Here is a 288358-nt window from a genome sequence, read left to right as displayed (position 1 = left end):
GGAGAGCTTGAGCAAATCCTGGTTAGTTTCTCTTCTCTCCTAAATTGCAATCAGAACATACCCGATGCCTGGAGGAAATCTATCTATAATTTTTCCTTATTATTTAGTTTTGAGAAGCTGTCATGTACAAGTAGCAGAAATACTTCTGAGCAGAGACTCGAGTCCTTGACTGACATGTCTTCCAGCTGGCCTACCATACCTAGTTGGAACAAATTTGGCCTTTTCAGAAAACCTTCCCTTTCTTGTTGGACTCTACCCTGCCATCCTGTGTGAGCTGCTCCCCAGCCGGGCGACGTGTTTTTGCTGACATCTCTGTCTTTGCTCTCTGTATGGAATTTACAGCAATTATCCTTTGGTTGGTCCCCGTGTCTGTATTTTGGCCGGCCGCCCTGCCTTCCATGTGACAAGTGCTTTGTCGACAGAGCAGTCCCAGCTCTGCCAAAGACGAATGTCACCCCTCATCAGATGCTGTCTGGGTCCAGGGGTTACTTACACCGCCCCCTCCCCTCCTTGAGGCTGCTGGTGCAGGTTTCCCTTGCACGAGGTTTAAAAGCACAGAAGATGTGCACGTCTGGCTGTGATCCAGTTCATCGCAACAACGTTAGCCGTGAACCTGGGTAATTCAGGCACCTCGGAATGTTTTTTATAGCCTGCGCTACCTGGATTGGTTTGCCTGGCTGTGTACAGCAAGTAAATGAACTGGATAATCGCCATATTTCTATTCCACTCCGTGCTGTGTAGCCTGCGCCTCTGGAAACAAAAGTTTTCTCTACCACAAAGTCACTTCTCAAGAACAATTATGCCCCCTGGGGGTGAATATCTTTGTCAATGTGTGCCAAAGTATGACTAATCAAATTGGCTCGAAAAGCACCTATTCCCCATTTCACTTTCACTTGATATTTTACCTGAAGAGTAACAAGGACAACAGAAAACTTGACAAACGAACCAACGTCAAAGCAAAATCTTCCCTCGCCGCCCCCTCCCCCCAAAAAACAAAAGCCTCTCATCAATGTGCCCCATGTCGACATTACAGGTCGGTCTCTATTTCCTTATTCTATGGCTGCATCGTGAGCGTCTGTATCCGAGGCGGTAAGGGAGCTGTGGACTATTATTTCTCCAACGTTAATGTGCATTCAGATATCTCTGGAGAGCTTGCAGAAAAGCAGATTCTGATCCAGTGGGGGTGGGGCCCAAGATTCTGCGTCTCTCTCGGGCTCTCGACAGGCCAGGGCGGTGGCGTGGAGGCCCACCTCAGAGAAGCGAGGCCACAGCCTCCGTGAGGCATCTGCACACAACACATGCCAACCTAGGGTCGCCCCCAGACCCTCTGCCTGGGCTGCTCTTCGAGCCGAGTCTATTCTATTTTCTTCCAGCAAGCGCAAGTACGAAGGATCTGGTCTTGAGAGAAGAACAGACAAATTTTCATGAAACCAAGGGGGCATCCACCCAAATAGATTACCCACAAGAAACCTCCTCACTGCAAGTCCTCACTGGCTTCTCACAAGCAATTTAAAGTTCTAAGTAGGAAATTGTTCATCACTTGAAATTTAGAACAGCCGAGGAAAGTGCCGGGAATGTAAATTTTCAGAGTCTCGAGTACTTGAGGCAGCAAAGAACAAATTTCTGGAGTTGGGTTCAAGACAAGGAAAACTGTAGTCATATCCACTCATTCTTTTTTCACTTCTATGAAATTCCATCCTTTCTTTCTTTTCTTTTTCCTTTCTTTCTTCTTCTTCTTCTTTTTTGTTTTTGTTTTATGTCTCTTAGAAAATCACCTGAATTTTTTTCTGGAGTGATTTGGGTATATAGTAACATATTAATTGTGTAAACATTTATTATTTCAACACTGAATTTCTATTATGTATGAAAGAGTTGTGGTATTGACTCTACTTCTAAGTTAATAAAGCAGACCATTAACCTCCGTGCGTTTTCATTTTCACATCTGAATTATGAAGGGCTGGACAGATGATCCCAAGTTCTCTGGTGTTGTGTCATTTTAAGCACTAGGGAGTTGGAAGCAGTAAACATTCTGCCTGTTTGTGGCTTTTTACTACCCAACACAAAGGCTTTTCTTAGCTCTTTCTCATTCATGACAGAGTAAAGAAGGCACGCATCATTCTGTGTACGTGTTTCATGGTCATAGGGCAACGTGTGAGAAAAAGAATGATTCCCTGTGGAAATGTTGCCTTTCTTTCTTATTTTTATTTTTATTTTTAAGTGAAAGAGTATTCCTAGTAAGGAAAAATCCTACATAGAATTCCTAAATGTGAAAGTGAGAAATGTGAGGGGTTCTGAAGCCCATCTGTGGGGCTTCCCTCTGCCTCCTGATAACCTAGGCCTTAAACGAAGTTCTCCACAGCCCAAATTCCAAATCATTCTGTGCTGTTTCTGCGTAAATAATGCCAGTGCTGGGATATCCAGCTTAGGAAACAAGTGTTTAAGGATGCATAAGCCCAAGTAGGTCTTGGTAAAGAGAAGTGAGGAGGTATAGAGGGGCTGTTTCCTTCTGAAGATGGTGAGGGAGAGAGGAATGATCTGGCAACTGTGTGTAAAGCTGACCGGATTAGGTCTTAACACCTCATGATTCTTCTGTGCAAGGGACGGATGTGAGTTTTGTAATGGAGAGGCTGACCCCTGAGCTTGTCTTGAAACAAGAATGCAGGGCAGGCAGAAAGAGTGAGAGTGAGAGAGAGAGGGAGAGGGTAAGGGAAAGAGAAATGTAGCTAGCCTTTACTCTCTGGGTCTGCTGGGCAGGAAATGGAGCAGAGCTGCTGGGAGGCTATGATGGATGGCATGGAGGGGCCTTTCCTGTCCTTGTAGTGCATCCATTCACGTTCAGTTGGTTTGGAAATCCCATCTGCAAACCACAGAGGCTGAGTTAAGACTCTAAATCAAATACTTCTGACTTCACTGCCTTTGGTGTCTGTGAAATGCTGGAGCACTGAGTGAAAAGAGGAATCCTAGTTTTCCTTTAGGTCAGTAGAGCATAAGCCCTACTCTGGCCTTTGGACAAATAACTTGTTACTTCATATACCTAGATATGAAGTAACCCCCACCCATATTTTATATACATTTATAGTGTATTCTTTTTCTTTCTTACAGGTTGAGTAAAAGTGAAGTGTTGCTTTTCTGTTGTGAAGGCTGCTGTCTAGTTGAGTTGCTTCTCTAGCGAGAACAGTCAGTGTCATTAATTTTTCCCCCGTACGGTGTGGGCTGTGGAACATGAAACTGACTTGATTGATCACACTGCCACTTCGGAGGCAGGTGGGTGAGTGGGTTGGTGAAACACTTCAGAGACTTAATGCATTTGTGTAGTTACCAGTGGCTTTGCCCTTCGGTAGATGAATTACGTTTCGGATCAGCTTGTGTGTGAGGGGCTCGGGTAAAAATCAGGAGGCGGAGAGAGAGGTGGGGAAACCCTGAGGGAGAAAATGACTCTGCCTCGGCCACACGACAGCCATAACTGTGAGCCCGGTTATGGGTGCTCACTGTAAAGTCGGGCATGGCCAGGTTGGTGGATTTCTGGGGCGGGAACCGGATGGAAAAGAGATAAAAAAATCATGCCCTATAAGGAAGAGATCAAAGACCAAGAAGCTTATTTAATGACAAGGGAGAAACTTGGCTTTTGTGTGTATCCTGTTTGTTGTCTTCCGTTCTTGAAAGGCTGTTGAAGAGGAGTTTGGGGTTATTTTGTGTGGCCTCCAAGGAAGAATTGGGAGTTTATTTTGGCTCCATTTGAGGGTGGAATGTTTCACCGGAATGGGGTGGATTCTTATGGTACTGAATTTCTCCACATGTTATCATTCAAGCCAGTGCTTTAAGGGAAAGGCTTGGTCTGGGATGTATTGAGCCTGGATGACCTCTAGAAACCTGTAGAAGGCTGTCAATGATTCCATCACATTTCATAAATTTCATAAATTTCCTTCCCATCTTCAGTAACATCTCATGAACAATTTCTGGCTTGGCTGAAATGAGATGTGCTGCCCTGGAGTGGAATCCACTTTTCTGTGGAAGTGGAGCCTTACAGAATTGTCCCCCGGCCCTTTTCCTCTTTAAGAAATAAGAAGATTAAAAATCTTAGTTTCTGTGTAGTTGCGGTATAAGAGAAAGAACACAGAACTTGAAACCAAGAGTAAGATCTTAGCTCAAACGTTTTCTTGCTTTGTGATCTTGGGCAAAGCCTTAGTTTTTAAATTAACATAATAGAGGTATTACAAACTTGAAGTGAAATTATATTTGTACAGTATCTGAGACATGACCTGGTACATTGTAGTCACTCAGTAAATAGAAATTATTTCTTTTATTCTCCCAGACAATTAAAAATGGTACAGTCAGACTGTTCAAAAAGAAAATGACAGGTCAATACCCCCGATGAATGTAATTGCAAAAATTCTCAAAATACTAGCAAACTGGATCAATAGCACATTAAAGGATCATACACTATGAGCAAATGGGATTCACCCATGGGATGCAAGGATGGTTCAACAAATGCAGATCAATAAATGTGATTCATCCACATTAGTAGAATGAAAGATATAAGGCATATGATCATCCCTCTAAGATGACAGTCCTTGAGGCTGCTTAGCATTTGCCCTCTACTTAGGATGAACACGGGTCATGGATCCATGACTCATGGGAGGGAGGGATGAATCCAGGCAGTATGGAGGGATGACGTGGCAGAGTATTGGATGCCAGTGTGTGGGTTGTTCAAACTAGAACAGGGGTCTTTTGTGGTCCTGTCTGCTTCACAGCACTGTGTGTGCATGTGGGTGTGTGCGCGCACGTGCAAGAGTGTGCAGGTGCGTACACACGTGCGTATATTTTCCTTCGCTTCTCTTAGGCTCGAGCTCTCTGTTGCATCATTTCCACTAGCCCGCCGTTTCTCAAACTCCAATGTGCAGCGGAATCTCCAGGAGATCTTGCTAAAGATCTTGCTAAAACGCAGATACAACGTGATTCAACATATCCACGAAGGGGCCTGGGCTTCTGCATTTCTAACAAGCATTCGGGGTTGCTGAGGCTGCTGGTGTATGGACTATACTCGGAGCAGGAAGGTTTCAGTCCACACGAATGCTGCCTGCAGAAAGCCTCTGGAGCCAGTTCTACTTTGCTGATAACTTTGGAGTGCTGCCTGCCTCTCTGTTTCTGCCAGGATTCAGGGAGAATGTTTCCTAATCACAGGTTGCTAAGGCTTGTTGTTTGTGAGTACTATGTATCTCTTTTTCTCCAAGGACGAGGTCCACGTGCACTCTATAAGGTCCATATTTGGGCATCCTTTTCTCAGAGTGGTGCTCACACCACTGGTGGTGAAACCCCAAGTACAAACCTGTTTTTGAAAAGAAATTCACCTTGTTAGAGGGAGCCGAGCTACTTACAAGGCAGATAACGTTCTGCAGCTTGCTGAATTGATGGAGAGCGGCACCAGGATTCAGACTCACCTATTTTTCATTCTTTGAATGAAGTCTATCTTCTGAATTACAGGAGCCATGTGAAGCAGGGAAAGAGAGCAATGGTTTTGGAAACAAAAACAGAGTTCTTATCTTTTAATACAGAAGAGAATGCCTCGGGATATTATTATTTGTGATTTATGGGGTGCATAGCAATATGACCAGTGCCTTACCATTGCAGACAGAGGACTCTGACCTTCTGCCTTTGATGAACTCTTGTAGCTTCCCAGGGGCAATTTCCCACTGTAGAATAGTTGCTGCATCACAAAATTCTGGCTTAAAAAATCATACTGAATGAGCTGCTAGGAAACCTGGTTTCTATTTCCAGTCCTACCACGCACTTATTCTGACTTTGTCCAGATTTCTTCTATTTTCTGACCTGCTAGTGAATCAGGTTGCTCACACTGGCTATCCATATTTGCTTGTGAAATATATTGAGTTATTTATTAGATAAATTAGTCTCAAATATTTGTGAAGATTCACTTTTTCTCCTGAAGATATTATCAGCTTTCACCAATCAGATCAAACCATGGAAATGAATAAAACTAACTAAAGAGAACAGAGAGAACCAGAGCATCCTTTGTAAGGAAGGACTAGAACAAATTTCTTTCCTTTCTCCTTCCCTCCCTCCCTCCCTTCTGGGTTTTTTTTTTTTTAAACCTTATTTTGAAATAATTTAAGATTTAAAGAAAAGTTACAAGAATAGCACAAAGGCTTCCTGTATAAATTCTACCCAGATTGCCCAAATGTTAACATTTTGCCACATTTGCTTTCTCTTTCTTTCTTTTTATGTGTGTGTATATATCTCTATCTATGTGTTTTCTGACCTACTTAAGTAGAAGCAGAAGACAAGATAGATACCTCTTGGGCTCCTATTTCAGTGAGTAGCCAAACGATATTTGCTCATATATCCAGAGTACAGTCTCACAATTAATAGATTAGATAGACAGTGCTACTAAATCTATAGACTTCATTCAAATTTTGCCAATTTATAGCAAGACAACAAAAATAAGTTTCTTTGGTCCAGATCCAGAGCAGGCGCAGACCCTGCATATGGCTGTCCTGTGTCTTGTCTCCTTCACCGGGAGCATCAGCTGCACCTGTCTGGCTTCCATAGGGAAGGTAAACTCTTGACCTTAAAGGTTTCAGGGAAGTTGAATAGACAAATGTTACTATATTTTAACAAACCATTATGGAAGGCATCTAGGAGGCCTCAAGGTTGAATTTGGGGAATATCAAAGTTTTTTTTTTTTTAAATTATAAAAATAAGGGGTGCTTGGGTGGCTCAGTGGGTTGAAGACTCTGCCTTCAGCTTGGGTCATGATCCCAGGGTCCTGGGATCAAGCCCCACCTTGGACTCTCTGCTCAGCGGGGAGCCTGCTTCCTCCTCTCTCTCTGCCTACCTCTCTGCCTACTTGTGATCTCTGTCTGTCAAATCAATAAATAAAATCTTTAAAAAATTATAAAAATAAGACACACTTATTATAATAATTGAAATGATGAGAAGCAGATCAAGTCAAAACAAAAGTTCTCTCTCTAATCTCACTCAAGAGTTAGCACGGTTAAAGTTTTTTGTGCATTGTTTCGGGTCTTTTTCTATGCTCATGAAGTATATACAGGTATAATGTGTGTGTTAAAACAAAAATGGGATTATATTATACATATTGTTCTATAACTTTCTTTTTAAAAAATTAGTGTGTCATTGGCACCATTCCCTGTCATTCTGTGTAGGTCTGTGAGGGCGACTTTGGGCATCCTTGCTGGGGAAGCCCAAAGCAGAGCTCAAAGTCTTCCATCTTGCTTTTGCTGGTAGCTTTGATTTGCTGATAAGCTGAGCCATAGCCTTGTGCCCTGGAAAAGTCACTCCTCGTTCATAGCTAGTTATTTGAGTATATAAGGAGAGTTTGGGGAACAAACTCTTTTTTGGATTCTTGGCCCTTTCTGCCCTTCTCTTTCATGGCGCCTTCAGATCCTTCTCTTAATTTATGGACCTTTCTTGAAAACCACATTACAGTGGCTGTAGCCGGGGAAGGCTTGATTACAACTTGGATAACATAGCCTTAATGTCTACCCACTGCAACGGTTGAAATGAAGTATGAAAAAATACTGAAAATAACACTTTTGGTTCATGAAAATGTCTCTTCTGCACTGCAGCTAGAGTCCATGATGATACGACGTGGTACACACACACACACGCACATACACCGATATGCACACATGCACACACACGTTTTGTAAAGTTTCTGTGATCACGTATCTGAGCACCATCCCCATGGGTGTTAATTTCTAACTGTTTAGATACTCTTTTATCTGCATCCCAGATTAGTAGTGCAGCTGTTCTCCGGTCTTAGACACACTTGCTTGATTTTGAAGTGACATTAGGGGGTTTCTTGCAACTGTTTTGCTGAGATCTTTAAGAAAATTGGCCTTAAAGATTGGCTTGGGCTGGTTTTCTTATGGTTCTTGAGTGGATTTCCTCTGGACCTTTCTGACCTTTAACTTTATTCATTCTTTGCTTACCCTGACCCCATGGTGCCTTTACACCCAAAAGGGCAACTAGACAGGATGATCCAAAGTTATTTATGAGCCTGATGGTTGTATTAGTGGTTTTTCCATCTTGCCTCTCTCCCTGCAGCCTTTAGGCTGAAAGCACGTTGAAACAGGGGCTGTTTTCCTCTAACTGCCTTCTTGCACTTGTTGGGCAAAATCAAAGGAGTGATTGAGTCCTCGACACCCTTATGGTGCCGCAGAGTAATAACATTTATCACACTTCTTGTTTAAGCCCTTTAGAGAATGACATTTCGTAGTGTAATTTTGCTTCACAAATTTTTCCCTTGTGAGTTTTAACTTTCAGGGTAGAATTCTGTCTTATGGCTTCACCTTTTTCCTATTTTGTGTATCTGTGAGAAGTTGCACAAACAGGGCTCCTCTCAGCAGAGCAAATGGAATCAGGTCATGCTCCCAAGCGCCCTTCACCTCGAGATTCCTGATTGTTTCTTCCTTATTTGCTGTGAGCAGGCCCAAATTGCCTCACCTCTAGCTGCCCTTTCCACTTTATGAAACAAGCAACTAATAGCAACGCAACTCTAAAAATTCCCGGATGACCTGCATTGCGCTCTTTTTATTATCCCTTAAGAAATGTCTCCGTAATTGAAATCGAGAGCAACAGAGTTTTGTGATCTTGTCATTTAGCATTTTACTTATGTTTGCCTTATTTATCCTGCGCCTTTAAACCCCAGAGCGGTCGAAGTCTGCCCGAGGGACCCGCAGGACTGAAACCAAGAATGTCGTCATTAATTCCAAGGCCAGAAGTTAAACAGAGGTCTCCGTGCCCACGCTTGTTTGGGAGTCAGGAGGAGGAAAAGGAAAAGGAGCGGAAGAACGCTGGGACACTGTAGTGGGTAGCAGCAGGGAGAGGCCAAGATTTGTTCTGCATGCTACATTTTATTTATTTAGGAGGACATGGGCATCTGTGGGTCCCCCCCGCCCCCACGGTAATTTATCAGTGAGTGCGTCCTGAATTAATAGTGCACAGAGGACCCCCACTGCTAATTCCCATTTATTTCATATATTTCTTTTACCTTAACTCATAAAGCTTCAGTGTTGCTACTTTCTTGATCATCCGTCCGTATTTCATTGCGAGGCCAGCCCTCTTTGATCTATGGCGGAAGCCCTCCTCGCCCACCTCTTCGTCCTCTCTTCACAGATTGCATGCGTCACTATTGACATTTCAGTCATTTGATTTATCCCAACAGGTTCCCTGATGCCAACCAGATCATAATTCCCTTTCTGGCAGCCTCACTTCAAGACCTTCCTGGTTATTTCCCTTGGCTCCTAGTATTTGTGGATCCGCACCTACGAGATTTACTGATGATTTGTCTCCTCTTTCAGGTTTCTGTTTGCTTAGATCCAAACCACAGGTGGTAACTTAGGAGGCCTGAGGATATCTGGAATTGTGTGAAATGTGAGCTTTGTTCTGCCTGGTAGGGAGTGCTGGAATGTTCTATCACCAGCATTGTCACAGAAGGGCCATTTCTGGAACTGGCTAAAACAGAAGGCTCTGTTACCCATAAGCATTTTGTTAGCCTTTGGTAAATTGAGTATCATCTACCTAATTTTCCCGAGAGCTTCCAGTTAGGGGGAGTTGGACTACCAGCTTTCCAAGTGGGTTATCTCTTAAAGAGAGGTACACATCTAGGGTCGCCTGGGTGGTTCAGAGGGTTAAGCCTCTGCCTTTGGTTCTGGCAATGATCTCAGGGTCCTGGGATCAAGCCCTGCATTGCGCTTCTGCTCGGCAGGGAGGCTGCTTCCCCCTCTCTCTCTGCCTGCCTGCTTGTGATCTCTCACTCTCTGTCAAATAAATAAATTAAAAGATCTTAAAAAAATAAAACCCCCCAAATAAAAAGTGGTACAACTCTCTAAGAAGCCCATATTAATTTTGGTTGGAGGGGAGTAGAATACTTCTTTTCTTGTGCCATTTAAAAAAAATCATAGTTGTGTGCTCTGAAACACACACATACACACACATGTACGTGTGCACACACACACACTCGCTAGAGAAATAGGAGAGAGAAAAAAATTTCTCCTTTTGTGAATTCTCATGATGTGGCTTTAAAATACTGAATGCTGCATTATCACGAGACCTTCAGTTGTCCTGATTTGCATTAGTGAAATCTATTTCTCATGTCAGGCAAGAGAAAGCTGCATGCATTTTTCTTCCTGATCTTTCCAGCTTTCTTTACACAGTTTCTATGATTCGATGGGGAGGGAGGCTTTGTGGCTTGTGTATGATGCATTAGAAATTAAGAAAAGTAGCTTTGTCCTTAAATTGAGTATAATCTAAAATTTACCCATTATTTAACTATAATGCTATGAAATATACTCATAATTCTCCATCCCATTGCTTTACTCTGTCAAGCATGTGGGGCTGGGTCTTTCCGGGCTGTTGTAGTTGAGGTTCATGAACTTGATCCTGGCTGATCATGTGATAGTAGATAAAAGACTTTCTGACTGTGGTAGGAATGACTACCAAAAATTCCGCTCTCCCCCATCTTGTCATCGCTAAGGATGCACTGGCAATACGGCACTGTGGTGTCTGTTTTCCCACTGTTCCCTCATCTGTGAAATAAAGAAGTTCAATAAGTCTCCCAGTCCCCAAATCAAATTTAAAAACGGGCTTCTATTGCAGCTGGAGGGATGTGGGTAGCTATGAGGAAGAATTTCCTGACTCTGAGGATGTCAAATTGCTTGAATGTTTATATAATCACATTCTCAACAGACTTTAAAAAATATTTTAATCTCTTTCAGATACCTGAAGGCAGAGGAAGAAACCTTTTGGCTTTGGGTCCATAATTCAGTTCTGTAGTTGGGAGACTGGAATAGGTAATACCAGCTTGTAATTTCTGATAATGATGTATGGATTTCTGCTCAATGTCAATGTTCCATGGATTAAAAAAATGTTCCTGGTATCCTGTGAAATGAGTGCAAGCTTATAGATAGGATGACTGAGTAAAATAATAGTAAAGCAGTGACCAAAAAATGTGAAGAGATAAAAGCATGGGGAAAAATAAAATCCTAATAAAGGATATATGTTTAACAACAGAGGTAAATAATAAGAAATCAACTCAATTTACCTTAAAAAATCCATTTGAAAAAAACCAACTTACAAAAAAAGAGAAGTAGAATTAAGACTTCATTTTTGAATAAGGGACACTAATAGGGTCAGGTTTGAGGACATGAAGGGAAAAATAGCATTAATACATTTTTTTTTTCAAAACATCAGTAGTAGATGAAGTCACTAGGGAAGTGTGATCTGTATGTCCAAAAGCTCTATATTACTTATCTGACACGAGGATTATCAATAATACATGTATATCTGTTGGAATTACCAAGTAGAGTACAGTAGAAGAAACAACATTTATCCCTAATATCCAACATTCAGAATCATGTTTATAGATTCACCCAACCCTTACTAGTTGGATTTATGGAGAATTGTAGAGAATTAAATTATTCTACTGTAATTATACATACACCCTGCAATTAAGAATATTACTATAGATGTTGACTGAAAATGCATTAGCTGATGGCTTTTTAACAAGAATGGAAGACAAGATAAATAAGAACGAAATAGACTCCTTGTTGAGCTATGGCTTCTCAAAATGGCTTCTCACAGGTTTTGTTTTGTTTTGTTTTTAAGCGGAGAGTGAAGGACTGATTTACCTTTATATAAGGGGCATAATTTATCTGCACTGATTAAAATGAGCAGGTATGCGGTGACAACTCTGTATTCCAGGTAAATTCTTCTTTTGTGCTTTTCAGACAAGAATTTCTGACATGACGTGGGAAAAGCTGAAGGAGTCAGCCTTTGGGGTGTATTTTTATCCAGGAGGTGGCTTGAGATGGATTAATGGCAAATCAACAATAAATTATTTATCAGATAATAAGTGTGATAATTGTTCTTATTTATCATCAGGATAACTCGCCTTGTTCTCTTGTCGTGCTTTCAATCAAACCCTCCCCAAAGATTTGCTGGTTAAAATATACAGCCAAAAGATCATTCCAACAATTTTTACTCATAATGGCACACTGATTATCTCCTAATTGGAAAATGTAAACTAGGGGCTCTGTAAGTAATAGGAGCGACCCTTGTGTTTCTAACACAATGAGGAGAGACACTCTGTACCTCATTCATCCTACCGAGGGGAACAGTACCATTTTTGGTACTTTTGATGGTCTCCTGAATTAATTGGAAATAACTTTTTTTGTTTTCCATGGGGAAGGAAATAAACCCACATGCCCAAATTTGCTGAAAAAGTAGAGATGTAAAATACCACTCACTATCTACTGTCCCGCTGGCAGCTAATCCATTGAAGCTTAATTGTAATTATCCACCAGGTCTGGGCCAGAGAGGAATACTGATTACCGCTACGTGCGTTTCCATGGGCAAGACTGTGTATTGAGCCTGTTGCAAAGTCTCAAGTAAATTTATTTCTACCGGCAGCTGTAATGGGTCATTGGTCATGGACTATTTCTGGACTTGGTGCAATGGGTGAAAATAATGCCAACTTATTTGTGCAGAATTCTTTAAAACTTTACCATTCTCTTAAAAGGAGATCGATACACACTTGAGTACTCCACACTTGGAGGCATCTATGGTCCAAATGGTCCGGGTTATTTTCCTGTGGTTTACTTCTTTACCCAGAAATCTGTGCTCAGCTAGACGGCTGGCAAGGTTTTCCCGAACTTCCTCAATGAGAACAGTGGCTACCTTGAACAAAGTAGTCCACACGCTTCTCTGTCTCTCCCCTCCCTCCCTCTCTTCCTGCCTTCCCTCTTTTCCTTTCTTCCCCTTCTCCTTTTTGGGTAAGACCCCAAAGTCATAGCTCAGGTAGGACCCTTTCCCAATGCTCGATTTCCTGCTCACGTGCCCACTGTCCCACAGCTCATAGCTTCTTTTCCACAGGTTGCTCCTATGTGGCTCTGTGAACCTTGCCCGGCCCATGTATTTCTTCCTTCCAGGTCAGTCTGCTTCTCCTGTATGATCTGGAGAATTTTCACACATCTGGGTTGGATCACCATCTTTCCCAAGTTAATTAGCGTCTTTCCACAGCTCCTTTCTACAGGGCTCCTCCTGATGTTCTAGCACATGCCCCTCGAGACCCATTGTTCTTGTCTTGGTTTCAAGTCCTTTACCATGTTTCACACCTTGCACAACTCTTTTTAGACTGTTTGTATTGTGTCTCATATTTCCAATCTTGCCCTCATCCTTGGACACTATTCAATTCCCTCTTTCTAGTGTCACACATTGGGATTCACCTCCACCCCCTCAGCTCAGTTAGCAGAAGGGATTGAACCTTCTGTTTTACTCCACAGTGGAGCTTAGGTAGTATCTGTGTCAACTGAGAGCAGAAGTCTTTTTCTGACTCTCAATAACCTACCTGTTCAGTGGACCTATTTTCCAAAAAGGACATGATCGTTATCTCTGAGGTTTTTATCAGTTCATTACGAAGTTGGCTTGCTGCACCTGAGAAATAGAAGTTTTCAGTGACCTGGGTGGTAGTAATGTATTCTCCAAGGGTGCCATACAGATTTTAACTGAGTGCTCTTTTGGTTCTGGTAGTGTTTGAGATTTAGTGACTCTCACCCTGTGAACAAGGCAAGCAGTTCTTCCTGTGATCAAATGCTTTAAACCTCCAAATTAGGACACATGGATTAAAAAAAAAAAAAAGAATACTTGAAAACTTGAAAAATCTAGACTGTTGTGTTAGTTGTCTATTGCTGTGTCACAAAACACCCTCAAACTGAAGTGGCTTAAAACAACAGACATTTATTATCTCACATGGTTTTTGTGGGTCAGGAATTTGGGGGCAGTTTAGCTGGTACAGGATCTGTCATGAGTCTGTAGTCAGGATGCTGGCTGAGACTGCAGATACCCGAAAGCTTGACCTCGTGCTTCCAAGATGACTCCCTGAGGTGGCTGCGGGCGAGCCTCTGTGCTTTGCCACATAGGTCTCTTCATAGGATGGCTAAATGTTCTCACAATATGGTAGCTGGCTTCCCCACAGCAAATGATCCAAAACAGCAAGGTAGAAGCTGTAATGTCTTTTACAACCTAGCCTTGGAAGTCACACTCTTTTTTCCCCACAACATCCTTTCCTATTATTTCTACAATATTCCAAATGTCAGCTCTGTTCCTTGTGGAAGGAAACCACTCAAGGGCAAGAATACAGGGAGACACAGATCACTGGGAACCATCTTGGAGGCTATCTACCACAAAAGTGTAGACTCGTTTATTATGCTACACCTACTCTCACTATCTTTCCAACCATGCTTATAATGTGGTGGGGAGGACTGTGCCTCGCTCAGCTCAGCTGAAAGAGGCACGGAGTACACTATGCCCTTCAAGCTCTCAAATTAGAAAACAAAAGACACCAAGCAGCATCATGGTTAAAACAAATTAGAAGTTTAATTTATTCTTTGGTCTGTCTTCTCCCAAACTTGATGTTGCCTATGTGTATTTCCCTGAGTACTAGTCCTGTGAAATGCTCTACTAAAAATTATTTTGTAGTCAAACTCAGAGATTCACAATCTTCATGGCCTGATTGATGACGCTCAGATTTCTTGCAACAGAAATACTTGTTTCACTTTGTTCAGCCCAGAATTTCTCAAGTTTATTTGTTCACAGATTTTTTTTTTTTCATTTTGTCACACCAAAAACAACCTCCAAGCCCGGTTTTCTTTAAATTATACGTTTTTAAACACTGGTCTAGATAGTTAGAGGTCCATAACCAATATTATTCCAGAACAGATTTAAGGTGGTTGTGATATGAAAGTAGCACATTGAATCCACCTGGAATCATATAATTGAGGATGTCTACTAGACTGAAATCCTTGAAGGGCAATCTTGCATCCACAATACCTAACTCAAGACCGGAAACTGTTTGCTGGGGAACCCTCAATCAACCATCCTTTGTACTATGTCTAGGAGCATGCACTTTGATGTTTCTTTACCCCCATATGAGATCTCTATTGAAAACTGGTCTGCAAAGACTTTCAAAGAGTGTTAACCTTCTTCCTCCGGGTGGAGGAATTTTTCTCCACCTACATATAAACTCCAAGAAGCATTGCACTGCTGAGATTAAGCATCTCTTGGCTGGTGTATTTTATGGCTGAATTGTTTGTCTTGGTATGTAAGCCTCTGGGGCATAACCATTTCTTCTTATGAGTCTGGTATAGCACTCAGCACACTGTCAGCACTCAACCCAAAATAAATCATCATAATAATAGTCATAAACATAAATCAAGGGAGCACAATTCAACTTATTTATAGCCTTACAGGAGAAGCACAATAGAAAAAGTGCAGTTATTTTCCATCATATTATCCTATATCATTTCCAAGCAAAATGTCATATTGTCCACTAGTGTGTAACCAGGTAATGAAGGATTCTGGCATAACCTGCAAATTCTGTGGGGCCAGAGTTAAATGATGTGAGGCTAGAAGCTCATGTTTCCTAAGTTTCTATAATTAAAATCTGAATTTCTAGGGCTTATTAAGGTAATATTTAACATATAATTATGTTGACATTTTAAAAAGGAAAAGTGTTTAAGACAAATTATGTAGTAATATTTAATCACAAAAGTCTCCTTGTCTGCTCATTTCTTCAAAGGTCTTTTCTTTGATTTCCAAGGTGAAAGCTTAAGCTTAATGAAGATTTTAATCTAATGTTTAATATAATGGATAATAGTGGATTCGTTAGTGGGTTATCCCTCCCTACATAATATATAGGGTGCTTTTACCACATTGAAACTCAGGCCACCCTTACAGTTGATCTTGTCATTCCACATGACTGAATAGCGAACTATAGTAGTCAGATTTTCCATTTTTTTTTTTTTAACATGAGGAACTTGGAAAACACATCTATGCATAATACACACACCCACACTCTTCCTTCCCTATATATGTGAAATATCGATCCTCAATATATCCATCATCAAGCAAGCCACTCCAACATTTTGATAGACTTCTTTCCAGGCTTTTCTTAAAGCACATACTTTAAAAAGCACAAAGAACATATGACTGTATTTTCCTTGTGTGTTTTTTACTAAAACATTTTAGCTAGAGCTGAAGTTCTTGTCAACTACCATTTAAATCTTGTCCTCCCTTTTGTGAATGGCACTCCCTTTTTTGAGTGCTGCCTTTTTATGATATTCATAATCATGAATTTAGTTTATATCCTTCCAGATTATTTTCTTTGCACTAACATATATTTATATGTATTTCTATGAAGTATTGTCTTATCATATCTACAGTATTGTTTTATCACATTAAAACATTTTAAAATTATATTTTAAATATAATTAAATATTTTAATGCAAATTACTTATAAATAAAACTACCTAAGGTTATGTGCACACACACACACTCATACTCTAATTCATTCATTTTATCCACTTTATAATATTTCACCTCTTGAATATATAACATTTTGTTTAATAGTTCCATCATTTCTATTGCAATAGACATCTCTATGTATGTTCAGAGTGGTTTAAAATTTATTATTATTATTATTTTTTATTAACATATAATGTATAATTTGTTTTAGGGGTACAGGTCTGTGAGTCATCAGTCTTACACAATTCACAGAACTCACCATAGCACATACCCTGCCGTGCTCCTGACCTTAGGGGAAAAGCTCTCAGTTTTTCCCCATTGAGAATGATATTTGCTGTGGGTTTTTCATAGATGGCTTTGATGATATTGAGGTATGTACCCTCTCTCCCTACACTTTGAAAAGTTTTGATCAAGAAAGGATGCTGTACTTCGCCAAATGCTTTTTCAGCATCTGTTGAGAGTATCATATGGTTCTTGTTCTTTCTTATATTAATGTATTGTATCACATTGATTCATTTGTGGATGTTGAACCAACCTTGCAGTCCAGGAATAAATCCCACTTGGTCATGGAATAATCCTTTTCATGTACTGTTGGATCATATTGGCTAGTATTTTGGTGAGAATTTTTGCATTCATATTCATCAAGGATATTGGTCTGTAATTCTCCTTTATAATGGGGTATTTGTCTGGTTTGGGGATCAAGGTAATGCTGGCTTCATAAAATGAGTTTGGAAGTTTTCCTTCCATTTCTATTTTTTGGAACAGTTTCAGGAAAATAGGTATTAATTCTTCTTCAAATGTTTGGTAGAGTTCCCCTGGGATGCCATATGGCCCTGGGCTCTAGTTTGTTGGGAGATTTTTGGTGACTGCTTTAATTTCCTTAGTGTTTATGGGTCTGTTTAGAATTTTTATTTCTTCCTGGTTCAGTTTTGGTACTTTATACATCTCTAGGAATGCATCTATCTCTTCCAGTTTGTCTAATTTGCTGACGCATAGTTGCTCATAAAATGTTCTTATCTTTGTTTGTATTTCTTTGGTATTGGTTGTGATGTCTCCTCTTTAATTTATGATTTTATTAATTTGGGTCCTTTCTCCTTTCTTTTTGATAATTCTGGGCAGGGTTTTATCAATCTTATTAATTCTTTCAAAGAACCAGCTCCTAGTTTTGTTGATCTGTTCTACTGTTCTTTTGGTTTCTATTTCATTGATTTCTGCTCTGATTTTTGTTATTTCTCTTCTCCTGCTGGGTTTAGGCTTTCATTGCTGTTCTTTCTCTAGCTTCTTTAAGTGTAGGATTAGGTTGGGTATTTGAGAACTTTCTTGTTTCTTAAGAAAGGCTTGTATTGCTATATATTCCCTCTTAGGACTGCCTTTGCAGCATCCCAAAGATTCTGAACAGCTGTGTTTTCATTTCCATTTGTTTCCATTTGATGCCATAAAATTTAAAAAACAAATTTTTAAAATTTGTTTTTAATTTCCTATTTGACCCATTGATTCTTTAGTAGGATGCTTTTAAGCATTATTTGAGTTTTTTTCTGGTTTCTTCTTGTGGTTGAGTTCTAGTTTCAAGGCATTGTGGTCTGAAAATATGTAGGGAATGATCCCAATCTTTTGGTACCAGTTGAGACCTAACTTGTGACCCAGGATGTGATCTATTCTGGAGAATGTTCCATGTGCACTAAAGAAGAATGTGTATTCTGTTGCTTTGGGATGGAATGTTCTGAATATATCTGTGATGTCCAACTGGTCTAGTGTGTCATTTAAAGCCTTTATTTCCTTGTTGATCTTTTGCTTAGATGATCTATTTCAGTGAAGGTGTTAAAGTCCCCTACTATTATTGTATTATTGTTGATGTCTGTCTTTGATGTTGTTATTGATTGGTTTATATAGTTGGCTGCTTCCATCTAAGGGGTATAGATATTTAAAATTGTTAGATCTTCTTGTTGGACGAATCCTTTAAGTATGATATAGTGTCCTTCCTCATCTCTTATTACAGTTTTTGCTTTAAAATCTAATTTGTCTGATATATGGACTGCCACCCCAGGTTTCTTTTGATGTCCATTAGCATGGCAAATTGTTTTCCACCCCCTCATTCTATATTGGGAGGTGTCTTTGGGTCTAAAATGAGTTTCTTGCAGAAAGCATATTGATGGATCTTGTTTTTTTAATCCATTATGATACACCGTGTCTTTTGATTGGGGGCATTTAGCCTATTTACATTCAGGGTAACTATTAAAATATATGAATTTAGTGTCATTGTATTGCCTGTAAAGTGACTGTTACTCTATATTGTCTTTGTTCCGTTCCTGGTCTGTTACTTTTAGCTCCCTCTTTGCTTGGAGAACCCCTTTCAGTATTTCCTGTAGGGCTGGTTTGGTGTTTACAAATTCTTTTAGTTTTTGTTTTTCCTGGAAGCTTTTTATTTCTGCTTCTATTTTCAACGACAGCCTACCTGGGTATAATGTTGTTGGCTGCATATTTTTCTCATTTAGTGCTCTGAATATATCATGCCAGTCCTTTCTCGTCTGCCAGGTCTCTGTGGTTAGGTCTGTTGCAGTCTAATATTTCTACCATTGTACGTTACAGACTCTTGTCCCGAGCTGCTTTCAGAATTTTCTCTTTGTCTCTGAAACTTGTAAGTTTTACTATTAGATGACAGGGTATCAACCTATTTTTATTGCTTTTGAGGGGGATTCTCTGTGTTTCCTGGATTTTGATGCCTGTTTCCTTCCCCAGGTTATGGAAGTTCTCTGCTATAATTTGCTCCAATACCTTCTGCTGTTCTGGGATCCCAATTATTTTATATTGTTTCATCTTATAGAATCACTTATCTCTTGACTTCTCCCCTCATGATCCAGTAGTTATTTATCTTTCTTTTTCTCAGCTTCTTTACTGTCCATCATTTGGTCTTCTATATCACTAATTCTTTCTTCTGCCTCATTTATCCAGGCAGTAAGAGCCTCCATTTTTTATTGCATCTCATTAATAGCTTTTTTGATTTCAACTTGGTTAGATTTTAGTTCTTTTTTTTATCTAGAAAGGGATTCTCTAGTATCTTCTATGCTTTTTTCAAGCCCAGCTAGCATCTTTACATCTGTCATTCTGAACTCTAGTTCTGACATCTTCCTAATGTCTGTATTGATTAGGTCCTTAGCAGTCGGTACTGCCTCTTGTTCTCTTTTTTTTTTTTTTTTTTTTTTTGAGGTGAGTTTTTCTGCCTTGTCATTTTGTCCAGAGTAGAATAGATGAATTAGAGAACAAAATGCTAAAAGGGTAACAATGACTCCAGAAAAATATACGCTAACCAAATCAAAAGAGACCTGAAACTGGGAGGAGAAGAATGGAAAAAAAAAAAATGATGAGTCTAGTGAATAGAACAGAGCCACACACTTGATTTTGGGTGTATTTTGGTCTGTTAAAAGAAACTGCCTCCCAATATTTTGAAGAAAGAGAAATTATACATACACAAAAGTAAGGGTAAACATGATGAAGGGATGGAATATGACTGTAAAGATGAAAATTAAAGATGATCTTAAAAGAGGAATTGATAAGAATTTGGTTGAAAAAAGAAAGAAAAAAAAAGTAGAAAATGTGATCAGGCTGGAGACCATAAGAAAGTCATACGTTAGATTTACGGTATATACAAAGAAAGTGTATCCCTAAATTTTTTTTTTTAATATTTTATTTATTTGACAGAGTTAGAGAGAGAGCACAAGTAAGTAGAGCGTCGGAGAGGGGGAGAGAGAGAAGTAGGCTCTCTGCTGAGCAGGGAGCCTGATGTGGGGCTCGATCCTAGGACCCTGGAATCATGACCCGAGCTGAAGGCAGCTGCTTAACCAACTGAGCCACCTGGGCGCCCCCTGTATCCCTAAATTTTAAGGAAAGAAAAATTTGTATGTATACAAAAAATAAGGTTAAGGGGTGCCTAGGTGGCTCAGTGGGTTAAGCCTCTGCCTTCAGCTCATGTCATGATCTCAGGGTCGTGGGATAGAGCCCTGCATTGGGCTCTCTGCTCAGCGGAGAGTCTGCTCCCCGCCACCCCACCTCCGCCTGCCTCTGCCTACTTGTGATCTCTGTGTGTCAAATAAATAAATAAATAAAATCTTTGAAAAACAAACAAAAGGTTAAATACAGTGAAGGGATAGAATATGACTATAAAAATGAAAATTAAAAAAGATTTAAAAAGATGTATTGATGCCATAAGATGTTAGTTAAAACAGGGAAGGGGAAAAATTAAAAAAAAATAGAAAAAACCAAAAATAATGAAAATTAAAAAAATTTAACTTTGAAAGACTAAAGGATCATGGGGAAAAAGCCATGAATTCTATGCGTTGCTTTCCCCTAGTTCTGGAGTTCCACAGTTCTCATTGATTGGTGAACTTGGTCTTGGCTGGATGTTCATGCTGATCTTTTTTTTTTTAATTAAAAAAATTTTTTTAAACATTCTTTTTTAAAGATTTTATTTATCCACTTGACAGAGAGAGAGAGAGAGATCACAAACAGGCAGAGAGGCAGGCAGAGAGAGAGAAGGAAATGCAGGCTTCCCACTGAGCATAGAGCCCAACATGAGGCTCTATCCCAGGACCCTGAGATCATGACCTGAGCCGAAAGAAGATGCCTTACCCACTGAGCTACCAAGGCGTCCCTCTTGATCTTTTGAGGGAGGAGCCTGTTGCAGTGATTCCCAAATATCTGTCTGAGGCAGAATTACACCGCCCTTGCTAGGGGCCAGGCTAAGTAATCTGCTCATGTTACCTCTCAGTAGCTTTTTTCCCTGAATGTTTTCTGTACAGCTTTGGAGGACAGGAATGAAAATGGCAGCCTCCCTATCTCTGGCTTAGTAGGAGCTGAGAGCTCAGAGTTCCCAATTCCTAGTGCACCCTCAGAGAAAAGCAGTCAGTCCCACCTGTCTCCCTGGTCTCAGGCCACACTCTGAGCTCACACGGCCCATGACTGAGCATTTATATCTCTGGTGCACAGCACCATTTAGAGTCGCCAAACCCTGCAGATTCCTGCTGTGGGCTCTCATGCCGCCCCTCTTAGAGGAGGAAGGAGGGGCGTCTCCCCGGATTTGCCACTTGTGGGGTCCTTCTTCAGAAAGTAGTAGTCCAACTGTGCCTCGGATCATGGTTTACGGTCACCCGGAGCTGAAAGTGCACTCCTCAGCTCCGTCTCTGTAGCTTTCTGTAGCCTTTCCTGCTCTGATACCTGGGGGCTCTGCTGCACTCAGGTACCCCTGGTTTTTCTGTCACCCTGTGGGTCCTGAGACCACACTGTCCCCACATGGGCTCCACCCCCGCTGAGCCTCTGGAGTGATGTCCCTCATTGGAGCCAACTTCTAAAAGTTCTGATTTTGTGCTCTACTGCTCTACCTCTTGGTGGGAGCTGGCCCCTCCCCACCGTGGTCTATCTTCTCATTGCTTCAGATTCACTTCTCTGCCTGTCTTACCTTCCAGAAAGTGGTTGATTTTCTGTTCACAGAATTGCTGGTATTCTTCTCTTCAGTCTTCTGTTGAGTTTGTAGGTGTTCAGAATGGTTTGTTAACTATGTAGCTGAACTCCTGGGACCAGATGAAATTTAGGTCTTCTACTCCTCTGCCATCTTATTCCTCTCCACCTCGGTTTAAAAATTTTATTTTTATTTATTTAAAAAATGATACTTAGAAGTATAAAAGCTGGGTCAGTGGTATGTACGGTTTTAGTTTTAACAGGTGGTACAAAGTGAATGTCCTAACTTACACAGTCAGTGCTAGTGAATCCGCCTCTCTCTATAAAACCTTGCCAATGCATTGTATTTTCGAATGTTAACACTTCTTCCTAACTGATTGGTGCAAAATATCACTAGTGATTTGACTTGCAGTTCCCTGGCTATTAGTGAAAGTGACGCCATTGTCATATGTTTCTTGTTCATTTGCATTTCCTTTTCAATAAGTTGCTTATTTATATTCTTTGTTTATTTTTCTACTAGATTGTCTTTTTCTTATTGATTTGTAGAAGTTCTTCCTGTATTCTGGATACAAACATTCTGTCTTTCGTATTTGTCTTAAATATCTTTCACAGTCTGGTTTTTGTTTTTGATTTTTATTTAAGTATCTTTTGTTTAAAAGTACTTTAAAATTTTTAGGTAAGCAAATTTATGTTTTCTTTTCTTTTTTATTTTTTTAGTTTTAGAAAGACATGTTTAATTTTTTTCCCCCCTTTCGTTGCAATGAGTTTGCAGTAATTCTGGTTTTTAGTTTGGTCAGATGTGAAAATCAATGTATAATTGAAACTCAGTTAATCAGTAACTAGACTTAATGGACTTAATGGAAAAATCACAGAAAATATCTAATACATGTTCCCCATTTGAAAAAAAGCAAAGGTGCCATTTTCTTTTTATATCAATGATTTTATTCTTGAGCTTATTATATGTAGCAGTTGGAGTCCCCTCCTTTGATTTCCACCATCATCTAATCAGACATTTGGCAATCTCCATTAAATGGCTTTCTCATTCTGTCACTAAAATTTTAACAGCAGTTGTTAAATGAAACAAGAGAAAGCTGTGTTCACCAAGATGTACTCCAATTGCAAGGGAAAATGGTTTCAGAATTAGAATCAACATGGTTATATCACATGAGTAAAATTTCTCTCCAACTTTCCTGCTTTGTGTACACCTGGTACCCTCTGTTTTTATAGTAGATTTTTAATATCCAAACACCTTCTAGCACGTTTATCCTTATCAGGTTTATTGGCATTTGTTCAGTGTAAGATATCAAATAGTGGGACAATTAGAAGTTTGAGAAGACCTATAGTGACAGCTGCCCAGGTTTTCAGCAATGGAGATGGAATACGGAATCTTAGTGAGATGGACAGACTCCTTTTGCCACACCACTGTACCAAGGGGCCAGCCCTCATAAGGGACTACATGTGCTAATGTTAAGAGCATTTGGTGGATCTTGTTGATATATTGATAGTTTTGGGCTTGTTGTAGATATCATTGGATAGACAGGGTAGCATTAAAAGCATCTTTTTCAAGGAAAATTTAATGTATGGTTAGTAGTATATTGGATGTTCCTAATTAATGCAGATCTTTCATATGTCTCATATTGTTTATTCCTCACAATAAACCTGAAAGGTATTATTTTTTAAAATCTCATCTTTATTGAGCTATGTTTCAACCAGCATATAATTCACTTATTTAAAGTATTCATTTAAGCAGCTTTTAGCATATTAAAGGAGCATGAAACTTCAACACGATCAATTTTAGTATGTTTTCATCATCCCTCCAAGAATCTCCACACCCTGTGGCAGTCACTTCACCATCCCTCCACCCCCAGCTCTAGACGACCATTCATCTACTTTCTGCCACTATATATTTGCCTTTTCTGGACATTTCATACAAATGGAACCGTTCAGTATGTTGTCTTTTGTGACTGGCTTCTTTCATTTAGTATGTTTTCAGGGTTCATCCCTGAAAGGCTTCATCCATATCATAGGATGTATTGGTATTCTATTATTTATTAATGCCAAATAATATTCCATTGTATGGATATACCACATTTTGTTTAGCCACTCAGCAGTTGATTAATTGAATGGAGCATTGTCTCCACTCTGATAGGTATTATTACCCTCATTTGATAAATGAAGAAATAGTGTCAAAACTCTTAAAACATTTATCCAGTCACATAGCCAGTTGGTGTCAGAACTGTAAAGTAAATTCAATGTACATTTCATAATTTAAGAATATCTCCTTTCCTATCTCCCTTTCTTCTTGCTTCTTGTAAGATTAATATTTGTGTTTAGAAATATTTCTATTAACTTGATTCCTTTGATGCTGTCATTTTCTTTGATTCCCAGGTAAGGACCAAGTTCTTGGGTACCATAAGAGTAATGGGATTTATATACATCAAAAGCTCAACACAGACATTCTCCAAGCACATATACTTCAGAATCCCACTCATTATCGTCATGCTAACCCGTTAACTTTCGACAGTTTGGTAGTTGATGAGAGTGAACAAATTCCTGGCTGATATGTTAGTTATGATTTGAAAGCAGGGAGGAGTAAAATGTCTTGAAATTTTTCCTAGTTCCAAATTTAACAGATTTAGAGAGCTCTGCTTCCTTGCTCAATATGTTAAATGTGGGAGAATATTTCAAATGTAAAAACAAACTTGATGCTAATGGTGAACAATGAAGTTTGTGATTCCATATCTTGTTTTAAGGTTACTTCATATGTGGCATTTAGCATAGTATAGTAGAATTGTTGAAATTGAAATTGGGTAATGCAATTAAAGTCTCTCACATATGGAAGAAAACACCAATTAATTTAAAAGACTCCTTGGGACTTACTGATCATCAGGCTGTGCCAAATAAATTATTAATGATCAAACGAATTGGCCAAAATGTTCTATATTCAGCAATACTAGTTGAAACTAATGATTTCTGCTTTCTGGTTATAGGGCAGGTAGGAAAACCTAGATCCATACATTTTTTATATTTGGGAGGGATATTACATATCAGCTAATTTTCAATCTCTTTTTCTTTACACTTGAGGAAACTGAATCCTAAACAGGGTAAGGTCTTTTTTAAAGTCACAGATGAAGGTCAGTATTCCTATGCTTCACCTTCTTATGCTTCATCCTTAAGGTTCAACAAATGCCTCTGGCAGGAGACATCCCCAGCATCTTTCCTCAATTTTCCTTGGATTTTCCAGAAATTCCAAGGGTATTAGAATGATTTGTTGTGTGAACTTGGTTAAATGGGAGTCTGATTATGTCCTGCTCATCTATGTATTCCCAGTGTCCAGCACTAACTTGGGAACACAATGGATGCTCTACGAATACTCATTGAAGGAATGAAGCTTTTGTTTCTGTGACACTCTATCTAGTGTTCTTTCATGCTTTTTTGTCTCATGGTCCAGGCTATAGTTTTTCTATGTTTTTAGCAATGGGACAGTCTCATTCCCACTAAATCTGACAGAAATCCCCAGTGCATAAGACAGATAATAGGAGAGCTGTCTTGGTTGTGGCAGGGGTTGAGGACCAAGGGGAAGGACATCTCAGAGGAGTGCCAAGGAACTGGGGATCACAGCTGAGCTCTCCCATTCCAGACCCTTAAAGAGAACTAGAATTACGATCCTAACTAGGAATAACCATTGCATATCATTAGTCCATGTCCTATTTGAAAAAAGTAATGATCCGTAAGCTTATACAAGACTCTAAATCTCTCAGGAAGCTGTATGTTCATTTAGTTCTCTTACCAATCATGTAATGAGTATCTATGATACACTAGGCTCTGTTTTAATAACTAGAGATATAAAACAGTGAGCGAAATGGACCAAAATATTTTCCCTCATGGGGCTTCTATTCTGATAGGGGAAGACAGACAATCTAAAAAAGGTAACTTATGTAGTAAGTTTGAGGGTGATAAGGTTATAGAGAAAAGTGTGAGAGGAGTACGTGTGTGTATGTATGTGAGGGTGTGTGTGTGTGTGTGTGTGTGTGTGTGTGTTGAGGAATCACAATTTTAAAAGGGGTAGTAATGGAAGGTCTAAATGAAAAAGTGACATTTGCATATAGACTTGAAGGAAGCGAGGGCACGAGCCATAAGCTATCTGGGACAATAAGCGCAAAGCCCTAAGTGAAAACATGCCTGGCGTATGAGAAGAAGGATTCTCTCTTCAGACTCCTTTGCATAAGAGTCCTTGGATTACAGAGAGTCATAGAGGAATTTTGATCAAGGAAATGATTTGGTAGGATTTCAGATCCTATCAATAGGCAGTAGGTAGGAAGGCACTTTCATAACGGATGATCTAAGAATGACTTACCTTATATCATGGAATTCAGTTTTGTTTGGCCAATTATGCTGACTGAAATATATGCTGATTTGAGATGTAAATGAATTGTCTTCCCATTTCCCTCCCTATTCCTGCACAGAAGGAAGAATTAAGACTCTCCGTTCTAAGGAGGTCTTTAAAATAGGCTAGAGTCTCATCTGGGGTAGTTTAGGTGAGGCCTGGCCCGAAGGCAGATCAATCTCTCAAGTCTCATTACGGCCCAAAGAGTCTTTGCAACAGACTGAACCTCTCCAGGTGATCTCAAATTCTCTCTATTAACCAGGAGAAAGTCCTTTGGTACTGTCATCTGTTCAATTTTCCCTGCATCGGATGCAGAGAAAATACTGGGGCGTCACAGCCCTGAGGGGGTGTGGGAGCACTGTTCTCCCTCGTTTAGACCAGGAGCAGCATCATGAGGGTGATGCTGAAGGAAACGAGTCCTGAGAGGTTGCTGTGTGAGTCCTGTGACCATATTTGCTACAGACCCTATTTTCTAAAATGCCTCACTAGTTTCTTTCAAGGGAGGTTGTTATCTGCTACTCTAAACAACTTGCTTTGTAGCCAACTCACTTGTGGAGAGGACAAGTTACGAGGCTTCTGAACCAAGCTGGTGATGGGAGTAACAGAATGGCGACCAAGGGCCTTTAAGTGCTGTTTGAATTACAGTTTTGTTTGGGGCCCCATAGAGTATAGTGTTTATGTTTTATTTAATGAGTGCCTGACACTGGAAAATGGATGCCATACAGCTTCTTAGTGGGAGGCTGGGGAAGGTGAGTCAGAACAACCAGCGCAGAGGGGAGCTTGAAGAGGAGGAGATATACCCTGTCCTGTCATTACTGAGTTCATGCTCCTCAGTTGTTACCACCTGTTAAATATCCCTCGAGGTGGCTCCCCTGAGACCCAGCCTTCAGTAAATGCCTGTTACTTCTGGGAGTTGCTGGTAGCAGTGCTAGTGGGGGACAGGGTGAGGAACTAGATGGGGGAGGAGACTTGTTAGGTGTCAGAAAAAAAGACCCCATGCTTATACAAATATTCATACTTAGGCAAGAGACAAATCGTTTCCATTTATTAAGATGCTCTAGGTGAGTTCCTTATTAATGGAACTGAATGATCAATTATTTTTAAAAGAGAGGCTTCCTCCCCACCCCCCCAACTAAGGTCTTCTGTAAAATTGGATTTTTCTAATACCGCTTGCCTGAAAACAGGAACCAACTGTAAGACACCTTGTGAGACTTCGCTAGAGCTTGCCCTGGGGATGTGAGAAGTACCCAGCTTTAGATACCACAGAGACCGGGTTTGAATCTTGCATCCACCATTTGCAAGCTCTGTGATGGTGGATAAATCACTTCACTTCAGAGGCTTCAACTGATTCATGTGAACCAATGTAGGTGATGACTCTTCTCATACTGCATTGTTGACATGTCAAGTCTCTGGCGCATGATAGAGGTTCAATAAATGTCATTTTGTTCTGTTCTTTCTCCATTAACATACCAATTTATGCTGAACAGAAAACATCAACTTGGTTTATCAGAGAAATTGCCAGTTATGGTAACGATACCATTCCCTCCTCAATTTGCTTTTTAGTGCTTTCCTGGGACTATGATTACTTATCCTCAACTCTGAAATCACCTGTGATAATTTTCTGGCTCTGGTCCCTGCAGTGGCCTCAAGAACTTCCCCTGCTTGGGCCCTGCTCATCTCTCAGGCCCTTAGAAGTGATGCCACATTAGAGCTCATCACATTCACCAATATGTCAGCCTGTTGTATTGGATTTTGGGTTTCTTCTGAGCCAAAATTCAATATTTGATTACTTAGTCAATTTCCTCATGTTTGGGGAAAAGCTTCAGGTAACTAATCGATTTTATAGAAGCTGGCAAATAGTAGGGAAAAAACCTTTACCAAAGTTTATGTGTTCACTACATTTATTTTCCCATAGACCAAATAAGAATGCCATAAAACTGAGGCATTGGTGTTGACCATCCCAGAGGAACTCCAACAATGGTGGGCATTGTAATAAAACACAGGAAACTGGCCCAGATGTTACAAAACAACATAGTATTTGCCATTTTGATACCCTCTGAGTTTTGGTGACATGGTGCTGTTTGGTCTTCTCCTACAGAGGAGATATACTATTTACTGTTATGACCCCCTGGACCATTTCCTTGTATAAAGGATGAGTTGTTTGTAGATAGTTATTCATTTAAGGTATTGAAGTTTTTGTGTCTTAAAATTTTCTTGTTCTCTTGTGGAAAATCTAAGAGGAGGTAGTTGGTTTGAGCATTTGCCACGTAGTGGTATTATTGATTTCCCTAGGAATCACCTTGGCCATTAATATTGGGTTTGTGACTCTCTGTGGAATAGATCAGTATGCTAAACATTTGAGAATACACTGTGTTTGTATTTCTTCATCAGGGCAAATGGCAGCATAATGATTTCATTTTGTTCCAGGAGCTATGATGATCTAATAGGTGGAGTCTCTGCTGCACTTGCTTTCATATTTTCTAGAGTGGTTTCTTCATTTGTCAGTGTAACCAGATTGCTTTATATCTTAGTATCTGTCAAAAGGAGTGCAGAGAAGGATCAGTCCCTCCTTGCTGCAATAATCCTGTAACTTCGTCTTGTGACCAATGTCTGATTCCTGTACTACTCATCTTGAACCTGTATCCCCAAATTAGTATTTTTCTTCTGAAGAGTTTTCTTGGATGCAACTAACTCTAGCGGCATCATGACCACTGCTGTTGGATAGCTCAAACCATTTCTAGGACTTCCCTTTGGAAACTGTTTTGCCTCTGTACATTCGTCACCTGAACAGTAGTTGTCTGATATCTGGAACTTTAAAATCTAACACCAGTATTGATCTCTTTGAAAAATTTGAATGGATAAGCTGTGTTTTGTTGTTTTGTTTGTTTGTTTTGTTTTTGTTTTTAAGTCAGCCTCCTTACTTTATGGTCACAGCTGACAAGCATAGAAAAGAATGATTATAATAGCATCCTAAGAATAGCCATAACCAACAGCTTGTGTTTTTAGCTTTTCTTTGATCAACAGCATTGTGTCCTTTTCTAGTTATTTTTTTAAAAAGATTTTATTTTTATTTATTTGATAGAGAGAGAGAGAGATTACAGGTAGGCAGAGAGGCAGGCAGAGAGAGAGAGGGGGAAGCAGGATCCCTGCTGAGCAGGAGCCCGATGTGGGGCTGAATCCCAGGACCCTGAGATCATGACCTGAGCCAAGGCAGAGGCCTAACCCATTAAGCCACCCAGGTGCCCCTCTTTTCTAGTTATTATTTCACTCATTAGTACTTGTTTCTTTTTCTCCTTTTTTTTTTTTTTTTAAATCTTTTTCTGCTAAGGATTTCTCTCATGATCCCCGAACTGGTAGTCCCACTTGTTTAAGGGAAGCTTTTATATGCTTAGTTCCAGGCAGATTCTTTGATGGTTTAAATCTCTACTTGGTGTTGTCTCCTTTCTAGCCAAGACTGTTTTACTTCTGGCTCCTGAAGTCATAGTAGCCCAGCCACTGTTACCCGTTAATGGAAACTGTTAACTACTTTCCTTCCCCATGATACTTACTGAGTTGGTCACAACTCTCCGGTAGTATTGTATTTGAAATCTGAACTCGTAGTAAGAAAAGTTAATGCATAATGGTCAAGATTTTGTAGCAGTCTTTTAAATGTTGTATTGCGATGTGTTTGTGCGTGTATTGGCTGTATTCTCTTTTCTTGATTCTTGTCCCTCCCACCTTTTTTTTTTTTTTTTAACTAGTCGAGTTTCTACTAATTACTGAGGCTCAATAAAAGCCTCCTAAGCCTCCTTTTCAGAAGGGGAATATTTTTGTAGAGCAGCATTTAGGAGTTCGGTTGCATGCAGAATTTGCAAGAAAAAGGAAACTCAAAGTCAGGAAGACTGATAAGTGACCCAGTCAACCCGAGTCCCTGGGCACCACACTTACTTTTTGCTTCAATAAAGTCTGCTTCAAAGCAATCTCAATCCTTCATCAAAGAGATTTCCAGAGCACTCCCAATGGGTTAACATAAATCTTACTGTTCTCACTCTTTTTTTCCCCTTCCAAGTTGCCTTTCAAAAAAAATCAGTCCTTGTGTCTCCATTTCTTTAAATCTTTTATCCTCGGGCTGCTACCACTGGCTGTATGGATTACATATCAGCAGTTAAGAATATTCCACAAAGTCCTGGCTTGTTCTCACCCTGCAGTGCTTACAGTCACCGATTGTGATGAAAGGAATTTGAAAGGCACAGCCAGGCAATCCTTAACCGGCTCAGCACATTCCCTCTCTGCAGCTTATCACGCCGTGGATGTTCTTTTGACCAGCCATCAGTCATGTTTGAAACTTTCCCGTGATTCCTGAGATATGAATCCCTTTGATAGAAGTTAACAATACAGCGCGTGCAGCACGGGCTAAGGAAAATACTTTGGACTTCAAGTGAAAGAAATGCTTTGTTCCTGCTCAGATTTTTATACTTTCTTATTGTTTCCTTTCTCCTGGGCAGCCTCCGTGGCCCCCTGCCAGGGAAGTCAAGTTTGAGCACCCGTGGTTGCTACAGCGGTTACCATAACCAGGGAAGAAAGGCACCTAGAGGTGTATTGAGAGGAATCAAGAGGAACAGAAAAAGAGAGGGAGCAGAGAGAGAGGTGTTAAGAAAATGAGAAGAGCGTATCAAATTGAAGACAAGTTTTTGAAATGTTTTTGGGGGCAAGAGGTTTACTCGTTACTTGTGCCTTACCACGTGTGATTCCTTCATTGTTTTTAAAATTTAGGCTTTGCTTTAAAAAATTTTGAATTTTTATGTCTTGGTCAGGGTCACAGGGCAGATAACTCTGCTTTGCTGATGGGAGTTCAGCTCTGAGCTCTGGAGGTTAATATTTAAACATCGAAGAAGACAGGGAGCCCTCATAGCAATCAGGCAGACTTCATTTTCAGTTATTCTATCTGAAAGAGCAGAGAGGAGTCTTCTGCAAAATTATGGGGCCCTGGACCTCCATATTATCATGCATTATTTTGAGTGGACAGGGCACTGATTGCTCAGTGTGATGGGAAAGCTATTTATCAACTGAGTAATATAACAAATAAGTGCCACCTACATCCCTGGGTTGAGGGTTGGAGATGGAAAGTAAAATGTCATCCTTTCTTTTGTCTTTAGCTATGGTTTGGAGGCACTTCCCTGGAGGGCTGATTTGCTCCTTCTTTCAACTGGGTTGGAATAATCCCATTAAAAGTCTTTTGCTTACTCAAGTAAAGCACCTTACCAAGTGACTGGCATTTGGCAAAACTTACTCCCTTTTCTTGATTATTCTGGTCTATTGATCCGTGTCTCTGGAGAAATTCTGGAAACTTCCAAGAACTCTTTTGCAGTTTAAAATATTATCTCCCTGGTGATTAACTCAAATCAGAGGCTAATAAGATGAATTCCTTCCTTGCATTGGTGATCCCAGTTCTTCCTTCATGCCTATCAATCCTCTAGCTCTCAGAGAACTTAGAAACGAAGGAGTATATTTGTCACCAGTAGGGAGCAAGGCAACGGAACAATTCAGATTGGCCAGACAGAAATAAATGCCTTTGCAGGAAAAGTAGAAGGCACACAATCGGCTGTAGGAAATTGGAGAGAAAGAATTTTGCATGGATATGATGGAAAGATAAACCTCATTCTGTTCAAAACCCGCAGAATTATATTCATCCTATCACTGGTCTGGATCCAAATAACCTGCCATTGGGAACAAGGAAAAAAAATGAAAATGTCTTTTTTTGTCCATTATTTAGGAAACATCATAATTGGCTTTTGACTTCCTGGAGCACATGAAGAAAGAAGGCAGTAAGCTTTTTCAGAGAGTCTACTTTCTCCTGAAGAGGAGATAGCAGAAAAATGAATGATGGGATACTTCTAATTTATAATGATAGTTTCATCTCTTCCAGATATTACTTTAGTTCTTGGATGATCGGTTCTCTCCACCCGAATCCTGATTGCTTTTTAAAGATGAAAAAGATCACAGAGGCTATATAGTCTATTTCTAGTCATTACAAGTTTGCCACTTACCCACTGCTTTGATATTAGTTTAAAATTCTTTGAATAATAAAAATTCCGGTTTGTTTTTATTTTTGTCTTTGATCCACAGCTTAATTAACAGACACTCATAAATAAAGCTGGCTAGTTCATATCTCTTTTTAAATTTTGTTTGTGCCAAAGCCCAGATTTCAGATCTCCTCAGCTAAGTAATTTTGAGCATAACTAGTGGCTTCCTTTATTAGCAGAAACCAAATAACCAACATGAGAAATGCTGCTAATGTATGTGTGTCTTATATAAAGAATAGACATATGGTGCTTAACAAGAAACATATAAGATGTCTTATAATATTGAAGTGAGTTATCCTTTTGTGCTTACTGTTGGGATTTGGCACTTTTTTTGTTTTTTAACTTAAGCTGTAGTTTTTAGGTATCCTGAAGCTTTGACTACTTTCATTCATATTTACAATAATAAAATAAAAAAAACCTGGAATGCTCTCCAAAAGAAATGGTAATGTCTTATGCTACTTTATTTATTTATTTGTTTTTTAAAAAGATTATTTATTTATTTATTTGACACAGACAGAGACAGCAGTGAAAGAGAGGGAACACAAGCAGGGGAAGTGGGAGAGGGAGAAACAAGCTTCCTGCTGAGCGGGGAGCCCGGTGTGGGGCTCAATCCCAGGACCCTGAGATCATGACCTGAGCCGAAGGCAGACGCCGAACAACTGAACCATCCAGGCGTCCCTATGCTACTTTTTTTTAAGAAGGACAATCTGATCTTTAGCAAAGAGCAAGGACAAAAATCCATGTATTAATCAGCCCCATGGTCTTTGTCCCAAATTTAAGATCATTGCTTCTCTCTTTGCTTCAGCATCTTCTTTAGCTGCCACTTCTTTCTTTTAGACAGGGAAAAACAAGGATGAAGGGCAGAATATATGGGAGCAAGATAGAGGGTGAGATATAGTCATTCCTTAGGGGCTGGAGCCCCATCTTCTTTAGCATGTATTACAGCCTCAGGCTGTCCCATTTTGCCAAATATTTAGAACACAGCTTGAATTGAAATAATTTCATTTTGTTGATGGGATAAATGAGTAAGAAGATAGGGTTTGTGGCCAAATCTAGACCAACAGCTTCCTAAGTGTGGTTCTGTTTAACACTACCTAGATATATATCTCATAAAAATATACTGAAAAAAAATTCTGAGTTGGAGAAAACAATTTGAAAAATACTACCTATTATATTTGCTGTAGGGGAATCAAAACGTACATTTGTATATTAACGAGTGTGAAAAAGTCCTGTAGGAAAAAATTCCATAGGAAGGAATAAACCCAGAGTTTTTCAAATCTCTTTGACCATGAAACTACTTTCCCTCTTTTTTGAGACTTCCTCTTAATGTCTCACAGAACCATGCTTTGATTAACATCCTGGATTGAGATAGATTGGATTAATTTAGAAAATCTTGTCTCTTTTGAGAATTAGATTCAAGATGTATTTATTCTGAATATGCACAATGTCTTCAGGTAGCACAGGAAGCCCCATTAATAAGAAAAGAAGCCAATGAAGTAAAAAACCTTCATTTCCTATGAGGTCAGGAAAAAAACCAGTTGAAACAAAACTCTCGATGAAATATGGGTTAGAGAGGAACCAGATACCACTTGAACTATAAATGTCTATTATGGGAAGCAAGGGTCGGGCCTGCCCAAAGTGTTCGCTGTTGAAGGGTCACAGACGTAATACAATCTTATAGAGAGAAACTGTGTATTCTCTTGGAATGAATAACAATGTGGCATGCGCAAGCGGTATAGATTGATGATTTTATGCATCTTTGATTTTTTTCAAGTTTTTCTAGAGTAAGAGTGGGAAAAAAAAAAAAAAATCAGGCCCTGTCAGTATTTTCTTCTGTTTGTTAGGCTTGTGGAGAGCTTTACCCTGAAGAGGCCAGTGGACGGTTTCCTCGGCAAGCTTTGTTGTGCCTTGTTCTGTTCTGAGTATCATTAGAGCCCTTGTTTGAGACAAATGGGCTCCATCATTTCTTCACCATTCAGACCTGCAGGAGGAAGATGGCACTGACGTGCGCAAGGCTCCGACATGGCAGTCACCTTCCCTTTATTTCTGCTCTCCCTTCTTTTTGGGTAATGAATCGGGGTGTCGTTAGCTGCCTGCCTCGTGTTCATCACTGTCAGTACTGGCAGGGTAACAGATAATGGCAGAGATTCAAGGCCACCCAGGGAATGAAGCCTGACAGGACTTCATTTATCACTCCCCTTTTAGGGGGTCTCTGTGGTAGAGCTAGCATCAAAGCTGTAATCGAAGCTCACCAGGTCGCACGGGGGCCAGGCAGGATTGCTCCGCCAAAAAAGCAACTTGAGCTGTCAAATCTGCTTTGTAAATGAAGTGCTTTTCTAGAGACAGTGTTGTTCATAATTGTCATTCTGTATGTAGTCCCTCAGTATCCAGGAGCTGCTCTCCGTGTGCTCCCTCTCATTGCTTTCCGACAAATGAAACTTATACTATGTAGAGGAAAGGTATGCCAGAAAACGGATTTCTTTGACGTTGGGCATACCGTAGCACACTCTAGTTCCGAGGTTTATCTTTTTGCCCTCAAGGATTTGGGTTTACTTGAGCAACTCAATTATTGAGAGTAGGGGGGAATGGCCTGACTTGAGAACTGCCTCTTCCCTGGGTAGGTCTGTTTTCAAAGTGAACCTTCATCCATACGTGTCAACAACGTCCAGGTTTATGTCAAGCAGCCAGCTCAGTTCTTCATTCTCCGTTCCAGAACAATGTGTCCAAGTCTCTACTGGAATATTCCACAGGCACCTCAAATTCATGTCCCAGACAGGATATATCATCTTGACTCAAAACCTGCTTCTCATCTGTATTCTTATTCTCAAGAAATGCATCATCTTCCAACAAGAAAAGGAGAAACAGCATCCTAGATTCTTTGCTCATCTTTACCATCCTCTGAAATCCAATCAAAGCTAAATTTGTTGGAACCAACTCCTGAATATCTCCAATAATCATCACATCTTCTCCATCTCCTTGTTCCATCGGGACCTTCTCGACAGCTTTCTTACTGCTCTTCCCGCCCCCCTCCTCCATACTACAGAGAGTTTTCCAGTAAACAGAGTTGATCATGTCACTTTACTGCTCAATATTAAACAATGACTGACCATTGCCAACTGGATGGGCTCTAAACCTCTTCCTGTGCTTTCTAGGCTCTTCATAATATGGTCCCTGTCTTTCTGGCCATTCTCACCTCCTGGACCCTCTGACTTGAACTAATTATGATCTATCAATACTGAATTACGTGTCTGCCCTAGATGATGCTTGTCCTTTAATGTCTCTGTACCTTTTTGCATGCTGTTTCTTCTTCCAGGAATTTCTCCCAATACATGCCCCCTCAGCAAATCCTATTCACTATGTAGGTTTCAATGCAAGGACTTTGTTATCTATGAAAACTTTTTCAACTTTCTTCCAGTCATTTATTTCTTGTTTTAAGGTTTTTTTTTTTTTAAGGCCTGTCTTTCCACTGTAATACAAATATTAATTATTGAGTGCTTCTAATCATTAGGTATTGTATTAGTTTCTTTTCATATTTATATTTGATTCCCAAGTTAACCTATATGGTAGGACTGTTAGACCAATTGTACAGATGATGAAACCAAGGTTCAGACTGATTTGATAGTTTCCTCAAATTCATACACCTAGTAAATGGTGGTAATGAGCTTCAACTTGAAGCAGCTGCTCTCTCCATTGTTTTAAACCGTATCTGTTCATGTCTTGAGAATAAGCTCTGTGTTCTGTTTTCATTTTCCTAGTGCTGAACATAGCATTTGATAGAGTAGATATCCAAAAGATAGTTACAGAATGAATGAAACTCATAAAAGTCTCCGTCTATTTATACCCACAAGGTACATTATGCACATTATTTCTGTTTTTCACAACAACCTTAACTTATTTGCATTGATTTGCTCATTTTTGCAGTAGTGGAAACTGAAGCTCGAGCAGTTAAATGACTTTGCTAAGGTCATATACGAGGCAGAGTCAGTGCTCTTTTTCTCTATAGCTCACAGTCTCAACATGTCACACTAGCTGCCGATGAGTGAGTTCTCTGGTGGCAATGAAAGAATCAATAGAAAGCCCTTAAAGGCTTTCTATAGTTTTGTTATTATATCCTTCCCATCCAGCTTTCCCTAACACAACTCCGAGACCCCCCTTCACCTTCTCTGTTTGGCTAGCTTCTTCACATTCCCTCTGACACATCATGTCTGCTGTCGCTGCTCTCCAGTCTTACTCATACTTTTCCCACTGCCTGAAGTGCTGTTCTCCCCTGCTGTGCCCAGCCAAATCCATACATCTCTCAAGGACAAGCTCAACTTCCAACTCCTTGTGAACTATTCCCCATAGCTCCATCCTGACGGCCCTGACCAGACATAACGTTGTTTGCACCTTATGTTTTGGGCTTGGTTACATAATTTAATTGTGTTGCTCTATGCTGTCTTGTATCCTGTAATTACTTCAGCATCCAAAGTTTATTCCCAGGAATATTGCAAACTCCTTGACACGAAGGGCTGTGCTATATATTTCTTTTATATTCCTTACACTGAATAGCACAATTCTAGGTGGCCCTCAATAAATATTCATTGAACTAAATCGAATATGGCGCAGACCACATTTAAACTTTCTCAAATTTCTTTTCATAAATTATATGAGCCTAGACAAGAGGATTATTGCAGGGAACCAATGAATATATTCAGTCTGCATAAGGACACATGAGATTGCAGGACTATAATGCAGGTTCTTGGACAAAGAGAAGTAAGTAAAATGGGAGTTGGAGGGGCACGTGGGTGGCTCAGTCGTTAAGCGTCTTTGGCTCAGGTCATGATTCCAGGGTCCTGGGATCGAGCCCCGCATCGGGCTCCTTGCTTGACGGGAAGCCTGCTTCTCCCTCTCCCACTTCCCCTGCTTGTGTTCCCTCTCTCACTGTGTCTCTCTCTGTCAAATGAATAAATAAAATCTTAAAAAAAAATGGGAGTTGGAGCCCATGGTGGAAGGAAGAAATCTCTGCCAGATCAGAGAGGAGTGAGAATAGTAGCTTGTAGCAAGAGTAGTGAAGGAGAGCTCACAACCCAGAAATATGCCTCCCTAGCAGAGAGGCTGTTTTCTGAAGTTCTTAACAAGTTAAATAATTTGATGATGTGTTCTTATGTAGTCAGGAGATTTGCTAACCAAGTATCTTGCTGGCTCAGCAAAATAACACTGCTCTCCATAATTTCTGCACAGGTGGAATGCAGTGTTTGCAGAGTTTTATTAATAAAAAACACTTCTGTTTCTTCGTACTGTTCTCTCTCCCAATTTTCTCTCCCCCGTCTCTCTCTCACACACACACACACACATTCACACTCTCCCACTTACACACTCACACAGATATGCATTCTCTCTTTCAATTGGATGGTCCTTCCTGAATATTTGGGATGAGAATATCCTCTCCTAAGTGACTCGATTCCTGAAGGATTTTGTGATTTTTGTTTTTAAATTTTCATCTTGGATTTACATGTTGGAAGATATGGAGGATTGAGGAAGATCATGGGCGGAATTGGACTCATTCTAAGTGACGTGACTCTCAAACTATCATTCAAACAAAAAATGACATCATATCAAACCATTCACATTTTTGATGTATCCCTGGGAGTATTTTGATATCTTTGTTTTTTAAATCTCTGGGATTTTTTTTTCTCCTGACCTCATTCTTGCACTTGAAGCTTCTGGAGTATTGCCAGGAACAGTTTTCTAAACAGTACAGAGAAGATAGAAACCTGACATTCCAGAAGCACAGACTGGGATTAAATGGCAACTTCAGGGACTGTTTTGTCCATTTCCTGGCTTTCTATGAGGAGAGACATCATAAAACAGTTCTGTCTACTTGATTGTAATTGAAAATTCTTAAATATCTCCAGGGAAAAACACGCTCCTAACTCCCTAGGAAGTAGTTTCTGATGTCCCATAAATGCTATCAAATATCAAGAAAATGCTCTATGGGGAAATGTTTTTCTACCTGCATCTGTCCTTCCTTTCCCTTCTTTTTTTCATTCTTGGTGCATAATCATGAAAGCATTGGTTAGTTATATTTGAAAGCTCTCTGATTCCACTAAGGACATAGTTTTATGGATGTAACAGACACTGTTGGCTGGCTGGCCCATCTCAGATCCACATACCTCCCTCTCCTAGCTAAGTGTGACCACATGACAAGGTTCTGGCCCATGAGTGTGAACAGAGGACACTATTTACAGACTTACAGAAGGTAATTACATTTGTGTTATTCGAGCCACTAAATTTTAACAACTTGTTATAGCAGTAGTAGGGAATGAATACACTGGGTTTGCTTGTTTTCCTACTTAGACTCTATTCCGTACGACTCCTCAGCATCTCCTTCTTGTCCCCACTTATTCTTTCTTATTAATCCTTTGGAACTTCAGACAATAAAGGAGAAATAGGCACTTAAATTCTTGGTTCTTTGTGTGATTGCTCTCAGGTTATTCCATGTTGCCGTTGTCTCTGTGAAGATGGCACTATGGACATGTAGCCATTGTCTCTGTGAAGATGGCACCATGGAGCCCATTTAAGTCACATCCTTCATCGCTTTGAACTTGGATTACTGTAGCAACCTTCCTGGGGGTTCTCCATACTGTATTTCATCTGTCTCACTAGATACAAATGATTTTTCTCGTGTGCCACCTTGATCATGGCAATCCTTGATCAAGGATCTGTACTGGCTTTCCATTTCCTAATAAACTGAGACTCAGTCTTCTTTTTAGCTTTCATAGTCTAATTTAGCTTTGAATTCTCACCAGAGCTTAAACTTTCTGCTTGATTGGGTTACTCTCTTCTCTCTCACATCAAACATGTCTTAACAAACACTTGTCCAGACTGGAATGAGCTTCCCTCATCTCTGTTTCTTTTTTCCTTCCAATTCCTCTTTTCCCGGGCCCTTCCCTTTCGTTCTTCTCTATTCTTTTCCTTCCCAACCTTCCCTTCCCTTTCCTTCCTCTCATTCTTACTTCCTCTCTTTCTCTTTCTTTCTCCACTCTCTCCCTCCCTCTCTGACTTTCCCTCACCTGATCACTGGACTGTAGTTGGTACCACCTGTGTGGTTTTCTTTGTGAGTTGAATGTTATATCCCATAGTCCCTTTTGCCTATGATTTAAGGCACAGCACAATGTTATAACGCAAATGCATTTATACTTAGTCAACCCCATTCTCTACTTCCTTCTGTATTCCTCCCTCACTACCATGTAACCAATGCCAAAAAGTCCCTAAAGAGCTAGCTGTGGATAGGGACATATAGAAGCTGCTAATGGGAGATACCTGAGTGGCTCAGTCAATTAAGCATCTGCCTTTGGCTCAGGTCATGATCTCAGCGTCCTGGGACGGAGCCCAACATCAGTCTCCGTGCTCAGCAGGGAGTCTGCTTCTCCCTCTGCCTCTCCCCGAACTTGTGCTCACTCACTCTTGTGCTCTCTCTTTCTCTCTCAAATAAATAAATAAAACCTTAAAAAAAAATAGAAGCTATTAATGGGACCAATCTGAAACGTGGATGCAATCAGGATTGTGTCCTACCTACCTAATAAATTGTCTCTGGAAGTGCTTGGCAAATATTGGAATTTTATTTGGCTACTTGATTGACCGAACAGTCTTTTTATTTTTTACTTATTTATTTTTAAAGATTTTATTTATTTATCGATGTGGGGCTTGATCCCAGGACCCTGGGATCATGACCTGAGCCAAAAGCAGAGGGTTTAACCCACTGAGCCACCCAGGTGCGCCCCGAACAGTCTTTTTAGGATATTCCCATAGTCTTCCCCATCACATCTACCTTTAAGTATGTAAGCATCATCAGCATTATCTAAAAGTTCCAGTATTTAAAAAAAAAATGTAACCACATACTGAGTCTGAAACTTCCAGCTTGCTGGGAGTCATCTGTTTTGATATTTAAATAAAATTTGGCTTATGTCCCCATCCTAGTGGGAAACTCAATGTTTCTTCCATTATCTCTGGGATTTTAGGGAAGTGACATTTTTTGTAATTGCTTCTGGCTGTGAGTTCCTACTTTGATTCCCTATTTGATTTCACATCTGCATTTTGCCCTCTTAGATGCTGTGTTTTTCCCCTGCACAATGTTATCTTGCTGCATATTGCTTTCATCCAATGTGTTTTCTCCCCAAAGTCCCACCAGCTTAAGACGCTACATATTGCAGACTTTACTGAAAATTTTGGGGTTGATAGTAGTTGATCTGGAGGGTCAGAGGGTCTGTGTTTATTGTTTCTACTAAAACAGGAATTAGACATTCCTCTTCTACCCTTCAGATGGGCTACCTTAAGAATTACTGGTCATTTCTTTTATTATGTCAGGGGCACCTCTTTTTTCTTTAGTTTCTTCTCTCTCCTCCTAGATTGTGACTCTTTTCCATTTCTGGGAGAAACCATTTAGGTATTCTTTTGTTTTTTCTTAGGAGATTCAAGCCAAGCCTGTGGGCTTCAAGTTTATCACTAAACCCATTCATTTAGATATGTTCCAAAACAGAGATGGTTTTTTCCTTGAGAAAAGTTCTGCTAGAAATGCATGAATTTTTTTTTCTCTTTTACTATGAATGGAGGACATAAATCAGAATTAATTGTGAAAACTGTAAAATGTTGCTATTCCATTCTTCGGATTTGGAAACTGTGGGTGATTCTTTCTTTCTTTTTTTCTTTTTTTCTTTTTTTTAGAACTTTTTATTTTCAAAGCTTTCTATAATGAATATGTGTTTCTTAGCAACTAGAAAAAACGAGATGAATCACTTTGATCAAAACAAATACAAATAACAGGAACATTATTAAAATTGATCAATTTATAGGTACTTATTTATGTTTTGGAATATTTATGTGTCCTTTAGTTTTAGAATCTAAACTAAAAAAAAAAAAACAAAAAAACCCCCCCAAAACCAAAAAACTAAATTTCTCAAGGAGGATACTTTTTAAGGGAGCTCCTTACAAGAGCCTAATACACTGTGGGTCTCTGATAAATGTGAAATGATATCTACTTGATTCACTTCTTCAGCTGACATATTGGCACTGCTTCAAGACATTAAGCCATTTTATGGGGAAACTTGATGGGTACAAGTTATTGCCCCATTATCAGTGTAAGACACAGAATAAAATATCCTTCAGTTGGGCCCATGGGAATGAGGCCTGTAAAGCAAGAATAACTTTGAAGAGAAGGAACTAAAGTGATCAAAATGGACACCAAAGTATCAAAGACACACAAATATTAGAGAAAGATATGAGGAGACACAGGAAAATAATGACGATGGAACACAGGCCCTTTTGGCTAAAAAAATTTTTTTTCTATTTCGTCCCTGCTGCTATCACTTTACTAAATCAACAATTCAGTTTGGGCCAGCTGTTCTGGTGATAAAGCTTTAAATAAGGATATTGAAATAACCGAGACAAATGATAGCGTCATCCTTTACCATAATATATTTTCATAATGTCTAACAGTCCCTCATTTAATCAAGAGATTGGCAGGACAGGGAACAAGTTGATAATTTGCAGTTGGGATGTAATAAAAATGTTATAATTCATAGATGAGACACCCAGACTGCATTATGTATTATGAGTTTAACTTGACTTATAACTCTTTCTGGAATTTAAACTGTCATATCCAACCATATGCGTTGACTTTTATAGTGATTTAATGAGTTGTTTGGTGAAAATAAATGTTGACAAAGTTACAAAATTTTCTTTCTTTCTTCCTTCCTTCCCCCCCACCCCCAAAGCTTGTTGTTTTCTTTTTGGATCCTAGAGCTGACTGCTTTCCAATAATCTAAGAGTTTCTCTTTCCTCATCATCTAAAGATAGGATCTTGGCCTTGGATAGGTCTTTCCTGCTTGATCTTGGTGGATGAATCGTGGCAAAGAGAACCTAACAGAATGTGGTGATTAACCTTTGGTGCAGCAGCAAGATAATAGTGTAGGTTTGGAAATAACAATCCCTTATATCTGAAGGCTCAGTTGAATCCCCAGGAAAGTGTTTCATCTTCAGGATGTGGTTTGGTTTCAGCTGAGGCCCCTTTGCTGAGGGGCTGTGTTGCAGCGATTTGGGTTGCTGGTCATGATGTGGGGTTTAAAGGGTGAATGATTATCTTGTAAGAAACAAAACAAAAGAAAACAAAACAAACCCAACCAAGCTTAATTCCTATGGAATCTCAACGGAGAATCTCAGCTACTGGATTGATGCTGTGGATACTGAAAGAAATGAAATAATGCCAAATCGTAGTAGTAGCAGCATAGCAAAGAATCTTATCAAATGAGCTGTAATTTGAGCAGGCACACATTATACACTCATTAAGAAAAGTGAGGAACAACTAATTGGCTTATTATGTACTCTTTAATTGGTTCAACTAACTTTTAGTTACGGCAGTAGGGAATAAATGGGGAATCCTGTTTTGGGATTTGGCTAGGCCAGAGAGACCTCATGAAATTTCCCTACATGAGAAAAATGATTAGATGCACCACCATTTAACAAACATAATAAGGAAATAACCCATAATCTATTAAGGGCTGCCTAACCATCCTGACTGTGTGGTCAATGAGGCGGCATGAACTGAAAACACCCTGGGAATAAAGTGATCTGATGTGTGGGAGGGAACGACCTCCTTTAGGGCACCTAGTACCCTGAAGAGAGATTTACTCTCTTATCCTACAAAAAGCCATTTACCTCACAGGGGTGACATTTTTCTTACCCATGAATTTCACCCCAGCTGCTACTGTTATCTGTATATGTAGAGGGAAGTGGAAATTTGAGGTAATTACCTAGATCATATGGACCCCTGAAACACTTTCTCTTCAGTTGCCTAGATATTTCAGTTAAATGGTTTTTGGCCTCAGTGAGGACTACCTTAAACTTGCATTTCACTTTGAATATGGGAACTAGACAATGTCAAAGGAGGGAAATATATTAAAGTCGTAGAAGGGAAAGTTTTCCAAAATATTTGAGATAACCCATAACATCAAAGAAAATTTGCTTGTGATGTACAGTCCCATGATAATTGATGCATTTTTATCCTTCAGTACTCATTATTTAAGCCCAGGTTTTTAATATTTAGATAAATAAACAATAAATAATAGCTATAAATAAATAAAAATGGGTTATTATCTTAATGCAAAAAAAATGGAGTTTAATACTTTTAGCATCAAAACCTGATCACTTCACACCGTGTCCACTGCTAAGACCCATTGAAGGAACCATCATCTTGCACTTGGGTGTTTGCAGGTCTGCCTCATCCACCCTTGATCTGGCTGCTGTGCTTTTCTACTTTCCACACAGTGGCTGGAGTTTTCCAATGAAATGCAAGTCAGTTTTGTAATTTTCCCTAAAAACTCTCCATGGCTTCCTATTTCACTCTGTGCAAACACAGTGGTCCTCACTATGGCCAAAGGCTGTGTGAGATTGGTCTCCAGCAACCTCTTTGTCATGTTCTTGAGTGGTTGTTGCTGTTCCGAACACACTGGCTTACTGGTCATTCCCTGACCACATGAAGCACTCTCTCCCCTTGCTATTTCTTCCTTCTGGAATATTTTTGCTCTACCATCTGCATGGCTCATTTGCTCCAGAATCTCTGCACAAATGGCCTCTTATGAGAGAAGACTTTTGCAACCATTCTTTATAAAATAAACGATACTCTCAATACCCCTTCCTTTTCCATATTCTTTTTCATAGAATTATTATCATTTAAGATTTCCTGCATTTATCTCTTGCTTTTTTTATTGTTAGGCTCCCTTTGTCTCTAGACATATGCACAAGGGCAGAGACTGTTTTTTGTTTACTTTTCATAACATATATGGGTTTGCAAGATGGCCACAAGAGCTCTTCTCTTCTCAGAATGTGGCATTGACACTCCTCCATTGAGAGATATGTGGGTCTACGCTTCTTCTCCTTGAATCTTGGCAGGCCTGTGGCTATTGGCAGAAGTGATGTTATGTGATTTTCCAAGGCTAGCTCATAAGAGGCAATATGGCTTCCTCCTGGTCCTTTGGGATTCTCAGTCTTGGAACCATGCAGCCATGCTGTGAGGAAAGCCAGACTACAAGAATAAGCTATGTTTAACTGATACAGTGACATCTCCAGCTGAGGTCCAGAATTAACTGCCAGCCATGTCACTGAGTGAAGTCTTTGTGTTGACTCCAGGCTCAAGTCACCATCTGACTCAAACTGTTTCAGAGACCCCAAGAGACAACTGCCTAGGTTATCCTAGTCAACCTTTAGAACTATGTAGCTTAATAATAAAACAACTGCTATTTTTAAGCCACTATATTTTGGATATCTCATTTTGTAGTGATAGATATCCAGAGCATTGCTATGTCCCCCAGAGTCTAGAAGAATAATGGAAAGATACCTCCTTAATAAATACTTTCTGATTAGCCAAATGATGGCAGAACTCTGGAGGTGAAAGCGTACTGGTTTCTTGCTGGAGACTTTTTCCAGTCTTCTGTAACTGAATGGTAACTCTTGACTAATTGATGTACATACTGTGCACCCGCTGGTATGTTTGGAAATTTCAGGTTAGCAATTTCCTTTGAATTTTTAAATACATAAATAAAAGAGTACACAACTCACAAGACTTGAATAAAGGAAGGTAAACTGAATAGGAGACTTAAACAAATTGTCTTTTTTCAGCTTTTTTTTTTTTTTTGTCATTTCATTATATGTGAACCTCTTCAACAGAGAGAATGAGAGTAAGACTAGAGAAAAGGCTTTCATGAGCATGAACTAAGGTTTTTGTATTACCTGTTGATTGCTATTAGTCTTGCTGTATTACTTCCCAGTTATCTTTGCTGATGGTGACTCACCCAGGGAATAGAAGAGCTCCAGCCCAGTTTACATTTTATATTATTACTATAGTAGAATTTCAGACAAAAGCAAAACCAAGGCAAAAAGAAAAAAAGAAAAAAGGAAACTAGCTTTCAAAATCACCATAATTTGCCTGAAGAAAAATTGTTTTAAGAGAGGCTCCTTTCTCAAAAAGAAAGAGCTGTGACATGTGGGACTATATTGTTTTCCTCTTCCCAACTCGGTATCGAAGCAATGGGGTGTTCTCAGATGTAACCCTTAAAAATGTCACCCATGTCCAATCTTAAAAGTCACCCAAACTGACTGAGTCACTTGACTTGAGACACAAGGAGCCAAGCTTCAGTCTTGGGACAGTTTCAAAGAGGTCTAGGAATGGCCTTTCTTTTTTCATACTTTCATTCAGAGCTGCTCCTCTCCTGGCCGGACTCAGTATGACAGACAACATTCCTGTCACTCAGCTCACGGTTCAGACGTGTGACTTGGGCCTCGTGCAGATGAGGTAAAAGGCCAAGGCCAGCCGCAGTTCTTTTTCTTCCAAAACATGCAGGAGAAACGCCGGAAAAGGCCGCCTCATTTACCGTCTCATCCTGAAATGTACAAATCGACCATCTCTTCTTGGCTCAAAGAGGAAACCTGAATGCTGAGGGCTACCCCAGGGCAGGGAAAGCAGCGCCTCACTAACGCTTTTCAAATCTCCTGCCGCTTTCTCGACTTGGGCTCTGGGGAGAGTGGAGCCCTTCGGGCAGGGCTCCCCACGTGTTCTGTGGGCCTCTGTCTCTCTGATCTGGTTGATGTTCTCTTATTCCTAGAGGCTGACAGCAAGTTTGCAAAACAGCATGAATGAGTAGTCGTATTAGGGGTTTAGTGTGGGAATAGGGCAGAACACAGGAGTCAAAGAACTGCCTCTCAGAGGCAGTTCCTCGCTGGAGCCGGGGGTGAGTGGCACTTCGACCCTTGCTGAGGGATCCCAGCTGGCTGCCAGGGAGCTGAGACAAACCTTGTCTACCAAGCCCCACATTGTTTTTGTTTTGGGTCCTGAGTTTTTATTTTATTAAAAAAATTTTTTTTTAGAAGATTTTATTTATTTATTTATTTATTTATTTATTTATTTGTCAGACGGGGAGAAAGAGAGCACAAGCAGGGGGAGCAGCATAGGGAGACAGAGAAGCAGACTCCCCGCTGAGCAAGACCCTGGATTTGAGCTTGATCCCAGGACCCTGGGACTATGACGTGAGCTGAAGGCAGGTGCTTAACCAACTGAGCCGCCCAGGCGGCCTGCAATTCTTTTTGTTTTAAGCTACTAAGATTTGGGGTAGTTTGTAATGCCATAGTAAATATTGGACCGCCATTCCCAGTCTTGCCTCCCAGAGGAAAACACATTTGATTACTTCTCTTTTTGGGATCTTGTGGCTACTGACAAATAGCTGAAGAAATTTTCTGTTTTGTGATTTATTAATTATAGACATTGTATCTTGATTTTATCCTATGGTGAGTACATATTGCTAAGTTAGAATTTTATTTTAATTAGTGTTTTTGTTTGTTTTTAAGGCAAAGAGGATGATCAGGCTTGCAGTGGAAGAGCACGATATGGCCCCATTCCCTTCACCCTTAATTTCTGCTTCCCAGAGCCAACAATTTCCAATGCTTTTAGCTCTTATCTTGGTATTAACCTTTGAATTTCTCCATAACATACTTACACTGCAATCTTTTGATCTTTACATTTTACACATTATCTATTGACTTCCTATGATAGAAGCTAAGTTTCAGCTTTCTTAAATGGCACACCCCACCACTACCCACGTGTTGCTACGCACACTTTCATTTCTTTGTACTCTCAGTGGAATTATTATAATTTTGGTGTAAATTGGTATTTGGTGTCTACATTACTATGACTTTATAAATATCATTCACAGCTGGGCTACATATGTACTTTAGCTAACATTTCTTTAACAATCGCTTCCTCCCCTAGAGTTAATAATTATTCCAATTTTTCTTCTGCTCAGCTTTTTTTGGTACCTGTTAACACTTCCAGTCTGAAATGAAGTGTTTGTGAATGTATTTAAATGTATATTCACATTGAAGTAAATGAATGCATGTCTCTCTACCAAAAAAAAACCAAAAAAACCCAAAACTATATAAGCTTGTCTTATATAAGCTATATAAGACAATTATATCAGTTCTGAATTTTTTTAGGCTGGGAGACATCCTTCCTTAGAGCCCTCTGGCTTCCTGCTCAACCCCAGACTGGATGCTAAGATTGCTCCAGGGCTGTTCCCCTGGGGCTTTCTTATCTTGGGAATTCCATTCACTTCTCCTCTGGGTTGGATTAATTCCTGTGTAACAAATCATCCCAAGGATTTAGCAGCTTAAAACAATAAGCATTTATTTTCTCACAGTTTCGGTGGGTCAAGAATCTGGGAAGAGCTTAACTGGAAAGTTCTGGTTCAGGGTTTCTCAAGAGTCTGCAATTAGTTGAAGCTTGACTGGCGTGGGAGAATCTGCTTCTAAATTTACTCTTGTGGCTCTTGGCAGGAAGATCCGATCTCTCACTGAAGGGACCTCTTTATGGATTGCTCACCTCATGGCAGCTGGCTTCCCCCAAAGTGAGTGACTTGAGAAAGAGTGCAAGAGAGCAACCGAAATGGAAATCTCAGTGTCCCTCATAACCTAATCTCAGAAGTGGCAGATTGTTACTTCTGCCATTTTCTGTTGGTCACACAGACTAATCCTTGTCAAGGATATGAGGGAATGGTACAAGGGTGTCCCAGGAGGAGGGGCTCATTTAGAAGATGGGCTACAAATCTTTTATCGTGGATTCCATGTTTTTTCTCTTTAGTTGACTAATTCCTTTTGGTGCATTACATTTTCTTTTCTTTTTTTCAAAAAAGATCTTATTTATTGGTGTGTGTGTGAGAGAGAGAGAGAGAGAGAGAGAGAGAGAGAGAGATTGAGCAGGGGGAGAAAGAGGGATAGTGGGAGAGAGAGATGCAGACCGAGGAGCCTGATGCAGGGCTTGAGACCAGGACCCTGACATCTTGACCTGAGCCCAAGTCAGACCTTAACTGACTAAACCACCCAGGCACCCTGCATTACATTTTCTAGTAGCATCTTGAAAAAGGTTGGCTGGGAAGTAATCTTTTTCAGACTTTGCCTTTGTGAACATATCTTTAATCTACTTTCATCCCTGAACAAAGGTTTGGCTTAGAATTCTAGGCTGATATTATTGTTCTTCAGAATTCTGAAGACATTGTTCCATTATCATCATCATGTAGTTTTCTGAGTTATTATTGTCAGTTCAAGCCATTCTGAATCTCCATTGTCATTATTCCTTGTTCTTTTTTTCTAACAACTTTGCGACTCTTCTCTTTATCCTTTGTATTCTGGACCTTCATATCTAGGTGTGTGTGTATTTTTCTTCTTCATATATCAAGCTTCCTTCTGGAGCTTGCCTGGGCTTTGCCTCTTGGTAAATCGTCTGCATAGAAAGAGATATCACCTGCTTGTGCCAGCTAAGAGAGGGGACCTAGGAATAGGGATTTAATTGTTTCTGAGACAGACTTTTTCCTGGCTATGTGACAGACTCTTTCATTTGAGGAGCTCGAGCTCTTTAATTTTGTGAAGTTTTTATTTTTATTTATTTGATGATTTTCTCAGGTTTCTTTTTTGGGGGCCAAATTTATTGCCTATTTAATTTGTATTGCTTCTCTGGTTTTCTTAGTGTTTTTTTTTTTTTTCTATTTTTCTTTGATCTACTTTTTGAAGGATTTCCTCAACTGTATCTTCCAAAACTTTTATTGATTTTTAAATTTCTGCTTTGATATTTTTAACTTTCAAGGAGTCCTTTGTTGTTTGATGAAGGTTTATTTCTTTTTTTTTTCTTTTTTTCAAATTTTTTGCACTTTAATTCTGCTGTTCTCATTCGGTCTATTTTTTTCCCCATTGGATGATTTCTGAAAACGTTTAGCTCAGTAATGTTGGACTGTCTCTTAACACTGAAGAGTGATACATCAAAAGCAGATTGGAACAGTGTGCAGGGGCAGGCCTTGTCAAAATGTGGGCTTTAATTTAGGGTAATTGGTTGGTATTGTTTCATTGATGGATATCCCAACTATCAGGATTTATAGGTCTTTTTTTCTTGGGTTGTTCGATTTCCTCAGAGAAAAATTACCCAATCTTTTGCTTTGGATGTGCGTGTTGGGGAATGGATAACAAACTAGGCTGCCAGGAATTTAAAAGCCAAATGGGGCCAAGGCAATTGGGATCTCATTGCACCATATGCATGATTTCACCCAGTTTTCTTATTTTAGTAGGGTGTTTCTCAGCTCTGGCTGACACCCTGAGTCTGGAGCTTGTCTGGCTTTGCCTCTCAGTTCATTTATTTACTTTATTTGCTTTTGTAGCAAATAAAGCAAATAAAGACTATGGAAAGATTATGGAAAAGCATAAAAGAGATAGTCACCAGAGGTAAGAAAGGAGACCTAGGAGTGGGGAATTAAGTACTTCCTAGACAGGCTTTCAACCAACACTGCTTTGGTTCAGCCTCACCCTTCCTCCAGCCTTCTCCTTTGGGGGAACGTGTTGCTTTGCCATAATAGCATGTAAAGGGCCATTTATTAAAAATGGCGGTTCCCAGAGTGTGTTGGGCGGGGGGGGGGTGGGGAGTCTGAAAGGTCAAAAGAATTTTTATAATAATACTAAGATATTATTTTCCCTTCTCATTCACATTCTTCTATGAAAATACAGAAAAATTTTCCAGAGGCAACGTGATGTATGATATCACAGCAGATTGAATGCAGGAGCAGATAAGAGAATCTAGCTGACTTCTGTGAAGCCCAGACATGACAGAGATTTGTAAAAATGTGCAATAAAGCCATTCTTCTCACTGTATTTTTTTGTTTTGGGATATATAATTATCTTTCACAAAAATATGTTATTTTTGTTAATATGGGCTGGTTTTACTATTATTATTTAAATAAATTAAGAAGTAAGTACCAGCTTTATAGTAAATATCTCCATGTCTATATTTATACATATAATACCAACATGAACAAAAGTTCTTCCAGGTCTTCAATAATTTTTTATAGTGTGAAAGTGTCTTGAGACCCAAAAGTCTGAGATAACTGCATTAGAATAATACTCCTGGGTTCTTCCTTCTCCCTCCTTTGCTTCTCCCAAGGCAACAAGAGTGACTTAATTATACGGGAGGGGAAAAGTAGGCAAACAGTCTTTTCCTCTTTCCTTTCTTTTAGGTTATCCTAAAATCTAAAATCTTAAATTTAAAGTTTTAAATTTTAATTTTAAAATTTAATTTAAATTTAAATTTAAAACTTTAAATTTAAAGTTTGTTCTTGTATAGAGTATATAGCACTCTATACACTCTCTATATAAAGTTTGTTCTTGTATAGCAGCTTAGGGCCTGCTGGTTTACCCTGTGGTAGGGCTGGAATTGGCACTTCATTGCCTATAATTATGATTGGGCAGATCTTGTTCAGGATTGGAGTTAACTCATTCATCTGATTCAGGCAGAATAGCCTGTATTTTCTAATAAGAGCTTTATCAGTAATAAAAGAGACATTTAAAAAACATTTAAGTTTTTTTGAAGTCATTTTTAGACTTATGGCCAGGTTGCCAAAATAGTAGAGAGTTTTCACATAGCCTTGGTCAAGCTTCCCCCGGTGTTAATGTTTTATTAACCAAGGTACAAAGATAGAGAGCAGGAAATTCACAGCACAATACAGTAAACCAATCCACAGACCTTATTTGAATTTCATCAGCTTTTCCACACATCCTTCGGGTCCAGGGTCCAATCCAGGAGTCTCCTTTAAAGGTGACATTTTGATCTTCAATTGTCTGGTTCCCACATCTAGGTCCTAAATGATTATCTACTCCAACGACAAAGATTGGAGTATAATTTATCAGTCAGCCTTGTCTCCCAGCACTTCCAAATCTTGACTCTTTCTGGAATCCTATGGTGTGAAGAGATAGTACTTTTTGTCTTTGCCCCTTATTCTCCACTATGATACTTTCCAGTCCTTCCTCTTTAACTAAGTAAGTTACCACAAGGTCACCTCTTTTCTAGCTTCCAGAGCTATACTGATACTTCTCTTCTGCTCTTCTCTGCTATCTTGTTTTCTGTGATTTGCTTGCTGGGAGACTTGCCCTCTCTCTTCTCAATCTAGGGTCAGTTGCCAAGCCCTTACCGGTGCTCTGAAAACATGAGTTAATATATTTTTATTCCTTTAATATTAATATTCGTTGGATTTTAGGAAGGAGCAGAGATAAAAGGCTTAATCTCCTTGTTTAATTAGAAATCTGACCCCTGATATATAATCCCCAATTTGTATATTTTTACTCTTCAATTGAAAACCTTATTCAATACTTTTAATGACTACTGTGCTTAACTGAAGCTTAGTAGCCACTCTTAAAGCAAATAAAGACTATGGAAAGATTATGGAAAAACTGGGTAACTTAACTAACTTTACTGAAATATCTGTTTATGGTAATCAGACACATGTTGGCCTCGATTAGAATGCCTTTGTAGCTGACCTTGAATTGCTTGGCTTGGAATCAAAAGCCATGCCCTGGGATTTGCTTTATCCTTTAGGATTGACTGGTGTCATGGTGCCTCCAGCTACTCACTGCTCCGTTGACTACAGGTCTCTCCTGGTCTCCTCCTCTTCCAGGTTCTGAAAAGGAAGAATTGCCGAAGGAGGAAAGTGTTTTATCTCTGGTTCCCAGCTCTCAATTTCCTTCTATCATGTTCTCACACTCAGCTGAAAAGGAGGAGTGAGATTATGGCTGTGCAATACTTTTCTATAAAGTGTTCAACTGTCCTTGATTACTTTTCCTTGAATTCAAAAGAAATCAGTTTCTTTACACTTTGCAGTATTTATAGGAAGAGTAAAGCATTCTGCTCCCATCCCTTATTTTAGAATTTCACCTTGGTATATATCTGTTCATTGTATTTATACGTTTGCTTTGTATTTCTGTATCCATAAATAATGTGTTATATTATTTGTTGTATATTTAGAAATTGCGTCCATTGTTTCCTGTTGGGACAGAAGGTGAGGGATGGGAAAGGCATTGGCGAAGAGAGTGTAGGGGACAGTATCTTTGACAGCAGTGCTTTTTCTTAATAAAGAAAGGTTTAGGGCACATATGACAAAATATTAATGTTCTTTTTGAATGGCAGGAGGGATGTTTATGTCATTTGTACTAAGCATTTTTAAAATAAATTTTCCCAAATTTTGAAATAACTGTTTTTAGTAGGTAGATATAGCTTGATGTTAATAGGAATAATAGTGATTACTTGGTCTTCTATCATCTGAGAATGAGTCATTTTCCATAAGTGCTATCCAACTGAGATGGAATTTCTAGGTGTGTTATCTGAATTTCCCAGGCTACATCTACCTTGGTAAAGGAGACTAAAACAATAGTCACAGAGCAATGTTTCTGTGTATCTGTTCTCACTTGGTCCACAGAAAGTTCAACTCTCTCAGATTTGGTGACCTAGTCTAAAGGTCTCTAAGAGAAATATCTTCTGACTTCCTGTAACGATGACTCCAGTTACTGTGGATGCCACGCTCAGCTGTGACACCAGCGCCCACCTCAAGTACCACAGCTGCCGATGTTCTTGTTACTTAATGCTGGGCAATGAGGATAATGACCTCAATGCCCTTGATATATAGGGCTTTGAAGCTGTCACCCTCCATGGAGATAATGTGCACAGAGCTGCCACCACCTGGCCACCACTAGTGCCAATGTTGCTGCTATGTCGTAGTCTGGGGGTCACATGGAAGCTTCAGAGAGAGAAGTATTTTGGTTCCTGTGGGTGTAACCTGCCACGGGTAGGGCTGGAGGAAATTCTGAGTGACAGTCACATGCTATGTTCTCATTCATGTCTTCCTTCCAATCCAGACCATTGACACTATCCTGAGGATGAGTTCTTTCCTAGGAAAGACATTGGTCATTATTAAATGAGATCACTGGTGAGCTGCACCACTAGTCTTTTTGCAATGTCCAGATAGACTAAATTTGAGAAGAACATATTCAGATTTAAGCTGGGACCCTGTTATAAGTTCTGAAGCACTTTTGCATATTTTAAAAAGTTTTAGTTTTAATTCCAGTTAGTGTAATATTAGTGTAATATGACTTTCAGGTGTACAATATTAGTGATTCCACACTTCCATACAACACCTGGTGCTCAACACCAGTGTCCTTCTTAATCTCTACCAACCATTTCATCCATCACCCCACCCACCTCCTTTCTGGTACCCAGCAGTTTATTCTCTATAGTTAAGAGTCTGTTTCTTGATTTGTTGCTCTCTCTCTCTCACTTTCTCTTTGCTTGTTTGTTTTGTTTCTTAAATTCCACATGAGTGAAATCATATGGTATTTGTCTTTCTCTGACTGACTTATTTCGCTTAGCACAATACTCTCTACCTCCATCCACATTGTTGCAAGTGGCCAGATTTCATTCTTTTTTTTTATGGCCGAGTAATATTCCATTGTGTATATATACAGCACCTCTTCTTTATCTGTTCATCATTTGATGGACACTTGGACTGTGAAACATTTCTATTTTTATTTTATTTATTTTTAAAATATTTTATTTATTTATCAGAAAGAGAGAGAGAGAGAGAGGGAAAGAGAGTGAGCACAGGCAGACAGAGTGGCAGGCAGAGGCAGAGGGAGAAGGAGGCTCCCTGCCGAGCAAGGAGCCCAATGTGGGACTCAATCCCAGGACGCTGGGATCATGACCTGAGCCAAAGGCAGCTGCTTAACCAACTGAGCCACCCAGGTGTCCCCATTTCTATTTTTAAAAACATGATATAAAAAGGAACTTCTCGTAATGTGGATTATTTGCCATCCTCACTTTAGAAATTATTTTTTATAAATCTAATGTAGGCAAAAGTGAAAAGAAGGTACTCCTCAGTCTCTGGGAATTATCTATAAAATCAAAGCATAGTAATGACATTGGATATATGCAAAACATGACTTAAATACAGATACTGCTCAGATCCAGAAACAGAAAGTACAATAAAACTGGCTCTATTAGTTTGTCAAAAGCTATTGTGGGTTAAGCTGTATTAACATGTTATAAGAAAACACATGGCAATCAGAAAAGAAAGTAGATGGTCAGTAATGGAAGCTGGTAAAGTCACAGAGGCACACTGCTCTACATCCCAGCTCTGACTAGGAGGGGATCACTTGGCCAGCAGGCTTCCTCTCCCTGACCCCAAAAAGAACAATCAATCACATTAAATAAACATCAGAATCTTAAAACTAAATATTATTAATTTGATTCTATAATCACCAAATCAATGAGATACAGTACGATTCCCCGGCAGTTAAATTTCTTAAAGACGTAAGTTGCCTTTGGGTTTATATATTAGTCTTTTGTAGGCAAGGTTAATGGGTGTTCCATAGGGGAGTGATCTCTCAGGTTGTGAAAAAGATCAACTATTTGAGATCACAAAGCCGAAGAAAAGATTCTAGAGTGCTTTGCATTTACCAAAGTTCAAACATGAGAATTCTTGGTAGCAAACTGCCCACTCTGGAAATCCCCTACCCAGGTACATTGCCCATGATTAAAAGTAATGTAACTACTAACTACAGCCTTAGAATATGGAAGAAACCAGTGGCATCCCACCAATGTTATAATTTTGATGTTACTATTAAGTATTGGTGTATTTACACGTAAGTGTGTGTGTGTGTTGTATATATAATTTAGTTCTTGATTTTTAAGTTTAGCTTTATATATGGTCATTTAACAAATTTTTATTGAATTGTTGTTATATTCCAGATGCTGCTTTAGGCATCTAGGATAAAATAAAAAAATAATAAAAATAAAAGCTTTTGCCTTCAAGGAGTATACCTTCTAAAACAAGGGACAGGACAGAAACAAAAGAAAGATTAAATACATGACATGACAAATTTTTATTGAATTGTTATTATATTCCATATGGTGTTTTAGGCACCTAGGATAAAATAAAAAAAATAAAAATAAAAGCTTTTGTCTTCAAGGAGTATACCTTCTAAAACAAGGGACAGGACAGAAACAAAAGAAAGATTAAATACATGACATGTCAGGGGATAGTCAAGGACATGAAGAGTAAATCAATCCATGGAAGAAGATTGGGGAGGTGGGTAGATCAGGGAAGCCTTCTTGGAGGAAGTGACATTAAATAAAGGCCTGACTCAATATTCAAGAGGATGTGCTATTAAATGAAAAAAGGGAGGATCTAGATTGAATAAGATTGGGATTTACTGATATATACTACTAAAAGTCAATTTATTTTTTTAAGACTTAAGAGTGGGTTAGATATATTATGGCTATTAAATCTCTAGTAGCTCTGGAATTTTAGAATATTGGACACATTTATTATCTTTGAATATAGGTGTGTATATTTGTGTGCACATTCATTGGAATAGACAGGAAAGAGTAATGTGTATATGTGAATGCTTCTGGGTGAGAACGAGTCTCCTGGCCCTCCTAAAAGATTCCAGGTCTTTCAAGAATCTCACTCTTTCTCTCTCTCTCTGTATATTAAATGCTAAAATAAAGCAACCCACCTTAATGCCTTCAGATGTTAAGTAGAGTCCCACTTCCAAGATTTTCCTATCATTTCTAAAATTTTCAATTTGTAGTCTCCAAATTAGGGTCCAGGCTCATGTCCTTGATAAGGCTTTTACAATCAACTGGTAAATGTCTGAATCATATTTACCATGAGGTAATTTCTGACCTCCCATTTCTAGCTAATCTACTTTTCATCCGATCAACACTACTCAAGCTTGTATTATGCGCCAGTTATTGAAGAACTGAGACCAGGGATGGAAGAGAAAATCTTTGTCTTGACAGAGACTTACTAGGGGAAACACTCAAGGGAACTGTAAGATGGTGGGACCTGTTCTGTGATGGAGGCAGGGGTAGGGATTGGAGAACAAGGGTCTCCGGAGGGCAGGCTGGAAGCAACTTGTGAGGTCTCCAGAGTCCTCATTTTGAAAGAAGACAGATATTAAGAATATGTACCATAATTTAGTTAGCAGTTCCCTTATTTGTTGTACATGATGATTCCTTCTAATTATTCATTGAAATAAAATAAACCAAAGCCAATTCCACTTCTAAGTATACATCCCAAAGAACTGAAAGTAGGGACTTGAGCAGGTATTTGTATACTAGCATTCAGAATGAACAAATGGATGGATGAAATGTGGTATATCCATACAATGGAATATTAGCATTAAAAAGGAATGACGTTCTGACGCATGCTGCAATATGGATGAATCTAGAAACATCAGGCTACCTGAAGTAAACCAGACACAAAATGACAAACATTGTGCCATTCCACATATATGAAGTACCTAGAATAGTCGGATGTATAGAGATAGGAAGTAGAATGATTTTTACCAGGGGCTGGGGGGAGGAAGTAATGGAGAGTTATTGTTTAATAGGTACAGAGTTTACATTGAGAATGATGAGGACGTCCTGGAGATGGTTAGTCGTTGCCTAACAATGTGAATGTGTTTGATACTACTGAAGAGTACACTTAAAAATTGTTAAAATGGTAAATTTTGTGTGTGTATATTTTACCACAGTAAAACAAAACAAAACAAAACAAAAAACTGGATGATGTCCTAATGCATATAGGAAATGCCTTGGTCCTTTTGTGTAATACAGATTTCTTATATTTATAGAAAAGCTCTTACTCAAGGTTTATGGCACTTGATAAATATCACCAAATTATTTTGTGAAAACTGTTATGCAAGTTCACGTTTCTCTCAGGTACATACAAAGCATCGGCATCCGTTAGAGAAGCTCACATCCTTCTCCTTCTCAACTCCACATGATTTTGGTAGGGTTAGGACAGTAAGTTATATGAGATTTACCTGATATCTGGTCAAAGTATTGATACCCTGACCTCTAACCCTGACTACAGGAAAGAAAGTCAGTTTAATAATTCATAGTAAAGGACCAAACACTAAGCTTAGGATCCACATTAAATTATAAGTAAAAAAAATGAAGCCTTGTTTTAATGTGCACTTCTTTGTTTATTAGTGAGGTATATACTCCTTTGGTGTCTTTTTTTTAAAGCTAGATTTATTTCCCATTGTGTGGATTCTCTGTGCTTTTAGAATATTTTAAAATTTATATCTCACTTTGTTTAAGGCAGCCTAACAAAATATGTACACAACAACAGGGTGTTTTAAAAGTGAGGAAAATTGAAGCCAAAGGAGAATAATGGTAGGAAAACAAACATGAAGACAAGGTAAGTTGTTATGTATGAAGCTTGCCAAGAGGTCTGGCTAGAGGAAGGCAACATATTTGTCTCTGAGTTTTCTGGAAGCCAGTGGAAAAAAGAGAAACAAGATCCACAGCTTCATAAGCTCAGCCAACATTTTCTTGGGTAGTATCACATTAATTCCTGGTGTAGGATCTGAAACAAATTCTTCCTGTGGGTTCATAGCGTAGACTCCAGCAAAAATCACAGGTATGATCTTTTCCATCCCATGTGATTTTCCTCGTCACTTCCATACAAGAGGTGTAGTCTATCTCCCCCTCCCCCCAACCCCCTTAAAGCTGGTGGTGTGACTGCCTGCCTTGATTAATAGAATATGGCTGAAGTAAGGCTGCAGGACTTCTGGGGCAAGGCCATAAAAGACAATACAGCTTTCCCTTGGCTCTCTTTCTTGGGACATAAGCCTTGGTAGCCTTGAGCTGACCTTGAACTGACATACTGGAGAGATCCCCTAGCAGAGATGAAGAACCCAGCCAGGGTTCCTCACTGAGCCCTCCTCTGGTTGCCGACTTTTGAGCGAAAAGAAGCTTTGCTTGTTGCTTTACGCCTCTGTGTTTTAGGGTGCTTTGTTATGTAGCAATAATAACTGGAACAGTTTATTTAAAGAGCGTTTAAGATCTGTGAATGGTCCTTTATGACATCTGTGGGCTATACACACACACGCATGAGGCTGTTTTTTCAAGGGTACTCTGTACGTGCTGAAGTTAGAAGGCACAGAGCCTATCCGTGAAACAGTGATGTGGGGTTCTGAAGCAAAACAGTTGGAGTGCCTCTGAGTTTCCTGCACAGTTTTCTGGAACATGTGTCCCTCTTAGTAGTATGCCTACAGTGTGTTCAGCTCATAAAAAAAACTTTTTAACATAAGACTATTCAGAGTTTCTTCTTAAAGGCCATTTGACTTTTGCCGAGATCATCTTACATAAAACTTCAACCGTTCCCAGGCAGAGGCTTATATTTATTTACTGGCAATCTATAGGATGTCCTAGACTTCCTTTTTCAAGAAAGGATTTCAGATAAACCAGAAATAAATTCCAGATACCTGCTAAGAGCTCAAACTATATGTGCATCATTCAAATCCATTATTAGAAGGGTAGAGGAGTGATGAATACTGATTCATACTGCTGTTAGGCTCCTGTAATGCGCAAACTCTCCACAGATGGGACCCAAGTGAGGAGAAAGAAATCTGGGCCTACCCAGGAAAACTGTGACTGACTGGAGATTTATATAGGACGTTCTCCTCCGTGTTCCTATTTATTGACTGAATGGTCAATTCCTATAACAAAAGGAAGCATGCCTTGCCCCAGCTATGAAAGCCAGCAGAGAGTCAGAATGTAGCAGGTTATCACAGGTAAGGACATGAGCATGAACTCTGGATCCAGAGAGCCTGGCTTTAAATCCTGCTCACACCATTCACCAGCTGAGTGACTCCAGGCCAACTACTTAGCCTCTCCGTGCGTCAGTTTCCTTCTCTATGATGACAAAAAGGAGCAAGAGTTAAATAGTTTGAAAGTCCCTAGTATAATGTGTGGCCCTGAAGACGTGCTAAGTATTAGCTACTACTATTACTGCATACTATTAATGGGTACCCAGTGAAGTGTGTTGAATGAACAGATGCGTGAATGACTGCTACTCTGCTGTGTGTTAGAGTTCCCCTTTTATATATGTTCCTATAGTTTTTCTACTTCCCAACTCCATTCACCTTAGCTTTGGAAGATCCCATACCCCCTAAGGACTCTTTCATAGCATCGACCTGAAGATTTATCCATATCAACATTTCATTTTATTCACTCTTTGGCCTTCCAGGGCTCCAGAGCTTAGGTCCTCTTGTCCCTTCTGACCTTGATCATTTAAATGAAACTAGTTCATCCACAGTAAAATATGTGGAAGAACACGGAGGGCTCACCTTCTTCTTCTTTTTTTTTTTTTCTTGCTGCTTGTTCAGACTTCCCCCTTACTCATATGCCATTCCTTGTTCTCATTCTTTCTGGACCCTTGATCATTTGCCTCCATCAATAGCTCCTTGATATCATTTCTTCAGTTTACAGGCTTTGATCTGCTCTGTTCAACTTTCAGCTTGCACCTCTTGGGTCTTTTCTGTTTGTTTTCACCTGCAGGATGCAGGAGCTGTAGCTGCTCGCCCCGCCTTTGGTGATCCATGTCAGCCAGCGTGCTCTGACAGAGTCGCCATGAAGAGTTGTAAAACACACACCTCAAGGTCACCCTCCCTAACTCTGATCCTGTCAGGTCTGAGGCCGCATTCCACCCCAACCTGGGAGCATTCATCTGAATCCTCCATCAGTTTATAGACAGAAATTAGAAAACACATCATACTGTGTTTCCATCATAGTTCCTATTAACACGTCCCTCGAATTGCATTTAAAGCATTTTGATGGAAAGCATTGTGTGTTTGTGTTGTATGGGGTGGAGTTTCTGTCTGTCTGTTCTCGATTTGTGTTACAGTTTCTTGACATGATTTCTCTCCATTTATGGATTTAGGATCTGTTGGTGGAAATAAGCAGGGAGGTTTAACCTCTGTGATGGAGTCTGTCATGTCTTGTCCAACTTTATATCAGTCCTCTCCTTACTTAAGTGGGAGTTCCTTTGCTCTTAGGTTTCCATTGTGTGCTAGACATCGCACTGGCTAAACGGTTGGAAGATCTTGATTCTTGCTTCAATCCTTTGGGCAATTGGGCAGTTCATTTCAGTTCTTTCTGTCTCAGGTTTCTAATTTATAAGAGAGCAGCAATAATATCCCTCGGAATTGTCTGAGGATTTCAGACAATAATTCTTGTCAGGTTCCCTGCTGGTACACAGGAGGGCTTTGTGAAAATTAGAAACAGGTGTCTGTACCTTGGGGGAGACGCAGTCCTGCATCAGGACGTGTCCCATGTGAGCAAGTGTGGGCTGGGTCCTCACACTCAACCTCTCAGCTGGAAGTGTGCCCGGGGACGGGCCACACATTGTACAACTGTGTGCAGAGGGTCCATGACTTTTAAAGTTCAGTTTGTGATGACAAAATATCATACAGGTATTGGGAATTATTATTAAGTTCCATCTCTATCTATCTTTCCATCTATCATTTCTGTTTAACCATTCCACCTCTTTCCACAAAGGATTTGAGACGGCATTGATTAAATTATAGAATCACAGCTAATATTTGCATAGTGTTCTCTCATTGATCTAAATTACTTTATTTAACCCTCATAATGGTCCTGTGAGGGGAGTATCCCATCTCTCATTTTACTGATGAGCCACGGGGCATCAGATACATAGAGGAGGTGATGGGGCTAGGATGGGAACCCAGATTTTTGGACTTATCTTACCAATACCCTGCCAACCAATTAGCTTGTCGTTATAAGCTAATACAGTACGATAGAACTATTTTTGTATTTTCTCAGAAGTTGGGGCTGTTCTTCAGTAACTGAAGCCGAACAAAAATCAACATTTATTATTATAAGCACAGCGGAGACACACAGAGTCGGTTTTCTCTTGGTTCGTGCTCCGTCTTTAGCTGTTAGGGAATTTAATTTAATTTATATGGGAGAGAAGGAGCACATGCAACAAAGGATGTGGATTACATAGAAATGAGCTATGTTCAAAAGGGACTCAAGTAGCCAGAGGAAAGGGAGAGGAGGGCAACATTAACACTCACAGCTTAGGTAATCACTCACATCATGGATTGTGGCGACTGTATATTGCTATATAAATATATCACATAGGATCTTATACAAGGGGGATTTCTATAAGGAGTATTATTGCTAAACACAATTGGATTTTAGATAAATCTCATACATCCGTTTCATATCACCCTTTGTTACAGGATTTCAAAATGTTTGTGAAACAGTAAGGAAATGAAACGATATCTAACTTTTATCAAAGGAGCCAGAGTATTGCATTGATGATTATGAGAAACACGAGTCAAGCGATATCTTGAAATTGCATGTATGCCACTCAGAAACACAACCCCCAGCTTCAGAGAGCACCCATTGTTAGATATTTTCCTAGAAAAGATACATTTCCATGATTCCTTTTTTTGTGATTACTCATGCAGTTCCAACTTCATTTTATTGTTCGGAGTAAGCATTGTATTTTTTATTTCAGTGGTATCAAATTTGTGAAAATGTCACAAAGTAAACTGGATATATTGCCATAATTCCAGCTCATGGAGCACTCCCCCCTCCACCCCCCGAAGAAGAAGGTAATGGTTGCCATCTCATCCCTGGAGCAGGGCCAAAGTCCGTTGGCTTTTGGAACCAAGAGATCCTGGTCTTCTTGTGACTGATGTTGAAGTATAAGAAGAAAGAGATTGACCCCTTCTTCTAGTTCTTGTTGGGGAAATAGGACAAACACATACACTCTAGTCTAAATTCATCAGCTATGTCTTAAGAGACATGATTTGATTTGTGGCAACACTGAATCCAGATTAGAGAGAACAAGAGAGCCCATATGGTGCCTGGCATTTTGGCAAGAAATGTGATATAGGAACTTACTGGTTTTAATCTCAGAATTATGGAGTTATTGTAGGGATATAAGGGAGCTCTAAGATAGTTTAGTCCAATATATTTGTCTTCTACAGGAAACTGGCTCTAGAGTGGTTAGATGACTAGCCCGTGCTGATGCCCAACCCGAGGCCTTTCAGATGCCAGCCAGTGCTTCACCACTACACCATTCGACTACTTCCTTTCTTCCTTCAAGATGAAGACAAAGGTATTTATGTAAAATAAAAATCACATAGATGAAATTTATTTAGAACTTTTTTGTATATTGGGCACTGCACTTTCTCTATTATTTCATTTAATCTTCCTGAACCCCTGTTAAGTCCAAGTACTATACTGCACTATTGCTCCCCTATCTAACGGATAAGGAAACTGAGGCTTATGGAGGTGATTAAGGATCTTGATCCAAAACACACACCCCGTGAGAGCCAGGATTGCAACCCAGTCTTATCTCCGAGATTCCGCTCTCAACCCCCACCTGAATCACCTCTCCTTTGCTCCAGTCTCTCTGCTCTGGGTCACCTAGTGAAGGAGTTTCTGCTGAACAATAGCCCAAGTGATGGAGGCCGGGAAGAGAGACATTTCACTTTCCCACTGGTCACTGTCTGCTTTCTCTTTTTCATACTTTTCTTCCCTCTTCTTTCTACAACTGTTGCTCCTTGCACAATCTTGAAACCAGAAGGAACACATATACTGACTGAAGCATTCCACTTTCAATTCCCATTTCCAGCTCCATCTGAAGTTTTCCTTCTTGTTTTATTTAGATGTTTGATTGTAAAGGTCCTTAGAGCAGAGACTTTACTGTTTGTTTGGCACAGTATTATTTATTATATAAGGTCTTGTGTACTTTGGGCACACATATAAATATTAAAAAAACAGTATTACTCATTTCTATGGAAAGAGATTTATAGGTGGCCATTCCTTACAAAAAAGCAGGCAGTTTGTTCAATGGCTATTGTGAGGGAGGTTTTAAGTGGGTCCTTCATCTTTTCTCAAACTTATGCTCATTCTTTCTATGGGAGGCAAAGGAAGAATATTTCCTCTCTGACTTCATTAGAGTTTGGCAGCGTGGAGAATACTTGTTGCATTAAGAACATTTTCCTGTGTAGTTGAACGGTTTGCTGTCTTTGTCTCTGTATTTAAGAAAATACACAGTTTGTGAGTGAAGAATGCAACAGTGAGGGGCTTTGTAGCCAAAAGCATTTCTACAAAATGATAGAGCTTGATTTATGTGTGAATATTGTTTGGGGGACATAAATATGCAAGTGGCTTCAATCTTTATCCCAGTAATCCAAACCGCACAATTTCTTTGCACCCAGGGTCACTCAGTAAGTGAGATTTGTATGCCTGTAGTTGGGATAGGTTTGTACTGGTTTGTATGGGTTTGTACATGCATGGTTTAGATATGTCTAACCATAACTAATGAACCTGGGACTGGACAGATGAAAGTTTTCCATTTGTTTTATCGGAGGCTCTGTAGCTTCCTAGGATGGAACACAAGCAGTAATCCCCTGCTGGTGTGAAGATGGGTCTGGGCATTTCCACTGACCTGGTGGGATGCCCACTGAAGTCTATTTGCAGGGTGCCATGGAGACTTCTGGGAAAGCACCTGTCTTAAGTGAGGAGAGAGCCAGTTGTGAAGGGGTGAGTCAGGAGCAGGGGGAGTTGTTTGAGTATTGTTATGGGGCTTGGATTTGTCTCCTTGACACAGCCCCCCGCCCTTGCCAGATTTGTTTAATTGACGCTACCAAATAATGGTTACAAATCATGCTGCTTAGCCACTTCTAAGGAACCGTCCACAGGGAGAAGTTGTCCTTTCTTCCTTTTCCTCACTGTAAACCCTGCCCAGCTTGGCTCTATTAGGTCCTTTGATTGTCTCATTCTAGAACATTCAATTCACTGACAATCACTCTGTCATCCCTGCTCTGCAGAAAGCTCCATGCAAACAGGGATGACTCCTGTCTTATTTCCTATAGTATCACCAGTGCTGGTGTGCCTGCCTCATAGAGGCTCTCCATCAATATGCTGGTGGATGGATGAAGGTTGGGTGGGAAGTTGGGTGGAAGAATGGAATAATGCTTACGGCTGCCCTGGGGGTTCCTGGCAGAGCTGGGGTGAACTCATGTGCGTTGTATGGAAGTGGGAAGAACTGGGGAGTGGAGCTACCCTGGGCTGTCACCCAATCATTAACTTCTACTTACTTCTAAGTCAGAGAGGACAAGGTAAACTGATACGTGGGCTTTTTGTTTGTTTCTGTTTCTTTTTCTTTTCTTTTCTTTTTTTCCAGGATGCATTTCATATTTGGTTGGAGTTTATCTCCCTGAGTTTCTGTTACATGACTTCAAAGTTATGGCAGCCTCTGAGTTGACAAGAGCAGAGCTTCGAATGACTTCACCGAGGGAAGCCAGGGCTGTGTCATAGGCCCTGGAGACCGAAGTCACTTGTACGTTTGCCATCGTTTCTCCAGGTCTCAAGTTTCGGGAATGTCTCTGGTTGTCCGTGCTGCTCACTTTCTGGCCCCAGAATCAGAAGACTTTCACATCCCTCGGCCTGCTTTTCCCACATTACCCCTTGTTATTTTGGTGCACCTGCTAAGTCCTGCCTTTGCTGTTGGATTTCTTTTTTCTCTTTTTTCTCCACGGAGCACATCTCAGTTTAAAACTTTGTCACCCAGTGTGGTTTTCACACCAGTTGTGAGAACCAGTCGCAGTTACAGATTAGTCCTGTGACACCTGCTAATGAGACCGGACGTGGACACAAGGAAGGAGCATGTTCCTAAGGAGGCCATTAAATCTCATTTCCATCAGAAAGTCGAAAACCTCAGAGGGATGAAAAGTTCTATGTGATGTTTCTGAGAGAAGAGAATTGTTCTGGCATCTAGGACAATGTTGCGGAGATTACTAGACAGCTAAAACCCTGCATAGAATGGATAGTGATGGCATTTGTGGATGTTGCTAGGACAGTGAGGTCAGGATTGGCTTAAAGAAGCACCCTGGGTCTCACTATTTTCCTGGCACTTTCCTTGCTGGCCATGACTCTAAGTTTTCACAAGGAAAACCTATACTCATTTTTTAAGATTCAGCTCCTTAGTGAAGCTTCAACAAGTTTCCAGATGGAGTGAGGAGGGGCCCCAATCCCCTACCACGTGCTTCCATAGCACGGTTCGCTGCACATCTATCTTGTATTCTTTACCAGGATATAGGGCAGGTAAAGGGTCAGATAGGAAACATTTTAGGTTTTGCCAGCCATATGATCTCTGTTGCAACTATTCAACTTGGCTGTGAGAGGGTGTTAGCCATCATAGACAATATCTAAATGAATGAGTATGGCTGTGCTCCAATAAAACTTGATGACGGACCCAGAAATTTGGATTTCATGTATTCCTCATATGTTACAAAATATTCTTCTTTATTTCATTTTTTTCTCCAAGTATTTAAAAATGTAAAAATGGTTCTCAGCTCATGGACCATGCCAAAAACAGGAGTGGATTTGACCTGTGGGCTTTGTTTGCCCACCCCTGATGCAGAGCATTTATTCAAACACGTCTGTCTCTTGCCTTTGACTGTGAGCAAGTTGAGCTCGAGAAGTGGAATCCCCAGGATATGGCATAGTTCCTGGCACTCCGGAAGGGCTCAATGAGCATGTGTGAAGTGAATGCTCACGTGAACGTATGAAGCAATAATACCTCCCAGTATTTGTTGAACACTTATTATGGTGTCAGGCACCCTGCTGAGCACTTTATGCACATTTTCTCATTTAATCCTCATTTAATTTTGCTATCTAGAGACATTAAAGGCAACAATTATCATTAGACACTGTGCTAAACACTGTCTTTGTAGTCTCATTTAATCCTTTCCACGACCCTATGGTGAGTACGTACTGATGAGATCTAGTTTTACAGCTGAGGGAAATTAAGTTTGGAGAGAGGATTTGCCTTAGGTTACCTGCCTGGGAAGTAGAGTGGGGTTAAGAAGGAGCCCAGGTCACTAGGTTTGAGGGTCTGTCCTAACTGCTCACCCCCATGCAGTACAGTCCCAGGGCTTGGGTGCCCTATTGGTGAACTTGAGCTTGAGACAGGTTCTGGACTGTGGGAATGCTGAAACAGGCAGTGCAGACTGTCTTTTCTCCTTCCAGCCATTAGGTAATGTGTTAAAGAACTACCACAACTCTGCTCCTAACTGGCTGCAAAATGTTCAGAATGTTGCTTAACTTTTCTGGGTTCAAGCCTCTCACTAGGATAGCATGGAGTTTGAATTCCATGCTGTCAAAGGTCTCCTCTTCTGATAAGTTTCTGTAGTTTGGTTCTCGGCTGTTTTCTGCTTATATGTGCTATTGCCTGTCTCAGTTCTTCTCCCAACTGTTGACTACAGAAATCTCAGGTCCCATGGGGTCGCTTGGACTTGGAGGGCAGGAAGGGAGGAGGGAAATACCTATCTAGCCACAAATACATTTTTAAGTCCATGAAGTGGCCATTTTAAGTATATTTGCTTTTTGACTTTTCCTGATGAAAAGGTAGCTTTTCCAAGAAAAATAAGCAACATTGTCTATAAAAAAAGTGGCAATAAGATAGCATCTTCTATTTCTACAGCACTGCTTAAATGTATTTTTTGAGGGTATTATCTAATTCATTGTTCCAATATTCCTTTGAGGCAGGTAAGATGCTTTTTTATTAGAAGATCCTTTTATGTAGTGACAGAATGAGCCTTTCTTTGTTGTAAACCAAAGGTACTGAGTGTCCCAGAGAGATTTCAATAGCAGGCCACTAGGTGACCGGTCACTTCCCAGACTGATGGTCACAAGTCTTAAAAAAAACCCACAAAAAACCAAAAAACCAAAATCCAGGCTTCTGCCAAGCCTTTTAGAAATGTAAAAATATATTTTCCTCCTAATATAAATGTGGCTTTTGATATTTAAAGACCCAATATCCTTGTTTAGCTGGTGAATATGAGTCCGTTGAATTGTATGGTGTGGAAAGATCCAACACAGTCTAAATAACTCTTCACTGAAGAAGTGAAGGGATGATTGAGACATCTTCAGAATGGCAGGGATGGTATCTTTGGGGACTTTCCATGCAAGTGGCCATGTCTCTAGGCCCAAGCAAACTCTGAAGGCAAGCTCTTTAGTTTCTGTTAGATTTGACTATGCTTAAGCAACATCTCTGTTTTTCTATAGCTATTAAAATGTCTCCAGAACAATAGAGCTACCAAAGGTAAAATTAAAAAAAATTTTTTTTAGAAGTTTTTATAAATAAACAGGTCAAATGATCTTTTCTGAATACAACTTTTAGATTTATATAAAATACAACACCTTCAAAATGTCTTTGCAATGAAGGGCTTTTTATCTTTGTTAGGTAGTGATTACCACCAATATACCCTGATGACCAGGGAACCTCTTTGGTAGCATAACAAAAGAGACAGAATTTGTTTTGAGGGACTTGCAGCTTCCCTTTTGGCACCCACATCTCCACATCCTTGCAATGCCCTTGACCTCCCCAGACATCACCAGAGTGCCTCACCTCAGGGTTCTAACCCTCAAAACAACTCTACTTCTGTTTATCCTTTCTCTTCTTGCTTTCTGCTTTCTTCCCTAGCGCACTTAGCTTTCTGAGTAGGAAGTCAAATTGATAAGTAAATTCACATTATGGTATAGTTCAATGCTAAGATTTTGAATTTTACAAATCAGGGAAATTTAGACAGTTTTGAATTGTCATGTTCCCTTTCAGTTTCTATAACAATAATTTAGTAAAATAAAGGACAGCTTAATACCTTTAAAATTATGTTACATATAGTCTTATAATAGAAGGTATTTCAGCCTAATATGGGACAATTGGCAACTTTATGATGACATATGTATATATATTTTAATGATTTATTTATTTATTTGAGAGAGAGAGCGTGCAAGCATGGGGAGGGGTAGAGGGAGATGGAAAGGGAGAGAGAATGTCCAGCAGACTCCCTGCTGAACTTGGAGCCCGATGCAGGGGATCCTGTGACCCTGAGATCATGACCTGAGCCAAAACCAAGAGTCGGACGCTTAACCAACTGAACCACCCAAATGCCCATGACACATATTTTTTAAATGGCATATATGTTTAGAAGATCGAATTAAGTAATATGACAACATTCATTTTTATTTTACCATTTTATATGTAAAATGGTCAACTGCACAAGCTGTATGAAAAGACCAAGTGTTGTTTAACATGAGCTGGAATTTTTTTTTTTTTTTGAAAGCATACTCATTGTCAAATACCAAATTTCACTTGGAAGAACTTGACAAATCCATATGCTTTCTTTTTAATTTGTTCATTCCATAGGAAGTGTTCTGGGTGAACTGTAAAAGAAGTCCAGGGACCACAGTCTTCAAGTAGCCCAGTCCTTTTGCACAACTTCTCTTTGCAGGGCTGGTGAGAAACCTGAGAAATTAAGCTGTGAGCAGGGTGTCTGGTTAGCAAATTTTCTGAAAAAAGACTATAATGTGAGCACCATGCAGCGTCTGCTGGCAAATAGGTCTATGAACCTGAGGGCCTAATTCAGCCAACCTGGAATCATCAGAAATATAACTAAGAGGATAAACATTGAGGTGCCTAGGTGGCTTAGTAGGGTAAGCACCTGCCTTCAGCTCAGGTCATGATCCTAGAGTCCCAGGATTGAGCTCGGTGTTGGACTCCCTGCTCAGGGGATAGTCTGTTTGTCCCTCTCCCTCTGCTCTTTCCCCAGCCCATACTCTCTCTCCTCATTCTCTCTCTCTCTTGCTCGCTCGCTCAAATAAATAAATAAATAAAAGATGGGGAAACATTTCTGCTTGCATATGCCAAATGCTGACCAGTCTTTGAGAACTATTTGTGCAAAAAGCACCATTTACTTCAAAGGGTAATTTACATTTGAAGAGCTTGTTAACCAGAGAAGTGTCCAGTGCCTTAGTTTTAGTGCGCTCAGTGACCCTTGGGGGAATCTTATGAGAGCCCTAGACACTTTCCTCAGGAAAATGTCACAAGCCCGCAAAAAAATTATACAATTTCAGGAGATTTATGGATTTACAAAGCTCTACTCAAAATAAATGGAATTTGGGAAGCATAAGGATGAAGTAAAACTTTTTAGAAGTGTGAGCATGGAATCTTCCCTACAATTTTAAATCATATCTATGGTAGGTACAAGTAGCCTTGGTTTTAATGTCTCAGAGTCTTAGGTATTTTTAATTAAGTACCTTCTTTGTCATACAACTGGAAATAAATAGAAGTATACTTATCATCTGATTGGAATTGAAAGGGATATATTTTTTGTTCTTCTAGCAAATTAAAGGATTGCTGAATTATAGCAAAATGGTCTTAGTTCATGCTTTGTACAGAAAAATACAGAAAGAATAATTGCCTTTTTATCTTTGAAACCCTCTTGGTGTTTGACCACTTAAGCCAAGGGATTCTAGATGGCCATGAGGAGTTCATGCTCTGATGTAATACAGCAACACTACTGGCATTATGTTGTCCTTCTACCAAACTCTGTCTTGTAGCTGTGATATTGAGAAGGTACAAGCATAGTTTTCTTTAAAAAAATATTTATTTATTTTAGAGAGGCAAGAGGGGCAGATGGACAAGGAAAGAGAGAATCATTAAGGAGAGTTTGCACTGAGTCTGGAGTCTGGTGCGGGGTTCGATCTCAAGACCCATAGATCATTACTTGAGTTGAAACCAAGAGTCAGTTGCTCAGGCGGCTGAGCCAGCTAGGCGCCCTTAGTACAAACATAGTTAATACCTGGGTGATATTCCTTGGCCTCAAATTCTTCCAAGTATAACAAAATATGTGCTTATCGAGTCCTTGAGTTTTATCTCTGTTATTTCTCCTTTTTCCAGTTTTATGGGCAAATCACAGACATATATCATTGTATAAGTTTAAAATGTACAATATAATGGTTTGATTTACATGTACAGTGGAGTGAGTACCAAAATAGTTTCAGTGTAGGTGCCTGGGTGGCTCAGTCCCTTAAGGGTGACTAAGTCCATTAAGTCTATTAAGCTCAGTCCATTAAGCTGCCTTCAGCTCAGGTCATGATCCTGGGGTCAAGCCCTGCATTGGGCTCCCTGCTCCCTCCCCCAACTCATGTGTGCTCTCGTTCTCTCTCTTTCAAATAAATAAATAAAATCTTAGAAAAAAATCACTCATACTTAAAAAAAAATAGTTTCAGTGAACATCGATCTTCTCATACAGTTATGATAAAAGAAAATAAAAGGAAAAAGGAGAAGAGAAAAAAAATTCTCCTTGTGATGAAAACACAAGATGTACTCTCTTAACAACTTTCCTATATATCCTATAGCAGTGTTAGCTCTGGTCGTCATGGTGTACCTTGCATTCCCTACCACTTATAACTGGAAGTTTGTACCTTTTGCCCACATTTCTCCAATTTCCTATTCACTCCACTGTCCACACCTGTAGCCACAAGTCTGGTTGCTTTTTCTATGAGTTTTGTGTCTCTGATATTTCTATTGGTGAAAGAGATGTTAACAATTAAGGAGAGATTGCTTTGCTCAGTATGCTGCATACATTATTCATGATGCAGAGGCATGACTCCCTTTTCCTTGCTGTGCTAATGCAGACCATCCATAAGGTAAAGTGGTTACCTATAAGCTCTTTCTTTTTATACCAATTTGTTCAATATTAGAAGAGGGGTTTTTTTTTTTTTTTTTAAAGATTTTATTTATTTATTTGACAGACAGAGATCACAAGTAGGTAGAGAGGCAGGCAGAGAGAGAGGAGGAAGCTGGCTCCCCGCTGAGCAGAGAGCCTGATGCGGGGCTTGATCCCAGGATCCTGGGATCATGACCTGAGCTGAAGGCAGCGGCTTTAACCCACTGAGCCACCCAGGCACCCCAGACAGGGTTTTTTTTATTGGACACATCACACACACACACTTTTTTTTTTGTATTGACTATTTCTATTGTAAGCTATAAAAAGACATAGTAGAATATTTTTACACTTCCCCCACCCCACTTACATGAGAATTCTAAATTTTTGAATCTCTTAAACGCATATGGACTGAGAGGCACCTGGGTGGCTCAGTTGGTCGAGTGTCTGAATTTTAATTTCCGCTCAGGTTGCTGGTCTGAGCGTTGTGAGATTGAGCCCGTCATGGGGCTCCATGCTGGATGAGGAGCCTGCCTTAGGATTCTCTCTCTGCTCCCATCCCTCCCCTCACCAGATTGTGAACGCTCTCTCTCTCTCTCTCTTAAAAAAAAAAATGCGTGTGGACTGAAATAAAACCCATCAGCTAACAGACCAGTATAATTTTTTATTATTATGTAACCTTAAAATTTCATGGAATTGACCATAAAAGTAATTTGAAGACAGAGTTTCATTTCTCTTCTACTTTCATAAATAAATCCTGGCTGAAATCTTACTGTGTAAAACATTTATGGGAGGTAGCTTCTGACAAAAGTTTCAATGATCCCAACTCTTGTATTCATACCCTTGTGCAGCACCCTCCCCTTGAGTGTGAGCTAGACCTAACGACTCACTCCTAATGAAAAGAACATGGCACAACGGTTGGGATCTTGCTACCGTGACAAAAAAACTCGAACTTCTGTCTTGCTAGCCCTCTGTCTCTTGCTGGCATTTTTTCCTCTTCTCATTTGTTTGCGCTGTTGAAACTGGCTGCCATTTTGTGAGCCGCTCTATGGAGAGGCCCGGGTGGTCAGAAAATGAAGAAGGCTTCCAGTCAACAGCTGACCTAGAACTGAATCTTGCCAACAACCACCGGAGTGAGTTTGGAAAGCAAGTCCACTCCCAGCTGGCCCTCAAATGAGACTATGGCCCCTGCCAGCACCTGGATTACAGCCTGTGAAAGATCCAGAGCTGGAAGACTCAGCTAAGTCACACCCAGATTCCTGAGTCACAGAAACTGTGGAATAATGAATTATACTTTAAGTCAGTCACTAAGTTGTGGGATAATTTTTAGGAAGCAGTAGATAACTAACATAGTACTCTCTCAGATGATGAGGATATGATGATGGCTAAAGAATGATCTGTCCTTAAGGAGCACATGGTTTTAGAGTAGGTTCTAGAGTAGCTATAGGAACAGCATTTTTTAAAAAAAATTATTTATTTATTTTGACAGACAGAGATCACAAGTAGGCAGAGAGGCAGGCAGAGAGAGAGGGGGAAGCAGGCTCCTTGCTGAGCAGAGAGCCTGATGTGGGGCTCGATCCCAAGACACTGGGATCATGGCCCGAGCCGAAGGCAGAGGCTTTAACCCGCTGAGCCACCTATGCACCCCAACAGCATTTTTAAGGATGGAGTGGAGAGTGCTATTCTTTCTGCCAGGTGTTGTTCTCCCATCCAAGTACTAACCAGGCCTGACCCTGCTTAGCTTCCGAGATCAGACGAGATCGGGCGCGTTCAGGGTGGTATGGCCGTAGACTTCTGCCAGGTGTTGTTAAAGGAAATTGTGTTGAGTTACTGGTTGTGGGCCTGATTAAGATTTCTTTGCCTTAAAGAGTAGGAAGAGGACTGAAAGTGTGGGAACCAGCAGGGACAGGTGTGAGAGGAAATGACATGTTTGGGAAACATCAGGTGGTCTAGTGAGGCGGGATCACAGGTGAATGAGGGGGGATCTGTAAGAGTAAGTGTGGGACAGGAGGCTGCAGAAATTAGTTCATATGGTAGGAGTTGTTCTTTTACTAGTGATAACATGAAGGACTCTGGTTGAAAATGTGTCTATTGAAATTGTTGAATTGGTATTAACCAAGGTATGAAGAACACAGAACCCAAATATAGGGAAAGAAAAAAAAAATGCCTTTGATATTTTATCACTCACATAGTCTGTGCCTAGATAATACCAAACTAACAAATTAAAAGATTGTCACCTTATTTGGTTTGATACTTAAAATGGTTTTGTCTGATTTTTCATTCAGTTCTTTTTGTGTGGGTAAATATGTTTAAAATCTGTTTTGAGGTGATGGATGTATTAACTAACCTTATTGTAATCATTTTGCAACATATACATACATCAAATCATTACATTCTGTATCTTAGACGGACACAATATTACATGTCAATTATATCTCCTTAAAGCTGGAAGGAAAAAAAAAATCTGTGAAAACACGAAATGAAACAAAAATCTGTTCAAGGAAACTTACCCTTTTTTATGGGTTTCAAGGGCCTTTTGACAGAAAGCCATAGTCTTTCCCTAGGAATAACGATGGAGAAGTCCATTTTTTTTTTTTTCCCACTGAGCAACCCCTCCCCTTCACTTTGCACACTACTACCATATTCTTGAACATGGAGGTGGAGGTAGGGGTTGGGCTGTGTATTTATATTTAAACTCACCTATGGAGAGAATCAAAGTGCCAGAAAATTATTATAGCATTAAATCTCTATAGGCTATGTAAATAACAGAATCAGATACTTCGCAAGTTGATAACCACATAGTGTAAGTAAATCCCATATGGTTCCACCACCGGTATTATTAATGAGAGGACAGTGATTCAGCCTGCAGCAAATGCTGTTGAAAAAAAAAAGGTATTTTCCAATCCGCATTAAATGGGAAAGTTAAGATTCTGTGCTGGTGCCATTTTGCTGGGGAAAAAATGTGCCTTTGAATCATAAATACACCACTTCTCAAATTTCACTAAGTTTGTGTTCGACTCTTTCCCAGTTAAATGATCAAATAGTTTAGCATTACCCATTCTGCTCATATTTCTTCTGAAGTTTTATATTTTTCCCCTTTGGGTTTATTTGCTTTATCCTGGGCCCTTTTCCCCACTGGTAGCCAGTACTAACGGCCTTCTTGGATAACTGATATTTGCTTTATTAGCTGCCCAGCTGGTGTTAATATTGGGATGCCCATTTCCACGAGAATCAGCAGGGCTTTTGAGAGGGAGGGAACTCCTATTTGTTGCTGCATGAAGTGGGACTGATGAAGTCCTGGGCTCCCCAGGGCTGGCCTGGCTTGGTTCAGTCATTGGAGCTCAGGGATGTTGATTCTGATGATGAGTCTGGCTTGTTAGATTCACTTTTTGCACTTCTTTCTCAGTTGGGGACATTTATTCAAGAATCATTGCTATAGCAGGCTGAGTGAATGGGGTCACCTTGGTGTATATGAAACAGCAGCACACATCTATCAATCCCAGATCTGGGCATGTTTAAGCCTGCTGCTTGAGAAGGGACAGACTCATTCCCTTGGTTGAGATTTATCTGATGCCTGATATCAATTGCACTTAAATCTCACTCCCCCACCTGGAGTTCCTGCTGATATCTAAGTCCTCTTTTGCACACTTCAAGTATGGTGGTTGCAGTTCCAGAAGGAGAAAAGGTTGAGTGGAGGTCAGGTCTATAAAAATATCAGAGAAAGCTTGGGTAGGTCTAAGAATCACTGTAAATTTTTACAGCTCCTCTATGTTCTCTAGTCTTACAAAAAAAAATCACATTTCTTTAAACTAACACTAAATTCAAATAAAAAAAATGAAACTATCTCTTTTGAGTTATATTCTGCGTAACACCCTAACCATATATTTCATTGTACCAGTCTTAAACATTCATTAATTCCTTTTTTAAAAAAAAAATTTTTTTTTTTTGAGTTGTGTTTTCTCCATTGTTGTCACTTATAATGAAGAACTTTCAATAGCCAGGGCATAAGAATATAAAAAAGGGAAGAAAATCCCAATCTCTGGGCTTCTCCCTATTTGGAGTCCTATTATTTCTACGAGATGTTCTAAGTCAAGAAAGTCAGGTTGTTTTGAAGGTTTGGGTGTTATTTCCTTTTCACAGTTTTCCAGAGCCAAATGCTTTATGTCCCCGTTCAATATTTCTTTTGTTCACTTTGCTGGTGAACGTTTCTCTGTAGGCCAAAGTAAAGCAGTGACTTGGTGTCTTTCTTCTTTTAGTGCTGACAGATGCTACTTTAGTGTTAAGAATGTCTCATAGTCTGTATTAGTCAGGACATGCTTTGATAACAATCAACTACAATCAATTACAATCAACTACAAACAATTTAGTGCTCAGTGTCCCATGTCCTCATCACTCTTCCTTAAGCTACCGTATTCATCTGGCACATTGTTGCCCTCTGAGTTTTTACAGGCGGATAGTTCACTAAATATTGCACCACCATATGCTAGAGATGGTCATCCTTGGAGATTCTGATAATGGTTTCCTTTCTGTCCTCTCCCTGACCTTACAGTTAAGTGTTCTTCTGGTAGAGCAGAATTCTACTTGTTGGTACTGATTTCTGAATCAGTCAGGATTTGGATAGGTTATGCTATAGGGAAAGACAACTTCAAAATTGCAGTGGCTTAAATGACAAAGTCTTCTCTCTTACTCCTATTTTAAGGGCTTCAGGTCTGTATTCCTCACCCAGAGCTCCAGGCTGAAGGAAGATCAGTATCCTCTTCTTCAGTTGCCCAGGATGGGGTCTTAGCTTACCTACTGCTGGGTAACAAGCAACTCCAAAACATAAACAACTATTACTTGCTCACTATTTTGTGCCTTGGGTTGTGCTTAGCTGGACAGTTCTGCTGTTCTTGCCTGGGATCACTTATGCAGCTGCTGTTAGGTGGTGGCTTGGCTGGGGACTGGCTGCTGCTGGGTGGCCTCAGTCACATGTGTGGGGCTGGCTCTCTTTAACCACCCAGACTTTAATCTTCAAGGCTCCAGCCTGGGCTTGTTTACATGGCAAGATTGTTCCAAGAAAGAATGAGAGGCAAAGTTTTATTTTGTGGATAGTGTTCACATTGTCACGCTCGCCACTTTCTGTTGGTCAAAGCAAGTCATAGAGCCAGCTCAGATTCAAAAGGAGAGGAAGAGCCCACTTTTTGAAAAATTTATTTATTTTTTATATATAATGTATTTTTAGACCTAGGGGTACAGGTCTGTGAATCGCCAGGTTTACACACTTCACAGCACTCACCACAGCACACATCCCCGACAATGTCCATAACCCCACCCCCCGAACCCCCCTCCTCCCAGCAACCCTCAGTTTGTTCTGTGAGATTAAGAGTCTCTTATGATTTGTCTCCCTCCCGATTCCATCTTGTTTCATATATTCTTTTCCTGCCCCCTTAACCCTCCACATTGCATCTCTACTTCCTCATATCAGAGAGATCATATGATAGTTGTCTTTCTCTGATTGACTTATTTCGCTAAGCATGATACGCTCTAGTTCCATCCACGTCATCACAAATGGCAAGATTTCATTTCTTTTGATGGCTGCATAGTATTCCATTGCATGTATATATACCACATCTTCTTTTTCCATTCATCTGTTGATGGACATCTAGGTTCTTTCCATAGTTTGGCTATTGTAGACATTGCTTCTATAAACATTCGGGTGCATGTGCCCCTTTGGATCACTACGTTTGTATCTTTAGGGTAAATACACAGTAGTGCAATTGCTGGGTCATAGGGTAGGAGAGCCCACTTTTTGATTGATGCAACCACAGAGAATTTATGGCTGTTTTAATCCACCACAGCAGGAAAATGGGATTGTAACAGAAGCAGGTACTTGTTCTTAAGTCTTTTGTCTGGACATGACAATTGTCACTTTTACTCACATTTTATAAAGCAAAGCAACTCATATGGTCTTGCCAAACTCAAAGAGGATAGAGAAATGATTCCTATCCTTTATTGGGAAAGTAGAAAGCTGAAAGTATTTGGGAAATGGAAATAAGCATACTAATAGAAGTTTTCCAATAGTTGAACATAAAGCCTTCTATCGTTAGGAATTGAGAAGTTTCTTGGATTGGTTTTCGATAGTGTGATGCTCAAGTAGAAGAATTTACCAATCAGATTCAAGGCTCTTACATTATATATGGGCTGTTTGTAAGACTTTTATGGTTCTATTTTGTATATGCCCAAGCCTTCCCCAATGTTTAATTATTGTGCAGCTCTGCATTCACTATAATGATCTTTGCTGTTTGTCATCAATATCTTTTTTTTTTGAGTGTAGCATCAACATACCAGATTTCAGATATTGTTCTTAAAGTCCTCTCATAATGTTTATTACTTATTGATAAGATGAGTCATTGATGTGTCTTTTTATTTCCTTATTTAAAAAACAATAATCCAATGGTATGGCTGTTAAGATGATTAAGCAAACTTCATACACATAATTGGAATCTCATATGTCACAAGTTTAAATTTAATAGTATAATATTTGACATGAACTTTGAATAGATAGCAATAATTTGGAATCCCTGTGGAGGTCATACCGTTTCAGGCAGAGATGGTCTTTGTTTCTGGAAAGGCTGGTGAGAGATTAAGGTATGTAAATAAGTCATAGAGTATTCTTCACTGTTTTCTTTCTAAGGATTTTATTTATTCATTTAAGGAGAGAGAGAGCCCGATCAGGGGGAGCCTCGAGCAGGGGCAGGGAGGGTGCTGGTAGCTGGGGTGGGGAGGAGATGGGGGTGACAATGGTGGGGCTTGATCTCACAAACTTGAGATCACGACCTGAGCTGAAACCAAGAGTTGGCTGCTTAACCGACTGAGCCACCCAGCTGCCCCTTCATCGTTTTCTTGATGAAATTAAATAAACCACATCAGGTAAATAGCTATATACAACTGATATATATATATATATATAAAACTTAAAAAATTATTTTTATAAGTATGAGTTTAGATTGAGTACATTAGCATTATAATCTGTTGAGAAGTCAGTCAGCTGGCAGAGTGAGGCAAGGAACTCCCTGCAGGTATGACTTTTGTAGTGGGCAAGAGTATGGGCTCTGGAGCCCCGTGGGTCTGGCTTAGGAACTGGCAGTGTGAGGACAAGCACACAGGTGGTCACATTTCTAAGCCTTCCTTGTAGCCCAGCGGAGGCCATGTGACTGAGTTCTGGCTACTAGAATGGGAGCACCGGGAGCAGGGCTTGTCGTCTTTCAGGCATGGGCCAGATGTGCACCCTTCCATCTGTGATCCCCACTCCCCTTCCCCCTCTGCCAGCTGAATGGAGAAGGCAGGGGTGGGGTGTGGTGGGGTGGGTGGGAGGGGAGACAGGGGAGTGCCACGGTTGGGGGATGGGCCGGGAGAGAACTGAGATGATAGAAGCTGCCTGGGTCCTTCTGAAGTTGACTTCCTGCGCCGGACACTTACCCTCCCATTTCTGCCACCGCCGCATCAGGCAGCATGAGCAACATGAGCAACAGTGCTGTATTTTGGCAAACCACTGAGATTTGGGGGTTTGTTATGATAGCTAGTGTTACTCTATTACATATGTGGTTTTCGGTGAAGTACATAGTCCTTAATCAACTTCACTTTCCTCACCTATAAATTGGGGCAACTAAAACCCACTTTATGGGATTGTTGTCAGAATTAAAAAAGGTGAAGTTTAGGGCGCCTGAGTGGCTCAGTCAGTTAAGCATCTGCCTTTGACTTAGGTCATGATCCCAGGATCCGGAGATTGAGTTCTGCAGTGGGGGGGGGGGGGGTTCCCCTGCTCAGCGGGGAGTCTGCTTCTCCCTGCTTGTGCTGTCACTTTCTCTCTCTGTCTCTCAAATACATAAATACAATTTTTAAAAAGAGGTAAGGTTTATAAAGTGCTTGAAATAATGACTAGCATGTAGTAAATAATAAATGGTAAATAATAATAATAAATGGAAAGATTAGAGTATTTCTTTTTTGAAGTTAGAGCAAATTACTCCCCCCCATTTTTCCTGAGGAATATGAGATTAGTCACAGTAAATAGCTTTGGAACACTGAGGCAGAATTAACAGTTTATTAAACACTTAGTTGGGTACCTTAAGCAAAGTGGGAAAAAAAAAGAGATGTGGTATATATACACAATGGAATACTATGCAGCCACCAAAAGAAATGAGATCTTGCCATTTGTGACAACATGGATGGAACTAGAGCGTATCATGCTTAGCGGAATAAGTCAAGCAGAGAAAGACAACTATCATATGATCTCCCTGATATGAGGAAGTGGTGATGCAACATGGGGGCTTAAGTGGGTAGGAGAAGAATCAATGAAACAAAATGAGATTGGGAGGGAGACAAACCATAAGTGACTCTTAATCTTACAAAACAAACTGAGGGTTGCTGGGGGGAGGGGGTTTGGGAGAAGGGGGTGGGATTATGGACATTGGGGAGGGTATGTGCTTTGGTGAGTGCTGTGAAGTGTGTAAACCTGGCGATTCACAGACCTGTACCCCTGGGGATAAAAATACATGTTTATAAAAAAATAAAAAATTTAAAACATAAAAAAAAAATAGAAGAATGCCCTACTTGATTTATTTCTTTGGTGATGAGAAGAAGTCATATGGAACCAGCGAGATGAGGAATATGAAACCATGAGCTCCTAATTCACCATATTACTGGACATCAGCATTTGTTTGGTAAGTCATAAGAATTGATACCAGTGTCTACAAGGCACTGTCAAGACGCTGCACATGAATTAACTCCTTCATCTTCACAGGATCCATATGAAGTAGGCACTACTATTATCCCCATTTCACAGATGAGGAGATTGAGGCACAGACTGGTCAAGTATTACCTTGCCTAAGATCACCCTGCCTAGCAAATGGCAGAGCCAAGATTTGAATCAGGCAGCCCGGCTCCAGAGTCCACGTTCTTGACAACCGTACCACACACTCTCATAGACATCAGCAGCATAGGTTGCCCATTATTATTTGTTCAATAAATGAATGATGCCACTTGACATGTTTTCAGAAGCCTATATTATATCACCCATGGGGGAATAGGAACCTTATGGAGAGTGATCAGATCCCTGATCCTTTTAACTATTAAAATATGCTGAAAGGTGGTGGAAGGAGGTGTCAGAGAGCCACGCTAGATCCGTCAGAGGCTAGCTCAGCATTCAAGGTGAGTTCACCGGATGAGCACAGCCTCTGCGGGTACGGCGCTTGCTTTCTGGTTATAGATATTTGGATGGCACTCTGATTGCAGGCTAGCGTAACGAGACGGAAACAGGTCAATCAGTGTAAATGTCCACCTTTCGGCCCTTGGAGAAGCTTGTGACCTGGGCTACGTGTGCTCTGCAAGGAGGTGTCAATGGACATTGTGCCTTCCACAGCCCTGTTCTGTGGTTGTGAGGAAAAAAGAAATGTCACTGGAAAATGAAAGCACAATTTACACTTAATATTCCCCGAATCACACTTCGAAGCTTATCTGCTTTTCCAGCAATTTTGTGATAGATATCGTTGCTTATTTTGTGTTACAAGCTACCCACAATTGGTGGGTTTTTTTTTTAATAAGAGATCATAAGGTGAATGACAGTATAGTCGCCACTATCTGTCTCCAGAGGTGCTTGCACACATATATCTATATATAGATCTATATGAGCAGAGGAAATAGACCAAGTTGACCTATGATTCCTTTCTTCCTAAAATTTCCCTGTGTCTGTGTCATAGCTCTGATCTTAAATCTTATTTGGCAAGTCACAGAAAGAACTAGTTTATCAAAGAGATAAAAAATGGCCTATTTTTTGCCTTCTGAATTTCAATGAAAGAAGAGTATTTGTCTTCACTATTGATCTATTCCATTGAGTAGTTCTTGTGATGATTACCACTTTTCTATATTTATAGAGAATCAGCACTTCATAAATGTCAAAAGGCACTTTGCTTTACATAAGTGTCAGTGTTCTAACATTTCACAAAGTTAGCAATTATCATGAGAACCACGTGTGGAAAGGGGAAAATAAATAATTACTAAGGGAAGTAATTTTTTTTCTTAGTAGAATTGGAAAAGGAGGAAAAGTCCTTTATCAGCTGTCTTATTTTGATCGCCTGTCCTTGACCATGGAGTCACTGGGGTATAGGGACTTTCTCACCTCCCTTTTTCACTTGTTCTGTGCATCAAAGGTCCTCTCTCATGGGGCTTGAATATCAAGGGGGCTATAAAAATCTCCTGCAATGTGAGTGGCCTGTACTGGGACAGAGAAAATTACATTCGATCATAGGAATCAGAAAGGGCAACCTTTTGGGGTCCTATGTAATTATCGTATTAAGGTTTATAAAGAAACTTCTATATACTTTCATGACAATATAAGTGAAGGTTTCAGACAATTTTTAAAATTGAGGGTGGAGGGCTTCTAAGTAATGCTTAAGAGCTGTCCTGACCATTTACCCTTCACTGAATTGACCAGCTCTTTCATGTCCAGTAGGCATAATCTGTGCTGGGAGGTTCGGTTTTGTTTTGCTTTCCTTTTTTTTTTGGTCCTTGGTAAGGCTACTTTGAAAAGTTGTCATAGCAACACTGGCCACTGGTCACAGATAATATAACAGGGTGAGGAGGTGGCCTCCTCTGGACTCCAGGCTTTGTTAGTTCCCGCTGTTGTGTGCTGGAATGACTTGTTCAGAGACAACATTTTATTGCAGCAAAAATGTTTGATACCAGAGACCCCTAGAAAAGCCACAGTTTGTTCTCAAAATGGATAAGCCACCCAAACCACCCCTCCCCCACTGCCCTCTGTACCGCACCACCTCTACTGTTGTAACGAGACCTATGTCTATTCTCTTGGTACAGGGATTGCCCTTCTCCACTAAGTCGTTCCCACCACGTGCTTATCAGATGATGCGATGTTGGGGCAGAGAGTGTTTTCTCAGTAGCTTTAGATGAGACAGGCAGCTTTCCAGCATCTTGTGGAAACCCCGTACAGTGTTTCGTTGTTGCCGTTCAGTCTGCCAGCAAAGTTTGAGATGTCCTGGGTATTTTTCAGTGGAATTATGTCACCTACACATGGTTGTTATACATGTTATGGCTCTTGCTTTTAATGACTGTGCTAAATGATTTTACTCTCAGAGTTCAGAGGGACAGTTTGCAAAGCTCTGTGTATTTCAGGAAACTGAAAGGAATGATGAATTCCATCTGTCTTCCTGGCACAGATTTTTGCTTCAGGTTTTCTGGGTTAAGGGTCCTGGGCTGTCATATTTATGTTGATTAACTTTTCATGTTTTTCAATGGGGGAAAAACTTTCTTCTTTCACATTTTGTTCTTGTTTGATTTCTGGGATTTTGAGAAAACTTTGGGATTTCTTCTGTTGTCGCATCTCTTCTAGCCCAGCTCCCTGAGGTCTTACCCACCTCTGTCTCTTCTGTTCCGTTTTGCCAGCTTCTCACTTTGACCCTATAGGAACATGCTAGATACCTTGTAAATTTTGATCATGTTGAGTTTTAGGAGAGACAGAGAGAAAGCACAATGTGAATGAACACTATTTTACTAGCACATCTTTATGCCAAAGTCTCTCAAAGGGTTATGGCCTTATGTCAAGAAGTGGAATGGAGTTGAGCCTCTCCTGCTGATAACTGGCCATTCCCTGCTTGAAATCAAGCACAGATGTGTTGATTGCAGGCAGAGTATGTGAACTGACACAATTTTACAGGCTGAGCTGATAATTGAGAATATTCATATATTGCAAAGATGTCTCCAACTGCCATGGGAAGCTAGCAAAAAGAGAAGACAGTAATTCTTGCTCTGGGATAAGCCATTTCGATGTCTGGGCATTTCCATCAGATCTATTGCCATGATTATTTTGAATACTTTTATGTAGATTGACCAAAGAATGTATTTTGCCTTTCATCCCAACGACTCTGGTGATATGTGGTCCCTGATTTTGATCAGCTGAGGTAGTGCCGTGTGAGAGAGCAATGCAATCATAAATGAGGAGGCAGCGAAGATAAACTACTCTGTGCTGCCCATTCACCTCCATCCTTTAAACACAGATTGACTCTGGGACACGAAAGGACTACCGAGTAGTTAACCTGCATGAGCAGCAGTAGAGCCACAGCAGATGAACTGCCCTTTGATGAAAGCATCTCCTGCCTCCTTAATTATGTCCCCAAGGATCTGTTTGTCGTAACAACCATAATGGCCACATAGCAGTGGCCATGTGGGAAAGAAGGGAGAAGGATGGGAAATTGGCGGACTGAATTATGCAGGGACCGTGGTTCTCAGAATTCCCATAGACGGTGGAGAGGAAATCGGAGCGTTGTAGGGAATAAATCACAAAGCATCTTGACGCTGTTTCAGATTTCACTTTCCTCTAAACCTGCAATGCCCTCACATAACCCAAGAATTGAACTTTTGTAATTGAAAAGATTCTGGGATAAAATGTTCCCGCTTCCACTTTCCTAATGGGGTGGTGGGGGGAATGTCACATGGAAAGACTTCCTGGATTCATCTGTGGTACTGACTTGTAGCTCTAAATGGCAAAATTTAAAGATATCAAATGCCAGGGTGCCTGGGTGGCTCAGTGGGTTAAAGCCTCTGCCTTCGGCTCAAGTCATGATCCAAGGGTCCTGGGATCGAGTCCCACATCAGGCTCTCCGCTCTGTGGGGAGCTGCTTTCTCCTCTCTCTCTCTCTCTGCCTGTCTCTCTGCCTACTTGTGATCTCTGTCTGTCAAATAAATAAATAAAATCTTTAAAAAAAAAAGGATATCAAATGCCATTATGTCCCCTGTTATAGGGAACCATAATGGTAGTGTGAACGATGGGGTCCCATTTACTATTGAAACGATGTTGTAGAAATCGACATTGGAGAGGGTATGGGCTATGGTGAGGGCTGTGAATTGTGTAAAACTGATGATTCAGAGACCTGCATCACTGAAACAAATAATACATTCTATGTTTATAAAAAAAAGATGTTGTAGAAAAACTAAATGCCATGAATGTATGAAATACAGTGTCATGCATGTATTTCTCATGAAATACAATGTCATTGGGCATACAGCTGATGCTCAATAATGATCTGAATCAAAGACAATGTGGACTCTGCTGCCTTATCCTGTAATTTAGGACAATGTCCTTTGTATATTTCAGTTCAATTCAGCAACCATTTACTACCAATTATTTGCAAGGCACTGTGTCAGAGGCTGTAGAGAATAATAAGATACAACTGTTGTTGTGTTATTGTTGGTGGTGGAGGTGACTGACCTCACCAGACAAATGTCATATCTATAAAACATGTAGTATTAGCCTTACAGGAGAGCTACCAAAAAGGTATCCCCAAAGACCATGATGTGGATGTATGAAAATTACTTCTCAAGTATGGGTTATAGGGGCAACCAAGTGGTGGGCGCTGGGAGCACTCCTTCAGTCAGGCACGATGAAAGTGATGCAAGATTGCATATTTGTAGCACTTTTTAAAGGGTGCTGTGTGCTTAGTTGGGTGAGCACATATTTTCAGCCCAACTGACCTGTGTTCATATCCCCCTTCCTCGCACGGCTAGCACTGTGAGGACTAGAAATCTCTGTGGTTCTTAAGTCTTAGCTCCACAAATAGAAATGATCTTCCCATTAATACTAATTTTCAGGGTTGTTGGAAGGATGAAAAGAGATAACACATATCATGTATTTAATACAGCATCTGGCACGTGGAATTAGCGCTCTTCTCCGTCTTTTCTGCTTTTATCGCAGAGTGAGCTTCACAAGTCGGCCTATTAGTCTGCTGCTATTGCCTTGCTTGAACTGTTTATTTTCAGCCGCCCTAAAGAAACTTAAGAAAACTAAGAACCTGCGACTAATGAGACAGGCAATTCCCAAGAGGGAGGGGACCCAATACAGGGAAGAGTGTATTGTCTGTGTTTACAGGACCTAGTGTTGATATTCGGGGAGTTATTTCAAGCCTCTTTCACACACATGATCTAAAATTCACCTCATTCACTGTTGAGTTCTATTTGAAAAGTAGCCCGCTTCTGATTATGAATTTGTTTGACTGATGAATATTTTATTCACAATAAGGCACGGGCCTATTTTCATTTCCATCCATATTTGAATTTTTTTTTTCTTTTTTGCTAGAATTGAATGACAGTATACCTCTGACTGAAGGTGGAGGTGGATTACATTTTTTTTTCCCCCGTGGAGTCTGAGGCTCTGCCAGGTGTTAAATGCCTTCTAGTACATAGTTTTTCCTTCTGGCCTATCTTGGAAGTTTCTAGGTTCTCTTTCTTTCTGAAGGTTTCCTTGAAACATTGATTTCTCTTCACATTCCTATTCTCCTTTTCTCCCTTCTAAGATTCTTATTGAAGACAACCAGATTGTAAGCTCCCTGTAGAAAGTCTATCTGTCTTAAATCTCTTTGCTTAAGAAATACTTACATGCCCACAGCCCAGAAGAGTATATGGTAAATCAAATTCTCTATTTACAACACTTAGGTTCTTTATTCTAGTGACCAAAGCATTGTCTTCATGGAACATTGTCTCTAATTCTCTCTGATGGGTCAGAAAAAAAACACTGTGCCTGCAGAGTCACAACAAATGGATATTTTTTTCATTTTATACAGGACGCGTATTAATTTGTAGTTCTTGAAAATACACTGTCAGCATGGCAGATTTTCCATGATTCACTACATTGCTTGTTCCAAAAATGTATCCTCCATACTGTTCAGGCCTTATAGCTGTAACTCATGTTTAAATGAAATCACAAGCAAGGGTGAATTTATGTCAATTCACCTCGTTTTTTATTTACTTATTTATTTATTTTTCTGGAGTGAGAGAGAGAGAAAAAACACAGGGCGGGGGGCAGAGGGAGAGAGAGAGAGGTGGTGGGGGGAGAGAATCTCAAGCAGGCTCCATGTTCAGCATGGAGCGCAGCAAGGGTTCAGTGGCACAACCCTGAAACCATAGCCTGAGCTGAAATCAAGAGTCAGAACTGACTGAGCCACCCAGATGCCCCAATTCACTTCATTTTTAAGTCATTCTCTCTCTTAAGAGGCATATAGTAAATTGATGTTCTTCCCTTTGTTATGGAACTGATTTTTAAAAAAAAGATTTTGTTTATTTACGTATTTAGAGAGAGTGAGAGCCAGTGGGGGGAGGGGCTAAGGGAGAGGGAGAGAGAGAAATCTCAAGCAGACTCTTCGGGGAGCCAGATGTGGAGCTCGATTCTAGGACCCCAAGATCAAGACCTGAACCGAAATCAAGACTGAACCCCCAGGCGCCCCTGCATCACCAGATATTTATTGGGCTTTCATTATATTCCAGACACTGGGCTAGTTGCTGGAAATACATAGTGAGCAGGAGATCTAGGAACGAGAGTTCATGATTAAAAAGCAAACGTTTCCCAGGCCTCTTGCAGTTCATGTTCAGTCAAGGTGTTTGAAGTTAGAAGTTCTAACTTCCTCTTAGTTAGAAGAGCACAGATAAGGACTTCTGCTGGTTAAATAAATTCCTGTGGGGGCACCTGGGTGGCTCAGTCCTTAGGCGTCTGCCTTCGGGTCAGGTCAGGATCCCAGGGCCCTGGGATGGAGCCCCGCATCATGTTCCCTACTTGGAGGGAAGCCTACTTCTCCCTCTCTCCCTCCCCTTGCTTGTGTTCCCTCTCTCACTGTCTGTCAAATAAACAAATAAAATAAAATGAAATAAAACAAACAAAAATCCCTGTGCATAGTCTACTAGACTATTGATGATAAGGAGAAAACTTTGTTTCCTGAAATTCCAGCACAGATTAGCAAAATTATTTTAAATCCTTTCAATGTAGAACAACTGTAATCATTTAAACGCCCTTTTATTCACACAGACCTTCCTATTTTGTTAGAAATACTGACTGTCAGTTACTCCTCAGCACCTGGAGAGGTGCGTTAGGATCCATGCTAGTCTGCAGAGTCCCTGTGTTGAGAAGTTGGTGGTAATAGTTTGCTAACAGGCATTCTTAATAAATGATAAAAATAACCTTTTAGGTACTTAAATCATTTTGCTGCCAAGGGCATATAATCAGGCCCATTGCCAAATGCTAATTAATGATACAAGTGGAGGATTTTATTTAAATTTGTTATACTAATATATTGAAATATAAATAGAAACTGCCAATTGAGAGAAACTTGTCAAAGGGTAGAACATGTAAGGTGAAGGAACAAATACAAAACTTTAAAATAACAGACCTGTCGTGTCACAGAAGTTCACTGGGAGATCATTTATTTGTAAAAAGCTTGTATAATTTAGAGTACTCAAACTACTGAAAAATGTATAAAATAATGAGGATTATTTTAGGCTCCCACTTACTAAATACGATGAATTCAACTCAGTTGGGAGGGAGGGTATGGCTAGATGTATAGTCTGAAAGCTGTCTCTTTTGGGGAACATATTTGCTTATCTTAATATTTACATTTCTGGTTGGTGTTAATCCTGAGTTTATTTCCAGCCCCAGTAGCTGCTAATGTCATTTTAAAGGTCTTTGGAATTTGCAAAGACAGTTCATAGTAGGGATATGGCATCACCCATGGCCAATGGTTAGCAACATTTCTTACAGGCTCAGCAGAACGATGACATATTGCTCGATCCGGATATGTCAGTCTATCTTCCACTGGGAAGCCCCATGGTTTGGCTTTTTACTGTTCTTGCCCCTGACATGCCCTGATGGCTTCACTAAAGGCAGAAGGTCCACCGAAGCTGAGAGGGCGGTGGGGGGCGACCCACTGTTTTATGTGAGCAAAACTGGGATGTGAGCAAAACTGAGAAGTTGTTTTTTTTCTCTTTTTTTCTCGCATCAGTTGAAAGATTGGATCTACGATCTCTAGACTGTTGTCTGGCAACTAACCACTTAAATTAATGAAATGAGTAATACTGGCTAAAGAAACAAGCACTTGGTGTCAGGGAACTGTTTATAATCATCGATCTGATGGGATCCTCCTCCTTGAGATGCATGGAAATAGTGAGTAGGGACCTGTCGACGTTCCCACATTGAACAACAGTGTGGGATTTCACCTGCTTTGTTCTGGTGGCTTTGGGATTTCTCAGCTCAGTGCCTTTGTTTATGCTAGTTTCCCTTCCTAGCACAAGCGTCCTCCAGTTCATTCCTCGCTCCACATTCATCCATTCTATCCTGCTCCAATTTCTCTTTCATTGGAAAAACCTTGGAGTGCTCCATCTACAGTCGATGCCTCATTCAGCTGAAAGAAGGCATTGAATAAATTTAGAACGCACTGCTTGAATGATACTGCCTAGAATGATGAGACGTTTGTCATCAACTATCTTGTTTTATAATTGCTTGGATACCTCTCCCTTCAAACAAGATTTGACACTCAGGGAAGGCCAGGATAACACCTTTGCATTTCCCACATCTCTGCACAGTGCCTCGCTTAGGAAAGACACACAGTAAATATTTGTTGACAAACTAATGAATGAACACAGAGGACTGAACTCAAACGACCAGTGTCATCAACAAGCTGGTGACGACCGTGTGTCATTCTCACCGTGAAGCTATGCTACCCCGTTCCTCCACTCTTTACTGTGGCTCTAATGCCAGGAAGGGGCCTGGGTGCATCTCATTAAGGGAAACATTAACTTTTTAACACGCATCCAAATGGTATAAACATCTGGGTGTGCTCAAGATAGACACATTCAATCTGCATTACCAACCGACTACAGAATGCCTGACAAGGCTTTTCAGTGTTTCTTTTTGCTTACAGAAGATCTCAGTCAACATTTGGATTCTTGTAAGCGTGGGGTGATGTAACTCCCTTGGCAGCACAAGGAGATCATATTTTTAGTTGCTCTTCTCAAGACCTGATATCGTCTACCTTGAACCCTGAGGACAAAATAGAACTCTTGCCTTTATGGAGGAGGAAAGGGAGGCTCACAGAGTGTAAAGGAGTTGCTCAAGGTCGCTTGGCTTGTTCTCGGCAGAGCAAACTCACAGTTTCTGTATCCTTCCTACTACCCATCTGAATACAATACAAATCAGACGGCTGTGCTATTTGAGCATCAGCTAGAGACCAAACCCTTCATTCTGGACTCTTTTAGACACTTTCTCTAAATTGGCTTGAGCCATTTTTATCTTCAGGTATTAAGTCTTGAACATCTCTGTCATGTAGGCTAATTCACAGGTGAGGAAGCTGTACCATATATAGGTTAAGATGGTTTGTTTGAGGCCAGTGATAACTAAGCCCATGCAGAAACCAGAGTTACCACCATTTGAGCTTTTAATTTGACATTTAATTCTGGCAGAGAAAAAAAAAAAAACATTTATTTCTCTCTGCTGTTGGTAGACCAGCCCCCCCTTGGGACCGATAACGGGCATTTATAATGAAAATTGTTACTCTATCTACTCACCCATCTGTGGAGGTGAAGCAAGGCAGGTGATAGGAAGACCCGGAGCTCCTGCTCCCGGCCCTGATCTGCCCCCGCAGGGCACTGAGCTTCCCTGCACAGACCTCTCCAGGTGCGTGGGGGGTTCCCGAGTGGTCGGGTGTGTACTGACAACCGAATTTTCAGCTTTAGGAATTAAGCAGCATGGCTGACTATTTTCCTTGCTTTCTGGGGTGATCCTCTGACCCTCAGCCCTCAAAACCTCCCAACGGGGTCTCTTCGTTGCCACTTGTAATGGTGGCAGCTGTGAGGCCACGAATGCTGATGCAGAGAGCTGTCTTTTGCTTCTTCTTATGATACCCATCTTTATGCTTCTGAGGGTCAATGAATTCTACACAGAAATGGAGAATGGTTCTCTTCATTGTTTTGCCTCTCTTGGGCCCTTAAACATCACAACCTGGGGATAGGGTCACAAAAGTCTCTTTAGAAAACAGCTTTTTCAGGGTGCCCGGGTGGCTTTAGTCAGTTAAGTGTCTGCCTTCGGCTCAGATCACGATCCCAAAGGCCCGGGATGGAATTTGGCATCAGGCTCTTTGCTCAGCAGGGAGCCTACTTCTCCCTCTGCCCTTGACTCCGCTAGTGTTGTCTCTCTCTCTCTCTCAAATAAATAAATAAAATCTTTTTATTTTATTTTATTTTATTTTATTTTTTTTTTAAATTAATTTTTTATTTTTTATAAACATATATTTTTATCCCCAGGGGTACAGGTCTGTGAATCACCAGGTTTACACACTTCACAGCACTCACCAAAGCACATACCCTCCCCAATGTCCATAATCCCACCCCCTTCTCCCAAACCCCCTCCCCCCAGCAACCCTCAGTTTGTTTTGTGAGATTAAGAGTCACTTATGGTTTGTCTCCCTCCCAATCCCATCTTGTTTCATTGATTCTTCTCCTACCCACTTAAGCCCCCATGTTGCATCACCACCTTAAAAAGATTTTATTTATTTATTTGCAGAGAGATAGAGAGAGAGCACAAGCAGGCAGAGCAGCAGGCAGAGAGAGAGAGAGGGAGAAGCAGGCTCTCCACTGAGCAGGGAGCCCAATGCAGGGCTTGATCTCAGGACCCTGAGATCATGACCTGAGCCGAAGGCAGCTGCTTAACTGACTCAGCCACCCGAAATAAATAAAATCTTGGAAAAAACCCCGCTCCTTCAGACTCTGTCCTCCCTGACTTGAGTACAATATGAAGACAAGTGGCTTGATGGGGACAGGTTCTTTATTCTTTATCATCTTCCCTGTATTCTTCATTTCTCCCTCTTCTTTCCCCAGACCCCTCCCAAAGTCTCCTACAACAAAAAATCATTCCTTGCTGTCCTTCAGCAAAACACCAAAAGAGTCTTTCGTACCAAGGCATGCAAATAACTGTTGGAAAAGGGTGACAGACCCTGTTCCTCAGATGAGCGGGCACCACACAAATGTGAAACCCCTCGCTCCTGCTGTTTTCAGAGTCGCACTCTGTGTCTTACCTCTTGACACACACGATCATATTTAATTCTCCCAACAATTTGGAAGGTGACACGATCATCCCAAATTTACAGAGAGGTAACTAAAACTCACAGAGATTAAGTGAAGGTGCAGGAACTTGCCCATGTCAGTTACACGTAAAATATCTGGGATTCCAACCCAGGTCTGACTGGCGCCTCAGCTGAGGCTCTTCTCCTGGGCATACTTGCTTTGGTGTTATGGAGTGGTGCAGCAGACTTTAGGATGCGTGACATTTGCTTGGCATGCTTGTTAAAAAAGCGAGTCACTGGACTCCATCCGAGGTCCCGGGGACTGTCATTACTGCAGGTGATTCAAACCCCGAAGCTCTGTTGTGAAGGATGTCTGTGGGGGGCGGGAGCAGAGCAGCCTCCGTTAAAGTAAATGGAGTGGGATCTTTATACCCTCGTTTTTGCTTGAGCGCATCCATCTGGGGCAAAGGTCACACCAATTGTTAACATCCGTGTTCTGGGGTGCATGTGGATGAACACAGCATTTCCCGAGGTCCCCAGCTCATCTGCTTCAGAATAGGGCATTTATTTAAAGATTGTGGATACCCCAGAACTCTCACAGATCCGCAGATCTGTGTGCTTTGAAGCCCAGGAACCTGCATTTTTACCATGCTCCGAGCTGGATATGATGCACAGTCAACACTAGACATAAAAACAAACAAACCAACCAACCAACCCAGAAACAGATTCAGTAAATAGCTCCTTCTATGCAGCTTCCAAAATTAGTCTGTGTTTCTGTGTTTCAGGGGTAAATAAATGGAAAAAGTATTACCAAAGGCATCTCCAGGTTTGATTTCAATTATATTTGTCATCCGGGCTGTGCCTACCTGGTCAAATCAATACAGCAGAGAGGGGAGGCATGAGAACATTATGAGAAATAGACGAAATCAGAGCATATCAGATTAATCCTTTTTTTTCCCCCTGGGTCCATGAAGTGTACATTTCCTAGTTGCTTTTCCCCATAGGCTTTCAAAGAAGATGCTGGGCCCAAAGTCCTGTGAGAATGCGGTTGATTGAAACTGCAAGAATATTGGAGCATAAGGGCTAGAATTAATTAGCATCCTTAAAACAGCAGCACTAGGCCCTTGAATTTTTGGAACATATGAATGGTAACTGTTGATTTCTCAACCCAAAGCAGAACATCTGTTCTTTTGCAGAGAGTCTAGCAAAGATTGCAAGGCAGAGTCAGGTGGGGGTAGTGTTGTCAGGATACGCCATTCGTATCAGAGCTGTCCATTTGGATTTATTATTAGACGGCACTCAGCATAATTGCTTTCTCAAGAATTTTTAGATGTCTGACACATACACTGTACATCTTGTGGGGTTTTATTGGGCCTTAATCCTCTGTAAAGTTATTCTAATCACAAATGCACACGCGAAGTATCCATAAAGTGTAACAATCTGTATTCAGAATTAATTTTTCATTAAACACAATTCATTAATTCCCATCAAGTCATACTCTTTGTCCTCTTGCCTGCCTGGATCTTTGGGGGATATAAGCGAGTTGGGGAAAAAAGAAAAGGTGCAGATGAAGGAAGGGAAAGGAGACAGATGACCTTCTTGTTTCTGAAGAAGTAAATGACTCTGCCCCAGAACAAGAGAACAGGAGGGGAGCAGCAAAGCCAATTTAACACCTAAAAATAAGCAGAATTATTAAAAATATTAAGCACAGAGACATCCAGTGCGTAATCCTACAAAAAGTGTCATCATGATTTTTTCATTCATGTATTTCCGTTTTAACTCAAGGAGTCAGAGAGACCTCGGGCACCGTCCCGTGTTACCACACACTCATTCCGCGATCGTGGGGCAAGGTGTTTAAATTTTGTATGTAAGGGGAGTTTACGTAAAATGGAAATAAGAGTTCCTTCCTTTCGGTGTTCCCGTGAGGATGAAAATAAAAAAAAAAATAGGAGCAAGGGCCTAGCAAAGTGCCTGATGTAGAGGGCGTTTGAAAATGCTGGTTACTTTTCTTCCTTCTCCTGTTTTCTAAGTGCTGTGCAGCTGATAGTTTTATGTTCAGACTTGATAGAATTGGATTATTTAGTTGCCGCTTCACTAAATTAATTGGAAAGTGAACAGCTGACTACATTAATTTTCTGTCTGGTGCTCTACAAACAAATACAGGTTCTTGTTGTTAGCTGAAGTGGGTGGAGATCCGTTCCGTGAGGACCGAGGAGCAAGGTGATGCTTGAAAAACAGACTCATTTTCATTTTTATTCAATAGGTTATGTTTTGTATCCCCTGGTAATAGAAATGAAAAATCAAAATATTGTGGCATTCTCTTTCGTTGCACATTCTGCCACATTTTGGGATACTTGAGGCATCCTTCAGAGTCTGCGTGGGGGAGAGGGCTTAGCAATGGGAGGTGTGACCTGGGGGCAGGTGCCCATACGGTCTTAGCTTCTGCTTCTTGTTTTGGGATGCCTCTGCTTCCTTTCAACTGCTGAGATTTTGATAGGCTTTGAAAACATTAAAAATGCCTCTCCATTAGTATTTTCAAATTTTGCAAACTATAGAATTTATTATAAGGTATATAAGGGGGCCTATTGAGTGGAAAATGAAAGGAGAGATCAACAGCCAGATTTAGATCGTTTGAGTCATTACAAACTTGGTTTTTTCCGGTTTATACCTTAATGGCTTGATTTCTAGTTACCTCAAGTTGGCTCGATGGTGAGTGATTAACGCTGTGTGTGTATAGCTAGCACCTCTGGCTTTTCTAACAGGCTTCCAAATTATGCCATTTGTTAACTAAATTAATTCAGCCTGGTGATTTTATTTCTCCAGCCTCCTTCACTGGTGAGTGCTGTCTCTGTGATAGGGAATGCTTGTAAGATTTTAGATTTCACCTGGCAACTGTTAGCTGCAATTTCTCTTATCCGCTTTGTCATTATCACCTTGACACTAGGAATCGGAATTCCTATATAGCAGGAAGAGAGATTAGATTTAAAAATAAAAGTTAAATAACATTTTATATTTTCGGCTTTCACAGAAGATTCCCAAAACACTTTTCAAGGATTCCTCATGCCTTAATCTCAGGTAAGAGAGAGCTACATTCTTATAAGATAAAATAATACTGTATGTTAGCTGTAGACTTTGAACAGTAACTTTCTGTTTTCTTTCCCTTCTATAAGGATGAAATAGAGACAGTGGTGCTTCCAGAGTAAGTGACAGAAATGAAATGAGCACTAAGATTAGGAATCAACACTCTGGTCTGCCACAGGAAATAGACCAACGAGTTATGAAATGATCAAGTCTGGGTTTTTCTGTATTGGTACCTATCATCGATCTGACTGTCTGTCTATCAATCATTTATCAGAGAGCCAAGATTTTGGTAAAGTCCATGCTGGTTGCTAGGGAAGCTCTGATGGATATTGCAGTAATATTAGACTTAGAAGATGTTGAAAAAAAATCTAAATATTAAAAAGAAATAGAGGGTGGCTGTATTGGTTCAGATAACTTGGCAGTAAAAACAAATCCATTCCCATGGTTCCTTTTTCCTGTGCTCCCTTGCACAAGGTACAGTGTTCTCCTGGCAGGTTGGTTTTTTGAGTCGATGCCAGAAGGAAGACACACAGGTGTCACAAGTGTATTTTATTTTTTCCGGAGCCTCAAAAGGAAATCTCAGGTAGTTTTCGTTAGGAAATGGTATTCATTGCTGAACTGCAAATTAGATTGCAACTGCTTTGGGCATTCTTAGTAAATTATATAGCTAAAACCTGGAGCTATACTAAACCCTTTGAATTTAATTTGACTGCTGGCAGCCATCAATGGTTAAAAGATTTCAGAAAACCTGAATGCTAATGCTTGAATGTGCTGGTAGGGGATGTTATAGGAAAGATAGGTGGCTCAGGGTGCCAAATAAAACACTGGCCTTTTACAGACTATTCAAAAACTAATACAATAAAAATGAATATACTGCATAATATCACCAGTAGCGCTAATGTAATCAAGGCCCACACAGCCTTATGAGGCACAAGTTCATTTTCCACCTTCTGAGTTATTACTAGTACAATTTACCTCTCTCTACACTGCAGTCTTTATTCTGGGAAGACTTGTCTCTCCCTGTATTGCTGGCCTGTGTCCTTTTGCATGCTAATGCAATATTCTGCTCTAACCTGACCGCAACAGATTAGCAAGTATCTCGGACTCCCTTTGTTGCCTAATGCGATGTCAGTCGAGCAGGGAACCTGACGTTTGTCTTAAACAGTCCTAAGCATTTTTCATATGAAATTCAATTAAACTATTTCCTAGTCTAAGTGTCTGTTCAGTTTCTCACCTTTCAGCAAAATGAAGTTTTCCTTCCTGTGAAAATACTTAAAAGCAAGCAATTGGAGGCAGGAGGGAGAAGGAAGAGTTGGGGCGGGGGGGGGGGGGGGGGGTGGTGGAGAGCGAACCATGCTGTTTGGCGCAGTCAGCTAATTGTTTCAGCCTTTGTTTTTCTGTTCCCCTTGAAGATGAGCTGTATTTTAATTACTGCATAAAAGATTTGTCTTGATTAGATGGCTAGGAGGTGTCAGTGCTTCTGAAAGCGATGAAAATGCATAGAGAAGGGGAAGGAGGCAAGGAAAACTGGATTCATTTTGGAAACTTCCTAGGCTTCCGTGGTCCTTCCTCTGCCCTAACCACCATGCACCTCATTTCCGTGCGGCTCCATTTCGGGAACAAACAGAGCTGTGGGATATTTGATGACACGGCGGTCTGAAACAGGATCCTCTTGGCTCGGAATGAGGAATGTGTGGATGAGAGTTTTGCCCGGAAAGACATTAGGCAAAACCTCTCTGTGTTAATGCGGTGAGAGGTAACCGCCACGCAGCATCCGGGACTTGCTGCTCTGTTTCCTGAGATTGGAAAGAGAGCACAGCTGGCCAGCCAAGGTTTAGACACTGGGTAGGCGATGTGGGTATCAAGATAAATAAGGCTAAAACCTGTACTGGCAGGGCTCATAACCAGTGGGGAGGTGGGGGAGACAAATAAATGGACGCCTTGCTGCATGGAAATTCTCTTAGAGCATTCAGAGGTGCTCCAGGAGGACAGAAGATGCAACGCCCAAGGTCACCAGTGGGGCGTGGGTTGGGTAAGCCTTCTTGGAGAAGGTCATACTTGTGCGGACTTGTGGGACAAGTGATGAGGGGAAGGGACGGCCTGTGAGGTGCTCACAAATTTAGTAACAAGTTGGTTACTGGTAACATCAGTGAGGTCAGTTGAGGCAACTTGTGAGGGAAACAGGTTGTCCACCTTGGAAGAGAGAAAGGGCAGCAAAGGAACTCTTATAGTGGTGTTTTTTTTTTTTTTTTTTTTTTTTTTTTTTTTTGAGACGTTTACTTGTAGAGCAAAGGAGCAAGATAGATCCCTAATTAGAATGTTTTCAGTGTAGGCTTGCATGTACAGCAAAGAAAATCGTTGATACCTGGATATTTCTGGCCCTGAAGTATTGCTATTAAAGAAAAACCAGACTCCATTAACTGTATATTTTTCAGGTAGCTAACGCAATTAATGACCTCAGAAGACCATTGCTCAATTCCTAATTTTTCGTTTGCTCTGTAACACAGCCTTGTAAGGGGAATATTCCTCACAGGGAATCTATGAAATTGTCTTCTCTTTACTCTGGACATTTTTTGACTTTTTAAAATTAGCACAGATCTAGAACTTACTTTAGTTGAATACATTGGTTTAAAATAAGTGTCTAAGATATAAATGAGTCCAGCTTCACATAATAGCTAAAGAAGCAGTAGACATTTAACCTATGGTGAGATTTAATTGCATAAAGAGTGCTTTTTTTTAAACATGCAAAACACTTTGATTCATTTATTTTTTTAAATGATAATTTCCAACTTCTTTATAAAAGTCAGTATGAGACCCACAAATACCGTATTTTCTCCTTGTTTTCTTTTTATTATTAAACTGCATAACATTTTCAGTGCTCTCAATGAAAGGGATTTTCAAATCTGGGTTGTGTTAGAGGAATAAACATAGCTGTCCGTTCTCCACCAAGTTAATTTTGCACGGTGAGGGAGGAATGCAGGAACTTGGGGACTTAAGTGTCTTTGTGTGTAAGAATCAGCTCTTGGCTGGACACTGAGTTCAGGTTGATTCTGGGCTAAGTATACATGTACACTTTGGAGTTTAAGCTTTCAGCATTCAGGACCACTGCCAAGTGGAAATGAGGAAAAAGAGTAAGGAAAGTGTTAAAAATAAAAAAAAGAATGTTGCCATCTCTGGAAAAATTTGCATCATAAAATGGCATCATATTTTTATCGTGGCAGGAATAATTTCCCTATCATTGCCACTGGAGTTTGTTTTACTAAAAGTAAGTGATTATTCAATGCCTGATGAATATGCTATCCATACATGGTCATTCATATTTATTTATTTATTCATTTTCAATCCTACTTCTTCAACTTTTTGGTTTTAAAAACTGGCAGGGACATTTTGAGGTCTAGTAAGATCAATAAATGTTGAAGCTAAATTTTAGAGTTGTGGGAATACTGTGAAAAGTTTGATTAGATTGTTTCTAGATAGAAAAATATACATTTGTCTTTTTAAAAAATTTACTCAAATTTGGAAAAAAATTACCCACAAATTGGGAAATGAATGTCAGAAATCATCGTGCAATGTTCTAATGTGCTAGGTCTCCTTCCTTGTGTCTCGTGTGGGAGACATTGAGATAGTGACTATGAGGCTTGATTTGAAGTAGTCACATACACGGAAGAAAGCCACTAGACCTTCAGACACCCATGGGAGAGCCCAATTATTTAAAGAACATCTGAGTCAGAAAGCAAATACATGGGACAAGAAAGATCAAAGTCGGTAACCTTTTCTGAAATTTTCTGTATTTTTATATTAATTTTTATGAAGCTAAGAAGCTTCTTGAACTTACTTAAATGGGGATCACTGAGGATGATTGTTCAGGCTTGTCCTTCAACTTGGTGACATCGATTCACAAATTCAAAATAAAAGGAGTATAATTTGTTGAAAATCAGCAAATCATGAATCAGTTTGTCCTCAGAATGCCTAGTATTTTCTTCTGTTGCAGTGACAATGAAATGTTTTCCTCAGAGAGAGACAGAAATTATGTACAAACTAGGTGAAGAAAATCTTATCACTTGCAAAAGGAAAGACCAGAAAGTTCTTATTGAAAAGTCTAGAAGAGGCAATTTGAATCTCCTACTAAGGGGACAGATTTTAACCTGTTATCCAGTGCAATAGAAGATATTTAAAGCTATGCCATACATCTGGTATTAGAATCTGCTCCCTGAGCCTGCCTTATTGCTGGCTGTTATTCAATAAAGCATAAAAGAGTTTTAGTTCAATTTATCTTACTCGTATTTGTTGTGGGGGAAAAAAGCCATATGAACCACCAATTTAAATTTATAGTTATTTCACAAAAGACGGAGGCTTGAAAGAATCTTAAAAAGTTAATGCAGTTAACATCCCTGTCAGTCAATTTATGATACTCCCTCAAAGAAAAGCAGTTTTAGAGAAATGATATTTCTCATAAGGTCTGAAAAGGCCTGTCTTAACTTTCTTAATTTCAAATTTAAAATGAGATATGTGGACATATGGAGTGTCAGAGGCATCTGTTAAATCAAATCATGGACATTGCGAGGGTTTATGTATGTGTGTAAATATGCACGAGTGTAGAATTTCTGTGGATTATACTGACTAACGAAAGGTCACGGAAGGACACGTTTTCCTTCCAAGCTTTAGAAAGCTAGTAATTTTAGGCTATTGAATTTCATGTTAATTGCATATTGCCTAAATAGATCGATCTGGTAAATGGAATTGTAATTACTATAAAAACACATATTTGGAAATTTTAATTTGATAGTTTAGTAGGACAGTATGACCAAGAGAGATGAGTTCATTGTTTATTCTGTGTACACAGGGTTCAGGTAGGGCCGAAATGGCGTATTACGTGGATCGAATTTTGTAAGTGAAATAAACTCTGGTAAACATGTTGTCAAGTAAATGGAATTTTTTAGACGAAGAGCATTTAAGGAATATTTAGGACCCATATCAGGAGACAGTTGCATGTCTGTGCTCCAATTCAGCCAGATCTTGATTAATCAGAAACCAATTCTCCCGACTAAGAATTACTCAGGGCTGCCTCTGCTGCTGGTCATTTCACTTCTTATTAGCATAATCCTCAAGCATATGGAAGGGAGTTGGGAGATAAAACTCAAATCAGCTTTGTTCCTTGCTAACAACTCTGGCAAACTGTTGACACTTCTGGCTAAAATGAAGTTTGGGTATTCTCGGTGGATTTTTATTATTTGTACTGTCCTTGTCTCCACAGATAATCAACAGCTCACTGCATAATATATAGCAGATGCAACCTGCCTCGTTCTTTTGAATGAGTAATCAGAGGTAATGCAAATTAACACCTTCACCTCAGAAAAAAAAATACTTTAGAATTCACCCAGTTCAGTAAATAGAAGAAGTAATCTTAATCATAGGGTTGTAATGATAAAGGATTGAGAGAAAAAACAAGGCATTTTCCTCCTGCTTTTTCAGTAGAAAATATACATCCTAATTATCTTCAATATCTACCGAGAGAGGGCAATTCAAGTTGGGTTGACCCTACATTTCAATGAAATTGAATAAGAAAAAACAACTCAAGTTAATTCTCTCCTCCCTTCTTTCCTCTTTCCCAGTAGTTGTGCTGGTAATTAATATTGGGGAATATTTGTTTGAAATTTAGAAGTAGTAATTAAAAAGCTTCATTTCATTTTTTTAAATTTACATAGTCCAAATTTGTTGTATAAACTTCAGAAGCCACAATAAAATATAAACACATTGGGGAAATTCTTACTTTTGTTTACTTATTTTTTTATGATCTCTTTCCCAAATGGAATCATATAGTTCATACTGCTTCATAATCTTCCCCCCACTCCCGTTAAGGTATTATGTTATTAAGTATCCTTCCACAATACAACTTTTAAATGGTGTGTAGCATTCATGCTAGTATACTAGGGTTTATTCAGTTCCCTAATGCTAGCTAGGTATTGGATTGTTTCCAGTTTTTTACCACTCTAAACAAATATCCTTTATAGCTAGATCTTTGCACAAATCCATATATATATGTATCATATATACATGAAAGGTATTGCCAAGTTGTCCTTCAGAACAGTTACACCTATTGATAATCTATGCTTGTGATAATTTATTATTTATTTATTTATTTCTAAGATTCATTTATTTTAGAGAGGGGGACGGGCAGAGGGAGAGAAGGGGGGAGAAGCAGACTCCCTGCTGAACACGGAGCCCCAGGAGACGCTCGATCTCAGGACCCTGAGATCATGACCTGAGCCACCCAGGTGCCCCTATGTTTGTGATAATTTAAAGATAGGCCTAAATCATGGGGCAAAGGTTTCTATATGGGTTGTTGTTTGAACTCAACAAATAAACATAAACTTATCCGTGTAGACACAGCCCTGATGGCTGTGGTACTGAGTGACACCTGCCTCCTCCCTTAGATCTTTCCTAGCGTTTTCACACCTCAAGAATATACCTGGTTTTCTTCTGGGGTTTGGTGGAATCTGTTTGGCATTCAGGGGAGGTGTAAGGCCCCCTGCAGAGATGGGTTACTCTAGGTCTAACACCTGTTCTCTACCTGCTCACTCTTCCAAGGTGAGAGATTCTTTTCATTTCTTTGAAATAATAGAATTTTTGTGTGTGGTATGCAAGACCGCAAACCCTGATCATGGAGTTCCAGAGACCTATGAGGGCTGTTAGGGGAAACTTGTCACTGCAGATGGATCATATGGAGAGAGACACATGTTAGAGGTCTTGCAGGTATGGTTTTAACTACCACAAGGCCTGTCTAGTGGTTCAGGAGTCCCCTGCTTTGGTGCCTAGAGATGGGAGCCTTTTCTATATCATGACTGCCTTTTGAGCAGGGAAAAATTTCCACTCTAAGTGGGGAAGCTGAAAGGTACAGAAAATCTTTATTTAAAAAAAAACACTAAATGTAAACTATATTCTAGAATATTGTGGTTTAATCAATAACATTAATAGATACCAGAAACCTCACCTCCTATTCACAGAGTCAGCTTCTGTGAAGTCTTGTTTAGAGCTCTGTTTCTAGCATCTCTACTCTCCCCATCGACCCATCGACTGTAATGGCTTTTAGGCTTGCATTCTAAGGACAAAACAGACCACAGATTGTAGAGGATTATAAAACTGGGATTTCCTGGCCAGGGATTATAAAACTTCTATTTTAGGGCACTTTGTTCATAGGCACTCTCTAATCTTATCTACCCATACTCCTTCCTATCACAAGCTAAGAAAAACTTATGCCCAGGATACATCTCATGACTCCCAAAAGGGTCTGTGGTCATTACACATTTTAGGCTGTAGGTCAAAAGAGTATTAGAAAGCTGTGTTATGGGGGCATCTCGGTGGATCAGTTGGTTAAGCGTCTGACTTTTGATTTTGGCTTAGGTCATGATCTTAGGGTGGCAAGATTGAGCCCCCTGTCAGGCAATGCACTGGGCATGGAGCCTTAAGATTCTCTCTCACCCTCTGCCCCTTCCTCCCCCTCTCACCCTCCCTCTCAAAAGAAAGAAAAGAAAAAGAAAGCTGTGTTATGGACCAAAAATTTTTCTTCTAGACTGGGAAGCATATATATAAAAACAGACGGTGAAATGCTTATTTAATTAGTAAGATAAGCAAACATTCTGATACCTACCTCTTCTCCTTCTTCTTTCTAACTTTAATAATTTAGGATTTAGAAAATCTTTTTATCAAAAATTAAAAAAGAAAGTTTGTTCTTTATGTGACTATCTACCTATAGTAACCAATGTCTTGGATTTTTCAGTGTTAATTTCAAAAATACCTTTCTCTCGGTCTCCACTGTATTAAATATAAAAATGTTTTTAGGTCATAAATCATACTTTTTGTTTCAAGAAATGTGATCACCATATTTATGGTCAAAATACTATTCCCATCCCCCCCCCCCTTTTTTTATAGTCCTTTGTCTTCACCTTGAGAGTATACTTACTGCTATTCCCTGTCTCTTTGGGACAGATAGACTTGGGCAAGCACCCAAAAAGAACAATTTTGGATTCATAGAATGAGTCCTTTCATACAGAACTTATTCTCAGGTTTCAAGTTTTGTTTTTCGGTGGTGCATTGTAAACCCGGGTGAACAGTAAGAAAAGAAGACAACCCGTGTGTGCCCTAACTGTTAGATACCATCAATAACGGGGTGAGTTAGTTTTCTACTTGTGTCCATTGGCCTCTGGACTCAGAGGGAAGTCATGTGTGAAGGATGCTCTCCAGCCCCACAGCTACCCGTGGGAATCATCGTAAAGCAGTCTGCCAGAAGGAATGTGTGAGCAAATGACAAACGGTACCTGACTCCAGGGGAAAATAGACTTTGGGAAGCTTTTAATGCCAAGCTTTATAATGTTTAGGATGAAATACTGCATCAGATTTCTCATGAGGATGGAAACGACCTCAGATCAGTTTAACAAAGCATTTTCCAGCAGAAGAGAACATGCTTGAATAGAAACAGAAAATAAGCTAGTACTTGGAGCGTACAGAGGGCTTCTTTGTCTACCTGTTGCTGGCCCTCCCTGTTCTTTCATCCTGACTCCCGTTCTCTAACTCCCAGTCATGTTCACTTAAAAAAAAAAAAAAAAAGTCTGTATGGATTTTCTGAGTTAGTCCTGAGAACAAATATTCTGCCCCACTGAACTCAAAAGTACCCTCATGATTGTCAGGCCATGTGTCCCATTTTTTTGGTTCAGGAGACGTGGACACCACCATTATATCCAATCGGTCATCAGTCCCTTTGTTTACTTTCTTTTAAAGTATATCTCATCTCTGTCCTGTTCTCCACCCTGTTCTCATTTGTCACCATCTTAACTTGGACCCTCATTTTCTGCCTGGATGAATGCCATTCCTTTTTTAAAAAATTTTTACTTATTTTTTACGAATGCCATTCTTTCCTCCCCATTTCCATCCAGACCGATGAGAATAGGAATGGTGGACTATAGGCAAGAGATATTTTCAAGGTAAAATTCACATGACTGGGCGCCTGGGTGGCTCAGTGGGTTAAGCCGCTGCCTTCGGCTCAGGTCATGATCTCAGGGTCCTGGGATCGAGTCCCGCATCGGGTTCTCTGCTCCACGGGGAGCCTGCTTCCTCCTCTCTCTCTCTCTGCCTGTCTCTCTGCCTACTTGTGATCTCTCTGTGTCAAATGAATAAATAAAATCTTTAAAAAAAAATAAAATTCACATGACTTAGTATTGGATATGGGGATGAAGGCATCAGTTATAATTCTTAAAGGATTCCAGTCTCATCTGGGTGACCATCTGTCAGGCATGTAGAGAAGAATCCTGCTTTTGATGACTTAAGGCATTCCACTACCATTTTAATTGCTTAATATAATTTAATCTAAGACTCTGATTCTAAGGATCTTCCCCCCAGTTGTGGCCTGCTCTGAAGTCTGTCTACAATGATCTCTGTGGCATTTTTCTTTGTTTTGACACAAAAGCCATACAAAATGAGGAAGTAGGACTAGTTGTATGCAAAGTATATTCTACAAATTTCTGACTTGTGTTGTTAGGAAATAAGTAGTTATGTATCTGTCCACTCATCTATCTTTTCTCTAATTCGTAATTATATTATTAATTCCTAGAATTAAGGGATCTTTTCACATCTTTTGTTTCTTCTTATGTCTCATGAATGTTACATGATGAGAGGAAAAAGAGCTATAATAAATATTATTGATCAGTACTCAGTAATGAGGAAGGGAAAACACTGAGGATTCAAGATTTATTTATTTTTAAAGTTATCCCTGTGAATTAATTGACTTAATGTTACTTTTCCCTGTTTGGGATTTTCTATTGATGTGTAGATAAGAGACCTTTTGATGTATTCAGTGAAAAATTGTGACGAAAGAAGGGGAGAAAAAGTCATGTGTTAAGGCTTCTTTAAGAGCATTCCAGAATCTATCTTCTCCTGGTTATTTATGTGGCTGAGGTTGATGACCCTGAAATTAGAGCAGATTAGGTTTCATTGGCTTCAATCAACTTTTATATGATGAGAATGTTTTCAAAATAGCCCAATCTGAAGAAAACATGACCAAGAAGCCAGCTTATTTTAAGGTCTAAACTATACTGAGCTGCACTTTTAGAAAAGTTAATCATTTTTCATGGAGTTTACTTTTTCCATTGTAAAAGTAATACATGCTCATTACAAAAAATTTAGAAATATAAAATAGAAGGAGTGAAAAGTTTCACCTGTACTCCAGCTACCGAAAAGTAAGTAGAGCCAGCCTTTCAGTGGGAGATGGTAGCTATCCAGTGCCCTTGGATAAATATATATATGATCCTTTTAGTATGATTTTTATACCTGTTATTTCCATGACAACTTTTAAATGGCTTCCTGATACCACATTTAATTGCCACAAATAATCTGTACAATATACTTACTTGTTGGGCATTTAGGAGATATTCTACTTTTTGTTATCTTAGATAATGTAATGAGCATCTTTGAACTTTTCTAGTAATTAGGATTAATTTCTTAAGCTTGATGATGCAAAGTGAATGTCCTTAAAGCTCGTTACACATTTAGCCAAATTAGTTTTAGATGTTCTTCCATTGGCATATGTATCTTTTTCCTCTAACTTTATTAGGGCAGAGTCATCTTAGTTAAAAAGATATTAATGTTACAGGCCAAAAACTGTCTTAAATTTAGTTGTTCTTGATTTCTAGCAATGCTTACAGTTTTCTGGTGCTCATTATTACTTGCTTGTTGAGTGTTCTGTTCTGTGAATTATTTGCATGTATCTTTTGGCTACTTATCAACTCCAAGCTCACTGGTTTCATTTTATACAGAACTGATTGGTACACGGTGTTGAACACTAATCTTTATTATACGTATTTTGAATTATTGCCTATTGTTTCCCTTTTGGTTTGGGTTATTTTTATCTTAACATGCAACATTTTAAACTTCTATATAGTAAAACTGTAATTCCTCATCTTTCTTGTCAACTAAAAAAAATTCCAGTTTGAGCCAGGAGATTTACCTTCCTCCCCAAACATTGACCTCTACCAATCAACTGAAGATTTAAATAAGAATATAATTTACATTTTTAAAATAAGAAACAAAAATCTTGGGAAAATTTTGGGGGAAAATATTTATGACTATTTTGCTTTATGGTTACAATGAAACATCCAGGAAAAAGATTTGTGATTTAATTTTTTTATTTCCCCAACCAGGGGCTAGGTTTCATGATGTTTTACCTACAGGAATTATGCCTTACAACAGCGGTTCTTAACCGGGGGCAATTCTGTCCCCAAGGGACATTTGATAATGTCTGGAGACATTTTTGATTGTCACTACCTGGAGGGAGTCATGCTGTTGGCATCCAGTAGGTAGAGCCCAGGGAAGCTGCTAAGCATCCTACAGTGCACACAACAAATAATTATCCAGCTCAAAATGTCAGTAGTGCTGCTGGGGAGAAATCCTGCCACAGACTTGGTGCTAGTTGAAATGATTATTTCTACTATATGAGTGGGAGGGAAATTTCTACTATATGAGTGGGAGATAAATTTAATGTCAAATAACTCAAAATTCACCATTTCTTTTTCTCTTTTTAATGAGTAGAGTCCATTATTTTCCACTTTGTTTTCCTCAAGAGTTTTAATGACTTCCTTTACTCCCCATCAGAAAATTGTCCACCATAGGGAAGGGGATGCATATATGGGGATGGTGGTTAACCCTCCTTTCTGTGTTAATTTTCCTGCAGTGGGGACCAGACTATGGACAAGTTCTGGGCCATGTGTGATCTCTGCTTTCCCTCTTTCCATCCTTTTCTTGTCTGGAGTGGATAACCTGGAAAGCAAGATATTAAACATCTTGAATGTGATCTGTTTGCACGAAACTGAGAGACATGGCCCTGGGTTTGTGGAGTGCTAGTACTTCCGGGCTGCCTCAAGTCAGGCTGAATGAAGGGAAAGGGGTAAGGAAGGTTGTCTCAGTCAGGTTTCTTGAGGGGAAACCTACATTCAAGTTTGGGAGCATCTGTGCCAATATAAAATCCAGAAATAGGAATGAAATAAATAGTAAATGCTAAATAGAAATAGAAATGGGGAGTTAAATGAAAGCAGAATTGTAGTACAGAAGTTGTTACAAGCTGCATCTAGGCTAGCTCTTCACTCAGAAAACAGGGCAACAGCCTTTATTTAAGTATATTTCTACTGTGCACGAGTCTCATTTATATTATGTAAAAACCAACCGTCTAGCCACCAAACAAGCAAGCAAACAAAACTCGTTCTTTTTGCAATTAAAATCTCGAGAAAAATTTAAATAAATTTAAATAAAATTAAATTGAATTCTTTGTTGTCGGACTTCCAGAGTCTTTTTTTTTTTCCCCAGAATCTTTGATAGGACAGTTTGCTCTGGGAACCTAGATAGAGGGCTGAGAGACTCCTGCTTTCTACACTATCCTACTTGAGAGTCCTTGTGTTTCACCAGGCATCTTACAGAGCTGGTGTTGCACAGGGGCTTTTCATCCCCAGTTGCAGATTTGAATGAAGATGGCCGGGTGAGTGGGACTTAAAATTCCCAGGCTCAGCACCTTGCAACTTCTGCGCAGTTGGGGATGAGAACCTCTACATTAATGGGATGGGCTTTGAGAAGAGCCAACAGAGACTATGTAGAACAGTGTCTTGAAACCTGTCAATGCCCGGGATCCTCTGAGTGTTCATTAAACATTTATTCCCATGTCTCCCTTTTGGAGATTCTGATTCAGTGGGTGGGTTCCAGGAATAAATATGTTCAGCAAGCTCTTTGAATGATGCTGTTGCTCAGGCAAGTCTGAGGAACCACCTGCTATTCTGCAGTCTTCAGGGGTGATGCCCTTAAGGCAAAGGGAGTGTGGCTCGTGAGCAGGGAGCTGTCCAACACTGGTACTACACAGTCTCATCTTAAGTACGTTCAAGGTCTATTTTTGGTCCTTTGCATGACTACGGACCTTGAAGTGTGTATATATGTATGTACGTATATGTATGTATGTATGTATGTAAATACATATTTATTATTATTCTTTTTTAAACAAATGAATGGATTTTTCCATAAAGAATTTCTAAGTGTTCAGCAGTCCTTCCTTCCTTTCAGGACCCCCAGGAGATTATTGGTTTCAAGGAAGTTTTGGAAATAAAATAGATAGCTAGTCAGGAGTAGGAAAGGCAAATGAGTGAGGACGGGGAAGAGAAAGAGAAAAAATAGAGGGAGAGAGAAAGATCTCAAAGTGCAATAAGGGGTGAAAACCTGGTTTGTACAACAAAGACCTGACTTGAGATAGAGCCTTTCATCTTTGCCAAAATCAGAAGTCACACTCCATGGCTAGTAAATCTTCAGAGTCTACAGATGAACTTCAAACTGGGCAGATCTTGAGATAGTTATTATACTGATGCTGAACTATTGCATTAATCCTGTTTATACTTTTTATCTGATTTCCTTCTAGACTTCTAAAGCCCAAGTTGGCAATTACTTTAGGAAGAGGTCAAACAAGGAGGCCGAAGCTGCAAAAGATTTATTGCTATTTTGGTTAAAGCTATGAGGAGCAGTTATCAGCTAAGTGGTAGGTTTGACCTTAAGTGAAATTAAGAGTCAGGAAATATTTATCATATGGGCAACTCCCTTTAAGGAACAAAAGCTCTCTTCTTGTTATATGGGAATCAAGAACTTGCCTACGCTGCCAGGTATGACTGAAAAAAGATCTCCAAAGGGATCTTCTAGATGGGAAGTTCTGACAAATGTTCATCAGGCCACTACTCAGCAAACCATTGTGCCTGAATCTCTGCTAGGGAGAACACAACAATGAAAGTTTTGTTACTTCCCAGGAGATACATTGTAATAGGGCTGTCCTAGACTTGTCTATTATTTAAGGCTGTACCCTTAGGTAAATGTAACTAAATTCTGTACCATGACATCCCAAGAGTCTTGGTTGAGCTGATTAGGCCTGAATCAAGGCCATACACCCACCAAGATACATGTGGCACAGAAACATGAGATGAGAGGGGCCAATCACATTTGTCCTTGAGGAACTTGGAATCAGGAAGCTGAGAGATGACACCTGTTGGCACCAGAGACAGAAGACGAAAAGTGATGTTGAGAGCTAGGTCATGTAGTGCAGGCTGGGGTGGGCTTGTGGGTTGAGCCGAGGTAGGGGAAGCTGGCTGGGAGACAGAGAGAGAGAGAGTGCAGGGGGAGGGATGAGCAGAGAGGAGCAATGATGTTTTGACCTTAGGATCTTTGAGTGGGAGATAGAAAGAAAAGCTTCAATTTCTGACGGTTTTTATGTTCCAGCTCCTATGAAGCTCAGCTTCTCAGATGCCTGTGAGGCCCCTTGTATCCCTGCAATAATCCCACTCAGCTTGGTCTGGCTTGAGGGCATCTCTACTCTTTGCAGAGAAAGTGCAATGCCAAGCAGAAAACAGGCAGTTGCCAAATTTTGCTAAGTTGTGCTCAGTTAGTGGGGGAAGAAATGCATGCTGTGGGGGGATCTGGAGAACACCCAGGCAGGATTGGGGGAGGCAGGGAAAGATTCCTGGAGGAAGTAATACCTAAAAGGAGAATGGAAGACAAGGAAGAGTTATTGGGCAAACGAGGTTGAAAAGAATTAGTAAACAGTGTAAGCAAAAGTCTGGTGAGTATCTGGAAACAGGACACTCAAGGAACCTGAAAACAGCTGGAATGTTAACAGAGACCATGAGGGTTAACATTGATGAGATTAAAGAGAGAGACAATGAAAGCCCTAGTAAATCATGTGAAGAAGCTGGGAATTTTATCCTAGGGCAAAGGGGGAAATATATAAGGATATTAAGTAGAGGACTTCAATAATATGATTTGCTTGTAGGAAGGAACACTCTGGCTCCAGTGCGGAGAGACTAGGTTGGAAGCGGGAAGACCAGTGGGAGGACGTCATGGCTATCTGGGAGCTCGCTGGGAAGCAGAGCTATCGGAGCCTGGTCATTCCTGAGAGTTGGGGGTAGGGGTGACATGTGTGTTAAGAACGAACTTCAGGTTTCCGCCCTGGGGCATTTTTACTGAGCAAGGTCTTATTAAGGTGATTTAGCAAGGTGCTATTAGAGAAAGTAGTTTAATTGGAGTGATGGCTCAAGAAGCTGGAATACAGAGGGGCGAGTTATGAAGGGGAGGGAGGAAAGGGGAGGGAAGTGATGTAGAGGGGAAGTCTGGCTAAGAAGGAAGAGGGATGAAGCCAGGCCGGGGAGAGGGGGTGGCTGGGCTCCCAGAGAGGATCGGCAATGTGCTAGTAAGAACTTCAGGAGCCTAGTCCTCAGGGTGTCATAGCCTTGGGTCTGTGAAACTGTGGAATAGAGATATAAGTTCCATGGCACTGTAGGAATAGCTAGGAACTCAGTTTCCTGGAGGAGGACACTGAGTTGGGGCTAAGAATTAGTGAGACTTTGTTGGATGGAGGAAGGTGTGGGGGAGGGGAAGATGTGTCACACATGGATAAAAAATGGAATATGAAAGGATTTTGAGGAGGGAAGAGTGTGGGCCTTGCAGAAGGGACTGGGTGCACCTGGGGTCTGGGACACAAGGAAGCCGGGGGTAGACAAGTCATTCTAAATGTCTATATTCATGGTCCGGTCTGCAAGGATTTTAGCAAATGTAAAAACATCCAATTCACTGAAAAGTGGCCTAAGAGGACTCACAACAGTGTGGGCTTTTATAAATATGACAGTGGTTTTCCCTTGACATTTGATCCGTTCTGGGTCTCAAGGAACGATTGCTGTAAATTCAATAAACTTTCCTCCTCACTCACCCACCTGTACCCCGTCTCCAAGCTCACAGCCTGGGGGTGGAAACCCAGTGCCCAAGCTCATATGTATCTTCTTGGGCTTGATACTACACAGATTTATTATTTAGGTTAGGTACCTAATGGTTTGCATAGAACCTTGCCCTCTCACCATCATCATAGAGTGGAATTTTTTTTTTTTTTGAGGCTGCAGCCAATTTACAGTAATTAATGTGCTAAGGACAGCAGCTGTAGCAGTCATTAATTCCTTAATCTTGGAGTAGAGAGAAATGGATTAGTTAGAGATAAATATAGCTTATGGCATTTTCTCCTGAGAACAAACCCTTTAAAAACAGTGTGTTTCTGCTGCAGAGTGTGTGTGTGTATGTGTGTGTGTGCGTGAGTGTGTGTGTGTGTGTGTGTGTGTGTGTGTGTGTGTGTGTGTGTGTGTAGGGGGGTAGGGCAGGTGGTAGGAAAATGAAAAGCCCTTTTCCTTTCTTTGGAGAATTATTCTTGTAAGAAGGAAGGGATAGAGTGGAGGTGAAATGGAGGTTCATTTAAAATGAGACAAAAAGGCTGACCCTGGACACCACGGAGGCTTTTGTCTTCACTCCCAGGACCCTGAGCCCCTCTGGGTGAAGACTCGCTATTTGAGCTTCTGTGTGCACGCATCAGATCTCTGCTTAGGAAGCCAAGCTGGGGGTGGAGGGGGGAGGGAGGCAAAAACCAACCCGATTCTCTTCTGCAGAGTGAGCCATTTGTTTTAAAATGAGATGAGAGGTAGCTCAAAGATGTTAATGGAAATCTTCGCAAACACAAACTTAAAGTTTCTTCAATCCGAATAGTCACTCAGCCATAAATATGTGTGGGTTATTTAGATGCTTCCAAAGGTTACTCGAAAATTGCCTATTTTTCCACAAAGAAGTGAGCTGTTTATTGCTTTAAAAATGTGCCTCAGAGTGAATGCTTTTTTTCTTCCAAGAAGGGAAAATAATGCTACCATACACGCAGTGCTGGGAAAGGTTGGCCGGAGCACAGAGAGTTGTCTGGGGCCTGGGCTTTAGCGTGGTTGCAGGAGGGAGAGGAAAATGCAGGCAACGTGGATTCACATGTGGCTTTGGCAAGTGCTAGTCTCTTAGCAGGTCGGATAAAATGTCACTAGGAGGCAGGCTATGGGGCAGGGAAGGGGCCTCTGTAGGGGAGTTAGTTTCTAGCACAGAGACCCCTGGGGGCTTCAGACTAATGGCTCTGTGAGTGCTTCAGGACTGCTACCTGCCTGAAGAGAAGAGTTTTGCAAAGCTCTTGATGGGATCTCATTACTTCATGGCTAGTCCTATTGCCTGGTCACAAAGTAACGGTGCCCAGTTTGTATTCTTTGTGGGGGAGACCCTATCATAGAGAATATTTGCTGACCTTAGGCAGATTTACACTAGATCCCAATAAAGTGAAGGCTGATATTTTGTAAGTATATTTGTTGGGATACATCTTTTTGTGGACTGGCTGGTATGGCCTCACCTGGGATTGTGTAGAAAATCAGGGTTGAGACGGGGCGGGGGGTGGAGGGGGTCTATAAGTATGATTGTAATTCCTGTAGTGGTCGCTAGGGGGGTGTGGCAGGTCACCTTTTCAGAAGATCCTTTCCATGGGGAAATTGAAAGGAGGCTGAGAGAGGACATTGACTGAGGATTCCTAGGGCTGTGCTAGGAATTTTTCAAATAGTATTTTAATATAACCTCAAAATCACCCTGAAAGGTATATTTCCTCATTGTCCCACATGAGCGAAGTCATTTGTGCAAGGTTGAAAGAAAGGGAGATTCACACACACAAGAGGGTTGAACCTCCTCACGCTGCCCTACACTGCTGGGTTCACTGGGCCTCTTCGAGCCCCTCACATAAATGTGGCAGAGGGTCCCAGTTCCCCTAAATAGCCTTGAACTGGGCAAATCAGTTGGAGTCAACTGGGTAAATGCCACCTGCTGCTTTGGTAATGCATGTAAGGCTTTACAGTGTGCACGTGGCCCTTCCCCTACCCTCTTCCAGGGTTTCTCAACAGGCTGCAGAAAGCAGGGTCCACACTGAGGATCAACACGATAGGGTTTTCCTTCTTGTCTCCCAAAGCCCTGAGGACCGAGACAAAACGGAATCACGTAGTGTTATTATTTGTGCACTAACTGAAAAATTTATGACTCTTGTAAAAATATAGACGAATATGTTGTCTGCTGAGAACTGAAGATAAGAAATAAACCAAGTTATTGGCAACATTTCCCAGGGGTTCCACTTGAGTGAGAATGAATCATTCATTGGATGTTCATGGCAACAACCACCACCACCAACCTTGCTGCTTTTAGAAATGGAAAAAAAAAAAGTTTGTTGTACTGCTGTTGCAGGAGATAATAAAGCAAATTAATTTTGAGTTCACACAATGCCCAGCGTTCTCCTTTGGTATGGCTTAGATTCATGAGTCTGTTTGAGGACAGGCCTTTCTAACTTGTTCACTCAGATGGTTTGAACCTCTTGGAGGATACTCCTGCAAAGTCAGGCTGATTTCAGGTCCTGTGTTTTTTCTTATTTATTTATTTATTTATTTATTTTTGGCTTCAAAGCTTGACTCAACTTGCAGGGGTTTTATGCAGAGTAATTTGCTTGCAACCCCATTTAATAAAGCTGGCTATAAATTTGGCCCATTTTCACCTTGTCAACGGGCAGTATAAGGGTTTCATTGGAATTCAGTTTTGATTGTTAAAATGGATAGAAGATAAACTGCTTAGCAGCTCCTCACAACCACATAAATTGGATGTCCAACAGTGCAAAACTCCAACATGCATCTTTTAAACCTGTGAAAAGAAGCATTAGAGGCAGAATTTAGAATTTGTTTCAATTGAGTTGACAGTAATCCCAGACAAAAGGGAGTGTCCTAGGTACTATTCATTTCTTTGAAAATTGATATGTTATGGCTAAAACCAGCCAATAGCTCTGGAAAGAAAAGCTAGCACATTCATGAATTATCCTTGAGTTTTTGTGCTTTAATTTAAAATTGTTAAAGTCATGCTTGACTCCACCACGAGAGTTTTGACTGACTTTGGCTACCCGGTAAAAATTCAATAAAGTAGGGTCACTGGGAAGCTCAGTTGGTTAAATGGCTGACTCTTAGTTTTGGCTCAGGTCATGATCTCAGGGTCTCGCGATCGAGCCCCTCATCAGGCTCTGTGCTCAGCGGAGAGTCTGCTTGAGAATTTTCTCTACCCCTCTCCCTCTGTACTCCCCCACCCCCCCACTCACACACACACTAGGACTCTCTCTCCAAAATAAGCAAATAACTCTTTAGAAAAATTCAGTGAAATAAAATCTAAGTTACAAGAAATTTTATATATTAATGTTAATTAATGATACCGACATATATGATTAAAAAATAATTAGTCTTTTCTTTGAAGTGTAAATATATCTTATAAATTTGTTATTGTTCCTTCCTTATTAGAGGCAGAGATTTTCTTTGTGGTAAGAGACAAACTTCTCTTTCTCAGCAAAAGCAATGTGCTGCTTGAAAATCTATAGTAGTTAACTATAAATCAGACTACGGGAAAATACCCAAATTCCCAATCTGGCTTAAGGACTCATCAGCAGGACTCCTTGGAGCGAATACTTCCTGTGTGGACCCAGATTCTCCCAACCTAGAATGTTAATGCCTTCATCTCTAATTTTATGCCCATTCTCCAAACTTCCAGATGAATCTTATCTCTTCCATGATTTTATTTTTTCTCTCCATTCTAGATGAATTCCTGTTAGCAAATGTTTGTATTACTTCTATGTCATAAAGGATAAACCTCTATAGGCTGATATGGTATTAGTAAAGAACATAAATATTAAGCAAAAGTCCCAGACTTCCCCTGTGGCTACTTCCAAATTAAATGTAAGTCCCCATTTGGCAGGTCTTTTGGTAGGGCAGTTGAATGGACTCTCTGTTTCTGTATTCTGAAGGGTTCCCTGGGCCTGGTGTGGAATAAAGTTGAGTTCATTCCCCCACATTCCCCTTTCCTGGCTGATAAGTGGGATTGTTTTCTGGGAAAGGAACTAGGTATTCCAGTTTTGAAAATCCTCCTGAACGTCCTCCCTGAGAGGGTCAACTTTAAAGGAAAAGTACTAAAAGGTGTTTTGCAGGAGTTCTGGGTTCTTTCCACTGGAGAATGAAGTACTGGTTCCTCTACTCTTCCTTCGTCTGCATTCGAGAAACCTGCATCTAGAAGTTGGGTCGTTGCTCCTGAAGTCTTGGCTGGATGAAGTCCCTTGTTCTGGTTACTTGGACCAAGTGGCATATAATTAGTTTTGAGCTGTTTCTGTCTTCTTCCACGTCCCATGCTGAGCTTGACTAAGTTTCCAGAGACTTCCTGTGGACCCTGCAAACTCTTTGGTGCCTGTGCCTGCTGTCCTGTTTTGTTCTCACAGCACTATAGCCTAGATGAGAAACTTAACCTTCCCAGCTCAGAGACTTGCCTAATAACCCGATAGGACTTCTGACTCTTCTTTACATTGGTTGCCTGGTTGTGGGGGGTGAGGGAAGGGAGAGGAGGGACTACCTTCCTCCCAATCTCCCTACAAAGAACTATATTCTTTTTTTTTTTTTAAGATTTTATTGATTTATTTGACAGATAGAGATCACAAGTAGGCAGAGAGGCAGGCAGAGAGAGAGAGGAGGAAGCAGGCTCCCTGCTGAGCAGAGAGCCCGATGTGGGGCTTGATCCCAGGACCTTGGGACCATGACCCGAACCATCAACCCACTGAGCCACCCAGGCGCCCCACCAAGAACTATACTCTTATTGAGCAGGTGGAAACTAGAAGCATCTCTACCTTTTGCCAGCTGCTCTTTTCCTCTTGTGGGGATGCCAGCAGTGGGCTGTGTCATACCTTAGCTCCTCCTTTCCCTTTTCCTAGGGTTTACAGTTTACCCTCTGTGGCATTAATGAAGGTTCTGGACAGCCTTATATGTGTCCACACCTTTCAAAGACTTTGCCTTCCCTAAGTCATTATGTGTGTGGTAGACGTCCTAAGTGTGTGCACTGGTCACTGGTGTAGTCTCCTCATCTAAGTGCTTCCACTGGGTTTGTTCCACAGTTCCAGCCATCCACATGCTCAAAGAAAAATAATCCCAGGACAACAATGTGGTCTTTGGAAGCAAGACTACCTGGGATAGAATCCAATTCAATTACCTACTAGCTATGTCTTCTTGGACAAGTTCTTTAGCCTTTCTTCTCTTCAGTTCCTAATCTCAAAAATGAAGATTATGATTGTAGCCACCTCAGAAGTTCATTATGGGATTAGATGGGAGAAGACAGATTATAACTCATTGCAGTGTCTGGCATAGATTAGTTATTTTTTTGACTGGGTAATTGTGTATGTGTTCATGCCTATGGATAGTCACAATGACAGACAGTCATCACCCACTGGCCTGGTTTGTCATTCAATAGATATTCTTCAAATTCTTGTCAAGTGATCTCTATTCTAGGTCCTGGGATAATACTAAGCAAAATCAAACATGGTCTCTGCCTTCATGGAGCTTATAGCTTAGTGGGAGACACAGACGTTAATCAATGAATCATGAACATATGTGTGTAACTGAAAACTATATATTCTAAGAAATACATTCTAAGAAATAAAAGTATATGAGACTATGAGGACACTTAACAAGAATACTTGGCCTAGCTTGAAAGTTAGTTAATAGTAAATTAAGTGAAGACAGAGACCTCTGTGCAAAGGTCATGTGGCAGAAGTAACTATAGTTTATTTGAGGAATTAGAAGAACATCATTGAGACTGGAACCCATAGAAAAGTAGGGGATAATTCTACTGGCAAGGTAGGATTAGTAAGAAAAATGATGGCTCCCCAGAGATATCTACCTCTTATCCCTGTGAATAAGTTACCTTACATGGCAAAGGGACTTTATGGAAGTAATAATTAGGGTTAAGAATCTTGAGATGGGGAGATAATCTTGGATTATTTGGGTGGACCCAATATAATCCCAAGGGTCTTAATAAGTAAAAGAGGGAGGCAGGAGTGTCAGCATGAGAGAGAGAGAGAGAGAGGGAGAGAGGGAAATGTTGGAAGATTCTATACTAGTGATTTTAAATATGGAGGAAGGAAGCTGAAAGCCAAAGACTTCTAAGAGCTAGAAAAGGCAAGGAAACAGATTATCCTCTATGCAACCCTGCTGAAGCCTTCATTTTAGCTCCATGAGACCCATTTTAGACTTCTGACCCCAGAACTGTAATATGGTGGTGTTTTTTGAAGCTACTAAGCTTGTGGTAATTTTTCCTACAGCAATAAGAAACTAATATAGTGGGTAAGCTCAGACCCAGAGGTCAAATGTACTCCCATTTAGTGTGCCCTCGGGGCCACCTAGAGGTAAAAGAATAGCTAGGGTGAGTGCAGCAACCCCGAGTTCCCGTTGGGGGTGGGTGAGCCTGGGAACTGAGAAGACATGTATCTGAAATGCTGTGAAGCATGGCGGGATCTTGTGCCTGTTTGGCCGGGAAGGTCAGAGAAGCAGTTCCATCAGTGAAGATCTGAGGGTTTTGAGACTGAAGAGTGAGAGGACAGTGATTCAATTCACTACTGAATGGACGAAGAAGATGAAAGGGAGCTGGAGAGGACGACAGGTTGCTTGACAGCAGAACAGAGTGGTTGGGCTGGAGTTAATGGTAAGCCTAGTTTTATTGATGTTGAACTTAACGCACTGATAGAAAAGTCAAGCCCTGGGATTTGGGGAAACATGGAATGATAGAGGAACAGATAGGAATTAGGTTAATAGGATGCTTAATAGAGGAAAAGTTGATATTGAAGGTGTGCTTCTGGAAGATGACATTGGGATGTGAGCTGAAGTAATGAACAATGAAATTCCTCTGAGAAAGTCTGAAGACAGCAGACAAGAGGGAAGGTTGGTTAGCGTTCACGGAGCATCTACTTTGACCAGGCATTAGAGGACCTTTTATTTTTTAAATATGTGTTAACTAGTTTAACCTTTATAATCCCTTCATTTTGTCTCTCTCTTACCACATAGTGTTAGCACCATTTTCATAGCTGAAAAATAATTCGGGAAGTTAAGTAATTTGCTCATAATCCGTCAGCCAGAAATTGTCCTTTATACCATGTGCACAGCTAAGGGAAATGTAGTTGCTCCTGAAGGCAAAGACAGAACAGACAGAGAGGGAGAGCAGACAGAAGGAGGGTCCCTGGTGTGTCATTGAAACCAAGGGCAGGAGAGATCTCCAGTATCAAAAAGTCCTTGTAAGAGACCGGCCAATTAGAATTCAGAATTCTGAATGACGCTTCTTTGGAACCCAGTGTCTGGATCGCTGGGTATTAGTGGCTTTTTTTTTTTTTTTTAAAGTATGTTTCCTGTTGGACTATCTCTTTAGTTGTATAATGGCTGCTAATGATGAGTCTGATATTTGGTGATGGTCAGCCTCTGTGTGTGTGTGTGTGTGAGAGAGAGAGAGAGAGAGAGAGAGAGAGGTGGGGGAGACGTGGACAGAGACAGAGGCAGAGGGAGACACCATCAGAGAAATCATGGCTCACTGATCTCATAGGCACAATCAGTCTTCCCAAATAGAAAGTAAGGTTATAGAAGAAGGTTCTGATTTTTAAGATGCCAGAACTTCCCCAGAAGTATTGGTTATAATTTTAGTGACAACCATTGTGGGAAGTATTTGACTTTTGGCTCGGAAGTTTCATGGTCCAGATGAATCAATAATATATGACACATCTTTTAAATTCCCCCCAATCATGTCTATAAAAGGCACTTAAAATGGCCCACCCACACTCAGGCAGAATCAGATGGTCTATTAATTCAGATTTGAATTAAAAACTCTCACCTCTCCTGCTTTAGCTGTTCAGGATGCACTCTGCATATAGTTATTAAAATGAACACTTACAGTGACCAGAGCCTTGGATCTAATACTCCATATGGCATCGTAGTGAAGACTCTTGACATGTGCACTTTTGTCTTTGGTCATTTCAGACTGAAAATACAATTAGACTTGGCTGTCAGACAGATGAAATCTGTCATATTTCCCCTATAGGACCTGCACTCGGTCCAGATCAATAAATACAAAACCACTTGCACATAAATTGCAAACTAAGCTTGCAGCCTCAATACATGTGGGCTTAAATTCACTTGTCTCTGGCATGCCCTGCTTCCTGGCCAAACAGTCTGTTTCTGTGATTAGTGCAATTTCATAGCTGGACCAGAAAAACAAGGCTGAGAACCATCACTATAAAGCAGCAGATGGCTTTGCCACACCTTCCCTGTAAGGGCAGTTCCCCCAGAAAATGGGGTTTTAGCTGCTTGCTGTACAGAACGGAGCTTTAAAATTGGGATGAGTTCAAGTTATTTCCTGCGTCTAACTCCATAAAGCTGTTGTTGTTGCCGACCCCCCCACCCCTTTCTTTCTCAAGATTTTAAACTGAATTTGTAATAAGCTTTGCCTGGACGTGACTTGTCCCACGGAAGAGATGTGATTTATATATGGAGATATAAGTTTCTCTCTATGTGCTTTACAGAGCCAGCTTTTCCTTGATGATACATCCATGTTGGACTGGCTTCATGAAGAGTGACCTGTGCTTCTGTTTTCTCCGAGATTGTTAACCAAGATAACCTTTATTTTGGGGAAACAGGTAAACACTAACACATTTCTCCCCCCCCCTTCTGCCCCCCTGGTTTAACTTAGAGGTCCAATTTCACACCAAGGGAAGTTTTTTCCTACTGTAACATTGAATTAGGCTGTAGCATTTGCTGCTGTAGGATATTAAGAGAGGCAATTAACCTAGGCTATTTAGAGGCAAGAATTAGACATTTGCTGTATCTGAATAAGAAGAACATCTCTATTTTCAGGAGCTGCTGTGGAATAGAAACCTCCAGACTTCCAAATATGGTGCTTGCTAAGCAAAGTGATTATAAAATCAGGTCAAGAAAAAAAAAAAATTCCCTGTAACACACAATATAAAACGACATGTCAAGCATGGGGGTGTAACTTCCTTGAAGGCCACTGCAGCTGGAGTTCCAGTGTATTCTAAGCACAGCAACATCCGCCTGGCTGTGTGCCCTTCCCTTGCTCGGTCTGGCCGTTCCTCCTTGGGGAATTCATGGAGGTTCAGTAACATTGTCCGAGTTTGCCTACATTGAAGGGCTCATGTTATAACAGAAGCTTCTTGGGTATGGTAATAGTTGTCTATTCTTTGAGAGCTATTTAAAATCAATAATTCAAAATTGGTGGAGCAAACAATATATATAGTGTCTCCGGGGAATGTATTTTGGGGGAAATCATATAATTTGGGTAAATTATTCCTGAATTCATGTTAGCCTTCAGATGTGTTTTTAATTTTAGTGAGTAAAATTTAATCAAGGTTTGGATTGGCACAGACCAAGGCTCACAATCTTTCAGAAGTTGCAGGAGAATGAAGGACACCAGGCTGGCCCATGAATAGACCAGAGACCAAGAATGCACTTTGATCTTAGAAAAATAAAACACAAATTTGGGCCTCATTTTACTAACTAGAGATTAATTTACCCAAATAAGTCGGTTTTAAAATATTCCTCCCCCCTCCTCCTACCCCCAAACCCATTTATTCCCATCTATACATATCAGAGTCTTAACAGGAAACAGATGAAACACTCAAATTAAGGTAACTCAAGAAAAAGGAGATTTATTTATAAGGAGGTGGGCTCATGGAAACCCAGAAGTGATAGTTTAGGAAACTGGAGTTGCAAACAGTTGGGGTGTTATCACTCCTGGAACTGAGAGGGTGTGAGAGAGGAGGCATTATTCACCAGTTGCCAAACCCTGTGTAAGAAGAATTTTCCCGAATGTGACCTTCAACAAAGCTGTCAGTCACCTCCAGGAAACCTTTCAGAGAAGCAGCCAGGGAGATAGTACCCTGACATTATTTCCCTTTCTGCCTTCCCCAGTTTCCTGTTAGGACTTCCCATTGGCCAGAAGGCATGGGAGTTCCGCGGATGTGGGCCATAAAGGGACGAGGAGAGGGTAGAGAGTACACCTCCACCAAATGGGAGACAGACTGCACACTAACTTGATTTTCTAAGTGGTCAAAGAGTCAATCCAATAGACTTTCACCTTCTTTAAAGCACTCAGCTGAGACCAGGTGAGTAAATATAGTGTAAATATAGTAGTTTTGGAGCAAGTGGGCATTTCTGGCAGGACAGGCTGATGTGTGAAGATTAGGTGCAGCTAGAAGATGGCGTAAGGGGTCTAGGAAGACTGGAGCCAGGGAAAAATCTTTGCCTGAATGGGTAAAGGATAAAACTCGAGGTGGGCAGGAAGAAAACCATACACAGCATTTGTAGTTGGAAAAAGCATCACAGGCTTCACCTCCCTAATTTTACTATGGTAGAGACTGAGACTCAGCAGGGTTAAGGGTTAGCTCAGGATCAGAAGTGTTGAGGGTTGGCTCATGGTCACAGGTGAGCCACTGCAGAGTCAGTGTGCCAATTTTAGTTCCTTAACTTGCCATCCGCTCACCTTTTCTCTATTTCTGTACTGTCTACTGAGCAAATATCACCAACTGAACGTTTTGCCAAGTCTTCTAGTTACAATGGCTCTTCTTGGTCTGAACCACATTTTGATTGTGTCTTTCTGTGTTTCAGGCAGAAAAATATATGAAAGCGTACTTGGAAGCTGCTTATTACCCCTTATATATAGTATCTATCTATCTATCTATCTATCTATCATCTATCATCTATTACCTATCTTAGACTGCTAGGTGTTAGGATAGTTATAAGGGAAACAAGAGTCATGGTGTCTGCCCTGAAGTGTTTGGTGCTTGGCCTTGATCAATACCCTCCCTGTTTTCTATGGTGTTTCTCTTAGATCTGGTGAGAGACTATTCCTTATTCTTTTCCTGGTCCTGTGGCAAGTCTTCCTCATGGAACCCTGCACTCCTTGAGTCTTTCCTTGGCTTCTGTGATGCCATTTAAAAAATTTTTTCCTGCTTTGCTTTCACTCTTGCTCACAGATGCTTCTTCTCTTTGTGGGTTTGAATGGTGGTGTTTCCTGAATTCTGTTTCCAGACTTTTCTCTGTGGGCTCATTGCCTGAGAAGAGGTTCTCTAGTAAGGAACAGAGCACAACCTCCGGTATGCTCTACTTATCACTGACTGATCTGTGATGGAAGAATCACGAATACGGAGGAGTTAGACAGATATAAGTGATGTGTGTGCTTCTGCGATAGGAGCAGACACTACAATAACATCAGGAAGCAAGAACTATGTTGGGAGTTCCTCTAACGATCTGACAATTATTGCTGGAGTGCATCGAGATCTCCCTTCGGATCTCAAATGCTCTCTCAAAAAAATCATTATGGCCACAAAACCTTGGAACCCATGAAATTTTATACAGAAAATAGGGCTATTCAAGAAATGTCCTGAGGTGAAGAAAAGAGCTTAGACAAAATTATAAATGATGTGTTCAAGTAATTTAAATATGAGATTGACTTTGCACCATATTCTGCATGGAGCTGTGGGCATATTAGCTCAGTCATAAATGAGAATGTGTTTTTGCTACATAGTTTCTGTCACGGAGGTACATGTTCCCTCCCTTTGAATGTTTCAGAGTACACACAGTGATCTCAGTGCCAAGACAGCTGATATAAGAAGGTTGGCGGTGAGATTCTCACAAAGAATCCAGCTTTGTGAAACTGAAATCTCACAATGAACCTGAATCATCACAGTAACGTAGCTGAGACGTTCAGTAAGAGCGCCGTGGTGAAACACAACTGTATGCATGGGGTGGGGTCAGCGCTGAGCAGATGCTGGCCCCCGGAGCCGGCTGCTACTGCTTGTCTGGCTGGCACTGCACTTCTCTATCAGCCTCTTTGGGACCATGATTTTCCTGGATTTTCCTTCTAAAAAAGGAGGCTGTCTTTGCCAAGCCATGAGACTTTAAAGAAGATTACGAAGCTTAGCTGCCATTTTAGGATTCAGACATTCATTCCATGCTCCATCACCTAGAGAGAGGGGGAAAAAAATGAGACCGACTTTTCATGTCCATAAAGTACAACAGGCATTAAAGCTAATGGACAGAAGGAGAGATCTGGGCTGTGTACTTGCCACCCGCAGGACGGATGCCACACCTTTTGGTTGTGCCTTTGCTAATGGAGAGACAGTGACTAGCTAAACGCTCCCATGGGAGGGGACATGATTACCATCCACTGGCCTCATCTGGGGGTCAAGATATAAAAGTGGGTGCTTAGGAGAGTCAGCAGGTCTGATTAATATCCTCTAGGCAGTACTTATGAGGCATTTTTGGCCCATCAAATGGCTAATAATAAAGTACAGTGGTGCAATTTGTATTTTTACTGCAGGCCAATTAAGAAGGGGGAGAGAGAGTGGTAAGTAAAATGACATGTCCTTGCAAAGCTGAAACAACAGTCCTAGCAGCAGGGCGGTGGGGTGGGGAAGGAAGATATGTGGAAAGGAAATAGCCAGCCACTTAAAGCAGTTAAAAGGGTCAGGCATCTCATGTCTTGTCGCCTACCCCCTGCTAGAAAACTCCCCTTTCCCGCTGGTTTGTAGGACAGTGGAGATTTTCAAAGGGGAATGATTGTGTGGTAACATATGTTCATCCAGACAGGGATTGGCAAGTTTAAAATCAAAGAGCATTTAAAAAAAAAAAAAAAGAAAAAAAAAAAAAAGAAAGCGCCGTTTGAAGAGGAAATGGTGTTTCTCGGCATTCTCATCAGAGTTCTGTAAGGCTTGCATTCTTGTGTTTTGTGATTTAGACTTCTCTTCTGTATCAGTTTCTATTCTGCCTTGATAAAGCCAGGAAAAAGGCTCTTGGAAAACTTTGATCATTTGATTATTATTTTTTTCCAGTCTTCACTGAGGGCACGTTTTTGACTGTGGGTTTATGAACCTCGCCCTTTCTGCAATGCTGAGGTGCACTGATCACTGTATGAAATTCTCTCGGGGCAGCTCCTCACCAGGCTGCTTCTTAACTATGATTCTCTTTGGGCGCCTGGGACTGCTGGAGGAGAGGAGTAAGCAGAGAGAGAGGTGGAGGAAGGGAGGAGAAAGTATGAGAGAGAGAGGGTGTAAGGGAGCCGGGGGCCATGAATCAGGGATCACTTTACGAAGCGAAAGGAAGGAGGAAAGGCAGAAAGCAGGAATCAATGGAAAATGTTAGTAATTTCCACAACCCAGAATAACCTCTTGCCACTTAAAACAGGTGATAGGAAATAAATTCATAAATACTGCTGCTGACTGCCTGTGGGGGAGGGGAGCTGGATGGGGTCAACGCGAGAAGCTTCATGCCTATGCAGATGTACTTAGTGGTCAGTGGGACGTGAAGATAGATCTTGAGAAAGAGGACAAAACAAGGAGAAGATGTTCTGTATGTAAGTTAGGTCCTAAATACTATTACTGAAAATACAGGGGTATAGAGAAGGCAGGAACAGGGGTGAGATATCAGTTGTCAGCTGTGTAAGTTGATGGAATCCCCTGGATATTTCTCACCCATCTCCTTTTCTTTGCACTTTCTATTTTGACTTCACTTTTTTCAAGATAATTTTGAGTGTCCTCTTTTCATCTGATAATAAAAACGCAGCCCAGGATCAGCCCTTTCTGATCCCAGTCGTGTGCTTTGGGGCGAGGATGGTGTTCGTCTCACACCCTTGTCTGGGCTGTCCCCCTGGCACCTGTCTGCCTGCGTCACGCACAGCCCTTGGGGTCGTCTGGGTAGAAGAGAGAGTAGCCACGTGCAAAGTGAGATGGGTGAGTGTTAGTTACTCCTCATGATCTTGCTGTCAGCTTGTCTCTGAGAGTGAATCTCCGCAAGTTCTACCACCTATGTAGAACTCCAGTGAATAAACTTTCATCAGCAGGCAAGAGCCAAACAATGCGGTAGCCCTGACCTATTCTATAAATTCACTGAAATCCTGTAGTTTCTCCTCTTAGGGGCTCCAACCGTAACTTCAATGAAAAGTTCACTTGAAACTCTACTGAGTTCTCTGGGCAAGTTTCTCTTATCCTTAGTGTTGGCAATAGGCAACCAGAAATCTTTAAGCTGGTGGATGGATACAGGACTGTTTAAGGACCAAGGATGAAAATACAGCCCTCAAGCTTCTCTAGGTATTTTTTACTCTGATCATGCAAGGGGAGGGGCATCTCTAAAACCTTTTAGCCAACTCGCATTTCTTGAATTCTACAAATTTTGCCAATGATTGCCCATTTCTAATATCCATTATGCTCATTAACAACCCATTACTTTCCCCTATGAAAACCCATTTCTGAAATTCAGTATGCTAATTAGCTAAAGGTTTCTTGTTGATTAGAGATGTGGATTACAGGAGGGCTTTTAGTAATAGCCTCTGGAGTGGCCTTTCTGATAAAAGCCTAGCTGACCTTGCTGGGGTGTGGATTCCTGATTAGAACAATCCTCTCCTTCTAGGGTGTAGCCTAAACTGTAAAGAAAGAAAAAAACCAAACCCACAGCACATCTCTCTTGTACTCTATTCCTAAAGCATTTAGCAAACTATGGGTACATGTGAATATGCATCTTTATACTGTATACTGCAGGTATACAGCCTGGTGAGGAGCTGCCCAGAGAGAAATGACCGCGGAGTACTAATTGTGTGGGTGCGGTAAATGCTAACTCCTTCTTGCAGGCTATTTAGGTTGTTTCTAGCTTCTTTAATAGTAATTAATAACATGAGCATCCTTATTTTTATTCACCTGTTTGGTTCCTTCCTTTTTTTTTTTAAGGGATTTATTTATTTATTTGAGGGCATGGGGACAAGCTAGTGTCTTGCAAAGCATTTAATGAGAATGGGGAGAGAGGGAGAGGGAGAGAGAGTCTTAGGCAGACTCCCTATTGAGTGCGGAGCCTGAGGCAGGGCTCTGTGTGGGGCTCCATCTCACGACCCTGAGGTCATGCCCTGAGCTGAAACCAGAGTCAAATACTTAACTGACTTGCCCACCCAGACACTCCTGTTTGGTTCCTCCTTTAAAATGAATTCCTAGAAATTGAATTGCTGAGTCAGAGGTATACACATTTAAATCTTGATACATGTTGTGCACAAGGTTTGCTCTGATTCAGAGCATATGAGAATGCGCATTTTCTTGGGCACCTGTTGGTATTTGGTATTGGCAATATCCTTAATCTTTGCCGGTGTCCTGATGGTCTCAGTCACGTGGCCTTAAGTTCCGCCCATGTGCTGATGGCTTCTGGGTATCCATCTTCAGATGGAAGAGATCTTTGGAACTTCCCTTATAGACCCAGCTATTTGACATCTCCATTTAGATTCTTAGTAGGTATCTTGAATCTAAACCCCTCAATCTCTCCATATCCCCAGATTTGCTTAACTTGCAGCCTCCTCTTCACTGGTAATGGCTACTACATCCTTCTAGTTGCACAGGTTGAAAACTTGATGCCATCTTGATTCATTTTTCAGACATCAATCTCATCTAATCCCTTGTGACCACATAGCCCAAGTCACTATCCTCTCTCACCTGGATTATTGGAATCATCCGCTAATGTGTGTTCTGCTTTCAGAGAAGTCTAGTCTCATCGTGGAAGCCAGAGTGATTCTGATCATTTGTAAGATAATTTAGAATTCTGAATTCTTATAGTGGCTCGTAAAGTCTAGGTGACATTGCCCTCTTCCCACCCATTTCCTCTCTTATGCTGGTTTCTTCTCCCTCTGGTCATATTGGCTTCCTTGCTGTTCCTGGAAGACATCCTATAGCTCCTGCTTGAGGACTTCAGCTGGCTCAAAGCTCTCCCTGGACCACCAGCAGACCTTCACTGAGCATCCTATTTACAATACTCCCTGTCCTACCCTCCAGCGTCTCTAATCCCCTCTTCCAGCTTTATTTTATTTCATAGCACTTCTCTAGTATATTATGTAGTTAGCTTTTTATCCTGTTTATTGTTTATCTGGACCCAATAGAATGTAAATGTCACAAGGAAAGAAACTTTTTTTTACTGTTTTCTTTATTTCTGGATGCCCAGCTCTTAGCACAATGCTTGTCACATAATGGACATCTGACAAATATTTACTGAGGAAATGAATGAATCTGATAGGTAAAAATTTAATCTCATTTTATTTTTTATTAGTGGGTGATATTTTAATAATATTGGTGTACAGAGCCCTTTCTGAGCTTAGTAATAAATTCACAAAGCATGAAGGAAAAAAATTGACAAATTTGACTGATTACAAATTTAAAACTTCAGCACAGAAAAAATTCCTATCACAACCAAATTGACAGATGGAAATCTTCTTGCAATATGTATTTCTGAAAGAAAAAAAAAAGGCTGACAGTCCTAATACACAAAGAGTGCTTACAAATCAATAAAAAAGATGAACACTATAATAGAAAAACAAATAAGGAAGAACTAGCCATTCACAAACAAGAAATACATAGAGGTATCTGAAAATGTTTATCCTTACTTTACTCTCTTTTAAATGTGCCTTCTTTAAATCAAAGAGAATTTTCATTTCCTCTTGCTTTCAATTTCATCTTCACTGAATTTAATTTCCAGGAAACTTTCTTATTTTCTCTAACAACCACAGTGTATTTCCAGCTGCTTTTCCCTTAGCAAATAGATCCCCATACCCTGTCTCCCTCAGTTTTATTATTGCCTTCCCCCCTTCTCCCTTCTTACCCTCCAAAATACTCTATTATCATGGGCAAATCTCCCCAGAGCTATACTGCTCGGTATGATGCTTTCCTTCACCATTGAAGAAGAATTGGAATGTGTGGACCAATGCCATGCTTATATATTTAGTAGAAGTTCTATTACAAATATTTCAAATCACACAAAATGTGCAGATATGCTATTTCAACAACGATAAAGATGTGCTTGACTTGCATAACATTTAATGAGCAACGTGCCAGGAATGCTGATTGACAATATTTGGCTGGCTGTTGAGTTTCCTAAACTTATTTTGCACGAAGTTTGTAAACTTCTACTCTAAAATTATTTGTCTTTTGTGCACGCCGAATGCAGTACCCTTGTCTCGTTTTGGAATAAGCATTGCGTCCTATGTAAAACTACATCTCTCTAAAGACAAGGAGTGATGAAATAGGAGAGACTCATTAACCAGGAAATGCAGGCATGGAAGTGAGTAGCAAGCAGAACGAACATAGACTGCTAAGGCCAAGGATGTTTTTGAACCTTTGGTAACGAGAGAGAGAGTCCCAGAAGAAAAGTGTGATAAACAGAATAATACCACCATCTTTCTCCCCAGCATGTCTGTGTCTAATCCCCAGAACCAGTGGATATATGACTTTACATAGCAAAGAGACTCAGCAGACGTGATTAAATGAAGGATTATCAGATGGAGGAGATTCTCTTGGACTATCCCAGCAGGCCCAGTGTAAACACAAGGGTCGTTTTAAGTAAGGGAGAAAAGCAGAAGCATCAGAATCCGCGAAGCTGAGGTTGGAGTGACGTGGTTGTTGTCTGGGGGCCACCAGGAAGGGCACACAGGCAGCCTCTAGAAGGTGAAGAAGACAAAGATCAGATTCTCTCTTCCAGCCGTTTTGAGCTTTTGACCTCCGGAACAATAAGATAATAAAGTTGTGTCACTTCAAGCTACTAAATTCGTTGTGACTTGTTACAGCAGGAAGAGGAAATTAATACAAAGAGAGTAACTCCTGTTTTGTTATTTCCCTGTGTTTTCTCATCTCCAGTGTTGACTTGGAGTATGTGGAAGGTGTGATGGGACGTGAAGGTCCTGTTGTGACATGAAGCACTTGTTGAATTTTTAGAAGCTACAATGCTCAGGTCTTCTCCCGATCTGTTGAATCTCATTCTCTGGCACTGGGGGCCTGGGGGCCTGGTTTGAATACTTTATTCTTAGGTTCCAGAGGTGACAATGAGATTAGGAAACAGGGTTTCTGGTAGCTGGTGGCAGCTGCAGCGCCAGTGCCTGAGCTGCCTCTACCTACAGGGGAACCTTCCCGAAGGAGCGTCCTCCAACTGAATATGAAGTCCACTGTCCTTACCCCATCTCATCTGCAGAGCAGCCCAGGTGAGCCAGCCGAAAAACGTCTAAACATCGCGCCCCAAACCGCTGAGCTGAAGTGCATGTTGGGGGTGTGCTGGTCTACCTGCCTTCAGGAAGCTTCGAGGATGAAGTTTTTTCCATCTTGGGGGCTGGGCTCTGGATCACATGCTTAGTTCTTCCCTTTCCTTCTCTTCCCTTTTCCCTTCCCCTCCATTCCCCACCTCTCCTCTCCCCTCCCTCCCTCCCCTCCCTCCCCTTCTTTCCTCTCCTCTTTTCTCAATTTAGAAAGGACAGAAGAAAAGAGATAGCATAAGTACAAAAAACAATTATGTTGTAGGAGCGGACTGGCAGGACTGTTATTTGAAAGGAGTAGGAGTTCTCGTCAGAGTTGTCAGTGGTTAGGCACAGTCCGGGACAGCACCTGGGAAGGGTGGTCAAAGAAGTTGGCTCGACACAGACTCTTGTACAAGATCCTTGTGCTAAAAGAATGTAGTACAGGGAGGAAGAAGGAGAGTTGCACAGATCATTAAAGCCAGTCCTAAATAAACGGGCCCCTCCCTGTTTCAAAGATGCTGAGGTCAGTTCAGCAGGAGAAGAGCTCTTTGTCCTCCCTGTGCATGAATGCTCAGGGCTTGGGAAGCCCAGGGCAAGTTTCTTGCTATTCTATGGCTTTCAGGAGTTCTGGGGAGATGAGAAGCCTGGTTTCCAGAGGGGAACCCAAAAAGGTAGAGTGACAGCGGCATTCAGTGCCTGCCAGGGAGGGTCAGGGAAGAGGGATTCCAGAATGAGTTATAAGGGCTATTAGTGTCTGGCCAGGGGCTTTCAGGGCTGACCAGGTTTACAGAATTGACCGAATCAGTAGGTATGGTTAAGGATGATTTAGAAAAAAGGCACTGGAAAATTTAGGATGAGGAAAATATTCTTAGGATTTTCTTTGGTTCAGGAAAAAGGCTAATTGAGATCCTTCTAGATTTTTAACTGATGTTTTCATTACACAAAAAGCTTTTCTAGACTTATTTTTCCTTTACTCAAAGCTTTAATTCTTGGACAAGTCTTTGAAGAAGAATAAAAATGGAACAAAAGTATGGATTTTATTGGAAGCTCCTTAGATATGTTACTTATCGAGGTGGATAAGTGTGTTATTATCATTTTCCACCTTGAGAAGTATTTATGTGCAGGAGAGAAGGACACATTTGTTGGTTGATGGCTCTGTAACCATGGAAATGTATAAATAAAAAATAAGAAAAATGTTTTAATCCATTAATTTTTGTCTTCTACACCAACCTGCCTTTCCCCACGAGGTGTGGCATGGCCAAATGAAAATGCAGCTGTGACCCAGGTTAGCGTTCCGAGCAGTGCTGCACAGGGGGCAAGGCCAAGCCCTCCTCTTTTCTCTCTTCTGCCTCGCAGCTTGGTCAGATAGGCATTTTAAATGCACACTTTCAGTGTGAATAGGTTGCCTTGGGTACATGTAGAAAAAGTAAAGCACTTTGCCTGTGGGACTTGGCTGAAAAGACACAGGAAGAAAAATCATTTGGGAGGGAGTTGGTGCCCAGACCGCAGTCCAGATTTCCAAATGGTTGCTTTGTCCAACCCTTGAGATAGAGTCAGAAGCTCTGCCCGGCCCTTCTCCTGAGTACGATATGGTGGAAATTGGGGTGGCGCTCAGATAGTTAAAAAGTTTAAAAGAATACCAAGTCCAGTATTATTTTTGTGCCCCTATGTAGTATCCTACTTAATTCACTTATTTGGAGACACCGTGTCTTGTGGTAGAGGGATCTTCCCCGCGTGTTTAAGATGAGCCCCGGCTTGGTAGCCAGGCATGGCTGTTTTTCTCTTCTTGCTTGATCTCTGACCAGTCTGGTAACCTGGGGCAGGGGACTGAATGAATCTCTCTGAGCCTTGACTTCCCCATCTGAAAAATGGAGATAATAATTCCTGCACCACAGTGCTTCTGTGGGCCTTGGTTGAGATGATGCTGTCTCCATATGAGCTTAGCATCTTGCTGGGCTCTCTGAGTGAGTGTTTGGTATAGTGTGGCTATGGTTACCATCATTGCCAAAATACACCAGATGTGTTATTCAGCTCCATATGCTTCCCATGGAAGGGAGGGGCCTTCTGTCACTGCAGCAGGACGTGCAGAGCACTTCCCTATTCTTCATAGAAGCCCCCTAAGTCCCTGCTCTTTTGTTTTTTGATTTATTGGAAGCTAGTTAAACACCACCATATTTCACTTTAATGCCAATGTAAATTGGAAAATATTTCACTGAATTCTTAAATAAATGCACTTCTCCTTTTTTGGTTCACTCAAGAAATATATATTTTTTGAGCACCTAGTGTATGTCCAGCCTGTGCTAGGTGCTGGGGATAAAACAACGAGTAAGACAAAAATGGCTCTGCATTTAGGAATGTTACTATGTCATGGGGACAAAGAAAGATGCATGAACAGGCAGTTACAAGGCAACATCTTCAGGGCTATGGCAGGAGTAAGGTGCTACTGGCCATTGTGCGCCGAACCTAGGTTTGGGGGGGTTGTCTCTGGCAGTGGGATCACTTCTAGAGCTATCTCAGGGATGGGGGCCCACTGTGGCCTGGCTGGAAATGCTAGAGTCATTCATTTACACCTTGACTCATTTATTCGTTCATTTGCACCCTCATTTCATTTATTGAGTGCCTAAGGGTTCCCAATTCCGTGGCAAGCCCTGGGGAGACAGGTTAGCGGGAAGAGGGTGTATAGAAATGAAGAGAAGAATTACCCAGCAGGGAAAAGCAAGGGGAGCTGAGGGGGCCGGACTGCAGGAGGACGTCCCCCCCCGGGGGCGGGGTCTGGGTGTGAGCCAGGACCTGAAGGAGAGCTGGAATCCGTGAGGGAAGAGGATGGCAGAGTGTGATCAGATGGAGGGTGCAACACAGAGTGTGGTGAGGGAGACCCTGGCCCTCAGAGGGACGGAGAAGGTCAGAATGGCTGGAGGGTGGAGGGGATTTAGGAGAGGCCAGACCTGGAATTAGCTAGAAGTCCCAGGGCAGCCCTGGCTGGAGGGAGGCATTCCTATTCTCCAGATCCTTCTTAGGCTGCGTGGACTTGAAACCTGATTCGCTCTTCCTGCCATTACCTCTTCTGCCTTTCTTTGGTTTTTGCAGGGTTGGGATTAAGTGAGGCTTTCTCCAGGAATTTAGGATTATCCTTCACGGGGGATGCTGCAAAGTGTTGCCCATATGCCAGTTTAGGACTGAAGGACTTTCCCCCAAACTTCTAAGTGCTGCTGATAGAGAGCTCTCGGTTTCTACCTCGCCCTGGAGATTGCCTCAGCTGAAGAGAGCCTCCCCACCTTCATCCCAGGGTGGTCCGTAGCCACTGATCAAATGGGCATAGGAGTACAAAGGCTTAACCACCTTTCCCTGGATCTGCTGATGAGGTGCCGATGTGGCTTGGGAAGGTTGCTTTTCTGCTTGTGCTATAACCTCCTTATCAGGTTGGTAGGGGGGATGTAAGTAAAGTGGGCACAATAGTGCCCAGCACATGGAAAGCACTGGGGAAGTGAAAGCTACTATTAGAGAAAAAGTATGATAATCATGCACATCTTAGCCATTTCCACTGGGCTCCAGAAGCCTTGCATCGGGGGTCTTTGATGCTTTCTAAATGTTAAAACAGGTAAAACCTCGATGCTCCCATCCCGAATAGATTTCCAATTTCTCTTATTATGAAAAGCAGTAAACAGATTTTTCATTTCTCAGTTGGTCTCCATCTCTGAGAGTCGGGTCAGACCAAAGGGCAGGAGCAGCGGCGTCTGTGAGTGTCGGCCACCAGCAGCTGGGAGAAGGCTCCGGCAAATGTGCAAACGTGGTAAGTTTGTGGCACGTGACATCGTTTCCCTCTCCATCTCTCCCCAATTGCATTTTTAAAAGTAATGCAGTTAATTTTCGTGAGCATTTTAAGCCCAAATTAGATCTCATATTGTAAACACTGCAGAAGCTGAGAAAGATCTTGTTAACAAAGGCAAATTACTAAACTCCCACAAATCTGAATCAGACTCACAGAATTCAAACTGAGACAAAGTACATGCCCACAAAATTCATGCCGGTTCATTTCTGCAGGATTAAAGTAAATGCTGGCGCTCTAAGCTGCTGGCAGATCTGTGACCATGGCTTCTAATTGCAGCTTCCTTTAAACCTTGAACAGGTCAATAGAGGCACGATGATCTCAGGGATAATTTGTCTTTTATGTATTTCGGTGGTGTGATATATAATCCCTTGCTGAAAAGGGTCCTTGTGGGTGTCAGTTTTCTGTTCCCACCTGTAATAGAATAAAGAACTGATAAATAGGTGATTCTTTCTATCTTCCTCTTTTGTCCTGCATAATGTGGGCCAAAAGATGAGGCCACCTCCATTAAGGCTGCAGCGGGAGCATTCAACCCATAGGTGATTCTGGGTTCCGTTATGTCGTGATTGGACTCAGTCGTGTGTGCAGATGCCTTTGGAATCTTGCTACACTGTAACGACAGTGTGGAATAACCAGAGAGTGGATTTCCACTTTGCATCTTACGTCCTACTTTTCTCTGCTTGCTCTTGAGGTCGCTCCGCACCTCAGATGGGGTGGAGTAAAGAGATCCGAAAAAGCAATTATTGTGCTATCTTGAGATGCAGGAGCCAGGGAGGGTGAAGAACTCATTTTGTCTGCATCTGAACATATTAGAGGTCCTCTGCTAAAATGCGGATGGTTGGGCAGTCAGCAGGGGTCACAGGAAAGCACACAGCCTAGCAGGGATAGAGGAGAACCCTGCCCTAAGCCTGACAGGGGCGCTGAGAATGGACAGCCTTTTCTGCCCTCTTGACTCCATGTCTGCTGCCTTTGCCCATCCCTGCCCCGGCTCTTCAGAGATTTGAAGTCCTTAGGAATGGGGATGCTCCCAATTGGAAAAGTGTCGGGAAACTTAGGTGTTATGGTTTGGTGTAGTTTTGGGAAGAATCTCCTCTTGAGCCAGGAATGTCTCCCCATCCCCCTGCCCAGTATCTGGGGTTGCACCTCTGTGGGTCCACCCATGGCAACTCCATGCCGGAAGGCAGCAGAACTGAGCAGAACCAACCCCCCACCCCCAACCCCAGGGTGAATGAGAGTCTCTGCGTGCGCCGCCTCCCTCCTCCTGAAAGACAGGATGCGGTCTCTGCCTCTGGGCTCCTCTCCCTCCTCAGGGCTCTTTATCTCTCTCAAGGCTACCCTGCCCACGCCAAATGCCTCCTCCTGTTCCGGAAATCCACTTCCCTCCATTTTGTCTTCCTGACCTCCCATCCTCCGGTTTTCTTTCTTTTCTAACCATTACGTGATTCAGGTAGATACATAGCCCACACACGAGCTATTATGTAAGTAAATACGAGAGTCCACTGGAAAGATCAGTGATTGTGGAGAAATAATGGGCAACACTTCAAGGAGGAGTGGACCTTGAGCTTCTATGAATAAAGTGGGAAGGTGAATGCGGTTGGCGGACGGAAGGAGGAGGGACGTACTGTTTGTGGAAGATGGTCCAGGGACCAGAGTTGTGGTCAAAGAAGGCTGCGCGTGTGTCGTCGCGGCCTCCACAGTTAATTAGCTCTGTGACCTTGGGAAAGTCACTACGGCACTCTGAGACTCAGACTTCTTGCCTGGGAGATAGGGATCCTCACACCTGGTTTTCACTGTTGTTCTAAGGATTGTAATTGATTAATTCAGTAGTTACGGATTCTTAAGTGCTGATCCCTGTGCTAGGTGCCAGAAAGAAACAGTCCTAGCCTTTGCCGTCTAGGAACTTCCAGGAGAGAGAGAAAAATAAGTGAAGAAGCTCATAATTAAGACTGTATTATGAGCCATGAAGGGACGTGACAGAATAATTGTGCTGGTGGTTTTTACAGAGGGGATAGGAGAAGGTTCCCGAATGTCTGTGTGGTGCTCATCAGAGCTCCCAGCACGGGGTAAAATGAGCCCTTAGTAGTTTATCGTATCCAGGGGACACCTGTGTGAGGACAGGAGCATTAGGGAAGGGCTGTGTGAAGGCAACGGGGGATTGTCTTACCTGTCAACCAACCGGCTTTGTTCTTTTCTTTCTAAGGGAATAAGTTCTATACAAGCTTCAGAAGGTGAGGACTGCCCTGGAATTCACTGGTTCACTTTGGGTCCTTGGCCAGAACGCTCCTGCCCTACCTCGTGTGGAGGTAGAGAGGGCTCCAGTAAGATACCTCAAAACTTGGAAAGAATGCAGCCACTGTGGAGGAAATATTAATAACATGGCTCCTGGGCTTTGAATTGAGGGAGTATTTTCTCTCAAGTGCTCCGAGGAGAGAGGGTAGTAGGGGTTGGCATGATTTTCTCTCAGGAGAGGGAAAAAACAACACAGAGGCATTGAAGGTGCTTTCTGGAAATTTCAGGGATAGAACCATCCAGTCCTTTCACAGAGGCCCTCGCTGCTCCTTCAGGACCCTAACCACCAGGCCATTTGCTTGAGGTGGGTATTTGGGCACTACCTGTGTCTTCTGACTGCTTCCTCCTTGTGACTTCCAGGCACACCTAGCCTGGCAGCCATGGCTCCTTCATCATGATAGTCATTTAATACAAGAAGGTCAGAGGTCAAATATTTAAAAAAGCCAATCTCTGATTTAGCCCAGATTTTAGCCAACGTAGGGATTTTACGAAAAAAAAAATTTAAAAAATTTTTCAAAAACTTTTTAAACTTTTTTTTTTTTTTAAAATTTTATTTTTTGAGGTTTAGGGGGGCCCAGGATAGGAAAGGGTGAATGGCCAGGATTTTCCATGGGATTTTCCTGAGTGACCTTGTAAGAGGTGGATGAATGCCGTGGTCAAGAGTGGGTGTGGCAAATGCCAGAAGACCAAGGGAAAGTGCCGGAGGCCTCAGGAGCCTCAGGAGAGAGGTGGTAGGGCAGATCAAAGGCTCACTCAGGGGATGATTATTATTTTTACATTTGGTTAAAAACTGACAAACTAATTGCTGAGCCCATTGTTAGAAAACTGGCAACCCATTAGGGATGATTGTAAGCAATTTCTGTCTATTATTTCTAATACGTTGGACACAGCCTCCTCTTCTGTACTTACTGCTCAGGGAGAAAGGAGAGTTCTGTCTGTCTCATTCAGAGCCCGAGTGTCGGCTGCACCAGGCCTGCTCTGGGCCGCTGCCGGCGATGCTGGGCCTCCCCTCCTTCCCAACCTGAGCCCAGAAGACGGATGATTTGTTTGTCTGACTGCGGGAGTGAGTCCCTTGCTGCCTCTTCATTTTCCACCTTCTCTTCCTTCCAAACACCCTTCTTCCTCCTGGCCAGCTCTCAAGATATCATTAATCTAAACAACGAGGAAACAAACTTGAATAGGAAAACAAACCCAAAACTCTTCAGTAAAGTGAAACTTTCCCGAAAGGAACGCTTCCGGGGAGTTTAGGATTTCAGGAAGCTTTGGAGAAGACCGCGGTATTCTTTAAAAACCATTCAGAGTTCTTCCCGCTTTCACATATCAGAGTAAGTGCTGGTGCGTCAGTGGAGGGGGCCCGGGACCCCGACTGTACAGGAGAGAGTACTGCTGCCCCTTCACGCTGGGCTATGACAACCGGTCCTAGTCTTCCTGAGGTGGCCTGGAAAGAGTGGATATCAGTGAGTCCAGTCAAAGACAGTGTTTCCCACATGAAGGCCGTCCCCTAGGTCCCTTGTCTCGGTCTTCCCTCTGTGCAGGGAGGAATTTGCTTGGTGCTGGCTTCCCCTCATGCTTACCGCCAGCGGTGGTTCTCAGGGATGGGGATGCCAGTGTCTCTTCCATTTCAGCAACAAAATGAGATCTCATTTATCTGGTCGATATGCAGATCAGGAATTCCATTTCAGTGGGGGCTCCTTCCTCACTGAAAACCCTTTTCTGTGTCATTTCCCACTATTTGCTAAATCCGGAAGATCAGAGGAAATGACAAAACAATGAAAATGGCTGCCACATCAGTTTACAAGAGCGTTTTCGTCATTCCAGGCAGGGTACTCCGTGATGACTCCTTGGTAATTTCTTCTATAAACAAAGAAGATGTCCTATTTTGTTTGTTTTTGCGGGTGATTGACATCCATAGATAGCTATAAAGTACATGTCAGATTTTAATTATGCCCAGGAAAATCATCAACTTTGAGTGTTTGCCCACTCTTACATTTTCAATCTTTGAGACATGGAACATGGTCATCATAATTCCTCCCAGAAAGGAACTTGGTGACGGGTTTCTTATTGCCACTGTAAAAACCGACATAATCCCAGTGGCTTGAAAAACCCACAAATGTATTATCTTGCCGTTTTGGAGTTCTTAAGTCCAAAATGGATCTCAAAGAGTTAAAACTAAGGTGTCCACAGGGCTGCATTTCCCGGAGGCTCCAGAAGAGGATCTGCTTCTCTGTCTTTCCCGCTGCTGGACGCCTCCCAAGTTTCTTGGATGGAAGCCCCATCCGTCTCCAAAGCCAGCAAGCTCTTCACTCTTACTTCTGCTCCCACCATGACATGGCCTCCGAATGACTCCCCTGCCTCCTTAATCTTAGATGGAGCCCTGTGATTATAGTGAACCCACTAGATAATCTTGGATAATCTTCCTATCTCAAGGTCCTTGATTTAATCATATCTGCAAAGTCTCCTTTTACTGTACGAGGTAACATATTCACAGATTCCAGGGATAAGGATGTGGATGTTTTGGACATTAGTCTGTCTCTCACAGGAACAAAGAGCCAAAGCAACCTAGAAAATCAGTTCTTACAAACACGCAATAACCAATACGTTTTTGGAACCCTCTCCCCCTCCTCTTTTCTTAAAACAATTGTTTTCAGTCCCATACAGGCTTGAAAATGGCAGACCGTTAATTGAATTCCTGTTCAACTGTACTCTGTGATTTATTTCACATGTATGAAAGTATAGTCGTTTTGTAGGATGAAAAATTTACTTTCTAATCTCCTTTTAAAGGTCAAGTGGCAAAGAGAACTAGTTTTAAATGCAAGTTACCCACATGAGCAATTAAGGAGAGCTATAAAGTGGTATGGATTTTCAGATGTGGCATGGGCCCGATACAAATGGAGGGGAATTGACAAAGATATTAGCTGATTTAGGAAAATTCAAATCCTACCTGTGGGAGAACTCTTACATTCATATATATTTATTGTAATTCATTTAAAAAGCCCTCTCTTCTAAACTGCTTTATCATTAAATTTGCAATTTGCTTTCTCTTTGCAGCCAGACATAAACATCCAGCGCCAACCTCTGTGGTAAATTCTTGTCCCGGGATTCTCTTTGCTGTCAGTGGGCCCCGAGTGACTTAGAGCCCACTTTCCCAGATGTATTGAAATTCTATATTAAGTTAAAGGATGCTCTGTAATGGTTGATCTCGGTCCCAAGTATCCCTCTTCAGACTAAATTAAAAGGCTCTTCTCCTAATGTCATTCGTGATTCTAGAGCATCCCCTGGGAGCGTTGCTCTTGGTTATAAGCTTGATCTTTGGGGCATTTCTGGATTTCCGCATCAGTCTGCCCTCTTTCCATGCCTGCTTTCTCTGGAGAGCCCAGCCCCATGAAGCTGCATTGCTGCCTTCCCCACACATGGGCTAGGGAACAGAGATCTGCCTCTTTGGCTCTGTCTGCGGGTGACTGAGGCATAGCAGAGTGGACGGTCCTCAGAGCTGGTAGACCCTCTTTAAGCTTCATGCTGGTTCCTTTAGGCAAAAACATAGCCCTTTTCCATCCCTTGCTGTTTCCTCCCGTGGTTCAGTCGAGCAATCAAGGGAAACAATGAAATACAACCTGTTGGGACTGGCACCTGTTCAATGGCTTCCGCCTGCGTGGAGGCAGCCTGACTGGGCTGGCACCTTGGCCCGGGCTTGGCAAGACCAGAGCATACTCCATTCTCACCATGGCCAGGACGGGACCTGATGACAAGCAGCCACCAAATGATGACAGAGAGAGGCAGAGAACAATGGCTTGGGGAAGGGGAGGGGATGTTGGGGGGGAGCAGGAGGCAAGACCAGGATCAGCTGTGCTGTTCAGAAGGGAGGAAAAAAATAAGGAAGGGCTAGTGCCTTAGGTTATTTGTTTTGCTTTGTTTTCTTTTTTGCTCTGTTTTGTCAGGTCCTTCTCTGTGAGCACAGAGAGCTCTGGGGGTACTCTCAAGCCTGTCAAATCTTCTGAGTTAGTGAATGTTTCTGCTTAATGAATCATGCCATACTACTGACTGATGGAGCTTTTTCAAGGAATGGCTTTCGGGTAAGAAGTACAATTAGAAATTATCACCAGCAATGACCAAGTGGTATTTGTGATTTTGGCTGGCCATTTACCATTGTTTACTGGTGGAAGGGTGCCTTGAACTGCTAATGATATCTTTTAATTTTGTAGAAAAGTCAAGGCAATGTGTTCATTGGTGAATGTAAGTTATTCTTTTTTTTTTTTTGTGATTTTGTAGCCTCATAATTTTTTTTTAAGATTTTATTTATTCATTTGACAGACAGAGATCACAAGTAGGCAGAGAGGCTGGCAGAAAGAGAGAGAGGAGAAAGCAGGCTCCCTGATGAGCAGAGAGCCTGATGCGGGGCTCGATCCCAGAACCCTGGAATCATGACCAGAGCCGAAGGCAGAGGCTTAACCTACTGAGGCACCCAGGTGCAGCGTGTAGCCTCATAATGTTTGAGAATTCCTGATAATAGGAAGATCTTCTAAATGAAAATTGAAAATTTAATTAAAGTTTACTCAATGTTTCACAAAATTTAGCATGCACGGAAATACCCAAGGCACTTGGTAAAATGCAGACTTCTGGGTCCTATATTCGCAGTTTCGGATTTAATGGACCTGGGTTGGGCCCCCAAATTTGCATTTTTAACAAACTCCCAGGTTATCATGATGCAGGCGGTGGGCTCAAAGCTTGAAGAAAATGCGATCATGCACTTGGCCTTAGCTAATCATGGCGTGATGAGCTCTCACTCAATCCCTCCTTATGTGTTTTCACATGATGTAATTTTCTCTAAGGTAGCAGTTGCGTTTTCGTGCATTCGGGAAGGGGCTTCTGATAGTGAGTATACCACCTGCATTATTTTCAGAGTTTCTGGTCTCGGGTTTATTCCTGGTACAAAGATTGAGGGATGATGTGAAATCAAACACATTTGTCTGGGAGTTGAATGTCTGTCAGACCCAGGCATTGATTTCCTGGAGCCCGAGTTCTCAGTGAATGTCTTTCCAGTAAGAATTCCAATCAGGATTCTAAAGGTTATATGCAATAGGCCTGATTTCTGAGCTTTCTCTGGGGAGATTGCTTAATTTATAAGCAAAAGGGGGAGAAATCCACTCACCACCGCTGCTTATTTTATAATCAGCACACAGTTCATATTTTGGAATAAAATGCTATGTTGATTAGTGGTGTGAACGAGGCCGAGTCAGAAAATATCTCTGTGCAGAGAATCTTTAAGGGTGAAATATTTGCACTTTCGAGGATGAAAAGAGAGCAAAATGAAATCTAAGCTGAACTGTAGGGAAGTTTCCCTTGGACAGAAGCTGGATTTCTGCAGGTGCTTTTACATAATTCCATCACTAGGGGGCAGCATTGCACTGTGTTTGAAAATGCTCTCTGCGGCGAGCAGCCCTTTAAAGGAAAATACATCCAAGTGAGCAAAACTAAAAACCAGAACATTAGCAAGAACCAGAAAACCAACAACACAGAACCCAAACTCTCTTTGTTATAATGTGCCATCTTTGCTTTTCTTAGTGCACAGAGTTTAATATTGTAGTATTAAGACTCTCCAGGGTACACTTTATCGGTCCATTAATGCACACTTAGGGGTGGTGGATAATGCAGTGAGATTATTTTTCTTTTTTCCACTTTTTGTTTGGCTCTCCCTTCTCATCTCACTGTTCTTGTCTTGCTGCCAAGGAGCTACTCTCCTATCTACTTCCCTCCAGGAGGAGACAGACTGGCAGCTGGCCGTACCTTGGGAGTGTTGGTCATTTTGGGAGGCGCTGGTGGACGAAACTCCCCCGCTTCTTCCTGGTATGCATCAGCCTCACAATGTGCACGATTCTGGGAAAGTCCTGGGCATTACAGTTACTTTATGGACCCATACAAACACACTTTCATAGGAATCAAACCATCATTCTATGGAGAGTGATACAAAATAAACAGATGCTAAAATTTTGCACCTTTAAAACAGACTCATACTGCTTTAAAACAAACCCAGTCATTGGCTTTAGGAACGTAAGTTTCACCGATGCTGGGATTTTGTCTGTTCATGGATGTAGCCCAACATCTTAGAACAGTGTGTGGTGTAGAAGGCACTCAATAAATTTGTTGAGGGAGTGAATGAATTTAAACACAGTCATGATGAGGGCCTTCTGGGTGGCTCAGTCGGTTAACATCTGCCTTTGCCTCAGCTCATGATCCCAGGGTTCTGGGATCAAGTCCCACATTGGGCTCCCTGCTCAGTGGGGAGTCTGCTTCTCCCTCTACTTCCCCCTGCTTGTGCTCTCTCTTTCTCTCTCTCTCAAATAAATAAAATATTAAAAAAAAAAAACCCAAAACCCATAGGTGTGATGATAGCACCCTCACCTCACCTTGGTTTTGCTTTTGGGCAATGATTCTCTCTCTGATCTTTTTGGGGGAGTAAAGCAAGGTGGGGCACCTTGTCTCAGTCTTTGTGTCATTTTTGGGCTCGTGAGATTACAATGGCTGACAGTTTCTCAAAGACAAGTTCTGACTTTCAGCCTTCAAGATCCCCTATAAACCCCCAATATTTTTATTCTCTGAAATTTGCATATCAAGTTGCATAGAGTTACAGTGTTAATTCCACCATTTTTTTGGGGGGAGGAGAGGGGGAGGCACAAAGACTAGATTTGAAAATAACTTCCTATTAATGCCCTTTTATAAGGAAGTCCTTCTATTTGGCTTCCTCCTCTTTTTTTTTTCTCTTGGAAGAAAATGGCAGGTTGGGAAACTTGACTTTGAACAGCAGCAGAAGCATGCACGGGGCAGGGAATAACAGGCAGTATGAAGATTAATTACCCTCCCTGGAATCTAGCTTGACGGGGCAAGGTGAGACAGTTCAATTATTTAATCAGGTTGGCGCTACTGGCTTCCGAGGCCTTGAGTGCAGGGATAGCCCTCCCTTCCCACTTAATTTATATCAGGAATCGGTCCTTAACTCACTGCTCCCAGTTGAACCCTCAGGCAGAGAGAGAGAGAGGAGCAGTCCATTTGGGAAGGAGATGTTCCCATCTCTGCCTCCTCCCAGGCTGTTCCTGCAGCAAGTTCTCGGGGCTCATGCGGGAGACCCACTGCCAGGCTGCTCCCCTCGGTGTCTTTTCCCTCCCTCACAGCTTTTTAAGCTTTTCTTTTGGCTGGAGATGGTGACCCACTGAGCGACTCAGCAGAGCTCACCATCAGACCGGAATCTACCAGAGCAGGGCAGTGCGGTGGGACTCGCTGTGACCATAGCCACTAGGCAACAGGCACGTTCTGTGTCTGTCCCGGCCCGTGGGGCAGGCACCGACCCAGTGTGGCTGCTGCAGAGATGGGGCTGGTGCAGTTCAAGAAGTAAATTTTTAATTTAATTTAATGATAAATAGTTACCTATAGTGAGTGAATACTGTTGGGCAGGGAAAGACTAGGCTGTACCCATAATGCCAGGGGAGATACTTCTTTTCCATTAATGACTTTTTTCTTCCCTTCCTTTCCCTTCTCCCCTCCGGCCCCTCCCGCCCCTCCCCTCCCTTCTCCTGTCCTCTCACTCTGTCTGTCTGTCTTTCTGGAGCTCGACCATCGCACGGTCATACTGAGAGGCTGTTCTGTACAACAGTCCTGCTGTTATTCATGTAGTTTTTTCCTTCTTTTTTCCCCCTTAATCTCATCTCACTACGCCCTCTTCTTTCTCACTCTGTTCCTCTGCCGCTTGCGAGTTGGCCTGAGTTGTCTGAGTTGGCTGTGTCACTCCTCTTTAACATCTGAGGAGGGACAGGAATGGAATTTTACACACTCTGCCTTGGTTCCTTGTTTCCTGGGGGTGGTGAAAGGTCTCAGTCACAAGGGAAACTGGAATCTCTCTAAACAAAGTGAGTCAGGTGGGCGTCTTGTCTGGACGCGTGAGTATTGTTACGTCCCCGGACTCACGTAGCATGGCACTCAAACACTGTTTAGTATAGATTTTCCAAAGTTGTTCAGAGACCCATGGACAGTTTGTCTATCAAAATGAGCCCTTTAAAAAATGACCTTATGAACCAAACGTCAATGGTCCCAAGCAGACACGATAAGAAAGGTATAGGACGTGAATTGTCACCGTATGCCACAAAGAAGGACAAGGACTTAGCCATTCCCTCAGTCATCCAGGTTGAATGATGGAGTAATAATTAATGACTTTCAGTCTTCTCTGTTCTGCAACATCCATCCTGCACTCCAAGCTGATCAACTCAATATTCTCCTATTCCTTCTGCCACGCAGACACTTGTGCCTGTGCCCCTCCTGTCCTAGTTGCTAAAATTATACAAATTAGAAGAAAAAAACGAGTCTGTGAAATCCCTCTCTTGGTTTCTGCAGTTTACACTGGCTGGTTAATTTGAGACCTAACGTGGGTCTCTCAGAGTGACAGAAACAGAAACCAGTCTGCTGTTGTACAAGCAAGTGCATACAGCCTTGCTGCTAACACCCTTGAAAAATGTCCCCAGAAATGCAGCTCACGGAGAGAGTTCTTTAAATTAAGCTAGATTTGTAAAGAGCCCATTTACTGCCTGACTTAGAGTTAAATCCTGTGGCAGAATGGAATTTGAGGCTAGCTGCCAGTGAACAGGAAACAGCTTGGTACCAAACCATGAGCCTGGGAGTGGCAGGGAAAGGAGTGATGTTAGAACAGAAGGCATCCTGAAGTCTGAGAGGAGAGAAAAATCAAAACAGAAGGAGATGTCTAGAGGCCAAGTACAGAGAGGTTGTCCAAGAAAGTTGAGATGCAGAGAATGAACCCGGAGGACAGAACAAAGAATAACAAAGGAGCGTTCGTGGAAGGGAAGAGGGAGGTAGAGGAAGGAAAGGAGCAATCGTCTGAGAAGAGAGAAGTTGTTTCCCTGCTTCATGTCAGTAAAGAGACGTGGCTGGAAATCAGGTTTTTCAAGAGGCCGTCAGTAGTGAGCAGGCAACACTGCTTCCTTACCTAGGTTCCACGTTCTGAGTTTGTGAGGGCAAATAAGCAAGCCATCAAAGGCTCAAACAAACTCTATCCTTATATTCTGCTCATTCTAGTTTATGGTTGCTTTTAATAGAAAGAATTTTTTTTTGGATATTCCAATGCAGTTGATTTCAAATCTCTTGAAGAAGAATTTAAACATGGATGAAAATCTGGGTTTCTTGAGAGCCAGCCTATGTCTCATAGCCTCCTGTCCAAAAGCTGTCCCTCCTTATTTTTTCCACCATGAAGACACCATGACTGATTGATATCTAACTGCAAAATGTTAGCTTGCTTTATATCTTGGGACTCTCACTGTGGCAGGGGGGCATCTAGGACTTCCTGTGGAGCTTATTAAGAATAGAGATGCCTGGACTCCGCTCCTGGAGATCTGGATTCTCAAGGGAAAGGAACATCACTAAGAGACAGGCAAATTGGCATGTTGAAAGACAAGATCAAGCTATAAAATGTGAACATTTTAAGGCTTAGAGGATGAAGCAGTCTAATTTGACGCTGGTTAAGTCCCCCAGAAAGACAGTCTCATGGAATGACATCCATATACTTGGTTAAAAATTAAGGATCAAGGAATGGAAGATGGTTTACTTTTCTCCCACCATAATTCTTGGCTACCAGAGTTCCTCTATTTCTTTCCTCTTAGTTACTGAAGAAAGAGCAAACTCCAAACCATGAACGTCTTTTCAGGATGGTCCAGATGGGAGTGTATCTGTGCTCGTAGATCTCTGTGGAATCTGGCTTGTGGGTCCATTGATCCTCTTAGCTAGGACCCTTTCTGAGTCCCTAAAGCCCCCTTTGACAGCTTCTGTCACATTCCAGGCCTCTGTCCCAAGCCACTGTAGGAGGGGGAGCTTAATATGAGAGTCAGACAAATGTGGTCTCCCTTCCTCTCGGCTGCTTACTGTATGACAGTGGGATAATGGCTCTCTGAGTTCCAGGGACCTCTTTGTTAAAACGGGTGTAATCATTTTTTTCCTCACGGAGTTGGAATTCTTAAAAAAGAAAGTATAAAAAGAACTTGGGAGAATAAATGTTCAATAAACATGGCCACCTTTTGGAGGTCTCTCTCCCCTTATCTAGCAGAGAGAGTCATCTGTTCACCGCAGCATCCAAGTGTCTCTGAACCTTCTATTGTGTTCTTAGCCCAAAGCCTTACCCCTCACCCCACCCCAGGTGATGTGGCTGTCCATGTCTGTAAGCTTTGCTGGCCTGTAGGTCCTCTAGTTTGTTGTTATGATTGTCATGTTTTTCAACGAGACCCGAGAAGCCACAAGGTGATTCATCTAGAAGCCGAGGTTGGGAGGTGGCGGGTCAGCCTGACCATGTGTGTCAGGACCTGCAGAGCTGCTCATCCCTCCAGACAAAAGAACACCAGGAGTTTGCGCGATTGTTTGTTGTGAAACACAATTACTTACTTGCTGAGCAGTACTTACACCATCATTTCAAGGATTGACATGTAAAATTTTCAACTGCGCCTTGTCCTTGATCCCTCCTGGGCAATATACAAGATGGAGAGTCTAACATCCTTGTGGGAATTCAAACATGTCATACTCAGTGACAGGCAATCATGATTCTAATGAGGGCAGAAGAATTTAATTCAATAAAAAACCTATTAGAATTGACAGTAGAAATGTAAACAGGTCCCTGGTGAATAATTTTGCTGGGCCTTCTCTGCTGCCGTGTTTATTGACACAGACCATAACCAAACGTGGAAGGCAGATGCTCAAGCCTGTTCCAACAGGACCAGACGCCTCCACATTAACCAGTGACTTGGGGGAACACATGATTTGCGTTGAAACCGTGGACCTGTTGCTGGGGGTGGTCTCATAAAAATGGCATTCATATGGGAGGACTGGAGGTATTGTTGGGGCTTACCATTATTATGTTTTGTCATTTGTTTAAGATACTCAGACAGGAAAAAGGAATCTTCAGTTAGCTAGTTGCTTTGGTTTTTCGCTGAGACTTTTAGCCTACGCCAAACAATTGTATGAGTGTCTGGAGTTTTTCCCTTCTGTTTTAGTAACCAGATTTTAAAGGCTTTAAACCCAGCTAGTTTATTTGCCTATTATGGCAAATTTAAATTTCATCTAAAAATACACTGCTCCATTTTTAACAGATACAATGAATAAGAATTAATCAGCATTAATTTCTCAAGAGGCTCAGACATAGTTATGTCACTGTACCAATAATTCCATATGAAAACTGTGGTGTTGTTGTTTTTTTCTTCACTCTTGTTTTCTAGTGCTTCAGAGGAGAGATAATAGGATGTTTGCTCTCTTCCTTAAAAAAGACAGAAAAAAAGAAGAAGAAAAAAAGAGGCTGGTGGGAGAGATTCCTTCCTTTAGCCTAAGTTAGGATACAGTGAAGACGCCAGCTATAAACTAGAAACAGAGCTTCCCATCAGGCCATGGCCATACTGGTGCCTGACTTTAGACTTGCCAGCCTCTAAAATGGGGGAAATAAATTTTGTTTGTTTATAAGCAATATATGCATTAATTCATTATAACGTTAGGGATCAATTTACTCTCAATATTTGAATATTCTCTCCACATTTCTATTTCTAAAAGTTGGCTTCAAAATTGATGAAATCATTATTCTTCTTCAGCTTTTTTGATGGAGATTTATTTTATTTTATTTTTAAAGATTTTATTTATTTGAGAGAGAGAACAAGAGTGAGCACACAAGCAGGGCGGAGGGGCAGAAGGAGCAAGAGCAGCTGACTTGCCGTTGAGCTCTGTGCAGGGCCATGGAGGCAGGGCTGCATCCCAGGACACCAGGATCGTGACCTGAGTTGAAGACAGACGCTTATCCCACTGAGCCACCCTCCATCCCCTTGATGGAGATTCATGTAAAAGAAGCAAGACGCTCAGTGCTCCAGGCAAGGGTTCCTCACATGTGGGCTTTGCCCCTCCAGGAGGGGAGAGGTTACGTGTAACTCTGTTGCAAGGTATCCAGAAAGCTGTATTCTCACTGTGTCCGCAGATGTTGTGGGATCAATAATATTTTACACACAAACATTGTGACTATATTTCAATATATGTAGATGCCATGGGGTGAAAGATAATTCACACTTAAGAGTAGGTTTTTGAGATGATGGGTTTTCTTTCTTTTCTTTTCTTTTTTTAGATTTTTATTTATTTGACAGACAGAGATCACAAGTAGGCAGAGCAGCAGACAGAGAGAGAGGGGGAAGCAGACTCCCGGCTGAGCAGAGAGCCCGATGCGGGGCTCAATCCCAGGACCCTGAGATCAGGACCCTCAGGCTTAACCCACTGAGCCACCCAGGTGTTCTGAGATGATAGGCTTTCTTAATTGACAGGTACGAAAAGGACGTCTTGGGTTACATGGGGAGTCCTGTGACATTCTTGACATGGTAAAAGAGACCGCTGTCATTTTTTTATTTTAATTTTTAAAAAATTTTTATTTATTTATTTGCCAGAGAGAGAGAGAGAAAGAGAGAGAGCGAGCACAGGCAGGCAGGGTGGCAGCAGAGGCAGAGGGAGATGCAGGCTCCGAGTCCCACAACGCTGGGATCATGACCTGAGCCGAAGGCAGTTGCTTAACCAACTGAGACACCCAGGCATCCAGCTCTCATATTTTTAAATATCGGGAACTCCTGCCCTAAGCTAAAGTCAGATGATCTAGTAAGTGTTCTGAGACTAAACCTGGCGTTATACCATGACCGTGTTGGTTAGGATGCTGCTGCTCTTCCTGATTCCATTTCTACACCAAAAGGAGAGATGACCTGTGGGTCAGTGGCCACAGAGCCAAGGTGAGGAACGAAGGCTTCAGTGGTCAGTGGCCTTGCAAAGGCCCCCTGAGTAAGCTCTCAGTGAGTCTGCAGGCGTTGCTCTGCTCAGTGTGAGAGGACAGAACTGAATATTTATTACGCTTTTGTAGTGACCAAGAACAATTACCCATTTCTTGGGATAACTTTACTGTTACCTCATTTTTACTCATTAGTTCATTTCTGTTTTTTTGCTGCTGACTGCTCTGCCTCCGCAAAATGAAGTTTAAGACCTGCTAAAAAGAATTCAGTGTTGCTGCCCTGAAGCCATTCTGAGGGAAGAAGGGACAAACTTGTATTTCCCGAGTGCGTGCTATATTCTAGGTTTAAACCTTTACCCCATGGGGTACCTGGGTGGCTCAGTGGGTTAAAGTCTCTGCCTTCCGCTCAGGTCAGGATCTCAGCATCCTGGGATGGAGTCCCACATTGGGCTCTCTGCTCAGCAGGGAACCTGCTTCCCTTCCTCTCTCTCTGCCTGCCTCTCTGCCTACTTGTGATCTCTGATTGTCAAATAAATAAATAAAATCTTAAAAAAAAAATAAACCTTTACCCCTCTTAGATACTGCCACCACAGAGAGGGATTTGGGGCCCGGAGAGGGGGAACAGCACACTGATTGCTGCAAAGTAGGTGGGGGTCCAGGGATCAGTGCTGGGGTACTTGGTCTGGAGAGTTTTAAAACCCATGCTTTCTTTCCTTCCCTCCCTCGCCTGCTTCCTTCCATCCCTCCCTTATCCATAACACTTCAGCACTTATTAACCACTTTGGATTTTAGGATGGATTTGCATTTGTCATGGAGACGTGAGCTTTATTTTCCACTCAAGATTTCACTTACATCCTCAAATAGGTGCCAAGCCCATATTTGTTTTCTTTTTTTTTTTTTTCCCCCATAGCTAGGGAAATCCAAATATAGGATCTGATATTTTCAGGTCTACCTCTTGGACACCTGCCGATAAACAGTACCCAATATATTAAAAAGTAAAGTTCTTTGCTTTGTGTTCCTAGCAAAGAGAGTGCTCCTGTGAACAGAAATGATTCCCAATGCGGACTCCTTTAACCAACAACTAACCCTTTGCCAATAACATTCAGCAGGGTTTTACTATTATTGTCCCAAGGGAAACAATGTTTCCATGCATTTACCTGGGCTCTTTTTCCGTGTTCTGATCATCCCTTAGTCTTGGCACCCCTCCGCATGGATGGCATGGAAAAGTATATCTAAGGACACTGCCGAGCATTGCTTGTCCCTCATTTCCCCGTTGTTCTGTCTCCTGTTCATTAATTCCGTCATTTTCCTATTTCTTGTCCTCTTGGAGCCGTAAGCCGTAATGGACAGCTCACAATTCTGACCTTTTCTGCTTCTCACATTCTTTTGCAGAAGCACTTAAAATAGTAAACAGCCTAGTTGTGAATTCCCATTGGCAGGAAAGCTCTGCCGCCTTCCTCTCCTGTCTGCCCGGAGGCCTGTTCACCCGCAGCGGTGCTGCCCCGGGCAGGCGCCCCTCCCCAGCCCCCTCTCCCGGAGCACCCGCTCCGCCAGGTCCGGGAGCACCGCAGCCAGGTCTGTGCACCTGCGCTGACTGTGTGTGGGGGTGGTGTAGGGGGAAGGATTTCCTGCGACCTTGCCCTCTTAGCCACTTTGCGGAGGGTGAAACTTTTGTGCCTCGGTGGACAAAATCCAATGTCTTCCAAAGGAAAGAAGTGCCCCCGAGAGGAAGGGAGTGGGGTGGAGGTCAAAGTGAGGGAACAGAAACGTGCTTCGAATCTCTTTGTGACAGTCAGCAGAGTCTCTGAGGGCTTCTCTCTGAACAGACGCACATTCTCGAGTGTAGAGTTACTGACCGCAGGTTTAAACCTCTGGCCGGGAAGCTCCACAGCCCCGCAGCACTTCCTTCTCCGAGCCTTTCAGAACACACCGTGTTTCCCTGCCCTGCCAGGGGCCCGTCCACCCTCTCTTCTGTGTGTTTTTCTGTTTCTTTGTCCTGGTGGCTGGAGGAGATGAGACCTTCATCCACCCAGGATCATTCTAGTGGCTCAGAGAAGTGAGAGCTAGGAGCAATTTAGATGGTGCCCTCATGAAATGGTGACCTATACCGGCTCTACAGCGCAGAGGTGAGGCTGGCTCGCGGCAGCGGCCAGGGTGAGGCGGGGAGAGCCCGAGCGCACAGGACCCCAGATGAGCTCCTAGATGCCTAGTACTAATTAGACAGTCACTTCCCTCCTTTCTACCAAGGTTATTACCCTGCATTCTTTTGTCACTATGGGGTCCTATTTTCTCTGCCTCTGGCCTCTTCTCCAGCTCCTTACGGCATCATAAGAACAAAGTTACAAAATGCAAGAGAAACACAAGGGAGCTGTCAGGGAGAATAAATACTTGAGACTGTATTGAAGCAAAACTTCCGTTCCTTTCTTTACCATTCAATTGTTCCATTATCAGATATTTTTTTGAGCCCATTTGGTGTGCTCGGAACTGTGCTGATTGCTCAGACTATAAATGTAACCCAACGATATAAAAAGTTCTTAGCCTTCAAGGATAACGGTCTTCTTAGCCAAATAAAGTGACTCAGCCCTGAGTCTTATGAACCACAGGAAGTCCACTCACCTTCTCTGGGGACTACAGGAAGATGCGCGTACCTTCCCACACCTTCCCATGCCAGCTTTCTCTGGGGGCTGCTCCCCTTCACGTTTCCCCTTTTTCCCCATCTGCTCCTGCTGCTGTGGCTCTCTGGGCTCTGGTTCGCTCCAAAGCACAGAACACATGTTCTTCCTTCGTCCCGCAAGACTGGTATTGGGATAGAGCGAGGAGCAGATGACAGGGATATCTTAGAAGTCATCGTGACAGAATTACAACATAGCAAAGGAAGGCTGAAGTGAGAGGTTAGCTAACCTGCTCCAACAGCATCTTCTGCAGCCCTGGCCAGCAGTTGCCTTGATGTTGAGGTCCACTTCCCCAACCCAGCTTTCCCTTTCCCCACCCCCAGCTCCTCACTGCAGAGGAACGGGGAGACTGTCTTCACAGACCGGTAATATCTCCTGAGGCGTGCACCAGACCACCGAAGGACTGGATTTTTAACACTGTTTGGTTTCTTATGACCTTAGTCTCTCTTTTCCTACCAGGCTTTGGGAATTTCCTTTGTAAACTAAAAAGGACACCACAGTGTTTTCTCCAATTAAGAAAAACAAACCTCCAAATCTTCCCCAAAGATAAATCCGTTATACCATCTTCAATGCAGAAATAGCTATCCATAATGTTTAAAGTAGCATTTTCCTCATAATTAAGACAGCAGGGCCCCTGCCTACAATCTGAGCATGGTAAGAGAGACAGCGAGAGAACCAACTTTGCTGCAGAATTTTATGAGTGATGTGACAGAGGTGTGTTTGGGCTGCTCTAGGACCACACAGAAGGAAGCATTTAATTCTACCCTCTGGTCCCTGGAAGGGTTTGCAGCCTCACTTGAGTTAGGAATTTTCTAGGAGGTTAATGGGAAGACAGCATTCCAAGCAGCTAGAAGAGAGGTTGTGAAAATTGCAGAAGCATTCAAAAGCCTAGCAAGTGGGGGAAGTAATAGGTGTTGTCAGAACAGGAGCAGGGGATGGAAAGATGGGTAAGGACCATGCTCAGGAGTTGATAAGGAACCTTGTCTTGGTGGTGCCATGATCAGCATCGTGCTGTAAAAACTACGGCGGGGCAGTGCAGAGGATGGACTGGGGAGGCGGGAGACAGGGGCCCAGACGAGGTGTCCACAGTGCATTCAGCTCTGGGGAGGAAGTCCTGATCTCCAGCAGGGCACGGAGATCAGATAAATGGCAAGCCAAGAGACTTCATCTCTAATGTGGGGGGCTGGGGCTGGCTTCCCAGCTAACTCACTGCAGTAGCCAGTTTGCCTAGAACAATGTCTGTGTTCGGCTGCACGGAAGTCAACCGGTAAACATCGGCTGAAAGAATGAATGGTGCAGTTTGGGCATTGGTGTCCAAAGACGTCCACAGTGACTGTTATATAACCGTGGCTGAGGAGTCTTCATTGTACTGACTTGCATGACCTGAGTCTTTGACTAAATGCAACCATTTTCTCTGCCATTTTAAAGGGAGAAGTTGAGGGGGGTTTAATGGGCACATCACAAAGGTGTGGGTGGAGCGTGGGGCAAGTTTAAGTGATAACGATGTGCCGAGTAGTTGTCATCCTTCTACGCCCGAGAGATGCAGGGAGGTGGTGTTCCCAGAGTCTGAAAGGAGCAAGTTATGTATGGTGGGCTGCCTCGACAGGACCTGTAACCTTCGTGGAGGCTTGCAGTCAGCTGGAAGAAACTGAGGAAAGGAATACCTTGCCACTTTCCTCTCTCCCTCAGTCTGTGAGCCGGCCTTTCCATTGGCTGAATTCTACCAGAAGCAGAAGGTCATGGGGGCTTGGGGTCCCTCCCAGACAATGGACAGAATTTCCTTGCCACTTCTTACAGTCCTGCCTTTTTTATTCAAGGTCAGAATGCATGTGGAGGCAAATAGATTAGACTCTAGACTGCCCTAATCTTCTGCTTCAGCTGCTGTCTCAAATCTACCCAGGCTTCAAATAGACTCGAGGCAGTTATGTGTCCCTTCTTTCCATAGCGGCAGCCTACTTCCTGACCTCTACACAACTGAGCAGTAAACTACCTGCCCAACAAGCCCGGATCAGTAGCTGAAAGTCCGTTTGGTTGGTTGCTTTATTCATACAGTAGCAAAGGGAGAATACCTCCTAATTTGAAATTTGGTTAGAAAACATAAAATCTCTGACATAATTAAGGGCTTTCTATAAAAATCCACGCCATGATGGAATAGAAACCCACAATGTGGTCAGGTTGAGTGGCAAGGGAAGGGACACTGGTTGGAGGTCTACTATGCTCAGATTCTAGGTCCGGTGCTTTAGGAGACCAAGGCTCTCAGGTAATTGAACTCAGGGAGGTCTGAGTCAGTCATTACCAGTCAGTCGTAGTTCTGTAAAAATGACCTTGATCAGGGCTGCCTGGGTGGCTCAGTGGGTTAAGCCTCTGTCTTCAGCTCAGGTCATGATCTCAGGGTCCTGGAATCGAGTCCCGCATCTGGCTCTCTGCTAGGCAGGGAGCCTGCTCCTTCCCCTCTCTCTCTACTTGTGATCTCTCTCTGTCAAATAAATAAAATATTTAAAAAAATGACCTTAATCAAACTTCCCATCTCTGTGTATTACTTCTGTTGAACTAAAACAAAAAATTGTAGAACTTTGAAAAATTAAACTAATGTAAAACCTCTGTGGGGACTGGTTGCCATAGCTAGATGGAATGCGTCAGCTGTTAAATAACAACACTTCATGAGGCAGCCAAGCGTAGAGCATGGTGTCCCACAGAAGCCACAGAGAAGCCTAAACAGAATGCAGAAGCTCAGTAGGAATTTGACTAGGCTAATAATATTGCATGGATATATAAACCTGTAATTTAGCCTCAGGATTTCTGCCCTTTGTTATCCTTCTCTGCTTGGCTTTCTCATGTACTTTCTGACAAGGAAAATAAGGTTGTCATAAACCTTCCACCTTGGTTCGTGGATTCATTGCAAGCTGCATAGACTTTCAGCGCAAACCACAACTAGGAGACAATGGGGGTCAGTGTTTCAATAGGATTTTACACTGTTGAACTTGGCGGCCATTTGATTTGTTGGGAGTCTCTTGATGTTCATGTGCCTCCTATTCTGGGAATTTTGTTTTTCCAGGTGAAGCCAACAAAAGAGTCTAGCTTTGATTACTTTTCTTTAATAAAATCGCAATAATGGAGGTGAATTAGGTCATGTACCTCTTTGGTAGACTTTCCTAACCTGCAATTCCATTGCCCAAATAAAGATGACGGACTATCAATGTTTTAAGAGACAGAAGTATGCATCTCTTTAACACGGTCGTTAGAGGAAACACACTGACCAGATGCTAACGTTAAATTTTAACCTTTCTGAGTTAGATAAAGCCAAATTGAAATTGCATTGCAATCAAGCAGGAGCTCCCTTTTCAAAAATATTACTCTTCTAGAAACTCTTCTTTAACTGTGACTTTGGAAGCCCTAGTTATCCAGTGAAGCACGCATGCATGCGTGCGTGCACACACACACACACACACACACACAATCATTAATTTTGGAGACAATTTGTGTTTGTTAAGTCTTGCTCTCACTTGGTGTGATATGGACCCTAGCTCCTTGCAAAACCACGCCCATCTCCTCGATAATTTCTGAAGATTTCTGTGATGTGACTTAAGTGTTCTCACAAACCACAGTAGTCACCCACCCCTTGGTGTCTCCTGGGCACCATAGTTCCTGCTCCTGATTTTTCTGGGCATCCTGGTATCCACCGGATGCTGCTACTTATGTTCTATCTAGTTGATGTATGAGAATACTTTGTCATGAAAGCTTTACTGTATTTTCTGAGCCATCCATGTGCTGGGCTATGCTGTTTGAGGCTGGGAAATAAGGATAATGTTATTCCCTATTAGCCAGGTAATAAGGCAGCATTGCTTATGCTACAAAAACTAACAACATCTAAAAAGTAAAAACAGCTCCTTTATTTTTAATTTGAAGTCTATCTTTATCTCCAAGGACTATGAATTTATAGGGATTGGAAGAAATATCCAGGTGACAGTCACCATGTTCTTTCCTGCCGGCCACTTGTCTTCCTGTCCCCTTTTGTGTCAGTTCACTCCACGAGGTCTCTCAGTCTCTCAGGTGAAAATAAGCTCTTGGCCGTTCCACCTCACCAGACTTTAAAGACATGCTCGTGTAAGAGGCTTAGCTGTGGATACCATTTGGATTTCCTCATTATAGGAGTGAGGTTGAGTTGAAAATGGCAGCCTTTAGACTCTCTCCAGCTCAGACCAAGTAGACAATGAGATGACCTAAACTGGATGGATGGCATCTGTTATGAGTGTGGTGTGCCCCTCACCTCCAAGGCCATTCATCTGTTGAGAGCCTAACATCTCAGTATCTTAGAATGTGACCATATTTGAGATGGGAGTTTTACAGAAGTAATTCAATTCAAATGTGGTCATAATGTGGGCCCTAATCCAACCTGACTGATACTCTTACTTGAGGAGGAAATGTGGGCACAGAGGCCTACAGAGGGGAAATGCTGTGAATACACAGAGAGAAGATGGCCATCTACAAGCCGTGGAGAGAGGCCTGGCAGAGATCCTTCCCTCACGGCCCTTAGAGGGAGCCAATATTGTCGATACTTTGATTTCAGACTGTTAGCTTCCCAACTGTGAGACAATGCATTTCAGTTGGTTAAGCCACCTGGTCTGAGGTTCTTCATTATGGCAGCCCCAGCAGGCCCTACAATATCCGAGGAACAGCTTACCCCCTTGTGGTGGGGCAGGTCCCGAAAGAGGCTGAGTCTGCCTGCAGGGGTAGAAGCAAGCCACGCTGCTTGCTATGTGTGGTTTCGGAAGAGTGTGGTGGCAGATTGGAGAAGAGCCAGTGTTGAGGTGGGCCAGCAAGAGGTGTCAGGGGGTCTGCTTGCAAGGATGTAGAGCCCAGTGATGAGGATCCTGGAAAAGGCAAGGTGCTCAGACCCAGGAAGGCATACATCATATCAGAGATTCCGTCACAGCCCAGACTGAATGAAGAAATGATGATAGGGCTATGGTTTTGAGGAAACGGAAGATGGGGTAGAGAGTAGGCTGGGACCCAGGGGCTGGAAATGGGAGGAATGTGGGCACCTGGTCATGGGAGAAGCATCGTGTTCAGTTACTAGAATCTGATCATGAGGCCAGACTGGACTACCAAGGTCATTTTTCATCCCAAACACATTTCTGAGCTGTATGTCCCTAAATCCCCCCTGACTAGGGATATATAGGGTTCCTAGAGTCTAAAGCAAGCCTCAGCCTATAAAAGATAATGTCAAATGGCTTCAGCAATGAATGGTAGTGGCCCAGGGAGGCAGGGAGGCCATTACGCTGACAATACAATTCTGCTGAATGAACAAGAGGATACATCTTCCATAGGAGCCATTTGCTTGGTACGCTTATTAATTTCCAATGTGCCATTCTGGGATCTTTCCCAGAAATGTCATCCATGACTCCTGGGAAGAATTTTTCCAAGCAGGTGTCACTGCTTTGCTGCTTGTAGAGGGAACCTCTGATAGCAACAGGACTTGCCTTTCATGTGCCAGGAATCCCAGGCAGAAGCAAAAATGCCCAACCTAGGAGAGATTGTAGGGAATGCAGCGAGGGTTTCAGTTACGCTTCGCTTGTAAATGGAAAACAATTTAAGCAGTTGCTTCCCTGGTTCGTGAAAATAATCAGAGTCGTAAGCAGAGAACACAGCCTCAGATGTGCTGGGCTTCATACTCTAGAACAGTACTTTTCAAACATTTTTCAGCGATAGAATCCTTCGTTCAAATAGATTCTTGAGGGGGAACCCATAATACAACAGTGGGAGGAAAAGGTGCAGCTTTAGTTGAAGCTGGAGCATGAGGCTCACGTCCTCTCCCACCCAGAGAGAGTTTTTGGTGTAGTGTAGTTGGAACGCCACACAGAGCATGTACATCACTCAAAAAGAGAAGCCCGTTCATGAACTGGCCATGTGAATATGTGATGGATATTGAAAAATCTGGGAAATATTTAGATTTTTAAATATGACACAGTTGATCTTAAAAGAAAAAAAAAGTTAGCTAAGTGGTTGTCCCAATTATTTACTGTTCTTTAACAGACCATCGCAATGCTTAATGGCTTGAAATAGCAACACTCATGTTCAGTTACTAGAATCTGATCACGAGGCCAGACTGGACTACCAAGATCATTTTCCATCCCAAACACATTTCTGAGCTGTATGTCCCTAAATCCCCCCTGACTAGGAATATACAGGGTTCCTAGAGTCTAAAGCAAGCAAGCAACACTTTAATTTGCTTGCGAATTGCTACTTGGTAGGCTTTGCTGGGGATAGCTCTGTTCCACGGGCCTTGGGCTGGGGTGGCTCAACGGGGGCTGGAGATTTTACTTCTAAGAAGGTTCACTTAGATGGGTGGCAAGTTGGTGAAACTCTCAGCTGAGCGCTGTTGGAGACTTGATTCATTTTCGTATAGACCTCGCTTTGGGCTTCTTGCTCTCCCCCAGCCTGGTAACTGGGTTCCAAGAATTCGCGTTCCAGGGTCAGCTTGGAAACTAGTCTTGTGAGAACTTGGGCTTGGAAACTGGCACAGTGCCATTTTTACTTAATTTAATTGGTCAAAGCAATTCCAGAACCTGTCCACCATCAAGGGAGAAAACAGACCACACCTCTGCATGGGAAAAATGTTAAAAAATTTGTGGCCGTCTTTTTGCCATCATAATGGTCCTTTCTCATTTAGCTCTTTCTCTTCTTTATACCAACATCCTCTTCCTCCTCCGTGATGACAAATATGTATGGAATTATTACTATCTACCAGACACTCTGCTCAGTGTCCAGCGACATCTAAGGAAGAAGAGATAATCACAAATTTGCAAGAGAAGCTTTCCTTTCTGTACAGTCTGTCATCGAAGAGAAAGTGTCACTGGGATTCCTTACACTTAACGAATATCTCAGTGTTGCCTGTTACATGTGCTGCACGCTAGATGGAAGAACAGGGTCATTAACATCCAGGACTTACCTTCAGTGAGCTTATGGTCAATGGCTATTATGCAAGACAGAATTTGGCCAATTTTGTCATAGACCTTTAAGCAGTATGTCAGGGGAGCAGGCTGAAGAAGAGATGGCTTGTGGCTGGAGGAGGCGTGAAGAAGGATTTTTGGGGGAGGCAGCAGTGGAAGGAGTCTCAAATGAGGGCTGAGAATGAAGAACATTCCAAGACAGAGGACTCGGATGAGCACGTGCTCAGAGGTTGGAGAATGCTGGGTTTGTTTAGAAAACAATGCTTCAGGTGCTTTGGCAGGAGTTTTTATAAACATGAAGGAGAGTTAGGGATGATAATGTTGGAAAGATGGGTTGGGCCTCGTCAGGAAGATCCCAGGACCCTTAAAAATTATTTATTTATTTATTTTGAAAGACTTTATTTATTTATTTTATACACAGAGAGAGATAGATAGCATAAGCAGGGGGCAGTGGCAGGGAGAGGGAGAGGGAGCAGCAGACTCCCTGCTGAGCAGAGAGATCCATATGCTCTACCCCAGGACCCTGGGATCATGACCTGAGCTGAAGGCAGACGCTTCACTGACAGAACCACCCAGGTGCCTCTGTTTAAACATTTTTGAAACTCTGGTTTGGGATACTTAAAATTTCTCATATTTTCTTTGAGAATAAAAATTTGTTCTGAGCTCACAGAGCTGCAGAGTTTCGGAATGCTGTCCACAGTTGCCAAGCAAGGAAATGTCAGCTCGCAGAGGAGACTAGCTGGAGATGTGAGGCAGTTCTTCCTGTGTCTTTGTCCGGTGCCGGTGAGGCTGAATGCTCTTGGAGATGTTCCATTTCCTGCTGAAAACTTTGAGTGAGGATTATTGCCTTTTCCTATGCTTTTCTCTTAGACTCTCAAAGGCCTGCCTGCTGGTGTGGAAAAGGTTTCCAGAACAGCTGTTGCTCACTTTGGGTGAGATGCCTGTGGTCGGCTAGAGAAAAGTAAGCAGCATATGGACCTGAAGATCTATAGAAGGGACTGCTGTTCCCGGGTCTGCTGCCCATTGACAGCAGGATCTTGGAGAAGAACAAAGAAGCAGATAGAGGTGCTGGGGATGACATAGTAAAGTATTTCTCAAATTAGAGGTCAGGGTCGCTGTGGGTCCTTTGCGGTTTAGGGGCTGAGAGGAGAGGAAGGTGTCGGTGATTACTTTGAGTTAGAAGACATGGCCAACACCAGAGCTGCTTCATGGAGGATATAAGAAATCGCTTCAAAGGGAAATAAGAGGGTCAGCATTAGGTGGTTAGTAGATGATAGCAAGGCCTGCAAACATTTTGAAGAAAAAGATAAAATGTTTCGAGAGCTATGAAGACATAGGAAATGAAGGGAAAAGGAAATAGTCCTTCAAAACTTTATTTTGATATTCCTGAATTTGGATAGAAAAATTGAGAAGGGTCTTTGGGAATAAGGTAGGACTCATGGGAGTCAGATAAATTATGCATTTTTAAATTTTTATTATTTTCTTGGCCTGTGTGCTTGTGAGGGAACAAAAATACAATTAATATATTAAACCCCACTTTTTGTATTTTTGTGTGCAAAGGGGGACGTCATTTCATTTGCTGGGAGGGTTTCTCACCCCCTGGATGATATGACCACAAGCAGGACCTCCCTCTGCCCAACAAGAAGGAACCCACGTAAAGTCACTTTTTGAGAAGCGGAGTCGTCACGGTGGGGTGACGGTAGAATTTGTTGTGTGTGTGTTGCTGTTGTGCCCTCCCCAAAACTGTTACCTATTTCGGGGGCTTGTGTCACAAGTGTACATGTAGGACTCATCCCAATGTGTAGTTATCTGGTTTATTTTCCTTTCCTTTCCTATTCTCTATTTCTCTCCCATCCTCCCCTTTAATGAGGATGTAAGTTGCCTAAGAGCAGGAATGTAGCTTGTGTCAGCCGTTGCTGAATATCGAGTTTGTAGCGCAGTCATGGCACCGGCCCCTGCTCTACAGAGGGAGCTTAATGACTGCGTGGGAGTTGCCTTCATACAGAGCTAGTTTTACCATAACTTTTGGAGAAAACACTTTCCCCCTTGCTAGTCATGTGATGCAGCTTTCTAGAAATTGTGTCTCAGTTTAGAAACACACACAAGTTCTGAGAATGCAGAGGAAGAGGAGTGGACACGTGGATGGCCATAGAACCATAAAGGTCCAGGAAGCAATGGTAGTTAAACACCAGGGTGGGTGAGAGGTGTTGTCTTTGTCAGGGTGACAAATCCGAGGGGACAACAGGATTGGGGACACCATACTTTTGCATGATGTTGTTCAGAGTCCCCTGAAGGAAAGCAGGACAAGACTGGCATCCGCACCAGTCGGCTCAGAAAAACAGGCTGCCCAGAGTCAGGAGAGTCTGTTGGTGGCTCTTGGTTCAGAGTTTCCCGCACCGATTATGATGTATGTGCGGCGCTGACATTCTTTCCTAGTGTATGACGCTTTGCCTCTACAAGACGCATGGCCAGAATTTGAAGGAATTGCTTCGCGGAAGGTGGGAGACTGTTCCTGCTGTCCGTGTGATGGGACAGTTAGCAGTGCCCGAGGCAGAGTGCCAGAGAGGTGAATAACCGGAGGTTTAAAGGAAAGTCCTAGCTTTCAGACTGTCTGAGCTCACTTCAGACAGGTGAGTAGTTGCCCTAAAAATATGAACCTTTCTCTTTTTTTCCCTTTTTTTTTTTTAACTTTAAAAAATATGCCACAGAACTGAGTGTCTGGGAGGCATGTGGACACTTGGTTGTTGTCATTTGAGGCCATTTCCTTTACAAACATGAAATACTCAGGCAACTTATATGTCTATCGTATTTCTCTGCTGAAAGCTTTCAGTGTCTCTGGGATTAAGAACCCAGGGTTTACTCGGTGTTACTTTCACTTGGCAGAATAGTCGTCTCTCCAGGCTCCGTGGTGTGACGGGGACTGGCGTGAGATGCAGAGGGGAGCTCTGTGTCTTCGCTGGTTGTGCAAAGGCCACACGTCTGCCTACTTCAGAAGCCATGGTAAATTCAAATCCACAGTGATGCCACAGTAATCCCATAAATTCAAGGTCATGGAATTAGGGGAGGTGGGGGAGGTTTCTCTCAGTTCAGCAAAATACACACCCAGCAAATGTGCCTGCAGAAGGTTTCTCTTCCTACTAAGAATAAGGATGGATCCTTAGCTGGAACATGGTAATAGCTAATTTCTGTGAGGAAATTTAGTACAGTGGTGGCATGCTAGCAGGTTGGACTTCTCTTTTTAAAAAAGTTGTATGGCATTTTAGCTTATTAACAGAACAATTTCAGTCAAGATGAGGTCTTTTGAATTACTGTTGATTTGCATGGTTCCTTTTCACCATGTCCTCATGTGAAATATAGGAGGGTATTCTCTGTTCTACATTTTAATTAATCTTTCAACTCTATTTATCTGTGAGAGAGCAAAGATTTTCAATTGCTTTAAATAGAAGATAACATTAAAACCCGGAGCAGGCCAGAAAAGTCCAAGCTAAGTGAGTGTTTCGCTTTGAATGAGGTTGTTTAGGATTTTAAAGTCCTCTAACTTGTGATCTTCAAATGTCTTTTGAAGATGAATTGTGGGCAGGCCGTTGTAATAGGGTCAGTCCTCCACTGACTGTGGGTAATTGAAGTGCACAGACAATAATACCATCTCCCCTCCATCCAGCTGCATGTAATCCCTTCACACACCCACCCCTCACCTCCTATTTGTTGGAACTCTTAACAGGAAGCAAAATGACAGTTTCCCGATTAGGTTGTCTTAGTCTGTTGAGGCTGCTACAACAGTACGCCACCCACTGGGCAGCTCGTGAACTACATAAATTTAATCTAACAGTTTGAGGCTGGGGAGTTCTAGGTCAAGGTGTCCTTGGACTTGGTGCTTGGTAAGGGACCTCTTTCTGGTTCGGAGATGGCAGACTTCTCTCTGTAACTGCACACGGTGGAAGGGGTAAGGGAGTTCCCTGGAGTCTCAAGGGCACTAATCCCATTCACAGGGGCTCTTCCTTCATGACCTAATCACTTCCCAAGGACCTCACTTCCAAATTCCCTCCCTCACCCTGGGGATCAGGTTTCAATATATGAATTCTAAGGGGACCCAGATTCATCCTATAAGACGATTTGTTCTCTGATGTGCAGTGAAGTAGAGGACAGAGTAAATTATAGGAGGGAGGGGGAAGAGGAGGACAACGAGACATAGAGTAGGCGGCTGAACTATCTCCGTTGCCCTGGTCATTACCGTGTTCAGTCTTGGCTGGAGCGATGCGCACCCCAGGCTTTTCCCGCCCAGCCCACAGCTCTTGTCAGCTGAGAGGGGCTTTTGCGCGTCCTGCAGGAGTAACCCTTGAACACCCCAGCTGAGCTGCTCAGTTGTCAAATGGACGTACACAAATATTGCTTGCTCTTTGGTATTCTGGAGACTCTTGGAGGCCTTTGTTCCGGGTTTGGACCTTTTGTGGAATCTGAGGAATCAATCTACCTTCTCCTTGCTGCCTGCCAAGCCAACCTCTCCATTGCTCCTTTCTCTGGTAGGAAAGATAAACGAAAATCCCATTATTCAGCTCATGGTATTGTGATGGCAGTTTCCTTTGAGCCTCTTTGCAAAACCCTGCTTGCTTTAGAACTGTACATCATATTGGATCCATTGAGAGCCATTATTTATCTGACAGGGCATTTATAAAAGCCAGCATTAGCTGCAGCTCCAAGTCAATATGTTTCTCTCTTGCTGACACACATCACACCAACAGGCTTGAAATATTTAAATACAATAGTCCCTTCAAGAAATCATTAATTTTTCTATCACCGCTAGAAGTGATAATTTGATGGAAATGGATTTAGTTGAAATAGTTGAGCTGACTGGAGTGGATACTTTCAAGTGTGTGGACTTCAGAGAAGCCTTCGTGGAACACAGTGAGAGTCCAGTGAGGACCAGAACCCAGAGACCCAGGCTCGCCCCCCAGCGCCATCCCACCCACTTCAGTCAGGAGGACCGTGCCCTCTCGAGGAAAACGTTTATATATCAAGGAGAGGAAATGAAACAGAGGACGAACCACCTCGTTACTGCCCTGTCTGTCTCTTTCTGTCCCAGCCTGTCTCCCTCTAGCTTCGCTTCTCCCTCACTCTGCTTTGCCCTCCTCTCTCTTTTATCCCCCCTCTCTATCTTTGTCTGCCTCTTCCCCTGGCTTCGTCGTTTGCTCTTTGATCTTCCTCTTGCCTTATTCACATTCCCTGCTGTGTGTGGCTGTGCTGAAATTGAGGACAGTCTCAAGTGTGTGTGCCACTGTCAGGGCTCCGGAGAGGGGAGGCGTCGGGGAGCAGTGTGTATGCATCTGGCCGATGGCTCTATCCTGCCAGGGTTCCTCATACAGAAGAAATGCAGGAAGTTTCCCTGACCCTTCTTCACGATGTGGGACAGGGAGTCAAACTTTGAAACTTTCTGGACTGATGAAGGACTTGGACCTTGACTAAATGGACAGTACCTGTGTTTCTGGATATGTTTTCTGACCACAGGACAGAGATCTGTGCAATCCCCAAGCTAGCGTTTTGTGCTTTACCAAAGCAGCTTCATACTAGCTTCTTTTAATTCAGAAATCGCTCATCAATGCCTTGAGGGTGAGGCAAGCAGTAAAACAGGAGACACGTTTTCCTTTAGTTCTTGATGACAAATCCTCATTGAGCCAGAAAAAAAGGAAAAAACAAACAATTCACTGTAGAGTTAAATTATCATGTTGGGTCAGCCTTGGTGTTTTTCTCTCAGCCAAATTTACAGCACAGAATGAAACCGGAAGCTCCCATAGGAGCTGTCGGCCAGATGGTGGAGAGGATCCCCCATTGCCTTCTGCAAAGCTGTCCACCCTGGTGGCAGCACTACTGGGACTAACAGCCCCTTTCCTCCCCTCTTGCTCCCTTCTCAAAACAGTCTTTTCTTGTATCCCATTCGTTCTGTTCTTTCTTTTGACCTTGTGTCAACAATGACTGTAATTAACTCTTAGCTCCAGGCCATTCAAAAAAAAAAAAAAAGACAATAACTACCTAAATTCTGAGTTCAAAGACTGTACCACGTACTTGGGATTTAGCTGGAGAGAGAGAGAAAGGCTAACAAATACAAACGATCTATGATGAAAAGTGCAAGGAGGAAGCAAAGAGAGACACTCACTCTATGCTATAGTGGGACAGGGTTTGGATAGGAGGTGGGCATTTGAGTAGAACCTTGGAGAGTGGACTGGATTCTAGCAAGTGGAAAGGAGAGAGCAGGGCATCTCAGGGGAGGCCTGGGGAGGCAAGAGAACATCATCAAGGGCTTGACTTTAGGATAGAGAGAGTAAACCGCCCCCCCTGCAGAGTATCATTACTGGTGTGAATTTCAGGCTCTAGGACAGGTGGATGGGAACTACGAACATGGGCAGGTGGTCCTCATTTCAGTGTGTTGACAGTGATTCTCCACCAATGCTTCCAGTGAATTCTGCAGAGTAACCTCTCTGGCTAGCCACTTACCATGGTTTCTTATCAATGAAGTCTTGTAAAGGTAGGGTTCCTCCCTCTTGTTGCCTTGGAAAATGTCATTGTTAAACTCCACATGGCTTACTTAGCGTCAGTTGTGAGATGTATCTCCTCTTATTCTTGCTGAGAAAGCCATTTAATCTCTGGATTCAACCTCAGAGTCCATGAAGAGTCTATGAAGAAAGAGTGATTTAAGGTTTTAGAGTGTCCACGGTAGCATTGAGACATCAAACCATCTTTCTGGGTAGACTTAGTTCAGTTCACCCAGAGGCATAGAACATCTGAGCTGACAAGGACCTTAGAGACCACTTAATTCAGTTTCTCAAACTAGTCACACAATCTTTGAGATCTGTGAGTTTTCCACAGAATTTTTAAATTTTGAGTTTTTACTTAGACAATGATCTAAAAATATCAGGCCATATTCTAAGTGACCATCTTAATACCAAGTCCTCTACTTTCCAGACATGATGGTATTGATGATCAAATTGGCAGTAAGCCTTATGACTTTGATTGTGCCGGCTGGTGAATAAAGAAGAGAGGTAGGGCGCCTGGGTGGCTCAGTGGGTTAGGCTGCTGCCTTCGGCTCGGGTCATGATCTCAGGGTCCTGGGATCGAGTCCCGCATCGGGCTCTCTGCTCAGCGGGGAGCCTGCTTCCCTCTCTCTCTCTCTGCCTGCCTCTCCATCTACTTGTGATTTCTCTCTGTCAAATAAATAAACAAAATCTTAAAAAAAAAAAAAATAAAAAAAAAAAGAAGAGAGGTAGCCTTCATATGGAAAAAAAACATTTGGATCAGTTGAAGACCAGGTGATATTATGAAGTCACATGTGAGCAAAGATTTAATGAAATTTCAATAGAAATGCCTTTCTTGCCTCCAATATCCTCAGTTAAACTTTGGAGAACACTGTTTGATATTACCCACCCGTTGTCTTCTGTTATATAGATTGGGTTAATTGGCTGGGTGTAGTCAATAATTTCAAAATGGAGAATTTGCATTGGAAAGAGCTCAGATTCATCCAAATGGGAAAGGAGACGGAAGATGGCTGAAGGAAGAGAGGAAATAAATGAGTCTTTGGAGCCTCTGAGAGAGTGTGGGTAGGAAGTTGAGGGAAGAAAAAGGAAATTGAGGAGGAGAAAAGGAAAAGATTTAGGCCAGTGTTGGTATGAAAAGTCTGGAAAATAAAAGGAGTAAAGGAAATGGGGTTTTAAAAAGAGCTATTCACAGTTATAAATGGGAACTTCTTATATATTCTGGGACCCCACAAGAATTAAAACTTTCAGCTAGGAGCTCAGCTCCATGAGGAATTAAGTAGTGATTGTGTTAGTTCACATCTTTCACTCGTACTATCTGTGTGAAATTTTAATGAAGTCTGAGTTTTTAAAGCTTTTAGGGGGCTTTGGATGGTTTCCTTACATGGCAGAAGAATGGGGGTGGAGTGAGGAAGGGTGAGGTAGAGGAGCTGGCAAGAAGCAGGCTACACACCAGCGAAGTATGTGGCAGGGCACAACTCATGAACATTTATCCAAGGAAAAGATTAAGATATAACTCAAATAGAAAGAAAAGTCTGCTTAGCTTGGGGGGATTTTGAACATGGATTGGGGCTCATTAAGTAGATGACCCTTAGATGGAAAAATCTGCCATTTCAAGTTCATTTTGAAGCCCGGTACTTGTCATGTTCCCGCTGCTGGTGGCTAGTTCTTCGTATAATGGCATTTTTCATTTTTAGGGACTTTAAATAGAAGAGCAGAGTGTTCAAAACCACTGAAACTGCTCCAGGAGGCTGTAGAGCTTTCAAAGAATGGCTTTCTCCAAGGGGAGGGAATGAAAGAAAGCCCTTCTTTTCCTAGATTTTTTAAATTGGAGCCACTATGCTTTGTACTTTTGGGGACTCCGTAACTGTCCATAGTTACATGATTGTTCTGTAATCCAGGTAGGCTGACAGGGCTAGTTTATTCCACAAGTTACCTCGGTCGGAGTGATAAAATGCTTGGCACCGATGCCTATACCAGTTCTGTTTACCATGGAATGGAAGGATGCTTTGAAACTGGCCAAGAACTCAGCAATAATATAACACTATACTTCTTAGATAGCTACATGAAAGTTCATCAGATTCCTCAGCAAGTTATGAAGTTACTTCAAAGTTGGTGATTTTTTTTTTTAAACTATGGTTGATAGTTCTGGTGATTGCTTTTTTCTAAAATGCAATCAGAAGACCCTATTAAAAAGCTACAGAAGAAACTCATTCTTGCTAGACACAATTATGTGGACATGCCCAGTTTTTCTTCTTTCTTTTTTAAAGCTTCTGGATTTTTATGTTTTTGGAACAGTAACACATATTTGTTAATGAAATGCCTACAGTAAGGGATTGGTATTTCTCCAAATGCATGACTCCTCTGACTACTGAGATTCTAAACACTGGAAGCAATAAAAAAACTGTTTCAAATACTCTTTGTCTTTGTCTGGAAGATATTTCAAGATATTGGCCAAAGGCAAAACCTTGTATAAGGATGTTGCAGACTACTTTATCTACTCTTTCTAACATTATAGCATGCTGTGATGTCATTTGATCTCTATTTTGTCCAAGCATACCATTTATGTCTCCATCCACTTCCTGTTTTTTTTTTTTTTTCCTCCTCACTCTTCTCATTAGCCCATGACAAAAAGTAATGGCATTTGGCATAATTTTCATCATAAATATATATTTAAACATTGTCAATGAAATTAAAAAGCATTTCTTGCTCAAATAACTATAAGTTGGCCATCTAGTTTGATATTTAATTTATATCAATAGGTTATAACCAATATGAAAACCAAAAATTTTAAATTTATAAGTTTTTGCAGATAACTTGCAAGCCACTGAGAATATATCTATAAAACCCAATGCTCGTTGCTAACCCCATATCCATTTTACCCTTTTTCCTTGGAGATTTTGATTTTTTAAAATTCACCTACCCAGATTACTTTACGTCAAGGGGTACCTCTTGGCACAGTTCTGACTAATGAGAGAGAAACAGAAAATTGTTAGAGATTTCAGGGAAAGTTTTGTATTTCTTTTCTCCTTTACTCCCTCTTTTCTTCTTCTTGTCTGGAATTTGGTTGTGATGACTAGAGGTGCAGTAACCATCTTGCAACCATAAGGTAGCAAGCATGAGAACAAACCCCATATGCTGGGATGGTAGAGTAGAAGGATAGATAACCTTGGTCCCTGAAGACATCGTTGAGCCACTTTATCAGCCCTGAATTGTCTACTCCGAGATTCTCGTTGTCAAGACATCTATTTGTTTCAGTTACTATAGAAAGGTTTTCTGTTATTTGTGGCAGAGTACAATCCTAAGTGATATTCCCAAGTTGTTTGAATTTGTTTGTAGTTGTTCTTTCTTCAAGGAAGGGAAGGAAACAAGGAAATGATTGATAGGCAGCTTCTGTATTTGACCTTTCCATTAAGTTATATATCATTAATAGCTACCCTCCGTACCATTTCTGAGTCAACTGACTCCAGTACCCTTCTGATTTCCTGCTCTTCTGCACAGCACCATCTAATGACTTCAAACTATGTGTAATGAGAGTCAGGGTTCAGGGTAGGAGCTAAGCATAATGGATGGTTGTAGTTTCCACATGCTATCTAATTGGACACCTGGAGTCACTGATATTTCATTAAAAGAAGCATTTTGTGGCTGATTGTATGTAGCTACATTATTTTATGGCATGTCCATATGTCATGCTCTGTTTGATTTGCATATCATATTTTTTCTACCTTAGTATAGTCATTATTTACACATTTAATATTTTATTAATAGTCCTCAAACCTGAATGGATGTAAATACTGACAAAAGGTAACTAATTGAGATTTAATCATAGTGATTTAGGACTGTAGTTGCTCCATTTTGAATGAACTATTATTGTGTGCCTTTGGTTATATTAATTATTAGGAATATTAAGCATTCTTATAGCTATTACATGATAATTCTCTTATCTTTCCTGTTTTGAATTTTCTAAAAATTCGAGATAACCTTATTGGAAATGCATACCTTGAAACTACAACAGACATACTTCATTTTAATATAAAATTTTGTTATTCAGTTAAATAAAAACCATAAAACTTAGAAGTCAGATCTGATGGTTGTCGTTTCCTCTTTTTAAAAGGGGCACGTATCAGTGACAGGTGGGGCATAAGGAAGGTTCCGGCAGAATGCTTATTTTGTCATCAGAGAACAGGATGAAGAGAACTCAGGGCGAAGGCAGGGGGCAGGAACTGGAGATAGTGGATTTGCTCTCCATAATAAAGCAAGGGGAATTATTTTTCTGTTGCTGTGAGGGAAGAAAAAAGGGAAAGAATGGGGACGGAGCAAATTAGTGAATGTCTGGAGGCTAGCTTGTGGAAATATTTGAGAACTTTTTTTTTCATATAGAACAGCTTTATTGAGGTATAATTCACATGCCATAAAATCCAGTCTTTTAAAGCAAGCAATTCAGTGTTTTTTTTTTTTTTTTTTTTTTTTTTTTTACCATATTTATGGTGCTATGCAACCATCACCGTTGGGTAATTTTAGAACATTTCATTACTCTCAAAGGAAACCCTATACCCACTGCAGTCACTCCCTGCTCTCCCTCTCCTCCTGCCCTTGCTCCTGGTAACCACTAATTTAGCTTTTGTTTCTATGGATTTGCCTTTTCTGCACATCTCACAGAAATAGAATTGTACAATACGTGGTCTTTTGTAACTGGCTTCTTTCACTTAGCATAGTGTTTCAGGGTTCATCTGTGTTGCAGCATGTATCAATACTTCATTCTTTTTTCTTGAGGATACTATTCCATTGTATGAATAAATTATATTTTATTCATCCTTTCAGCAGTTCATGGGCATTTGGGTGTTTCTACTTTTTGGCTATTATGAATAATGCTGCTGCAGACATTTGTGTGCAAGTTTTTGTGTGGACTGACAAAGACTTTCTCCTTGACCAGCCTTTAGTTGGGCTCCTCCAAGCCCTCTTCTTAACTTGGCCATGACCTTGGCTCTGTCTTTGTCAGGCTTGCGCAGCCCCGTGGTAGCAAGAATCCTGTTAGCTGAGTTGGCCAGAATCTCCCCACCCTTGATGTCTGATGCCTCCTAATAAGTGCTCAAGTTTCTCAAAGCCACTTTTGATATATAAGTCCATGATCTGCCTTCAGAATAATTCTGTTGAATTAGTTTAGCAAGAATCCCTCTACCTTTGATGTCTCCTCCTATCTTTCCATCCACTGACTCCTTCTGTTCTGTTGGTAATTGATGGTAAATCCCCAGATGGTCTTGCTAGATTTGGAGTTGAGCCCATTTTTCTCCCTATTGCGATAGTCCTGACAGCTGTAGCAGTAGTCCTGAATAAAGTCTTCTTTGTCATTTTAGCAAGTGTCAGAATAATTTTTCTTTAACAGGACATATATTTCCATTTTCCTTGGGACTATAAACAGGAGTGGAATGGCTGGGTCATGTGATAATTCTATATTTAACATTCAGACTGGCTGTATCATTTTACATTCCCACCAACAACACATGAAAGGTCCAACTTCTCAGGGGACGCCTGGGTGGCTCAGTTGGTTGAGCGGCTGCCTTCGGCTCAGGTCACGATCCTGGGGTCCTAGGATCGAGTCCCGCATCAGGCTCCTTGCTTGGTGGGGAGCCTGCTTCTCTCCCTTTCCCTGCTTGTGCCCTCTCTCTGTCTCTGTCAAATAAATAAATAAAAATCTTAAAAAAACGGGGCGCCTGGGTGGCTCAGTGGGTTAAGCCTCTGCCTTCGGCTCAGGTCATGATCCCAGGGGCCTGGGATCGAGTCCCGCATAGGGCTCTCTGCTCAGCAGGGAGCCTGCTTCTCCTCATCTCTCTCTCCGTCTGTCTCTCTGCCTATTTGTGATCTCTCTCTCTCTGTCAAATAAATAAATAAAATCTTAAAAAAAAAAAATCTTTAAAAAAAAAAAAAAAAACAATGTCCAACTTCTCTATACCCCTGCCAATACAAGTTATTGTCTGTTGAGAAATGTTTTAAGGCTAGAAAAGCCAAATAATTAATTTTTGAATTTTGTGGCTTTTCGGTGATATTATCTCCTCTGACCTAATGAACCTTCAGTGATGTCTTCTATGTGGTAAATGGTGTGTGTAGTGGGCTTAGGGAAAGTGTTGGGTGGAAACCTGGTCCTGGGAGAAGAAATTGGGGCCACGAGTGAGACTCAGTTGAGGCTCCCATCAGCGAGAGATCCAGGGGGAGAGCGTTCAGAAACCTGTGGAGCTTTGGGACAGGCTGTTTCCTTCGGTATTGGGATGACACCGTTAAGACTTGTGGAAATAACATGTGAAAGAGTTTCTGGTGACTCCTATCTGCCCAGTGATTTACTTTTTTCTCTTGTCTTTCTTTCATGAAAAACAAAAACAAAAACAAAACAAAAACAACCCCCCTCCAAAACTTATAATAATATTCTACTTGTAAAAAAAAAAACCACCACGTTTGCAATTATCCTTAAAACAGAGACCCTCTCTTCTTATGCTGACTGAAATGAGTCAGTCAGAGAAAGACAATTAGCACATGGTTTCACTCCTATGTGGAATATAAGAAGCAGCACAAAGGATCATAGGGGAAGGGAGGGAAAACTGAAAGGGAACAAATCAGAGAGGGAGACAAACCATGAGAGACTCTTAGCTGTAGGAAACAAACTGAGGGTTGCTGGAAGGGGTAGAGAATGGGGGAATGGGGAACTATGTGATGGGCATTAAGGAGGGCACGTGATGTGATGAGCACTGGGTATTATACACACCTGATGAGTCACTGACCTCTACCTTTGAAACTAACGGTGTACTAATGGCTAATTGAATTAAACACAAAAAACAAAGACCCTGTTCCTGAGAAAGGCACCTGACCCACATGTCTTAAATAAAATGACCTTAATTGATCTACAACATTTTGTCTTGGTAAGTTTTTGTCTATCTCGTTATACTGTTGGAATGATTACATTTACCACAAGAGGTAGCAAAACTGAGATTAAGAATGACTGTTTTGCACAATATTCAGGCACAGTCTAACTCTCTGGTTGACCGTTCTGCTCTCAAAGGACAGAGAAGGAAATAAGAGAGAAGAACAAAGGCCCATAGGAATGGGAGTGAGCGCCCTCCCTTCCACATGTTTGCTTTACCAAATGTGCTGGTATGTGTGCGCGTGGACGTGCAGGCCCCGGAATGTGGTCTCTAAGCACCGCGTGTGCAAGATTAGAAAAACTCTTCATAAACCTCACGATGCTCTCCACCGCTGCGGGGTTGGACACACAACAAACACAGTTGATTGATTCTCCCAGCTTCTGCTCGCTCTGTTGTTAAAAGCCTCAATACCTAAACAGCTTTCTTTCTGTAATATATATTTTTTCATAAGTCAGACACGGAACATTTATTTTCTTTTGAAATAGGCTCTTTTACAGACAAAATGTTGTAGATCAATTACTTCATTTAGAAAGATTTGTCTTTGCAGAAGTTGGAGAACGACAACAAAAGAACCTATAATCTTATTGATTAAAATTATTAACCGAAGTAAATTTTGTGTAGCACTGAAACTCGTGCCTTTGAAGTAAGAAGTGGATGATTTTCCATGAAAACACAGAGCTTTTAATTAATATTCATAACAATTGATATGTATAATTTTGGTCACTAGAGGACTACTACAGTTTCTCATTGATGCAATAGAAATATATTGAGGACAACGGAAAAAGTAATTAACAACTGAATATGAGGGTCATAAAGTTAAATTATTCCCTAGTTCATAGTAAACTCTACATGCATACAGAATTATTTTCTGAAACTAAGACAATACGGAATGTCATGTTTTTCTTCTCTAAATCGTGTTTAATGCTTTTCTTGAACACCGATGACTCTGGGTGCCAATAAGGATAATTAAATGCTGAGGGGATCAAGCGTGAGTGTGGAGAGGAATTTAGGAAAAATGTTAAGAGATATAATAATAGATAAAAGAAAAACTCTGCTCTACTTAAATTCCCTGCTTCTGAAATGTAGATAGTGTTATTTCAACTAAAAAATCTGGAGCATTTGAGTATTTGAAATACTCATGTGGAACTCTCTGATCTGATTCAAAAAAAATCAGAAATCTCCGATCCTTTTTCTATAACTGACTTAACTGGTGAAAATCAATAAGCTATTTATGTGTTTGTAGGCCAGCAAATAAATACTCATTCATTTCAATTTAGTTCAGTTCACCATAGCTAGAGAGTACCTTGTTTTGTTTGTGGTTTCTGGTGGTTCTGAAGGACTCAGTCCTTTTCAGCAAGAAGCCTAGGAAGAAACCTGCGCATACGATCAGGGCCACCTACCGTGTACGGCACCCACAAGCATTCGGCATCTTTTCCCCCTTTGGTTTCCGTTCTTTTACTATGCTTTTTGGAATAGTGTTTTGACAAACAAGGATGAGAGATAAAATGTAACTTGGGGCCTATGACAATGCCTGTTTGAGAATGTGTTCTCTTGTTAGATGCAGGTGGAACTCTTCGTTCCTAGATTTGCTAATTACACGATAAAAACAGTGAAAAGGCATGATTCTCCGAGGCACTAGATGCCACACCAGAGGCTGGCTATGCAGAGATCTTCTTACACGGACTGTAATGTGCTTAGAATCAAGCTGCAGCTTTTAAAGCATAATATCTAAGAGAACTTAGAAAAGTAGCGACATGTGTTTTGCAATGTGTATATATATATATATATTTTATGATTCTAATCCTTCTCTCCCAGAGAGGAGCTTCCTTGTTTTATTGAACTCCATGGCTCAAAGCCCATGTAGGCTTTGAGCCGGAAGTGGAGGAGGAGCCGTGGGATTGAAAGAAGCCTATATATGTTAATTTTGAAAACCCAGCATGCTTGTTGGGGGGTTGGAAGGACCACCGGTAGGCGGCTGTGGTCTGAAGGCCGAGGCTGCCAGCCTAACGTGGAAGGCGGTGCACACTCATCCCTGACTCCTCAGGCAAGGCTACCCTAGCGATTCTCTCCAAGAGAGCCTTGCTCCTCCTTGTTCCACACCGGCTCTGTCTCTTAGAAGGAAGTGAGGAGAGGTTATAATACAATGGAGGAATGAGGAAGGAGATATCTCTACGATCTTCACCGGGGCGGCAATAAAGAGATATATAGCCTATAGAGAATCTAAAACCGATGATAAAACCGACTGTGAGTTGGTGTGCTTCTTGTCACCACGTCCCAGCAATTTTAAACAATGCCCGTGGTAAAATACTACCCCTCCCCCTAAAATAAAATACGTGGTTGGTTGGAGTACTAAAAAATTGCTGTGATTATTGTCAGTTTTATGGAATATCTAGCAACCAATAAAACACCATTTTATCACCTCTCTTTTAATAAAAATTGCATTCTATGTGGAAGTTGATTCAGAGGAGTCCCGGCTACATGGTAGGCTCTGACACAGGCCAAGACAGCTGCAGGCATTGGTTTGGGGAGTAGGTCTGTTCGGGCTTGGAACTGTCTGAGCCCCCTTGGAGCATAGCTTTTGCCTCCTGGCCTGGTGGTACTTCATATTCCTGCATTTAAACAGGAGGTGAGAAAGTACCAAGGATAACACACCATTGTGAAGATGAAGAAAGGAATTTGGGTTACCTTAGTTCTGTCATGCTTTGTGACTGTGTGGAGTTTTTGTGTTTAATATTTTAAAGGGGAAGTGGAGTATGAATTGCGAGCTGTACTGTTTTTGTTTGGTAAGAGCACCTTTTCATGCATACCTGCAGTATTTTACTGACTTTGAATACTATCAGGAACATGAAAATATATTCTTCATTATTAAGCTGGTAATTTCCTAAAATGACAGAACACTGTAAGAAAATAATGATTATTACAGAATAGGATTTTATTGAATGGAGGAAAAGGGGATATTAAGGAATGATCTGCTCCAACTGTTAAATACAGCAGTTTCCCCGCTAGGCCCCTCCTTGCTTCTATTCCTCTGTCTTATCCCTGAGGAGAGTAGAACGTTGATATTGTTCCTGTGTTCAAGGCGGTATTTAGACCTCATGCCCTCGGAGCTTAGATGCTAGCCAACGTAGGGAATGTAAATCATATTTCCTCACATCAGCATTATATAGACATTCAAACGAAGGGTGTGCTAAGGCCCAAATTAATGTGAGATTAATTCACTCTTTCTGGTTCATTCCACAAGCTTTCCTTGAGGACTGTGTGTCTGGCATTTTGCGTATACTGAGAATACAAAGATGATTGCACCTAACCCTATTTTGTGGAACTCCTAGTCTAGTAGGAGAGACAGACACTGAAGCAAATAATTGCAAGACAAGGTATAAACAGAGAGAGTAGAGGATACTGAGCAAGTAATTTGCCCTGTTGGGTTGAGACGGGATGGTAGTTTTATACTTGTTTTTTTTTTTTTTTTTTAAGGAGTGAGTCTTTGCCAATGAAGACAGGACAGAACATTGCAGGAAGAAGGAATAGATAGGGAAATAGGGAGGCATGGAAGCCCATAGATTAGGGAAGTGTGAGCAGTTCTCTGTTTAGCGGGCACAGTCAGTGAGCAGGCTCAGGAGACAAGGCTGACTGGGTGGTAGGGACTGGGTTTCATTCTGAAGTCTGGATGGGGCCATCAAAAGAGTTAGAGAAGAAGGAGGACTTGATCAGACTCACTTTGGAAATAGTGCTCAGGTAGCAATGAATCAGAAGAAGGAGAGGCCGAGGAAGGGAGAAAAGTTATTAGGCATATTCTCTGCCTGCAAACAAGGTTGGGCAGGTGACTGGCACCAGGGCCACGGAGGAAATATCAGTGGATGGGCCCCAGAATGACACCCCATTTCTAAACCTCCCCTTTCCACAGGTGATACACTATCAAGTGAACACCATCAAGCATGAGTGATTCTGCCCTGAATGGGCTGCTTCAGCCTAAAAATTCTAAATTGCGTATGCCATTCTGTATAAATTTTATTATATTTCTTATCTGTTAAATTAATCTGGTTTAGCTAATAAAATAAAAAGTGGGGAGAATATATGAACTCTATATGAATCTATACTCTGGTTTCTTTGAAAAGTAAATTTTAAAAAAATTACTATTTTTAAAGTTACAAATGTAAGTGATTAATTAGTATTTCAAGGAGTTCCCATAAAGGAATTCCCAGCCCTGCTCAGTATTAGCTGTTCTCCTGGGATTTACTGTCATATTTCCAAATCACTGAGAACATAGGTCTGGCCTGCCTCCTGTTTGTCTTCATGGTATATGTCTGATAGTCAGGAATTTCAGACGCGGAGTATAAGGGGCACCTCAGGGTTCAGTATTTAGGCTTGTGAGTAACTCTTTTTTTTTTTTTTTAAAGATTTTATTTATTTACTTGAGACAGAGAGAGAGTGAGAGAGAGCATGAGAGGGGAGAAGGTCAGAGGGAGAAGCAGACACCCCAGGGAGCTGGGAGCCCGGTGCGGGACTCAATCTCAGGACTCCGGGATCACGACCTGAGCCAAAGGCAGTAGGTGCCCTTGTGAGTAACTCTTGATTTCTGCCCACTCTTTCCTTCTTTCTCTGTACTGTGCCGGTTACCAGGAGACAGTGGCTTCTCGCTATGCAGAAGAAAGGCCTAACTGCTCTTGCTTCTCAGACTTCCTACTAATACCCAGAGTTGAGCCCTCTCCCTGCGTTCCCCCCTGTGAGATAATGGATGCCTGAAGTTCTCAAGCCTTTCCTAGTTTGGGGGTATGAATCGATTTTGTCTCTAGGCACTTGGCACTCAGCTTCCTCCTTACTCTGCTTCCTCGAGTAGCTTTACATCTTCCAAACACTTTGTGGATATTTCTCCTTCCCCGCTGTTTCTTTGACTTTGTGAATTGTGGATTTGTATCTGTTAAACATTTATTATTCTTTGGTGTGATTTTAGGGAGTAGAGGGAAATGCATGTGCTATTTCGCCGTGGTGAACCGGAAATCACCAAAAAGCAAATCTCCTAACAATAACAACAGCCATGACAATCAATTATTGGTTTAAACTATTGAATGAACTTTCACACCGTTCATTTCCTTTGATGCTTAGAAATCCCTGTGAGGATGTAGGAAGGGGTTAGTGTGCCTATTTCATGGGTTCCTGCAAATGGCTAAAGTAACTGGTCCGATTTCATGGGATGAGTTGGGGGAAGAATTGCGACCGCAACCTGGTTTTCTGACTCCTGGCCAAGGCTCGTTCTCTTACTCTGGGAGGTTTTCTAGAAGTTAATATTTTGAATAAAGCACTTTTATCTCTTTTAGACATGAAACTGCAGGTAATTTTAACAAGAAATAGGTCTGTTCTTTTCCTCCATGACTATTACAACTTTACATCATTGCATATTTCTACAGATAACCATCTTTTCAGCACTTGTAATGTACTATTTGCTGAATAGATCCTAAAAACACAAATTCTCCCTGTGGGCTTATGATCTAATGAGACATAGATGGCCGTAAAGGCAGAAGATGAATAAGGAGAAGTTGAGTAATTGTCCTGGGGTAGACATACTTGGCATCTGACATGGTGTTTGGAGGCATTTTGTTGTTCTTGAATCTTCAGACCCTCCCCCACAGCCACTTAATTATGGAAAAGACATTTAAGGGGAAGGAGGAAAGGATTTCTGAGGAGAAATTTTAAGGAGGTGGGAGAAAAAGGAATCACCATAGATTTGGATATGGAGCAAGAACTTAGGCTCAAGTTATGTGAAATAAAGCATAAACTCTTCTTGGTTTACACACGACAAAATAACCTACCTAGAAATGAAAGCGCAATTAACACAGGGCAGGTATTTCCAAATGTTTCATAAATGTTTATTTCAAAACATTTCTTCCTTATTTATTATCTCAAGAGTGTTATTTTGAAGACAGCTCCTAGATGGTGCAGAAACATTTTCAAGCAAAGATGGAAAAACAGTAGGAAGCTGGTTACCATTTGGAGAGATTTGTGAGATAATCACAAAATGCCATTTTTAGGGCAGTCTTTGAGGTTTATTAAGGTAAGGGACAAGGGAGGAGGTTGGGGCCTAAACAGAGGAACATTGGATAGGAAGGGACAGATTTCATCACACCAAGGATTCCAAACCATAAATTTGCAATTTGCATGGGTTTTCTTGTACTAGTGAATGTCTGGTTACATAATGGCTGTCCAAATTCTCTGCTTGCTCTTACTCTCTATTTCTACTTAACATGCAGTATTTTTCTTGGAACATTCTGGGGGCACAGCCTCTAGTGTCAGCCTATACCCGTCGAGTTCCCTTTTTGGAGTCCTTGCCTCATCATCATAGTTCTCCCCTAAAGCAGATAATGAGGAAGGACATAATGGGGCAGAGTGGAGAGCGTATGAGCTCAAGTATCAGACAAATTTGGCTTTGATGCTTGATAGTTCCACATAGCTCTATGATCTCTATGGTCTGGGACTAATTATGCCCTGTGACTCAGTTTCTGAATATGTGAAATGGGTATAAAGTAATATTTGCTATGTTGGGCAGGTTTCTTTAGGAGACTAAATGATATAATGAACATATAATGCTAAATCAGTGTCTGGCAAATAGTAGATACTCAACAAAAGGGAACCTTACTGTTAATATTAAACATGTAATTTTTAAGAGCCACTTTTAAGAACAAAATTTTATTATGCTCTATTTCCCCCCCCTCAAGTTAAAAACAAAGCTCAAAAATATGCCTAAGCCTTTTAACTCTAATCCTTTTGGGTAAGGCTTGAAAGCTAAAACAATCAAAATAGAAAATAGTACTAAGTTCATATTAGTACTGCAATGCTGATGTGAATTATTCTACCAAACTTAAACTTTCACCCAACAGCTAGTATATGTCACATATTATATATGTAGAAAGAATGTAAACATGAGTAAAATTAATCCCTGGCTTCAAAAAGCTCATTATCTCGAGTGCCATAAATCTTTACATATAATTGTGTTACAGTGTGATAAGTCCAATCTTGGGGGTGGAGTGTACCATTAGAGTACAAAGAAGAAATGGCTAATTCTAATGAGTAGCATGAGTGAATCTTCATAAGGTGATGGATGTGGTTTGGATGAGTAGGGTTTGGATGACATGAAGGATGAGGGGAATTCCAGCTGTAGGAAGAAACATTAACTAAGTGTAAGTGCTAGAAACTCATGTTTACAGGTAAGGCCTGGTCTGGCTACAGTGAAGTTTTAAAGACAGAAATGAATGGAGATGAAAAGGTTAGAAAAAAGATGTTTAGGTCATGTACTCAAGACTTTAAGTAACCTGTAAGAAGTTCCTACTTTAGTTGGGAGGTAATGGAAAGCCACTGAAGGTACTGGAGCCTACCCAGGACATGATCCAACTAGAGTTTAGAAGAGAGAGTTTTGTGGAAGAGTTGTAAAGTGCTGAAATAGAGTCAAGAAGTTTAATCAATTGGTCAGCTTCTGGGGCTGCTTAGTTAATGTCTGAGAAGTTTTAAGCATGGGCACCAGTGAGGACAGCATTAGGGAATGGTTACATGTGAAGAGATGTGAACATCATTTCAGAAGTAGAATCCATAACGCTGGATGACTAATCGGATAGAGGCAAAGAATTGTTGGCATTTGGAAATCCTTACTGTTTTTCTTAAAAAAGTAATACATCCTGAATGTAAAAATTCAAATATCATCAAATATAAAATGAGGCAAATTAAAGTCTCTCAAAGACACCCCCTGGGTCTTTGGGAGTATTTTGGGAGAGAAACTCCTACAAAGAAAAGGTATCTTTTTAAGACTGTAGGCCTGTATGTTGTATGAGGTGGTTACTATCTGGACCATGGGTCTGTATATTGTGTGAGGGTTGCTCTAAGATAACGTTTCCAGAAATGGAACCATTGGGCTAGGGAGTTACTTCTATTTTGTGAAGAAGCAGGTTAAGAACAAGGAGAAGAGGCACCACAGAGACAGTGTGGAAAAGAAAAATGGGTTGACTGATGCACGTGATCCTGGGTGAGCCAGGAAGGGCTAAGACTGTGATATAGAGTACCTGGTTAGCTGGGGAGGAGTAGTACCTCCTTAAGGCCAACAGGAAAGAGGGAATGGTGGCTAGAGGAATGGGAGCATTTTGACGAGAAGGAGCTGCAAAGTGATATTATCTATTATTTCCATGAATTAGTGACCAAGATAGTTGGCTAAGAATTAGTGGGGTTGGAAACATGGGGGTAAAAAGGGAAAAACTCATTCTGCAGGATAGAAGAGAGAATCAATCAGGAGTGAAGTGAAATACTTTCAAGCGACAGCTTGTTGGGGCCCAACTGAGGTTGTAATGCATGAATTGGTAGAACATCCAATATGCATGTAAAATCTAAATAGAGATGGGCTATCATTCTCCATCCTATAAAACCTTGAAAAGTAAGCCTTCAGGGTTATCCTGAAGGTCTCTTGAGAAGAAGGAAGAAATGATAACATACAGTAAAATTTTCCAAAAATAAATTTTAGGGTTTTTTTTTTTTTCTTTTTTCCCTTCCATGTTTCTTATTATGGCAGCTGCTACCCCCATCTCTCTTTTCACTTATAAAACCCCACCTAGCTTTGCTCTTGTCCTCATTTTCTGCTGTCCCTTCTTTCCCACTGCCTCCTGGAGCCTCTTAGATTTTTAACTTTACTTCTGAGGATAATTCCATGGCCTATTTTGTAGAAATCAATTTTATCTTTCTGGACTTCCTCCAGCTCCCTTCTCTCTTCATTACCTTGATCATTTCAGCAAATGCCCAGGGCTTGGGCATCACAAGCAGAGACTTCTCTTGAGAAGGAAGGGCAGAGGGAGATTGTGGACACTTGGTGTTTTAATATTTTTGCTTGACATGCAGCACTGCTCAGCAACTGTGGAGCAGCAGCAGAGAAAACTGGTGTTTGAGTTGATCCAATGGGACCTGGTCAAGCAAAATAGGTATTAAACATGTAGTTATCAAAGATGTATTTGAAGCTATAGAGTTATATGTGATCAACACATTTGCGAGCACCTGGTTATCATAGTTGATGTCTACGAATAGGTCAAGGGTATAGCATATATGAATTACTTTACATGATCTTATTCTCAAATGTTTATTTCACCATGATTTTATTTTCTATCACCTTCTCTGGCACCCCTCTAGGCATATTACAGATCTCTCTAGTATTTTGGACTGTTGAACTATTACTTTAGTTTCTAAACAGATTTCCTTTGACTGATGGCTTTTGTTCCTTTTGATCTTCAGGATGTTGTCCTTGACCATCCTTTCCCTGAATTGCTCTTTCCCCAGATCATAGTATAACTGGATTATTCTCATCCTTCAGACTCTAATCCGAATATCACTTCGTCAGAGGGGCTTTTCGGACGAGCTTATCTAAAAGAACACCATCCTTTCCCTCAATCTGTTTAGTTTGATGGTTTATTTGTTTGCTTATTACCACGTGTCTTTTCACTAGGATATAAACTCCACAAGGAATCTTTCTTGTCTCATTTACCACTGTAATCCCTACATAGTCTAGCCCTGTGTGAGGGACAAACATATTACTATCTCACTGTGAATGTGGTTTCAATTTGATGAATTCTTTATGGATGCTGACGTTGTTTATTTGGTAATTATGAAAGGTAAATTTTGATACTTTCTGCATTAATATGTTTATAAACTTATGTTCTTTTATTATACTTCTTTTTTAAAAAAAATTATTTATTTTGTTAGTAATCTTTACACCCAACGTAGGGCTTGAACTCACGACCCTGAGACCAAGAGTCACGTGCTCTCTGACTGAGCCAGCCAGGCGCCCCTATTCTCCTTCTAAATGAAAAGCCAGTAGATAGATTTATAGTCAATAATAACTGACAGTAACATTTACAGTAACATTTTATACTACTGCTATTAAAAAAGTTTTTGTGAATTCTATGATTCTATGATATTATTGTTCACTGTGGTAAAAAACCTAGATATGATATTAACCAGGGAATTGTTTTATAAGAGAAAGATGACTCCAAAAGGGAAGACAGTTCAAGAGGGATGGGCCCTAGGAAGGAAATTTGGAATGCCCAAGTATGGAAGGTATGGATGTAAGAGTTGTTCTGTGAACACAGGTTTTTAATGGAGACCGTTTAATGGAGAGAAGAGAAAAATATGACAAAGAAGCACAAATCATGGGCAGAAAAACTGCTAAGGTTATGAAAGGCAACAAAGAGATTCTTTTGGAGTTATGATAACAAAACAAGAAATAATCAAGAATTTCCTGCTTGTTAGAGATGGTGTGATACAAACAGATGAAAGGCAGGAGGGAGAGACTATTCAAGTTCTATTTAGATTCTCTTTTCTCTCAAGGAGAATATGCTTAGACTGGGGAAACTAGAGCAAAAATATTTAAATGCAGTTGCATCCTGTGGTAGAAGAAAAATAGTTTGATAATCTCTGACTACTCAAAAATAAAACCTTGATTTTTGATGAATGATATTATCCCAGGCCACTAAAAAACGTAGCACATGTAATAGTAGACTTTTGTTTTGGGTAGTTATTTTAAAACCATGGAGCAATAAAGAAGATCCAAATGATTAAACATGGGAAAATGATGTCTGTGTTATGAAAAAGGACAAACCTGTCAGACATGTGGATGTTCGTGTAGTTCTAGAAATACACCATGAATGCAAGTAGGGGGATTTGTGACTAGTTGAGTTCTATTCCCAGAGAATTTTATCTAATGAGTGACTTATTCACCTGGAAAGCAGTATTTAGAAACTTTTCAACAGAGCTTTAAATCTGTTTAAATTTTGTTTAAAATCTTTCTTGTACATTTTTTTTTTTAAATCTGTGACTTGTATTAAGACGTAGAAGTTTTGCTTATCAAATCTGTGGATGACAGAACCTGAGGGAGATAGATAGTATGATGGATGAGAATCATCATTCAAAGTGATTTCACCAGACTGGAAAGATAGGTATGATTCAACAAGGTAATATTTCAAGAGGATAAAAGGTTTTAGGGTTTAAAACAAAAACAGTTTTCTAAGTATCGTTGGGCAAACACACATGATGAAAACACTTGAGACATTCTGTTTGCCCTGACAAAAGACAATGAAAGTTTGCATTTCACGCAAGCATGTAATCTAGATCAAAGTTGGCAGCAATATCTATGATAATCTAACCATGTCTGGACTGTTGTGTTCACTGTAAGTGTGGTACTGACTAAACTGAATGGAAAGACAAGATAAAACTCTCACAAATCACCTCCCGTGTCGAATAATTGGGGGAATGCTGAACATTTAACCAAGAGAAGAGGACCTATGAGAACTTGAAGACTCTTTTTCAACATGTGAAAAGCTGTCACATGAAAGATAGGGTGGTATATATGACACCATAGAGTAATAGGTTATGGCAATTATGAATGTAATCAGTTTCCCAGGAAAGACTCATTGGAATTACTTATGAATCCCTTGGCACAATTTGCATTCCATTTTTGCCTCTTACACCTTTTTTTAGTATACCATCATCATCATACTACCTTACATTATATTGGGTCTTGTAAGCTTGGATAACATTATATTGACTTGAGTCTTATAACAAATGTGGGCGGGGCACCTGGGTGACTTAGTTGGTTAAGCATCTGCCTTTGGCTCAGGTCATGATCTTAGGGTTCTGGGATAGAGCCCCATGTAAGGTTCTCTGCTTATTGGGAACTTGCTTCTCCCTCTCCCTGCCGCTTCTCCTGCTTGTATTCTCTCTCTTTCTCTCTGTCAAATAAACAAATCTTAAAAAAAAAAAAATACAGGGGCGCCTGGGTGGCTCAGTCATTAAGTGTCTGCCTTCCGCTCAGGTCATGATCGTGGGGTCCTGGAATAGAGAGCCGAATCCGGCTCCCTGCTCAGCAGGAAGTCTGCCTCTCCCTCTTCCACTCCCCCTGCTTGTGTTCCCTCTCCCTGTCTCTCTCTGTCAAATAAATAAATAAAATCTTTTAAAAAATAAAAATGAGGGAGATAGTGAGGGCATTGTTAGCTTTCCTATTTTGTGGAGGGAGAAACTGAGTCTAAAAAAGGTGATGTTGCATTTTCTCTAAGGAGAGATGACTCATGAGTGATAGAATGCTAGCCAGAATTTTGGGTTTCTGATTCCTAGGGCCACTGCTGTTTCCACTAACATTTACTTCTAAAAATAATGCCTTTCTAATTAATTGGAACACAAGCATTTCTTTTTTTTTTTGGACAAGAAAAATGATCAGTTCATTCTCTTTCCAACAAGACTTTTTCAGTTGGCTACCTTGGGCATGTGGTATGCATACACTCTTAACAGTTACTAACTGAGGTGACACAATGCCTTGGGTGAAATGTACAAATAAACAATGAGATAGCACACTGTTTTAAAAAAATGGCAAAGGCTCCCTCTTAAAAAAAGCCAGGTTAGTGTTGAGAACAGAAAGAGCTTGAGAATGATTAGTTAGCATGTTTTTCCAATTATACATTTTTTTTCAGCACCATTTCCCTTCTTTCAGCAAATTGCTTTCTTTTGAAAGATGAATCACTTTAGAGCATGTAAATCCTCTTAGAGTATGTAAATACTATAGCAAAGACAGAGACAAATGTTCAAATCATTGCTAGTTGCCTATGTTTATAAATTATAACTCATGCTATTGTCCAGCTTCCAAAATGCTGGCATTCACTAGTACTATAATATTGGCCTTTTGGTGCATGATTCCCCCCAGTCTCTACTCATGTAGCCCTAAGCAAGCTACTTAACCCCTCCAAGTCACAGTTTCCTCATCTGTGAAATGGGTATAATATTTACAAAATAGAGATATGAAAATTAAATGAGATACCCTTTATAAAATACCTGGAGCAGCATAAGGGGTCTATACATATTAGCTATTTTTATTCCTTACTAGTTCTTGTTAAATGTTTTTTTCATTTGGGTCTAGTTGACATACCATGTTACATTAGTTTCAGGTGTACAACTTAGTGATTTGACAAGACTATATGTTACGCTGTGTTCACCACAAGTATCTCTACCATCTGTCCTATTGCTTACTAGTTCTTAATTAAGATTGGGGCAATGGTTAGGAAAAATAATTATTAAAGAGTTTGCTTGTTTAAAAATTTCTTTAAATTCAGTTTAAGGAGCATACACTGTGTTATTAGTTTCAGAGGTAGAATTTAGTTATTCATCAGTTGCTTGCCCATGTTTTCTTTGTGTGTGGGGATAGAGAGGATTAGTGATCCTAGATACACCTGTCCATTGGTGTTTGTTTATTTCCCTGGCACAGGCAGAATATGTGGAATGTTCATTTGTGCAGTCTCTGGCAGAAGCCAGACCACCAGCAGAAGTGCATATTCCTAATCTGTTTTGAAGCACATAGGGGTAGATGCCTTTATTATGGGGCTTCATAGCAACTTATCTTTCCGGAATGCACTGATATAATTTATGACTTTATTTGTTCCTCAAGAAAGGTAGGCTGGTAAAATGACTGAAATTTATACAAAGGCGAAGACCGAAGACAGCCCTCTGTTAACTGACTTGCTAGAAAATGACACTCTAGAGTATCACCTAGAACTTTTTCAGGGAAATTCAGCACTCTAACCATATAGGAAACTATGAAAAACAGAGCTACCCTGCGTGTGGTTGGTAAAAACAGAGCAAGAACCATCCTGAAATGTCAGGCATTAGTGATGAACTTAAATAGGGATTTTTTGTTGTTTGTTTTTTAAACAACAGAGTTATATTTTAGACATGACATTTGTAAATGAGCTCCCAACCCAAGTGATCACTTAAATATTTTTTGTCTCCACTGTGATTTTTCTGATAGCAGACACTGATATTCTGGATGTCTTCCTGGCTTGGCTTCTGACACAGTGACATATTTAGTATATTTTAGTCCTGGAACAAATCTTCTTTTTTTTTTTTTTTTTTAAAGATTTTATTTATTTATCGGGGCGGGGGGGGAGAGAGCGAGCACAGGCAGACAGAATGGCAGGCAGAGGCAGAGGGAGAAGCAGGCTCCCTGCCGAGCAAGGAGCCCGATGTGGGACTCGATCCCAGGACGCTGGGATCATGACCTGAGCCGAAGGCAGCTGCTTAACCAACTGTGCCACCCAGGCGTCCCAGAACAAATCTTCTTTTTCCATTTTTATGGGCCCATTGCCATTGCTCCTCAATGGTCTGTGACCTATGGGTACTCAGTGCACAGAAGAGTGAAACATTGTCCTCCAGAAAGCACCAGAATATAAAAGATTGTAACAATTTCTGATGAAGTTTGTGTAAAAGTGGTTGCATACTTCCTTGCTTTACTAAATAAAATGTACAGAACATAATTTGAACACTTGCTGGGAGATTCAGAATCATTGGAAACTGAGTCACTGTGTGATGTGTATCACGGGGAGGTTCTTAGGGTTTATTGGTTGGCACAGGCGGCAAGCCCTCTGATGTAACTGACCTCACTTTGCTGAAGTTGGCTTTGTCTGTTCCTTTTCCCGCTGCTGTACAGTCGTACTGCTTTGTTTGCTGTTGGTGTGACTATCTTTAATGGTTTCTGTTTCCTAACGTGCCTTTTTTAATCACCTGTGGGCCAGGATAAAAAATAAGCCCACATTTTAGAGCATAAAATATGGGACAGTGGGCACTGAATGAAGGTACACGAAGCCCTCCTACATGCAAAATACTTGAGTTTCAGTGTTCAGAATTTGTTACTCTCTTTCAATCATGAGACTTTTTTTTTTCTTTCTGTCCCTCTTTCTATGTCTTGGGTGTGTTTTGAATACCAGTTAGCTGGGTTTTTGAGACATGTTATGTTCCTCCATTGTTGTCACTTCCTGAACTTTTTTTTTTTTAACCGTCACTTTTGTTTGTGGCTCTGTTACAGAACTCGAGCTTCTGTCTCACATTGTAGTTAAGTAAGTCTGATGGAAGCTGTGAGTTCAGGAAGCGTTTGGGGAGTGAATGAAAGCTTCCCCTATTCGGTGCCATGTTAGGTTGTAAATTGTGTGAAGCGGGACGTTGTCTTACTCATCCCGGCTTCCACTCAGCGCCATGTGTACATTCAACGTTTGCTAAAGGACTGACTGAATAAAATTGCTAGACTACCCAGGACTGTTGGTATTGCATAACTTCCAAAGATTCCAAACATATTACTACAGAACTTTGTTACTAATGGTAGAAAGGTATAGGAGATAGGAATATATGGGGAAACATCACAAATGGGAGAGTTTACAGTAAAAAAAAAATTTATATTAAATGTCTACTAGGTATTACTGGGCATTCTAGAAATGTATTTCTCTTTTTCTTGGGTTGAAGGGTGGGAGTGGTTGATGCCGGAGGTTTGGGGAACAGAGGGACTTGGATTTAAGCTAAAACAGAGTGTGAAAAGGAAGTAGATCCACCAGGTGGAAACATCCTAGGACAGGGTAGACTCCAGGTCCTGGAAGAGTTGTTGCTGCTGTCACTCCCGTTCATCTTTCCTTAACATCTGTAGCTGCTAGAGAATCAGAGAGCTTTCACAAATCATTCTTTATAGTCTATGTGATTACTTGCCCTTTTCGGGAGTCACATCTCTATATCATTCCCTAGAGCTACTATACCAAATTACCACAAATTTAGTGGCTTAAAACAACATAAATTTATTATCTTCTAGACGTGTAGGTTAGAAGAATAACATGGGCCTCATTGGGCTACAGTCAAGGTGTTGGCAGGGCTATATTCCTTTGCGGAGGCTCTAGGGGAACATCTATTTCTTTGCCTTTTCTAGCTTTCTAGACTTGTGGTCTCCTTCCATTTTCAAAGACAATGGCTGATCAATTCCTTCTCACTTTATATCACGTAGACACAAAGTCTTCCACTGATCTCTTCCACATTTAAAGGATCCTTGTATTTACATTGGTCTTACTTACATAACCTATATAATGCCTTTAGATTAAGGTCAGCTGATTAGCCATGTTCATTCCATTTTGTCATTTTACCATGTAATGTAATAATATATCATAGGTTCTGGGACTTAGGACACGGATGTATTTGGTGAAGGGGCAATATTCTACCTACAGACTATAAAGAGCTGACGTTAAAGAAAATATAAAGAATGATAGAGTCTTAGGGTGGAGAAAATGAGAGGACAGTGAGATTTGAGCAGCGAGGGTTGGAGCAGCAGTGAAATGTAATGTAGTCCATTGTTGGAAAGGCAGAGGGCCAGTGATCAGAAGGCGTGTGACCAGCAGAACATGCACAAGTTCTTCATCTCTCAGACCCTTGTGAAACTAGCTGCTGGCCAGCCAATCTTTTCTGAGGATTTGGGTGGTAAGAGTTCCAACTGAGATGCAGCAGTGTCCTCAAATGAGAAGGTGGCACGTTTTTGAACAGGAATTTGAAATGAAAAACCCCAGAGTTCCTTATCCATATGGAATGCCATTTCCTTTTTTTTTTTTTAATAAAGTTTTATTTATTTATTTATTTTTATTTTACAGAGAGAGAGATCACAAGTAGGCAGAGAGGCAGGCAGAGAGAGAGGGGGAAGCAAGCTCCCTGCCGAGCAGAGAGCCCGATGCGGGACTCGATCCTAGGACCCTGAGATCATGACCCGAGCCGAAGGCAGTGGCTTAACCCACTGAGCCACCCAGGCGCCCTTTCCTTTTTTAATATTAAGGAGAAACTGGGAATCTCAGAAATGAAATAACCAAAGATAATTAATGACGAATTGAGATACAGAACCTAAGAATCCCGTTTTCCAGCTGCTCTCCAGGTATCATTTCACAATAAGTGGAACAGAATGAGTTGCTTCCGCAGACTTGATTCAAACAGAGGCATGAATTGCAGTGTAGATAATAGCTAATGTGATGGCAGGCCTCTCTCAGGAACTGTAGAGATTTCAGATCAATATGTAGTCAAAGAGTACATGGTGATGACTTTCTGAAAACTTGATCAATAAATATACATCACCAGGATCAGAATTTATTTAAAATTATGAACAGCCTGGAAGACCGCCAGTCTGTGAGTAATAACTCCAGGCAATCCAAATTCGTGCCAGCTTCCTCTGTTTATAGAAATTGCTGGAATCTCTGATGCCTGACCCTTCTGAAGTATCAGCTTTGTTATGTCAGTTTAGATATAGGTAAATTTCCTATGGGCATATATTAGCTTTATTAAAAAAGAGGCAATTGTCCAAAGGCCTCTGGGTGTGTGTACCCAAAACATAAAATAAAAGAATGAAATTAAATACTCGGGCTGCCAAACACCTCGTAAAAAAGTCAGGCCAGTCCAGCCTACTGAGGCATGCCAGATTGGCAGGCTTGGGCTTGTGTTTTTTTCCCTGAAGGTTCACAAACCTTTCTCCTGTCTGGTTGGACGGAGGAATGAATTACAAAGGCAAAGACCATCAGCAGCCTTGTTTCTGGGATTCATATCTGCAATCCTTTATTAGAAGTAGAATGACTGATGTTAATATATTTGAATGAACCGGTGGATAGGAGAAGCCCTCAGAGGGAGAATCTGGGTCTTTATTAAAATGTATCCACTCAACATTCTCTGATTTAAAGTACCACTTTATGGATGGGCTTTCATCCCTAGACTTCTTCACATTGTCCCTTCCACAAAGCCTGACACGATTCCCTGTCTGCCTTCTAAGACAATTACTCAGAGACCATATTGCTCTACATGAGTGATTTCTGGCCCAGAGTGAGTCTGCCCCACCCCAGTCTCCACTGGTGACATGTGGAAATGTCTGGAGACATTTTTGGTTGTCACAGTGGTGGGGAGCAGGGAAGTAACGGGCATCTCATAGACAGAGGCCAGTGGGCATTGCTGTGTTTCCAGACTTCACTTATCATCTACCACTTTCACTGTCTTTGCCAAACCCATATACCACCTGTGCTATTTTCCATAGAACAGTTTTTATCCCCCCAGATGGAACATTATTCTAAAAAAATTAAATATATTTTTAAGGAGAAACTTTATATTACTATCACAAACAGAACAATAATCAACGGTCATAGACGCAAAGCCCCGGTGAAAGTACTACATTGAAGATAGACCAGTGTTATTCAATTACAAGTTGGTACCTGATGGTACCTGATGCTGTCTTTTTGATAAAATGAGAGATTGGCGAGTTTTAAAGAAGTAGGAAAGAAAGAGAAGCACCAAACCAAGACTCTGTCCTTTGTTAAGTAAAATGGGTTGATGGATTGAAAGAGAGAATAGCTTTCTCCTTCTGTGATTCACTGGGATTCAGGTCCTTGTCTGACATCCATTTACTACTAAAAACCATCTTTTACCTTAGTTAAAGCTATTGTGAATACATGTCTTCCATTTTAGGAAACACTTTCACAGGTACTCTTCTGCCTAGAATCTTATTTTTCTGTTCCGTTGCCACAGATTTGAACAGCTGTTCCAAGGCTATTTTTGGATGTGGATCTCACAATGATGCATCCAGGTAATAGCTACTCAGAACCAGGGCTGTTCCTCTGAATCCAGGAAAATCAGAGAAATCTTAGATGGCAAAGACATCTTGAGTCTGTTACTGCCGAAGAATGACAAATGCTCTCAAGGAGTTTTATTACCCACTCCCACCCCATTAACAAGACCATCTAAAATGTACTCATAATCCTTTTTGCAGAATTAAAGTGACTCTGTTTCAGAGTGCTTATTAATGTAATTATTTGGGGTCATCATATTCTAAAGCAGAGGACTAAATTCTCGGATATTAACTGATTGCACATTAAAGGTTCCAGCGCACATCAGTGAGTTAGAACCATTATGCACAATACCTACTTTTGGTTCTATGCTGTTATATTGTGAATCAACTTGCAGGGTAACATCATCTTTGCAAAATGCAACATACATGGTAAGTTATGCTGCTTCCCAGCCGCTTTGGCAAAAGGATGGAAAACTGTAACCAGCACTTGAGGCGTCTGAGTTCCTGCTTGCTGCCTGGTGCCGTAAGTCAGAGTCTCTTAGTCCAGGAGACTGACATGGAGAATTTCTCCCCCTCTGGGAAAACCGGTTAATGTTTCATGTTAAGAGGGAGCTATGCTGCCTTATGAAAACAGTCTGGGCTTGGCTGAATTTTTTCTCTCTCTGGAATTGGTTTCTATACCTATAATTATCTTTAAGCACCACCATAAAAGCCTTCCAATCTTTACCTCATGTTGTTCTTCCTTTGGGGCACCGGTTCTGCACCCATGAACTTTTATACCAAGCCATAATTAGTTGAATTATATTGAATAATTCCCCCTGATTCTGAAGGGAGCAGGGGTGGCGTCGAGCGAGTACAGCAGCAGATAATGAGGGCTGCAGAGGTTCTCCCTGAATCGTATCATCACAGTTCAGCAAGCAATATGCTGCCGCTGTCAGTCGGTATCAGCCTCAGCGGCTCAGCAGCCTCTGCCTCGGTGACAGTTAGAAACGAGGGAGAGATGCACACTACCCCTGTTTTCCCCTTCTCCCCTGGACTTAAAAAGCCACACACTTGAAAGAACACACCTAGTGCTGTTCGGTTCTGCAGCCACAAGATGTTTCTGGGTGTGAAACAAGGTATTTCCAAATTTCCTTCCTTCAATCAGGTGTTGCATTATTGATCCACTTTATCAGTGGGATTCAGGCCCCGTCAAAGATACGAGGTGTAGGGGGAGGTGAACGAAACAAGATCTTGAATCATTTGAGAGGTTATTATTTCGCTCTTAACGTTCACCATCGCGTTTGTTGCTCTGAATGCTTATTACAATCTTATTTTTGTAGGAAATCAACAGTGAGAAATAATTTCCCCAGCAGTAAAAATTATATATTTAAGGGCACAGACACTGCCATTTCTCCATTCTTAGAGGAAAAGAAAACATAGTCAGGTACTTTTTTTTTTTTTTTTTTCTATTTGTTCTAAAAGGATTCTAAGTAAAATGATTTTGCTTTTAGATTTAGAGGATGTCCCACCTGACATAAGCTCAGATAAAAGAAAAGCATTTATGTGTAATCTCTGGCAGATAGTGAAACTGGTTCTTCCATAGAGCCATAAATTCTACTGCTGGAAAGGACCTTAAGGAACATTTAGTTCAACCCCTTGTGGGTGGTAAATGGAAGCAACCACATGCTACCTTCAAGACTGAAGTGAAAATCACTTTCTAAGAAGGAAGTTAGGAAAAGCAAAGCGAAACAAACAATCAAAACATGTAATAAATGTGAACATTCATTTATGGAAGCACTTGACCAAAAGAGATCATCTGTAAACGGGCAGCTGAAGACCAGTCCTTAAATCCAGTTCTGGAGACTTGGTATTGTATGAGGTGTGTGTGGCTTGGATCTTAAGCCTAATGCGTTGTATTGTGTTACGGGCTGGGGTAACACATGGGATGTGGGCAACGTGCAACAGAGATAAAGAGGAGTTGAGGAATGTATCCCTTATAGTTACAGGCAAAGTTAACTGGCCCACATAATGAGAAGACGAGAAAACGTAGTATCACCTAGCGATAGTCCGGAGGCCGGGCAGGCCTCAGACACAGTACCTCAGGCTCCAGGCCTCCTGCCTTCTCTTGTCTTCCACTCTCTCTTCTAGGTGGCTTCATCCTGGGGCTGGATGTAAGAAAGTACAATTATCTCACATAAACATGGTTTGTTTTCAGCAAAAATAGAGAAAAGTTAACCATGGTACAGATTGGTCAGGTTATCCATAAAGCGAATGCTGTACAAGTAAAAAATGTGGTACAAGGGGTTGCTGTGAAGTGTTCTGAGACTTGACAGTCATCATGGGGTGGCTCCTCTGCAGAAGGAACGTAGGCTTGAGCCTAGCTTATCTATTTTACTTTTGTCTGTGGGGCTGGTTGGCCCCAGATGACATCTGAGATACAAGGGAAGGTATGTACATTCGCTTTCTTTGGGGGGAATCAAGAAAATGTCTTTTGCTCTGCTGTGAACAAGAGTCATCTACCTTTCACCTCAAGATGAAAAGTACATGATGTTTGGTAGCAGGTAAGCTACAGAGAGCTCATAGATATGGACTATGGCTTGGGGTCAAGGAGGGGATCTAAGTGTCGGTGAAGGATAATGACCCAGAACAAGTTGTTTAGAACACGATTTTCTCTAAATCCTCAGGTCAGGAATCTGCCTGAGCAGGGTGAGAAATTCTGCAGAGCTTGTGTAAGAGCAGATTCCTAGCATGTGCTAATAGTTAACAAAAAGTGAAATTTGTAGCAGCTGGGAAGATGGGTGGAGGAAGGGGCCTGGTGCATGTTCGATAGATTACCATTTTAGGCTTAGAAGAAAGTGTGAATGAAACATGCTGGAGTTACAGAAATAGGGACTAACAGAACTGGAAAGGAGCATAGGATAGAGCCTTCCTAAAGGACAATACAAAAGACGGAAGGAAGGTTAATTAACCAACAAGTGAAAAAAAAAAAAAGAATGTTAAAAAACTGAAAACGTAGTGTTAGGAAAACTGGATTTCAGAAAGACATAGAAAGATTCTAAATAAAGTTTATAGAACAGGTCCAAATGAGAAAGCTGCTCCAGTGTAGCCTGAACCAAAATGTTTAGTTAATCCAGACACACACCCTGACAGAGTGTTCTGCTTTGCCTGGAGCAAGGACAACGTAGTCAGGTAGTCACAGTGCCAGGGGGCAAATGGTGGAATGTTGATCTGATGGCCAAAAGGAAAGCATGACTACACAATTCTGAATTTTTTCTTCTCCTTTCTATAAAGGTAATTGGTTTTGAAAGTCAGAAGGGTAGGAAGTGCTGGGAAAGAGGGAACTGAAGAGACTGTGAGAGGATCTCTATTCGTGGTAAATGAATTTGAAGCTTTTGGCCTGGAGGAACCACGTTCTACCATGCTGAGAGTTCTTGAAGAAGTGATCGTGAAACACACGGTTGGGGACCTTGGAAGAAGGGTTCCAGATGAGCAAAAATGTGCTGACTTTTAGAAAGTGGGACGATGTGGGCTCTCAAGTCGCCAGCGGTAACTTGGTGTTACTTGCCAAACAACGTCAGAGGCGAACGTGTGGAAAGGTGTGTGAGTTCGCCCCAAACATGTGATGCTAAACTGGCCCTGAGAGTATCATTTGATAGAGCTGAGGAACTTAGATAAGAGAAATGCTCAGGCGAAGCATTTTCTAGGGCGTTTCAGGATACCTTTGGCGAGTGGGCCGTAACCACGAGATTACAGAATTTTACGCCAAGAAGAAAGATTTGTGGGTTGGTATCAGCCTGGAGGCAGTTGTTCAGTGACATCCTTCAAGATTCTGTTCCTAGGTTTTGTTTTGGTTTGGTTTTTGCTTTTCTAATAACTTGGATTAATACATAAAATAAGTGCTTATCCAATACGCCAATGTCTCAAACTGAGATTAGGAATACCAGAGTGAACGACAGATTCAGAATCCAATGGGTCTAAACGAGGAAGGTTTACTAATGGAACGAAATGAAAGTATAAACTTAAAAAGAAAAGAAAAAGGTAATAAACAGGAGAGTGAAAAGAATAGCTTTCATATATTTATTAACCAAAGATACAAACCAAATCAAACAAAACCTGGGATTTTATTGGACGGTTAGTTAAATGTAAGGCTTGTGTTGTGGTTCCTAAATGCTGACTCCCAAAATGTCAGTTGATGCCACTAGTTGGACTATCTCTGTGATATGGTGTTTGATCCTCGGCACTATATTTTCATGAGGAGATCACAGAATATTTAGTGGGTTACAAGCAAGGGAAAGCAAGAGCCTGAAAACCATGTTGAAGAATAGTGTGTTTGTTTAGTCACGATCTCTGTGGGTGTTTATTGAATATCTTGTACTGCGCTAGGCATAAATTGATGCATATGATTTGCTGGAAAGGAAAGGAAAGAAAAGGAAAGGAAAGGGAAGGGAAGGGAAGGAAAGGGAGGGGAGGGGAGGGGAAGGGAGGGGAGAAGAGGGAAAGAAAGGAAAACATCAGGACAACCAACACATAAGCCAACAACAAAGTACATACATAGTGCCCAAAGAGTGGGGGGAGGGCGGGACAGAGAAATTATCTCTTTGGTATATTCTTGATGGACAATGATAATGAACCAGGGAGAGGGATAGCTGCCATTTGGAGGGAAAAGCATATGGGAAGAGCATGTGAGATAACACGGTGGCATAAAGGATCGGATTTCCAGACTGTTACCATTTTGACCTGGCGGATAATAATTTGATGAGAGAGGAAATTGAGGGGGAGTAGATTTGAGAAACATGTTCCACTTGAGGCTCCTTGGGAAGATACCTATTGATGGCCAACTGGCAGTTGGATATGTGGGTCTGAAGCCTGAGAAGGGGCCTGTGATACAGCTCCAAGAGTGGAGGTAAGACTGTGAGGTTAACCTGGGATGCTACCCGGAAGTAAGGAAAGAAGGAGTGAGAAATACTGAAAACAACAACACTGACATGATAGAGAAACAGTAGCAATGAGTCTTGTAAGCAATTAAGGAGCAGCCTAAGGGAACGGAAGCAAAATTTCAAGCAAGTATAAGAAGACAAGGAATAACATTATTATATTAAGGAAATAAGTCAATCAAAGAAAGACAATTATCATATGATCTCACTGATACGAGGAATTGAAGAAACAAGACCGAGAATCACAGGGAAAGGGAGATAAAAATGAAACAAGATGAAACCAGAGAGGGAGACAGATCCTGAAAGACTCTTAATCTCAGGAAACAAACTGAGGGTTGCCGGAGGAGAGAGGGTAGGGATAGGACGGCTAGGGGATTGACATTGGGGAGGGTATGGCCTATGCTGAGTGCTGTGAATTGTGTAAGACTGATCGCTCATAGATGTGTACCCCTGCAACAAATAATACATTATATGTTAGTTAAAAAAAGACTTCTATCATCATGGATTAGTTTTGCCTATTTTTGGAATTTTATGTAAATGAAATCATATAGTATGGACTCTCTTGTGTCTGTCTTTACGTGCTCAATGTTATGTTTATGAGATTCTCCCACGCTGCAGCAGCTTGTTGGAGTTTGTCTATTCTTGTCATTGTGTGGCATTGAGTTGCATGGATAGGCATTATTTGCCCATTTTGCTGTTGAATATTTGGATTGTTTCCAGTCTTTGGCATTAAAATTAGTGCTACCATTAAAAAAGAAAGAAAGAACTATGAGAAATGCAAGGATAGAGACGTGTAACCTGCAGGTCATGGGCCACGCGGAGGACAGATAGCCTATGTGGGAGGGCGTGAGTTTCATCGGAGGGTGGAGAAGTGAAAGAGAGCTAAAGAAACCACCGCCCTTGAGGCTGGCTACTCGGAAGCTAGAGATGAACCCAGAGCAGGTGGGGCAGGATTGGTTCCTGCTGTTTCTTTCACCAGGAACTCCTGCTCCTCGACCTGGCCATTTCTGCCTGCTCAACTCCTATTAAATCTTCAGAGCTCAGTTGACAGAGAAAAGGAACTTTAGGCTAGCGTGTCCTTCTCCACGTGACCTTGGATGCTGTCTTTTCTTTGTTGTCTCACATTCTGAGAGGGTCACGGATAAACTCATCGTTTGAAAAGTGACCCTAAGCTTCACTCCTCGCTCTGGGGGCCCTCAGCACTGTGCTGTCTCAGTGAGCCCACATCTCCTAGAAGCACCCATTTCTTTTCCTGTCTTTCTGCCCAAGGCCACTGGGAATGTCTTGGGAGCAAGGATCATGCGTTTTTTGTTTTGTTTGAATTATTATTTTTTACATGTTGAGCACCTTGTTTGCTGGCCAGCCCCTAAATTTCTCAAGTGCCCTAATGTGTCTTTAAGCCATGTTATGTAAAGAATTGTTGAAGGAACTGTGATGTTTATTCTGGAAAATGCAAACATATGCAGTGTCACATCGTGAACACATTTTCCCAAGGTAGTGCTTTTTCAGATTATGAGAGCAAACGGGAAGTGAGATGTGCACAGAAGACCATCTGAAGAGGCACCTTTTGACTGAACTGGTAGATCCTGATTTAGCTCATGGCCTTTGCCTTAAAGAGTTTGATGTTACTCTCTGAACGTTGTCTATACATCTTATTCTATATAATAGTAAGCTTATGGAGGCAGGGGCCACATTCCACAGATTAGCAAATCTCTTTGTGTTCTTCATAGTGCTTAGCAAATTACTTGTGTAGTGTAGAGTTGATAAATATGAGGTTGCCTCTGCATGGGCTGTAGGGTATTTAGATTTTTTTTTATAATTAGCAGGAAAATCACACTCTAGGATGAAAAAATACTGCAGGAATCTAAAAATATTGTCCTTGCCCTCAACAGTTTATATCTTACTTTTGTCATTTATTTTCTCAGGGGGCTCAGATGGTCTCTCCATCATGCTCCAGCCAAAGTACACGGGAAATGGAGAGGAGATCCCTCCCGAGAGGAGTAGCTCAGGTGGCCCGGTTCTGGCACCCCCACATTTTTTGACTTTGTAGAAATGTAGAAATGAAGTTGATATCTCCTCCTCTTCCTCTTTTTCCTCCTTGTCTTCTGTTGGTTCACAGGGAAAAACATTTCCATCATTAGGGAGCCTGATACACCTGAACTGGCCAATTCTTCAATTTTAGACCTCTGGACTGAACTTTTGAATAAGTACTGAAGGAATTTGGATTTGGAATTTGAAAGATTTGGATCAATCTCCAGAGTAGAAGCCCAGCTCTATAGTTAATGTAAGGCTCTGATACAATATCGTTAATGGGGACTGGAGTCTGCGTGGGCTGCCAGGCATTTAGCTTTATTATAATTAGGAGTAAAATCACACTCTAGGATGAAAGGTGGTGAAGGTATTGTTAACAATTTAACTAGAATCCTCAGTTTCTTTATCTGTAAATGTACTGATGATGATGCCTATTTCCAGCTATGAGGATTAAGTGAGATGATACATTTATAAGGCTTCTCAGAGACGTGATATACAGTAAACACTAATAACACCCATTTTGTTATTAAGAGGAGATGTCAAGGAATCTGCCTGGACTGGCAGGAGGATCTGACATATCTCAGGTGCAGGCTGTGGGAGCCAGATCTGCAGAGATAATTTCCGACTAATGAGTTTCCACGTTTTGCTGCCTCTTCCCCTGCATGCCTCACGTTCCACCTGCCCTTGCCTTTTCTTGCATGCTCTCGTGACCTCATCCAGCACCTCATAACCCCTTTCTCTTAAGAGATTTTGTAACCGTGCTTCCCTTCAGTCACTTCTCTCTGTCAGAAGGATCTTCCACAAGCTTAGATCTGATGTTAGCCCTCCTTTGTCTGGAACTTCCAATGGCTTTCCACGATCTATTTAATCTCTATAAATGATCATTTGAGGTGTTTGGGGTGTCTCTGTCTGTGGCTTACTGAGACAAATTTGGGCTTTGGTATTAGATGGGCTCTTGTTTAAACATGACTCTGGCACAAGTATTGACCTTGGTCCTTATCTAAATTGCCCGAGCCTCTATTTTCTGATTAATAAAATGGGGATTATGGTATTTGCCTTACGGGTTGATATAAGGCTTAGAGATGATGAAAGTACAGTTGTTAGGGTGATGCTCCAAAATGAAAGTGATTATCCTTCTGAACTGCTTTTGTTCCTCCTGGCCTTTTCTCACCCCGGTGTCTCCTCTTCGTGCCCCAAACATAGGTTATCCCACTTTTCCTTATACTACACTTTCCCCACACTTGCCTTGTAAGCATCCCTAATTTTAAGAATTGAAAATCATTATCCTTGATGATCTCTAGCCAGACTGAGAACAAATCTAAACATGACATAATGGTAAAGTCATATTCTTAGGTTTTAATGTCATCAACAATAAGATTAAATAGTTCTTTTTTTTCATTTGCTTTGATTTTAATGGGTGTACTTCTTCATATTAGAGATCCAGAATATATTTGAAAATTGGGAGTATAAAATAATGAATTCAGGAAAAGCAAATACAGGGATTCCGCCTGTAATGCAATTGCCAAGAAGACAACAGAGGATCAATTTTTCTGTCTCTTTCACTTGACTTTTCAGCCTTCTAGATATTCCTTTAACTTAGTAAATATTAATATTTACTGGTTTTACTGCACATTTGATCTCCCTCAGAACTGTGTTCAGAAAATATTTTAAGTGAATACATTATCGACAAGAGTGATGGATTTAACAAAATACCTGAGCAAATATACCTTAGTTTAAAAAGTTTCAGAAGGTTTATTTTGACAACTAGAGAAGACATGAATTCAATTTGGAATTGAATGTCTGAGTCCTCTTGTATAGTCTTTTCGACTTTTGAGGAACTGAATTGTGTTTATTAAAGAGGGTAGAAGAGTGTTTAGGTTTAAGCAGTTTCTTTCTGAGAGGTCCTGGTAGGAGGAATTTGTTGATAACTGGGTGGACAATATTTCCATCAATAGAGTCAAATACAATTAAATGACATTTAAGAAACCCAGAGGCAGATAATGAGTTTCATTTGACAATTGAACAGACAATGGGTTTCTTCCCTTACTCACTTGTATTCAATCCATAGGCAACGATTGAGCCTAGATATTTCCATAATTCTTTTTTTTTAATTTTTAATTTTTTATAACCATATATTTTTATCCCCAGGGGCACAGGTCTGTGAATCGCCGGGTTTACACACTTCACAGCACTCACCATTGCACATACCCTCTCCAATGTCCATAACCCTACCCCTCTCCCCCCAGCAACCCTCAGTTTGTTTTGTGAGATTAAGAGTCACTTATGGTCTGTCTCCGATGTTTCCATAATTCTTAAGTTACTTTTAGTTCCACCGCTGAGTCAAGGCTGGTCACACAACAGGTTATATGGCATTGAAGATCAAAATGAAGGAATGAGAGTTGGTTCTGCTATTTTTCAAAGCTGGTATTTTTGTCTGTGGAAGAATAAAGGGTGTTCCCAGGCTCATGTGATAAATCGGCTTTCTAGCATCTAGGTTTCTTCTATATTTTCAACATGGGAGTAATAATAACGCCATGTCTCATTTAGTGGAATTTCAAACAATCAGAAATTTCTATCCATCATTCACATTCCTCTCAAACTCATACAGAATCACTGGGCTACGAGGCTGCAAAGTGGTCATCTTGAATGCTCAGGTGATTTAATTATGTCTTACTCTACTAACATAGGGCCACTGCATTCACTGTAGTCTTTTTTGAAAATTGACAAGCTGCCCGTATTACATATGGTAAGACTTATTATTTTTGAAAAACATGAGTTGCCTGTACCTGCTAATGTTGGTAATGCATCTGGAAGGGGGTTCCTCAAAGGAGATTTTCAAAGTTTGTTTTGAACTAATGTTCCCCCGAATGTGTTCTTGTTGGTGGTGGACTTTCTCTTGGTCTCCTGGTCTGGATGCTCATAATGACAAGTTACTTGTGCAATATTCGTCTCAGGTTGGGAGTCAAGATAAGTGATTGCTGGGTCATAACCAATCAGGTCTAGAAAGAAACTAAAACTCTTTAGCCTACTCTGGATATGAGTGAGATTATGTTTATACAGTTCATGAGGTTGACAAACTGCCACTCACTGATCTTCTATTCAAATTTATTCACTTGCACATTGCCTCCAAACCCTCCACTAAAATTTAGCATCTTCCTTTGTCTGACTGTAGTAGCTAGAGCTAATAACTATGAATTTACTTAATGGACAACCATTCTCTCTTTACCGTTTCTTATTATTTTTGTGTCTAAAACCCAGATGCTGGAATTCATCTCCCTATTCAGTCTCATCCAAATTCAGACACACAGGGATCTCAAGCTTCCATTCCAACTGTGCCCCTAACCTGGGCTATATCCAGCTGCTGCTACTGTTTCATATCCTACTCTTACCTTCACTCCCCATTTAATTCAGTTTTAGAAGGAACTAATAACCTTGGATCACAAAATAGGAAGAAATAAACTGTATCTATATGAGCCATAGGTACTGAATATTTATGCATTTAGCTTTTCTTTTGACACTTCATCCATGCACAGACTGAATTTCCTCAAAACATAACTTGACAAAAATCTTTGAATAAGCTAAGCAATATTCAATATTCTAGCATGTTAAAATAATATAATTTGGTTAGATGATAGTTCTTTATGAGAGAAATGGAGTGGGAAGGAAAATAGAATGAGCTTAAAAAAATTATTTTCTCTTAAATTTACCTTTGTAGGAATCTGTCTTTATACATACAGCCTTTTATTTGGAATACAGCTTGGAGTCACTGAAGCAAACATTGCTTTATATACACCATGATACCAGATCAATAATGCGACTGGTGCACTGAGCAAAAGGAGCTCCAGATTATGTTGCTGTTTTCTTTTACTGTTCAGTCAACAGAAAAATAGCCAAAAGAAAAGAAATAAAATACAAAGAAAGACATTATCATTTCCTATTTTCAGAGCTTCCATTCTCTTTTAACTCCCGGGGAACTAGTGTGCATGATTGTATAATTACCATTTTAAAAGGCAATTATAGATTTTTTTTTTTTTTTTTTAACATCCAAGATGTTATGCTTTCACATATGCAAATAACAAGGGCCTCTTTAAAGAAGTTTCGGTTAGGTTGTTAATAATACTTGACTAGCATTAGCATAGTGTATCTTTTTCCATTCTTTTAGCCTATTGTGTTCTTATTTTTTAAAGTGGGTTTCTTATAGTGGTCATATAGTTGGGTTTTGTTTCTTTTAATCCACTCTGAATACTTCTGCTTTTTAATTGGGGTCTTTAAACCATTTATATTTAATGTGATTATTGGTATGAGTGGCTTAAAATCAGGTATCTTGCTATTTATTTTCTTTTTATTCCATTTTTTTTTGTTCTTTTCTGCCTTCTTCTGGATTGCTTTTGATATTGCCTTTTTACTCCTCTGTTGGCTAGTGTAATAGCTCTATTTGTTCTTCATTTTAAGTTTATAGTTTATAGTTTACATCTTTAATTTCCCTTATTCTACCTCAAATGACATACCACTTCATGTGTATAGAAGACCTTACAACATTATAATTCCATTTCTCACATCCTGGCCTTTGGATCATTACATTATTGTTATACAATTTTACTTCCACATATATTACGAACCCCCCAAAACATTGTTATTTTATGCTTTAATAAGTCACTCTTTTAAAGGTATTTAAAAACTAAGAACAAAGATTCTTTATATTTATCCACATATTTCCCATTTCTGTCACTCTTCATTCCTTTGTGTAGATCTAGATTTTCACCTGGTTTTCCTTCTGCCTGAATGACTTCCTTAAATATTTCATGTAGAGCAGGTCTTCTGGAGATGGATTCTTTCAGGTGTTATGTCTCTGAAAAGTCTTTATTTTGACTTTATTTTTTGGTAGGGAATTCAAAATTGACACTTTGTTTCTTTCAGTACTTTAAATATGCTGTTCTTCTGACTTGCCCTGTTTCCAAAGAGAGGTCTACTCTCATTCTTACCATAATGTTTCTTTTTCACTCTGGCTACTTTTAAGATTTTTTTTTTCTTTATCACTGATTTTAAGCAATTTAATTATGAGAACTAAAAATGAGTGCCACTCATTTTTTTTCTTTGAAAGGATTTTAAAAAAAAATCACTCGTTTTCTTTTTCTTCTTCTGTGATATCTAATCTGTTGTTAATTCCATCCAAGGTATTTTTTGTCTTAGTCCTATTTATATTTTTTCATTTCTAGAAGTTTGATTTTGTAACTAAAGAAAATTCTTACACGTCTGTATTTAGCATGTTCAATTTTTCATCTAGCTTTTTGAAAATATAGACTAGAATTATAATAAACATTTAATATCTTTGTCCGCTAATTCTACCAGTGGTGGTGTCATTTCTAGGTGAGTTTTGCTTAATTTATTATGGGTCATATTTTCCTACCTCTTTGTATGCCCCCCCCCTTTTTGGGGTAAGATTTATTTATTTATTTTAGAGAGAGAGGGGAGAGGGAGAGTGAGAGAGAACACAAGCAGGAGGGATGTGGGATGTGTGTTTTTGTGGAGTTTCAAGCAGACTCCCAGCTGAGTGTGGATCTGGACACAGGGCTCCATCCCACTACCCTGAGATCATGACCTGAGCCAAAACCCAAAATCAGGAGTTGGATGCTCAACTGACTAAGCCACCCAGGTACCCATGCTTGGTAATTTTTGGTTAGATGTCAGACATTGTGATTTTGTCTTGTTTAGTGACAGATATTTTTGAAATCATGTAACCATTCTTGAGCTTTGTTTTAGGATGCAGCTAAATAATGAAAAGTTTGACTTTCTAGGTTTGCTTCCAAGCCTTGTTAGGCAAGATCAGAGTAGCATTTAGCTGGCATCTAATATTGTCTCCATATTGAGGTAATACCTTCTGGACACTCTACCTGATATCTTACGAATTGGGTGATTTTCCACTTCCAATAGTGGGAATAGATACTCTTTCTGATCTGTGTGACCTCCAAAGATTATTCTCTCTCTTTTTTTTCAGTCTCATTTAGTTTCCTCACACATGTGGCAACCAGTAGTACCCTAAAACTTCAAGTGGGATCTTCTGCAGATTTCTTTAGTTATCCCTGTGCAGCTGTTTTCTCTCTGGTATTCTGTCCCACAAACTCTAGCAGTCTTGTTTTTCCTGGACTCTGGAATTCTATTTCTTCAACTCAGATATACCTCTAAGTTTCTCTTGGATTCTTCCTCCATGGGCTGCATCTTGGAAACTCTCCAGTCAGTTAGCGGGAGTATTATAGGACTTTCGTCATTTATTTTTCCCTCTCTCAGTAATTGCTATCTTCTATTGCTTGATGCTCAACATCTTACAATTTTTTTTCCTATATTTTCCCTGTTTGTTGTTGTAGTTTTAAGTGAGAAGATAAATCAGTTCTTTAATCTCCATCTTGATTGATAGCAGATATCTCTATTAATTGTATTTGATTTAAATCTTGTCAACCTACAAAAATACATTTCTGGAACTGGAAAAATTTTACCTGCCTTTTCAGGAAGTACTTTGAATGATGAAGTTTTTCCATTACCTAAGCTCACATCTGTTAATTAGTAATCTGTTAGTTAGAATGTATCAACAAGTACTCTATCATCAATTTATTAGTCATTTTTTATATGCAAAACTGATACAATTATATCAGCCTTCAACTTTCATACAGTTATGTCATATATAAACAGTTTCAGGCAATTGTTTAAAAATCTTTAGGGGCCCCTGGGTGGCTCAGTGGGTTAAGCCTCTGCCTTCAGCTCAGGTCATGATCTCAGGGTCCTGGGACTGAGCCCAGCATTGGGCTCTCTGCTCGGCAGGAAGCTTGCTTCCCCCCTTCTCTCTGCTTGGCTCTCTGCCTACTTGTGATCTCTCTCTCTCTCTGTCAAATAAATAAATAAAATCTTTTAAAAAATCTTTAAAATGTTATGAATGTAAGCTATAGTAGCATATGTTCCATGGCTAAAAATTGAAATCCTAGATCTTAGATTCTAGGATTTTATAATTTTATTTTTATGATATACACAAAGTGGGAAAAATTTAGAATTATTCTCTTTTTAATAATTTCTAAGAAAAACTCTTCAAAAAGGTGTCTGCATGTTCAGCATAGATGGAATATGAAAGGCTTTTGTTAAAATGAAATGAAAGATTTAGGGATATATTATTTCTTAAATATAGCTTTGAGAATAAAAAGCCAAGAGAAATAACAAAAATTAAATTCTTTAACTGTGCTCTTCTTCAAGGCACTATTGGTTTTCATGAGTTCTTTCTCTGTCTCTGTCAACATGCATGTTTACATGTATGTATATGTGTGCATGTGTGTATATAATAATATTATAACTAAAGTAACTATATAAATCATCTATCACCCCTCAGATTACTTAGAGAAAGCTCTACTTAATATATCATACTGTAAGTTCCTGGCAGAGTAGGACTAGAATGCACATTTTCTAACTCCAAGTGTGATAAAGTTTACTTACTGCTTGTTTTTATAACAGAGAGATAGAATAAAAAAGTATCTGGAAAGATTTTTTTTAATGCCACATCACCATTTACTTTATCCCACTGACATTTTTTTATCCTACCTATTTAAGAAATCTATATGACTAATAGGTTATTTGACAATTAGGAATGGTTAACTAGAGTTAATGTGGGTTCATTAGATCATGTACTCAATATTGAATTACAAAACCATTATATCTTAGATGTTACCATTGACATCATATTTGTTAATCCACCAACTAACAGTAGTCATTAAAAATAGAGATAATGGCTTCTTATACTTTTGGTACTTCTTACCAAAGTGATTTACCTGAGGGACACATACTTTATCAGGTATTCCATCTATCTATCTGCATCTCTCATCTCTAACACAATGTGACAACTCAACAGAAAATTACAATCTACATTTATCCACTAATCATTCTTTGGTATTCAAGCCAGTAGTCTTAATGAAGTGTAGTCTCTTCTCTCTAAAAACCATCTTGTGTTGCATTAAGTACAGTTCTACATAATAGCATCTTTGGTAGATGAGAATGGCCACAAATATTTTGCAACTTCCTCCATCAAGAGGTAAAGTCCATTTTCCCATTGTTTGTGTCTGGGCTCTCTTGTGACTCAGATTATCATAAAGCAGATGTGATATTATGCAAGATCTGAGCCAACACCTTATAAGACTTTGAAGGTTTTTTGATAGTCTTCTTGGAACTCTGTTTCCTGGAGGCTGAGAGACCATGTAGAGAGAGGCCCTGATACCTCAGTCATCTTAGCCATTCCAGTTGTCCCAGCTGAGATCACAGACATGTGAGTGAGCACAGTGGACATCACATGAAGTAAAGATGAAATTGTTCCAGCTGAATCCATTCCCAACTGCTGACCCACAGAATCACGATCAAATAGTTATGTTAAGCTGCTATGACATTTTGTGATAGTTTCTTACACAGCAAGAGGCAACTGGATACTGTACAGATGACTAGTCCCTCTGTCTCTGCCTTCCTTTCTCCTTTCTTTTAATTAGGCCTTCTACAATTTCAGTTTCTCTTCTTTAGGTCCTTTAAAAGACTTTTGTTATAACATACTCTATGCAATCATACCTGATATAATCTATTTCTTATTAGCTTTATATAATAGGTTATATAATATGAACAAAGTGTTTCTTTAAAATCTGTTTATTTAATTCTTCTAGAACACTTATGAAATAAATAGATGGCAATGATACACAATTTTAAGATGATGAAGCAATACTTTGCATTAATATAATAACTTTCTTTTTAGAGAGGCTCACTTTGCTTTGTAGACATGATCTCAGCATTCCTTTAATTGTGCAATCAGATAGATAGAATGTGATGAGCAAAACTAGTATCTTCATGGAATTTCTGGTACTGCTTCGTCCTTGTTAGTTTTCTTTTCTGCTGGATTATTATACATGATATTCTGGAGGGACATGATGGAAATAGGCACAAACACATACAGACTATTTTACTTTGTTTATATAGAGCCAAACAATAGGCAAAATTAGAGACTTTTAGGTTTATTTGAGGAAGATAAATTTATTTCACCCCCTTTTATTACACTCCTAATATTTTACTTTCTAAATTCCTGCTCTTTAGCACTTAAAAATTACCTGCTTTGGCTGTTTTTATGGATTATGTAAACTGATTGGCTGCTAAACTTTATTTTACCTTTGAAAGTTTGGAAGTGATGTGTTTGTTAACAAATGTTTTTTATTTCTTGTAATCGGAAGACCTGTCTCACATCTCAACAACACATTTAAGCTGTCACCACCACCTCATTGCAGAACATATTGTCTTCACGTTCCTAAGCTCAAATAAAGATTAACCCTTATATTTGTGAACCAGTTGAGGATGGAAATCTCTACCCTGAGATCTGTAAAACTACCAAAATGGTATAAAATTTATGTAGATGTGCCTTTTTTCTTGGAAAAGAGTTTCTAGTTTTACAACAAACCTGTTGCCCCTCAATTTCTTAGCCAATATCCTAGGAATCTGGATTTTATGACATTTCTATTGCTGCTTCGGTTGCACCAAGAATTAAGGCTCCATAGCATCATTGAGATAATCCAAATATGTGATTTCCTTTAAAAGAACAGAACTTTTCAGGGGCACTTAGGGATCAACTGTCAATCTTAGAACATGTGAGGGAAGAAATTCTTATATGTGGTGTTGTCTTGGTTAGTTTGGGCTGCTGTAACAGAATACCATAAAGTGGCTAGCTTAAACAGCAAGCATTTGTTTTCTGAAGTTCTGGATTCTGGAAGTTCAAGATTAAGGGTGTCAGCATGGTTAGGTTCTTAGTGAAGGCCCTCTTTCTGGTTTGTATCTTAATATCTAAGCTAGTTGTCTTTCTCTTCTTGTAACAGCACTAATCCTATCTTGAGGGGATCTACCTTCAGGACCCAATTACCTCCCAAAGGCCCCACCTCCATATACCACCATATTTGGGCTTCAACATATGAAATTTGGGAGATGCAAACATTTATGCCAAAGCAGATATTAAGCCATATTATATTTTATTAGGATATAGTGTAGTGTTTACTCAAACCATGGTATAGGAAAATCAGAAATTACCTGGACCTTACTCCAGACGAAGTGAATAGGAATTTGGAGGGGCAATGCTGAGGGATCTGTATTTAGTCAATTTTTTTTGGTGATTTTAACATACACTGAAGTGTGAGAACCACCGATGGACAATATATTAGAAAACTGTAGTCTTTTTTGTTTTAATGACAAGTGAAATCAAATACACAAAGAACGTAGAGCTTTTTCAAAATATAGCAAGAGTTGTAACCGGCTAGTCATGTGATCAATTAAATTTAATTAATTTCATGCTGGATTTGGTTATGGTTATTATTATTATTATTATTTTTAAAGTGACGTTGTGCATGCACAATAAAGGGAAAACTGACATCCCTTTGTTGAGACTGTTTATGAGATGCTATCTTTTGAGAGAACATTTAGATGGCACTGTGTCTGTCTGTTGGGAAAAAGTTTTTAGCTCTTGTCTGTTGATCTTGAGGTTTTGTTGCACTAGGGAATGAAACACTCAGTGTGTTATATCCACAGAAGCAGAAAGTGCTTTCTTTCCCCCTAGCCCCTTCTTCCTAAGATGTCATATCTTGAAGAAAAACAAAACAGAAAAGGAACAAATTTATTCTCAGGGAGCTTGGAGGAGCATGAATTATTTATTCTCAGAAATCCTCTACTATCTTTGCATGAAAGAGAGCCCTATTATTAAAAGTGAATGTTTCTTTTTCTGCATGTCAATAACCGGGAGATCAGAACGGACTGGCTGTTAGATAGCTTCCTCCTTGGAGACTCAGCTCCCCAAGGCAGCCTCTGCAGCAGCTAAGTTATTTTTAAGACAATAAAATCATTGGAATTGATATATTAACACCCCAAATTGATGTGACAGGGGTCTGCCACTGAGGCAGTCTAAAAGGGAGAAAAGGCCATTAAAATGATCCCCATTACCTTTTAATTATGAATTAACACATTTGCATAAATCATAGCACAGAGAATTTCCGGGTGCATGTGCATGTGTGTGTTTAAATTGCCTGGGTTTATGAGGCTCCTTATTTTCTTTCAGCTAGGTCGAGCAGTAAATTCTCCACTACCTTCATCCTGGAGCATGGGAAGTCAATTCTTCTTGCCTGGGGAAAAATTTAAATTCTCCCTTGATGCCAGTAATCTCATTTTCTTTCCAAGCAGTTGTGCAAATGAGAACAATCGTTTTGTCTTTTCCAGTTCATTCTGGGCTTCTCTAGAGCTGAAAGAACAGGGTGCTTCCTGGATAAAATAACATTTTGTTATAAAGAGGCAGCTGGGCATGTCAATGCTGGAGGGATGAAAAATAAAGGAGAATTACAAATTGGGCTTGTCATTCTAGTGGGCAGTGACTTTGGGAGTCACAGCCTCTGAGGGCCCCACCTAGCAACATGATTCTCTTTGCTCTAGGGTGAGTGGGAAGCTGGAGACTATTGCCATTTTATTCCTGGAAATAAAATACAAGCTGTTTGAAATGCGCTCTTTGTGTCTTTTTCTGGGTTGAGGGAGACCCTGGTATTTCAATTGTGGTTATATCGACTCCTATATGTCTAAGATATGCATACTACCCAGCCTTCCTAGAGAAAAGGCAGTTGTTTGTTGACTTCCCTTTGTTAAAATAGGCAACCTTTTAAAGAAAAATGTCAAGGCTGGAGGAAGGCAAAACTCTAAAGGAAAATAGTTGATCTGCGGTGTCACAGCTATCTAACCCCATCTGAGATGTTCCCACCCCCACGCGTGCTCAGGGCCTTTGTGCTACTGACAACCCTTTCCCACTCGGATTTCCATGCCTCTCTCCTTTCTCCCTTCCTGCCTTTTTCTTATGATTATCTAGGAGCTTGATATATTTCTATGAGGCAAAAGATTAGAAACAACCCAAATGCCCATCAATAGAGAGGGCTGGCTAAATAAAGGGTGGCACATTCATTTAATGAAATACAATGGAGCTGTAATAAAGAATGGAGAGTTCCATGTAGTGATAAGAAGAGGCCTCCATGATTCATTGTTAAGAGAAAAATAAAAGACTCACGACAGTGTGTATATTATATCTTTTGTGCTATCTCTTGGGCAAAAATGTGGTGGGGGAATAAGAATCTGTATCCTTATTTACTCTAACATTCTTAAAAAAAAAATCTGGAATGATCATTAAAACCACAATCACAAACAGTGACTGAGGCTGAGGTAGGAGGTGGTGAAGAGCGACTTCACTGTATACCTTTTGGTTATTTATTTAATTGTGTTTTTAAAATTGAAAACAAATTTTTCATTTAAGTGTAACATACACTCAGAAAATTGCAAAGAGCCTTCATCTACAGCTCCAAGTGTTCCTCTGTGTTGTCAGCAACCATATCTAGAAATAGAACTTACTACTACCTCAACAGCCCCGGCGATGCCAGGAAGCTTCTTTGCTGCAGGTGCCCTCCAGTCATTATCTGCTCCTGCTATCATGACTGTTCACTCCTGTTAAAAATTCATCTTTAGAAAGAAGTAAAATCATGACTCTTGCACTAATATTAAATGTATATGGGTCAATGATTTTAACTCATTAATTAATGAGGAAACTGGTAAAATATTAAAAAAAAAAAACCCAGGAAACCAAAAAATCAAAAACAGAACAGTTCAAAGAGTATCCAAATAACAGATGCTTGTATAGGTAATTAGTAATGTTGAAATGAATTAGCTAATAGATGCAAAATTAGCCAAAATCCACAGGGCGATAATCAATTACGGTCTTCACAAAATTCATTGGTGTATGATTAAACAAGACTACTTTGTCTTACTATCCATTGCCTACAACTTACACTGCTATAAAGTAGCTCAAAGACAATGAAAGGCACAGGCCCTGCAGAATCAGATAACCCAGAAGGGGTATACATAAAAATTCTGACTTCTTTCTAGATTCATTTATTTCATCACAGGCAACTTTGGTAAATCCATTTTCATTGTGTGATTACACCACAACTAATTTGTTAATTCCATTGTTTATGGACATTTAGATTATTTTCTGTTTTGAGTTGAGAAACTAAACCAGGGGTCAGCAAAATTTTTCTGTAAAGGAACAGATGATAAATATGTGTGGCTTTTTAGGCCTGTTAGTTTTAGTTGGAACCTTTGGACTCTGCTACTATGGCAGGAAAGCAACCATAGCCAATATGTAAATGAATGGATTTAACTGTGTTCCAATAAATCTTTACTTACAAAAACAGGTAGAGGGCTGGATTTGGTCAAAAGACTGTAGTTTGCTGACTTCTACACACATACAACTCACCATCCATTTTAGGATTAATTTACTATATCAAGAAGTGTTTGACCACATAGGTACAAATTGCAAATACATTTATTATTTAAGGAACTTACCAAAAGTCCTGGTTAAACAAAAATCAAACTGTTCAACTTTTCAATAAATAGCACCAAAAGGCGGTTTATTTTTGAAGGCTCTTTGAAAATCTCAGCTCAAAGTACTCACTTTCCTGTGTCCGTCTCTCCTAAGCTATTATACCTGGCACTTACAAAATCCTAGTCAAGCTTCTCACATTAAATCTAAGCAAAAACATCATCAATATCTGTCCCCTAACTAAAATGCTACTAAGACCCTGGCAAGAGAATGCTCTCCTTTACTGGGGTAAGGAATAGTCTCAGATTTGTTTTATGAAAAGATTATGTGGAGGTATTTTTGGGGATCCAGCATCTGACAGAGTTTTTATGAATAGTGCTATGACAAACATTCTCACGGGTGTCCTTTGGTCATATATGCATACATCCTGCTGGGAATTTATCTATGGGAGGAACTGCTGGGTCTTGGGATATGTTTATATTCAGTTTAGTGGATACTGCTAACCAGTTTTCTAAAACAGCTGCTATTAGTCTTTTTGATCTCTGAATGTATCACCTATTAAAAAAAATAAATAAAAATGCAAGAAAGGAGGATATAAAAAATAAAGTCAATATAGCCAAGATTTGTGATTATCTAGCAATCAATAAAGAAAAAAAGACATATTTTATGGACAAAAATATCCTGGTTTTTGGAAAGATGTATGCTATGATGAAGCAAATCTGATTCTTCAAGGTCTATTGCCTGTAGTACCAAATATACCACAAGAGTGTTTGGGTCTTTTTGCTGTAATTCTACTTTCACTATGCATACTTACAATGATGGACTGGGTTTCCTGAGAGCCTTGTGTGCCTGATACCTCTTGCACTGTGCCTCACATGCTTTCACACTCACTTTTGATTTTAACTATAGCTAAAGGAGCGATCTATGATCTGTATAGGCTTTGACTGGCTCACATTGTGCTGAAAGTATCATGCTGTAAGCATGCATTGTGTGACTTTACTTTTGGCCCAAGGGCTTCTCCAATGACCAACATGAGACACAGAAGGGAACCCTGAAGTGGGAGCTATGGGAGTCAGTATTTCCTGGGGTGATGCTTAACTAATGGGGAATAATGGCAAATACCTCTCCAAAGTGAGGGAAAAGTACCTGAGCTGACTCTCATTCTGGCCCCTGAGTTAATTCCAGGAGGAAGTTAATTTCCAGGAAGAAATTAACAACATATAAGTTGAGTGCTTTTATCATTGAACCACAGTACAGATATGATATTTGTGGTCTGTACGAGAAAATACTATGAATTCTGTGTGAAGTTTGGAAGCAGAGGGCTGGGCCAATGAGCACTAACTCCATGGTTCATCTGCTTATCTCATGAGTGAAAGTGACTTCAAGTCCTCTCTAGATTTTGGAAGGTCCTATAGGAGATGCTGCAGTCTAAGCTCACATGTTCTCCCTGCGCACTAGCCCCTGGCCTGTAGTCCCAAGGAATGGCTAAAGCATACACTAGTGCAATAAGTCAGATGTTCTACTCTCTTTTTTCATGGCACCCAGTCTGTTGACTTCCATGTGACTCCATCTTCTCACACCAGCTCTTTCTCAAACCTTCACACAAAGTGAGCATCTCCTACAATTATAGTTTTTACCTCCACAGTGGCCCCAAAGTATTTAGTGAAGATTTCCCCACACTGGCTGATGAAGGGGCCTTCAGGACTTCCATGAGCACAGGAGGAGCTATTGCCCTGTGTGTGTCAGAGCAAGGACACCTGTAGATCCATGGCTTGGAAGCAGCATCCTGGAGGGAAGGGATCCCGATGGAAGACTGGGTTTGGCTCTTCTTTTGCCAGAGCCATGCTCTGAGCATAAAGCTAGGAAGGTTCCTGGAAACTTCTCAAGTATTTCAGGTCATAAACAGGGAGCTATCCCTTGTGTCCCTCTTTCAGGTGTACACTGGAAGATCCCACATGGACACTGCCTTGTACCCCATTCAGCATGCCTTGCTCAAGGATTACCAGGGGTGCAGCATCTGGTGGGAAAAGAGATCTGTGCACCTAAGACAGAGTCTCAAAACACATGTTTCATCTTAAGCATACAACTGCTATGCAGAAGCCTTTCAGTAGCCACTTCACATAAAGAACAGGATTCTATGTTACAAATGCTTCAACACAATAAGGGAAGCTTTGACTGTAATTTAGTTTGCAGACTATTTTTTCCTCTGTAAGCAAGTATGTGCTCTTGGTTATTTTAGGGAAAGTGAGTTTTGTTCTGGACTGAGAGTGTCCTCATTCAGTAGAAGGGTTCCCATCTCATCCCTGCTGCTCCTATTGTCAGAATGCCACTTTTCTTAGTGTGGTAGGTGGGAACTGTCCCATTTTACTTTGGGGTTATATGAGTCAAGGTCCCAGCAGGAACAAGATGACACACTTGAAGTAGGTTTATTCAACAAGGGCCCTATTTAAAAAGTTGGGGGTATACAAGACCCACAAGGCATGATGAAGTAACCTGGTGTCACAGAAGCAGGTATTCCTACCCTTAGGCCTGCAGAGCATGGAGAGACTGGTGTTGCTTTAGTTTCCTGGGAGAAAGTAGTAACTTTCAGGGACATATCAAGTTTGAGGTGATCTTTCAGGGAGGGAACCCCTCCCCTCCTCATAGAACCACCTGGTTAGCTTCCTATTAACCAGACTCCACTTGAAACCAGAGGCTCTTGATGCCATCCTCAAGGCAGCTGTGTAGAAGCAGAGCCCAAGACAACGAAGGAAGGAGAGTTGCTCTGGAGGGGCAAATAGGAACCTTTGGGCCAAGGGTGGGGGTATGCAAGTCTTTTTTCATCTAAGTCATGATTAGATATCACTGAAGCTTTACTACTAAGGGTATGAAACCCAATATTAGTCCATTGGTGGGGGGGTCCTTAATTTGGATTACATACAGAGCAACTTCTGTAGTTCTGACAAAATGTCCTCCAGCCCTCACTTCCGGCTCCCATGATGCCCTGTGGAGGGGGGTCCTGAACTGCCTCTCTGGACTTGGTAACCAGGGCAGGGCAGGCTGCCACACCATGTGTGAGTGTTTTTTCCCACGGCTCACAGGTCCTTCTCTTGGAAACTGTGAGTCTTCTAGTTCTAGTATGGTGGTCCCTTCGACTACATGTGAAACAGAAGGTCCCCTCTACCTCTGCCTTTTGCCAGTCTGACTCAATCTCTTCGTGGACTGGGATCTGCTTAGATGTGATGTAATACATCTCTTCAGGGGCCAGCTAGGTATATCACATGATTGTATGTGGGTACGTATAGAGCTGGAGTTCAAGGAGTGTCTCATATTCCTCGTACTCCACAGTTGGGTAAATAATAGAGCAAATATGACACTAAATGACAGTTAAAGTCTGAATTCAAGCAATGGTGAGGGCTACCTTCTCTGTTTTAACTGCTGTCATTTGGGAATGTGGGCTATTTTAAGATATATTGGCATCCAAATTTTCATGTAGAACCTCTCAGTTTTTAAATGCTGGCTCTGGGGGCTATGACAAGGTATAAAGAAAATACTACAGTGTCACATGGAGGGGATTAAAAATAAGCTTTTTAGGGGGGCCGATTTACAAAGCTGGGCATGGAGAACAGGAGTTTAGTCTTCTGTCCTTTCTCTACTACACAGGGGAGCAGGCTGGGGTCTGATAAAGCTGCTGCATGTGCAGCTTCTCTGGGAAGGACCATGCACACCTGCTCCCTTATCTTCTGACAATGCCAAGTGTGAGGTCATCCGCAGGTAGGGATAATGTTTTGAGTTTAGGTAGCAAGCAGCCAACTTCAGCTTATCAAGAATAAACTCTTAATTACCAAGAGTAAACACCAGCTATGCAGAGATGGTTTGGGAATGCCAGTTGCTACCTGGCAAAGTCACAAGAAGTTGGATTTGGCCTCCTGAGAGAAGCAACCCCTGTTCTCATGGAAAGTCAGGCCCCCAGAGGTTGGTCAGCTCATTGCTAAGAACCTGAGCTCTGTTGTCCTACATTGGATAACCCTGCTTGTTTCTCTCCACTGCAACTAATTCACAGATTTTAGAGCACTAAATACATGTCAAACAAAACAAAACAAAACAAAACAAAATGAAACATCTCTTTGGGCTACCAGTTTGAGAACTCCTGAGCAGACACTGGAAACCAAGAATGCTTACGTAGGGGATTGTCTACAAGGGTGAAGACCTGCCTGATGTCTCTTTTTCAACCCTCACACTGAGCAGGTGTCCTCCCATCCCCTGGAGTGAGGGAAAACCTAAATATTGGGAAGAAAAATTAAATGACTTTCTGTTCTCCTGGGGAAGGAACGAATACATTTAAATGAGTTCCGATTAATCTGCTGCAGATTAAAACAAAATATAGGTAATTTTACAATACCCTGATACAGTTGATTTTTAATGAAAGAGTTTTATACACTAGTAGAAAAGTTAGAATCTTCAAAATTCACTAGAGGAGGAGAATGTCCTCATGGGAGGAAATGACTGCACTGCAGGATCCTTTCCTTTTCACCCTGAACCCACCTTTTTTTGGAGTACTTGCTCATGATGGCTGTGCTGACCCCCCTATGTGGCTCAGGGCTGGGGAGCAGGCAGCATTAATGTTCTCAACCAAATGTGGGTTCAAAGCCCTTTCCTTTGTCTTCACAGTACAGCTAGACAAAACTGTCCTGTTTAAATAAGACTTCGGTGATGCCATGAGAAAATAGACGCAGTCCCTGCCTTCCTAGTACTACTCCAGGGCTCATCAATACAAGATGATATAAACTGGATAATCTTGATTACAATACATGGCTTGCTTACTATCCTGTGTTCTATCATATAGATCTTTCTTCATTTCTGGCTTTCCTCCAGGTGGTGGAACCTGCCTTACTCATCCTCGACCATGTGGATATTCACTTTTCTCAAAGTCCAGACCTAGGAGAGAAGGTGCCAGACTTGTTCTTCCTGCAGCCTCCGTGAGTCAGCCTTAGTGGGCCTAGTTTCCTCTAGGAAAGTAGAAGACATTTTTTTTCCCCAGGTGGACTTTCTCTACTCACAGGTATCTGGCATTTTTCTAGCCTATTTCCAAAGCGTAAATGTACTGAGGTGCAACATAGCACCCCAGGTACGTAACACAGAAATGGGGTTGGGGTGAGGTGTCACTTCACAATTACATGCATGAAATTTCCTGCTTTAAAGAGAAGAGTAAGAGTTGACATGGTATTGCAGAAAAATAATACAGTTGATCAGGGCTGGAATCTATCATCTCTGAATATTATTTTGAATAAGCATATTATATTTAGTTCTACATTTGAAAATTGAATTTGAGAGCCTTTTGATGTTTGATGTAATTTTCCCAGGATTACTGAGCACCGACTTCTACTGGGTGGAAAAATATTTGTAAGTGATCTGAAAATTAGCTTGCTGTTCATTTTGCCCGAGACAAATACTGAGCACATATTTTGTATCTAGGTATTGAGGTTAGAGCCAATGACTCAGGAACTTATATAAAGAACTGTATTACATAAAAGAAATTTAATGAATAAGTATATAATATATATGTGTATGTATGCGTATATGCCATCTGTGGATTCATTTGTTCAGAATTCATTTGGAAAAGCAGAGTCACTCTGTGTAGGGTGGAATGAAGATGAAATTATAGGAATAAGTCCTTACACAGCTCTGACAAAAGCTGGGGAAATGAAGGTCTGGAAGTGGGAGTCAGAGCCGGGAAGAGTCCTTAGCCTGCTTGGAACCCTGGCATGGCGGAGGGGCGGCGGGGAGCGGGACACACCAGAGCTTCTACACCAAGGCCTTGTACCGGGGGAGCTCTTGGAGAGGCCTCTGAAGAGCTATAAGCTCAGAGAGTCCTCACCATCGTGTCGGGATATGGGCCTGGGGCAGCCATTAGGTGGGAGGCCAGCAGTCAAGAAGAAGAGCTAGATGCAGAATAGAGGAGAGGGAAAGCTGTGACCCATGGGGCACCTTGTCTCTTACCATGATCACATCTGACAGTGTTTACTGTTTTACTTCTGCATTCCAAATTTCATACAAAATTCCTTTATTTCCATCAGCTTTAACCTGGAACCATACAGAGAAGGATATTTTGAGAAGCAGAGTTTCCATTTTTAATCAGCTTGACACTGCATATTCCAACAAACTAATTATATAAGTGAAGGATGGTGGAATATGGCGCTCTCAAATCTTTGGCATAAGGATTATTTTGAGGTGAAGGCACTCGAACAACAGCAAATGGCAGGTGAGGCTTTCTCAGAATTCTACTTACCTGCTTAAAGACAGATCCTCCAAAATGATCTTAATTGTCACAAATCCCTTCCCTGGGAGTTCTGTCAGGGAGGGAAGATTGACTCTTACCTCAGGTGAGGAGCCTAGAAATCACACTATTTTCAGTTCTTTGTCACAAACAGACAAGCTTTGTCACAAAATATCATCCTGCCCATCTATTTCTTTGGGGCCCATTCATCTTTCCTAAAAATCATTTATTCTCCCTTAAGTAGCTTACTTCTCCACTTAAGGCAGAATATAATCTCTCAAATTTTACTGCTTTTTCAGGTAGTCACTTTCTTCCCAGGGGTGCTCCTATGCACATAATATTAGAAATGTGTATACATACACACACACACACACATACGTATATATGTATGTATACACATTTCTAATATTATGACATAGGAGCACCCCTGGGAAGAAAGTATGTGTAATATATGTATATAAATATATGTGTATATGTGTGTGTGTATATATATAATGTGTATACATATATATGTATACACATTTTCTCCTGCTAATCTGCTTGTTTTGAGTTTATTTCATAGACACGGTTATGAAGTATAGGAGGTTGGAAGGAAAGCCCTTTTTTCTCCTACGTGAAAACCTACATGCATATGATATTGGCCTGTTTGCATTGATTACACAACTTTTCTGAAATGGCCCCATGAATACATTTATACGTATACTAGAATTTCTAAGAAGTGGTTACTCTTTTCAGTGATAACTTATCTTGAAGGAATGCTAAATAGGATTATTTAAAGCAAGCAAAAAGTCTCATAGATTTTTGTCTCTCTTGGGTGCATCATATTTGGCAGAAAATCTCCTTCATCAGAAGTGCTTAAAATAGTGCATATAACCCTATAACAGATCCTACACAATTTCCTCCATTTCAGAGCCGGTGTGGATGCCAACATACTTCCCATCAGTTAGAAACTCCCATAAATCACAAGTTCTTCTTGTCTTGTTAGGTGTTCAGTTATTGTTGAGTAAAATCTATTTAGAGAAGATACTCACATACCTTATGTAACTCTTATAGCCTCCAGAGAACCGGCAACAAACACCGGTGTTCTCCAGTGACAAACAAAAGGTTTTACTTGGCAAGGGTTACAGAACCAGAGGCAAAAACAATCATCAGGGATGTTCCTTAATGATTTCTGTCGACTCATGATGGCAGAATCCTCAAAATTCTTGAGTAGATAATGCTAAAATGAACACATGATTACAACAAAAGGAATTACATACGTTTTCATTCACAATTTATTTTCTTGTATTGAAATAAGGTCCCTTCTCCTATTCTGAAAAGTTTATTCCAATAGTCCTTTCACATTATTTGACAAGAAAAAATTCCAGGTGATACAGGGGCACAAACTTGAGGGAAGAGAGGACTGGGTTTCTATCCATAGCTTTTACTATCTGTGGCCTTGGGCTATTAACCATTATGGGCTTGGTGGCTCCCCCCCCCACCTCCCTGCCAAATTGGCACCTTTAAAGGATTTTTGTGATGAGATAAGTAATTCAAGTACTTGGCTGGTTGTAAGTAATCCATAAATGTTAATTTCTTTACAATTCTACTCAATACAAAGTTATTTTATCATGGTAATAATATACCTTTCTCTCCCAAAGCTATCACTAAGAGATTTTTGTGGCTGTTGATTTTCCTCATAAATAAAGACCAATGCTTTCTACATAGTTAATAATGGATTTACCAAAGACTGATCATGAGCCTTCTCTTCTGCTTTTTGCACTGGATGAACAAAATGTGGATTGAGGAGGGATGGTAGGATAACGATCGTCAGAAAGGGAGACATTGAAGTACTTTCTTGGCCCAAGAAGGAGTTCTTCTTGCTTGCGATGCCATGTCAGCAAACAGATGCTTACAGGTTTCTGTAAGTGTTCTGACCAGTAATGAGGTATACTCAGTCAGCCAATCCCTAAACGCCAAGCTATCTCTGGGCTCTGTACATATTTACTTGATCCTTCTCTGTAGTCAAATGTACAACCCTAGCCAACCATGTCCTCTCTCTGCTTTGCTTCTTCCAAGGCCCTAGGAAATGGGCTCTTGCCCCAGATCCCTCAGGAACAGGGCTCCACTGCTTTTGCAGCACCGTACTCCCCTAATCCGTTATTGCCTTTGAATAAAGGACAGCAGATTGGTTGCTAAGTTGTTGTAAGATTTGCCATTTGACAGAGGATACTGGAGAAATGGAAAAAACAAACAAACAAACAAACAAAAAAACCCAGCTCTCTCTTTAGTCTTGTTCTGGAAGATGTTTGACATTTTTTAATGGAGTGAGTGGAATATTGTTTTGCTTAATAGCAGGAAGAAAGTCTAAAGTTAATACATTAAAATCTTAGACAATTAGTCATTGGATTGATTCAGTAATTTTTAAGAGGAGATCGTCATTGGAAGCAACCGTTGATGGACTAGAATTTTCACTAGGCATCTCTATGCTTGTTTCACTCTAGATAGACGTCGGACATCTTGATGTTTTTGTTCTGTTCTTGAAACCCATAAAAATATTTCTTGACTAGAAGTCTCATATTCCTATTAAAAACAAGGGAGCCTGGAAAAAAAAAAAGAACAAACTTGAGTTCTCTGGTACCTCAAATAAAATATTTTCCTTTTGCTTATGCAGATAAGTAACAGTTTCTACCTAGGATATTTCATTGCCAGATGATTCTTCACAATCTCAGGGGGAACTCAGATATGAGTCAAACCTCAGATTTAACTTAGGTCTCTTTGGAAATTATTTAAATAAGGTGTAATATAATGTACCACTGAGGCTATAATTTACTTTAGTGTTATGTTCTTATTGTAAAAGAGTTAAAAAGCTCCCGAGTATAGCTCATGAGTTAGGAGAACTTGTCTCTATAGATAATCATTAAATTTTATAGGAATGTATACATAAAATTATATCATAATCACAAATCACACACATTAGCATATCAAATACAGCAAATGTATCTATTTTAACTGTTCCTGGGACCAGAATATTTAGAAGTTCCTTAACTGAGATGGCAATCTCTAGTAAAACGAATTGAACTGTGGCTTGGCTGTAAGCCGTGTGGACAAGGAACAGAGGACCTGGGCATGCGTGTCCCCGCCCCAGCTGCAGGAGCCTTGCCTGTAAAATGAGCGGGCTCTTCGGATAGCCTCCCAGGCTCTTTATGGCCTGGCGGTTATGGGCAATCACCTTAAGCACAAGTCACTGGACGATATCCTTGCTGGTTAGGATTTCTCAAATTAGAAACACAATCCCACCCCCCATAGTATTTAATTGATTTTGCCGTACGAAACCCCAAATCTTTTGTTTGGCCTCTTTTCTCCCACTTCCTAATGGTTCGCTTGTTAGCCCTTGTGATAGGTACTAGGGCAAAAATGAAAAATCACAAAATAAATGGAGCTGGAAGGGACCGTGACAGATCGTCTGGCCCAGCCATCTGCGGTTGCAGCATGTTTGAGTGCACGCTTGTTCTATAAATAACCGGGAGGACCCAGCCAAGTCCATCCCACTCTAACATGGCCTAAGTGCCGGGCAAACTTAGAAACTTTTTCCTTTATTTATCCTTGGAACTCTTTTGCTTCACTTGGCTGATGTTTTTGGAAGACCATCTGATTCCAGAATGGAGTCTGAAGTGAATAAGTATAGAAAACTGGGTTCTCTTGGCAAGGCAGCCTCCAGATCATTTTGCATAAATTGTCTCCATTTCTACCTCTCTGCCTCCAACTTCTTGTTTCATCTCCATTTCTTTGGAACTTAAAAAGATAACTCCCAGAGCTTAAGACAGTGTTAAGCGTGGAGTAGGAGCCCAAGAGTACCTTCGCACGCATTGTACAGTGTGAGTGTCTTGTGTCTTGTTTCCTGCTCTTTCTGCACACTGACAATAGTGCTCGGTGCCTGGTCGGTGCTTGGTGAATACTTAGTGAGCTTACTACCTTGTCCATGGGTTCTCCCCTTCCCTCCTCTGTCTCGGTGTGTCACTCTGTCTCCTCACCCTCTTTCTGCTTCTCTCTCACTTGAAGAGACCCGAGTTATTAAGGGAAAAAAGAGATCGATACAGGGGCCTTCTTCAGTCACTGGTCATTGACCAGAAAAATGGACAATTTTGGTGACTGTGTGCAGGGCAGGATGAGGGAGTTTCCGGGAGAGCTGCAATCTACGTTTATTTGTGAGCAAGGATTCCTAGAGAGAAAAGCTCACATAAGCTATTTTTATCCCAACCACAAATCCCACCTTGAGATGTTTCACAGATGCCTGCGGGGCTCTGATAAGGAGCAGTTGGAGGTTAGCAGTTCACTCCTGTCTCCGAGTTCCCCTGAAAGGACCTAATCACCCTGTGGGCACACGGTTCCCCACAGAAGAGGCCTACCCTGCTTTTTGGTGCTCGGCAACCCTAGTCCCTGCAACAGTTTTCTGTCTCCTTCATGTTCCTTAAGGCCTCTGTTTTCCTGTCTCTCGTGTCCCAGAGCAGTTTCCTGTGCTGTGTCCCACCAAGGAGGGGGTGGGGAGCTGGGGCCTGCTTCTTAGCTCAGGCTGCTGTGAGCCTGGCAGCTTCCAGCACAGCCCTCCCCTGGAGGTCTCCACGCTCCTCACCAACGGGGCTCTTGCTCTACTTTTCCTTCCTGTCATTGTCATTGGACTGAGATGTATAAGGTCTCTTCCTACTCTCTCCCTCTCATGTGAGGGTCTCAGCCCAGGTATTTGGTTAATTCCTTCTTATTCTTTAAAGTCTGTTTCCCTGCCTCATGTCCTTGGTGTCATTGATGCTGTTCCAGACTGTGAAATTTTTGTGTCATTGCATGACATTTTTGTGGGTGGAGCAGACTTGTGATGAACGTTTTGTGAAGTTTAACCTCATGGTATAGTTCAGGTCATCCAGCAGGGAGAGTAACTGGGCTTCTGGCTTTTAGTCAGGAGGTAAGTGCAGGAATCTGGACTCTGGAGCCCCAGTGATGATGGTGCTGAGAACAGAGTGGGAAAGGATGAAGTCAAAAGCCATTCTGTTGTTTCTTGCATTTCCAGCCCATAGAAGTCTGAATTTTCTATTTGAGTGTAAATGGTCATTGATGTTGAGTGAGCAGCTGTTGTGATTTTGGGGTGTTAGATCCTCTCACAGTCCTCTTTTTTAATTTTTTTTTCTCTTCTTCTGGAAGTCCTATTTCCTGTCTGTGGAGTGGTTCATTCTCCCCACCTCTTCTCGTCCAGGCTCCTTGTCAGATAGCCTCACCAGGGCCCCCATCTGTTACCTCCTGAAGCTCTAACCCACTCTTACAGCCTGGAACAAAAGCTTCAGTGTTCTGGCCCTGCTTCTTCTTTCCTCCCATCACTCCTCATCAAGTTAGGATCTTTACCAAACTCTACACAGAACTGACACTAGACTAGGAATTCTATTAAGATTTTACTGATGGTTCACGAATAGTGGGGGAAAACTATGGGGATTAAAGTACGACCAGCTAAGGAACTCGAGTTCCATGTTTCACTGTCCCAATTTGGCCTCTGGCCAGAACCTTCACCTGACACCACCCGTTCCCCTTCCACAGCTCTGAGCAAGTGGCTTTAGAGCCCAAGCCCCATTACATGCCGCTCTGTCAGGGAGAGGAGCTCCTGAAACCCTTTTCTGGTTCATATGGGAATGTCCTCTCCCTTCAGAGGAAACCATACACGGTTTTGTAAGATGGCGCCCAGCAGTCCAACATCTGTGCATTCTGGCTTCATTGCCTTTTGAATAAACGCAGCATGAGAGCTGCAGTCCAGCATAGCTCCTTTTTACAGCCTCTCCTCCAATGTGAATTGAAGACAAAGTCTGCAAGTTTTTCTGGCAAGCTTTTCAATGTCAGATCTCTACTCGTTGTAAAAAGGCAGTGAAACAACTGTAACACAAAACAAGCAAGCAGAAAACCCCTCCACAGTAACAAGGAATAATTTGGAATCCAGTGTGCTGCATCAGTCATGCAGAAATTGAACTCTTATCTTCTCTGGCCCCTTACTTTTCTCTTTTCTCTCCTACCCAAACAAGGGCAGCTAGCTCCTAAGCAGAGTCCGGTTTGCATTTTTTAATAAAACACTCAGCTTGTCGAAGAACATCTTTTTTGACATATCAAACAGGTTGATGCTGACTTCAAAGTGTCCCTCAGGATCAATGGACCAATTATTTACATACGTGTAATTAAAGGACCCATTCTTTTGACTTTTCCTAAAGAAATTGTGTGCCACAGGTGCATGTCTGCTTTCACCACACAGGAGGCTTAGAAAGACCTTGAGGCTTTGGAATGATAGTTTTTGGCTTCATAAAGTCTTCAAAAACCCTGGTATCCAGGCCTAGGTAGTAGAATAAACCCTTTCCCATATGTAAATTCTGAGAGAACATGTGGCTGCCTGATACAATAATTAAAGTGGAAGAAAGATTAACCTTCTCAAAGCTGTGTGGAAATAGCATATACTATTGATGGACATGTGGTGCTAAGAAGGGAGAATGGTTTTGGATAAGAAGTTAGGGTTCAGGTATTAATTTTTTTTTCTTTTTTTTTTTTCTTTTTGCCAACTCCAATTCCTAGATGTGGAATTGGTAGCTCTAGCTTTGGTTGTTTCCAAATCTACCAGCAGACATGCAGAGTCATGCAGTGTTTTCTTGGCATTGGAATATAACATATATAAAACAGCTTTTCATTTTAGGCTATGGAGTTAAGAAACTAGATCAAGTGTTGCAGTCCAATATTACCCTCAAGATAGGGATTATTCTGTAGGACTATTTTTTTTAAGTGCAATTCTCATTTGAAATGAGATTTTTTTTCAGAACTTACAGCTTTCTATGCAGTCCAGGTTAGAAAGTTAGCAGATGGTTTTACTAGAGTTTTAAAAACTATATTAATATTCTCATTAATACAAAGTGACAATATCTATTAAAAATTATTATCTTGATTGCTCAGTGTTTTTCTAGAGTTTGATAATGTGAAGCAAGGTCTCACCAATAACACTTCATTCTATTTTCATCATTATGCTTGATTATATTACTGCTTTATCTGCATATATACAGAATCTAATCCATTAATTCTAACTCTAATTTTATTTTAATTACTAAAGTGCTGTATTTTTTAAACTACCATGGAAGGTTATTTTGTTTTCTCAGGTAGTAAGCAAATATCCATTTCTCACCCTTATTAAGATGATTTATTTTTCTTATCAGTTTAAAGACTTAGTAATAACAGTAATTGTTCTTAATATTTAGTTAGTATATTGCACTAGGATGTTCTGTTTGTGAATAAAATGTTTTTTTCCTCCATTTTTCTTGTCTCTAAGCCTTTCTCTTATTCAGAGACAAATAGTTAGCTCATTAACAGTACTTGTTAATCTTTCTGAAATGTATTCCTTGATGTCTCTCTTAATCTTTAAATAAGCTTCTCTTTCAATTTCAATACACTGAAAATAAGTCTCTTTAGCTTATTAATGACTTATTTATTGACACCTATTTTCTTGTTGGATTAAAAAAATAATTATATTGGCAGATGCTTGATAAACTTCTTAGTAAATCACTTCGATGTTCTTATCCTCCTGTCTTCAATTTAAGGTAATGAGAATTAATCAATCTGCTGTAGGTGCACTAAAATGTAACTTTGCCCCACTGGGTCTCAATAACCTTCATGCATCTGCTACCTAAAAGGCAATAATAATTTCTCATCATTTCAGAAAAAGTTGGGAAATGACTATTAATGACAGTCTCTTAAAGTATCCCCAATTTTTCAACGTCTTCATTCAAACTCGTGTGAAGTTGCGAGAACTTTAGCGTTCTTTGATAAACTTTTTTAGGGATTAATAATAGGAGTAGTGGGAGAAAGTATTTGCAAAGCATGTGTCCCACAAAGAACTTGGATCTAGCATATACAAAAACTTTCAAAATTCAAAAGTAAAAACTCAAACAATCCAATTAGAAAATGGACAAAAGATATGAACAGACATTTCACCAAAGAGAAAATATGAAAGGGAAATAAACACATACGTGAAAAGTTGTTCAACATCATTAGCCATTAGGGAAATGCAAATTAAAGCCACAATGAGATCTCGCCACACACCTATTAAAACAGCTAAAATTAAAACTAATGATAATATCAAACACTGGCAAGGACACAGATAAATTAAAACAGGTATATATTACTGATAGAAATGTAAATCGATGTAGCCATTCTGAAAAACAGTCTGATGATTTCTTATAAATCTAAGCATGTGTTTAGTGCAAGTCCCAGGAGCTGCACTCTTGGCGTTTGTGCCAGAGAAATAAAAACCCATCTTCATGCAAAAACTTACACATGAATGTTCATAGCAGCATTATTTTTAATAGCCCCAAACTGGAAACTACCAAAATGTCCTTCAGTGGGTAGAGGTTGAGCAGATATAGTATATACCTACAGTAGAATACTACTCAACAATAAAAAGGAACAAATTACTGATACACACAACAACTTGAATGCATCTGAAGGGCATTATGCTTTGTGAAAATAAAAGCCAGTTTTAAGGTTACACACTATATGTTGCATTTATAGAACATTGTTGAAATGATAAAACTATAGAGATAAGAGGACAGCAGTTGCTAGGGGACAGGGACAGGGTTGAGATTAAGTGAGTGTAAATATAAAAGAGTAACATGAGTGAGTTCTTCTGTGGTGACAGAACTGGTCTGTTCCTGATGGGGGTTGTGGTTATGTGAATCTTTACATGGGACCAAGTTACACTGATGCACATACATATGCACACGCACACATGAATGCATTAAAACTGCATCAAAAATTTAAAAAATGTATCAAAAATGCAAACTGAATAAATTCTGTTGTCCAGTTAACAGTATTACTCCAATGTAAATTTCCTGGTTTTGATAATGTACTATAATTAATAAGATGTCACCATTAAGGAAGCTGGGGAAAGGTTTCAAGGAACTCTGTATACTACTACTTTTTAAAAAAAGATATTATTTATTTATTTGAGAGAGAGGGAGAGGAAGAGAGAGTGAGCACACGTATGCACTGCAACAGGGTGAGGGGCAGAAGGGAAGGGAGAGGAAGAGGGAAAGAATCTCAGGCAGACTCCATGGTGAGCGCAGAGCCTGATGTGAGGCTGGATCTCATGATCCTGAGATCATGACCTGAGCCGAAACCAAGAGTTGGACGCTTAGCTGACAGAACAACGTGGGTGCCCCTCCATGTTCTTCTTCTATAAACTGTTTATCACTTTAAGATAAAAAGTTTAAAAATGAGTACTAGGTAATTTAAAATATTAGCTAGCTGTTTCATAGTATGCTGTATACAAAATTCTTTAGATACTTCTAAAGGAAATTTGTGAAATAGAATGATTTTCACTATGTCTGCCTTCAATCACAATAGAGGATTACTTGTGAATATATTAAGATTTAATTTGATGAAATAAAACTGACAATAAAAATTTATTAGACTCTCATATTTGTGTTGTTACATTAAGCAGAACCATATTTTCAGTATCTGTCCTCTTAGGATGAAGAGAAAAGGAGTAGGAGCAGGGTTTAATGTGGAAGGAAGTTGCTACTTGATAGATGCATGGATTGGAGGGAATTTTAATCTTCTGGAAAATAGGAAGGCTATTAGTCTGGGTAATTAGTGCTACCTACTGCAACAATCAAACTCATGAGATCTCAATGGCTTACCATAGTAAAAGTGGTATGATGATTTTAAGGACCAGTCCAGGAAGTTACTTTCATCACTTCTATCAACATGCCATTTATTTTTTATTTTATTTTTTTAAAAGATTTTATTTATTTATTTGATAGAGAGAGAGAGAGAGAGCACAAGTAGGCAGAGAGGCAGGCAGAGAGAGGGGGAAGTAGGCTCCCTCCTGAGCAGAAAGCCCAATGCTGAGCTCAATCCTGGAACCCTGAGATCATGACCTGAGCTGATGGCAGAGGCTTAACCCACTGAGCCACCCAGGTGTCCCCCAACATGCCATTTAGAATTATAAGGATGTAAACTGCATTTAGACCAAACTTCCCAGTCAATAGTTAGCTATTTGCCTAAGGTCAGTGAGGGTACCAGAACCTAAGTCTGTGGCTTTGAAGTTCAGTGCTCCTTCCATTTCCTATACGGTATCACCAATAGCACAGTGCATGTGGCTGAATGCATGAAGCCCAGTAATTCCACACTTGCCTCTGAAAGTCAGTTGACACAGACAGCTAATGTTGGGGACTGAGTTGGGGCTTGAGTAGGCCCCAGGCTTTACCTTGAGGCCATCATCACCTTGGAGCCTTCTTTATGTCTGCATGGGTCCTAGAGATTCAGGGAAAATTGTGGGGGACTAGAAATGGTGGGGAATTGCATGGCACACAAAGGGAGCTAAGAGAAGACTGGTTGATATTCCTGTTCTCTTTCTGTGGCCATTCTTTAGAACACTGCTATTCCAGAAGTGAGTGATGAGTAGACAAAGGAAATTAGCAAAGCACCCAAGGATAGAGAAATTTCTGCCTTTAGGTGGAGAAAGAACTGGCAGTACTGGTGATAATCCTCCACAAACTGGTTCCTCCATTTCTTTTCCATTTTAGTCAAGGTTGTGGTGAGCTGCTCAATCTTTAATAATTGCCTTTCTGGAAAAAAAGTATATATACACATTTATGATACATTTTACTGACAATCAATTGATTTGTTGATATTCAACAAACTTCTATTTGTAGCCAACCTTGGTTGCATTTGATGAACAAGCATGGTTCTAATATGAATGTAGGTTACTGTTTTTATTTATTTTACTATGAAAGAGGAACAACAAAAATATGTGTTAGAACTTCATTCATTTGTCAATGACACAGAGACTTTGCTGAATCAGATGAATGTTTTTGCATACTGGAAGAATGTTTCTTCTCCAGCTTTTTGTGTTTTCACAATGTGGCAGACATAACCATATACTTTTGAATTTAATCTACAATATTAACATTTTCTCCATCACTTTCTTAAGTCTAGATAAGCAACAAAACAATAAACTAAGCTCTGATTTTTAGCATTTTCCAATTATGTGGTGTGAATACTCTTCCATAGCTGATTTCAAGCTACCAATGTAATGTCACTGAATGGATTGTTGGGAAGAGATACATAGTAACACATCACCATATTGTATTTGCATCATATGGATATAATAGATGTAAATAATCTCAAGAACATCAGTATGATAAAACACAGTGAGATAGTAAGTGTCAAGTATATATTATTTTTGTTTTTAATATTTTTGATAATATGTTTTAATTTTGTTTTTGATGTATTATTTGATTGGAAACTTATATAATTTAATTTTTAACAATGGCTGTATTTAATGACTGGTTTATCGAGTCATTGGAAATTTAACAGTTGGCTCTCATGAGCTAGTATGAGCCAGCCCTATATCCAGCCTAGGTATGGCAACTCCAGCTTTGCATTTTTCAGGCCAAAAAACCTGGAGTCAAATTTACTCCTCCCTTTTTTTGTGTACTCCACACCCAGTCCATTAGCAAATACTGTTGACTTAGTGCCTTGTTCTTCTATGTTAGAAAATTAAGGGGGAGGGGCGCCTGGGTGGCTCAGTGGGTTAAAGCCTCTGTCTTCAGCTCAGGTCATGATCCCAGGGTCCTGGATCCAGCCCTGCACTGGGCTCTCTGCTCAGCAGAGAACCTGCTTCCCTTCCTCTCTCTCTCTGCCTACTTGGGATCTCTGTCTGTCAAATAAATAATAAATAAAATCTTAAAAAAAAAAAAAAGAAAATGAAGGAAATTAGTAGAAAACTTGCACACATTTGAAGCGTTACATTAATTTACTACCAGTATCTGTATCTATATACTCTGCTGTCCTTCCTGTTACAACATGATCATAGGTGAACAACAACAACCCAACTTGCTCAACAACAACTCAACTTGCTCCTATCTAAAGCTACTTCATTTGTGGAAATGATCACATTCCTTCCCAACTACTCAAGGGCACTGCTTCAGCAATTATTCTCATCTCCTAAATTATTCCCTCCTGTATTATTCCCTCCAATATACAAATATGATATTCTTTTTAAAAACTTGAACCCTTATTTTTTTCTTTATCTCTCTTCCCTGCCAGCTTCTGTCCATTTTTTCCCTTCCATTTTGGAGTGATAATTCTTGAAAGAATGGTCTACATTTACTGTCTGTAGTTCTATTTCTCTCATTATTTTGCGACTGTACTTCCCTATACTGTGGCTTACTGTTGCTTACTCTCCTTTGCTGGTTCTTTCTCTTTTTCCCAGTTCTTTAATGTTGAATGTCCCAAGGCTCAGTGCTTGGCCCTTTTCTCCAACTACACTCATTCTTTTGATCATCTTATATAGTGTCAGTGCTGTAAATACCATTTATATTCCAGTGACACTATATTCCAAGCACAGGGCTCTAGTCTGATCTTTAGACAACGCTCTACCTCACATCCACTTGGATGTCTTGGAGACATTCCAAACTCAAATCCAAAACTGAACTCATGATCTCTAGACTTCTTTTTTTCATCCCTCTACTTTCTCAGCAGTTTTATTCTTTCAGTTTCTCAGGACCCAAACTCTGGAGCTGTTCTTGGCTCCCTGTCTCACACCCCACAGTTAGGAGATTCTTTTGGTTCTACCTGCAACATATGTCTAAAATCTGACCACTTTAATAATTTTTCCTGCTATTTCCCTGATCTGAACTACCGTTAATTTTGCACCTGGATTATTATAATAGCTTTGCTATTGGTTAGAACCTTCCCTTCCTACATTTGATTTTCTATACAACATTATTAATGCTGTTAAACATAGTCAGATGGAGCTCGTCTGTCCAAATTCCTACAGTGGCTCCCATTTCACTCAGTAAAATTCAAAATGCTTCAGTGGCCTATAGTATCTGCCCCCCTTCCCCCAGTGTTGTTCCTCTTCAACTGCTTTCTTCTTTGCATATGCTACTCTGGGAACATAGTGGGAACACTCTCCTCATAGGGTCTTTTTTTTTTTTTTTTTAAGATTTTATTTATTTGTCAGAAAGAGAGAGAGAGAGACAGAGAGTCAAAGAGACAGAGAGAGAGAGCAAGAGAGAGCAAGAGCACAAGCAGGCAGAGTGGCAGGCAGAGGCAGAGAGAGAAACAGACACCCTGCCGAGCAAGGAGCCTGATGAGGGACTTGATCACAGGACCCCGGGATCATGACCTGAGCTGAAGGCAGCAGCTTAACCAAATGAGCCACCCAGGTGTCCTTCCTCATAGGGTCTTTTGCCGGCTGCTCTTAAGGGACCTTATTCCCCAGGCATCAGTAAGGGGATTTGATTCATCAAATCCCTTACTTCCTTCAAGTATTTTCAGACACCTCACATTCTCAACAAGTCCCATCTTAACTATCCCATTAAATCTTGTAATCTGAGCTCTGTACTCTTCCCCAAGTCCCTTTACCATCTTCTTCTTTTTTCTCTGTAGTGCAATATACTTCTAACACACTAAATAATTGACTTGTTATTATGTTCATTGTCTGTTACATGCTTCATCCATGTAAACACCATGAGAGTAATTCTGGTTTTTTTCTTCCCTGATTAATGCCTATAATAATAAATGCCCAATAAATATTTACTGCATACAGGACTGGCTACACTATTTGTGGGTCTAGTACAAAGTGAAAATTTAGATCCCCTTATTTAAAAATTATTATGAATTTGAAATAGCCATAACAAAACCTCAGACTAAGCATGGGCCCTTCTAAGCACAGGGCCTTCCACTTCTGAGCAGGCTGCATGTCCATGAAACCAGCTCTGGTTGAATGAATGAATGAACAAGTGGCTTTACTTTCAAGATACCAGTAGAATATGACCACTGTTCATCGCCTCTACTACTACTAACTTGGGGCAAGTTATTTTTTCTTGCCAAAATATTGCAATAGCTTCCTAATTGTTCTGTTTGTGTCCATATATTTTTGTGCTATAGGGGTTCTCATTTACATAGACTCTAATGTAAATACTTCTCTAGAGTTGTGAAAGGCGATGAGACTCTGAGACAGGCTTATCTGACTTTGTTCTGACCACTCTGACCTTGAGTTCCCTCTGCCTGGAAGGCTTTCACCTCCTACAGGTCTTTGCTCTACTTTTTCTTTCTTTCTTTCCTTTCTTTCTTTTTTTTTTTTTTTAACTTTCTTAATGAAGATTTTCTTGACCATCTATGTAAGATTGCAATCTACCCCTTATCCTAGATTTCTCATTCTACCCCTCACCTTAGTTCCTCCAGATCATTTATCTCTCTGATACAATGTATTCCATTTATCTATTTCATCTCTCCATGAGGGAAGAGGTCTTTTTCTGTCTTTTCCACCACTCTTTCCTAAGTGCCTAAAACATAGTTGACATACAACACATTTGTTGAATTGATTAGTGAATAAAAAAGTGAATGAACACCCAAAACAAAAATCTCCTAATGAAGCAGAACTGCTAGAGAAGAGAGATAATGACATGCACTAAAATATATTAGAGCATTAGACTCAGTTACTGATTAAAGAGACACGTTCGATCTAAGACAAATCATGACTTCTCGATTAAAATTTAGTAAATAAATTTAAAGGGGTTTGATGAAACCAGAACTGCAGATCCGGAAGATCAAATGGAAGAAATAATCTGAAGACCAGAGTAAAAAGAAAAAGAATTGGAAATCATAAGGGGAAATGTAACAGATTTAGTTGGCATAATAGTATTTCACAACAATCAAATTATAGGATTTTAGGAGAGAACAAAACAGATGAAAAGCAGGTAAACAATGGATTAAAATTTTTTTGATCTGAAAAAAAGGTCAATTCTGCAGATTAAAGGGGCTTGCAAAGTTGAAGATAAAACTTATACAAATATCCTGGGAATATTCTTAAACTTCAAGCATAAAAAGAGTATTTTCAGATCTTCGAGGCAGATATAAGAAAGAATCAGACTGACATCAGACTTTGCATCAGCAAATTGAAACCTAGGAATTATGAGATGCCTGAGGGAAAAGTACTAATAATCATCTGTTAGGATGAAAGAAATCTATTCAGACACATAGGACGATTTTGAAAATGTGCTATCCACTTGCCCCATCTACTCCAACAGCAAAAACATGGAAGTAAACTTTAATATAGGGGAAAGTGAAGAGGCAAGTGATTGTCAGTGAATCTTGCAACATACATAGCTAAATTTAATATGAGGGAATACCTGAAAATAAATTATAAAACAAAAATTATTGAAATACAAGAGGCATGTTGCAATGAAACCAAAAATAGTTTCTAGTTATAATACTAAATGAAGCAACGATTAGGAATTTGTTAGGTATGGTGAAAGAAGTGAAGTAAAATCAGTCTAAAGGTTTCATTGGTTGGGAAAGCAGAAAAGACAAAATATTACAAAGGTCTAATCTAATTGGGTTAGAGTGGAAACAATTGGGACATAGAATATCTCATTGATGATATAATTGGCATATTATGAGTTTCAGGAAGGAAAGTTGCCCTAATAGCAGTAAAGAGCACAGCAAAATGTCTAAATAAAAAAAATGAATGAATAGCAACTTTATTAAGCTAGCTCAAAATCAGAGAAAAAAGAAGCAGCAAAATTAAATGAATACTGAATGTTATGGAAAAAATAAAACCTAGCAAATTAAACATAAATAGGCTGTCAAAGATAGTTGTATCAGGTTAGAAAACAAAATCCAAAAATGTATTGTTTTTATGAGAAACACTTAAAGCAGAATGATTGAAAAAAATGTCCAAAATGTAAGTTGGATAAAGGAAAAAGCAAACAGAAAGCAGTAGTGGCAATATTAATATTAGATGATAATTAATAAAATTAAAGTTTAGCATACTAAAGATTAAAAAACAGGAATAGGATGAGTAGGGATATTATGCAATTATAGAAGGAAACATTTATGAGTAAAATATAATATTTGTATGTACTAAACATCAGTACATTTAAGTAAATAAAGCAAAAACTGTTAGAAATTCAAAGAAAAGTTGATAAATAATAGTTATAATGGGAAATTTCCATACACCTCATGCAAAAAGGGTGAATCTTGTAGCCCCAAAATATGCAAGAAAACACAAAATAGAAATAATATAATTAATGAATTTTTAAAAAAGTTTTAATTTAAATTCTAGCTTGTTAACATATAGTGTAATATTGGTTTCAGGAGTAGAATTTAGTGATTCATCACTTACATATAACACCAGTGCTCATCATAACAAGTGCCCTACTTAATACCCATCACCCATTGAGCCCATGCCCCACTCCCGTTCCTCCATTAACCCTCAGTTTGTTGTCCATAGTTAAGAGTCTATGGTTTGCCTCCTTCTCTCTCTCTTTCTCTTTCTCTCTTTTTACCTTCTCCTATGTTCATCTGTTGTTTTATTTCTTAAAATCCACATGAGTGAAATCATATGGTATTTATCTTTCTCTGACTGATTAATTTCACTTCACATAATACACTCTAGCTCCATCCATGTCATTGCAAATGGCAAGATTTCATTCTTTTTGATGGCCGAGTAATATTCCACCGTGTGCAGCATGCTCTCTCTCTCTCTCATATTCTCATATATATATATATATATATGTATATATACACAAACTCGTATATATATGTATATGTATATGTATACACACACACACAGCTTCTTTATCCATCATTAGTCAATGGACGTTTGGGATTTTTCTGTAATTTTGTTATTGTTGGTACGCTGCTATCAACATCGGGGTGCATGTGCCCCTTTGAATCAGTATTTTTGCATCTTTTGGCTAATTATAATGAACACATTTGAGTTTATCTTTTATCTTTATGTTCTTCACAGCTAGGGCTGCCATAACAAAATACCACAGAGTGGCTTAAACAACAGAAATTTATTTTCTCACAGTTCTGGAGGCTGGAAGTCCAACATTAAGATGTTAGCAGTTTGGTTTCTCTAGAGCCCTCTGTCCTTTTTGCTATGTCCTCACATGGTCTTTACTCTATTCCTGGGAGACCCTGGTATCTCTTCCTCTTCTTAAAGGGCAACAGTATGGTTGGATTAGGGTCCCACCCTTATGACCTTATTTAATCTTAATTCCTCCTTAAAGTCCTTGTCCCCAGATATAGTCACACGGGGCTGGGGTGTTGCCTAGATCTTTAACCAGTTAAATTTAGGAGAACACAATTCAGTTTAAAACACTCATGTTTTAGGTCAACATATGGAATGTCTAAGTTTTTACTTTCATGAAACATTTATAAAAAGTGTGTACTTTACTACAAAAGAAAAAATTTAATAAATTCAAAGGCAAAAAAGTGGTGAGCCAAAATGTTATTGATGATTCAGTTAAAAAGGAAGATGAGCAAAAAATACTAACTACTTAAAGTTAAAAAATATTTTCATAATTAACTCAGAAATTAAAAAATGTAATTCAAATTGAAATAAATTGTCTTGAAATAAAACGTAATTTCATATAAAAATCTCTGTTTGCATTGAAATTATACTAAGAGGAAAACATAACACTAAATGCTGTCATTATTAAAGAATGCTGAAAAAAAGGAACTTGACATACAGTTTTAGAAATTATCCTTTTTATAAAAAGGAACAATGAAATTAACCAAAAGATATTGGGAAGAAACATACTAAAGATAGAAGCTGAAATTGTTATAGAAACAACAACAACAACAAAAGAGTGGAAAGTAAGATAAACCCAAGGGCTTGTTCTTTAGAAAGACTAACCAAATAGATAAAATCCTCCAGAAGCCTGAATGAAGAGTAAGAGAGAAAATATAAAGAGTGTGTCAAACACAAATATGGAAGGGCTTAAAAAAATTTAAAAATAATACTTAGTGATGCTCTTCGGGTATGCATTTGGAAATCTACAAAATGACTGTTTTCCATACAAAGGTATGTTATGCCAAGGAATAAAAAGTTTGAATGGACACATTGCCATAGAAGGGATTGGAAGGGCAATTAAAGATCTACTGTCAAAACAGGCACCCAGGTCCAGATGGTTTCACAGCTGAGTTTCTAGCCAGCCTTTAAAGAACAGATGATTCCAATGTTATTTATGCTATTCCAGACCTCACAATTAAAGTGGAAATTCCTCAGTTATTTTTATGTTTATAAAAGAAAATTAATAGCAAAACCTGATTAACATAATACAAAAATAACCCTTCAACTACAGACTATTATCACTGATGAATATAGATGCAAGCATTCTAAATAAGAAAATTCAACTCAGCACTACATGAAGATAATATACCCTCTGGGCAACTAGGATTTATTCCATAATAAAAATATAACTGAATATCAGGAAGTTTGTCACCATAATCACATCATAGAATATAAACTTTACTAGATGTTAAGCTGCATGAGGGAAAGAATTTTGCATATTTTTTCCCTGCTGTATCCCAATACCTAGAACAACACCTATTCTATAGTGTCTCAATGTCTAAATGTCTCAATAAACATTTCTTGAATGAATGGCTTACGTTTATTAAATCAAAAGAGAAAGCCTGTATGATTATGTCCTCTGGTGTGTGGCAAATGTTTAACAATCAACTTTCCAAAATATAAAAACAAGAGAGTTGTTGCATTTGCTAATTTCCATGGTGCAAATACTTCCACCGTTGCCATTTAAAAGTGCTTCAGTCATTAGCCAACGTGGTAACACTGAATGGAGTTGAGAAGGAATTTCACAATCGGAAATCTCCCCAGTCTGCCCAGTCTGGGTGAGCTGGCTCCGGCAAACCACGGATAGATAGATAGAGGCTGAAAAGGGATTTGGAAGATCAGTAGTCATTTCTAAACAAGAAATGGAGGGCTCTTGCTTCAATATGATAAATTATATTTGCTAAAACCTCCAAATAAATATGGAGCCACTAAAACCATTTCAATCAAAATCAAGAACTAACAGTGTTTGCTGCTCTTATTATATTATTCAACAGTGCTTTGGAGAGGCTTGCAAATGTAGACGAATAACTGTGTAAAAAATGAATGTAAACTGGAAAAGAAAAGATATCTCTTTGGGCAAATAATGTATCTGGAGAAATCAAGGTACTCTGTTGAAACAAGCAAACAAAATCCAAGACAAAGTATAAACAGTCTAACAATAGCAAAATGAAATAAGGCAAAACTAAAGCAAGGCAAAGCAAAAAACAGCTGGAATTAGGAAGAGAATTTGGTATAACATTTAGATACAAATGAAAACTTGGTACTTTTTCTGTATTACCACTACATAACTAGAAATGGAAATGGCAAAAGTTGTCCATTCACAAAGACCTTCTATTGCTGACTACATCCACACTCAGACAACTTGCTGCTCCTAAAAGGTGGCATTGTGATTTGGGCTAATCAAAAGGAAGCACGTGGGGGTGCATAGGTGGCTCAGAGGGTTAAGCCCCTCTGAGTTTCTAGCCAGCCATTAGTCTTTAGTCATAGCCTAACTGAGTCAGTTAGGCTCAGGTCATGATCTCAGGGTCTTGGAATCGAGCCCCACATCTGGCTCTCTGCTCAGCAGGGAACCTGCTTCCTCCTTCTCTCTCTCTGCCTGCCTCTCTGCCTACTTGTGATCTCTGTCTATCAAATAAGTAAATAAAATCTTAAAAAAAAAAAAGGAAGCACATGAAGGATAAGGTGGAGGTCAAGGATATGTAACTAGGATGAGAGGGACAAATAGGGAGAGGATGTTTGTGGCCTCATTTCATAGCAATATTTTAAAAAATCAAAATTTAAATTTTGGGGGGGTTGCAAAGTAGGACAAATTTTTTGGGTCCCCTGCCACTGACACACATTATAGTTAGACCTATTTTTCATACTTACTTGGACCCTCTTATTGTAGCTGTTATTGACCTTTAAGGTTCTGAACAGTACAGAAAAGAACAGAGGTTGATCTGTCTCATAGAGACTATAAGAGAGTTCAATGCCCTCTTGATGATGAGTGCACCAAATGATCATAATATGTCATTTTCCAGGTTTGTTTCAAAGAGGGAAACATTCGCCAAGATGCCATAACCCTAATATCTCAGAATCTTCTCTGACATTCTTGTATTTTACTTTATCTCATCGTCACAACCCACCGTATGTCAAGATGTTCAGGGGATGGGGAAACACTTTAACATTTATATTGCTGGACTTGAACATTTTTTCTGTTGATTCCTCTAGTCTACAATACTTTCAATGAACAAGTCACACATTTCCAGTGATTTCAGATTTCCTGGTAACCCTATAATATAGTAAGTCTTTGATTTGTATACAAAAATTCCTATATATCATAGATTTCGTGCAACAAGCAGTGGAAAACAATATATTTATCCAGGAAGCCATAAAAATAAGGAAGGGTGGAGTGGGTTGGATGGTATAGGGCAAGTGCTCTAAAGCACTTGCTTCTGTACTTGGCTGTGCTTTTGAATCATATGAGGAAGTATGGTTGGAATGACAGTGGACTTTGGTTACTTCAGTAGCTTGGAAGATTTCCTTATATAGGATGGCTTATGCACTGTGTATTTACATATTGAAATAAATCACAATGTTTTTCAAAGCTAGTGCTCTAACACATTATTGAGTGATGTTCAGTGGGAGATAAAGAGATGATTTTACAGCTTGTGGGCATACATTATGAACCCTAGACAAATAATCTCAGTATTTCCAAATGTGAATATCATCAAGTGTATCCTCATGGAAGAAGAGATTTGGCAATGTTGATATATAAGATTTTACCAATATGCCTTTGTGCAGAGAATATCAATTGTGCAAAGAAATGAATATATGGCTCTGAGAATGCTTTTGGCTCCTGGCTATATATCAGACTGCTGTATTTTTTATGACTTTAAAATTGTTTAGATATTTAGCTTAGTTTTGCTTGACATTGCTTTAAAAGAACATTCTATAAATTTAAAAACATCTTAAAAGGTATGTAGGCAATATTACAATGAAAATAATATAAAAATGGAAACTATATCTGGGCTGATGAAAATGTAGACTAATACCGCATTCTGGTGAGAAATCTGGTAGTAGTTAGATTAGAATATTTGAATGCTGTTCTTTGGCATAGATTCCAAAGGGTCCCACTTGGTCCATAAACAGAACGACCACACAACTTGGCTTCCCTGAGCAGCTCCATTTATTTGCCTTCATTCACTTTCAGAAGTGACTTACCTTGGACAACATGGTCATCGAACCCCTAAATATACATGTATGAGCAAGTTCTTTGCAGTGGTAGAGAGAGTTCTTCAGGACAGGGAACAGGGCAAACATGATGGAAATATATACAGAGTAAGGTTTAAGCAGCAGTCAGAACCAAATGATTCCTACCATAAGTTCATCTTAAAAAATTAAAAAAAGAAAAAAGCTGCACATTGATTACTTCAAAAGGAAATAGCCGGACTAAAAAATATAGTATCTTAGAGAATAAAACACATGGGAAAAAAATGAACAAAATACGTGCTGTAAGCACATGCAAACAGAATGATATACATCAAACACTTTGCAATTGTTGGCTAGGAGGAGAGAGAGGAATGTGAGTGGGTTATAGAATTAAAAGGGAGTGAAATAAAACAAGGTAGTGCCTTGTACAGACCAGTGCTAATAATGTGCTGTGAACTGAACGTATGATTAAGACAAAAATCCTGTACCTGATGTCCAGGATAGCACCCTGTAGTCTATAATTATCTTATATATGATACAAGCCTAAAGAATGTATCTTTTAAAATATTTTTTACAAGCCAGAATTAAAACATTATGCGTAACTAACCTAGGTATGAGAAACTGAGCATAAAATAATATTAATAATGCTTGGCCAAAATAGAAGCTTCTGTTTTAAGACTCTCTAATTTGAGAATTTATAAACCTATGGGTGGAGTGGGGCGGCCGGCTGAGCGAATTAAATAACCTCTGGATAGAAAAACTTATCTTAGCCTTTCATCCACACTCACTACCACGCTCTGAACAACAGTAATTTTTCACAATTTATGTAATTATAAATGCAACCTTTCATCCTCAGTCCTCAGGCACCTCACACCGAAACTCTTTAAAGAAAATAAATGCCTTCAGTTTGAATATCTCTTCTGGAGCCTTAATGATACTCTTGGAGGATTTCGCAAAGTTAAAGAAACCGTATTGATTTTCCTGATGACTTTCTGGGATTCGCTGGCAGGAGGCCCTGGCTGACAATTTTAGTTAGATTTGGGGATGAACGGGACTTGTCACCTACAATGGTGGATGAAGCTCTACAGATGGGCATTCCCTCCCTTTTCTTGTGTGTCCCTCTTGTGTGTTCCTCTGGTTCTGAATGCTTGGTAGAAGAATAAAGCTTTTTCTACAAAGAAGGACCAGTCTTCACTGCAAAGAATATGTGTCTCTGAACCTTCAATAGAAAACACGGAACAAATTCTCAATTCTGGTTGGCTAGGGCATGTATAGTTACTACAGAAATGGTCCCCTTTATGTCACTGATGATTGTGCCTCAGGAGGAAGCTTGAGATATCATTGGGGAGCTACAGGAGACTTTTCAGAAAGGCAGTTCTCTCTGCAGCTAGGTTTTTTGAACCACAGGGAAATCACAATTATTTGATAATCTTTTAAGAATACTACCGTTGCAGTATGTCTAAATGAAGGGATAAAATATGTTGACTATTATTGTTCTAAAAGACTAGGATTTATAAAAGATAGGAGTGGATGCTTGGGTATCTAACTTACGTAGGAGACATTTCAAATTTAGTGTTTTATTTGGATTTTAACCTAAAATTTAGTATAAACATTCTGGATGAAGTGCATTTCACATGATTTTGTTGTCTGTGTCTATTTATGATTGTGTTTTATACCATGTAAAGACTATAATGTCTTAGAACACTATACACAGGAAGGTTTTTTCACAGTTGTTCAAATACAGAAAAACAGTGGACAAATACACTTGACCCTTGGACACGCTGTAGTTAGAGGCACCAACCCCCTGCACAGTTGAAAATCTGTGTACTACTGTTGAATCCCCTAAATCTTAACTACTTATAGCCTACTTTTGACCAGAAGCCCTACCAATAACATAAATGGTCAGTTAACATGTATTTTGTGTTATCTATGTTATATGGTGTATTTTTAAAAGTAAGCTAAAGAGAAGAAAATTTTATTAGGAAAGTCATAGGAAGAGGTGCCTAGGCCATAGGGAATGAAAATACGTTTATAGTACTGGATTGTAAAAAATCCACATATAAGTGGACTGCATAGTTCAAACCTGTGTTGTCAAAGGGTCAACTATGGTTATAGTGTGGCAGGTTTCAGTACAGGTATGCAAAATTCAAAAGGAAATGTGTCATAGAAATTTGTGACATATTATGATTTGGGGTGAATATATTGTGGGGATCCCATCTTTGTTCACAGTATTCTTCAACAATTTATTAGAAGTTAAGTATAATAGTACATACATACATATGCACACACACACACACACACACACACACACACACACACAAATAAGGAACTTTTTTTTCCTGGTTCCTGCTATAATTGGACCAAACGCCAATTACAATTTTAATTTTAGCAATACCACAAGTCTAATCTTATGCTTAAGGAAACAAGATTATCTGTACAGAATTATCAAGAGACACATCTTTTCTTAGTTGCAGATTTGCATAAAGGTGGAATCTGAATATAGTCCTAGTATACGACACAGAGATTTGAGGTTATTAATAACTTTTTTTGGAAAAAAATAACTTTTTGTGGGGAAAAAAGTCATTCTTCGTATTATTGTCATTGAAGTTAAATTGTAGACACAGTAAGTGGGAACTAGACCTAAAATATATCTTTCTCTTTAAACTAGCAATGTAGTCAGCAAAACAACATCATTTGTCATTTGAAATTAGTGTGATTTTTATATAAAACAGTAAGTATATGTCTATACATTTTATTTATATTTAATTTTCAGTGTGCATATTAAATTGACATTGGAATTAAATAAAGTCTATATTGTGAGCACATGAGAACCTTTTCTTTTGAAAGAAGTACATGTATTATTCATTGAAACATTCACTACCCGAAGAATATGCCCATTAAAATATTTCATTATTCAGACAATAAATATGGAAGCATTTTTAGCTGAAGAATTTAGTTGTTGATTCATAAAAGTCATTCCAACTAAGTTGTATAAGATATTCCTGAGATATTCCATATTTACAGAAATATGTTTTTAGTCCTTTTATAAAACATCTGCATCTTGTACTCCTGTGCTTGTGCATGTCTTAGTGCTTATGGGTGTACGGAGAACTAAGTCATTTGCACATTTTTTGAAAATTTTGTCTAGCAAAAACCTGAAAGTAATCATAGTGTGAAATAAATTGATAATACCTCTGAGTCTCCATAGCATTTTAGCTGGATTTTTACTCAAAGTTTATTTTATCCAATGAAGGCTGCTTCATGATCTGCTGTTTTCTAAAAAGGAGCTCCTGGAACCCATCTCCAGTCATGCTGTGAATTTTTTTTTTCCATTTTAAATCCAGGCTACCTTTGACTTTCTTACATAAAGGCATAAGAGAGGGATGATGGACACCGGGATTCGATGGTGATTATACATAATTCTTTCCTTAATCTGCTTTGCAACTTTAAACTACTCTGCACTTGAAGCATTGTCTCCTCTTCTATAGTATATATCTAATCTGGGGATAAAAATTGAGAAATAAATGAGGTAAAAATAAAGAATTGTTCAAACTAGCCTTTTTACTGCCTTGAAGTTTGGGAATGATTGCCCTGTACATTGGCATTTGAGAGAAAAATTTGGCTATTATGGTTTCTCTTGTTATTTTTATTAAGCGAATGAAAAAGGATGGTAGCAGTTCAGCCACTGGGGTGTTGGAACAGCAAATTGAGGGGCCCCCAAAGACCTTGCTACCCATTTTTGAAGTTCAATTCCAGTCACTAAGATTAGAGCAGCCCTTCCAAAATGAGGGTCACAAATGCATTTGTGATTTAGACTATTTGTCTGGATGCTGTCAGGGAAACAATTGGCTATTATTGAACAGAACTGCTGATTTTCTCTTTGTACCATTTTTTCCTTTTGTTTTGGTCGTCTCTGAATGGTAAAGTCTGACAGCAAGTAAAAAAAAAAAATACTAGTTATACGGAAGAGAAAGGAACATGGAGAGGGAAAGGGAACAAATGAAGAGAGATAAGGGAGAAAGAGACAGCCTTTCAGTTTCATATGGTATTGATTTTAGTCCTGAGTAACTTAGTTTAATTGAAAATGTATTTATTGAGCATGTACTATGTGACAGACATTGTTAATTGATACAGGGGTAGAAATTAGATGAGATGAAAATCTATGTCATCAAGAAGCTCATTCTCTAGTGTGGGAGATTGAAGAAAGGGAATGTAATCAATATTTTTCTTGGAGTTTGCCTCATCCACAGGTTCTCCAAGGGCTAGCCCTTACTCTGTTCCTGGTGTCTATCCTTAATCATAGCTGGGGCAGAGTCCAGAAGAAGCTAATCCTCAACTGACTAAGTGATGACTCAAGAGTCATAACGTCAAATCTTGAATGAACAAGCCTTTTACCATAATCTCTCCAATCTATTGGCAGTGTTCTTCATTTCTCTTGAAAAGGGTCTCTAACATCTGCTCACTCCTCTCTGCTACCATGCTATCCTTATCCACATACTACCATAGTCTCCTACTTGGTTTCATTTGCAGCATTTTATCTGTTAAGTTCATTCTCTAGTTAGAGTGACATTTTAAAAATATAATCAGAACATGTCGTCCTTTTCAAAGAAATTCCATGCTTTCCCACTGTCCCTGAAATCAGTTTCACAACATGATCCTCTCCCCTACCTCCCCAACACCCACAACACCCACCCCATAATCAGCCCCTGGAATCTGTCTTCTTCCTCACCCCTCTGATCAGCCTCTTCTCTATGCTCCTGCCCTTTTGGCCTTGTTGCAATTTGTCGAGTGGGCTAAGCTGATTTCTACACTAGGGCCTCTGTGCTTCCTTGTGCGTTACTCTCCTTCCTGCTCACTCTACATGCTGGCGCCTTTGGATACGTTCAGTCTTAGCTTAAATTTTATCTTTTAACAGATGCTTTCCTACTACATCCTCACTAAGGTAGGTTCCACTTATTACTCTCAAGGCACCCTATAATTTTTTTCTTTTTTCTTTTTTTTACCATATCAAGCACACACACACAAACACACACACACATGCACGCACATTCTTACTTAGGTCCTGTCTGATCATCTCACTAAATTGCAAGTAGCATTATTCCCTGTAATTCCTGTGCCTTACATAGCACTTAGACTTGTAGAAGAAGTACAGGACATTCGTTCAATAAGTAAGTGAATTTACATTAAGATGCACAGCAATTGCCCTCAGTGGGGAATCCTGGAGTTAGCAAATAATAATGCTCTTGAGTGAGGATGAACATTTTGGGATCCTGACTAAACTTGGCAATACCATATAGAGGCTGACTACTTTCTACTTTCACCTCTTATTAGCAGTGTTACCTCAGGCAAATTACTTAACATCTATGAATTCTCTTTCCCAATATGTCACATGGAGGTAATAATATCTTTTACAAGATTGCTTTAAGGAAATAAAATAATGCAGGCAAGGTAATTAGCCTAAATGGTAATGAATAACATTTATTTAATACCTCTTGGTGCCAGGCCCTAGTCTAGGAGGTAAACCTCAGTGCTATCTCGCTGGATCTCTTCATCAATTCTTTCAGATACAAATGATCATCCTCCTGTAACACATGAGGAACTTAAAAGAAAAGGGTGAATTTAAGGTCAGATAGCCAGTAAGTGGCAGGATCAGGATAAATTCAGGACTTTTCATTGCAGAATATAATATTACAAGCAGTAAGCTCTACTGGTTTCATATGGCATATGGAGGAATACTTGCAAATGGAAGTAAAAGGTTATTTACGATGTGAGTTTCATATTTAGTATGTAAGTGGATAAAGGCAATTTCAAAAGAACAGAGAATTGAAGAAGTGTACAATAAGAAGCCACATCAAGGTAGTACATAGCTCCTACAAGAGACAACTTTGCAAAGAGTAGTTGCCTTTGTTTTGATAGTTTTGGGTTTCTAAGACTAGTCCCTTGAGGCCCTGTTGAACTATGTGTCCTCTCCTTCTACTGTTTACCAGATTGTTCTATTAACCATAGTATTTGCTGAACTGCTCTCTTGTTTGTTGTATCTTCTCTGGGTCATGATGGATTGTTTTTCTCTTGGGGTCTGTAGTAGTTTTTTTATTTATATCTTCTGTGGCTTTTGTTGTCGTTGTTGTTCTGGGACCTCTCCATGAGCACTGAACTGTGGAAGCGTCCTCACTAAATAGATTTCCATTTGTGTCTGCCTGGGATCAATGGGTTTAACAGTACAAATTAATTTTTTTTTCTTTTTTCAGTACAAATTAATTTTTATTTGGTGTTCCTAAATTTGGTGAGACAAATTTAGACTCAAACCCCTTCTGGCATGAGCCTCAAGTTTTGAGTTCTGATTGGAATCTTTCAGATTCCAATGATTGGTACCCCTACTCTCCCCCACCTCTCCCAATAGCGTATCACATGGCGGTCTTCCCTCCAGCTTTCTTTGTCTAATGGGCAGAGGTCTCACTTCCGCAGACAGTCCAAATCTTTGAGGCTGTTGGATTTATTCAGGGCTTTAGCCAGTTTCCTTTTTAATAGGCCAAAAGCTACCTATTTTTTTTTTTTTTTTTCGCATATAGATGTTAGATCCGAGGTCTCTACCCTCTTAAGCCCTTATCTGGGGCAGAAACTCTTCTGGGCATCATCCTTTTCTTGTACTGGCTTTCCCATCACTCCTTGTCTCTATAACCTAGACCTTACTTTGCTTTCTTTTGTGGTAGCTTTGTATTTGAATTTTGCGTGTGTGTTTTATTTTACTCCAAATTTCCATGAGTTTATTGTGAGGTGAGATCATTTATATCATCTCAGTCCATCGTGTTACTGGAAGTCCCAAAGCTCAGATGCACTAAGTGAATGATTTCTTATGTGTGTGGATGGAACATGTTATGTAAACAAGTAAAGAGGATTATGTAGCTAGAAAGGGAGAGTTGTGCTAGAGAAGCCATGTAAACAGATGGGCTTTGTTCTGTGGGTCTTGGGGAGCCACGGAAGACTTTTGAGTAAATATATCACATAATAAATTCTACATTTTTAAAGAGACTAACTTGGTAGCACTGAAAAAAAAATGAATGGAAAACTGAGATATCAGTGATATGGAAATAAATTAGAATACTGTTAGAAATTTTCCTACAAAGACGGTTGAGAGATTATCCCAAGCATTGAAACCGAAGGGAGAGGATAGACCCAAGAAGAAAGGAAAGACACACTTTCCAGTACTTGGAGATTCCCTGCATAGGGGAGAAGAGGGAGGAATCAAAGGAAACTCCTAGGTTTCTGACCTGGATGACTAGAAGGCAATTTGGATGAATTGAGAATACTTTCTTGGAAATGTAGGTTATCACTGACTGCAGGCCTGGCATTGTTCCAGTCCCATGCTGTAAATATCCTAATTTATGACAGTATCCAGGGTAACCCAAGATTGTGGCGTGATGGGGTAAGTAGGCAGTGGAATGGGCTGGTGGAGTTACTTCTGGCTCAGAGGTAAGGTTTACCAATCTTATTTAGTAGATTATGTTAAGAGCATCCATATTAGGTAGAGATGTTCTAATGTTGTGAATTCCAAACTCAGACTGTCAGGAAGTAGGGTTTGATTCCTTTAGTTACACTCATGTTAACTGTATTCTCTGATCTCCCAATATTTTATGTGACAGGAGGATAGTGGGTTTCAAAGGTGAGTAGTTTTTTCTTTTCTCTATCTGGGAATGAAATATTTGGTCTATAGGTGAACAAAAGTGAAATTAAATGAAACCATACAAATAGACTGAAAAAAACAAAAACAAAAAAAGCCTGTATGTTAGCAGTTTATAAACATTTTATGCTGACAAAGCTCAGCATGCCTGGGCAGAAATACTTGCACAAATCTGATTATAAGGCTTCCTTCACTGCAGCAGGAACTGGCTCAGCAAAGGGAATCAAAAGAATAACCTGATATAATTTATCCTTTTCCTTTTTCTTTTAAGGAGAGATGCTTGGTAGGAAGCACGTAATTTGCCCATACTGTACCAGTGCAAACCGGCATGATTTCTTTGTCTTATAGACCTGCTGCTGCATTCTAGAGATGGGAGGAGGGGTCATGCTTCAGACAAGTTAGTTGAGACTTCATCGGAAATTATCTCCATCAACAAAGGCTCTTTACTTGCTTCCCCTCATTCTTTCTTCCAACTGCTTTTATTTCCTTCAGGGTTGAAACCCATAAACTCCAGCAAACATTAAGAGACTTGACTCTTTGACTTGAAAAGTATGATTACAAGCTGGTGTCTGTGTTTTCAAAGACCAGGTCTCCAATTTAGCCCTGAGCTGTGAGGACAGTCACGGCTGCATTGCCGAGCTCCATGGGAAGCTTCGGGGTTGAATACAACGGCATTTTAAGTTGAGAAAGCTTTGAAGATCAAGATTTTTTTAAAAAAACAATCCTACTGAGAGTCAACCATTTATGAATCGTGATCAAAGAAAGCTGAACTGGGAGTCAGGAGAGCCAGATTCTGGTCTTTTCTCTGCCACTACCTATCAGTGTGACCTTAAGCAAGTCCCTTAACCTCTTGGGGCCTCAGTTTCTTCATTTATAAGACAAGGGCGACAGCACAGATTAATGGGTCCCAGATGTTGGTCAGTGGATGAGATGCATTCAAACCCCTGAAAACTTTGAAAACTTACTAGGCAGAACTCTCAGAGACTTTGATTTTTAAGACTGGAGTGTACATCAAGAATCTTTAGTTAGTAACGCTCCTCTGGGGATTCATCTATGCAGCTAAGATTGGGAATCATGATCCCCATGATTTTTATTTTGTTTTGTTTTATTTGTAAAGGTGTTTTGAAAAATAAATCTCTAATTTAAAGAAGTTCCAAAAGAAGATAATGATTTCCCATATATTCTTCATCTAGACCACCAATTGTTAACATTGTCACACTTGTACTCTCGCTTTCTTTGTATGTGTGTGTGCATTTTTATTATTAATATTTGCTTCTGAACTGTGTTTGAGATAAATTTCAGACATCACAATCCTTTACCTCAAGATACTTCAGTGTGAATCTTAATAAAAATAAAAAGACATTGTCTTTTAATGATCACAGTGCAAAGAACAAATTCAGGAAATTTAACATTGGTTCAATATTATTATCTAGTTTATCATCTGTTTACAAAATTTGCCACTTTCCTCTATACTGCTCTTTAAATAGTTGATTTTTAAATAGCTTTTAAAAAATTTGAAATAATCACAAACATATAGGAAAGGTGAAAGCACAGTCCAAAGAATTTCATTCCTGAACCATTTGAGAGTAAGTTGCCAATCAACGCTCTACTGTTTTGTCCCCTCTAATGCTCTAATATGTGTTTCCTATGAAGACTTTCTCCTACATAACCACAGGACAATCAAATAGAGGAAACCAATATTGATACATGACTCTTATCTGGTCCTCAGTTTTGCCAGTTAGCTTGATAATACCCTGATAGAAATTACACAGTTCAGAGGTGCTTGTGTTGGCTCAGTCGGTTGGACGTCTGCCTTCTGCTCGCGTCATGGTCTCAGAGTCCTGGGATCAAGCCCCGCATCAGGTTTCCTGCTCAGCAGAGAGTCATCTTCTCCCTCTGTCTGCTGCTCTCCCTGCTCATGCTCCTTCTCTCCCTCTCTTTCTCTCTCTGTCAAATAAATAAATAAAATCTTAAGAAAAAGAGAAATCATGCAGTTCAGAATCATGTGTTCCATTTTGTTGTCATATTGCTTTAGTCTCTCTTGGTCTGAAATAGTTTCTCAGACTTTCCTTGACTTTTGTGACCTTGACATTTCTGAAGATTGCAGGATTTTATTTTGTGGAATGCCCTCCCACTTGGGCTTGTTTGATGTTCTCTCGTGATTCAGGTTGTGCATACTCGTCAGGGGTATCGCAGATGTGAGACTGTGTTCTTCTCACTGAAGCTCATGAGGTAGCAGCCAGCTTTGATCTTATTGCCTGATGAAGGTGATGCCTTCCAGGCATCTCCACTGCAAAATTACTCGTTTCCTTCTTTGTAATTAATGAGTATTTTGAGAGGAACCTCTTACAACTACATAAATGTCTCATTCATCATCAGACATTCAATTTACTCATTCATGGGCTTATGGTTTCCTGTTAGGGTTATACTCCATTACCATCATTATTTATTTTGATACTCAAAATTTCTGATTTGGCAGTGAAAGCTGCTTCAAGCTTTGACATATGTCCCCATAATTCTTTGAGTACTTCCTTGTTCTTTGTTATAAAATGATGTTCTAGGATCATCTTGTACTTTTTCTTTCTGGTCCTGGATTCAGATAGCTCTTTGAAGCAGCCTGGGTTCTTTTAATTAGAGAATAGTATTTAGGAGGCCAGGATGTAGATGTGCTCATTGCTATTAGCATATGGCTGCTACCAGTCCTAGGGAATGTGTTTATGTGTGCATGTATGATATATATGATATATGTACATACTGATACATAAGCACAAATACCAACTTACCAATGCCTCACACACATATCCAAATATTCAGACACATATTTACACGTATATTGATTTCTCTTTCTATCTATATGCATTGAAAATGCAAGTTAAGAGCGCCTGGGTGGCTCAGTGGGTTAAGCCGCTGCCTTCGGCTCAGGTCATGATCTCAGGGTCCTGGGATCGAGTTCTGCATTGGGCTCTCTGCTCAGCAGGGAGCCTGCTTCCCTCTCTCTCTCTCTCTCTCTCTCTGCCTGCCTCTCTGTCTACTTGTGATCTCTGTCTGTCAAATAAACAAACAAAATCTTAAAAAAAAAATGCAAGTTAATACTTATAGCTTCAGTTCCTACTCAATACAATACCACAGGATCATTCTAGGTTTCTTATTTTCCGTATTTGTCACCTATTCTCCAATAGTGGGACTCCTGTACCCACTATCCTTATCTATTTACTCATTTGGTCATTCCCTGTACTAGCCAATTTTCTACCTCTGCTGCCATTTCTTCTCATACATTGAAGCTCTCCTCACCCTACTTGGACTCTAACACCTAACACTATGACACTCCCTCTTTCCCCCATGTGGTAGGTAAATAGGCCTTATTACCCTATTTATGGTCTGGTACCTATACCAGGCCATCCCCCATATAGATCCTGTCCTCTCTTTGCTGGGGCTCAGACACTCATCATGGGGTCATCCCCCATTGTGGACACCCTCTTCAACTTCTCAGGCTCTGAACCCCTATTCCATTCTGGTCCTCACATGAGGCTCAGTTCATCCTGCTAGAGCTCAGATACTCCATACAGGCTGCCCTTAAATGGGGATGCCCTCCTTGCTCTGCTCAGGCTCTGAAATCTTTTTTGGAGCCATGGGGGCTACTTCTACCCTGACGTGGGTGCCTACTTGTTCTGCCAAAATGTACCCCCATTCTACTTTTGCAGTTTCACATAGAAAAAGGTAAATTAGGTAACATAGACTTCATTAACTCCAAATAAGGATTTGGGGTGTGGGGCATTAAATAAAGGCCTTTTTTTTTTTTTTTAAAGATTTTATTCATTTATTCAACAGAGAGAGAAATCACAAGTAGGCAGATAGGCAGGCAGAGAGAGAGAGGGGGAAGCAGGCTCCCTGCTGAGCAGAGAGCCCGATGTAGGACTTGATCTCAGTACCCTGAGATCATGACCTGAGGTGAAGGCAGAGGCTTTAACCAACCGAGCCACCCAGGTGCCCCAAATAAAGGCTTTTTAAAAAGTGAATTAGAATATCAGATAATCTAGAGAAATATTAATTACTTAAAATTATGTATAAGTTCGAATAGTCAATGTTTAATAGGCAAAATTTAATTATATTTTAACAATGTTTCTAAGTTTATTATAACTCTGAAAAGACAGCTTTTGATTTAGGATTGAAAGTATTACCAAAGAGGGGTCTTAAAAACTCTTATTTGGGGCAGGAGATATTTTGCCATATCAGATTCCTTTAAAGAAGACCTAAAATTTGGGACAGTGAACTACTTATGCTAACAAGAAATACTCTCCTTATCTCCTCTAAGGATTCACCTTCAAAAAATGTCTTTGTTGGTAAAATGATGGATTTTGTTGTAGAACAAGAAGAAACTGTCTTCTTAAGACTGTGATTAATGGGGTGCCTGGGTGGCTCAATGGGTTAAGCCTCTGCCTTTGGCTCAGGTCATGATCTCAGGGTCCTGGGATCGAGCCCCACATCTGGCTCTCTGCTCAGTGGGGAGCCTGCTTCCCCCTCTCTCTCTCTGCCTCTCTGCCTACTTGTGATCTCTCTCTGTGTCAAATAAATAAATAAAGTCTTTAAAAAAAAAGAATGTGATTATTGGAGAGAGTAACCACAGAAGGTGAAGATCTTCTGTGGAGATTTTTGAAAAGAGAAAGGACTCAGGGAATAAGCTAGAGTCCTAAGGAACACTCTGATATTTTGTTCTACTAAAATGGACACCAGTTTGGTGCTTTATAAACAAAAAAATCTCATTTATTTTTAACATTGGAAGCCTCACGTATGTTATTCATTAAATTGTTTGCTATATAGATAACCAATAAATTTTGATAAAGACAATAATGATAGAACCATAGTTATAGTAGTTGCAAGTTATTTATTTGCCTTTAGGTTATTTTAGTTGCGACCTTATCAAATAGTCAAAATGAATGTCCTTATTGTAAGGAATTCATTCAAGACCTTGCCTTGGTTCCAGTTACTGAGACCTGAGTTGCCATTGATGTCCACATGGAGTGTGCCTCCGTAATTCCTAAGGGCACTGTTTACACAGAGCGTGTTGTGAAAAGCACTGGTGGTTTTGCATAGTGAAGCCGCTCGGCAGGGAATACATAATCCACCATCACTTGTCTGCTTTCCATGTTCTCAAGCAGCAGAGGAAAAGGGCTCAGACCCAGGAAAGGGAGAGAAATATTGCCATTGGCTGTAGATTGACAATATTGACAGGCTCCTTCTCCAGTCTGCAGCCCAAGTCCAGAGCATTTGAGTAGATGTAGGTGCACTGTCTCTGGATATGTGTGTGAATATCCTGACAGTTAAGCAACTTCAATTGCAAAAACTTTGTATATCAGGAAGAGGAATTAAAAAAGAACTAGCTTTCTGCAGTGTAATTACGTTTTACTGAATTAGCAAAGTAGCATGACCTTCGAGCTAGTCTTTGGGATACCAGGAGAATTGCGTCTTTGCCAGCCAGCCCGCCTGCCCTGCTGATGCAGCATCTGCAGAACTCCAGGGAGTCCATTTTGAGCGTGTTCGGAAGGAACTCTCCAAGATTAAATTCCTTTCTCCATTAACAAAAAGGGAACACTTTCTGCAAAGCCAGTTCTAACCAGCAGAGGGATTTGAAACATTTGACAAAATTGTTTGTGAAAAATAGGCTGAATCTTGGGAGTCTTGCTCCACTGAGGACACAGCCAGCCATCGGTCATGGCTACTGAGCATTGCAAGGGCTATTTCACATGGCTTTCTCCCTTCACTTGGATGCTTGCATTTTTGACATTGATTAAGAGAATTAAGTAATTAGCAAGTTGATCTGCTTAGTGACAAGTAGATATTGATAGTCCATCAGACATAATAGTTTCCAGTCGTTGAGAGCTTGTTTTGTGTCATGTACTGCTCTAGGCTCCTTCCATGTATTATCTCACCTCTGCCCTCTGAGATGTCTTCTAAGATGTCTTCAACTGTAAAGTTACAAGCTAGGAGGCCTTTGTCTAAAGCTGGGACCTCTGCCTCAGGATAAGGGTAAACGAAAATAAATGTATCATCCAGAAAAGTAAACAAAGAAAACTTGCATGGCTTGGTCATGGCCCTGGGTACAGGGAGGGTAGAAAATCCTCCTGGCAGGAACACAGGAAAATCTTCAGAACTTAACTTTCCTTTGGCCCATTAGCCATTTTAAGACACTTCCCGATTTTAAGAATTTTAAATTGTAAAAGCTTTTGTCTTCTAATGAATGAAATAAGGTATTGTTCCATTTTTACAAATGAGGAAAATGAGGAAGAGAGGTGAAGTTACTTGTCTAAATTTATTAAGTAAAATAGCAGTTGGGATACACAGCTTGTACTCTAAACCCCTGAACTTGATCCCTTCCAAAAGTTGATGATAGTCCAGTGTATAGATGATGTGTGTGAGGAAATGATTATATGTATTAGTTATGTCAGGAAAAAATTTCATATGTAAGGATAGAGGGTTAGAATCAGAATGGATTTCTTTGGTATAAAAAGAAGCAATGAGAGTGTTAGAAACTCTGTGTCCCGTGTTTGGCCCCTCCTGTCATGCTTTTATCAGAAACATTATCAAATATATTCTCGAATCATACTTTTTCCTGACAAAGACGGCTTTTTCTTCAATGCTCTTGTGGCTATTTAATTAAGAGATAAAGCCCATAAGGGAATAAAATATCCTTCCACCTTTTTTAAAATCCCTATTTATCAAAGGAGACACTGTGTATTTCTTAGGCTAATAATATTCCCTCTAATGCTCACTGTGACTATGTGAAGAATATCCTTAGTACTCAGAGCTCATGGCTAGATAATACAATATAACGTATTTTCTTGTAGAAAATATTTGAAAATAAAATAACTAACAGAAAGATAATTTTTTAAAAACATTTTATTCATTTATTGGAGAGAGAGAGAGAGAGAGAGTGAGCACTAGGTGGGTAGAGGGAGAGAATTTTTTGTTTGTAATTTTATTTTATATTTGTCAGTGTTCCAAGATTCATTGTTTATACACCACACCCAGTGCTCCATGCAATACTCGCAGAGAGACAGAGAATCTTAAAGTAGACTCTGCTGAACGTGGAGCCCAATGTAGGGCTCAACTCAAGGCTCAACTCGGAGTTTGACCTCACAACTCTGAGATCATGATCTGAGCCAAAACCAAGGAGGTGGATTCTCAGTCAACCCAGCTGAACCACCCAAGTGCCCCAGAAAGTTAATTTCTGAAGAGAAGATTTTATCTTTTCAAGGTGTTTTTGTAGACACTAATTTTATTTTATTTTTTCCTTCCTTCCTTCTTTCCTTCTTCCCATCCTTCCTTTTTTTCTATCTATCTATCTATCTATCTATCTATCTATCTATCATCTATCTATCTATCTATCTATCTTTCTTTCTTTCTTTCTTTCTTTCTACTATATTGTTGTATTGAAAGATGTTTAAAAGTCTATAGCTTTTGGCTTGCCTTGGGTTGCTCTCACAATAGTATTTAAATAGTATTTTCAACAAAATGATATAGTTATTGAACCACATGATGATGAAATTGGCTCATGGAAGGATTGAGATGCTTCTGTCATTCAAATTAGTGGGATTATTGCTTCTAGTTTAAAGTTGTTTGTTTTTCATTTTAAATTTATTTATTTTAGAGGGAGAGAACACGAGTGTGAGCAGTGGGAGGGTCAACGGGAGAGAATCTCAAGCAGACTCTGACTCTGGGGCTTAATCCCATGACCTTGAGATCATGACCTGAACTGAAATCAAGAGTTGGATATCTAACTAACTGAGCCACCCACACTCCCCAGCTTCTAGTTTAGACACACAGATAACTTCTGCTGAGTAGGAAGAGTTTTTATAGTTTTCTGATTTTTAAACTCTTCAAAGCATAGAGGCCCAATCGTTCCATACATTTGTGTTTTTAGACTTTTAATGACAGTATATATTTTTACATTTACTTTGTCAATAAAATTTTTTCAAAATCTGGAGGCATATTACTGGTTCTTAAATGTTTCCTAACATGTCCTCCTACAATGTCTCTAATTTTGAGCATGAACTACTGATTGCATTTGGTTTTCTTGTTTACCCAGATCAAGCACTTACTTAGCTGGACACTGGGTATATATCTTGCTGATGAAGGCCCATCCCTACTCTAAAATATCTTACATACTAGGGTGGAGACATATGTACATAATTATTGTTAATGGGATATGCACTAAGTAGGTTTTTTTATTGTTGTTGTTTGTGCTTGTTTTTTTTAAATTAGAGTTTGCTTGCAGGACAGAAAATGATCTGTGGTTCAAGTAGGGTTGATGGAAAAGTTGTTTGAACAAGGCCATGACATACAAATAGGCAGAGAGAGTAGATGATCAAAATGTATAAAACTATGATGCATTTTTGCAATGATGTGTAGCTGGCTGGGGATGCAGTGCGTGGCTTGGGGTCCGGGAGTGGGTGCTGTGGATGATACAAGGAGATGACGAGTCTGCAAAGCTGCTGGGATCAGATTAACAGGAGCTTTGTATCTGATATAAAATAGAACAGTAATCGTTAATTTCAGGATATCTTTCCAGCCCTTTTCAAACTGTTCTCCTTTTTATATCCCTCACCTTAGTTTTGTAAGCTTTTGAATTTTCTCTGGTGTTCCTGCTTTATGATAGGAAAACCAGATAGAGAGGAATTTTCTAGTAAAAGTTTTGTCCTGGGGCCAGCTGGGGTGGGCAAAGCTCATTAAGCTCATGTTTTTGAAAGCACACACATGATTTAATAGTTAAGAAATGTGCCCAGGGACTCAGAGGACGGAAATACTGAGGGATGGTTGCTGAATTTTTTTTGCCTGCGCTCCTGGGACATTTGCTGTGCTGAGAAATGGTGAAGAAAGTGCTAATGAAGGATGCCAGTGGAACCCTCCATTTCGGGCTGTCATCCCAGACAAGGTCTGCAGAGTGTAATGAGGCGAACAATCAAGTTGCTATAGTCTGAAAAGGTTAAAGCAGCTTCAGGGATCACTATTTGTGCTTCTTGGGTACTGGAATGTCATGCCAGTAATAAGCAACACGCAATCCAGAGAAAGAAGCAATTAGTTCTCTGCATTGGTGAAAGGCTGCCCAGCTTCAGAATGGATGGTGAGGACTGTGGATTCTTTTCCTTTGAGGTGGAACTGAGTCACAAAGACTCAAGCCAAGGATGAATGAATCTTGTCAATCTGTCAGCAGCTTTTATGGAGTTCTCACCATTTGCATACCATATTATCAGGTTTAAACAAGTCCTCAAAAGTTTAGAATATGTACTCCATGATGTCAAAGAGAAGCTTTGAGTCACTAACCTAATGAATCCCTACTACATTTTTGTTGAGATTTAGATTTGGAATGGGCAATAAATTCCACAAAATAATAGTTTTGATTTGGTCAGAAACAATGAAAACTATGAGGAGAGGTAATCTCATGTTGACCACACCAAGGAGTCTTGTTCAAATTATTCAAATGCTAATATATTTCATTAATGGTTTTGGTGCTCTTTTGATTGCATTTGCAATTTGTTAGTGAACACCTATTATATGCCAGGCATTGCTTTCTGTACTGCAGAAATGACGGTTGCAAAGAGCTAGCTGTTTCTCTAGAATTTTCCCATCCTTGCTGCCTGCCTTAGAGTGCTAAGTAACACTCTAATACTCTCCCCAACAGGGAAAAGCATGGGAGAATTATCTTCAACACATCTTTCTCCCACCCCATAGAGGACAGTCCTTTAAAGCATGGCAGAATGTGAATCCTCAGGGCCATGTGAGCTAGATGTGTGCATGAAACACCTTCCCTGGTGATTCTGATTCTCTCCATGCTTCTTGCCAGAGTAAGAATTGCTCTTCAGATTTTATTTTTTAATAAATTTAATTTAATTTTTAAAATTAATTTTACTTATTTTTTAAAAATTAACAAATAATGTATTATTTGCCCTAGGGGTACAGGTTTGTGAATCATCAGGCTTACACACTTCATAGCACTCACCATAGCACCTACCCTCCCCAATGTCCATAAATTCCTCAGATTTTTAAAGCATATATTGTTGAAAAAGGATTAAAGAAGACAATTTAGGTGATACAAACAAACTTTAACATTTCATGAAGCGGAGAGTCTCCATCCAGAGTACTGCAAAATGGGGTGGAAGGTAGGAAGGTTTTATAGGATAAAGAACAAAGAACAAGGAAGAGAAAAAGGGAAAATATCTGATTGGCTGGGGTCACACAGCCAACCTTGTCTGGGGTGAGAAGGAACAAGAAAGTCGGTATAGAGCCCAGAGTTGGCTTGGTGTTTGGGGATTGGCAGATTGGATATACAGTGGTCTTGGTCAAGCAGAGCATTTGCCAGGACATGAAACTTATCTAAGTTTTGGTTTGCTGAGTGACAACTTGGGTAGGAGTGGCTCCATCTTGGGCCTAGAAATTTATTTCAAAAATCCAAAATGTGTTGGGATCCAAAATGAAGATGTAGGTTCTGTTGAGATTCTGCATTGCTGCATTTCTTCTGGGTGATGTGGATGATTTCACTGCAGACCGTACTCAAAAGGCTCCCATTGCCCCTGAAATATCCTTAGACAAGCACTTGATTCCTCCATACACTGCTTTAGACCAGTTCCTTTGTAGGGGGCTGTCCATTTTTATTGGCAAGACATACTGTGATCAAACATACAAGGAAAAGATACCATGGCAAGGTAGAAAGACTAGTCTCAGAACTAAATAAGTGTGGCAAAGAACTAACTTTTTTTTTTTTTTTTTTTTAAGATTTTTATTTATTTATTTGACAGAGAGAGAGAGAGCACAAACAGGGGGAATGGCAGGCAGGGAGAAGCAGGCTCAGCAAGAAGCTTGATGTGGGGCTCGATTCTAGGATCATGACCTGAGCCAAAGGCAGCCACTTAACCGACTGAGCCTCCCAAGTGCCCAAGAACTGACTTTCTAAGGAAATAAATCTTGGGGAGGATACCACTGGAAGGAGGCAAGTGATATTTTGGTTCACTATAGAAACATGAATGGGTATGTAGCATGTGGCCTGGAGCTGAGAGTGGATAAGTAATGGATTTTACTCTGGGGATGTGAATTATCTTCCAGGCCAGCAAATTTCAGTGTTTCCTGGGTGTCTTGGCTAACATGGTTTACTGAAAGGGAAGCATGGAACTTGTAAGCTTTTAAAAAGCAGAAAATGTGAGAGTTGCAAATATTTACTAATATTTGTGCTACTCAGCAAGTTTATTATTTGATTCACCCATCCCAAGTTGACACCCTTGGGGGAGGGGAGAGGAGAGTTTTTGCAGAGGTAAGTTTCCTAAAGATTTTTAAAAATGGATTTACCTTTGGGAATGTGAGGCCTTATTGTAAATAAACTCTTGCTGCATTCACATCAGCAGTCCTGGATTAGTTAAGAGCTTTACTTGTGTGTGCCAAAAAACGTTTTTTTTTTTTTTAAAAATGGCTGGAACTACGTAATCAGCAACTTTGAGTTTGACAGAAAACTGTATAGAAATCAGGACCCATTTCTCTTTGTCTTTGCACCCTGTACTCAACTAAATGATGACTCTTCCTTCTAAGGAGGTGTTTGCTCTATTTTCTAAATGTTTACAGATTGTTACAATGCTTGCCCTTGGCATACTCAACATATTTTCTCCTTTCTCCTTTTCTGTTTCCCATTTTAAATCAGATCAATACTTTAAGTTCCTGTGATTCCTTTTTTTTTTTTCCTTAGAAGCTACAACAGATATTTCTCATGAAAACAAAATACAAGAAAAACTTTAATACTGCTTGAATGAAATCTGGAACTGGTTAAAAATATGTCCTTGTACAATAATCTCAACTTGCTTGACTGCAACACTCAAGTCTACTGGGGGTTGGTACTTTTAGAACTGAATATGAACTCAACTCCCCAAAGACATCTGAGAAAGGTCTCAAACCAAGTGCTGCTTTAAAATATAGCTCATAACTGTTTGTAGTTGTATTCCTGTACCCTTTAAAAACATTTCCTTTAGGAGTAGACGTCAATGAACACCAATGAATGGAACAACAAAGAAACTATTTTTCAGACACCCAAGGCAAACACATGTCATTGGAAAAAAAAATGACAAGAAAGAGAACACTTGTCTGAAGAATATACTATTATCCTATTCCTCCACCTTTTGGAATGATTAAGAGCCTACTGCTGTAACTCAATGGTGTTTACATCATCATTTCCAAAGTGTGGTTCACCAGCTCAGGATATTTGTTAAAAATGCAGATCATTGGGCCTAACTTCAGATCTTCTGAATGCAGAATTGGATTCTGCATTTTCAATGAACATCTCTAATTAAATATTTGCAAATGAACTTTGAAAACTACTGTCAAATTAGGTCCAAGGGAAAAGGCTGCTTGTCATTTTCCCTGGGATTAGAAAGGAAGCTCTTTCAAGAACAATAGGTAAAAACTAGGTTAGAGTGTCATTTATCTATCCTTCCCACCCTAAATTCCCAGAAACTTTCCCTATACCCAGGTATCTTGTGAGGATTTGCTTCTAAATTTATCAATTAATTAATAAAGTAAATAATGGCTCTGAAACTTATTTTCATGCTTAAGATCATAAGCAACTTATTCAGAGCTCATAACCATCCCATGGGTCTTAGAATTTTTCAGTAACTTGTAAGCATATAAATAATGAAAAAAATGAGGATTTTTTCTCTTTGAAACTAAAAAGAAGGATTTATGTTTAACAAAAGAAGAATAGATGTCATTTTAAGTGTAATATAACATACTTTGTGCCTAGGTATTAGTATTTCTTCGAGCATTCTGTCACTTGAACCTTGACTTCCATTCCAAAACCAGCAGTAGAATTTATATAAGTAATACTATACCTTTAACAAAGATGTATATTTTTATAACAAATATTTATTGAAATAGTTTTCAAAGTCTTATTTATCTGTTTTAAGTAAAATTAGTTTTAAACAATATCTTACATGGAAATTCAATATGCAACATGGATAAAAATAAAGCTTCTTGGCCGAAGAATGTGTGTGTGTGTGTGTGTGTGTGTGTGTGTGTGTGTGTGTGTTGGGAGTGGTGAGGCCCAGAGCCTACTCACTCAGTTACTTCATTCGCCTAGAATAAAAGTCAGCAAACTATGGTCCATGGCTAAATCCTACCACATCCTGTTTGTGCAAATCATGTTTTATTAAATACAGAGAACCAAGCCCATTTGTTTATATATTGTCAAGAGCTATTGTTGTGCTACAACATCAGAGTTGAGAATTTCAAAGAAACCTATTTAGTCAAAATCTAAATAGAATGTTTGCTATCTGGCCCTTTCCAGAAAAAAGTTTGCTGATCACTCTTCTAGAGGGAACAGTGAGATGCATGTCTCCTTGGCCTTGAGGTATGCTTCTCAATCCCTACAGGTCATCTCTGTCCAAACTAAGTATTTACTATAGCATGCTTTGCAGTTATTATTATCATCATTATCATTATTATTATTGATATTCTTTTGTGTGTGTTCCAGCCATGAAAATGTGTAAAAACCCTTCCTTAAGAATATGATTCAGCTATTGTAGAATTGGCCTTGAATTTCCTAATATATTAAATGACAATGAATAATGTAATTCTTATGGAATATTTTGGGAATATTTCTTCCCAATATTTTTAAGTCCACATGGTTTGATTTTATCTTTTCCCTAGGAAAGATTTTTTTTGACACAAGTTTATATATAGACAATATTAATTATTTTCTCTGGCCTTTAGCCACAGGAGGTGTGGATCCCTCTAATCAATGGCCAGAGCTGTGTAAGATTTTGAGGACAGAGTCATAGAAGACTACGCTCTCTTTCATGTCCTTTTTTTTTTTTTTAAAGATTTTATTTATTTATTTGACAGAGATCACAAGTAGGCAGAGAGGCAGGCAGAGAGAGAGAGAGGAGGAAGCAGACTCCCTGCCGAGCAGAGAGCCCGAAGCAGGACTCGATCCCAGGACCCTGAAATCATGACCTGAGCCGAAGGCAGCAGCTTAACCCACTGAGCCACCCAGGCGCCCGTTTCATGTCCTTTTTGATATGTTAAGAATAAGCAGACAAAATACATGAATTGTCTAATCAGTAATGGGCCCAAGTGAAAAGAAGTTAAAACCTAATCATTTATATCTTAACAAGATTGGTTTAAACTAGACTATGATCCAGCATACTTTTTGGTACCCATGAAATGTATTTGTTTAATCAATGATGTTCTATGACCTAGCTATGATTCCCCACCTGGTCTTGTGTATAAGGAGAACCAACTTGCCTTTGAAAAGTTGCTCCTTAAAGGTGACAATTTGGATCACCCCTGTGATGGAGGTGGAGGGCAAAGCCTATTTCTTTTCTAATTAAGTGCATGATTCCTTTGTAACAAGATCACACAAAGCAGGGTCATGTGGGCAGAAACACAGAAATACAGAAAAACTGTCAAATTTCTAATCTCTTTAAGAAATCTATCCCATTTTATTTAATAAGTACTTCTGAATTGGTAACTCTAAGACACTAAGCTTGGTGATACAGGATTATAAGGTCATGTGACTTATCAATGGTCTGAAATGATGATGTAGAATAACAGCAGTGATCTCTGGTTGGTAGTACATTAGGCTTAATCAGAATCTTTGTAGTATAGACTAAAGGAGACATTCTAGATGCCTCTGAATGATACTTTAACAAAACCCAGTTCTAGTCTGAATTCTATGTCCTGTGCACTAGTTCTGGTATCCTGAATGTCAAGGGTGTTGCTGTTCATAATTGCTTTTGACGGTACCCAAGAGAGGACTATCTTTTCTGTCCTGGGACTTATCACCACAGTTTAACTCCTAGATCTTGACTTGGATCTGTAAGAAGGCTCATTTTAGCAGAGGAATAGCTCACTTTAATGCCTTGCCTGTCAGGAGAAAAAGAGGAATTAGTTACTTAGTACTTAGACTTTTAAAGCAGTGGCCCATTTGGGGAGCATATAGTGGACCAAGATTAAAGTAGAGGTGCCAACCACTCATCCCCTTAATAGCCACCTGTAGCCCCAAGACAAGATATGTTCAGTTTTCCCGGATGTCCTTCTCTGTGCTGAGACTGGCTGGCAGTGGGCATCTTATCAGTCATGCCTCTTAGACAGCAGCTTGTCTATTGCTGGGCTTTTATCCAAAAGACAATGAGTTGAATTGATTTTCAGAGACCTTGTGTGTTCTATAGCCAGGAACCAGCTTCTGGTCCTCTTACAGTGATTTTTCAGTCCCTCTAGCATCAGGGTGAGAGCCTGGTCCTTGCTAATCCACCTCTCTCAAGATGGCCATATCAGAAAGTGGCTAACTCATAGGTGGCTTATTCCTTTCACCTGAGAACATTCTAGAAGCAGATGCAATTCTTATTGGATGCTTTGTCCTTCCTAGCAAAACAAAATGTGGTTAACGCCCAAATACAAAGAGAAAAGATCTATTTCTACTCATTTCCTTTTCTCAAATACATAACAAACTTAAAAATTTTCCAGGTCCTTATTTTCCTTTTTCCTAAGGTGCGATAATCAAAACAATATAAAGAAATTCCCTTGTCCCCTGATAGCTCATGATCTGTCAAAGGAGAAGCACTGTGATGATCAACGTCTGATGAATGTGCTGTCAGGCAATGACAAGTAGTCCACTGGGTTGGCAACTCCTCTCACAGAGGATCAGGATGTTTCCTCTTCCTCAGAGATGCACTTTGGGGTTCCTCAGGAATCCTAGTGGCAGGACACTAGTTAGGGTTAAAAATGTACCAAGTGTTTTTTTAATTTCCACATTTTATTAAAATGGAATTTCACTGTGAAATAATAAAGGAGAATGAAAAATATAATTTTAGCAGGTTTTTAATCAAAGTTTTTGAAAAAGTTTCTTTTCAATCAGAAACCTCCTAGCTTGCCTACTTTTCATAACACACCTGAGGAATTTACTTCCCCCAGTCTCTGTGTTACTTGTCTAGCAATTTACAAAAGAACGGTTTTTGTAATTAAAGAGCCTTTTTTCCCTCCTATAAAAGTACTCTACAGGACTGAAACAGGAGCATCGCTTCCTCTCTCCTTTCAAACCTTTCTCTATCCTTGATCATAATTGCCTAATTGCACCCATTCTTTATGTATCCCTCTGTGCCTTCTTAACAGTTCCCCAGGTGGTTAGAAATGTTATTTGAAAGACACAGATACAGATGCATGTTATGCAATTAATAGGCCTTCACTAAGTGGAACCAATAGACCATTAAAATGAATTCGTGCTGTCCAAGCTCTCTCTCTCCATCTCTCTTTCTCTGGCAGTAACTTGACCCAATGGCTAGAGAGATAGGAAAATCCTGCTCTTCAGTCCCACTCTGTCTTAAGTGCCAAGGAAGAACAGGCCACAGATAGTGATTTCTGGCTCTCAGCAGCAAATGTGCAAATACTTCCATCCTAAGCACACCTCCTGTCGAGGCTCCTGAATCAGGAGTTGCACCATGCACAATCGAAAATGGAGTAATTTGCCTACTCTAACCCAGAGAGAGGCAGTATCTTGCAATAAATGGCCTGGCCAGATAAATAATAAAGTAAAAATGGACCCTAGGCTGCCGGGATTTTTGTTTGCAGGAAATAGGATAACTCAAAGCAATTTATGGCACTGTTTTCCTGCCAGAGTCCAAGGGCTATTTAGTTAGTAATGGCAATAACAGAAACAGCTTCACAGAGCCACAAGTGTTAGGCAGAAAGAGAGCAGCAAATATTCAAAGATGTCAGCTGCCAGCACGAGTTGCTTGTGCTTTGTGGTTCGGGAAAATGGAGCACACCAGGAGCCTGGGCAGTGAGGGGGTGACCATTGGGAAACCTCTGAGGCCCCCAACAGCTCAGATCCCCTGGGTCCCCAAGATACTTGCTGAGGAAGGAGAGAAAGAATAATTAATGAGCACTGGAGGCCTGATCTGTTAACACATTATTTTTTTTGTAAGGTGGGGTAATTACTGACCTGACAATATTATGGATATATATTCAGTTAACAAACATTACTGGGGTGAGGGCAAGGAAGTACAAGTTTCAGGATGCCAAAGTGACCAGTCTACTCTTACATATGTCCTGGAGCAGAGAAGAAGAAATGCTGAACTTTCGGAAGTGTTAAAATATGAGGGAGATAGGCTCCCTGGAGATTTCTCCAAGAAGAATTAGGCAGTAGCAAATTTTCAGACCTACCCAGTATCAGATCGCACTCGTGAGATAATGGTATTAGTAGCTTCTACTTATTGAGTGTTTGTAAGGTGCATGCATGCCAAAGGATTTATGTGCTTTGTTTTATTCAATTCTCATGGTGACCTTTTGAGGCAGGTGCCATTATCACCTGCATTTTATCAATGAGTTAAGTAAGGCATAGGAAGCTTAGTAACTGGGAAACAAAGTTGGTACCTGTGGCATCAGGAATCAGACCCAATTTTGTCTGATTCCAGAGCTTGAGCTTAAACTGTCGTGCCATGTTGTTTCATATATTAATAATAATAAAGCCACCAATAACAATTCTAACATCTTCAGTTATCATTTATTCAGTACTCTGTGCTACACATTGGGTTAAGTGTTTGAACAAATCATAGATAGAGTAACTACTATAATAAACAACTCCAAGTCCTTAGTATTGTAACACAATATGATTTTTTTGTTGTTGTTGAGTTTTTTCTTTTTCTTCCTTTCTCTCGCTCTCTCTCTCTCTCTCTTTTTGCCACCTCATGTCACATCCCAGTCAGGTTAGCAGAGGGTAGATGTGTGGTAGGATATAGGGGTTCTGCTTCACATAGTAGTTCAGAGACCCAGGCTTCTTCCTAGTGAATGTTCAGCACTCCAAAGTTATCATACAAGGAAATGGAGATGAGGAGAAAGGTACACCTGCTCCTAATTGCCTTAGTCAAGGAACTGACATAAACTTGGACTCATCTTCTATTGTTGGTCATTAGCTAGATGGCCCACCTAGATAAAAGGTTGCCCCAAAGGGTGCCCCAAAGGGTACTCCCACCTGTGCCCAGTGGGAGTAAAACATTTGGTGAGCGTCCCTGAGTTCATCCCTGACATGGCGTTTTACCTGCATTAGCTCTGTTCACATCAACATTATGAAGTTATTATTCTCATAATAAAGATGAGGAAACAGAACAGGGAGGTTCCACTATCTTCAGATCCCACAGCCAGTAAACATTAGAGGTGGGATTTTGAGAGGAAACAGACTCTCTCACACAACAAAAGCAAAAATTTGTGAAAAGTCTTTCTACTGTATTTATTGATCACTTAATGGAATCATCACCAGCATTTTCCTTGGCAATCATTCCCTATATCCAATAGCTTCTTCTCCATCTCTGTCCATTTAGTGTAGTTCTCCGAATGAGATTTGTTCTTCCTTATCTCTGGGCCTTTGCAGGAGCGTCTGTTCCTCTGTTTCTCAACTGCGGTTCCTCTGATGTATCCTTCACATCTCAGCTTAGATACCATTTCTCCAGAAACCCTCCTCTGATTTCAAAACCTGGGTTAGGGTTCTTCTTTAAGCTTCCTTAGCATCCCGGATTTCCCTTAACATAACACTTGCCACACTACGTTTTAAGTTTTGATGAATGGATCAGTCTCCTTTGATGTAGGCTAAATTCCACTGGGGTGGAGATTTTGTATAGCTTGATCATCTCTGTATCCTAGCACCTCAGGTGCCTGGCACATAGCGAGAGTTCAAAAAATGTTTGTTAAATGAATGAATGAATAGTGACTCCCGCAGTGTTCTGAACCTACCTTTACCCATCCACAACTACAGCCTGAATAAGTTGTAATTCCTTCTTTTATGGATCCGAAATAGCATCTGAGTGAGCCTGAGTACTTAAATGTGGCAGGCACTGTAGTAAGTCCTAGGCAGATTCAAAGAAGAAAAACACTTGCCCTGAAACTCCAAGGAGCTCCAGTCTGGGGATGGATAGAGATCTGTAATTCTGAATTGTGATGTGAGATGATCCATGTCACTGGAGTGGAATATGGGAATGAGGTCTTTCAAGCGCTCAGGGAAAGAGAGGTTGGGGAGGAAGCTGCATAGGGAAAGGGACCTATGAGCCAGACCTTAAAAGATATATTAAATAGAGACAGAAAGGAAGTCATCCAAGGCATAGTGGATCATATCACGCAGGACAAACCAGGAAGACAGAAAGATTTCCTTTTTGAAGACTACAAGAAGATGAACAACTCAATAGGCACATGATTTGAAGAGTTATTTCATGAAAGAAAATGTAGGAATGGCCAATAATACATGCAACAATGTTCGACATCATTAGACATGAGGAAAAGGCAAATTAAGATCACAGTGGTATATATCTATGTTCCCACTTGAATAGCAAAGATTAAAGAGATCTACATACCCAGTGCTGTCTGGTTAGGAAGTAGAATACCTGAACCCTCACACACTGCTGGTGGGAATATAATGGCATAATCATTTGGGGAAACAGCTTGGCCATCTCTCATGGGATTAAACATATCTTTTCCCTAAAACTCAGCCATTCCATTTCTAGATATTTATCCAAGAGAAATGAAAAATATAACCTCCCAAAGATTTGTACTAAAATGTTCCTAGCAGATTTATTCACAATAGTCAAATGCCTCAAGTAACCCAAATGTTCCTTGCTAGGAAAATGGATAAACAAATTGTAGTATATCCATATAGTGAACTATTTCTCAGGAGTGAAAAAAAACTACTTACATACCCAACAGCATAACTGACCTCAAAGCATTATTATGAAGCCAGATGAAATGAGTACAAGCTTTATGATTATATTTTATAATATTTTAGAATGGACAAAACCAATCTATAGTGATAGGAAGGCAATCCATGTTACCTGGGGTCAGAGGTTGGGAGTGAAGGACTATAAATGGACATTAGTGAGAATCTGGAGGTGATGGAAATATTCTTGATTTCCTAATAGTTATATCACTGCATGTATCTGTTAAAATATCAAACTATATCTCGGGTAGCAGAAACAAATGGACCAAGCACATAGGACCACTTGTTGATTCCCAAATACCACGTGCATTAGAGTCTTTGATAACACTGTTCCCTCTGCCAAGAATGTCCAGCCCACCCTGTCTTTGTTGGATGAAGTTCTACTAGCTCTACATGGCATCCTTTCAGTGATGTGAATCTATCTAATTAGATGATCTTGAGCTGTCCTGCCTCTGAACCTTATAATTATTTTCTATCTTTTTCTCAGCCTTTTTTTTTTTCTTTCTTAAATTCTGCCTTACTTTCTATTTATTTGTGCCCTTTACTTGTCTTGTTCTCCAATGATCTGTAAGCTGCCTGAGGGCAGGGGCTCTCTACCTTCAAGAGCACATTGCCCAACAATGCATGTGAGAGTGGGTGCTCAGGATAAGTTTACTGACATCAATTAATTGCAATGGATTGTTTTGCAAGTCTGATATGAGATGTTTGAAATCATTTTTTTTTTTTTTCACATGGAGGTACATTTGAAAGAGATCCACTATTTTTCACTGTTGTTTGTACCAGGTGTTCACAATGGAATCCGGAGGATTTGCCCTTGGATTAGATTTTAAAATTGAAACAGCTATGTGTGTGTTGAGCCCAGAAAGATATATGACAGCTTTATAGAGGCATGTGGCAGTTGGGTCATGAAATGAAAGGGTTGCCAATGTAAAACTATTATTTGTTCTAAGGAACTTCTAAAACAAAGGAAAAATAATTTTGCTTTTGTAAAACATGAAAGTTGATAGATGGTAATTACTTTCTGCTTGACTGCAATTATGACTTCATAACACAATACAGTATATTAATGACTATGCTGTGTTAATTGGAGAAACAGGTATATTAAGAATATTAACTGTCAAATTCTATACAGATATTTGTTATTTTAATAAGGATTTTTCACATACATTACTTTATTTAACTGTGTTTCCAGGTCTTATAAGTCTCATAAACTGCAAGAGATATTTTAATCCTCAAGAAGAATCTTTTTCATAATTAAAAAGTTATTTAGATAAGTAACTTAACCTTATTTTCTTTACCTGCAAAACAGAGTAATAAATGTTTCCTGGTGATCTATAGAATGCAGATCTACACACAGAACTATCTTTACAAAGAATAACCTGAATTCTAATTACCTACCTAACTCTTAGCCACGTAATTGCTAGTGCACATAATTGTGCCTTCCCTGCCACCAGGTTTCAATATATATGTTTGTAAGGTTAAGGGTTTGGAAACTCGCTTGAATAAAGTAGTAAGTTTATAATAAAATGTATCAAGTAACAAGGAAAAAAGGGACTATCTGAGATTTTAACACTGGTAATGTATTTGTATCCTTAACTCTAATGGAAAATGGCTTGAAACACGATTTTTCCATGCCATGACTTTTATTCTCAAAGTCAAAGAATTTGAGCAGTGAGTCTATAACTTTATCAACACAGAGAATCTAATAATTGACAGATTTTTTCATACAATTTGTTGCAAGAGATGCTAAACTTGAGATTGGAAACGCTGTAACCCCTGGTTACAGAGGAGAGAAAACTAACCCTATGACTCTGTCCTACTGCCTCCTGACCATCACTGTCTTGGCTGTAAGGTTGCTAAAAGGTGTTCTGGGTGTTAAGTAGATGTAGACACAGATTTCAATTTCAGATCTTATAATTTTAGAGCCCAGACTTTTTTTTCCTGGTTTTATCAGGCCTTTGTGTGGTTCTCCGCATCTGTGTCTGTTTCTCAGTTGTGTTGAGGGACATCATCATATGCTACCCCTTGGGAGAGTGGGTCAGAGAAACTGGAGAACACAGTTAAATGGCAGCTCCTCTATCTTCTCTTTTTCACACGTCATGCTCAGTTTTCCCCACTGGCTTACTGGCGAGGATCCTGAGGTAATCATCACAATGAAAATAGCCAACATTTACTGAGTGTCAGTGGTACGCTGAACCCTCTGCATACAATCCTTTAGGTAGGTATTATCATTATTCTCCCTTTTTTACAAGTGAGCAAACGGAGACTTGGGTTAAGTAAACTGAGGCAAGTGTACACATTCGTAAATATTAGGATTTGAACCACAAATATTTTCTTACTTTTGGGTCACTTTTAAAAATGTATTCTTTCGGGGTGCCTAGGTGGCTCAGTGGGGAGCCTGCTTCCCTTCCTCTCTCTCTGCCTGCCTCTCTGCCTACTTGTGATCTCTGTCTGTCAAATAAATAAATAAAATCTTAAAAAAAAATGTATTCTTTCACTGCTGTGATCTTTGGCCCTAAGATGAGATTGGAAGAGTTGAACACATTATCACAATTTAACCAAACAGGATGCATAAACACACACCCTGATCTGAAGGCTTTTTGCTCAGGATGGGCAAAGAGAATTCACATATAGCCAAAGTGGGAAGCACTGTTCTAATTTTTCCATCTTCAAATTAAAGTTACAGCCTTTTGAGGCTACATTAATACGCAACTATCATCAATATATTTGCCCTCTTAGTCTTCGGACTTGAAAGTCTAGTTTTGACAAAAATCTGTCAATGCACATTTAATAGATTCAATGTATATACACCCATCTTCAGAATGCAGAAGGTTATGATTTTACATATTTGTCATAAACGGCTGCAGCATCCATATATTACCGGAGTGAGCTTTTCTAATGGGGATAAATGTACCGCACTGTGGACTCTCAAGATGGCAAGATACACAACTCATGCTCAGTGAAGCAGGGGGAAATATATTATCCCTCTGCCATGCTGTGACTTGCATATATTCCATTCGAGCTTCATGGGGGCATTAAATCCAGAGAGAGATCAAAAGAAAATACAGACACAGACTTCCACTGCTAGCTTTTACAGCAGCTTCTGTTGGCTCAATGCTATTTGCATAGAGTGCAGAAGGCTCAATTGCTTCTTCAAAAGAGAAATTTTGTTAAAACATTATATTCTCTAAGTTTTTTTCTCTTGCAAGTTACATTGCCCTAAATTGCCTGAAAATCCAGGGAGATTTTTAATAAATGATAACTCAAGGGAAAAGGTTCTATTCCAGTTTAATAATGATGGAGTGTGGAATAAAATTTTAAAAAGTTACTTACAAATTATTGCAATAAGTTCAAAATTATATTTCCTAAAGACATAATTTTCAGAAAACTTGTTTCAAATAATTGTTTTTGTCTGGCTTATTTCCTTCCATTCTTTTGTTGTTAGCACTTTACAAACAAAAATAAAGGTGCCCCAGGTTAATTAATAAATTCCATGGGCAAATACTGTTTATTTTCTTCAGAATAGCATAACAAAACAAAAACAAACATGTGGGTAGTAACTTTTCACAAGAGTTAGCATTTTCAATTTTTGTGTTCTGCATAGTACATTAGGCTGTTCAAGCCACTGAAATTGTGGGGCAGGGTGAGGTTTCCAGAGGATTATAGAAAGTACTCAGCAATGCCTCTTTGCTTCACATACCGAACTAATCCTGGTGTCAGACTGTGTTGTCCAACCAGAGAGATCAAGTATTGTGATCACCCACATCTGTGAAAATGTAAGTGTAAAGAGAGGTGTTAAAACTCTGGATAGCAATCCTCTTGGCAATACAAAACAAGGTTCAGGATGGCATTAAACTAAGGGAGAAAAGCCAGAAATTTTGCATTCTAGCCATTGTAGACTCTATTACCGTGACCTCTGAAACAAAGAGATGGCATTTTAAGTGAGAATTTTGCATTTTCACAGGAAACTTGACAGTAGTTTTAGTCTAAAAAAGAGAAAAATCGAGGCTGAGGGTCTATCAATCATGATTAAGTTCAGTTGGCACAACAGTGGTATAGTTGCTCTCACATCGTTGAAGGCTGGAAGTTTGTAGTCCAGAGCTATGGGCTGGGTTGGGGGTACTACAAAATTGCTAGGAACTCAGGTTCTCTCCACCTGACAGCTTTGCCTTTCTTAGGGGGGTTCAAGATGGTGACTGGAGCTCTACCTAACATGGTGAAAGGAATTAAAGAGCAGATAAGGAGTACGTGACATGTTCTAATGGAGTTTCCTAGAACCTGCCTCATACCATTTTTCTTTACATCTCATTGGCCCTCACTTAATTCCACCATCACACGTAGCTGCAAAAGAAGTTTGGAAACATAGTCTTAATTCAGGGAGTCTTCTGCTGAGTTAAGAATCAAAAGTTCTGTTAGTGGTCGAAAGGGAAGAAAGGATATTGTGGGTGGTAACCTCTTCTCTCTTTTACGGTGAGATTAAATAATTGCTTAGGATCACACAGTTTGCTAATTGTAGAGATTAAAAGTAGGTCTCCTACTGGTATAGTGCTCTTTGAATAAAAGAAAATGACCTTCTAAGCTCAAAGAGGAACAATTTATATATAGAGGGGAATGAGAATAAAGGGCATTATGGTTTTAAAGGGTTGGAAAGTTCGGTTTTAAGCATTGTTTTACTCGTGCATTTTTACCTATTAAAACATGATTCCCATTCTATTCAGTTTTATTCTCTGTATTGTAAAATAGGAAAAACAAAGTCTTAGAATATAGAGATGATATTCAAATTTCCCATCCAGCAGCACTGGTGAAGCGATAAGAGATAGAGAGTCACTTAACTTGGACCATAGATCTCAAGTGGGCACTGCACACTGCCTGGAGAGCTGTTAGGTCCCCAGGCCAACTCACTCCATCACTCTGTTACCCTTACCCATGCTTTCTCTCATTTCCCTAGCATCTGATACTCTTTCCCCTCACTGTCGGTTGATGACCTTACCTGATGTTTCACTGAGAGAATAAAGACAAACACAAAGGAATTTCTGCCAGCTGCTGCCATCCCAGATCCACCTGTCACTGGATCCATATGCGTGGATCCAGTGACAGGCTTTCCAATGAAAGGCTTTCCCTTTTATGACAACGGATGCACGGTCCTGTTTCTTTTGAAGGCCAACTCTACCCTCATGCATGGATCCTATCCCTTCTTCCTTCTCAAGGATTTTGCTCCTGCAGTTATGTTCTCTTTCTCCAGTATCATTTTCTCTTTCTTTATACAATCATTCCTACCAGCATTCAAAGATATTCTAAAATCTCCCTTGACAAAATCACCTACTCTAGACCAGATGTCACATCCCCTTTCAGGCATTTTCTTTTCTCATCGAAAGAAGGGTGTTACTCATTCCTTGGCTCTTTCACTCAGGCTTTCATCTCCAGCATACTACTAAAATCCTTTTTGGTGAGACTACGAACGGTTCCTATCTTACCAAATCCTATGGGCAATTCTCAACTTTGGTCTTACTTGATCCGTTAGTTAACACTTGATCCCATTGTTCACTTCTACTCTCTGGAAGCATATTTTTCATTTGGCTTCAGTAGCTCTATTACTCCTTGTGTTCTTCCTATGCAATGGCTGTGCCTTCCCATTCTTCTTTTCTGGCTCCACTCTCCCTGACCTAACAATTTTGGGGGTGCTCCTTTTCCTGGTCTTTCTCTCTAGGTGATCTCATTCACTATTATGACTTTATATATTAGCTATATCAAGGTGGTTCTGAATTTACATCCTGAGCACTTTCCTTTCCTTTGGGCTCCAGACTTGTAAGTCTAACTCCGTCTTCTACATCTCCCTTCCCCAAATATCCTTTTTTTTTTTTTTTTAAAGATTTTATTTATTTATTTGGCGGACAGAGATCACAAGTAGGCAGAGAGGCAGGCAGAGAGAGAGGAGGAAGCAGGCTCTCCGCAGAGCAGAGAGCCCGATGCGTGGCTCGATCCCAGGACCCTGGGATCATGGCCTGAGCCAAAGGCAGGCTTTAATCCTCTGAGCTACCCAGGCACCCCAAAAGAGAACTCTTAATTCTCATTTTTCCCAAGCATTTCTTCCTCTCATTTCAGTATATAGCACCATCATTCACTAAATGGATCAGGTCAAAAACTGGGAGTTATCCTTGATGCCTATCTCACAAACCACACATTTAACATATCAGAAAAGCATAATCTCTAATCTCAAAACACATCTAGGATTTAATCAGTTCCATTGTGTTCACCATTACCAAGGCCCCCATTTAGACTCCTAATTGACTTTTTTGGCTTCTAATCTTGCCCATCCCAAGTCACAAGCTTCAGAGTTATCGGACTGAAATGTAAATCAGGCCATGTAAGTCATGTTTCTGCTCAAAATCCTCTAGTGGATTTATTTAATCAAAATAAAATCCCAGCTCCTTACTGTGGTTTTCAAAGCTCCATTGGATATGCCCTCTTCCTGTCCTTGCAATCTCATCTCCTGCCACTCTTGGCTCTAACACACTAGCTCTTCAAGTCCTCAAAAATACTTAGCTTGCTGCTTCTTCAGGACCTTTGAACATATTATTCCCTGGGCTTGGAGACATCTGTCCCCAGATCTCTGTAAGGACTGCTCTCCCATTTTATACAAGTCTTCATTTGATATCACTTTTTCTCAAATGGGCCTGCTGTGAATAATCCCTTACCGGGGTTATTTTAACTCACAGTGCTTATTACTATACAACATTGCATTACATGTACAAAGGATTTTTTTTTTTTTTTTATTGTCTATCTCCCCTACAGTGTAAGTCCCATGATGGCAGAAGTTTTGTGTGGCTTACTCTTTTATCCTCTGTGCCTAGAAAATTCAAGGTGGGGTGTGTGTGTGTGTGTGTGTGTGTGTGTGTATTTGTGTGCGTGCGTGCGTGCATGTGCGTAATATGTGACTGAAAGATTCTGAAGCTTTGGAGGGACTTTAGTCAGCTACCAGAAAAAAATAAAAATTTATTTCTGTTTTCATTTAATCTGTGCTGGGCTGCCTAACCTTTATGCCTTTCCTCTTTCTGGAAGAACAAATCAGTATGCAGCGAGATCAAGAGCAGTTGGGAAGCAAAGGTCAATCTGATGCCCACTCTACAAGCTTTGCATCTCAAAGATGGCACTGTAGCCAGAAAGAGATCCATTAGCTGCTTGAGCACATGCTACACTTCAAGCACTGAAAAATAGGGGGAATTATCTTCTGAATCAAGCAATTCACTGGAAAACCCTGGTTGCAAAGGAATATGTGCAAATTTCATCTTTTCTTTCAAGCTCATCTCTATTTTACAGAGGCATCCATTCCACACTTGTCGAAATGTATTGGGTTTGAAAATCATTCTCAGGATGTTCAGAGTTGCATCAAGGACACCAGAGGAAGGGGGTGGGGGACAATGTAGTTAAACAGAAAAAAGGGACTCAAAGGACCAGGAGAATTTGTTTCTGGCATCCATTTAAAGTCTTTTTTGTGTGTATGACAGCATTACCTGTGGCACCCATTCCCCCTCCATTTACATAAAAAGCAACAGGCCTACTTTCTAGCCTCAAGCAACTCCTGACAGTTTTTGGCTGGGTAACTTGAAGGAGGGTGAATCACAACCAATTTTAAGGGGGAGGTGAAAACAGCTGTTTAACACCAGAAATGCTATCCTGCCAGAGGGGAAAACATGTTTCCTACGTGTATGTAAGTGATCCTGGGTATTAGGAACTTTGTTTCCTGTCTATGATGAATACCTCAACTGTAGATAAGGTTGACAATACCTCAGTTAAGTAGTTTTAACCAAGTTTTGTCAGTCCTTTTATGCTTCTAACTGAAAAGAACCACTCTTTGGTTTCCGTGTACATTTAGCTTGAGGTGTATAGCCCTAGCTTTGGCCTGCGTTCTGTGATTGCTTTCATCCCATTGAAATAGCAAAAGTATTAAGTTTGCCTTTGGCAAAGAGCCGATTTAGTGTTCAGGTACAGAGATACATGAATGCCCTTATCATCACCCCTGGCTGGCTTGCTAATCAGTCTTCAGTTACCTCTGGACCTGGCCTTTCCTTGGCTCCTTCTCCTACTCCCTTCCTGAAAACAGAATCTTTCCAGGGCTAGATAATGGCAGGAGTCCCTAATAATCAAATTAATGCAAATATATCAAGGAATTAGAAACAATTCAATGCATACTTTCCACGGATGTTAATTAAGAGGAGTAGGGGGTTTAATTTGGAATTTTAGGCAAAAGCCATTTTGGGCCTGAGACAGAGGAACAGTCCCTAGAAAAGGGACTCTATTTTTTATAGGTGGCCACCTATATATATAGGCTCACCATTCAGATAGCCTTTACCTCAAGTGTAGTATTATGTGAAAATCAGGCCAGGTTATGTTTGACCATCATCTTTCTAATTAGGCTCTGACCCAGACCTCTAGCATAAATTTGGTGCCATCCCACTTGGCTCTTAAATATTTGTGCTTAATTTCTTTCAAATTTTCTTCTTTTACTTACAGATGTTTTTGGAAGGTCAGTGAAAAATGTTTCTCCGTAAATTTGGTCCAAGTCCGACTCAACTAGACAGAAATGTTAGCTTACACATACTTTATTATTTTTTAGATAGCTACTGCTCTTGGATAGAGCAAGTAACTCACCTGGAAGAATTTCAGTAAGATCAATGGAGCATTCTTTGAAGAAACAAACCCATCTAAGCATAAATCTACTATTTTTAGTATTGGATCTGAAATTCCTCTTCTTCTAAGTCTTTGGCCATGATCTCTGTTAAAACAGCCAGCTCTTCAAACCATAGATCATTAGGAGCTTTCATATTGGACTTTTATCCCGATCCTGAAGGCTAGAAGGCAGTGTGTTTCATTTTAAGTTCCGCCACATGGACAAGAGCAGGATGATTTCTAACTGAACTAAATCCCTCTTGTCATTTATTTTTATGATAATAGTAAGATCTGTGAGCATTTCGGAGGCTTTGGGATAAAAGAAAATACCGTTTTTAACTTTCACTACACTTGCCACTTGGGGACATGTATTGTTCATTCTTTCTTAAGAAATCACCTAAATAGATTAAGTGCTCCATATGGCTTTGGAGAAATGGAAAATACTGATGGAAAAGGTGCTGGTGACCACAACAATACACTCGCAATTGCCATTTAGCTTATCCCTTTGTAATCCTCTGTTCCACCTCACTGAGGCTGGTAAAGTGAAAACCAAACCAAGTGCCCCCAATGCTCAGCACCTCAGCACGGGGATTGCTGAGCTCTTCACTCCAGCCCCATCACCTCCCTCAATCCTTTTCTCCTGCAGATGTAATCTTTTTATGGACAGAGAATGCCACTGGGGGTGCTCCTCAAGCTTCTTTATTCTTTGAGGCAGGCGATGCAGATGTGGCAGGTCAGTGTCTGCTTTTGCCTTTTTTGCTGTTAAGAACTCAGAGGCTTGCTGTTAGAGGACATGATGGTCCCTGGCAGGCGGCGTAAAACCTTGGTCCATGCACGAGGTATGAGCTCTGGACCAGCAGAATCGGCATTGCTGGGAGGAGAGTCAGAAAGGCAGAATCTCCTGTTCCAAACTGGACCCAGCAAACCAGAATCTGCATTTTGACAAGGTCCCTGGTGATTCATATTTTGAGCCCGAGGTTTACGTTTGAGAAGCACAGCCCTCAACTGCTTCATTTACCTCCCTTCTGCTTCCACTCCCGGAGAAAGTACCACGGGCATTGACATTTCTCACTTGTTCCTTAGCCTTCGTGTTTCCAGGTAGGGAAGTATACAGTCTTCCTTCTCCGCCTCCTGCCCTGGCTTGACAATGTAAACCTTTCGATTTCATGTTTAAGTGTCCTTTTATACTTAATAGTTGATCTTTAGGAAAAGAAATCAATATTTGCCCACAAGTCATTCCTTTTTGGACCCGTTTCAAAAGAAGAAAAGATGAATATTCTTAGCATCTGCCACAGCCTTTATAAAGCTGCAAATCTCTTAGGTCAGCAGAGAATCTATGATGACTACTAAAGTGTACAAATACCATTTGAAAAGGCATTGAAAAAATTCTTACCTAAGGCATGCCTCTCTCTTCCTTCACTGAAGCAGCTCACACAAAGACCACTGGGGCAAGTCTTCAAAGGGGGCAATTCTCTGCAGAAAGCCGCTCAACGGGATTTGCAACAAAGGACTTCTCAAGATCAACAGCAGCTTGCTGACACTAGAGTGGGTTGAGGGATTGAAAAAAATGATTAAAACAAAATTAAGACACAACAGTAGTGTGGAGAGATCCTGTGGGGTCTGTAATGGGGTCCTATGGAAGAAAAGGAATAAACCAGCAGTTTTATGGAGATTGGGATAGGAAGCTGTTGAAGTTGATGGACTGAAGTGGTGTTCCTTTTTTGTATTCTTAGAAAATAATTGTGATTTATCCCCATAGATATCAGTAAACACGAAGTTTATAATGTCATATGCTATATTGCTACAAAGTTCTAAAATAGCTAAGTTGAATAGCTTATTCTATACTTTAGTAAATGCAGTTCCTTAAATTCAGACTGTTTTTGAGGTTTCCCAGTTCAATTAGTATAATTTCCATGCATAAATCCAAACACTAACTCTCTTAGCCACAGATGACCATACAAGATGTGCTTATACAAGTCTTGGTTTCATAATGCTTATCATATCAATATTCTCAACTATCAATTTGGAAAACAATTTAAGTATTAAATTCTTTAAATATATTTGGAAAACCAAATGCCTTGGTTCCCCTTGACTTTCTGTCAAGAGATGACAACTTGGGATAGGAGTGTATGTTTCCTGTGGAAAATACTATGACCTGGACATATGGTCACACACATTGTACACTGGACATATGGTCACACACATTGTACACTGCACAACTCCAGGGGGTAACATTCACGTGGCCTCCATGAATGCCATTCCACAGTTAAAGAAAAATGAGACAGCAATGTATCTTGTCATGTACCCAATATACTCCTTGTAAACTTTAGTCTTACTCAGTCTCAGTAATATTTAAAATTCTCTAATTAGCCTAGAGCCATGTAAAATTTATAGAGTAGCTCCAAAAATGCTCCTTACATATCCTGCCTTTTGATGTATGAAAGGAATCTGACCACGTTAAAAGTGAGTGCTATTATTTCTTTAATGGGAAAATGTGCTAGAATGCTGTTTTTGAATGCCTTTCTCAAACTTATAATTGTGAACTGGCATTTATTTAAATGTATACATTCACATGGCACTTATAAAAAAACACTTCACTGATGTTACTCTCTATCATATGCTGGTTGGCCGTGTGGGCTCTGGGGTCCACAGCTGGGACCGAATCCTTCCTCTTTCACCATTGAGTCCTGCCATCTTCTTAACCTTCTTCATTTGAAGCATGGAGATGATCATAGTATCTACATACTTCATACAGATGCTCCGAAGATGATATGCGATGATACAAACCCACTAATTGTAGCATCCAGCATAGAGTCTAAATAAATGTTAGGGACAATGTGTCTTAATCCAATGTTCTCACGACCATACTGACATCTTCTTAATTTTTCTGAGAGGTTTAGAAGCTAGCCAGGTTCCCATTTAGCAATATCTTGAAATCACAAAAGGTGCAAAAGATCACTGTAAGGTGCATATTTGCATTTAGCACTATTTTCTGAGGGAAAATAGTAATTCTTACTCTACTCACCTCCTACCTCTGGAATCTGAGTTAGAGAGATTCAGATGAATGCCGCTGAAGAATTTGGGGCTTTTATTGGGCCAGCTGTTAAAACTCCTGCCCTCCTGCCTTTTCATTTCATTTCATTTTTTTTTTAACTTTTTAAAAAAATTTTATTTATTTTAGAAAGAGAGAGAGATTGAGAGCAAGAGGAGATGGGGGTGGGGAGGAGAGGCAGAGGGAGAGGGTGAAGCAGGCTTCCTGCTCAGGGAAGAGGAGTCTCCCTCAGCAGGGAGCCTGGTGTTGGTGTCATGGGGCTCGACCCTAGGGCCCTAGAATCATGACCTGAGCAGAAGGCAGATGCTTCACTGAGCCACTCAGGCATCCCTCCTTTCTTTTCTTGAAGATGGGGTGAGTGGGGCTCTGATAGCCGTGAGTACTGCCCACCAAATATGTCTAGTTCTCTTTAGCACATGAAGAATCATGTTTCCCTGACCACATAAACTTGGGTGATCCATGGGCTTGCTTTGGCTAAAGAAGTGTGAAAGCACATGAAATTCTGACTTTGAAGAAGAATCTTTAATGCTGACTGCTTGGTTAATAAGCTCTTGCTTCCCTCTGCTTTAGTGATTATATAAGCATGAGTGCAGATGGAGCAGTGAGTGGCTTGGATCCCTGTGAGGCTTTAAGGAGCAGAGGCCCCTGCTGGCCTGTGATGGACACATAGCATGAGCGAGGTACAAAGCTCTGTGGTCTCAGGCCACTGATATTGTTTGTTGTTGTGGCATCACGTGCTTCCCCCCATTTCTCCAAGAAGCCCTGTGAGGGCATTGCTGTCTCTAAGCTACTTTCCTTTTTTTTTTTTTTTTTTTTTAAAGATTATTTATTTATTTGTTTTTTTTGACAGACAGAGATCACAAGTAGGCAGAGAGGCAGGCAGAGAGAGAGAGAGGAGGAAGCAGGCTCCCCGCTGAGCAGAGTCCGATGTGGGGTTTGATCCCAGGACCCTAAGACCTGAGCCAAAGGCAGAGGCTTTAACCCACTGGGCCACCCAGATGCCCCTAAGCTATTTTTTAAGAGCTGTGGGTTATGTGCTGGTGATGGTCAATGTATGGTCCTTCTTGTAAATACCAATTTAATGATTTTTTAAAACACTATATATATAGATAGATAACATGTAATAAATCAGCTAGTTTATATGTTTTGAACATTTACTAATAAATAATAAGCATTACTTATTAAAATGTCAATCATTCATTATCTTAAAAATCAACATATGATTTTTAACAAATTAATCTTTCCTAGTTAAGACTACCATTATTGAAGAGAAACTGAGGTAGAATAGGTTTCTATATCATAGTCTCAATTCCATTTATTTTTTAAGACCCCTGAGTAAACTTTATCTGATTGAGGACAAAAGATTGCGAAGTTACTGATTAATTTTCTTAAAATATAGAGAAGAATATTAAAATCTACACAAAGAGTTTCTTCCTACAAAATGGCACTGAACCAGGATAAAATTATTATTGATTTTTGCATATTATTTATAGTGTTGTATGAAGGTGACAAACTTGGAATGCAGCAATGTTTGCTGTATTTTGAATGCTACTCAACCCGCTTTAAAGAAGACAGAAAAGTATTTCACAAAGAACCTTTGAAAATTAAGAAGTGGAAAGCATGGCTACTAAGAGACTCATGGGGCTAGAAAAATAATGTTTAGAAAACCATGATAGTGGGGGTGCCTGGGTGGCTCAGTGGGTTAAGCCTCTGCCTTTGGCTCAGGTCATGATCTCAGGGTCTTGGGATCGAGCCCCACATCGGGCTTTCTGCTCAGTGGGGAGCCTGCTTCCCCCTCTCTCTCTGCCTGCCTCTCTGCCTACTTGTGATCTCTGTCTCTGGCAAATAAATAAAATCTTAAAAAAAAAAAAAGAAAACAATGAAGGTGTTGTTCAATTATATCTTGGATAGAAAATTTGTATTTTTATATACTTTAAAAATATTATGCTGTAGCTGATTGAAAAGAAGAAATAGAAAAAGTCATAGATTCATAACCAATAATTTCTCTGCTAAAACCAATTGAGTAGGACAATAAATATAAATGATATGAAAAATTAACATGTTTTTAGCAACCAAACCAAAACTATGAAAAGGAAAATAGGCAGTTGATTTATCAGGAATCAAATTCTGTTTCTACAGGACAATTTAAATCCCTATATTCACTGATCATATCCGCTTTGATGTATTTTATAGGAATTTGTTCTAAAATTCTAATGTTGGTTTAAAGATCATTCTTGATTATTCTGTACCTTAGTAATAGATGATAGATGTATCAAGGGTTATATGAATTTTTTTTTAAGATTTTATTTATTTGACAGACTGAGATCATAAGTAGGCAGAGATGCAGGCAGAGAAAGAGAGAGGGGGAAGCAGGCTCCCAGCTGAGCAGAGAGCCCGATTCGGGTCTTGATCCCAGGACCCTGGAATCATGACCTGAGCCAAAGGCAGAGTCTTTAACCTACTGAGCCACCCAGGCACCCCGGGTTAGGTGAATTTTTACGCAGCAAGATTTGTTGTTTTGGTCACCTGTTAGGGATGATACTGGCTTATTCATTTAGTGACCCACATGGCATGTTTTCTGTGTTTCTTCATAATAGTACATTTTTTTTTAAAGATTTTATTTATTGTTTGTCAGAGAGAGAGAGAGAGAGCTCGAGCAGGGGAATCTGCAGACAGACAGAGAAGCAGACTCCCCATTGAGCAGAGAGCCCGATGCAGGGCTCAATCCCAGGACCCTAGGATCATGACCTGATCCAAAGGCAGATGCTCAACAACTGAGCCACCCAGGCATCCCAGAATATTCTTATTATAAGAGATATTTCATTGAATTATCCTCCTTCGTTTCAGAGTTGTGGGAACTGAAGTTCAGAGAGGTTAAGGAAATCATTGAAGGACACCGTTGCAGATTTATTTTTGTGGGCTAACTTAAAAAATGTACAGCCTATTTTCTTTCTCACCTATGTGATGATGTGACGATGTGTGGATAAGAAGAAAGATAGGAAAAGGGCACCTATCATCTGACCCCCATTCTCACATCCCTCGACTCTGAGAAGACTAATGTATCTGGTCTTACGTACACTTTGGGTGAAACTGTTAATGGCCTCTTTGGACCTCACTCAGAGGCTTAGATCCCTATCTTTCCCACCCCAGAGAGGACAAGACCTGGAATGTTGGGTTCCAGGACATCTTTCTAATGGAAGACCCTATTATAATTATGGCAACTCAGCATGTGTGCCTGACACAGCATGTGAAGGTACAGAGACTTCCTTAAATTCAAGTTCCATACAAACCACCTTTTATGACATTATATTTTCACCTTTCTAAATCATCTTTTTGTTTACTAAGTTTAGACTTTCTTAAATCAGGTGACAAAAATTCAAGCTGTTACATAGTCAAACTACATGCCAGACAACAATTCCCCTTCAGCAGGATTGTCTTTTTATATGGTTGTTTTCTCATTTATTTGAATATTTGGTTGCATCTTATTTGATTTTTTAAAAAATTATTTGAAAATGAAGGCCTGAAAATATTAAACATAATGATAACAAAGCAGACACGGAAACCCTTTGACCTGTGAAAGTGATGAATTCAGTTCAGATACTCATTGACCTAGACAGCTTCCGTGTATCAACTTAGAAGGATATGAAAAAATAAAAAATAAATATTTCATAAGTAAAATCATCCTACTCTTAATGAAGTCATGCTTTTGTTGTCTATGAAAGTGTGCCATGGTCTAAATACATTTTTACATTTCTTTCACACTATATTGCTGGTATAAATGCTCAGTAAAGTGTCTGATCTTGATCACTTATAGACATCGAATACAGCTGCATAAACCTATTTATTTGTATTTGTTCTTCTCCAGTGAGAAAATAAGCTCTGCAGAAACTAGAAATGTCGGTAGAAGCATTGTCTTCTTTCTGGCTATATCCAAAGCACTAGCTGTGACACAGAATAGACCCTTGCTCAGAGTAGATGCTCATTAAACATTTGTAGAACATGTGAGTGAGGAATTACTGCTTTACATAATTACACTTGTTACATGTCTTTATAGATACCCATGTCTTCTTATACTTGTTTTAAAAATATTATCCTTCAGCCTTAAAATGATTCTTTGCTTCTTTTACTCACATTTCTACTCTGTACTTTCAGGCCCAATTATGGTTATTTAGGAATTTATTGAACTCAAAAACGCACTGCATGTTTGATGGCTGCGGTGTACTATCTTTAAAGCCACTTTTTCTTGCAGCCTTTCATAGACTTTTATAAAATTTACCCTGATGTGTGTGCATGTGTGTATTTTTTTAAACAATTCCCTGAGGTTTAGTTTCCAAATCTCTCTCAGCATATCGTTATAGCCAATGATTCCAGCTAAGAGTTCCCTGGGTGAGTTCAGAGAGCATCCTGTCGGCTGGCTTTTGATTTTCAATAAAATCCAAGTTCTCGCAGCTAGTTTTCTTCCTGTCTAAGGGCTGGTGGGCCAGTGTAATTTCAATAGCCATTACTGCTAGGCAGCTTCAGCAACGCAATGTCATCGAGCGACATGCAAAAATGAGGTTTTATCACCTGCTCCAAGTTCTTTACCACTCTGCTTTCTCGGGAGCATTCTATTTCATAGAAGAGCAGAAAACTTAAAAAGCACACCAAACGGACCCCTCGGTATCTGTGCAGATGGGGAAAGGCTGTACAGACCCCACCGAAAAGAGAACAATACAGCCCACACATTAAAATCTTCCCAGCTTTCTGTTCATTTGCTTTGGAGCTGAGGAGCAGGTGAAGAAAAATATGAAAATAATATGCTCTGATTTGAACCGGGGAGTTTTGATTCTCCAAAGTTGCTTCTTTGGCCCTCTGAATTGTTTTTGAGATGAGGCAGCATTGAATTGGCCACCTGAAATTGCTGGGATCAGATGAGGATATATTCTGTGCCAGGGAATCAGATTCTGAATTTCGGCCTGACTTTTTCCCATTTCCCATGGTTTAGCACCCGTTAGGTAACAGAATTATTTTTCACGTAAAACTGCAGGCATCTTAACTGTCCCCTCCCTGGATCGGCCATCTCTCTCTCTTCGTCGCGTCTCATTTTCTCTCCGTTTCTTTTTCCTTCCCTTTCCATTCGGGGCAGTGCTTGTCTGGCAGCTATTGTGCTGGAAAGAACATTGCATTGTCTATTTTGTTTTAACATTTAAATGCTCAACTTGAATTTTTGTCTTTTTAGACATCATGTAAGAATGGTACACATTGAAGTTTTAAGATATAATTTCTTTTCTGCTCTCTCCACCCCTCGTCTCCAGCAGCCCTGTAACATAGCTCATTGCTTTGTGTTTCTCAACCACTCAACTGTTTATGAAATCTAACGATCCTGATCTCTCATTTCCTTTTTTTATAAGCAGAAAATGATAGCTGTATATGGCACCGTTCCCACGGAAGCTGTATGGAAAAGGACAGACAAATTGATGCCAGGGTATGGAAAACAGCCACAGGTATGTGCTTTGAAAGGAGTCATCCCACCAACTCAACTGCCACGTTTAATGGTCTAAGGACCGTTCATCTTCATTTACAAGAGAAATGAAATTTGAAAGATGCATTTGAAAATTTCCCTAATCAATCTGCTTTTGAAATTCAGCATAACAGGCACAGAGTGGCTCTATCGAAAAGAAAAAAAAAGAGTAATGCCAAATGAATTAAACAGCTGAGGCCCCAGTGGGAGGCGAGGGCTACTGAGCAGGACAATTGTCCATGGAGAAACAAAGCCAAATATGAATAGTAATTAGTAACTTATTTTTCAGTACACATTAGCCCACAGGAACAAACCCTTACGAAGTAGTGCTGTGGCAAGAGAAACTGATTAAAATCTGTAAGAATCTTTCTAGCACTAGATTTGTATTTCTTTAGGTCACAAGATTATTTTAGCTATCTCGTTTTTGTGATTCCTGTAAATCCCAGGGCCTGGAGCTGGATGTAAAGAAGATCAGTCCAAAATCAGAATAATTGGGGTGCAGTGGCTGGAAAGACCATTAGAACGGATTCAGGGCTGGGTATTACAGGTTGTGATCTAAATAGACATAGGGAGTGCGGAATTGGGGTCCTGTGATTAGAAAGGGGGGAAATCAGGCAGTAGGCACTGACAAAATTCATGTAATAATGCCAGTAATTATATGCCAGACCCAATTCTAAGCACTTTACATGGTTTATTTCATTAGTACTCATACAATTGTGGAATCTGTGTATTGACCCCACTTCACAGATGAAGAAACTGAGCATGGGGAGTTTAAGTAACTTGCCTGAGGACACACAGGAAATAAATGCCAGAGTCAAATTTTGATCCTATGATTCTAAGTCCTACGCTGTCCTGCAAGTAGGCAAATAGCTTTAAGGAGACCTAGTCTATAGTCTAGAGGGTGACTCCCTCAGAGACTTGAGGTGGAGGTGTATGAGAGAGGTCATCTGGGAAGCATTTGGCTGTGAGTAACAGCATACAATTGAAACACATTGATTGCCTCAATAACTGCAAGTTCAGAGTTAACTGGGATTGTCAGGGCTGGGTCCTGATTCATTTCTCCGTGATTCTTTGGGTTCTATCCTCCTCTCTGTGGATGGCTGGTAGAGAAGTGGCTACTACAATTTTGGATCTCATATCAGCACAGAATGCTGGCTGGAAGAAAAGAAATAGCTGTTCTCTGATGGCTGTCTCAGGGCAACAAGGAAGAACTTCCTCAGATGATTAGTGCAAACCTCTTCCTAGATCCCGGGACTCTGAACTCAAGTCTCCTGCTTGCTGCTAATCTTGTCACTGACAAGAGGTAAAGGATTGCATATGGACTGCCAGAGGCGTGGGTGGGGCTAACTTTTCTGATCTCTCATTTCCTTTTTTATAAGCAGAAAATGATAGCTGTATATGGCACCGTTCCCACGGAAGCTGTATGGAAAAGGACAGACAAATTGATGCCAGGGTATGGAAAACAGCCACAGGTATGTGCTTTGAAAGGAGTCATCCCACCAACTCAACTGCCATGTTTAATGGTCTAAGGACCGTTCATCTGAGAGTTGCCAGGACCACTGGGTACCTGAATAGAATTGCAGATCTCTGAAGGGAAGGAAGAGGACTAGGAGTGAGGTGAACACTCACAATGACTGTTCCAGAGAGGCTACACGTTGGTCTTGGATCTATTGATTATCATATAAATCCGGGGGTCCTCTTCTTAAAACTGGTAAATCTGGGTGGAGCCTGATTCAAAGCTCAGTTTCTTGGTTTAATATGTATTTCTAGGATGGAGCCATACACGAGGTGAATTAGATGCTGTGCCATTTACCCACCAGCCTAGAATTTCTTATCTCCCTTATGCTGGCAAAACCCAATTCAAAGCAGCCGCCTTGTTGAAGCAAAGGTCAAGTGGGGTTTCCTATGAGTGGTAGAGCCACACTGATCATTATAAAACGAAGCTGTACATTTAGCATGTCAAGCTTGGAGAACTAATTTACTTTCAATACCATGTATATTGCTCTTTTCTATTTGCTATATTTCTCAAAATTTATTTTTGTTTTTGGGTCCTGAGGCTTTATTTCGTCCCTTAGGATTTTAGGATTTTTCCTAAACACAAATGTGAAGTTGGTAAAATGTTTTTTTGGTCTCCAGCATCGGGCTTTGGGCAGGAGTGGCAAATATAGCATCCCACATTGCCACTCTTGCCTCCAACTTCCGTGGCAGACATCGGTCATTTATCATGGTCCTCTTTCTTGCTGAGCATGCTTGCAGCTAGAAATTATTCTCCATTCAGTGCTCAAGGCAGCCACTGCAGAGCTGGCACAAGAAGTGGAAATTATTTCACATCCTTGCTCGAGGAACTCTGTCTCTGAGAAGAAGCATGGGAGAGTGGAGGAACATTCTAGAACTATATATCAAACATGTAACTCAGGTTTGAATCAGACTTACTACACTTCAGACATGCTTGGATTTGAATCCAATCTTTGCCATTAACTAATCTGGCAAGTTAACTTACTTCTCTGAGCCTATTTCCTATTTGTAAACTGAGATTAATGATACCAATTTCCTAGGCTATTTGGTGATATTAAATGAGATGGAATATGTACTATTCTAATCAGATTGCTTGGCTCTCTAAATATTAGTTTTTGTTGCCTTTTGATCAAAACCTAGACCAAAGAGATATGATAAATTTATGCAAAATAAGTAACTTGTGAAACTATTTGCATTTTAACAGGAAAGTCCCCTTAAATAGAGGAATTAAATGTTGTAATGTTTCATGTTATCTTTAGGGGTCAGATGTTTTAAGCTGGGGTTTCATTTTCTCAGACCTCTCAGATCATCATTGGTTCTATCTAAAGACACGGCTTGATTTTAGTTTCCAAAATGTCAAACCTGGCAGAGACTAGTGTTTTAGGGAATTACAGAGGGAGGAGAATCCATAATCTTTGCCCTTGAGGAAGTCAAACCAGAGGAACACAGTGACAAATAAACATACTGTAGAATACAAATAACTAAAGCCAGGAAATATACCCACATATGCTAAATTATAGCTCCATAAGTGTATTCATTTTTAAAATATCTGCATAGGCAGACAGATCAATGGAACAGAATAGAATCTTAATTAGGTCTAAATACTTCAGGGAATCTATTGTACGATAGAGGTGGCATTTTAAATTAGTGAAGAAAGATAGATTGTTTAATAAATGGTATTAAGAAACTTTTTAGCCATTTAGGGGAGAAACAGATCTATTTGCTTTAAAGAGAAAATACAAAACTGTAGTTTTATAAAGGATTGTGGCAAAATATTTTAAGTAATCTTGTAGTAAGACCTCAAGTAAGAAACAACTTAAGTAGACATTTAAAAACAAGAGTGATAGAGATAAATTTTGCTATAAAATATTAAAACTTCTGTTTGGAAAAATACAGTAATTAAAAGCAAAAAACAAAACTGAAAAATCTGTACATGTCCAATTTTGTTCCAAAGGGTTATACCAACTTTAACCCCACCTGCACTGTATATACACCTATATCTTCAAAATATGTATACAGAGTTCTTATATAACAACAAGTAAAGTACTAACAGATCTCACAAGTAGACAAAGGATATGAAAAAGGAGTTCAGGGACGCCTAGGTTGCTCAGTCGTTAAGTGTTCATGTCATGATCTCAGGGTCCTGGGATTGAGCCCCACATCAGGCTCCTTGCTCAGCAGGAAGCCTGCTTCTCCCTCTGCCACTCCCCCTGCTTGCATTCCCTCTCTTGCTGTGTCTCTCTTTGTAAAATAAATAAATCTTTTTTAAAAAAAGGAGTTCAAGGGAAAAAGTATCTTTCAGGCATCTTCAGTCTCATTTATAATTGAAGAAATGTAAATTCAGACCATAAGACAGTTTTCACCTGTCAGGCTGGTGATAGTTATTAAAACCTGGAAATTCATTGTGTCACACAGGGGTATATGCAGTGTAGAAATGGTAAAAATGAGTATAGCCTCTTTGGAATGGAACTGGATAACATCAAAGTTTGAAGTGTGCAAATCCTACAAGTGTTACTTCTAAAAATTTGTCCTCTGGTTTTATTTGCATCTCTTCACAAAAATTTTTCACTGTGGTCTTATTTATAATAGTAAAAAAGAACAGAACACAACCTCCATGTCCATCAACAAGAGATTAACAAAATATTTTGATGCAGACATGTAATAAATTGTTATATAGCCATTAAAAAGAATGTATCTACATGGGCTGATTTGGACAGATCTGAAAGATATATCGTTAAGTCAAACAAAAGGAAGTCAAACACTTAACAGTGTTTATAGACATATATTAACATTAAAATGTTTTGAAATGTCATACAAGAGAGTGTTGACTATGGGAATAACTCTGAGGCTGGGAAGAAGGGTCATTTGTTTTTGGACACTTTTTTATACTATTTAATTTCTGACCAAAGGTGAGCATTATTTTCATAATAAATGGATGGGTTGGTGGGCACACAGAGTGATAAGAAAACCAATAGCAGAGAAATTTTTCCAGGTAATTTCTCCCATCCATTCCACACTTAGAACCTCCCTCATATCACTGAATCAAAAACAATAACAAATTGTTATTGGAAGACAAGAAACTGAAGCATTTCTGAAAAATAGAAAGTAGATGGAGTCAAAGATTTACACCAAATACACATCAAGAAGGGACTCCTGTGCAAGTTCTCTCAGCTCACCATCAACAGAGATTTGGAGGAAGGGGCCCTGGACCACCCAGTCTGTAAGAACAGTTAGAACAGCTGGATCAGTTGCTTTTTCCCTGAGCCTTGCTTTTTCTAGAATGGGTCAGTAGAGTTATATGTTCACAGCAGATGACATCGCTGTGTGCTGGGTCTCCAGAAGCAGAGCAGCATCCTTGGTAGTTGCCAAGACTAAGAAGTCTGTGATTCATCTTCACCGAAAAGTCCATCAATATAGCCCACCAAGCCCCATGTCTCGCTATTCCTCCAGTATAATCTTGAGCAGACTGAAGTAGAAAGGTTTTAGACCTAGCATTTTAAAAAACAAAGGTGCTCAAACAACAAAGACTCAACAAATATTTGAAGACAAGGATCTCTACAAAAGTGAGATACTAAACCCAGTGGGCAAAAGAAATAATATCCCAAGAAAAAAGTTAATATAGCAAACAGATATATTAAAATAACTATAATTAGGGGCACCTGGGTGGCTCAGTGAGTTAAAACCTCTGCCTTCAGCTCAGGTCATGATCCCAGGGTCCTGGGATTGAGTCCCGCATCAGGCTCTCTGCTCAGCAGGGAGCCTTCTTCCCTTCCTCTCTCTGCCCATCTCTCTGCCTACTTGTGATCTCTGTCAATAAATAAATAAAATTGTTTAAAAAAACTATAATTAATCAATATCTTCAGGGATAGGCCATTGGATATTAAGGATATTATAGCCATGAGATAAATCATCTTTAATGAAAATGTGTATTGAAATAAAGTCATATGGTAAGTTTTCTTATGAGTAGTTAAATCTTCTGCCAATTCAACAAGTACGTGTATGTTGGGCACTGCCACATTTTGCTGGGTCTAACAATTGCATACTTTCCTGTATTATTTGGGAAGTGTTTCCTCACATGTTTCTTAATATACCCTTGTAAGATGAGCAGGGCGGGGGCAGGCTTTATTATATCTCAGAAGATTGTGGTTTGGGATAAAGTTGAGTATTTTAATTATGATAAAACAATCAGTGACAAAGCTTAGATTCATCAGAATTTTTAATTCCCAATACATAGCACTTCTAAATTACATGGTCTTTATAAGATATATAATGCTTATCCTACTCTATAAAGTGAAATAGTCACTTTGACTTTTTCTGAAGTCAGGGCACAACCAGACTGAGAGGATCGGCATGTGAGGAATTACTGGATTTCTGTTTTCTCCTGATATTTCTTAAACATAACCAAGAACAAGATTACTAGAAGCAGCTTCTACGTATACATAACAGCTTGGATTTATGGTTTCAGGAAATAACGTAGCAGAAAACTTAGTGACATGCCTTTAAAAAACTTTTGTAGGTTGTCTGTTTCAGCCTGAAAGAAGTAGGTCATGAGAGTGACCACAGATTTATCAAGAAACTTAAGATTTTTTTTTATTTCAGATGAAACTGTGCTTATCCCCAGATTCTGACAGTGATGGCATGAACTATAGCTAAGGAAAAGCTCCTGATCCACCCGTGTCGATGTTTGGGACTTATTTTAAGACTAAAGCTCAAGTTTGCAAGGACACTGGGGTAGCTGTCCAACCTGATCACAAATGTTCTCATTCCCATGTATATTTTGCAGAAATATAACTTCCTCAAGTTCTTTTTGGATTCCAAGAGCTTGTAAATAGACCCAGCCTCTGCAGGTGATACGGTACAATGGATGAGCTTGATGCCGTGAAACGGTAAAGTACCATGAAGAGTGTCTGAAAGCTGAAATTAACTTTTTATTAGCATGACACAGCTGTGGGCTGTTTCATCTTGTCAGCAGCAAATTTCTGGTTCTCTCACTAGCCTTTTCATAGACCTCACATTGGTTCACCTCCAGCTATTCCTGCCGTCCTAACAGGCACTGTCCTGCTCCTTGTCAGCTTTTTCTGGTCCTATTGCTTCTTTATGTGGCTTTTTGATGTTTCAAAAGAAGCGTGGAATGTGATAGACCTTTCATTTTCAAATGTGCTTTTACTGGCTTTGATGCGTTATAAGAGCAATAGCCTGGAAAGATTGGGTGAAGAAGAAATGGGGGAGCAGCTCTTCCAAGGGCTGACTGAGTAATCTTAGTGTTGCTACCTTTTCCTATCTATGTCAAGAATGTGGGTTCAACAGTAAGTCTTCACTTCCCCAGGACTTGCTTGCTAGCCACCTGCCAGGTTTGTTGTCAAGACACCTGACAACAACCTCCAGTGGTCAGATTCAAACCAGATCTGAACTGAAATAATACTTGATTAAGCGGTGTAGTCGTGTGCATGTCCTTTTTTTTTTTTTCTTTGATTTTTCCTTTCTGACTAATTAGGGTTAGTTGGCCTGTTCATACCTTGTTTTCTGTATACCTTGTCCGTCTCTATTTGGTCACCCCAAAATCATCTTGCTTTTGCCTGTGAGTATTTAAAGCCATGACCTCTTGAAAAGAATAACCTGAAACAGCTGAGAATGTATGAATATTTGCTCTGTTATGCAATTTTCATTTCTGGAACATTATGTTTTGAATTGCAGTGGAAACAACAGGCCTCTTTATGGCATTCAGTAAAGTACATTTTGTTCTCAAACAATTTGATGAGCTGAGATTGCTATACCAAGTCTCTTAAGGATTAAGATAGAACAACAAAAAAATAAAAGTTCAACCTAAACTGTAAATATTTCTGGTTTTAAAATATCTAGTTACTTAAATTTTCTGTGATTTTAGCAGCTAGGGAAAGAGAAGTATTGGAATCTGCCTCATGGAGCCACATCAAATTTAGTAACAGTGAAAATGTTCTTCCACAAATGACACAAAGATGTCTGCATTAACACCATTTGAATGCCTTCATTTGAATAACTGTAATCTCACACAGTAAATCTACCAAAAAGTCAAATTCACAATTAAAAGTAGGGGCAAAATCAATGTGCCCAAATCATTGCAAGGACAACAGAGTTTTGATTGTCTCATATTTAGATTTGAACCACCGCTTCATTAGGTTTTTCCAAATTCATTGAATATTCTTGCCACCTAGGGAACGATGGTTCATTCATCTTGTAGGAATCTGAGAAGAATATACAACGGACAAGTTAAATGAAAGCTCACTCTAATTACCTAAGGAAAATATACTCCATTTATTCAAATTACTGTTCTCTTCTGCAGGCACTGTGAGACAATATGATACGGAATTGAGATGAGAGTCTTGCAGTTCTTGTATTCCTTGACGAATCTCTTCTAAAAGTGTTAATTTGATGAATATGTGATGTTAAAAATGACAGAGACTTAATAAACATAACTGGGAAATATGTTCCAGCATCTACTGTGAATTAGAACAGATTTGGTTGTGAAAACTATCACTCTTCAGAATAAAGCAGCACTGGAGACCCTGGTCATTCTGTGTGACCTCACAGGGCAAAGGTGACAAGGATTTGTAGTTCTAGGTCTCCCCGGTCAAGGAACCCTCCCACACCGACGTGGCTTTTCCCTTACCAGTGAAGACTGCCCAATAAAAAACTCCTCTAGGTGGTTGTATTCTTGACTCCCAGGGATAGATCTGGTTGTATACAGGTTTTTGTTGGGTGTTTCTGAGTTATTTTAAAATTCTGTTTAGTATTTTAAGAACCGAGTTTCATATTTATGGCACATTGTATAGTTGGTAAGAGACTTTAAAGAGTTAGGCTTAGACATTTTATAACTGGAAGTCTGGCCATTCACCTTGTGGAGTTAGTAATACAGAATATGAAATAAAATACTGTAATTATCGAGAAGAATATCAATTGCAAATGATGTTCTGC

At 40.3% G+C, this 288358-nt stretch overlaps 3 long non-coding RNA genes across 3 annotated transcripts; 2 read left to right on the top strand and 1 right to left on the bottom strand.

Moving 5' to 3' along the window:
* Window positions 1-51555: 51555 nt before the first annotated feature.
* Window positions 51556-54496, bottom strand: LOC116583532. Its single transcript, XR_004282766.1, has 3 exons — window positions 54377-54496; window positions 52728-53010; window positions 51556-51746 (listed from the first exon to the last, which is right to left on the bottom strand). It is a non-coding gene; the product is annotated as an uncharacterized LOC116583532 (long non-coding RNA).
* Window positions 54497-54602: 106 nt separating this feature from the next.
* LOC116583522 lies at window positions 54603-96656 on the top strand. Its single transcript, XR_004282755.1, has 4 exons — window positions 54603-54635; window positions 55723-55793; window positions 93361-93407; window positions 96635-96656. It is a non-coding gene; the product is annotated as an uncharacterized LOC116583522 (long non-coding RNA).
* Window positions 96657-98696: 2040 nt separating this feature from the next.
* On the top strand, window positions 98697-187710 carry LOC116583525. Its single transcript, XR_004282765.1, has 4 exons — window positions 98697-98738; window positions 117703-117816; window positions 130902-131010; window positions 187525-187710. It is a non-coding gene; the product is annotated as an uncharacterized LOC116583525 (long non-coding RNA).
* Window positions 187711-288358: the final 100648 nt, after the last annotated feature.

This window comes from Mustela erminea, chromosome 2, assembly GCF_009829155.1.
Source record: "Mustela erminea isolate mMusErm1 chromosome 2, mMusErm1.Pri, whole genome shotgun sequence".
Taxonomy (NCBI): Eukaryota; Metazoa; Chordata; class Mammalia; order Carnivora; family Mustelidae; genus Mustela; species Mustela erminea.
Note: the sequence above shows the minus strand (reverse complement) of the source record. Positions and strands in the feature narration are given on the sequence as shown.